We start from the raw sequence: 288,358 nt of genomic DNA, 5'->3' as shown, positions 1-288,358 counted from the left end.
AACGACGCCTCTGACCCCCCTCGGACGCCTCGGTGGCTCCCTCCCAGGGACGGTCCTCCGGGCGCCAGCGCTGCAGCCTGCTGACAGCGGTGCTTCTGGAAGGTGGACGCAGCTCGGAGGCAGCCTCTGGGGAAGCAGAGGGGAGGCCCCGGCCGGCGCAGCCTCGCAGTGAGCGTTCCCCGCGGGAGGGAGCCGCGCTCGGTGTGAGCAGGTGCTGATCCCCTCGGCATCCCGTAGGTTTTGGTGACAAAATAAAAGGCCTTTCAGAGTGAAAGGCAAACGAGTGTTTACTTGAGACCAATAAGAACAACTATTCGGGAAACATCAATTTAGGCAAAAGTCCACATAACGTTCCCATCGGGAGGCAAAGGCGGGTGCTTAGAGGAAGGGAGGGGCCATGGCGTCAGTAGAAGGACGGCTTTTCTGTCGGTGCGGACAGTGCCGCACAGGGATGCTCATCCTAAAGGGTGCTTTAACCTTCCCTCCAGGGGCCATGCCAGCTGCCTTCTTGTTAGCTTTGTAAATAGTTTTTGGAAGCACAAGGTTGCTTTAACCTAGTCAAAAGGTTATTTTGCCCAGATTTAACTTAACATTCCAAGATTTGAGACATAAGACGTGCAAGGCAGTTCCTCTGGGATGACAACTCCAGCTCCATTTTAAAGTGGCTTCATGGCTCCCGTTTGGCCCAGTGGATAGAGCAACAGCCTGCAGACTGAAAGGTCCCAGGTTCGATTCCGGTCAAGGGCATGTACCTTGGTTGCGGGCACATCCTCAGTAAGAGGTGTGCAGGAGGCAGCTGATCGATGTTTCTCTCTCATCGATGTTTCTAACTCTCTATCCCTCTCCCTTCCTCTATGTAAAAAATCAATAAAAAAGTATTTTTTTAAGTGGCTTTGTTTACATTATTGCTTACGGCTTCTCTCTTCCTGAGACCGCTTGCCTCATTCAGTTTGAGCATCTCTCCTGAGTTCTCCTGGAGCATCAACGAAATCTCTCCTCTGAGCCACGGCACCTACTCTCGACCCCGCTGCTGCAGAAGGTCCCTGGACCTGCCTGCGCAGGACCCAAGCAGCAGGGACTGGGGTTCTGTTGGCCTTTTTATTTTTGAAGGCTTGCTAAGGTGAGGGAACCCAGAGTCGTCATGAGCTATGAGGTGCAGGAGAGTCCCAGAGGCAGACCTGCACTCTGGGGTGAAGATTCAGATTCCCACAGGGACAGAAACGATGAGCAGTAGAGGCCATTGCAGTGGATATTTTATTTTATTTTAAGACTAGAGGCCCAGTGCATGAATTCATGCATGGGTGGGGTCCCTTCTGGCCAATTGGGGGCTGTCTCACCCAGTCCCAATTGGGGCTGATTGGGGCCGGCTGGCCAGGGGGAGGGACCGCAGGAGGCTTTTATATAGAGAGAGATTTTATTGATTTTTTTCTTTTTTAGAGAGAAGGAAAGGGGGAGACACACCTCTCTGTGAAAGCTAAACATAGATAGGCTGCCTCCTGCATGCCCTCACCAGGGACCTGTGCTCTGACCGGGAATCAAACCGGCCCTTTCGGTACATGGACAATGCCCCACCAACTGAGCCACACCAGCCAGGCTGACAACACTTTAATACCTAAAGAGGAAGTGGGCAAGGGGTGCTCAGAGGATGTTCAGGTTAATTTTCTATAAGTCTATTGACCTCTTGTTAAATAAAAATGAATAATAAACATGAAAAAATATGTACTACCAATGGTAATGAAAGAAATACAAATTAAAACATTTCTCATCTCTCAGATCAGCAAAAAGCGTTAAGTAGTGACATCTGAGGCTTTGGGGGCCAGGAAACAAGCTGATTGGATGATTAAAATATTATAAGCTTCTTAGGGGGAAAATGTAGGCAAACTCACTCACTCCCTTTCCAGAGCACACATCCTAAGGAAAAGCCACACCTGTTCAGGGGGCGGGGGTTACCATTGTCCCCCTGCTGCTCTCTCCGCTGGGCTCATGGAAGGCTCCAAGCCACCTCCTGGGCTGGCAGGCTGGGCCGTGAACAGAAATGGGGAGAGTCCACCCGCTGAGCAGGGGAGGCCAGTGTGGCCAGCGCCCCGGGCTCCCAGCGCCCCCTGCTCCCAGCGCCCCGGGCTCCGGAAGCAGAGCCGGGTGCCAGCAGAGCTGCTCCCCGTCCGCGCCCTCAGCGGTGACTGAGGGGGGACGCCCCGGCATCGTGAACCAAAAAGCAAAGCCGTGCGTGTTGGCCACCGAGGCGCGGGGGTTGCGTTACCCACTCAGGCCTAGATGGTCCTGACGAGAACACGGTTGCTATCACACGGGAGGCCCGGTAGCATTACCTGTAATATTGTAGCTTTAAATACAGCATTACATGTCAGAAATAGGAGCTGGCCAAATAAATCGGGGCCAGTGATATAACGCTGTAACAAGGACTTCACAACAAATCTTACGTTGACAACCTTAGAGGCAATGGGAATAGTCTCACAATAAAATCCCGAGGGAGAAGATCGACTAGTAAAGGCTCAGACAGTATGATCGTGTTCCATTTAAAACTGCGGATGTAAACTCCGAGGGAAATGAGTGCACACACGGCACGGTGAGTGGTCGCGGCGGCGCCCTGAGGAATCGGGGCGAAGGCCTGCTTGGCCGTGCAGTGCCGGAAGGAATTACTGCTTATAACACAGAAACGCTAAGTAAGGACCCCCCACACCCCGCGGGTGGGAGGAAGGGGTGGCGGGGTTCCGCTGAGCAAGTGCCGCTCGCTACCTGTGAAATCACTCCTGCTCCTTCATCGTCCTGTTTCCCAGCCGGTCCCAGCTCTGGCCCAGCGGTCGGAGGGAGGACTTCAGCGCAGGCCGCGCGGTCAGGAAGTGCTCTCGCAGCCGCGAGGTTAACGTCAGGCCCAGGCTGTGGGTGAGTAGATGGATGCGCCTGCAGCAGCTCAAGCACTTGGACTTGCCACCCCAGAGGTTGGAGAGAAGTGCAGCCTGACTGCCCAACTGCCCAGGAGCAGCACGCGGGCAGTGCTGGCTTCGGACGCAGGAGCGTGGGAGCGGCCGAGTGCGGGGAGCGGGTCACCAGGTGATCACAGGGCGCTCTCCGTCTCAACAAGTCAAGAGTTCCCCCGATCCCCACTGTTTCCCTCCCCGGGCCTGCCCCTCAGGCTGCAGAGGGGCTCTCTCATCTCTGGGGTCCCCAGGTGACCCCAGGGGAGTCACTGCCCAGCACAGGCAGAGCCGGAAAGACGCCACGCAGCACAGGAGGCCTTTCTGCGTCTAACGTGCTGCTGCGTGAGGCAGGAGCTCCGGAGTCCCGCGCTGGGCAGTTCGGTTCTCTCTCTACAAGCGACGGCGGTGTCTTCCTGTGACCGCAGGGCAGTGGCGATGCGCAGCGTTTGTAGGCCAAGGCCGTGGCCTGGTTGGGCGGGGAGAGCAGAGGGACCTGAGCAGGGCCAGGAGGAGGGGATTTGAGTCGGGACCATTACTGGGCTCAGATGTAGCAAATTAATGATGTGGAGCATCTGTCATTTGTTACATTTCGGGGACATTTTTATTTAACACTTACGATGCGCCCGGCCATTCTCTGGCCACTGGGGGCAAATATGGAGTCTACAGTGATAAGGTTGGACATCAGTGGAAGACACAGCTGTTTACAAACAAATAAACCTTTAAAAATGGTGGAAGAGGAGGGGTGCAGGGCTGGCCAGGGGGGCAGTCTCTGAGCTGCGCCTTAGCAGGAGCAAGCAAGAGCAATCAGAACTCTAGCCCCACGAAGGGCCTGGTCGGGAGCGAAGTCTGCCTCTGGCTTCCAGGAGGAGTGGCTGGGAGGCGGGCAGGCTCCCAGGAAGTGGGAGGTAAATATTGAACTACCCCTGGGACCCGTCAGGCCTCGCCCCAGCTCTCGGGTTTCTTGAGCCACCACGGGCCTGGGAGGGCGCCTCAAGAGCGCGAATGGCGAGGCCAACCCAGTGTGTCAACTGGGACTTCAGCATCGAGTCCAAAGTGCGCAGATCGATGTGGGGCACAGCGGTCGGACCAAGGGGCGAGGAAGCAGACATGCGTCGGGAAACAACGGCCTCGCCCCGCTGCCAGGACAGGGAGGAGGGCTGCGTGGGGCGCCGAGGCCCCGGGCAGCTGGCGAGTCGCAGCCAGTCCAAGGAAGCTCCCGCGCAGGGAGGTTAGAGGAGGTGTGCGGGGCAGAGGGACCTCTGCCGCCTGTGCCTCGGGCTCTGGCCGGGCGCCGCCAGGCCGGCTGGCTCACAGCGGGGTGAGATAGGCATCGCTGCGGACGGAGGGGACAGGTTAATTCAGAAATGTTTTAACTGAATAGCATGTGGTCTGTGGTCCCGGGAGATAGTTCACGTGGGTCTCGGGCAACTCTGCACCAGGTAGCACCCAGGGGCTTCGTCCTGGACCGTCCGCGCAGATCCCCGGAAGGCAGGAGCGGCTCGTCGGACCCTCTGTCCCTGACCCGGGGCCTGTCCTCCGCAGGCTGACTAGTCAGCTTAGGGAGGGGAAGCCCAGCCCCTTCTTGCGAGGCAGACGCTGAGAACGCTCTTCAGGAGACCCCCAAGGAGCCACGTGCCCAGGAGGGGAGGCTCTGCAGGGCCTCTGCCCACCGCCTGTTGTGTGAAAGGCCGCATTTCCTGGTCAGATGGGGGGAAGGGAGAGGCCGGCCGTGGAGAGCAACAGCCAGCTTACTGACCTAGACAGAACCAGTGTTTGTTTTAAATAATAGCAGCAAAGGTTGTCCCAGGATCTTATTTCCGGAGTTATTTATAGGCCTCAGGTGACAACCTAAGGAGACGTCACATTGTAATGCTGCAGAGCTTTTGGTCAGAAAGCTGTCATTCCCAAAGGTCAGCATTTTCCCGGAGGGAACCTGCCGTCTCAGGCACTTGGGACACAGGCAGGGCCTCAGAAGCACCGGGATTTCACAGCCGTTTCCAGCAGCTCCTGCAGCCCCGAGCCACGGCAGCGCGGGCTCCTGGCCTGGCCAGCACTCCATAAAGTCTTTTCTCCTCTGGAGTTTCAACATCAGCAGCTAGCATCAGTGATCTGTGCCAGTGCAGGCTGTGGGGGCCTGCGGCCCAGCCCCTCAGACACAGAGCGCACTGCTGGGTCTGGAGCCAGCTCCTAAGCACTCACAGGCTCTTCGTATGCAGCACTGGTGTGCAAAGGGCCCGCCCCTTGGAAGGCCCGGCCAGAGTCCCTTCCCCCACGCTCTACTCCTTTCAACGACTCCCCTCTGTGCAGGCACAGCCTCCGGAGCACACGTCCCTCAGTTCCACCCAACTCCCGTTCTATGGCTGAAAGGGGCTGGAGAAGGGGGCTCACAGGCCTGTCCCTGGGGTGTGAGCGGGTGGCCCCAGAGGGGCTGACGCACTGGGGTGGGAAGCTCTGTAACTAACGCATGGCCACCAAAACCAGCAAGACAATAACATTAGCCTAAACTTAATAGTTCATACTGTTTCCACATATTTATTTTTAGTATATATATATATATATATATATATATATATATATATATATATATATATATATGCCAAGTGACCAGAACAACTGGAATTACTGGAACGACCGGTCGCTATGACGTGCACTGTGGCTGGCCAACCAGCCTGATCGGGGGCGGGGCCAGCCGGCCAACCTCCCGCAGCCCCTCCCCGCAGCTGGCCTGGCCCCCATCAGCCCAAATCAGGGCATGCCAGCCGGACCCCACCCGTGCATGAATTCGTGCACCGGGCCTCGAGTACCATATATTTTCTTTAATTTATGTTTAATTAATTTTTTATTTTTAGGTCATTGTAGACTCACATGCAGTTACTCTTACCCTGTTTCTCCACTGCTATCACCTTGCAAACCTTCACTGTACGCACCGGCTTCTCGATGACCAGCGACCACACTCAGGTTTCCCGCTTTAATGCGCTCATCTGCGTGTGCTTTCAGTTCCGTACGAATCTGTCACCTGTGCCCGTCGCTGTGCCCTCACCACAGCCTTTCCCAGGTCCCTCCCTGCCCTTTCATAATGGCACCCACCACTCCCCTCCCCCGATTAATTTAACAACATTTCATTTAAAAGTAATATATTGGTAGAAATAGAACAGGTACAGCCGCTCTGAAAAACAACCAGGCTATTTCTGATAAAACTCAGTATGCAACCCCATCTCACACAGCCATGGACTGTGTACTGAGCATTTCTTCCAGAGACAGGAAACTTGTGTCACACAAAAGCAACTTTATCTGTAATAGTCAAAAACTGGCAACACCCCAACTGTCTTCCGTGGGAGAATGTCCATCCACACCCTGGAGTAATTCTCATCACCCAATTCAGCATGGGCTGGAAGAATACGTACTAGGACACGCAACTCCCTGGAACCAGCTGACCCCTACAGTTCAATCCAGTTCTGACACTACCCGAAGATCGCAAAAGAACCTTCAGGTTAAGGGCTCCGTCCCACAGACTGCACCCCACACACCAGACACCAGTCACAAGTCCAGGTCATCACCTGTGCTTCTACCCAGCTTCTATCGATCAGAGGGTCCCACCACCCCTCCTCGGGTCGGATTGCTTTGCTAAGCACCTCACAGGACTTGGAGAAACAGTCTCCTCACTAGACACCGGTTTATTATAAAAGGATATAACTCAGGAACAGACGATGGAGGAGATGCACAGACAGGTGGGGAAGGGGCGGAGCTTCCATGTCTTCTCCCAGAGCATCATTCTCCCCACATCTCCCGGTGTCAGAAGCTCCCAGAGCCCCTCCTTCTGGTCTTTATGGGGGCTTTGTGAGATAGGCATGAAGGATTAAACCATTGGCCACTGGGGGGGATTCAACCTCCAGCCCCTGCCCTCCCTGGAGGTCAGGGAGAGGGACTGAAAGTTCAACCCTTCAACCACGTGGTCAGTTCTCCAGGCAACCAGCCCATTCTGGAAGTTATGTCCACAAGTCCCCTCACTCACATAAAGGGCAGCTTGGTTGTCTCATCACTTAGGACATCCCTAGGGTCTCAGGAGTTCTGTGCCAGGAATGAGGACAAAGACCAAATATATATAATTTCTTATTACAAACCTCAATATCACACCATGGAATACTGCTCAGCAATGAAAAGTAATGAACCCTGGTACATAAGACAACTTGGATGAATCTCCAAGGAATTATTATGAAAAATGCCAATCCCCAAAGGTTACATAGTATGTGATTCCATTTTTATAACATTTTTGAAATAACTGGATTTTCTAAATAGACATGGATTGCTTCTGACTCGAGTTCTGCTGTTGGTTAACCTGCGCATGAGGGGGAGCCAGGAGGATGGGATAGGGCGAGGCAGAGTCCCTGTAAGAACTGGCTCCTGTGATTATGGAGCCGGCAAGTCTCGCGAGCGCAGGGTGCGCGGGCAAGCCGAGGCCCAGGAGCGCGCTGCGCAGGTCCAATCGCAAGGCAGGGAAGCCCGGGCCCCCCACAGGTGGGCAGGAAAAAGAACCCCCTTCCCCTCGGGAGCCTTTTTGTTCCATAAAGACCTTCCGCTGATTGGCTGAGACCGCCCACACTGGGAGGGCAGTCAGCTTTACTCAGTCCGTCGGTCCAGATGCTAACCTCATCCAACAAAACACTCAGACACAGCGGAATCTGCTTTATGGGAGAGCTGGGCGCCCAGAGCCCTGTCACGCTGACTCATAAAACAACCTTTATAACTTGTGTTTTAACGTAATTAATTTCCTTGGTAATCCCATGTTTTGGTTTTGTCTGGCTGAATAACAACACCCCTGCCTCCAAAACACAGTTAAAACTTTAGTGGCCTAAAAACAACATTCTTCTGTGCTGACGGCCCTGTGGGTCAGGAGAGAGGGAGGCTCAGCCAGCAGCTCCTGCCTGACTTCGGGGTGTCGGCTGGGCGGTGAGGACATGCCGGCTCCTGCACAGAGGCCTCTATCGTCAGCCTCCTGGCCTCCTGGCCTGCTGGCTTCCTCGCCGCCGCGGGCCCGGGGTCGCAGTGCTTGCACACGCTGCGGGCAGCATTGCTCCCACCTTATTCTATGGCCCCAGTACCACCAGCGCCAGGATTTGAGGAGGGCGGGGGAAGACAGCCCCACAGCGTGGTGGGGAGTGACAGTGTTGGAGAGTGGGAATTTTTGAGCACTCCTGAGGCCGTGGGCTGTGCCCCAGATAGAGTTGTCAGTGCTGACACCAGGCCAGGCCTTGAGATACAGTCTCATGGCCCCTTCCCAGCACGTAGCCTTCTTTCATAGAACACTGTCAGCTTTCTGAAGAACAGGATGACCCTGTGAATAACATGGTCATCATTGGCATGATCCTGACGTAGCTTAGGAAAAACTGTTTTGTCTTGGGTTGCTTGTTCTGCAAAAACAGGATGTGGTTAATGGGCTTAAAAGCGGTCCTACACAAAGGGTCGCTGCTGCTCTCTGGTCTCTCTGCGTGGAGAATGGCAGAGCAGTCGCCCGGTCAGCTGGCTGACTAATAAAGGCTCCCTAAATTTTAATTTGGTCTGGGCTTCAGTGGTCATTCACTCGCATCCGCTCCACAACGACAGGTGACTCTGAAGGAAAGCATGTGGCCTGGGGGTCCAAGCCACCCTCCTGTGTATGTCTCATGGAAACATCGTTCTGACCAGCAGCCCGGGGCTTCTCCAGCCACCAGTGGTCAGTGAGGCTGAGAATCCACCGGCCAGGCACAGGTGGCTGGTGGGAAGGGGTCAGGAAAGTGTGCAGGACTGAACGAAACGCCATTTGAGCCGTGGCCTGGCAGCTCTGTAAGGTGCTTGCGCTCCGAACTCATCAGAAGCCTGACCGAATCCTCTTCAGAACCTCCGGTGGGGTGCAATCGGGCCACCTGCTCAGTCTGGGGCACATTTTACCCCACCCCTCTCCTACTTCAGAGCTTCAGGCTGTGTCCTGGCTGCACCCTGAGTGGCCAGGCCCAGAACCTTCTACATGGCCGTCTCCATCCTGGCTGGAGCGCAGGGAGCTGTGTGCACGCGGGGAGCACCCGAGTCCCTGTCTCCCGTCTGCCTGGTACACCGCGGCCAGCCTCCCAGTCTCCACGGAGAGGAGCCAACTGGGCCCCAAGAGACCAGCGGCCTCTCGTTCCGCCCTGGAGCCAGACGGGAGGGCTCCCGTCCATTCCCAACCTTTGAGAAGGGGTTTCCCTGGCTCTGCAGCTCGGGCCACTCAGACGGAAATGACCGGTTCGACTTCTGGCCGCCTGGGCTGGTCCTGTGAGCAGAGGGGCGTCTGTGGATGAGGTGACTCGCCTGCTGGGGTGGCCACAGGGCAGAAAGCAGGGAGGGGGCAGGCAGTTGAGGCCATCGGTGACTGAGGGTGCCACAGCCTTCAGCGGAACAGCTCCCCTGAGCTCAGCCCTGCGGCCGGGCCCACAGCTCAAGGGCGGCTCGCTGCACAGTCCCAAGGCCAAGCCCCGGGGTCAGGGACGGAGGAGGGATTCCCACCGCCTGCCTGGCCGGTGTGTGTCCAGCGTCCTCCCTTCCCCGGACAGCCTTGGTGGCCCAGACCCAACGGCATCCCCTCCTCCGCCCACCCCGGCTCTCGGGAACAGCATGAGCTCGTGTGGTTCCCGTTTAAGGTACCTGGACAAATGACCTTTGACCTCCCTCCCGCTCCAGGAAGAAGCCTAAAGGGTGCCAGGTCCCAGCAGTGCCGTTTCCCGCGGTGGACGGGGCCGGTGCGCTGGGCACAGGCCCTTCTCCCAACAGCGTCTGAGGCAGATGGCCCAGTGCTCAGCCAGGACCCCAGGGTAACGTGGGTCAGATGGCGACTGAGAGGCAAACTTGTGCTCAGAAAACTTCTCGAAAGCTGGGCAGGTGGCCTGGCTGGGCTTCCAGGGCCAACCTGGTCCCCAGTGTCTGGCCCAGCCAGACACCCGCAGCCAGAGCCTCTCAGGGAAGGGACAGTGACCGAGGCAGACGAAGGACTCATTCCTGCCCCTCGTGGGCCACGCGTGCCTGGGATCTGGGCCCCGGCACCGTCCCACACACTGGAACCCAGTTAAGGACCATGTTGGATTTGGACAGGGCCCCACTGGGTGGGGACTCCGGTTTGCTAACCCAGCCTCCTGTGACACACAGGGGAGGAGAGAACAGCCATAAGCAGATCAGCCCGCGGCCCCAGCACCCGGGCACCGAGGAGGCCGGCCTCTGCCCCGGGGCGCCCGCAGGCCCACAGGCCGGCCCGCAGCGCTGGGCGGGACGCAGCCTGGCTCCCGGCCTAGCAGCGCAGGACAGCTCGGTCTAGTTTTAGAGCGCGGCATTTGCAGGCAGTGCCTTTGAAGTGTCCTGTTTCCTCCGGCGTCTGCGCCCTGATTGAGGGACACTCACACCCTCCCGGCACCCGCACCGCCCGGACGCACTGGCGCACCTTTTACCTGAATTGCCAGGGAAGCTTGACAGGAGCAGCATCTGTGGCTTTGTTTCTTAATCTGGCTCCGTCTCTGAGACCCGGAGCCACATGTGGCCGCCACTCTGGCAAAGCAGTGCCTTCCCGCAGCCCAGACTGCACCCGCCAGCCCTGCCCAGGCGCCAGCTCCCCCATGTGCGCAGCAGCACCCCGAGGCTGCGCCGGGCCCTGGTCCTCTCAGCAAGTCCACTGCCATGAGCAGCCGCACCCCCTCTGCCCGGGAACGCCACAAAGCACAGTGACCACTGGGCTCATGGTCCCCACACACTTACCGGCCCCGGGTAACAGGCCGAGTCCACCCACTAGGAAAACAGGCCCCGCTCCAGGTGCCCTCTCTCCTGGGCCTCACCCCTGCTCCCAGCACCTCCACGGGGACCGGTCCAGGCCTCCCTCTCTCCTGGGCCTCACCCCTGCTCCCACCACTACCTCAGGGACCGGTCCAGGCCTCCCTCTCTCCTGGGCCTCATCCCTGCTCCCACCACCTCAGGGACCGGTCCAGGCCTCCCTCTCTCCTGGGCCTCACCCCTGCTCCCAGCACCTCCACAGGGACCGGTCCAGGCCTCCCTCTCTCCTGGGCCTCACCCCTGCTCCCACCACCTCAGGGACCGGTCCAGGCCTCCCTCTCTCCTGGGCCTCACCCCTGCTCCCACCACCTCAGGGACCGGTCCAGGCCTCCCTCTCTCCTGGGCCTCATCCCGCTGAAAACACAGTCAGACGCCTCTGCCCAGCACTGAAGGCAGCCACGCGCTATGGGAGGACCCACGGCCCTGGAGGTCGGGGGCCTGTCTGCGCCCAGGCCTGAGGCTGCCCCGTCTCCGGGGGAAAGGACGCACCTGAGCAAGGGCCTCGGACCCTGCAGGGTGCCAGGAAGGGCCGTGAGCTGTAGACCGCCATTCGCTACTGACCACAAGCGACAGCTGGGCAGACGCTGCCGCACCCAGCACTGTGCCGGTCAGGCCCCCGGAGCCGGGGCCGTGTCAGTATCGCTGGTCGCACAGAGATGCGCTGTGCGGGTGGCAGGGCTCCCGCAGTGGGTGACGCTCTCCACGGGACCTGTGAGGACAGGCGCACGGCATGACACACATTAACACGAAGTGTGAGCCGTGGGCGTGGGTTAATAATAAACGTTCAGCGTTCATTATAACAAGCGGACCACACTCACGCCACAGGCTGCTGAGAGGGAAAGCCGGGTATGTGAACTCTACACACGATCTGATCAATGACTGTGTGAACCTAAACTCTACTTACAAATAAGCTGTGAGAATCCACTGATGGCAACAAGGAGAGAAAGAACACACATGTCCCTTCAGAGCCCACTGCACACCACACACCCGGGAAGTGTGTGGGTGGCTGGGCCGAGCTGGGAAAGAGGAAAGCTATTGCCTTCCCGTTCCTGTGACTGGTGCACCACGTGCATGCATTGCCTGTCCAGTAAAAACTGTGATTTAACTAAGAATGCAGGAGCTGAAATCGAGCGGTCCAGTGGCAGAGGCAGGAGCTGAGCGCTGGGGAGAGAGGCAGAGCCGACAGCTCCGCCTGGGAGACGGGGCCACACACTCAGCTGATGTGTTTGGGAGGCTTTCCTTTTCATTCTGAGCAAATATTGGTAGATTGCAAGTTACAGTGCAGCTGTCCAACGTCTGAGCACAGCACGGCGGTCACATAAACGCCGGTGCCCAGGACGCTGGCGGAGGCAGGAGGGCCTCAGACGTACGTGGTGTCTGGCCACCAGTGGCCCTGCTGTCTGCCGAGTGTCCCGTGTTCCCGAGCCTTCGGGGCTGCCGTGTGCACCTGTGTCGGTCTCGGAGGCGACTGGCTCCTGGAGTCAGCGACCTTCCCTTTCCATGAAGCGCGCCCGTTCTGCTTGGGCGGTGACTCAGCAGGAGACACACCCAGAGAGGCGCAGGTGCCGACTGCTCCCAGCCGCCCAGTCCGAACGTCTAAACACATCTACTAGTAGAAGCAAAAGACCAAGGAACAAACCATTACCATGGACTTGCTGGTTAAAGGACTAGGTGGGGTGGGGACCAGACAGGGACTAGGTGGGGTGTGGACTAGGTGGGGTGGGGACTAGGTGAGGACTAGGTGAGGACTAGGTGAGGACTAGGTGGGGACTAGGTGGGGTGGGGACTGGGTGGGGTGGGGACTAGGTGGGGTGGGGACTAGTTGGGGACTGGGTGGGGACTAGGTGGGGTGGGGACTAGGTGGGGCAGGGACTAGTTGGGGACTAGGTGGGGTGGGGACTAGTTGGGGACTAGGTGGGGTGGGGACTAGGTGAGGACTAGGTGGGGACTAGGTGGGGTGGGGACTAGGTGGGGTGGGGACTAGTTGGGGACTAGGTGGGGTGGGGACTAGGTGGGGTGGGGACTAGGTGGGGTGGGGACTAGGTGGGGACTAGGTGGGGACTGGGTGGGGTGGGGACTAGGTGGGGACTAGGTGGGGTGGGGACTAGGTGGGGTGGGGACTAGGTGGGGCAGGGACTAGTTGGGGACTAGGTGGGGTGGGGACTAGGTGGGGTGGGGACTAGGTGGGGTGGGACTAGGTGGGGCGGGGACTAGGTGGGCGGGGACTAGGTGGGGACTGGGTGGGGCGGGGACTAGGTGGGCGGGGACTAGGTGGGGACTAGGTGGGGACTGGGTGGGGACTAGGTGGGGACTAGGTGGGGACTAGGTGGGGACTGGGTGGGGCAGGAGGGTTCAGACTGGTTATTGCACTGTTGGTACTGTTTGCTGTTTTAAGAGGAAAAAGAAATACTAAATGCTGTGCATGGGGAGCATTATTTTATGGCCACAAGAGGCCAATGCTGCCAGCTTTGCTTCCGGGCAGCGGTTTAAGTCCGTAAAGCGTGTCCGCGCGTGGACTCACCGCCGCCCGCTCCTCCTGGAGAATCCAGCCGTGTCCTCAGCCCTGGCCGAGGGAAGGAGCTCGCTGCCCCCTGCCCGGGGCCCCGGGGCGGTCGGTGCTCCTGTGGGCGAGGGGCGGGGCACCAGGCGGCATCACAGCTGCGCGGGGCCTGGGAGGACGTGACGGGCTGCCCCGAGGGGCCGCTGGCCAGCCCTCAGGCAGCACGCGCAGCGCTGGGGGCCACTGGGCCTCTTTCTCGGGGTGTCTCTGTTTCTCTCCATTTAGCAGGCGTGGTCCCCTTGGCTTCCAGTCGCATGGTGGGGCTGGATCAACTGCAGCCTTAGCCAGAGGCGCCAACAAGGTGCAGCGGAGGCTTCCGGGGTCTCCCTGGGCTGGGGTGCAGGTGAGAAGACCCCCACCCCCGCTAGGTGTGCAGCCCCGGTGCAGCGTGGGAAGCCCTGGGAGGTCTGTGACGCTGCAGGCCCTCTGAGACCAGCTGCATCCGGGGCCGGGCGGGAGCAGGAATGCTCCAGGACGCCAGGCAGGTGGGCCACCGCGCCCGTTGGAGAAGCAGGAGCTGCGAGGACAGGCGTCGCCCCTCCCTGCACCTGCGCCGAGGAGAGCTGGCCTGGCTCCCTTTCCCCTCCCAGGGCTCCAGAATCCACGCCTTCAATGGCTGTGGGACAAGGGCCTTCGGGAGCTGTTGCAAGCGCGGTACTTGCTTAGGCTACAGATGGGAGGGGACGGGAGGCGCAGGGCCTGCCCTCTCCGGGGAGGGAGCACTGGAGACGGTAAAGAGCCAGCTCCCCTCCCTCCCCCTCCGGCAGTCCTGAGCGCTCAGCAGGGCTCCCCGGAGGGTCTGCTGGCAGGCGAGCCCAAAGCAATCTATAGATTAATGCAAACTTATCAATGGCATTTTTCACAGAAATGGAACAAATACTCCTAAAATTTATATGGAGCCACAAAGGATCCCAATTAGCCACAACAATCTTGAGAAAGAAAAATAAAGTTAGAGGTATCATGCTATTTAGTATTAAACTATACTACAAGGCTATAGTAATCAAAACAGCATGGTACTGACAGAAAAACAGACACATAGATCAATGGCATAGAATAGAGAGCCCGAAGTACACCCACACCTATATGCTTCATATTGGAGGCAAGAACATACAGTGGGTTAAAGTCTATTCAATAAACTGTTAGAAAAACTGGACAGATACATGCAAAAAGTGCAACTAGACCACTTTCTTACACCACTTACAAGAATAAACTCAAGCCCTAACCAGTTTAGCTCAGTGGATAGAACATCGGCCTGTGGACTGAAGGGTCCCAAGTTCAATTCTGGTCAAGGGCATGTACCTTGGTTGCAGGCACATCCCCAGTAATAGGTGTGCAGGAGGCAGCTGATCAATGTTTCTCTCTCATCAATGTTTCTAACTCTCTATCCCTCTCTCTTCCTCTCTGTAAAAAATCAATAAAATATATATTTTTAAAAAGAATAAACTCAAAATGGATAAAGGACTTCAAGGTAAGACTTAAAACCATAAAGCTCTTAGGAGAAAGCATAGACAGTAAACTCTGATGTTTCTCTTTGTAATATTTTTTTCTGATATATCTTCTCAAGCAAGGGAAACAAAAGAAAAAATAAACAATATGACTACATCTAACAATAAAAGGTTTTTGCACAGCAAAGGAAATCATCAACAATACAAAAAGACAACCTACTGAATGGAAGAAGATACATCCAATAAGGGGTTAATATCCAAAATTTATAATGAACTCATACAACTCAACACCAAAAAACAAAAATCCATTTATAAAATAGGCAGAGACACTTCTCCAAAGAGGACATACAGGTGGCCAATAGACATGAAAAGATGCTCAAAGTCACTAATCATCAGAGAGATGCAAATTAAAACCACAATCAGACATCACCTCACACCTGTCAGAATGGCTACCATCCATAGATCAACAAAGAACAAGTGTTGGTGAGGATGTGGAGAAGAGAGAACCCTGTGCACCACTGGTGGGACTGCAAGCCGATGTAGCCACTATTGAAAACAGTATGGACATTAATAAAAAAAAATTTTTAAATAAAACTACCTTAGAACCCAGCAATTCCTCCTCTGGGTTTATATCTGCAGGAACTCAAAATACTAATTAGAAAAGATATATGCATTAAAGTGTTCATTGCAGCATCCTATATAATGAAAGGCTAATATGCAAATTGTTCCCTCAACCGGGAGTTCTACCAGGGGGTGGGACCCGCCGGCCAACCGCCCACAGCCCCTCCCCCAGCCATCCCCACCCCCGATCAGCCCCCCTCACCCTGATCAGGGGCAGGGCTGGCTGGCCAACTGCCTACAGCCCCTCTGTCCAGTCGGCCCACCCCCACCTGTGCACGAATTCGTGCACCAGGCCTCTAGTTGTTTATAATAGCCAAGATGAGCAACCTAACTGCCCATCTGTAGATGAGTGGATAAAAAAGAATGAAATCTTTCCATATGCAACAGCATGGGTGGACCAGAGGGTATTATGTTAAATGAAGTAAGTCACACAGAGAAAGTAAAATACCATATGATTTCACATATATGTGGAATTGAAAAAACAAAATAAATGAACAAACAAAACTGAAATAAACTTGCAGATCAAGAGAACAAACTGACAGTTGTCAGATGGGAGGGGGTTGAGGGCAGGATGGAAAAGAGGACAAGATTAAGAAGTATAAACAGGTAGTTATGTAATAGTCATGGAGATGTAAAGTATGGCACAGGGAATATAGTCAATAATACTGTAATAACTATGTATGATGCCTGGTGGGTTCTAGACTCCTTGGGAGGGTCACTCCATAGTTATGTAATTGTCTCACCATTGTGCTGTACACCTAAAACTAATATAAAATGTTGAATGTTCACTGTAATTGAAAAATAAAATTTTAAAAATCGTTCACATGCTCGTGGGGGCTGCCAAGCCTGAAATCTGCAGTGCAAGCTGGAAACTCAGGTAGGAGTTGACACTGCCATCTTGAAACAGAATTTCTTCTTCTTTAAAAAGAATCTCAATTTCTAAGGCCTTCAACAGATTGGCTGAGGTTCACCTACAGGATTAAGAGTCAGCTCCTTTACTTAAAGTCAGCTAATCACAGATGCTAACCACTTCTCAATACCATTACAGCAATACCTACATTAGTATTTGACTGAATAGCTGGGTGTTAGCGCCCCGTCAACATGGAAAACATTCCATCACAAAGGTTTCCTGTCCTGGCTCCTGCCACTACCCTTGAATGGGCCATCTGGTGCTGCCTGGGTCACCCAGGTGCTGGTTGAGTCAGCTGTTGCGTCCACAGTTACTGTTTTCTAACTCCAGCCCTTCCACAAAGGAGCCTGTGGAATTGGCTTTGACTGCCGGCTCCTGGGCTAATAGCTGGAAGTTTATCATCAGATAATTATCAGGTAGTGGCCTAAGATATCTGGGAACCTCTCACGTGTCATCTCTGCAAGCCGAACTCACACTTCAGAAGCAAGGATTCTGAAGACGAAGCAGCAATAAGCACAATCCCAAACACAATGACTTTGATCTTGAGCCTCATAATCCCCAAAAGCTAAACTCTTGGGATGTACCTGAGCTCTGCTGTTATGCATGGTCTTCAAGCAAAATCATTATCTTTGGAAAACTTGGTATGTGCACTTGCCTTGGGGGTGAGATTCACCAATCATGTCTGAATTCTGATTCCATCATGGGTGACTACTTCTGGAAAATAATGTAGAGTTGATTTTCAGGCCCCTGGTCATCTGGAGGGCTGGGACAATAGTAAAATATTACTATCCTATCTAATAAAGAGGGAATATGCTCATTGACCCTCACGCCATTGCAAAGATGACAGCGCCCACAGCCAATAAGGAGGGAATATGCTAATTGACTACCCCATCCTCAAAGATGGCAGTGCCCACAGCCACAAGATGGCAGCACCCAGTCCCCTCAGCCCTGCTGGGGTGGCAGGAGCACGGCAAGGCCGGGTCTGCCCCCAGGTGGGCCCGGCCACTCCACGAGACTGCCTCCGGAGTCCCCCAGTCCCCTCAGCCCCTCAGCCACCCAGGGCTGGCCTGAGGCATAGGCAAGCTTTGGATGGCAGCTGCCCAGCCACCCAGGGCCGCCCGAGGCTCAGGTAACCAGGGCCGGCCAAGGCTTGCGCTGCCGGCAGTGGCAGCAGCAGAGGTGTGATGGGGGTGTCGCCTTCCCCTGATCGCTGGGTCACCTCCCACCCCTGAGGGCTCCCGGACTGTGAGAGGGAGCAGGCCGGGCTGAGGGACGCCCCCTCCAGTGCATGAATTTTCATGCACCAGGCCTCTAGTTATATTATAGGAGCCAAAATATCCAACATTGAGCCAGGTACACTTATATCCATATATATCCACCCATCCATCTATCCATCACCATCCATCTATCCATCCATCCATCCATCCATCCATCTATTCATCCATCTATCCATCATCTATCCATCCATCCATCCATCCATCCAAAATCCATCAATGCACAAACATTTCCTTCTGCTCCATTGCTGTCCTACTTGCTTGCCAATAAAAATAAGGTCTAATTTGTTGGCACCAAATAAAAATTGTCTTCTATTTGGCAATACAAATATGACCCCACAGTGTCACCAGCCTTGAGGCCGTCTCCACCCTCAAACTCAGAGTGGTGAGAGGTATCTGAAAACCGTCTGTCCTTCTCCACAGTTCTAACTTGTTCTACTCAACTAATAGGAAGACAGGGGCCCTAAATCAATTTCAGAAGACACCAGTGGCTCTTCTCTCCCCACTCCAGAGGCTTTGGAGCACCTAAATGTGGTCACAGCCAGTCTTGCTTTTCAGAATAGTCAGGAATGCAGGCTCTTGAGTAACGGATTTCCCCAGGCCGCAGCAAAGTGCAAAATAGAGTTTCATTCCAGCAGCAAATATATTGAGCACCATGTATTGGGGTCATAATATTTGCACTCCAACAGTTTCTGGTCTAAAGTAAATATTTGGGGGGGGTAAATATGAGGGACCCCCACACAGCATAGGAGTGTAACTGAAGGTTGGCCTTGCCACCCGATAGAACAGCACAGGCAAAGGTCTGCTCAGGGCCTGAGGGAGGGCCAAGGGGAGAGAGGAGAGGCCAGGCATGGACTAACCCAAGGCCTTTCAGGTTTGCAGTTCTAGGAGCAGCAGAATTAGTTTTACATTTTATTTTCCCCCAATGTTTTATTGTTATAAAATTTCAAATACACAGAAAAGTTGAGCAAATAATACAAGTAAATACCCCCAGACTATGTGAACCTGGGTTCACCAGCTGCTTGCATCTCCCCAGCTCGTTCTTGCGGGCCTGGGGGGAGGGGTCTGCTGACTGACTCGCTCAGGAGTGAGCAGCAGACACCGGGACCACCTGCTCCCACACTCACGCTGAAGGTGGGCGCTGAAGAGCCGCACCTCCGCCCACCCCACACCGCAAAGCTGACACGGATCCCTGCAGCATGCCGTCTCCAGGCCACATTCAAACTTTTCCAACTGCCCCGAAGGTCCTTCAGGGCTGGGCTGGGTGCTTCCGGGCGCCATCCATCTAAGTTCACCGGAGCTCAGGTCCCCACAGCCCCTGGTAACCGGGAGCCAAGCTGGCTTCCTAACACCCTGGCTTCTGGGAGAGCACGGGTCCCTGCGGTGCGGGAAGCGCCCCACACCCTGCGCCACGGCCGGGTGAGTCTGGCTGCTTCCCCGCGGAGCCCTGTGGTGTGCGTCCTTCCTCCGCGAAACTTAACGGAGCACCCACGAGGCTCAGGTTAATATTTTTGTCGAGACCACTTCGCTGATGACACCGGAGCCTTCGTGGCGCATCAGGGCACACGTGCTGGGGCTCAGTCTCTGTGACAGTGACCGGATCTCGTGGACCAGGGGGCCCCCAAGACCCCTGCACCGACTGCAGCACCCCCTTGCAAGTTACAACGATCGCAGGTGTGATTCTTTGGCCCTGAGGGGCCCTCCGATCCCTGTCACGTTCACAAATGGTGCCAGCACCACGGACAGCCCTGCCCAGCCTGTGCGGAGGACAGCAGTGTGCACGAGGAGGGCAGGGGCAGGCAGAGGTCCGCGTGGCAGCGCCAGCATCTTTCACCTGAGATGCATGCTGGCCAGCTGGGCCGGGCTGGCAGGGGGAGGAGAGGATGGTGTTGAGGAGCGCAGACAGAAATGACCCAACGTGGGAGGGGTTGGATGGAGATGGAGAAGCCTGGATTTGGGTGCGGGCAACTTGCTGGACGGCAGAGGTCCCTACTGAGCTGGAGAACGAAGGATGGCCCCCTGGGGTGGCCCAGGCGTGTCTGAGGCTGGAGACACAGGGTAGACATGCCCGAGAGTGCTGGGGTCACTGCCAGGGCGGCAGGCAGACAGCAGAGCTGGAAAGGGGGCGGCAGCTCAGGACGCAGCCCCGAGAGCCCAGCTGAAGGAGTAAGCGATGGAGGCGTGCTCGCTCAGGCACGGGGAGGAGGACACTCGGCAGAGGGTGAGGCGTCCGCCAGAGAGACACAGGCATAAGCCCTTGACCTTCCGAAGCGTGTTCGACACAGGATGGTAAGTACAACGATGCAGACAGTAGAAATGTTTTAAGACAAAAAAACGTGGCATCGTGCTAAGTTTTTAATTTATTAGCATCAGTCTATGTTTTTGATTTATTCCACCTCACTTATTTAAATGTCAGTCACAGCGCAGAAACTAATTCCACGGCCCAGGGCTGGGGCCCATCCAGCCGGAGGAGCCCTGGAAGGGGCCCAACAGCCCTGCCAGCCCTGTCCCCGCAGGGGCGTGGAGCCCACGGGGAGGACGGCGAACAGGCGGCCCCAGACCCGGCCCTCGTGCAGCCGGCGGTCACCAGGCTGTCCTGGCCTCGCTGGCCGCGCTGGGGCCGCGCATCTGTGCCATCGGGCGCGGCAGAGCCCAGCCCGGCCTCCTCCGGCCCGGAGCGCAGGCCGGCAGAAAGGCGCGGCGCCCTTGCCCTGGGCCGGCTCCGAGCAGGAAGCGGTTTGCCGACCCTCCTCAAACCAAACACCAAAGGCAGGTTCGCGGGGCCCAGCCCTCCGGCTCCCCTCAGCCGCGCTGCCCCCGGGAGGCTGCCCTGCCTTCTGAGGTTGTCTCTTGGCTTTCAGCTCCACAGGGACTCGGAAGCCAGGTCTGGGGACCGGGAGAGCGGCTGTGACTGCGTGCTGGCTCGGTCACACCCCCACGGGGAAGTGGCAGCCAGCAGCTTGGAGCCGGTCCCAGGTCCCAGCACTCCGCGGGCACACGACACGCCAGGCAGGTGGCCCGCGACGGCAGGAGCGAACCCCTCGGCTGCACCCTCCTGCAGGGTGACGTGTCGTTCTGACAGCGGTCCGTGAGCACCTAGAGCGCCCTCCCTCCTCCTGTCCGGGGAGGCGGGAAGGAGCCATGGCTAAGGGGAGCTGGGAGGCTTCCTGAGGAGGAGGCGTGCGGCCGGGGCTTGAGGACTCGCCCCCCAGTGGCAGCAGCGTCCTAGGCTTGGCGTGAGCAGGCGGGCGGCAGGGCTGGGCTACTGAGGGGCTGGGCAGGGGCAGGGCGTGGGGGAGGCGGCCACGCCAGAGCCCAGGGCTGGAGCGCCAGCCTCAGACGCGGCCTGGGCTGTGGGCCGTGAGGGGCGGCCGGGCCTACCCCATAGACCACACGGTCTAGTTGGCTGAAAAACAAGCACGCTGACGGCACTACAGTGGGGCCACCGGAGGCAAGAGTTGGGGGGCCTCCCCCACCCTTGGCCGGAACTGGAGCTTCCCATGTGCCCATGAAAGCCACCCCTCCCATCAGTACAAGTTTCCAGCCGCCTGCTATCAGAGGTGACCCAGGAGAAGGCGGAACCCCAACAAAATGCAATGTCAGAGTGGCTGACACGGGGCTTCCGTTCCCCACACCATGTCAAAGAGCCCTGAGAGCAGCCAGCAGGACCCTCGCACAGACCTGGCCCAGGTCCTTGCACCCAGCAGGGCACAGGGAGCCTCCAGGCTTCACTCCAGCAGCTCAGCAAGTCACACACCGCGGGGGGGCACGTGTTCACACCGCAGGGGGGCACGTGTTCTCACCGCGGGCGGGCACGTGTTCACACCGCGGGGGGGCACGTGTTCACACTGCAGGGGGGCACGTGTTCTCACCGCAGGGGGGCACGTGTTCACACCGCGGGGGGGCACGTGTTCTCACCGCGGGCAGGCACACGTTCGTTTCTAAAGACAGATTCTGTTTCTTGGTTTAAATACGAGGGTTGCATACCCTACTGTTTCCTTCAAATCAGACAGCACAGTGGAACCTGGCCTCTCCCCCGTGAACATGTGCCCCGAGGTGCCCAGGGACCCGGCCTCTGCTGTAGCCGCTCGTCGTGTTGGGGCTGAGCCCGCCCCACAGAAGCGGCGATGCTGTGGCCGCTCGGAGCTCCCCAGGGCTGTGTCTCTGGGTGTCCGGGTGGCTCGTGACAAAGGGGTCAGCCGCACTGGCCTCCGCAAACAGCGTCTAAGTGAAGTGTCACGGCCATGCCCGTCGGTGTGTGCGGGGTGGCCTGGCGGCTGGCGCAGCCCAGCAGCGAGCTGAGTGCTCCCAGGAGGGCCTCCTGCCGGCGGCGGGCGATGGGCAGAGCCGGGCAACAAAGGGGTGGCTGGAAATCCCTGCTCCGGGGAGACTTGTTACACAGCAGCAGATAACTGGAACCCCCGCCCCCCCAAATACCGGCTGGGACTGTCAAGATGGAACAGACAGACGACCAGGGAGGCAGCAGGCTGCCTGGCACGGAGCTGGACGGTGCGCGAGGGCAGAGCCTTTCTGGGGAACGCCCATGGCGAAGCTGCCAGCGAGCGGGGCCCCCGCCCCCTCCCCGCAGGGCCGCCCCCTCCCCGCGGGGCCGCCCCCTCCCCGCAGAGGCGCCCCCTCCCCGCAGGGCCGCCCCCTGCCGGCAGGGCAGCCCCCTCCCCACAGAGCCGTCCCCTCCCCAGGTGACTACAGTGTAGTTCATGGGCTTTGCCTTTTAAATGAGTCTTAACATGACGAAAGCAGCCAGTGCCCCCTGGCCCAGCAGGACCTCCTCCTCCCGCCAACAGGGCGTCCCATGCTCAGAGGCACTGCATTCCAGGAGGTCAGAGACAAGCCTGCCTCTCCAGCTCCCCGGAGCCTTAGAGAGGCGCAGCGGGCTCCCACGCCTGTGCGCCCCAAACCAGTTACCCTTGTCCCTGGGAAGAAACCATCAGGACTCCTGCTGGCCACATCTCAACACGTCTCCAGAGAAGGGTCTGTCTCTGCTCACAAAAGACAAGTGGCCCGCAATGGTGGGGTGCAGAAACACTGGAGAGGCCGCTGCAGGGGGCGGGGTGGGGGGGGGGGGGCGGGCCCCGGCTCAGACCCCAGGATGCCTGCTCTAACCCCAGACGTGCCGCTGGCCTACATGCATGGCGGAGAGACCGCAGAGCTGGGCAAGGCTGCGCCTTGAAAAGAGACCTGCCTGGGCATCCAGGTGCACCAGGTACTCACAGGCACCTCCCGCAGAGGCGGGAGAGCTGAGACTGAGGCGGCCTCGGAGCACTGGGAGCATGGGGAGCAATGGGAGCAATGGGAGCATGGGGAGCAATGGGAGCAATGGGAGCAATGGGAGCATGGGGAGCAATGGGAGCAATGGGAGCAATGGGAGCATGGGGAGCAATGGGAGCAATGGGAGCAATGGGAGCAATGGGAGCATGGGGAGCATGGGGAGCAATGGGAGCAATGGGAGCAATGGGAGCATGGGGAGCAATGGGAGCATGGGGAGCAATGGGAGCAATGGGAGCCATGGGAGCAATGGGAGCATGGGGAGCAATGGGAGCAATGGGAGCAATGGGAGCAATGGGAGCATGGGGAGCATGGGGAGCAATGGGAGCAATGGGAGCAATGGGAGCAATGGGAGCAATGGGAGCATGGGGAGCAATGGGAGCAATGGGAGCAATGGGAGCAATGGGAGCATGGGGAGCAATGGGAGCAATGGGAGCAATGGGAGCAATGGGAGCAATGGGAGCAATGGGAGCATGGGGAGCAATGGGAGCAATGGGAGCAATGGGAGCATGGGGAGCAATGGGAGCAATGGGAGCAATGGGAGCAATGGGAGCATGGGGAGCATGGGGAGCAATGGGAGCAATGGGAGCAATGGGAGCAATGGGAGCATGGGGAGCAATGGGAGCATGGGGAGCAATGGGAGCAATGGGAGCAATGGGAGCATGGGGAGCAATGGGAGCAATGGGAGCAATGGGAGCAATGGGAGCATGGGGAGCATGGGGAGCAATGGGAGCAATGGGAGCAATGGGAGCAATGGGAGCAATGGGAGCAATGGGAGCAATGGGAGCATGGGGAGCAATGGGAGCATGGGGAGCAATGGGAGCAATGGGAGCAATGGGAGCAATGGGAGCAATGGGAGCAATGGGAGCATGGGGAGCAATGGGAGCAATGGGAGCAATGGGAGCATGGGGAGCAATGGGAGCAATGGGAGCAATGGGAGCAATGGGAGCATGGGGAGCATGGGGAGCAATGGGAGCAATGGGAGCAATGGGAGCAATGGGAGCATGGGGAGCAATGGGAGCATGGGGAGCAATGGGAGCAATGGGAGCAATGGGAGCAATGGGAGCATGGGGAGCAATGGGAGCAATGGGAGCAATGGGAGCAATGGGAGCATGGGGAGCATGGGGAGCAATGGGAGCAATGGGAGCAATGGGAGCAATGGGAGCAATGGGAGCAATGGGAGCAATGGGAGCATGGGGAGCAATGGGAGCAATGGGAGCAATGGGAGCAATGGGAGCAATGGGAGCAATGGGAGCAATGGGAGCATGGGGAGCAATGGGAGCAATGGGAGCAATGGGAGCAATGGGAGCAATGGGAGCAATGGGAGCAATGGGAGCAATGGGAGCATGGGGAGCAATGGGAGCAATGGGAGCAATGGGAGCAATGGGAGCAATGGGAGCAATGGGAGCAATGGGAGCAATGGGAGCAATGGGAGCAATGGGAGCATGGGGAGCAATGGGAGCAATGGGAGCAATGGGAGCATGGGGAGCATGGGGAGCAATGGGAGCAATGGGAGCAATGGGAGCAATGGGAGCAATGGGAGCATGGGGAGCATGGGGAGCAATGGGAGCAATGGGAGCAATGGGAGCAATGGGAGCAATGGGAGCAATGGGAGCAATGGGAGCATGGGGAGCAATGGGAGCAATGGGAGCAATGGGAGCAATGGGAGCAATGGGAGCATGGGGAGCAATGGGAGCAATGGGACCAATGGGAGCAATGGGAGCATGGGGAGCAATGGGAGCAATGGGAGCAATGGGAGCATGGGGAGCAATGGGAGCAATGGGAGCAATGGGAGCAATGGGAGCATGGGGAGCATGGGGAGCAATGGGAGCAATGGGAGCAATGGGAGCAATGGGAGCATGGGGAGCAATGGGAGCAATGGGAGCAATGGGAGCAATGGGAGCATGGGGAGCATGGGGAGCAATGGGAGCAATGGGAGCAATGGGAGCATGGGGAGCAATGGGAGCAATGGGAGCATGGGGAGCAATGGGAGCAATGGGAGCAATGGGAGCAATGGGAGCATGGGGAGCATGGGGAGCAATGGGAGCAATGGGAGCATGGGGAGCAATGGGAGCAATGGGAGCAATGGGAGCATGGGGAGCAATGGGAGCAATGGGAGCAATGGGAGCAATGGGAGCAATGGGAGCATGGGGAGCAATGGGAGCAATGGGAGCAATGGGAGCATGGGGAGCAATGGGAGCAATGGGAGCAATGGGAGCAATGGGAGCATGGGGAGCAATGGGAGCATGGGGAGCAATGGGAGCAATGGGAGCATGGGGAGCAATGGGAGCATGGGGAGCAATGGGAGCAATGGGAGCAATGGGAGCAATGGGAGCAATGGGAGCAATGGGAGCAATGGGAGCATGGGGAGCAATGGGAGCATGGGGAGCAATGGGAGCAATGGGAGCAATGGGAGCAATGGGAGCAATGGGAGCAATGGGAGCAATGGGAGCAATGGGAGCAATGGGAGCAATGGGAGCAATGGGAGCATGGGGAGCAATGGGAGCAATGGGAGCAATGGGAGCAATGGGAGCAATGGGAGCAATGGGAGCAATGGGAGCAATGGGAGCAATGGGAGCATGGGGAGCAATGGGAGCATGGGGAGCATGGGGAGCAATGGGAGCATGGGGAGCAATGGGAGCATGGGGAGCATGGGGAGCAATGGGAGCAATGGGAGCATGGGGAGCAATGGGAGCAAGGGAAGCAATGGGAGCAATGGGAGCAATGGGAGCAATGGGAGCAATGGGAGCAATGGGAGCAATGGGAGCATGGGGAGCAATGGGAGCATGGGGAGCATGGGGAGCAATGGGAGCAATGGGAGCATGGGGAGCAATGGGAGCATGGGGAGCAATGGGAGCAATGGGAGCAATGGGAGCAATGGGAGCAATGGGAGCAATGGGAGCATGGGGAGCAATGGGAGCATGGGGAGCAATGGGAGCAATGGGAGCAATGGGAGCATGGGGAGCAATGGGAGCATGGGGAGCAATGGGAGCAATGGGAGCAATGGGAGCAATGGGAGCATGGGGAGCAATGGGAGCAATGGGAGCAATGGGAGCAATGGGAGCAATGGGAGCAATGGGAGCATGGGAGCAATGGGAGCAATGGGAGCATGGGGAGCAATGGGAGCATGGGGAGCAATGGGAGCAATGGGAGCAATGGGAGCAATGGGAGCAATGGGAGCAATGGGAGCAATGGGAGCATGGGGAGCAATGGGAGCATGGGGAGCAATGGGAGCAATGGGAGCAATGGGAGCAATGGGAGCAATGGGAGCAATGGGAGCAATGGGAGCAATGGGAGCAATGGGAGCAATGGGAGCAATGGGAGCAATGGGAGCAATGGGAGCAATGGGAGCAATGGGAGCATGGGGAGCAATGGGAGCATGGGGAGCAATGGGAGCAATGGGAGCAATGGGAGCAATGGGAGCAATGGGAGCAATGGGAGCAATGGGAGCAATGGGAGCATGGGGAGCAATGGGAGCAATGGGAGCAATGGGAGCAATGGGAGCAATGGGAGCCATGGGAGCAATGGGAACAATGGGAGCAATGGGAGCATGGGGAGCATGGGGAGCAATGGGAGCAATGGGAGCAATAAGAGCAATGGGAGCAATGGGAGCAATGGGAGCATGGGGAGCAATGGGAGCAATGGGAGCATGGGAGCAATGGGAGCATGGGGAGCAATGGGAGCAATGGGAGCAATGGGAGCAATGGGAGCAATGGGAGCCATGGGAGCAATGGGAGCAATGGGAGCAATGGGAGCATGGGGAGCAATGGGAGCAATGGGAGCAATGGGAGCAATGGGAGCAATGGGAGCAATGGGAGCATGGGGAGCAATGGGAGCAATGGGAGCAATGGGAGCAATGGGAGCATGGGGAGCAATGGGAGCAATGGGAGCAATGGGAGCATGGGGAGCAATGGGAGCCATGGGAGCATGGGGAGCAATGGGAGCAATGGGAGCAATGGGAGCAATGGGAGCATGGGGAGCAATGGGAGCATGGGGAGCAATGGGAGCAATGGGAGCAATGGGAGCAATGGGAGCAATGGGAGCAATGGGAGCAATGGGAGCATGGGGAGCAATGGGAGCCATGGGAGCATGGGGAGCAATGGGAGCATGGGGAGCAATGGGAGCAATGGGAGCAATGGGAGCATGGGGAGCAATGGGAGCAATGGGAGCAATGGGAGCAATGGGAGCAATGGGAGCAATGGGAGCAATGGGAGCATGGGGAGCAATGGGAGCATGGGGAGCAATGGGAGCAATGGGAGCATGGGGAGCAATGGGAGCATGGGGAGCATGGGGAGCAATGGGAGCATGGGGAGCAATGGGAGCATGGGGAGCAATGGGAGCAATGGGAGCATGGGGAGCATGGGGAGCAATGGGAGCATGGGGAGCAATGGGAGCATGGGGAGCAATGGGAGCATGGGGAGCAATGGGAGCATGGGGAGCATGGGGAGCAATGGGAGCATGGGGAGCAATGGGAGCAATGGGAGCATGGGGAGCAATGGGAGCATGGGGAGCATGGGGAGCAATGGGAGCATGGGGAGCAATGGGAGCAATGGGAGCATGGGGAGCAATGGGAGCATGGGGAGCAATGGGAGCAATGGGAGCATGGGGAGCAATGGGAGCATGGGGAGCAATGGGAGCAATGGGAGCATGGGGAGCAATGGGGAGCAATGGGAGCATGGGGAGCAATGGGAGCAATGGGAGCAATGGGAGCATGGGGAGCATGGGGAGCAATGGGAGCATGGGGAGCATGGGGAGCAATGGGAGCATGGGGAGCAATGGGAGCAATGGGAGCATGGGGAGCAATGGGAGCATGGGGAGCATGGGGAGCAATGGGAGCGTGGGGAGCAATGGGAGCATGGGGGGGGAGCAATGGGAGCAATGGGAGCATGGGGAGCATGGGGAGCAATGGGAGCATGGGGAGCATGGGGAGCAATGGGAGCATGGGGAGCAATGGGAGCAATGGGAGCATGGGGAGCATGGGGAGCAATGGGAGCATGGGGAGCATGGGGAGCAATGGGAGCATGGGGAGCAATGGGAGCAATGGGAGCATGGGGAGCAATGGGAGCATGGGGAGCATGGGGAGCAATGGGAGCATGGGGAGCAATGGGAGCAATGGGAGCATGGGGAGCAATGGGAGCATGGGGAGCATGGGGAGCAATGGGAGCAATGGGAGCAATGGGAGCAATGGGAGCATGGGGAGCAATGGGAGCATGGGGAGCAATGGGAGCATGGGGAGCAATGGGAGCATGGGGAGCAATGGGAGCAATGGGAGCATGGGGAGCATGGGGAGCAATGGGAGCATGGGGAGCAATGGGAGCAATGGGAGCAATGGGAGCAATGGGAGCAATGGGAGCATGGGGAGCATGGGGAGCATGGGGAGCAATGGGAGCAATGGGAGCAATGGGAGCAATGGGAGCAATGGGAGCATGGGGAGCATGGGGAGCAATGGGAGCATGGGGAGCAATGGGAGCAATGGGAGCAATGGGAGCATGGGGAGCATGGGGAGCATTGGGAGCATGGGGAGCATGGGGAGCATTGGGAGCAATGGGAGCATGGGGAGCAATGGGGAGCAATGGGAGCATGGGGAGCAATGGGAGCATGGGGAGCAATGGGAGCAATGGGAGCAATGGGAGCATGGGGAGCATGGGAGCAATGGGAGCATGGGGAGCAATGGGAGCAATGGGAGCAATGGGAGCATGGGGAGCATTGGGAGCAATGGGAGCAATGGGAGCATGGGAGCATGGGGAGCAATGGGAGCAATGGGAGCATGGGGAGCAATGGGAGCATGGGGAGCAATGGGAGCATGGGGAGCAATGGGAGCAATGGGAGCAATGGGAGCATGGGGAGCATGGGGAGCAATGGGAGCAATGGGAGCATGGGGAGCATGGGGAGCAATGGGAGCAATGGGGAGCAATGGGAGCAATGGGAGCAATGGGAGCAATGGGAGCATGGGGAGCATGGGGAGCAATGGGAGCATGGGGAGCAATGGGAGCAATGGGAGCAATGGGAGCATGGGGAGCATGGGGAGCAATGGGAGCAATGGGAGCATGGGGAGCATGGGGAGCAATGGGAGCAATGGGAGCATGGGGAGCAATGGGAGCAATGGGAGCATGGGGAGCAATGGGAGCAATGGGAGCATGGGGAGCAATGGGAGCAATGGGAGCATGGGGAGCAATGGGAGCATGGGGAGCATGGGGAGCAATGGGAGCAATGGGAGCATGGGGAGCATGGGGAGCAATGGGAGCAATGGGAGCATGGGGAGCAATGGGAGCATGGGGAGCAATGGGAGCAATGGGAGCATGGGGAGCAATGGGAGCATGGGGAGCAATGGGAGCATGGGGAGCAATGGGAGCATGGGGAGCAATGGGAGCATGGGGAGCATGGGGAGCATGGGGAGCAATTGGAGCAATGGGAGCAATGGGAGCATGGGGAGCAATGGGAGCATGGGGAGCAATGGGAGCATGGGGAGCAATGGGAGCAATGGGAGCAATGGGAGCATGGGGAGCAAGGGGAGCAATGGGAGCATGGGGAGCAATGGGAGCAATGGGAGCAATGGGAGCAATGGGAGCATGGGGAGCAATGGGAGCATGTGGAGCAATGGGAGCATGGGGAGCAATGGGAGCAATGGGAGCAATGGGAGCATGGGGAGCATGGGGAGCAATGGGAGCAATGGGAGCATGGGGAGCATGGGGAGCAATGGGAGCATGGGGAGCAATGGGAGCATGGGGAGCAATGGGAGCATGGGGAGCAATGGGAGCAATGGGAGCATGGGGAGCACGGGGAGCAATGGGAGCAATGGGAGCACTGGGAGCAATGGGAGCATGGGGAGCATGGGGAGCAATGGGAGCATGGGGAGCAATGGGAGCAATGGGAGCAATGGGAGCAATGGGAGCAATGGGAGCAATGGGAGCATGGGGAGCAATGGGAGCAATGGGAGCAATGGGAGCATGGGGAGCAATGGGAGCAATGGGAGCAATGGGAGCAATGGGAGCATGGGGAGCAATGGGAGCAATGGGAGCAATGGGAGCAATGGGAGCATGGGGAGCAATGGGAGCATGGGGAGCATGGGGAGCAATGGGAGCAATGGGAGCATTGGGAGCATGGGGAGCAATGGGAGCATGGGGAGCAATGGGAGCAATGGGAGCAATGGGAGCAATGGGAGCATGGGGAGCATGGGGAGCAATGGGAGCAATGGGAGCATGGGGAGCAATGGGAGCAATGGGAGCAATGGGAGCAATGGGAGCAATGGGAGCATGGGGAGCATGGGGAGCAATGGGAGCAATGGGAGCAATGGGAGCAATGGGAGCAATGGGAGCAATGGGAGCATGGGGAGCAATGGGAGCAATGGGAGCAATGGGAGCAATGGGAGCAATGGGAGCAATGGGAGCAATGGGAGCAATGGGAGCAATGGGAGCATGGGGAGCAATGGGAGCAATGGGAGCATGGGGAGCAATGGGGAGCAATGGGAGCATGGGGAGCATGGGGAGCAATGGGAGCATGGGGAGCAATGGGAGCAATGGGAGCATGGGGAGCAATGGGAGCATGGGGAGCAATGGGAGCAATGGGAGCGTGGGGAGCAATGGGAGCATGGGGGGGGAGCAATGGGAGCAATGGGAGCATGGGGAGCATGGGGAGCAATGGGAGCATGGGGAGCATGGGGAGCAATGGGAGCATGGGGAGCAATGGGAGCAATGGGAGCATGGGGAGCATGGGGAGCAATGGGAGCATGGGGAGCATGGGGAGCAATGGGAGCATGGGGAGCAATGGGAGCAATGGGAGCATGGGGAGCAATGGGAGCATGGGGCGCATGGGGAGCAATGGGAGCATGGGGAGCAATGGGAGCAATGGGAGCATGGGGAGCAATGGGAGCATGGGGAGCATGGGGAGCAATGGGAGCATGGGGAGCAATGGGAGCATGGGGAGCAATGGGAGCAATGGGAGCATGGGGAGCATGGGGAGCAATGGGAGCATGGGGAGCAATGGGAGCAATGGGAGCAATGGGAGCAATGGGAGCAATGGGAGCATGGGGAGCATGGGGAGCATGGGGAGCAATGGGAGCAATGGGAGCAATGGGAGCAATGGGAGCAATGGGAGCAATGGGAGCATGGGGAGCATGGGGAGCAATGGGAGCATGGGGAGCAATGGGAGCAATGGGAGCAATGGGAGCATGGGGAGCATGGGGAGCAATGGGAGCAATGGGAGCATGGGGAGCATGGGGAGCAATGGGAGCATGGGGAGCAATGGGAGCATGGGGAGCAATGGGAGCAATGGGAGCAAGGGGAGCAAGGGGAGCATGGGGAGCAATGGGAGCATGGGGAGCAATGGGAGCAATGGGAGCAATGGGAGCATGGGGAGCATGGGGAGCAATGGGAGCAATGGGAGCATGGGGAGCATGGGGAGCAATGGGAGCAATGGGAGCATGGGGAGCAATGGGAGCATGGGGAGCAATGGGAGCATGGGGAGCAATGGGAGCATGGGGAGCATGGGGAGCAATGGGAGCAATGGGAGCATGGGGAGCATGGGGAGCAATGGGAGCAATGGGAGCAAGGGGAGCATGGGGAGCAATGGGAGCACGGGGAGCAATGGGAGCATGGGGAGCAATGGGAGCATGGGGAGCAATGGGAGCAATGGGAGCATGGGGAGCATGGGGAGCAATGGGAGCAATGGGAGCAATGGGAGCATGGGGAGCATGGGGAACAATGGGAGCATGGGGAGCAATGGGAGCAATGGGAGCAATGGGAGCAATGGGAGCAATGGGAGCAATGGGAGCATGGGGAGCAATGGGAGCAATGGGAGCAATGGGAGCATGGGGAGCAATGGGAGCAATGGGAGCAATGGGAGCAATGGGAGCATGGGGAGCAATGGGAGCAATGGGAGCAATGGGAGCAATGGGAGAATGGGGAGCAATGGGAGCATGGGGAGCATGGGGAGCAATGGGAGCAATGGGAGCATGGGGAGCATGGGGAGCAATGGGAGCAATGGGGAGCAATGGGAGCAATGGGAGCAATGGGAGCAATGGGAGCATGGGGAGCATGGGGAGCAATGGGAGCAATGGGAGCATGGGGAGCAATGGGAGCAATGGGAGCAATGGGAGCAATGGGAGCAATGGGAGCATGGGGAGCATGGGGAGCAATGGGAGCAATGGGAGCAATGGGAGCAATGGGAGCAATGGGAGCAATGGGAGCATGGGGAGCAATGGGAGCAATGGGAGCAATGGGAGCAATGGGAGCAATGGGAGCAATGGGAGCAATGGGAGCAATGGGAGCAATGGGAGCATGGGGAGCAATGGGAGCAATGGGAGCATGGGGAGCATGGGGAGCAATGGGAGCATGGGGAGCATGGGGAGCAATGGGAGCAATGGGAGCATGGGGAGCAATGGGAGCATGGGGAGCATGGGGAGCAATGGGAGCGTGGGGAGCAATGGGAGCATGGGGGGGGAGCAATGGGAGCAATGGGAGCATGGGAGCATGGGGAGCAATGGGAGCATGGGGAGCATGGGGAGCAATGGGAGCATGGGGAGCAATGGGAGCATGGGGAGCAATGGGAGCAATGGGAGCATGGGGAGCAATGGGAGCAATGGGAGCATGGGGAGCATGGGGAGCAATGGGAGCATGGGGAGCATGGGGAGCAATGGGAGCATGGGGAGCAATGGGAGCAATGGGAGCATGGGGAGCAATGGGAGCATGGGGAGCATGGGGAGCAATGGGAGCATGGGGAGCAATGGGAGCAATGGGAGCATGGGGAGCAATGGGAGCATGGGGAGCATGGGGAGCAATGGGAGCATGGGGAGCAATGGGAGCATGGGGAGCAATGGGAGCAATGGGAGCATGGGGAGCATGGGGAGCAATGGGAGCATGGGGAGCAATGGGAGCAATGGGAGCAATGGGAGCAATGGGAGCAATGGGAGCATGGGGAGCATGGGGAGCATGGGGAGCAATGGGAGCAATGGGAGCAATGGGAGCAATGGGAGCAATGGGAGCAATGGGAGCATGGGGAGCATGGGGAGCAATGGGAGCATGGGGAGCAATGGGAGCAATGGGAGCAATGGGAGCATGGGGAGCATGGGGAGCAATGGGAGCAATGGGAGCATGGGGAGCATGGGGAGCAATGGGAGCATGGGGAGCAATGGGAGCATGGGGAGCAATGGGAGCAATGGGAGCAATGGGAGCATGGGGAGCATGGGGAGCAATGGGAGCATGGGGAGCAATGGGAGCAATGGGAGCAATGGGAGCATGGGGAGCATGGGGAGCAATGGGAGCAATGGGAGCATGGGGAGCAAGGGGAGCAATGGGAGCAATGGGAGCATGGGGAGCAATGGGAGCATGGGGAGCAATGGGAGCATGGGGAGCAATGGGAGCAATGGGAGCATGGGGAGCATGGGGAGCAATGGGAGCATGGGGAGCAATGGGAGCAATGGGAGCATGGGGAGCAATGGGAGCAATGGGAGCATGGGGAGCATGGGGAGCAATGGGAGCAATGGGAGCATGGGGAGCATGGGGAGCAATGGGAGCATGGGGAGCAATGGGAGCAATGGGAGCAATGGGAGCATGGGGAGCAATGGGAGCAATGGGAGCAATGGGAGCATGGGGAGCATGGGGAGCAATGGGAGCATGGGGAGCAATGGGAGCAATGGGAGCAATGGGAGCATGGGGAGCATGGGGAGCAATGGGAGCAATGGGAGCATGGGGAGCATGGGGAGCAATGGGAGCATGGGGAGCAATGGGAGCAATGGGAGCAATGGGAGCATGGGGAGCAATGGGAGCATGGGGAGCAATGGGAGCAATGGGAGCAATGGGAGCATGGGAGCATGGGGAGCAATGGGAGCAATGGGAGCATGGGGAGCAATGGGAGCATGGGGAGCAATGGGAGCATGGGGAGCAATGGGAGCAATGGGAGCATGGGGAGCAATGGGAGCAATGGGAGCAATGGGAGCAATGGGAGCATGGGGAGCATGGGGAGCAATGGGAGCATGGGGAGCAATGGGAGCAATGGGAGCAATGGGAGCATGGGAGCATGGGGAGCAATGGGAGCAATGGGAGCATGGGGAGCAATGGGAGCAATGGGAGCATGGGGAGCAATGGGAGCAATGGGAGCATGGGGAGCAATGGGAGCAATGGGAGCATGGGGAGCAATGGGAGCATGGGGAGCATGGGGAGCAATGGGAGCAATGGGAGCATGGGGAGCATGGGGAGCAATGGGAGCAATGGGAGCATGGGGAGCAATGGGAGCATGGGGAGCAATGGGAGCAATGGGAGCAAGGGGAGCAATGGGAGCAATGGGGAGCAATGGGAGCATGGGGAGCAATGGGAGCATGGGGAGCAATGGGAGCATGGGGAGCATGGGGAGCATGGGGAGCAATGGGAGCAATGGGAGCAATGGGAGCATGGGGAGCAATGGGAGCATGGGGAGCAATGGGAGCATGGGGAGGAATGGGAGCAATGGGAGCAATGGGAGCATGGGGAGCATGGGGAGCAATGGGAGCATGGGGAGCAATGGGAGCAATGGGAGCAATGGGAGCAATGGGAGCATGGGGAGCAATGGGAGCATGGGGAGCAATGGGAGCATGGGGAGCAATGGGAGCAATGGGAGCAATGGGAGCATGGGGAGCATGGGAGCAATGGGAGCAATGGGAGCATGGGGAGCATGGGGAGCAATGGGAGCATGGGGAGCAATGGGAGCATGGGGAGCAATGGGAGCATGGGGAGCAATGGGAGCAATGGGAGCATGGGGAGCATGGGGAGCAATGGGAGCAATGGGAGCAATGGGAGCAATGGGAGCATGGGGAGCATGGGGAGCAATGGGAGCATGGGGAGCAATGGGAGCAATGGGAGCAATGGGAGCAATGGGAGCAATGGGAGCATGGGGAGCAATGGGAGCAATGGGAGCAATGGGAGCATGGGGAGCAATGGGAGCAATGGGAGCAATGGGAGCAATGGGAGCATGGGGAGCAATGGGAGCAATGGGAGCAATGGGAGCAATGGGAGCATGGGGAGCAATGGGAGCATGGGGAGCATGGGGAGCAATGGGAGCAATGGGAGCATGGGGAGCATGGGGAGCAATGGGAGCATGGGGAGCAATGGGAGCAATGGGAGCAATGGGAGCAATGGGAGCATGGGGAGCATGGGGAGCAATGGGAGCAATGGGAGCATGGGGAGCAATGGGAGCAATGGGAGCAATGGGAGCAATGGGAGCATGGGGAGCATGGGGAGCAATGGGAGCAATGGGAGCAATGGGAGCAATGGGAGCATGGGGAGCATGGGGAGCAATGGGAGCAATGGGAGCAATGGGAGCAATGGGAGCAATGGGAGCAATGGGAGCATGGGGAGCAATGGGAGCAATGGGAGCAATGGGAGCAATGGGAGCAATGGGAGCAATGGGAGCAATGGGAGCAATGGGAGCAATGGGAGCATGGGGAGCAATGGGAGCATGGGGAGCAATGGGAGCAATGGGAGCAATGGGAGCATGGGGAGCAATGGGAGCATGGGGAGCAATGGGAGCATGGGGAGCAATGGGAGCAATGGGAGCAATGGGAGCAATGGGAGCATGGGGAGCAATGGGAGCAATGGGAGCATGGGGAGCATGGGGAGCAATGGGAGCAATGGGAGCATGGGGAGCAATGGGAGCAATGGGAGCAATGGGAGCAATGGGAGCAATGGGAGCAATGGGAGCATGGGAGCATGGGGAGCAATGGGAGCAATGGGAGCATGGGGAGCAATGGGAGCAATGGGAGCAATGGGAGCAATGGGAGCAATGGGAGCATGGGGAGCATGGGGAGCAATGGGAGCAATGGGAGCAATGGGAGCAATGGGAGCATGGGGAGCAATGGGAGCAATGGGAGCAATGGGAGCAATGGGAGCAATGGGAGCATGGGGAGCAATGGGAGCAATGGGAGCAATGGGAGCAATGGGAGCAATGGGAGCATGGGGAGCAATGGGAGCATGGGGAGCAATGGGAGCAATGGGAGCAATGGGAGCATGGGGAGCAATGGGAGCATGGGGAGCAATGGGAGCAATGGGAGCAATGGGAGCAATGGGAGCAATGGGAGCAATGGGAGCATGGGGAGCAATGGGAGCAATGGGAGCAATGGGAGCAATGGGAGCATGGGGAGCAATGGGAGCAATGGGAGCAATGGGAGCAATGGGAGCAATGGGAGCATGGGGAGCAATGGGAGCATGGGGAGCAATGGGAGCAATGGGAGCAATGGGAGCATGGGGAGCAATGGGAGCAATGGGAGCAATGGGAGCAATGGGAGCAATGGGAGCATGGGGAGCAATGGGAGCAATGGGAGCAATGGGAGCAATGGGAGCAATGGGAGCATGGGGAGCAATGGGAGCAATGGGAGCAATGGGAGCAATGGGAGCAATGGGAGCATGGGGAGCAATGGGAGCATGGGGAGCAATGGGAGCAATGGGAGCAATGGGAGCATGGGGAGCAATGGGAGCATGGGGAGCAATGGGAGCAATGGGAGCAATGGGAGCAATGGGAGCAATGGGAGCAATGGGAGCATGGGGAGCAATGGGAGCAATGGGAGCAATGGGAGCAATGGGAGCATGGGGAGCAATGGGAGCAATGGGAGCAATGGGAGCAATGGGAGCAATGGGAGCAATGGGAGCATGGGGAGCATGGGGAGCAATGGGAGCAATGGGAGCAATGGGAGCAATGGGAGCAATGGGAGCAATGGGAGCATGGGGAGCAATGGGAGCAATGGGAGCAATGGGAGCAATGGGAGCAATGGGAGCAATGGGAGCAATGGGAGCATGGGGAGCAATGGGAGCATGGGGAGCAATGGGAGCAATGGGAGCAATGGGAGCATGGGGAGCAATGGGAGCATGGGGAGCAATGGGAGCATGGGGAGCAATGGGAGCAATGGGAGCATGGGGAGCAATGGGAGCAATGGGAGCAATGGGAGCAATGGGAGCAATGGGAGCAATGGGAGCATGGGGAGCAATGGGAGCATGGGGAGCAATGGGAGCAATGGGAGCAATGGGAGCAATGGGAGCAATGGGAGCATGGGGAGCAATGGGAGCAATGGGAGCAATGGGAGCAATGGGAGCAATGGGAGCATGGGGAGCAATGGGAGCATGGGGAGCATGGGGAGCAATGGGAGCAATGGGAGCATGGGGAGCAATGGGAGCAATGGGAGCAATGGGAGCAATGGGAGCAATGGGAGCAATGGGAGCATGGGGAGCAATGGGAGCAATGGGAGCAATGGGAGCAATGGGAGCAATGGGAGCATGGGGAGCAATGGGAGCAATGGGAGCAATGGGAGCAATGGGAGCATGGGGAGCAATGGGAGCATGGGGAGCAATGGGAGCAATGGGAGCAATGGGAGCATGGGGAGCAATGGGAGCAATGGGAGCAATGGGAGCAATGGGAGCATGGGGAGCAATGGGAGCAATGCGAGCAATGGGAGCATGGGGAGCATGGGGAGCATGGGGAGCAATGGGAGCAATGGGAGCAATGGGAGCAATGGGAGCAATGGGAGCAATGGGAGCAATGGGAGCAATGGGAGCATGGGGAGCGCTGGGCGGGGTCGGCAGGACGCCGTGCAGGGGAGCCACCGGGAACGGCCAGGGGCTTGCAAGGGCCTTCCCACAGTGACTGGGACTTTTATCTTCAATCACGTCTTAATGGATTCCATGGCGTGGCCAAAGGGTCTGTGACTCTCTGTGACCTCCAGGAAAGGGCCTCCGGGGCACTTTGCCCCTCGGGCACCCCGGCCAGGGGCCCTTCCCGACAGGACAGGAACAGCTCGCTTGGGTCAAGACCAGGCCAGAGCGGGCAGGACTACGGGCCCAGGTGGGCTCAGAAACAACCGTGAAGGGCCAGCCTGTGGAAGGAGCGCTGGCCCAGCCCCTCCACCCCACCCCACACTGGAGCAAGGAACCAGCCCAGACCAGTCAGAGCAAGTGGGCGGGACCGAGTCCAAGAGGCCAGGTTCTCAGAAGCCAGTGCCCCTGCCGTGGCCGCCCTTGGTCGATCCTGGCCGAGAGCAGCTCCTCACACTCCGTGGCCGCAGGTCGCCGGGGTCTGGCCCAATGCAGGCTCGGAGCGAGCCGGCGGGAGCACACGCTGCCTAGCAGCACGCAGTGAGTCACGCGGGCAGTTCAACAGGTCCTGGTGGCAAGTTTTTTAAAAAAAGCTAAAAGGAACAGGTGAAATTTAAATTCATGTGACAATATGCAAACTGATATAGCCCGATCTTCTCATTTTATTTTGTGGCTCTAGCCATATTTCAAGTGCTGACAGCCACGTGGCGGCGCCGGGGAGAGGCCTGGAGTTTCGCGTGGGGCCACGGCTGCATCCCGCGCAGCCTCCCGGGACCATGCTGTGGAGCAGGGCTCGCAGCACTTCCTTCTGCCTGGGCAGGCGAGACGGCGGTGCAGCTCGTACACAATTGTCTGCGGGATAAAGGGGACACGGTCCTGCGTCCCCTGGAGGGTGTGGATTCTCCATGGAGACCCCTCCACGCTGTGCGTGAGCCAGGCTTCTCCAAAGACAGCGCCCATGGAAGATGATGACGACAGGCAGGTGGGTGACAGATGATCAGAGAGATACCAGTGACTTCTTACGGGCACACATGATTCTGGGCGCTGGCAGTCCCACATTCTGCTGTCTGCCGGCAGCGAGGCCGGTGGAGCCCCATCCCATACACACACCGTCCGGGGGGGCCTGCCCCCAGGGCTCGGAGCAGTCCTCCCCGAGGGATGGGTCAGGCTCTTCCCACTCTCCTCTCACCAGAGTCTCCACTTAAGCCAGCCACGTCCCCCGCTGCGTGTGCAGGACCCCAGCGCACACACCCGCCTCTGAGCCGGTCACACCCTCCCCCTGAATGCGCCTTCCCGTCCTCTGACCTCAGAGGTGCCCAAGGGACCTGAGCAAACTCCTTGGATCTTGGGCTTGGCTTTCGCACTCCACGTGACGGGTGTGCGGTGGGCGCAGAGACCACAAGTCCCAGGCCCTTCCTGCACCCCGTGCCTCGAGCAAAACAGCTCCGGCAACCCCAGCGCAGCTCAAGGGCAGCTCAAGGGCAGCTCTCATGGAAATTGCTGGCCAAAGTGCCGGTCAAAGCCACACAGGCCCCGGGGTCGGTGGGGTGCGGGGGCAGAAGCTGTAACCACACCTGAGGCCCAGAGCCTCCTCAGACCCTCAGCGCAGCAGGCCTTCAACTGGTCGGGGACTGACACGGCTCTCCCGCGCGTTCCTGTGCACGTGGCCCTGCGCTTGCCCACTCCGCCGCTCCGACCACACGCAGATCCCAGGAGCGCGGCTCACTCACTCGCCAATGGCTTCTATGAGGCACCAGCATCCAAGCCAGGCGGGCGCCCACTCACCACTCCGATGCCCACTCAGTGGGCTCCAGTGAGCACGGCTTATCTGTAATCGTCTGTCTCAGTGGAGAAAATAAACACCGCTCCTCCTGGCAACAGATCTGAAAAACGTCAGCCTTTTCCTGACGTCACCAGCTGTGAGTGGGCGACGCATGAGAGTGAGGTGGGTGAGGGCTGGCTGGGCTGCCCCGCCCGTTTGCTCCTTGTGCGGCGCAGGCGGGCGGAGCTCCACCCTGGTGCCCGCTCCCGGCCTCGCTGCCCCCGCGCTGGCCAGCCGCCGTGCACCTGCTCACACGCCCGCACTCAGCAGGGACGGGAGGGCTCACCTCAGCAGAAGCCCTCTGCGGAAATGGGTTTACTGACACTGCAGCCCTGCTGGGGAACGGCTCTGTGAGAGGGGCGAGGAGGGAGCTCTGGTTCGGTGCTTGCTGGCCTCCGGGGAGTCAGTGTCCACGTGGCAGAGGCCGCGGGAAATTCCTGGTCTGGGCCGTGGCTCTGAGTCTTAGGAAGGGCCTAGGTCATGGCGTCACGATCTGTCCACACCTCCCGGGCCGCTCCGTTTTAGATAGTTACTGAACGTTAAGGGATTCTTTGGGGCTGACGGTTCTCCAAGGTGAACTTTACTTACACCCTGCCGGGGAACCGTCGGAATGGGATGGGATGTGGAATGGGATGGGATGCGGCCGTCCTGCCGGCTGGCAGCTGGTCCGTTGCTCTCCGCCAGGGAGGCGCTCTCCCCTCTCGCCCCGCCACTGTCCTCCAGTGATGGCACTTGGCACCCTGGCCACGGTGTCTCGGAGCTCCATGCTGTGGGCGCAGGGCCCCTCCGCGGGCTGCTGTGGAGAGGAAACGGGAGAAAGCTCCGCAGCCACAGCTGGTCACTACCTGCTGTCAGATGGACACGCGGGGACTCCAGCTGGTACTGCAAGAGCCACAGAAGGAAACCACCTGGAGAAGCCCTGAGCCCCACTCTGGGCAGCTGCGCGTGTGAGGCCCTGGGCACCCGAGAGGACTGAGCCCTCGTCACACACACACACACACACACACACACACACACACACACACACACAAGGGGCCTGGGGCCGGGTGTGCTGAAAGGCACTGAGACCCGAGCCACTGCGCGGGCTCCTGCCCGCCCGCCAGCCTTCAGGGCAGGGAGAGGCCAGAGGACAGGTTCGCATCTGAGCCCCTGTTCCTTCTGCTGGAGCGGTCCCTCCCCACCCCAAACACAAACCAAAAATCAGCATGCTTTTCCCTCGAGATGCGGGGCTGCCCAAACCCCCCGTGGACGGTGCCTCTGTGTCTTCAGAGCTGCCCTGGGCGCCTCCCGGGGGTAAGGAAACCCCTGTGATGTGCGGCCCTCAGCCAAGAAAAGGGGAAGCAACTCAGCAACCAGGCTGTGCCAGGCCGTGAGCACCAAGGGAGGTGCCCGCTGGAGGCCAGGCTGAGCGCCGCCCGGTGAGCGCAGCGGCGGGGAGGGCAGCGCCGGCCTCACACAGCTGTCCCAGGACAGGCGGGAGGCTGAGCGAAGCGGGTGCTGGCGGCGGGTCGGTGCTCGGCTGTAGAGAAATCACTGCAACTAGCGAGGGGACGCCTGGGACTCGGAAACTGTGCCTGCATGTTAGCAAGACGCCATTTCCTCCAAACAAGCGCGGCCTGACCCTCGTTCCAGAGGCCCCTTCCCTGAGGGCTTGCGTGCCTTTGGGTAAAGGGTCTTGCTGGGGCTCCAGCTGGAGCGCGAAGGGCTGCAGAGCCTGCCCCCTGGGCCGACCAGAGGCACCACGGCGCTCCTCCTCCGTGTGGCCCCGCCCCTGCAGGCTCCAGGGCGCTCCTCCTCCGTGTGGCCCCGCCCCCTGCAGGCTCCAGGGGCTCCTCCTCCGTGTGGCCCCGCCCCCTGCAGGCTCCAGGGCGCTCCCGGACCGGGCTGTTGATGGGCTCCTGAGGTCTTCACATCCAGAGCTGAGCCCGCACTCAGACCAGCCTCGGCGCCTCCTTGGAGCCTCGCTGCGCACACGATGCAGACGCCACCGCTGCCTGTTACCTGGAGTCTCGCCCTCCCCGTTGGCTGTAGTGTGACTGTCAGTCAGCGGACACACGTGGTCAGGTGCCCGGCAGTGGACAGCCCGGTGGGGAGTCGCACCGCTGGAGAGGAGAGCCAGAGGGAGGCCGAGCTGGCGGCCAGAGCCACCGTGAGGGCAGCACCTGCCCTGCCGCCCGGCGTTCCCGCGCCTGCCTCTGCGGGGTGGGGTCCGAGTGGCCGCCCTTGAGTCCAGCCGGCCTGCGCCACCCCGTTGGCCAGGAGAGATGCAGAGTCTGTGGCTGCCGGGGGTTCCGGACACGGCAGGAGAAGCTCCGAGGCCGCTGCCTGCGTCCGAGAACCCCGCCCGAGGCCCCGGTGTTCGGCCGGAGAGAGGCCGGCCGGTGCCGGCAGCGTGAAGGCGGGCGCCCCCCGGGACAGCCACGGGCCAGGTCCGTTCAGAGGGCTGTAGCCCGGGTGACAGCTACCGATCCACCTACCCACGGGGGAGCCCGAGCGAAAGCGCCCAGCCGGCCCTTCCACACTCTCCACCTGGACAAACTAAACGGTGGATTTAACCACCGGGCTCGGGCTTTGTGCCGCAGCAGGTGAAGCAGGCGGGGAGGCTGGGAGCGGAAACCCCCGGCTTTCTGGAAGCGGCAGCGTCTCCGGGCTGAGACGGAGGTGTTTCTCAGCGGAGAGCGGAGGAACGGAGGGGGGTCCCGTTCCCCTGCGGAGTGTGCCGTGTGGAAGGAGGAGGAGGAAAGGGAAGGTGTGAAGCCATGGCAGACTGCCTGCCCGCAGACCGCAGCCCCACCTGCGGAACTGCCCACGCCAGTGCCGCGGCTCCAGACAGCACCGGGGCGCTGGTGGCCTGGAGCAGCCGCAGCCGGTCCCTGGTCTCTGACCTGCAGAGACGGTGGCGTCTGCAGCAGCAGCTGTGACGAGTCCACGCCACGCTCCGCCGGGCATCCTCCCCGCACGGCCCTGGGAGTGAGGCGCGGGTCCCCTGGGAAGGAGCGATGAGGGAGCTGGGCGCAGCCTGTGGGGCGGGCGCTGGGCAGGAGCCCGTGGGCAGTGTGGGCCTGGAGAAGGTTGCAGAACAAGCGGAAAGCGGGAAGAAGGAACGCCCTGCGCAGGACGGAGGACTCAGCTCTGCAGCAGGAGCCGCCCTGGGAGAGGCCGAGGCTCCAGACCCGCCACAGAGGCGATACTTGGGGGGTAGAGTCCCAAGAGCCAGTGACCATGGCGATGGTGGTGGGAGTGATGGCAGTGGCAGCACCGCTGCTCAAACCTCGATGCGCTCGCGCCTGGGGACTGAGCTGAGGCGGAGACGGGCCTCGGAGGCCTGATGCAGCCCAGGGTTCCGAGTTCCCAGCAGACTCCCAGCAGGGCAGGCTGCTGCGGGCCAGGAGCCGCCCTGCCACAGCAGGAATCAGAAGCTTCCCAGGAACTGGGCCAGCTTTTACCTGAACGCTGGCAACCGCTTGGAAGGCGGAGGCCTTGTTCACAACTAAGGAAGAAATCGTCTCCCACTCTCACCCCACAAAACAGCGCTACAACTGGGAAACGGCTCATTGCTGTGGCTGCTCTAGCCCAGCTGGGCACGAGTTCTAGAATGGCGTAACACATCGCCGTACACTCAGCAGCTTGCCACAGCACCCCTGTGCGCCTCTCACTCTGTAGGTCAGAAGCCCCGGGGCTGTGCGCCTCTGCTGAGCGGGCGTGGAGGGACTCAGGTCTTGTCTGGGGGTGTGGGGTGTGGAGGGACTCAGGTCTTTTATTATTATTATTATTTTTATTGTTTGAAGTATTACAAATAGTGGTACATATGTCTCCTTTTTCCCCCATTGACCTCCCCCCGGCCTCTCCTACCCCCCAGCACATGCCCTCACCTGCCCCCCCCCCCCCCGTGTCTTGTACCCATTGGTTATGCTTATATGCATGCGTACAAGTCCTTCGGTTGATCTCTTACAGCCCCCCCGCTCCAACCTCCCCTGCCTTCCCACTGTAGTTCAGCAGTCTGTTCAATGCTTCTTTGCCTCTGTATCTATTTTCCCCCCATTTCTTTCCTTTAAAAAAATCTTGCCTCTGCAGACTAGAAATAAATATATAATAACAAAAAATGTTTGAGTCCCAACTTCAATGTCCAACAGTTCTGAGTCCCCGTTTCAATGTCAAACAGTTCTTATGTGTACATGTCAGCCATGATATCTGGATGGTGGGCACATGGTGGCAATGCAGGTCCGACCCTCTCTGGTTTGGTCCTGGGCAACCTGCAGCGACGCACAGCTGCTGACTGCTAGCGTGGCAAGGCGGCGTCAGCGTCTTCCGTCTCTGGACTGTTTCTCCTCTTGTCTTCGTGGTTGGAGCAGACCTGACAACTCCTCTCTGTTGCAGGAATCCACATGGTCTTGGAGTTGTTTTCTTAAAATATACAAACATATTCTCGACCAAAAGTTAATAAAGGAATCTTTTCTATATAATTGATTTGGGATCCTTTTTATTTTTGCCCAGGGACTCAGGCCTTGTCTGGGGGTGTGGGGCGTGCGGGGACTCAGGCCTTGTCTGGGGTGTGGAGGGTCTCAGGTCTTGTCTGGGGGTGTGGGGCGTGCGGGGACTCAGGTCTTGTCTGGGGGTGTGGGGCGTGCGGGGACTCAGGCCTTGTCTGGGGTGTGGAGGGTCTCAGGTCTTGTCTGGGGGTGTGGAGGGACTCAGGTCTTGTCTGGTGGCGTGGGGTGTGGGGGGACTCAGGCCTTGTCTGGGGGTGTGGGGGGACTCAGGCCTTGTCTGGGGGTGTGGGGTGTTGGCGGACTCAGGCCTTGTCTGGGTGTGGAGGGTCTCAGGTCTTGTCTGGGGGTGTGGAGGGACTCAGGTCTTGTCTGGTGGCGTGGGGTGTGGGGGGACTCAGGCCTTGTCTGGGGGTGTGGGGGGACTCAGGCCTTGTCTGGGGGTGTGGGGCGTGGGGGGACTCAGGTCTTGTCTGGGGGTGTGGGGGGACTCAGGTCTTATCTGGGGGTGTGGGGCGTGGGGGGACTCAGGTCTTGTCTGGGGGTGTGGGGGGACTCAGGCCTTGTCTGGGGGTGTGGGGCGTGCGGGGACTCAGGTCTTATCTGGGGGTGTGGGGGGACTCAGGCCTTGTCTGGGGGTGTGGAGGGACTCAGGTCTTGTCTGGTGGCGTGGGGCGTGTGGGGACTCAGGCCTTGTCTGGGGGTGTGGGGGGACTCAGGCCTTGTCTGGGGGTGTGGGGGGACTCAGGTCTTGTCTGGGGGTGTGGGGGGACTCAGGCCTTGTCTGGGGGTGTGGGGGGACTCAGGCCTTGTCTGGGGGTGTGGGGCATGGGGGGACTCAGGTCTTGTCTGGGGGTGTGGGGCGTGGGGGGACTCAGGCCTTGTCTGGGGGTGTGGGGCGTGGAGGGACTCAGGTCTTGTCTGGGGGTGTAGAGGGACTCAGGCCTTGTCTGGGGGTGTGGGGGGACTCAGGCCTTGTCTGGGGGTGTGGGGGGACTCAGGCCTTGTCTGGGGGTGTGGGGGGACTCAGGCCTTATCTGGGGGTGTGGGGGGACTCAGGCCTTGTCTGGGGGTGTGGGGGGACTCAGGCCTTGTCTGGGGGTGTGGGGCATGGGGGGACTCAGGCCTTGTCTGGGGGTGTGGGGGGACTCAGGTCTTGTCTGGGGGTGTGGGGGGACTCAGGCCTTATCTGGGGGTGTGGGGGGACTCAGGCCTTGTCTTGGGGTGTGGGGAGACTCAGGCCTTGTCTGGGGGTGTGGGGGGACTCAGGCCTTGTCTGGGGGTGTGGGGTTGGAGGGTCTCAGGTCTTGTCCGAAGGGGCGGGGAAGGCCACGCTCAGGCTGGCTCGCTCCTCACAGCTGAGGGCCTGACCCCGCTTCCTCCCGGGCTGTCAGAGCATTGCTCTCAGCACCCAGCAGCCACTCTCAGGTCCTTGTCCTTGTCCTCCCGCCCAGAGCCAGCAGCAGGCCCTGCCCTCTGCCCAGTGCTCTAATGTCCCGTCTACAACCAGCCAGAGGAACCTCTGCTCTTAAATCGTTTGGGCAGTCTCCCCACTTTCAGGTCCACTGAAGAGTGACCTCAATGATCCCTGCAGAACCCCTTTGGCTGTGAAGTGACCTGATCCCGGGTTACGCCGGGGGCTCTGGGGCCGCTCTAGAATTCTGCACCGCAAGCTGGAAGGCGCCTGAGCACCATCTGCCCGCAGGCACGTAAGACAAACCGCACGGCAGTCCTCAGAGAAGGATCGGGAGAACCAGGAAGCCCAAGCGAAGGGTCTCCGCACACTTCAGCGGACCAAGCTCAAAGCCCAAGGTGCTGCCATGACCGCTGAGAGGTCTGGGGTGTGTAAAGAAAGTAAATCCAGTAACACTTTCTGTTTCCTGAAAACACTTTATGTTGGCAGCAAAATAAAAAAATTATCGAGTGGTTTATTCCGCCAACGCAAAACCTGTGGCTCCACCTGAGGACAGCTGGCGACGCGTCCTGTTGCGTCTTCCAGCCGACACGGCTCCCTCTCCTCGCGGGGCCTTCAGCGGCTCTCAGCAACATCCTGCAGTTTCTGTGTCCAGAACTTGGCACTTCTTTAGTTCAATGCACGTTTAAGACTTTTATTTGATGTTACAAATGGAATGTTAGTGACATTTTCAACTGCTGGCTGCTAGTATATGCATGTGCGACTAGCTTTTGCTGACCGGACCTGCACCCGCGGCTCGCGCTGTGCTTTGTAGATGGCGTGAGACTTTCCACGCAGACAGTCACGCCGGGCGCCCGCAGAGACAGCTCCACTCACCGGTTTATGCCTTTCCTCTCTGACTGCCTGGACTCGCGAGGCTGGGTTCCCAGTGGTGCTGACTGCAGTGATGACAGGGCTACTTCCCTATCTTGTTCCCGATCTCAGGGGTCAGCATTGCAACAGTCCGAGCAGTCCTGGGTGAGTGCTGGGTTCTGCACAGATGTCCTTTATCAGATGAAAGCTGTTCCTTTTTTTGCTTAATTTAGAGGAAAAAACAGTTGCACAATCGTAGTAAGAGATAGGTATGAACATTCTTCTCTCAGCAATCTATTGTCTATTAGAAAAATATCAGTAAGCACATCCAGGAGCTGAATATGATGCAAGTCTCAAAAACTTTAAAAGATCTGGAAACATATGAAGCAGCTTCTCTGATTGCAAAAAAAAATTAGAAATTAATAATAATAATATATTCAGGAAGATCTCCAATATTTGGAAATTAAACTATACATATCTAAATAATGCATGTTTCAAAAAAGAAATCACAAATAATTTATAAACTATTTCAAACTGAATGATAATGAAAATACACAAGCAAAATGTGAGGGACACGGCGAAGGCAGTGGCTGGCGGTGAACTCGCAGCGGAGGCGCCGAGTTGGGAGGGGAAGTGCCGGCACAGGGTGCGGCTCCCCTGCAGAGGCCGAGGGGAGAGCAGAGGCCGAGGGGAGAGCAGAGGCCGAGGGGAGAGCAGAGGAGGCCGAGGGGAGAGCAGAGGAGCCCGAGGGGAGAGCAGAGGAGGCCGAGGGGAGAGCAGAGGCCGAAGGGAGAGCAGAGGAGGCCGAGGGGAGAGCAGAGGCCGAGGGGAGAGCAGAGGCCGAGGGGAGAGCAGAGGAGGCCGAGGGGAGTGGAAGGGGAGAAGCACAGAGATCAGAAGCCAACAGCACAGAAAGCACAGGCATTAGGGCGCTGGACCCTCGTGTTTCTAAAACAACGAAGCAGGGAGACCCGCACCGGACTACTCAAGAAGCTGTAACAGAACACACATCACCAACGTCAGGGACCAGTCACCGGTGGTCGCTGCAGACAGTACCCATTTTAAAAGGGGAAGAAGCCAATTTTGTGAACAAGTTTATGCCAATCAATTTGGCAAATTAATAAAATGGACAAATTCCTTGAAAGATACAACTAATCAAACTTTACACAAGATGAAAGAGAAAATAGGAATAGCCCTGCATTTATTAAAGAAATCGAGTTTCTCATCGTAAACTCCCACCCAGGAAACTTCAGGCACCCCGATTCCTAAGCACACCCTGACAACATCCGAAGGAATGTTGGCCCCAGTGGCACTCAGACCCACCGGGAACCAGAGGACGCAGGCGCGCACCCCCACCTCACAGCGACTCCACCACAGCGAACATTCCTTTAAAAAGGGCTAAAACGCACGCACGTTAACACGTTAACACTCAGGAGCCTCAAAGTCTAAGAAGACAGCTCCATTCAAGCCGAAGTGAGATGCCAACGCCCGGCGTCATCATGTCAGCCACATGTCAGCCTGCATCCCAGCGGAGAGCTCGCCATGTTGGCAGCATGATAGCCCCTCACCTGCAGGTCCACTGTCTGAGGTGTGTTACCTGCGGTCAACCCTGGTCGGGAAATATTAAATGGGAAATTCAGGAACAAGCAACTCACACGTTTAAAATGCGCATCGTCCTGAGCGCGCAATGACCTCAGTGCTGTCCTGCTCCGTCACTCGGGACGTGGTCGCCGTGTCCAGCGTCCCGCCGAGTGGCTCTCCCTGCGGCCACTTAGCCGCTGTCAGAGCCGCTGCCGAGGTGTGAGTGCGGGCTCAGGTCACGGCCCCGGGCTGCAGCCGTGGGGCTGCGATGCAAGAGCCAGGGAGAAGCCAGCAAGTGCTTCCTTCAGGCGGACAGAAATAAACGTTATATGTCTTCCTAACGCCACAGTGTCAGGCACCCACCAGGGTCTTGGAAGGTCCCCCAGATAAGGGAGGACGACTGAACATGATTTCTTAAAAAGAATAAAATTAACTCGGGGCGGGGGGGGGGAGGGGGTGGGCACAAAAACAAATTATTGCTTTTGCAAAACTCCAAATACGGTGATAGGCCCCTGGCAAACTGGTGAGGGTTTGTGGAAGAGGCCACAGAGATGATACATTCATGCATTAACCTCGCCATCCTGCAAGAGGCCACTGTGGGGTGCCCTTCACAGACCAGAATCCCGAAGCAGGGAGCAGCCAGGTGACCAACGAAGGCCCCACGGGGCGGGGGCGGGGGCGGGGGCGGCGAATCTGACCCCAGGCGACCCGGCTCCGAAATCCAGCCAGGAGCCGCCTGCTCCGCGGTCCGGCCCTCAGCGGGGAGGGAGGCTGACTGCTGGCCGCCCGTGGCGGGACTGGGGTGTGTTTTCCTTTCTTCTTTGCATTTTTGAAGTACTTTTATATTTAAAGTTATTACTTTAAAAAATGCAAGAAGCGTCACCTTCTCCTTGGGTGCTGAGGGACCCCCCTCCCAGAGGCCAGGCAGCGGCGTGCCATCGGCGCCCCCGCGGGGCCGCACCTGGAGGCCGCAGGGCCGTGTCCGCAGCTGTCACACACGGTGTGACACACAGGCCCCGCGCAGCCCGCACCCTGGCTTTACAGCCGTGACTAACCGGGAAGAGGGAGACCTGTTTGTGCGCATGCCCTCAGCTTCCACTGGCGTGGGAAGCCTAAGGGTGCCATTGGGCACCCCCACCTTTTCTTCTTGTCTCTTCTCACTCTTTCGGGATTTCTTATTTCTGTTCTTAGTGCTGCTACCAAAACGAGGCTGCAAATACATCCTGCAGGTTCAGCAGGCACACGCCGCGTCCGCCAGTGCTCCCGCTCTCTGCCGCCCTCCCGGGCTCACCCCTCACGTCCACTCAGTCACCGAGCGGCCGGGGCAGTGCTGCGGCCGGTGATGGGCCACACGTCACAGGCCATAAACGGGACAAACCACCCCGCCCAGAACGGGGCGTATGGGAGCGGGAACGGAGAACAGGGGCTCATCCATGTGGCAGCCCTGGCGGCTGTGTGACCTCTGACCCTTGGAGAACTGCAATGTCCACCGTGGTCCTAGGACAGCAGCTGCACGCCAGCTGCTCTGGGACCGCTGAGTTCCCTGGGTGCCCACCTTCAGGTGAGCAGGGGAGCAGCAGGCAGCCCCTCAGCCTGCAGGCCAGAACCTGAGCAATGGCCACCCCTGGGGGCGGGGGCGGGCCTCAGAGACTGCCACCGGGGAAGGGGCCCTGGACAGCGGCGGAGCTCAGGGCAGGGCTGACCTTCCTCGGGGAGAGGGTGCGGGGTGTGGGCGCTGCCGCTGTTTCCAGATTTCAAGCGATGGAGAGGCCTTGTGCCGTCCGGCCGCGCCCCCTGGCACGCCTGCTGCGCTCACGTGCAAGCTCCCGGGAAGGGTGGACACGAGGGGCCACGCCACGTCAGCGGAGGACCACAGGGCTCCTGCCCCCCTCTGCCCGGCCGATCCCCTCCCCCGTGGGCGCCGGACAGGCCTGGCAGCGGCACCCACTGAGGTGGAAGTGTGTCCGAGGCTTCACACCCAGCCTCAGCCTTACACACCCAGCCTCAGCCCCACACACCCAGCCTCAGCCCCACACACCCAGCCTCAGCCTTACACACCCAGCCTCAACCCCACACACCCAGCCTCAACCCCACACACCCAGCCTCAGCCTTACACACCCAGCCTCGGCCCCACACACCCAGCCTCAGCCCCACACACCCAGCCTCAGCCTTACACACCCAGCCTTGGCCCCACACACCCAGCCTCAGCCCCACACACCCAGTCTCAGCCTTACACACCCAGCCTCGGCCCCACACACCCAGCCTCAGCCCCATACACCCAGCCTCAGCCCCATACACCCAGCCTCAGCCTTACACACCCAGCCTCAACCCCACACACCCAGCCTCAGCCTTACACACCCAGCCTCGGCCTCACACACCTAGCCTCAGCCCCACACACCCAGCCTCAGCCCCAGAGCTGTAGGAAGCAAAAAGACAAAGATGGGTATTAGTTAAAGGGGACAATCTATTAAGGAGACATAACACTTATCAATATATATACACACACAACACAGGAGTACCGATGTATTTCAAACAGCTATTAGCAGGCCTAAAGGGGAAAACTGACTGCAATGCAGTAACAGTAGGGACTCTGACACCCACTTACATCAATGGGTAAATCATCCAGACAGAAAGTCGACAAAGAAACAGTGATCCTAAGTAACACATACCAGTATATACTAACAATGAAAAATTACCGAAACAACCTCATTTACAATGACGACAAGGACCTGATACCTAGGATAAACGTAACCAAGGAGATGGAAGGCCTGTCCACTGAGAACTAAAGACATTGTTGAAGAAAACTGAAGAACACACAAAGAAATGAAAATACAGTCTGTGCTCATGGATCAGAAGAATTAACAGCGATGTCCATCTTACCTAAAGCAATCTACAGATTCAATACAATTCCTATCAAAATTCCAACAGAAGTTTTCACAGAAACAGAGCAAAAAAATCCTAAAATTTGTTACCTTTTTGGCTTGAAGTCGGTCTTGCTTGGTATGATGAGGGATACACCCCCTTTCATTGGCTGCCATCTGCTTGGAGTACCACCTCCCAGCCCTTCCCTTTGAGCCTCTGTGTCTTTGGAGCTGAGATGGGTCTCCCTCTGGCAGCACATATTATCTTTAACCCATCCCACTCCTCTGTGTCTTTTGAGTGGTGAGTTCGCTCACTTACATCTAGGGTGATTACTGATGTATGAGCGGTAACTACTGCCATTGTAGCTTTTGTTTTCTGTTTGCTCTCTATTTCTGTGGTTTCTTTTCTCTCTGTCTGCCATTTTAGTTTGGTGGTTTTCTATGATTTTTTTCCGTTTCCTCTTTTTTTTAATGTTTTGTGTCTTTGCTCTAGATTTTTGTTTTGTGGTTACCATGTGGTTTGTATAAAACATCTTATAGATAAAAAGCCCTTTTTATGCTACTAATGTCTTATCTTCATTTCTCTTTATGGGTTTCATCTTCTTCCTCCGCTTTTGCGTTTTTGTCACAAATTTTCCCTTTTTTATGTTGTGAGTTAATTGCCAAACTGAAGTAGGTGTAGTTATTTTTAATTATGTTTTCCCCCTTTAACCTTTGTGCTAACCTTTAGTGACTGCGCTCTGTCCTGAAATAGCTTTGCCATTTTGCTTTTCCATGCCAGGTAGGAGAGCTCCTTTCAACATTTCTTGTAAGGCAGGCCCAGTGTTGGGGAACGCCCTCCGTTTCTGTCTGTCATATCTGAAGGATATCTTTGCTGGATAGAATATGCTTGGCTGATAGTTTTATCTTTCAATATTTTGAATATGTCATTCCACTCTCTTCTGGCCTGTAGAATTTCTGCTGAGAAATCTGGTAGCCCACTAAGGGGGATAACTTTGTAGCTTACTGTTTTTTCCCTGTTTGCCTTTAAATTTCTTCTTTATCATTGACTTTTAATACACAGAGCACAGCCCCCCTCCCGTCTTTCCTGGTGTCCATTTGTGTATGTTTGTGCTGTGTGTGTATATGGAGTGTTTGTATGTGTGTAGTATGTGTGTGTGGTGAGTGTATGTGTGAAGTGGTGTGATGTGTGTATGTGAGGTATGAGATATATGTGTGGTGAGTATACGTTTGGTGTGTGTTCTGTGTGTTTGTAAGGAGTGTATGTGTGGTGTCATGTGTGATGTGTGGTGTGTATGTGAGATGTGAGGTAGATTTTTGGTGTGTGGTGTGATGTGTGTATGTGTTTGGGGAAGTGTACATGTGATGTGTGTATGTGTGTGTGATGTGATGTGTGGTGTGTGGTGTGTATGTAAGGTGTGCGGTATATGTCTGGTGTGGTGTGATGTGGAATGTGAGGTGTGAGGTATATGTGTGGTGAGCATGTGAGGTATGAGATATATGTCTGGTGTGTGGTGTGATGTGGAGTGTGAGGTGTGAGGTATGTGTGGTGTGATGTGTGTGTGGTGTAGTGTGTGGTATGTATGTGAGGTATGAGGTATATGTCTGGTGTGAAGTGTAGTGTGTGGTGTGTATGTGAGGTGTGAGGTATATGTCTGGTGTGTGGTGTAATGTGGAGTGTGAGGTGTGAGGTATGTGTGGTGTGATGTGTGTGTGGTGTGATGTGTGGTGTGTATGTGAGGTGTGAGGTATATGTTTGGTGTGTTGTGTAGTGTGTGGTATGTATGTGAGGTGTGAGGTATATGTCTGGTGTGATGTGTGGTGTGTGGTGTGTATGTGAGGTATGAGGTATATGTCTGGTGTGATGTGTGGTGTGTGGTGTGTATGTGAGGTGTGAGGTATATGTCTGGTGTGATGTGTAGTGTGTGGTGTGTATGTGAGGTGTGAGGTATATGTCTGGTGTGTGGTGTGTATATAAGGTGTGGGAGTGTATGTGTGGTGTGTGTTCTGTGTATGTGGTGTGATGTGGAGTGTGAGGTACATGTGTGTTGTGATGTGTGTATGTATGTGTGTGGTGTGTAAGGCGGGACCTGGGCACCGTTTCCGTTGCCCTGAGAAAGCGCAGGTTCGGGTTGAAGTCCAGAGACAGGCAGTTTCTAAGCTGCAGATTCCCAGCCCCACTGGGCGTGGGGCACGTGGGGCAGACACACCGGGTGGGGCCGCGGCGGGGCGGGCGGGCTGCCCTCGGCTCTGCCCACCAGCGGCACAGGTCCCTGGAGAGCAGGCGCTCTCCCAGCACCACTGCTCCCGGCCACGCAGGTGTAAGACCCACCTGGGCTGGGCCTCGCCCCCTCCAAGCCCGTGTGTGGCCACACATGTCCCAGCTGCCCCCCAAGGCCCCGCAACCGACCCCAGGTGTGTGCAGGGGCACCCGCTCCAGCAGGCGCTGGCTCTCAGCCGCCTGCCCAGCGCCGCCTGCCCAGAGGGCGCAGGGCCAGCCCCGGCCGCGCTGTCTCTCGGGGCCGGAGCCTCTGGAGCGGACAGGAGGTGCCGAGGCTGAGACCCAGGGGACGGTGCAGCCGGGGGCTGCCCTAAACCAGGGCACAGTCCCCGCTCACAGACGGGCGCCGGCCGTGCAGCGCAGCGGGAGGGAGGAGAAGCCACCACCGGTTTTGCAGGTGATGCCCCTTCGAGTGTGTTTAGCTCTTTCTCCCGAGTGAGGGCACCGGACAGATCCGGCTTGGAAACCAGCAGCCTTCCCTGAGCCCGGCGGCCCCACGACAAGCGGTGTCTGCAGGGCGGGGCTCCAGCCCCGTCGCGGGGCGTTTTAAATGCCCTCCGACAGCTGTTAACATTTGATTTATCACTTGAGGGCCACCTAAGAGGCCCTGGGCTTTTCAAAGGACCTTCGCACAACCCCTGTACTTAGGTTTCTTGTGAAAATGCCACCCAACCTACGTGGCTGTTAGACAAAAGGTGCCTGGGCGGAGGCCTGGCGGCGGCCAGCTCCTATGGAGACAGGTGGGTCCGAGCCAGGAGCCGCAGGGCGCCCGGCCGTACCCCGCGGCCCCGGAGGCCAGTGACACAGAGCCGGGCGGGCGGCGCCCAGGGAGGCGGGCTCACCCAGGGAGGGGGGCTCACCCAGGGAGGGGGGCTCACCCAGGGAGGCGGGCTCACCCAGGGAGGGGGGCTCACCCAGGGAGGGGGGCTCACCCAGGGAGGGGGGCTCACCCAGGGAGGCGGGCTCACCCAGGGAGGGGGGCTCACCCAGGGAGGGGGGCTCACCCAGGGAGGCGGGCTCACCCAGGGAGGGGGCTCACCCAGGGAGGGGGGCTCACCCAGGGAGGGGGGTTCACCCAGGGAGGCGGGCGGCACCCAGGGAGGGGGGCTCACCCAGGGAGGCGGGCTCACCCAGGGAGGGGGGCTCACCCAGGGAGGGGGGCTCACCCAGGGAGGCGGGCTCACCCAGGGAGGCGGGCTCACCCAGGGAGGGGGGCTCACCCAGGGAGGCGGCTCACCCAGGGAGGGGGGCTCACCCAGGGAGGCGGCTTAGGTTGTTTTCTGCCCCCACTAAACCGAGCCCACTCCCTCCTGAACACCCAGATCCACGCCATTCTCTCCTACAGGCCAGAGGGGCCCTCAAGGGAACTACGGATGTCAGCCCGAGGGCGCCCAGCCCATCACACCCCAGGGAGCCCCTCCCTCTGCCCAGGAGCCCCCGCAGCCGGGCAGCACCGGGCGTGCACCAGCCGGGTGGTATCTGCCCACAGACCCTGGGGCCTGGGCACAGCAAGGGAGCTCCACTCTCCGCTGTTTCCCAAAACAGTTACCAAATAAAATCTCTCCCTCCTCCCCCACCCTCTCTCTCTCACACACACACACACACACACACACACACTCACACACACTCACACACACACTCACACACACTCACACACACACACACACACACACTCACACACACACTCACACACTCACACACACACACTCACACACACTCACACACACACACTCACACACACACACTCACACACACACACACACACTCACACACACACACTCACACACACTCACACACTCACACACACACACTCACACACTCACACACACACTCACACACACACATTCACACACACACTCTCACACACACACACACACACACTCACACACACACTCACACTCACACACACACTCACACACACACTCACACACACACACACACTCACACACACACACACACACTGACACACACACTCTCACACTCACACACTGACACACACACTCACACACACACACACACTCACACACACACACACTCACACACACACACACTCACACACACACTCACACACACTCACACACACACACACACTCACACACACACACACTCACACACACACTCACACACACACTCACACACACACACACACTCACACACACTCTCACACACACACACACACACACTCACACACACACACACACTCACACACACACTCACACACACACTCACACACACACTCACACACACACACACACACTCACACACACACTCACACACACACACACACTCACACACACACACACACACTCCAAATGCAAAGAGACTTTCTTGGGGAAGCGGGTGCTGAACGAACCCTAAGTGAAGCTAGGACGCAGGCTGTACCCAGCGGAGTTCATCTGAACCCAGCACGACCCCCTCTCCTGCGCCCCGTTCCCCCGTTCCAGGCGCAGCCTTCCCAGCGCCCGCCCAGGCCCTGCGCCCACTCCTGGCGTCAGCCCGGGAGGGCATGGGCACGGGGCCCCCCAGAGCAGCTGCGAACCCTTGAGCAGGCCCCGAAGCCGGGGCTATGCCCGGCCCGCCCGCAACTCTGTCACGAGGCCACTTCGTACCGCAACGGTCAGGGCAGATCTGCTGGGACCGAGGGTCCGGCCTTCCGAGACTCATTCTCCTGAGAACATGGGCTGCGCCTCGGCCCGGCCCTGACCCCGCTCGGAGTCTCCGCAGACACGGGCGGCTGTGCCAAGGGCTGGGAGGGAAGCCAGTGCGCCCGCCTTGAGGCGTGTGACTTGGGGACAATGTGTCCTGTGGGGAACCCCGGAGCTGCCTGGTGGCCTGGCTGCAGGGATGTGCAGCGCTGCCCCTGCGGGGACAGCAGGCTCCCCTCACTGCGGCCTGGGGCTCCCGGGGCGCGCAGAGGCCGGACCCCAGCATCCCCTGCGAGATGGATAGGTGGATGGTAACCCGCGGAGCCAGCGGGCCTCAGGGGCGCCTGCCCGGTACCAACCGCGCTCCTCCAGCTCCGGAGCCCGGGCGTGCCTGCGCCCGCCCGCTCAGTGGTGCGGCCTGGGCCTGAGGCCGCGCGGTGACCCAGAGCTGCCCTGGGCGTGAGTCCTCGTGCGAGTGGGGAGGGAGGTGAGCAGCAAAATGCACCAAGAGGCGTCGCTGGCCTTGGTGAAGGCACCTCCCTCTGTGTCCCCGCTCAGCGCGGGGTGCTAACGAGGGATGCCAACTAGAGCGCGTGGCCCCCACCCCGCGCAGGGCCCAGGCCCTTCCCCAAATGTGCCGGCGGAGTGGAGGTGAAAGCCTGCTCTTGGGCGGGAAAGCCTGCGTGGAGAAGCGGAGGGCGGGGAGAGGGCGAGGCAGGAGAAGAGGGGACCTGGTTGTCCCCGAAGCTGGAGGTCAGGGGACCCCTTCTCCCGCCCGGTGCAGGTCCTGCTGGGTCTGTGCTCCTCACCACCGGAAGCGTCCCCACAGGCCACGTGTCCCCGCCTCCGGCCGCTCCGCTTCCCGCACACGAGCTTGTGCCCCTTCCCTGTCTACTAACCCAGTCCTTGCGGGCAGCCCGCGTTCTCCCTCTGCCGACGGAGTCCTTAGAGCAGTTGTTAACCATCAAACGTTAAGAAGCCAAAAGACATTTGCTCATTTCTAGCACATTCTGAGCTCATATCAGCTGTCTGCATCTTCTAATTGTGCGATGAGCGTTAGGTCGCAGTCACTCATCCTCAGGTCCTGCAGGGACAGCTCTGCGAGAGCCATTAGCGCGTCAGGGGCGGGCCCACGGCTGGGTGACCCAGGCCAGGGACTGGGCCTGACCGGGACCTTTCCGAGGCAGAACGGGAACCACGTGCCATGCGCTTCCTGGCCAGGCCCTCATCGCCAGTGCTTCCGTGGATGACATGGGGAACTGGGCGTCTCTGCAGGCCCTGGTCGCTGGCACGGTGTGAGGTGGCGCAGGTGTCACTCTTGGTCATTATAAAAACTGCCCTTTAAAACTGAAATCAGATACTCTGCTCAAGTGGCTCCTGGCATTTATGTCAGAAACAATAGACACAGCCCCACAAGAAGATTATTTTACACCTCAGAAAAGCAAAGCAAAAGCCAAAGAGATTGGGAGCCAGCGATCTACACGTAACCCATCAACCCTCAGTTATCACGCTCACATTCCTGAGCAACGTCAGCGAGAAGCCACTACCTACTGGTAATCCTGCCGGCATTATCCAGAGAGGGTGCGTGTGAAATACTCCCGGCAGATACGCTGTAATTCTTACAGGAGTACAGGCCCGTGCAGCACACACTGCTTCTCCAGGGAGCAGACCAATAATCAACCAAGGCCACCAGGTGGCCCCTGTGTCCGAGGAGCTCCGAGCGTTAACAGTGCCCATGGGGTGAGATGACTCCGTGGAAATTCTACCCGCTGTTTTCAATGTCACCTTAACCGAAAAATTCTTTTGAAACTCAATCAGCGGCCAATTATATGTTCCAGTAACCAACTAGAATATATCTAGCTCCACAGCCTATATTAGAAAAAATAAATTCTCAAATTTCATCTTGATTATTTGCATTTTACTTTTTCTTTTAGAAAAGGACTTCTGGATTTCATCAATAGCAAACTCTTACTATACACGAAAGCCTGCCCAAGATCTGATAAGTTCAAATTAATAAACTGTTTCGTCATCACAGTCCTAATGCCCAACAGTGGAGCACGAATTTAACAGCATGGAAGAAAAGTTTGTATTTTTCCTCAAACATAAAAACACCGGTAAATGCTAGAATTCCAATAATTGAGATATACTACTTGAATTATGCATTTATGGGTTGAATTGCTTTGGCTTATGGCTTTAGCTTAGCCACTGAGGGTTGGATGGACACAACCTCCACACCAAACCCCCCCATGACTAGGCAGGGGCAGCCTCAGATGCAGCCGCACATTTCTGCTCCCTGGGCCTTCTCAGAACACACACTAGACATACAGCAGCAGCAGTAATCTTATCCTTCTCTGACTTCAATAACCTTTACATTTCAGAAGTAAGGGAGCCCAGCTGGCGTGGCTCAGTGGTTGAGAGTCGACCTATGAACCAGGAGGTCACTGGTTCGATTCCCCATCAGGCCGTATGTCCAGGTTGTGGGCGCCAACCCCAGGAGGGGGTGTGCAGGAGGCAGCCCATCAATGTTTCTCTCATCGATGTTTCTTTCTATCTCTCTCCCTTCCACACTCTGAAATCAATAAAAACATAAAAAAAGAAGTAAACAAATAATTTGGATTCTAATACTATAATATTAATATTGATAACTAACAATATATTGTTATATTATTATTAAACTGGATGCCCAATGCACGAAATTCATGCAAGGGCTCAGCCCTCGGAGCCGTCGAGGCTTGCCTCAGCCCTCGCAGCTCCGGCTTCGACTGGAAGGTTGTCCAGAGGATGTCTGGAAGGATGTCCGTTCTAATTAGCATATTACGCTTTTATTATTATAAACATCAGTTTTGATATATCAGTGAGAAAGCTACTCTGAATACCTTATTTACTAACAACGTCCACTGCATTCGGATCAGGTGGGTGGGTCACCTCACTGGAAATGCAGTGAGAATCTCTAAAAATCTACTCCTCCATATAAGCAATGAGAACACTCGCAATAATTGTCAAAATCCATTTTTACAGAACCCTGGAAATCAACCAAAAGCTTGCAACAATCTGAGGAGCTTTTATTCAAGAAAATTTGCTGAATCTTAATAAGATTAGGCTCTGTGACATTTTACACTGCTGTGCATCCGCTCCCTTTTCCAGACTCCTTGTAGAGTTCCAAAACCAGCAGCCTCAGAGTCAAGGCGGCCTGACCTGACCACCCTGCACCTGTGCATTGCCCACAGCTCTGCTCCCAGGAACCCTTCATCATCCAACCAGCCTGGCAGGTCCCAGGGGACTCCCCGCAGGTGAACCCCTCACAGGGCTTGTCTTTATCTGGCCTGACAGAGAGCTCTTTCCCTGTGAAGAGTTTTCCACAGAGAATTTGCATAAACAACCAGTAACAATTGTTTAGCCTCAGAGTTGCCTGAGGCAGTGATAACCCTTGGCACAAATGAGAGGGCAATCAAAAGCCTACAAGGAGAAACTGGGGAATCAGGTGTCCGTAGGGCTGTGCACAGTTCTGGCCGATTCCTAGTAATCCAGAAGGCAGGTGAATATGCACAACTGTGTTTACGCGCAGGGAAGACCTGGGAAGCCCTAACACTGACCTCTGGCTGTCCTTGGGGTTCTGCACAGAAAGGAAGTGAAGGCTCAGCAAGGTTGCCAATTGCCTGACGAAGCATTGAAGACACTCCCTGGCCGAAACCGGTTTGGCTCAGTGGATGGAGCGTCGGCCTGCGGACTCAAGGGTCCCGGGTTCGATTCCGGTCGAGGGCATGTACCTTGGTTGCGGGCACATCCCCATTAGGGGGTGTGCAAGAGGCAGCTGATCGATGTTTCTCTCTCATCGATGTTTCTAACTCTCTATCCCTCTCTCTTCCTCTCTGTAAAAAATCAATAAAATATATTTAAAAAAAAAAAAAAGACACTCCCTGGCCATGCACAGAGCCCCTCTGTGAGATGGAGACTTCTTGGCTCCAGGAATTTAAGGAAATCTCAGTCCAATCATTAGCTGACCATTAAACCAACCAAACCAAGACTTCAGTGACCACATCCAACAACAGAATTAGTTCAGACAAGTCAACAAATAAAGAGCAACAATAACAAACAGCAACCAGAACCATGGGGGGTGGGGACAAGGATCTGATTTCCAGAGTTGCCATATTATTTAACACTAGAGGCCCGGTGTACAACATTGGTGCACGGGTCCCCTGCCGCTACCACCGGTCGCCTCTCTCTGTGGGGCGACCAGTGGGGCCCCGGCTGGCACCCGCCGTGGCTGGCCTGGGGCAGCTCCTGCATTGAGCGTCTGCCCTCTGGTAATCAGTGCGCGTCATAGCAACTGGTCGGTTATTCTGCCGTTCAGTTGATTTGCACATTAGGCTTTAATTATATAGGATGTTTATTATTCAACAAAATATAAGATATGAAAAGAAACACGAAAGTGTGACCCATACAAGGAAAAGAAGCAGCCGCTAGAATTCACTAAGTGGTCTGAAGAGCAAATCTGAGAGGTCAAAGGAATCAGTAAACTTGAAGACATATCAAAAGAAATCATCAAATTAGAAAAGTAAACAGAAAAAAGATAAAAGGAAAATGAACAAAGACTCAGACCTGTGGGGTACATTCAGGTGTACTAACATGCATGTGGAAGTTCCACGGGAAGGGAAAGGTGTAGGAAGGATATTTAAAGAGCCCTGGCCAGTGTGGCTCAGGTGGTTGAGTGTCATCCCATGCACCAAAGGGTCACTGGTTCAATTCCTGGTCAGGGCACAAGCCCAGGTTGCAGGTTCCATCCCTAGTCAGAGTGCATGCGGGAGGCAACCAGTCGATGTTTCTCTCTCTCCTTCCTTCCTCTCTCTCTAAAAATCAATATAAAATTTTTGAGATACTGGCCAAAAACTTCCCAAACTTGACACAAGGCATTAATCTACACAGCCAAAAAGCTCAGGATCAGTTCAAAGGTATCCGCACCAAGACTTATTGTAACCAAATTGCCAACAGCCAAAGCAAAGAAAGAATCTTGAAAGCAGCAAGAGAAAAGTGGCTTCGCAGGTGTTCTCAATAAGATTAACAGCCAGTTTCTCATCAGAAACCGTGCAGGACAGAAGACAATGGGATGGCATATTTAAAGTCTGGGGGAAAAAGACTGTCAACTAAGAACACTGTATCTAACAAAATTATCCTTTAAAAATGAAGAAAAAATTGAGACATTCCAAGATAAACAAAAACAGAGAATTTGTCACTAGGAGAACTTCCCTACAAGAAATAATATAAATCGAGTCCTTCAGGTTGAAATGACACTAGAGAGTAACTCAAATCACGTTTTTAAAAAAGCACTGCCTGGCCAGTGTTGTTCAGTGGCTGAGAGTTGACCCATGAACCTGGAGTCACCGTTTGGTTACCGGTCGGAGCAAGTATGGCATGTAGAAAACAAATAGCAAAATGGCAGATGCAAGTCCCACCTTGTCAGTAATTACACAAAATCTAACTGCATATACACACCCATCAAAATGCCGACTACCACTGGCAGGTATTAATGCCAATCACAGCCCTCCAAGAATTAGAATTTCTTCCTGCCAAGTCAGGGCTGTCATTTCCTCTCTTTTATGGCAAGACACACATTTCTTGTATATTTAAAGCATTCAAATTGTGGCCACTGGTGAGCAAATTCTAGGCTTCATAAAACTGTTTTGGAAAAGTGTCAATGAACAACTCAAAATAAATGTTAGTGGGGGAGAGGCAAGAGGTCCGAACTGTCACTTGCCAACCACTCATTTCTGCAAACGGCACAAAGGTTGCGTTCCTTCCCGGGCCCAGCGGCTGACCGGGAGTGACTCAGCCTCATTTCGAAAAGCTCAGGAGGCCGCCTGCTGGTTCAGATTCCCCGCGACCACGGCCTGTGGCAGCTGTGCCCACGGCCCGCTCTGGCAACACGTGGGGCTGACCCTGGCAGTGCGGCGGGGGCACGGCCTGCGAAGGCTGCCTGTCCCTGGTCCGTCACGGCTGCCCCGACAGGCCCACAGTCCCCAGCACCTCCTCTGGGACGAGGCGGCCAGGCAGCCACGCGAAATCCGAAGGCCGTGAGAAATGGGCTGTGTTCCTCTGTGCGGCCCATCCTGTCCGCACGATCCCTTTTCTGAGAACAGCAGAGCTCCTGCTCGCCCCAAGGGCCCGGCGGCAGTAACCCAGGGCCGCCTCGGGCGTAGTGTTCTGCGCCTCTTCCGGCCCAGCCCCCAGGGAGCAGGGAAGACAGTGAGAGTCCAGCCCGCTCAGCCCATAGAGGGCGAAGCTCAGGTTAGCCGAGCCGTCCTCTCAGCCCGCAGCCCCGGGCCCGGGAGGGAAGTTGCACCCGTTGCCTACAGTCCTCATCTCTGTCTGGACCCGTGAGAGCGGCCAGCGTAAGTGTGTGGGGCCACAGGCCTTCCTCCACCCGGTGGTAGCCTCACAGGCCCCAGCGCCTCAATGGGCTCAACTGAGGACCAGGTTTCTCTCACATTCTCTTCCCAGGCTCTGAACAGGCCCTGAATCCGACGTGGTCTGAGACCCACTGCCCTGCCCCAACACATCTCCTCTGAAATGGGAAACATCCAGAGACCACCGGCTGATTCAGAGCCCTGGGCCCGGACACCGCTGTCCGTCTGCCATGATCGCGAGCAGCTACTGGACCCGTACAGATGAAGCGGGCGGGTGCGCTGCCCGAGGTCTCACTGCGGGTTCAGAGGAGGGGAAACGTGGCTAAGAGCCCGTGTGCTGCCCAGGGACATCGACAGCCACCTGAAACGGGGACGCCGGGAGCGGAATACAGTACTGAGTCTGAGCAGTGCAGACAGACAAGATGCTGCTAGGCTTCCCCGAAAGCACAGGAGCCCCACCCACACCGCTTCCTGCTGATGGGTGTGGCTGCTGGGCCTCCAGCCCTCAAACTCGCTGGTCTCAGGGCCTCGATGCAGCTCCAGCTGCCGAGAAGGCTGTCTACTCTGGTGTGTCCCTCTGGATACAAACACTGTGTCTCAGTTTCTTTAATTTTCTTTAAACATTTTTTCATCACTATTATACCCCCACACCCTCTTCCACCTCTGCCTCCCCTCCTCCCCATGCAATCACCACACTGTCGTTCCTGTCCGTGAGTTCTCTTTTTGCTCAATCCCCGTCCCCCCACCTCCAGCTGTCTGCCTGCTCTCTATCTACAAGTCTCTGCATTTGCTCATTAGTTCAGTTCATTAAACTCTAGGTGAAATATATGGCACTTGTCTCTCTCTGACTGGCTTCTTTCACTTAGCGTAATGCTACGAGGTCCCTCCATGCAGTCACAAGGGTAAAATGTTCTTCCTTTTTAGGACCTAGTAACCCGTTGGGTAAATGTCCCACAGCTTTTCTATCCATTCATCTACTGATGGGCACTTGGGCTGCTTCCAAATCTTGGCTATTGTAAATAATGCTGCGATAAACATAGGGGGCATATATTCTTTCCAATTGTGTTTCTGATTTCTTCAGATAAATTCCCAGAAGTAGAATCACTAGGTCATAAGGCAGTTCCATTTTTAAATTTTTGAGGAATCTCCATACTGTTCTCCACAGTGGCTGCACCAGTCTGCATTCCCACCAGCAGTGCACGAGGGTTCTCTTTTCTCCACATCCTCGCCAGCACTTGTTTGTTGATTTGTTGATGTAGCCATTCTGACAGGTGTGAGGTGATGTCTCATTGTGGTTTTAATTTGCATCTCTCTGATTGTTAGTGACCTTGAGCATCTTTTCATGTGTCTCTTGGCATCGGTATGTCCTCTTTGGAGAGGTGTCTATTCAGGCCCTCTGCCCAAGTTTTAATGGACTGTTTGTTTTCAGGTGTTGCGTTTTTAAGCATATATACACTTTCCAAAAGGAAGGAGGTCTAGATGCCAAGTGAGTGCGGGCTGCAAGGAACAGGCATCCTGAATGTGTCCTAGCTGCACCCCCAACCCCCACAGCGTTCAGAGCGGGGCTGCGGGGCCTTAAATGAGGCACAGGTCCCAGAGAGCAGGGCTTCCCTCTGGGGCTGGGCCGCCCGCAGGCAGGCAGCCTGGTGTGATGAACCAAACACCAAGGAAAGGCAGCTCAGCTCCTTCAGGACCGTGATGCCCTCCTCCCGCACACTCAGTCCACAGTCCCCCAGGCTCCCACAGGCCCCCCGGCAAGGCACCCCACCGTGACCTGCCAGCTGCTCCCAGTCTGGAGGCTCTGCCTGGCCAGGGGGAAAGCCACCTCCTTTCCTTCCTGAAATCAGGTGCGAGGAATTGGAGGGGTTGGGGAGGCACCGCACCCTTAAGCCACGACTCTGGCTGCCATTTTCTTTCTCGGGAGGCCAGGGCCAGCCACGTGCCGGAGGCTGAGCAGCAGGTGCCAGGCCTGCAGGTGGCCTCGCGAGGCCCTGGCCTGTCTCTGACGACTGAGCTCACCTGAAAGGACCAGCAGGGAAAGCTGGTTTCTTCTAAAATCCCACACACGATGTTTTATTCAATTAAAAAAGAATGGGCTGAGAGAAAAATTCCCAAGTTTACTTTTCACCAATTTTATTTAGATCTGATCAATTTCACTTAGAATATCTATCCATTCATTTTTCAGTGTGAGATGCATGTGTGTGTGCATGTGTGTATGTTCCCTTAGAAACTTTACTTGTATAACTTCTCATTTTGGGTCTATAGAAATAATTTTATTTTCATATTGCAGCACAGTAGACTTACAATCAACATTATCCCTGGAGTGCAGTATATACATTATTCACATAAAAAACTAAGAACAGAAAGCTTCATATGCAGGAAATATTGTAAAAGCCTACCTACGTTTGGATCTGTTTCGACGGGACACTAGCTTACACTGGCTGAGTGGCATTACACAGTGGGACACGTGCACGTGGGTCGCCTCCAGGGGCGCCTCCGGCTCGCCGCTCCTCGCTCCGGCCACGGTGCTGAGGCGCTGAGCCATTCCCGGAAGCACATGTTGCACCGGCACTTCCCAGGCCGCTCGCTGTCTGTCTACTCCCCCTTATAGCGAGGGGACCTTTTCTCCTTAAAAGCCAGAAGCCCTTCGAGTCTGTCCTTCGTGGGAATGGTCTAAGAGGAACAAAATGGTACGTTATGTGCACCAAAAAGTAAACACTGGGAAAGCAGTTTTGACAAGTTTTATCTAAGAAAACTAATTAGAACACAATCTAAATTTTGAAATCTAGTAGTCATCTGAACAATTCTAATTATGTGGCCAAATTTATTATTCTAATTCCAACTATCGTTTTTCTCCATTTCAAATATACTTTAAAAATTAATAGGCTTTATTTTTTAGACAATTTTAGGTTAGGTTCACACAAAAAATTGAGCCAAAGTTCAGAGTTCCATAGACTCCCTCAGGACCCCAACCATCTCCTCTAGTATTAACACGTCGCCTGACCGTGCTACATCTGTTACCACTGATGAAACCAACACCCATATATTATTACTAACTGAAGCCCAGAGTTGCATTAGGGCTCACCAAGTGGCATCTTTCACGGACTCTGACAAATGTGTGTGCAGATCCACCATTACAGTGTCCTACAGAAAAATTCCCGCTTTAAACATCCCGATGGCCCACAATTCATCCCTGCCTGACCCCACTGCCTCTCCCAGAATGGCATGGAGTTGAAATCATGTAGTATGCAGCCTTCTGATTGAAGTCCTGCACTTAGCAATACGCACTAAAGTTTCTTACGCCTTTCTGTGGCAGGGTAAGTCATTTCCGGTTATCGTGTGCTAATACGCCACTGTCAGGGGGCCCCACAATCTATCCATCCCCTCCCGAAGGCCATCTGGGCATTATAAATAAAGCTGCCCTGAACATGGTGCAGGCTTTGTGGGGACCTAAGTCTCAGCTTGCCTGCTTAAACACATCCTGCTGGACCACAGGGTCAGACTGCTTAACATTGTAAGAAATGGCCAAATCGTAGCTCATTTTTATTTACATTTCTTAATGACATGTGATGTTGAGGATCTTTTCGTCTGCTCATTTGCCGTCTATACATCTACTCTGGTGAGGTCTCTGTTCAGATCTCTTACCCACCTTTCAATGGGTTATTTTCTTGTTGCTGAGTTTTAAGTTCTTTGCATGTTTAGACACACATCCTTCATAACTGTTTTGCAAAGATTTCCCCCCGAGACTGCAGCGTGTCTTTTTATTCTCTTCACCGTGTCTTTTGCAGCGTATTCATTTTAATAAAGTCAAACATGATTTTTTCCTCTCATTTTTATACTTCTGGTGGTATATCTAAAAAGTCACTGCCAAGTCCAAAGTCACCTAGATTTTCTGTTATCTTCAAGAGGTTTTATAGTTTTTCATTTTAAAGTCTACAGCCCATTCTGAGTTAATGTTTACGAAGGGTGTAAGGCCAGCGTCTAGATTAATTGTTTTGTAAGTTGCATGTCCAGATGCCTTAGTACTATTTGCTTTCAAGACCTATCTCCTCTGTGTAGAATTGCCTTTGTTCACGTGTCAAAGATCAGCTGACTATATTTGTGTGAGTCTACTTCTGGGTTCCCCATTCCGCCCCAGTGGTCCATTTGTCGGTCTTTTGGCCACGACCACACTGTCTAGGTTGCTGTAGCGTCATAGTCAGTCTTGAAGTCGGGTAGGGTCAGTCTTCAAACTTTGGTCTCCTTCAGTCTTGAGTTGGCTAACCTGGGTCTTTGGACTTTCCATGCAAACTTTAGAAACAGTCTGCCATTATAAAGTAGCTTGTTGGGATTTGTATTGGGATTGCATTGATATATAGGTCATGCTGTGAAGAAGTGAAATCTTAATAATATTAAATCCTACTATCCATAAACATGGGCCATCTCTCCATTGACTTAGATCTTTTTCAAAAAATGTATCTTTATTGATTTCAGAAAAGGAGAGGGAGATATAGAAACATCAATGATGAGAGAGAATCATTGATAGGCTGCCTCCTGCACGCCCCCACAGAGGATTAAGCCTGCAACCCAGGCATGTGCCCTGACCAGGAATGGGACTGTGATCTCTTGGTTCATAGGTCAATACTCAACCACTGAGCCACGCCAGCGGTCTTACTTAGATTTTGATTTTTCACCATTTTTATAGTTTTCCTCCTATAGACCTTGCAAATATTTTGTTAGATTTATACCTAAGTATTTTTTTTTGTGCTAATGTAAATGATATTGTGCTTTTAATTTAAATTCTTCATTGCTGGTATATAAGGAAGCAACTTACTTTTGTATATATTAACCCCATGTCATGAAATCTTGCTGTACTTGCTTATGAGTTAGTGTGATTTTTTGGTTGATTATTTGGGATTTTCTACATAGGTAATCATGTAATATATGAATACAGTTTTATTTCCTCCCTCCCAATCTGTATAACTTTCATTTCTTTTCTTTCTTTTTTTTAAAATATATTTTATTGACTTTATTACAGAGAGGAAGGGAGAGGGATAGAGAGTTAGTAACATCAATGAGAGAGAAACATCAATCAGCTGCCTCCTGCACACCCCCTACTGGTGATGTGCCCGCAACCAAGGTACATGCCCTTGACCGAAATCGAACCTGGGACCTTTCAGTCCGCAGGCTGATGCTCTATCCACTGAGCCACACCGGTCAGGACGAACTTTCATTTCTTTTTGTCTTGTTCTATTAGCCAGAACTTCTAGTAGATGCTAAAAAGAAGTGGTGAGAGGGTACATCCTTGCCCTGTTCCTGATCATCTATATACATAAAAGCCTAAGTGACCGTTTGACCGGTAGCTATGACAGGCACTGACCACCAGGGGGCAGACGCTCAATGCACAGGCATGGAAACATGGAACAGACTGATGAATCTCAGAGGGAAGGGGGGAGGAGGGAGGGTGGGAACAGATTAACCAAAGATGTTATATGCATACTAGAGGCCCGGTGCACAGATTCGTGCACCAGTGGGGTCCCTTGGCCTGGCCTGTGGGGATCAGGCTAAAACTGGCAGTCTGACATCCCCCAAGGGGTCCCAGATTGCAAGAGGGTGCAGGCCAGGCCGAGGGATCCCACAGGTGCACGAATCCGTGCACCGGGCCTCTAGTTAAATATATTAGCTGTAGGTTTTTGTAGACATTCTTATTAAGCTGAGAAAGCTCCCCTCTAATCATAATTTGCTGAGAATTTTTAATCGTGAATGGGTGTTGGATTTTGTCAAATTCCTTTTCCTCATCTGTTAATATAATTGTATTTCTCCTGCTTAGTCTATTGATGTGGTGGATTACATTAATTGATTTTTGAGTGCTGAATGAGCCTTGCATATCTGGTTATGGCAAATACTTCTTGTTATACATTGTTGGATTTGATTTGCTAATTCTTTGTTGAGAATTTTTATGTCTGTGTTCATCAGAAATAGAAGTCTGCAGTTTTCCTTTTTTTGTAATTTCTTTGGTTTTGGTATCAAGGCAATACTGCTCTCATAGAATAAGTTTCAGAAAGTGTTCCTTCTGCTTCTATTTTCTGAAAAAGACCTGAGAGAATTTCTTCCTTAAATGTCAGAAAGAATTCACCAGTGAAACCACCTGGGTCTGGCGCTTCCTATTTTGGAAGGTTAATTATTGATTTAATTTCTTTAACAAACATCCTACTCAGGTGATTTCTCCTTGTGTGAATTCTGGTATTTTGTGTATTTCAAGGAATTGGTCCATTTTATCTAGGTTATCTAATTTTGGGGCAAAGAGTTGTTGATAGTATTCCTTTATTCTCCTTAGTGTCCGTGGCACCTGTAGTGATGGACCTTCTTGCATTTCTGATGTTGGTAATTTTTATCTTCTCTCTTTTATCCTTGGTTGCCTGGCTAGAAGTTTATCAATATTATAGAGTTTTACAAAGAACCAACTTTTGTTTTTTTAAATCTTTTTCTATTGTTTTTCTATTTTCATTGATTTCTGCTCTAAAGTTTATTTTTTCTTCTGCTTATTTTACATTCAACTTGCTCTTAATTATAAAGTGGAAAATTATTGATTTAGATATTTCTTCTTTTCTAATATATGCATTCAGTGCTACAAATTCTCTCAAAGCAATTGCTTTCAATGCATTGCCACAAATTTTGATAAATTTCATTTTCATTTTGATTCAGTTCAGCAACATCTGAATTTCTCTTGAGACTTCTTCTTTGACACATGTGCCTGGCTTAACCTTCATTAAAGATTAGAACCCACCATTAATAAGAGGGATTTTCCACCTATATTTCTAGTTTAATTCCATTGTGGTCTGGCAGAATACTTGGTATGATTTCTGTTCCTTTACATTTGTTAAGGTGTGATTTGTGGCCAAATATGCTTTCAAGCTTTTTCTTCGGCCTCAGAGGCTCCGTACGAGGCCTGTAGTTCACTGCACTCACAGCATGTGCTCACCAACCACAGGTGGTGGTTTCCACGCGCCCAGGCAGAACTCCACGCTCGCTCCTCCCATGACAACAGTCTAATGGAGGCTGAGGCAGTTTCTAATCCTCAGGAAAAGCAGGACAAAGCGCTTTGCTCCTTTAGGTGCTCTTAAACATCACATCTTTCAGAAAAATAGGAGGAAGGGAAGATGAATGGGAGGGAAGGACGGGGGGACAAGGGAGAAGGGAAGGACCGTTGTTCCTCCACAGAAAGTCCCACTAATTTGCGTACAAAACAGGAAGCTGGGTACTTGAATCAGGGCTAGGGAAGGCTGCGAGTGCCAGGAAAGGCAGCGCGTCTTCCACACCTATGCTCCGCAGCAGGCACCTGCTCACTGCTGCCCGCGCCCACCCTCCGCTGCACCTGCAGTGAGGGTTCGAGTCACACCCACAGGATACAACCCAAGTCAGAGAGACAGCTCTAGCACAGACGGCACTAAATTATTCTCAGAGTTTTCTGAATTATGTAGACAAGTCATTAGTTTGTGAACAGAATCAACCAAAAGAGCTGGAAACAATCAAATAGAAACAATCTGAACATTTGTGTGACTTGGGAGTGGGTGAGTGTGGCCTTGCCCAGCCTTGTGTAATTCATCTGACTTACCCGAAGGCACTGACTGTGACTCTGTTACATACCTGAGCATAACAAGCTTCTTCTATGGCCAACCCTGTTACTAAATCGACCTGAGGATAAAAACATAATTCATGTCAGCAGGAATTCCTTTTGAAAGCGTGGGACACTCAATGTAAATTCAAATTAACACCCCTTTCCCAGAGAGCAGAGCCTTCGATGCCATGTGGCAAATCACATGGAAGACCAGCAGGGGACTTTGGAACCTACGCCTGGTTCAAGTCTGCCTGCACCATGTGGGAGCTATGTGGCCGTGGGGAGGTATTTCACCTCTGTGCGCGAGAGAGGCGCGTCTACACAAAGGGCTACCCGTAGTTCCTACCAATCGAGGGTACTTGAGGGTGAGACGAACGAATCAGTGAAGACTATAAAGTACCTAGACACACAGGCAGAGCTCGGAGATGCTGCGGGTTCGGCTCCAGTTCACAGCAATAGAGCACATACCACAATAAAGTCACACAACTTTTTGGTTTCCCACCACATACAAAAGTTAGGTTTACACTACACTGTAGTCCATTAAGTGTGCAACTGCACTATGTCTAAAACAACAATGTGCATTTCTTCATTAAAACATACTCTATTGCTAAAAATGCTAGCCATCACCTGAGCCTTCAGTGAGTCCTCACGTCTGTGCTGCTGGAGGGTCTTGCAATTGATGGAAATGCAATTATCTGTGAAGCGCAATAAAGTGCAATAAAATGAGGTGTGTGTGTGTGTGTGTGTGTGTGTGTGTGTGTGTGTGTGTGACGGCAAGGACACACAGTCAGGGTCACATAAGGTGTTTGCTACTAAATATTATTACTATTATGCAAAAATCTTAAAAACCAATCAAGTACTTTGTAAATGTTAAAAACTGCATTATTGCTAACAAATTCACTTTCTTTTTACTGCTGGGAAGCCTACGATAATACAGTGGGCTCTGGATATGCAAGGAATAAGCACCTTTCTTAAAAACTCCCATCGTTGAACCAAAATAGAACTGCTGCAAGTGCAAGCCCACGCCACGGCTGCCTGCCCTGCCCGGCTGGCCTCCACCGCCGGAGCCCCGCCCAGGACGGCCCGGACGCGCCTGGCTGCCTGCTTCACGTGTTTCCCTGCAGGCAGCACCCAGGAGTGCCAAGTGCAGAGCCAGGAGCCCCGATGGGTGTTCGCTAACAAGGTGTCAGCATGAGAATGCGCAGAAGGCCCTTTGCTCTGGTTCTCCGTGGACTACAGTCAGGAAGTCTGTTAACTCAATGGGAAATCCACAAGCTGTGCGGCCGTCAGAGAAACCACCCAATTCTGTGATTATGATACTGAGTTAACTAACAGCACCTATTTGCAGAATTAAATGAGTATTATGCTAAGTGAAATAAGCCAGTCAGAGAAAGACAAGTAGTACATGATCTCACTCATATGTGGAATCTAATGAACAAAATAAACTGATGAACAAAACAGACCCAGAGACACAGAAGCATAGAACAGACTGTTGAACCTCAGAGGGAAGGCGGGGTTGGGGTTGGGAAGAGATTAACTAAAGAACTTGTATACATATATGCACAGCCCATGGACAGACAATAGTGCGGTGAAGGCCTGGGGCAGGGGTGGGGGGTGGAGGGGGTCAATGGGGGAAAAAAGGGACGTCTGTAATATTTTCAACAATAAAGATAAATAAAATAAAATAAAGAGAACCTCAGTAGCTTTCAGTGACAGTGGCATTGAAACAGCTATATTTTAGAACATTAAAATATAATGTAGAAGTTAAACATGGTTCGTTTAAGTTAAATCTCCAATACCTACTTCAACAACAAACTCGACCATTAAGAAACTTACCTCCATCCCCTGATTAATTGCTAATTTTGCCACTCGCATTGCAACAGGTCCCTAAAATTAAAATTAAAAAACACAGATTTAATCACTATCATGCTAATTATGCTGTACATCTCAGCAGAATTCAAAGGTTCCCATGGCTGGGTCCGAGGCCTGGAGGCAGCCATGGCTGCTCAGAGGCAGTGATGGGCACAAGTCTCTCTGGGAGCCGTGCGGCCTAAGCAGGAGGCGGAGCAGCTCCCGCCGGTGCGCTGCAGACTCCGCAGGACGCGGCTGGCAGGCTGCGCGCTGGGAGGTCTCCAGGGACTTACCTTTCTTCAGCAAATCTCCCTGGAAGTTAAGAAAAAAGGAAGGAAGACAGCGTGTTGGGCAGGACACCACACCCGCCAGAGTGTGACAGGGACCTCGGCATCCTCAGACACCCATCCCCATGGGGATAGCGTGGTGTTTCAGACACGGGCCGTCTCCTCCAAGGGCCTGGAGAACTAACCACGATGGTGACCTACAGTGCAAACGGGCCCCAGCCAGGGCACAACGTCCCAGGAAGTCCCTCGGATGTGAGGGTCACCGAGGAAGAACTGGTGTCTGTCCTCTGGGAGAAGGAAAGCGGGTCCTGTCCCCGGAGCCCCGGCCCTGAGATGGGAGCTGGTGATCCACCCACACGTGAGTCCCCAGAAACTGCTCGTGTGCCGCTTAGAACTCAGTGGCCTGCTTTGCAATGCCTTTTGAATGACAATGAAAGGTAGGCTCCAAATAACAGGGACAGCAAAGGACCCCAGGGCGTGCGGGGCCCTGGACCATATCTGTCTGGAAGAGGCTCTCCTACTCCTCCTATTCAGAGCCCTGGAGGCGCCCGCCAGCCCGCCTCCTCTCCTCCCGTGTCTCCTGCTTCAAATGTCCCGGGAGGCCTCGTCTCAGAGGCTCAGAACCCTCCCAGCAGGATCTGCACCCTGGTGCGCACTCAGCAGGGCCCTTTCAGAAACCATCAGCTCCTCTCACTGAGACTGCACCCCTTTACCAGCAGGCGGCCCTGGCCTGGGAGCCGCACACTTCCCTGTCCCAGGAGCCCCCGGCTCCGACGCTGGGGCCTCAGGCTGGGGCCTCGGGCCAGCCCGGCTGCTGTCCAGCATGCTCCCAGGGCCGCCCGGCTCTGCCGCAGCCATACCCTGGCCAGCGAGGCTCAGGGAGCCGGAAAGGCTTAGATACCGGCTGGTTTGCTTAGCTGCTCTCCCAGAACACTAACCCAATGCCTCTCCGTCCAGGTGAGCCTTTCTCTCAGACAGGAAAATGGAGTGGCATCCAATACAGAAGTCACCTGGAAATGCTAAGTTCAGAGAAGCTTCCAGTTAGTTGGAAGAGTCGCCGTTCAGTGACAAAGACCATAAGTAAAGATGACCCCTCCGAAGGCTGTGTACCCTCTGCATCTGGTGTCAGTCAGCCATCTGCTGACGTCACTGGGCAGCATCCTGACGCAGTTCGCTTCGGCTGCGTGTTCTCAGAGGCTGGTCCCCAGGCGCCACGGGAGGCCAGCGGTGCTCCCATGTGGAGCGGGGCGGGGGGGGGGGGGGGGGGGCGCTGCGCAGGGGGAGCTGAGGAGAGTGACGGCACCAACGCCCCAAGGGTCTCGGAGACAGACGCGTTCTGGAGCGAGGACCCGGGACCGCAGGCTAGAGCTCTGGAGTGGAGCTGAACCCTGTGCAGCGGGAGCATCTGTCAGGACGGGGACCAGGCCACAGCCTGGCTCAGGCGCCCCTGGTTTCACCGGACGGGTGCGCCATGAAGGTGTGAGCCAGGGGAAGTCAGCTAACCAACATCTAAACTATGACTTCTGACACCTGGACCTTTAACCCTCTTAAGGTAGACATTTACCTAACGTTTTCGAGAAATATAATTACTGAAGTTACAGTGACAGTCTATTGTACTTAACAGCAATAACAGTCTTTTCTGTTTGCTATCTCTCCATCGATTCGGAGTGTAAGGCTCTGTTGCCTTCCATGGGGAACGGATTATATGAGGGCCTGCTCTGAGAGAGCTTAGAGCTCACTCGCTAATCGAGGAGGACTGAAGCAGTAACAGCACCAGCCCCTGACAGCCCCGGGACAGGTGTGTCACCTCTGACGGCCCCAGGACAGGTGTGTCACCTCTGACGGCCCCGGGACAGGTGTGTCATCTCTGACAGCCCCGGGACAGGTGTGTCACCTCTGATGGCCCCGGGACAGATGTGTCACCTCTGACGGCCCTGGGACAGGTGTGTCACCTCTGACGGCCCCGGGACAGGTGTGTCACCTCTGACGGCCCCGGGACAGGTGTGTCACCTCTGACGGCCCCGGGACAGGTGTGTCACCTCTGACGGCCCCGGGACAGGTGTGTCACCTCTGACGGCCCCGGGACAGGTGTGTCACCTCTGACGGCCCCGGGACAGGTGTGTCACCTCTGACGGCCCCCGGACAGGTGTGTCACCTCTGACGGCCCCGGGACAGGTGTGTCACCTCTGACGGCCCCGGGACAGGTGTGTCACCTCTGACGGCCCCGGGACAGGTGTGTCACCTCTGACGGCCCCGGGACAGGTGTGTCACCTCTGACGGCCCCGGGACAGGTGTGTCACCTCTGACGGCCCCGGGACAGGTGTGTCACCTCTGACGGCCCCGGGACAGGTGTGTCACCTCTGACGGCCCCGGGACAGGTGTGTCACCTCTGACGGCCCCGGGACAGGTGTGTCACCTCTGACGGCCCCGGGACAGGTGTGTCACCTCTGACAGCCCCCGGACAGGTGTGTCACCTCTGACGGCCCCGGGACAGGTGTGTCATCTCTGACGGCCCCGGGACAGGTGTGTCACCTCTGACGGCCCTGGGACAGGTGTGTCACCTCTGACGGCCCCGGGACAGGTGTGTCACCTCTGACAGCCCCGGGACAGGTGTGTCACCTCTGACGGCCCCGGGACAGGTGTGTCACCTCTGACGGCCCCGGGACAGGTGTGTCACCTCTGACGGCCCCAGGAGTGTCACCTCTGACAGCCCCGGGACAGGTGTGTCATCTCTGACAGCCCCGGGACAGGTGTGTCACCTCTGACGGCCCCGGGACAGGTGTGTCATCTCTGACAGCCCCGGGACAGGTGTGTCACCTCTGACAGCCCCGGGACAGGTGTGTCACCTCTGACGGCCCCGGGACAGGTGTATCATCTCTGACGGCCCCGGGACAGGTGTGTCACCTCTGACAGCCCCAGGAGTGTCACCTCTGACGGCCCCGGGACAGGTGTGTCACCTCTGACGGCCCCGGGACAGGAGTGTCACCTCTGACGGCCCCGGGACAGGTGTGTCATCTCTGACAGCCCCAGGAGTGTCACCTCTGATGGCCCCGGGGACAGGTGTGTCACCTCTGACAGCCCCGGGGACAGGTGTGTCACCTCTCAGCCCTGGGGACAGGAGTGTCACCTCTGACGGCCCCGGGACAGGTGTGTCACCTCTGACGGCCCTTGGACAGATGTGTCACAGCAGACCTGGCCTTTGTCTGACAGCAAAGGACTCCAGGAACACCTTCTGAAACTGGAAGCAAAGTTCCCAACAAATGTGAGGGATTCTGGAAAGGGATACAATGGGATTCCCAAGGAACCCGTGACCCCAAATCGATTGAGTGCTGTTTGCAATAGGTGACTGAGTTCACGAGGAAGTTTTGACTCCAGAAATAGGTAATGGTGTGACACCTGATGCTCCCTGGGGATCAAGAGGAGTCACTAACTGTTTACAACAAAACCCTCTGGCTGGGAAGTTCCGGTGCCAGATGAATGTGTCTGTGACACACCTCACAGTGGGCAGCGTCGCCTCGGCCCACTCCGTCTGCAGGTTAGCTCTGCGCTGCCGATGCTAACCCAGCGCGGCAACTAGTTCCAGCTCTGCGCTGCCGATGCTAACCCAGCGCGGCAACTAGTTCCAGCTCTGCGCTGCCGATGCTAACCCAGCGCGGCAACTAGTTCCAGCTCTGCAGCTGCCGATGCTAACCCAGCGCGGCAACTAGTTCTAGCTCTGCGCTGCCGATGCTAACCCAGCGCAGCAACTAGTTCCAGCTCTGCGCTGCCGATGCTAACCCAGCGCAGCAACTAGTTCTAGCTCTGCAGCTGCCGATGCTAACCCAGCGCAGCAACTAGTTCCAGCTCTGTGGCTGCCATGGACTTCTCTACTTGGAAAGCAAGTCAAGGACGTTAAGGTGTGTGAAATGATGGTTGTTTCTGTTAGCTAGCTATAAAAGTTACCTAAAAAGAGGGAAAAGGAAGTGGGATGGGAGGTACCTGAGGTAAGAACTCTCTCGCCAGGTCCAAGGCCTTTCTGTAAGCAGCATCACCCTCCTGGTTCTGCTCTAGGACGTGGCTGACCAAGCCCACTGCTTTGGCTTCTTGGCCATCGAGCACCCGTGCAGAGAAGATGAGCTCCTTGGCTAGGGACATCCCAATGGCGCGCGGCAGGCGCTGTGTCCCCCCTGTGGAGTGGAGGAGAGAGAAAATGCAGGCAATGATCTGCTACCCGTTAGGTCTAACATTTCAATATTTCATTTCTTCATTTATAAAAATAAACCAGGGCCATAAGTTTGTATGTCAAAATTAGTAACTGGAAAACTAAATCAATCTCTTAATCTATCCTATCTAATAAAAGAGTAATATGCAAATTGACCACACCTCCGCTACACCCACAAGCCATGCCCATCAGCCAATAAGGAGTGAGTATGCAAATTAACCCAACCAAGATGGCTGTGGCCACGGAGCGAACAGGAGGCTTGGGTTTCCCCGGCAATGGAGGAAGCCAAGCTTCCCGCACACCCTGGCCGGTCGTGGACTCCACTCAAGGCTACAAAGTTTCAATTATAGAAGATAAATAAATCCCAACAAAAATGGCAGCAGCCATGGAGCTGGAGAGAGCAGGAGGCTTGGGTTTCCCCGGCGATGGAGGAAGCCAAACGTCCTGGCAGGCCCAGGCCTCCACTCAATGCTACAAAGTTTCAATTATAGAAGATAAATAAATCCCAACAAAAATGGCTGCAGCCACTGAGCGAGCAGGAGGCTTGAGTTTCCCTGGCGATGGAGGAAGCCAAGCTTACCCCCCGGCCACCCTGGCCTGCCCTAGCCTCCATTCAAGGCTACAAATGAAGATAAGTAAATCCCAACAAAAATGGCTGCAGCCACAGAGCAAGCAGGAGGCTTGGGTTTCCACGGCAATGGAGGAAGCCAAGCTTTCCGCCCCGCCTAGCCACCGCTCAAGGCTACAAACTTTCAATTATAGAAGATAAATAAAACCTAGATCCCAGGGCCTCCGCTTGGGTTGCTGGGGGGCATGGCCGGCCTGCAAACCACCACAGGCCCCTCGCCCAGGCCGCCCCATGCCCCAAGGGAACCTCCACCCTGATCCGGGACACCCTTCAGGGCAAACCAGCTGGCCCCCACCCGTGCACCAGGCCTCTATCCTATCTAATAAAAGAGTAATAAGCAAATTGACCATCACTCCAACACACAAGATTGCCGCCACAAGATGGCCAGCAGGGGAGGGAAGTTGGGAGGGACCAGGCCTGCAAGGGAGGGCAGTTGTGGGCGATCAGGCCAGCAGGGGAGGGCAGTTGGGAGGGACCAGGCTGGCAGAGGAGGAAAGTTGGGGGCGACTGGGCTTGCAGAGAAGGGCAGTTGGGGGGGACCCAGGCCTGCAGGGGAGGGCAGATAAGGGTGACTAGGCCTGCAGGGGAGGGTGGTTAGGGGTGACCAGGCCTGCAGGGGAGGGCAGTTAGGGGCAAACAGGCTGGCAGGGGAGCAGTTAGGCATCAATCAGGCTAGCAGGGGAGTGGTTATGGGGTGATCAGGCTGGCAGGTAGAAGTGGTTAGGGGCAATCAGGAAGGCAGGCAGGCGAGCAGTTGGGAGCCATCTGTCCTGGATTGTGAGAGGGCTGTCCGACTGCCTGTTTAGGCCCGATCCTACCTTGATCGCCCCCAACTGCCCTCTCTTGCAGGCCTGGTCCCTTCCAACTGCCCTCCCCTACTGGCCTGATCGCCCACAACTGCCCTCCCTTGCAGGCTTGGTCCCTCCCAACTGCCCTCCCCTGCTGGCCATCTTGTGGGGCCATCTTGTGTCCACATGGGGGCAGCCATCTTTGACCACATGGGGGCAGCAATCTTGCGTGTTGGAGTGATGGTCAATTTGGATGTCCGACTGCCCATTTAGGCCCCGATCCTATCTCTCCCAGATTGGAGAGGGTGCAAGCTGGGCTGAGGGACACACACCCCCATGCACGAATTTCATGCACTGGGCCTCTAGTATATATATAAAAGCCTAAGCAACCATTAGGACCGAACGATGGGAATGACTGGTTGACCAGTTGTTATGATGCGCAGTGACCACCAGGGGGCAGACGCTCAATGCAGGAGCTGCCCCTGGTGGTAAGTGCACTTCCACAGCCAACCTCCTGTGGTCGGCCAACCTCCCAAGGTCACGGCCCGCCGACCTCCTGCAGTCCCACCCCCTGGCCGGCCGTGGGGTGATCGGGGGACCCCACCCATGCACAAATTCATGCACCGGGCCTCTAGTTGGTTTACAAAATTAATGTCAAGAAGTACTTGAGAATCTTCTGTCTTTTCTAAGAGACTTGGCACGGACTGCTCCTTGCAGCGCACTGGTGAACTCCCGAATGGAACCCAGTCCTCACCAGCAGGAGGCAGGTGTGCACTGGGCCAGCTCACTGCGCCTCGGCCACGCACGGGGGATCGAGGACAGGCCCAATGGCTTAGGTAAAACTCATCGATTCTGAGAAATTCAGCTCATGTGCTTTTAAAGAATCATTTATAGTAAATGACATGTGAACTAATTCTAATTTAATAAACATAAAAGCAGACAGTTACTCATAAAAATGGGCTTGGTGCCGAGTTATTTTTCAGTGCAAGCACTAATTGCCTGACACTGAGGTTGGGAGTTCATTTGCGAGAAAGTGGGACAAGAGCAGATACTATTCTAAAGAGACAAATGAAAAGATGCTCAAAGTCACTGATCATCAGAGAAATGCAAATTAAAACCACAATGAGATACCACCTCACAACTGCCAGAATGGCTACCATCAACAAACAGCAAATGCTGGCAAGGATGTGGAGAAGAGGAAACCCTCATGCACTGCTGGTGGGACTGCAGACTGGTGCAGCCACATTGGAATACAGTATGGAGTTTCCTCAAAAAATTAAACATGGAACTTCCTTTTGACCCAGCGATCCCACTTCTAGGAGTATATCCCAAGAAACCAGAAACACCAACAGAAAGGATATATGCACCCCTATGTTCACAGGAGCACAATTTACAATAGCTAAGATCTGGAAACAGCCTAAGTGCCCATCAGCAGATGAGTGGATTAAAAACTGTGGTACATCTATACAAAATGGAATACTATGCTGCTGTAAAAAGGAAGGAACTCCTACCATTTGCAACAGCATGGATGGAGCTGGAGAGCATTATGCTATGGGCAATAAGCCAATCAGAGAAAGAAAAATATCACAGAATTTCACTTATTTGTGAAATCTAATGAACAAAATGAACTGACCAACAAAATAAGACAGAGAGGCATGGAACAGACTGACATACCTCGATGTGGAGTTGGGGGACAAGAAGAGATAAACCAAAGAACTTATATACTTACTAGAGGCCCAGTGCACAAAATTTCATGCATGGGGGGGGGGTGTCCCTCAGCCCAGCCTGCACCCTCTCCAATCTGGGACCCCTCGGGAGATGTCCAACTGCCGGTTCAGGCCCGATCCCGCACTCTCGCAATCCAGGATCACTGGCTCCTAACCACTCACCTGCCTGCCTGCCTAATGCCCCCAACTGCCCTCCCCTGCTGGCCAGTTTGCCCCCAACGGCCCTCCCCTACTGGCCTGGTTGTCCCCAACTGCCCTCCCCTGCAGGCCTGGTTGCCCCCAAAAGCCCTCCCCTGCCAGCCTGGTCGCCCCCAAAGGCCCTCCCCTGCCAGCCTGGTTGCCCCCAAATGCCCTCCCCTGCAGGCCAGTTCACCCACAACTGCCCTCCCCTGCCGGACTGACCTCGCCCCTAACTGCTCTCCCCTGCCGGCCTGATCACCCCTAACTGCCTCTGCCTCGGCCCCCACCAACATGGCTTTGTCCGGAAGGAAGTTGGATGTCCGGAAGATGGCTGGTCCACCCGGTCTAATTAGCATATTACCCTTTTATTAGTATAGATAGATTATATAGGATAGGATTGCTTAAATGGGGAGGAAAAGCCTTTTTCAGCAGGAGGCAATGCTCTTGGCAGACAAAAATACACAACCCCTATATTTGGACTAATAGCCAGCCATATGCACTATACTGCCAAACCAGTTATTAAAAAATTGAACCGCTTTCTTACACCTTACACCAAACAGCTGTTGGCCTTAAAACCCCTCCTCAGCCCCCACCTTAGGTTCTGCCTTTGCAGTTCACCCAGATTAGGTTCTGATTGGTCGGTTTCTATGCCAATCAGCATCAAAAGCTCTGCCCCCTAGGCAGCCATTGGCTCCTCTGGGAAATCCAGAACGGCCCCACCTTCACATCGGCGCCAGCCCTTCAGTCACACACTCAGTCTGCTACCAGATGTATCTCTGGTTGCTCTGAGAAGCGGCAACTCACGTCTGTGCTGGTGGCAATTTTGAATTCTCATCCCTGACCTAACCTTCTTACAGTGAGAGCTCCGTGAAGGCAAGCATTTGTCGTGTTCATTCTTAGTTCACTCATAGACTTTACCTGTGTTCATGCATCTATGCCAGCACTGCATGGTGACCGGTCGAACAGTCGTTTTGGTTGTCACGGTCACTGCCTTTTTATATATAGAGATATGCATAGCCCATGGACACGGGCAATAGGGTGGTGAAGACCTGGGTGGGGGATTGGGGACTGGGTGGAGGGGGGTGAAAAGGGAGGAATGGCAGACAACTGTAACACTGTCAACAACAAAAATATATCCTAAAAATATTTTAAAATTAAAAAAAAATTTAAATGGTAGGCACTATTGGTAGCTTCACTATGAAACAGGGACCCTGTTAAGATTCGTCTAAACCTTGTCCTTAGAGTAGCGGCCCAGGCCCGGGTGGCCCGGAGACAAGGAATGGCTGATTGCTAAGTTTCAGAGGAGAAAAGGCACACAAGCTCAAGTGTCTGGGTTGGCCACAAAGTTTACACCTTTTTTCTGCATTATTACTAACGACAATTAAAACTGGGAAGGTGATTCCATACAAAAACCAACTTCTGCCTGACAGTGAGCCGCAGGACGCAAGGCACCTGGCAGCCGCCCGCACTCACAGCTGCTCCACTTCTAGACCTTCCAAAGGAAGGCAGCCTCTCTTCTTACCTCAATCAACTTCGGAAAAATGAACAATAAAGACCACGTTTCAAGAAAGCACATTCCTTCGGGAAGTCAGGCCATCCCCACCTGTTTCCCAGTCAAAGCCTGCCTCATTGGAAGGGTGCGGCTTCAGCAACCATATTAAGAACCCTGACTAATACTTAGAAAATATGGGTGTTTAGGTCCGGCTGGCGTGGCTCAGTGGTTGAGCATTGACCTATGAACCAGGTCACGGTTCAATTCCGGGTCAGGGCACATGCCCTGGTTGTGGCTCGATCCCCAGTGTGAGGTGTGCAGGAGGCAGCCAATCAGTGGTGCTCTCTCATCATTGATGTTTCTATCTCTCTCTCTTTTCCTCTCTGAAATCAATAAAAAAAAAATATTTTTTTAAAAGGAAAAAAATATGGGTGATTAAGGCTGACATTTTCAACAGGGATTGCTTTTTTTTTAATTTAATTTTTATTGATTGATCGGCTGCCTCCTGCACAACCCCCACTTGGGATCGAGCCTGCAACCAGGGCATGTGCCCTTGACCAGAAACGAACCCTGGACCCTTCAGTCCGCAGGCCGACACTCTATCCACTGAGCCAAACCAGCTAGGGCAACAGGGATTGCTTTTTAACATCAACACAAAGAGTGCGGCTTCTGGAAAATGCAGTCGTTACTCCGTTTACACTGCCCAAGCAGTCAGAAATGGTGAGTCCATACGTGTTTTACTCGATATGGCAGAAAAATGTCTGAAAAAAACGTGAAGTACTGACACATGTAAATCTAACCGTGGCAATGCTGTTGCTCAGAGCAGTAAAGACAGATCTGAGAACTTAGGGGCGAGCTGCACGGAGAAGATACGTATGGTGCTTCCAAGGACGCTGGTGAGAACAGGGGTATAAGCGATGCAACCGGAGAGTGGTGTTCACTCCTGCAGCTGCGGGACTGCCCGGAGATGCGGAACTTACGGATACAGTCAGCGTGACAAGCACAGCGTCAGGGAATTACTCCTCTGGGTGTTCTGTACAAAGTTTAACGTAGATTGGTCAAAGTAACCAAAGTAACCCTCGATGGTCACTGTTCATGTGGCACTTTTTATTCAGCTGAAACTCAATATTTTGCAAGTCCATAAAGCTTAAGCTCAGTTATCATATCATTTTGCTTATACTAGCACATCCTCCAGGAATGAGGATTTTGTAAAAATTAACAAAAGAACAGCCATGAAACTAACACCAGGAAACAGACACACTCCCTTGAGCAGCATGGCACACATTTCCATGCTTTTCTTAATGAATTAAATGCTGGGGCCATGTGTCAGGGTGAGAGGCCGGTGCTTTCTGCTGAAAACAGAGGACCTGGGGGAGATCCTCACCTGGGTCACCATGGACACTGCACCCAAGACGTGGCCCTGCTGGTTGACATCAGAGCCATCTACTCCGGGCTCTTCACACAAGAGGAATCACACAGCATTTGTAAGTGTTATTCCACTCAGCCGGTCTTCCAGGGTCACCCGCGTGCAGCATGCATCAGAACGGCCTTCTTCTGCCAGGCTGAATAATATTCCATCGCATGGCTATGCTACATCTTGTGTATTCATTCGCTGATGGGCAGTTGGGTTGCTTCCGCCTTTTGGCTATTAGGTGCAAAGCCGCTATGGATATGTGTGCACGATTGTTTGAAACCTGCTTTCAGTTCTGTGGCGTTGACAGCCGGAGCAGAACTGCTGGATCCTGGAGGAGTTCCATGTTTACCTTTTTGAGGAACAGCCACACTGTCTTCCTCAGCAGCTGCACCATTTACACTCCCGTCAAGAGGGCACGACGCTCCGTTCGCCAGAGTAACACCCGCTACTTTCTGCTGTTTTATTTGAATAGCAGCCACCCTATGGTGTGAAGTGGCACCTCATTGTGGTTCTGATTTGCATTTCCCGAAAACTCCTGATGTCATGTGCTTATTAGTCATTGTATCTTCTTTTTTGGCGAAGTCTACTGAAGTCCTTTGCCCATTTTTTAAATTATTTAATCTACTCATTCTTACTAAAGTTTTTTAAGTTGTAGGAATTCTTTCTATATTCTGACTATTAATCCCTTTTCAGCTAAATGAAGGGTGGGGAATGTCCGGCCTGTCCTATAAGCTCACAAAATCATGTGGCCTGGCCCTGCCAAGGCATGAGGGTGAGTTAATTAAATGTATGACCAAATGCAGCAGGCTAATGTGTAAGTTGATAATTGTGTCTGCCCTGCAGATGATAAGTATCCAAATGGCCCTTGGCAGGGAAAGGGTTCCCCCCCCTGAGCTAAATGATCAGCAGGTATTTCCATGGGTTGCCTTTTCACTCCGCTGACAGTGTCTGATGCACAAAAGTTTTTATTTTGATGAAACCTAACCTATTTTTTCTTTTGTTGCCTGTGCTTTTGGTGTCCTGTCCAGAAAATCATGGCCAGGTCAATGCCACTGAGCTTTCCCATCGCTTTCTTCTAAGAGTGTGTAGCTTCCGTTCTTACACTAAGGTCCTTGATCCATTTCTAGGTAATTTTTGTACGTGGTGTAAGGAACGGGTCCAGCTTCATCCTTTTCCAGGTGGAATCGCCGTCTTCCCAGCCATTTTTTGAAAGGGGCTGTCTTAAGTAGTTACGCAAACAGGCCTGAGCTGACGCCTGGCTAGTGTGGTTTCTCAGGAAAACTGCCAGGCCCACCTTCCTCGCGCAGTCCGTTTGCTGAGATCAGAGACCGGTCGCGGACCCGCTTTTACGTTGGTGGAGTGAAGACAGCCGCCCCTCCGCCGCCAGGAATACACAACTTGTGATTTCAAGTGTCATAAAAACGACGTGGCCTGTTCAGTTTGCCTTTCAGTTAATCGTGCCCGTGTGAGCCGAAACCGCAGAATGAAGCGTGTGCGGGGGACAGGACCCACGCCTGGCTGATGGACCCAGATTTCCATGCGCATCTCAGGAGCAGTTCCCTAAACAGAAACCCCTGCCAACATCTGCCCCGGCTTGGAAGCAAACACACCACCTCGCTAGGGAGGCGGGCTCAGTGCGGCACTCCATCTCCAACCCGGACAAGTGCCCAGACCTGGTGTGAAAGGAAAAGGGCGGATTTTAAGTTCAAATGCAAACAGGTGCACTAGAGGGAACTCATCCTACTGCACCTTTTATTAATTCTGAGTATTAAATTCTAGTATTAGCAGAGTTGGGTATCGTTCTCACGGGCATCAAGTTCAGGATCACTCAGGTGCCATCTCTAGAGACACTCTTGGGGACCGACAAATTTAAACAATGGAGTTAAACCAAATGGTCCCCCACTGACAACAGCCCTCCGCAAGCAGGACCCCAGCGCTCTGACACTTTCACACTCTCCGGCGTCCATCCCACAGCCTCCAGCACGGAACCTGCCCTCGGGCCCTGAGTCAGATCTCAGGAATAGGGCTCAAACCTACCCGGTCTGGTTCTTACCTACTATGTGATAACTAAAGAGCAATTATGAAATGAATGCATGGTCTAAAACAGGTGTGTGAGGTACATACATGTATCAGATATGCCCACACAGTATGTGTCTCTGTAGAGTCAGCTCTGCTTATTATCTCCCAACGTTGCGCATTGTGTGGTCATATGACACTGGACTAGGAACACGGCCACAGTACAGACACAGAGCCAGCCACTGAGCGCAAACATCCGAGCCACTTCCTGCCCACGTTCCCAGAAAGCACTGTGGCGTCAGGAAGCCTCGGCTTCCCTGGGCTGGCCGCGTCCGCAGACACCGAGGCGTCCACGGGCAGCTCACACGCGGGCGCCCTGCAGCGCCCACCGCACTACCAAGTGCAGGAGCCAAGCCCACGGGCCAGAACCGCAGCTACCGCTGGGCGCCATGCACCTCACCGCTCCTGGGGGCAGTGATCTTACAGCATATTTTGCTTCCACAAAACCCAACTGTTCCCCAGTTCCTTTACCACCTACTGAGCAGGCCTCCTGGGGTGCGTGACCCTGACGCGGTGCAGCAGAGGAACAGGGAGGGGCTGCGAGCCCTGCCTTCTAACGGGGATGCTGGGCACGGCCATCGCCGAGGCTCCTGCCTGGCTCTAAACAAGCTGGCCTCGGGGCCTGAGGCAGCCTAGGCTCTGCACTTGCGCGGCTCCAGCACTCACACAGAGACCGGGCCCGCGGAGCCACGGCTGGGAACGTGATGGCAGTGACATCACCGAGAGCGCCGGCCGCCTGGGGCAGCCCCGCCCTGTGGATTCCTCTTCTGGAACCAGTTTCCAAGTGCCAACACGTCTGTTCCTTCACTCCAGTGCTTACCGCATCTTCCTGCTGGGCGCGTGGCCAGAGCTGCGGTGAAACCAAGCCCCTGGTCCCGAAGCTCACGCTCCTGTGGGAAACTTGCACCCAGCACACATGGCGCCTGCAGAACCCACAGGCAGCAGGCGTGGGGGCAGGAGCACGGCCCCACGGCCCGCCAGGGGCTCTGAGGTGACCGGCTGGGGCAGAGAAGACAGGAAGGCATGTGTGGCAGCAGGAGCAGCCTGGGGCGGGGGCGGGGGCGGGGGCGGGGGGAGAGAGATCCTGGGGCACCCGGCTGACCCGGGTCTACTCTGAGGGTGACAGGAAGCCACTGAGCATCCGAGAGCGCCTTCTGCCGTGCCGTGAGAAGGTCATTCTCTAGCACAAGCTCTGGTCACTGGGAGCCAAGGAGACGGAGGATTAGGCAGATGCTCATACTGCTTGCGGCAGGGCACCAACAGACTCAGACACTACACAAGTCCCCTCAGCTCGCAGCACCTGCACCGGCAGCAGCCCCCACTGCCCCCACTAACACAGGAAACCCTGCTCTTTCCTTCGGAGGGACGTCCCCACCTGCCTGCAGCCTGGGGCGGTGGAAGGTCCCACCACCGGGGCTGAGGGCTGATCCTCCTCTCCGCCCTGGCCCAGCTGCAGGCATCGAGTCAGGTCTGGTCCGCTGCTGTTACCCTCAGGACTGGGTCCTGATGGGTGAGCTTGGGACACGGAGACTTTCTGAGCTCACAGGCAATGCCGCGGCAGCGATGTGAAGACCTGCTGATTCCTGTACTGTGACCCAGCCACGGTGTGGGCTGTCTGTCCCGCGGCCTCCGTTCTGTGCTCTGAGCACTGCTCTTAGCCAGGCACTGAGGCTGGAAACCTTACAAGGAAGTTCCTGTCCATTTAGGGCGGCCAGAGGCCATTTCTGTTACACACTCTTCAGCATCATGAATGATGCAGTAATATAACTAGTTTTGCTTTTCTCTTTCAAAAACAGATAAAGCTCAATGGGAGTTCACGTTTTACTCTTTGCAAATAAAATCCATTTGTTCAAGGTATTGGCTGAGGGACCTAACATGTGCAGACACTGTCCCAGGTGCTGAACTAGCAGTGGGCACCCAGAGGCCATCCTGTCTTATGAAGCTTATTCTCTTGAAGGCAGAGAGAAAAGAAAGAGGCAGCAAACCGGCACTGAGGAAAGAGCGAAGTGTTACTGAGAGAAGTAAGGCAGGGAAAGCTCTGAGCTCCTCTCTAGATGGCGAATTGAGGTTGGGTGGTGGGGAGGACTCGCTGGGTAAGTATGAAGCCCGCACCTGAATGCTAACGAGGCAGCAGGTGAAGATCAGGCAGGACAGGGACGATGAGATGGCAGCGCGAAGGCCTGAGGGGAAGCGCGCTCAGCCTGCTCGAGGGCCAGGAAGGAGGCCCTGAAGCTGCTGGAGGAGGATGCGAGGGGAGGGGCAGAGAGGGGCTGACTGTCGGGTGCGGATCACTCAGATGCAGGTAGTTTTACATCTTTATCTACACCCTGCCCCTGGAGGGTTCTGGGGGGAAAGTGGCGTGGTCTGTGTTTTAGAAGATGCTTTGGAAGCTTGGAAGAGATGACGGGCAAGATAAAAGCAGGGTGCCCAGGGGCTGCTGTTCTGCCCAAGCGCAGCATGATGGCAGACTGGACTGAACGGGGCAGTGAAGGAAGGGGAAGGGGCTGAGATTTGGGCAAGTGTTGCCCCAAAATGCTGATGAAATGGGTGTGAGAAAGGGAAATCAATGCAAAGCCCGGATTTCTGGCGTAAGTGCATGCATAGAAGATGGTGTACTTGCTGACACTGAGAGAGTGTAGGGACGGGTGTGCTCTGGTCATGTTAAGTATGCCTGTAGGGTATGTACGTGGGTGGTCAGGCATGTGATTGGATATGCAGGCTGTTTATCAATGATCACTACCATATAGATGGCACTCAAAGCCAGGGGCCTGGATAGGTCACCCAGGGAGACTGCTCACAAATAAGGAGCCGAGGAGGAGCCAGCGAGGGCCTGAGCAGTGCCCCCTGAAGTGGACAGCGGTGGCAGAGAGCAGGGGAGGTGGTGCTCAGCTACAGCCAACCGCTTCCGGACGCCGACCCCCACGCTCCCCCGGGTCTCCCAGGAAAGACCTCCTCACTGAAAGGAAGATGCCCAGGAATCAGCAGGCTTCTTCCTCGATGCGGTCACGTATCCACGGGACACCTGGAGCATGGCGCCACCTCATGACCGGGAGGGGAGCCAGCAAAAGTTGAATCCGCAAACTGCAGGTGGTGCCGCAGAAAGACATCACGGAGCTGCTGAGCTTACAGTCCCGGCCCTGCCGCAGTCTGGGGTATTACAAAGTATTTCCTTCTGCCTAAGCTACCTGGAATGGGATTCCTGTTATCTGTACCAAAAACGTCTGGGAGTACAGATGGACTGAGGAAGGAGATTTGGACACAGGTTTTGAAGAGTGGCAGGCAAACAGGTTGGAGAAATATGGTGGGACTTCTGGACAGGATGAATTGCACATCTGAGATTCGTGGTCATGAGCTGAGTCAGCAGAGAACAGGCAGAGAAGCTGCAACCCGGCTGGACAAGTATAGGAAGAGGGGAAAGCCAAGTAATGGCAAGAGCTGACCTTTGCTGAGCAGACATGGCCTGCATATGGAGTTGTCACTTAACCCTCACAATCCCCTAGGAGGCTGGTGTGGAGGTAGGCAGTCCCCTTAAGGAAGCCATCATCACAAAGGAGCTACCGTCTAAACTGGGCAGGGAGAGGAGGGCGTGGCTAGTGAGCGTGTCCATGGATGTGATGGTCAGTGAGGTCAGGAGAGCTGACAGGTGCGGATGCTGCAGTGAGGTGTAGGAAATCTAGATTCCGAATGGAGATGCTGTGGGTAATGTGCAAGCCCAGGGCATTATGGGGAGGGGGAACACTGGGCTCAGACGGGAAGGAGGAAAAGACTTCTGCCGATACAATCACAGCGGAACTTCGGCCCTGGGGATAGCACAACTGGCTGTAAAAAGGGTTTATCACAGCTCCCCGGACAGGTTTTCTGTGTTTTAAAACCCAATGAATAGAAAATCAGTCTCCTCCCAGCCCGAGCAGCCACGTCAAGCCCTGTTCCTCAATGGAGTGGCATCTGACCCCTGACCCTGCTCACCGCATGAGCACGCTCACTCCGTGGCCGTGAGCTCGCAGGCATGTTCCGCACATGCTTCCCAATAGATGACGAGCGTCGAGTGAGCATCACGAGGGCGTGGAGGTAGCTGTTGGCAGTGAGCCGCGCTAGGTGACGCCACCAAACCCTCTCCTGCCACTGCCCACCTGCGTGTACTCAGCATCTTCAACAAGATCTACAGTTGCACTGCTTTGATTCAACCACTTCCTTGGAACTTTATGCGTCGACCACAAAATTCTGGGACCAGTCTTCTCAAGGCTGAGGCTGCATAAGATCCCGATGGCCGTCCTCTAACGTCCTCTCTGCCCTCGGCCTGATCTCTCTTCTCCGGTGATCGCACGGTCTAAAGGGCTGCCGGAGCCTTGCCATCCAGCACGTCTGCAAACCGGCAGCAGGAAGGAAGAAGGGGAGGGCAGAGGGTGCTGATCAAGTCCCAGCCAACAACTTCGCTTCCACCTCGCTGCTCAGGCCTGGCTCCCAGGCGGCTACTGGAGGGGCAAGGCCCATTCTTGCCGAGTGTTCTGACGCAGCAGAGGAAATAAACCTGGGGCTCTCCCTCTAGGGCAGTGGTTCTCAACCTTCCTAATGCCGCGACCCTTTAATACAGTTCCTCATGTTGTGGTGACCCCCAACCATAAAATTATTTTCATTGCTACTTCATAACTGTAATTTTGCTACTGTCGTGACCCACAGGTTGAGAACCGCTAGCAGGGTCGCCTAAGACCATCGGAAAACACAGATATTTACATTATGATTCATAACAGTAGCAAAATTACAGTTATGAAGTAGCAACGAAAATAATTTTATGGTTGGGGGTCACCACAACATGAGGACCTGTATTAAAGGGTCGCGGCATTAGAAAGGTTGAGAACCACTGCTCTAAGGGAACATGAAATGGCTGGCACTATTTAATTATGTAGCAAAATGTTTTATGCTTATGTACTATTTGGATTTGAAATGTCATATTCCCGTTCAAATCCCGCGCCCCAAGGTAATGGTGTCCTGGGCTTCCACCACTTACAACAAACTGGAAGCAGCCACCTCTAGCTCAACAGTGGCTGAAACGCAGCACCGGTTTGTGCCGGGAAGGCCAGCAGTGGAACGCCCGGCCTCCAGTCTCCCTGCGCCTCCTGCCCTGCCGCCTCGCCTCCTGGGCACGCAGGCCCCAGGCCCCGGGAGGGGCGGCAGCCACCCCACATTCAGATGCTGCTTTCCTTTCGTTATATTTATCTGTATCTAAATAATTTGAAAAACAAGCCTTATTTGACACCTGACAATCAATTGCAATGTAAAATGTAAATCACAGAACGTAACTTAAGCTTTGGATTATAAATTAGGTTTTCGTAATATTTACAAGGGAGAAGACAGCAAGTATGCTTTGTTTTCATTTTGAGGGTTCTCTTTTAGGCTTTATGCTTCCCTTTTCTCGTGGCACAGGAAGCCGTATGACCAAGGGGCCCTTACAGCAAACACTTTCAGCTGAAAGTTGCGTAGACACTGCATTAGGGCGTCTGTTGAGAGGATCAGGAGTGATCTCTGATTTCTACAAGCGATGTCACCTTTGAATTACTTGTAAATCCCCCTCACGAACAGAGAGGCTCACCTAAGGTTATTTATTTTCCCTAGAGCGCGGAGGGAACGCTACAGAACCGTGGGCTAGGGGTCCCAGCGCCCCTGCGCCTGATCGCTGTGGAGTCTACCAGAGGGCATTGGGCAAGCGCTGTCTCCCTTGATCTGGGCCAGATGCTTACAAAACTGACTTCCTTTCACAATGCAACACCAGGGTCAGAGAGGACTGTGCTACATAAACAAACATGGCATGCTTACTGGTCTCCTAATAGATGTGTCACAGTCATGCAAAAAGCATAAAAATATTTATCCTTCAATCTGTGACCAATGTTTAAAGTGTGGTAATACTTTCTATTCCCCGAGGGTTTGTAGGATGTTGTAAAGCCATGAGGAAACATATCCACAGGGCGAGGGAGGGAGGGGGAGAGAGGAAAGGAGGGGTAGGAAAGGAGAAGGAGGGAGAGAAACAGGACAGGAATAAGTGAGGAGGAAAACCTAACTGGGTAAGTCCAGCAGAACCTACCTGGATACATCAGCTTGACCTCTACGTGACTTATGCTAAAGGAGCATCAGCAAAAGCTTAACAACGTTTAAGAAGTATGGCAACATTAAAAGAAAAAAAAGAAGAAAAAAAAAAAAAGAAGTATGGCAACATTAAAAAGATTGGACAGAAACATTTTTTTCCAAATCAAAATAAGCTGAGAGGCAAGAAACTAAAACTTGTGTGATACAGCTTTCATTAGTATTTATTACAGAAAAATTTCTTGACTACTATCCCCTTTACTTATAGAGAAAGAGATATACCAAAGTATTATTCATTAAATATAAAATTACATTTATATAAAAACTAGAGGCCTGGTGCATGAAATTCGTGCACAGGGGGTGGGTCCCCTCAGCCCAGCCTGCACCTGCTCCAATCTGGGACACATCCTTCTCACAATCCTGCACCACTGGCTCCTAATCACTCACCTGCCTGCCTGATCGCCCCCTAACTGCCCTCCCCGCCAGCCTGATCGCCCCTCATGGACCCCCGCCAGCCTGGTTGCCCCACGCAGCCTGCTTGTTCAGTAGTTTGGTCGTCCCTCACTAACTCCCCTGCCAGCCTGGTCATAGAAAGCCATATTGTGAGGGCATGATGGTCAATTTGCATATTATCTCTTTATTATATAGGATATGAACATGCGCTTTTCACAACAAATATTTGCTGAGGCATTGCTATATCTTTTTTTTTAATTTCTGAAAAATATATTGTTATATCCAAATGAAAGGTAAAATCTAATTAAAACGACCCACCAGCACTCCACGCTCCCCTGCCATCTAGCCTGGCCGCTCCTGCCAGAGCTCCCTCCCCCCCAGCACAGCCCAGGCTAATGGCTTGGCCAAAGTTAGGCCTCTCTTGCAGCTGTGTCTTGAGGAGCAATGGGAAGATGAAGGAAATGACTGGCTTCATCAGTTCAAGCAAAGACTTCGGCAAGCCTGTCTGAAGCTGTGGAGCCAGATCACACTCCCTGTAAGGGTGGACATGGTCTGTGTCCGGGCTGCCCGACACGGGAGGGAGCTACTGGCCACATGTGATGACTTGCAATGTGGCTAGTGGGCTGGCGTTTTGATTTGAGTAATCAAGTTAAATGTGAACAGCACGTGGCCAGCAGCCATGGTGCAGACGTCAAGCCTGCTCTCCTCTCCTAAAGCCTCCCAGGAGCTCCTTTCTGATCGTGATGTTTGTTTCTGTTGCAAAACCAAAGAAACCTGTTAAGCTCTGTATAGTTCACTTCAACACGCAATGCCGCCGAGGTGCATGTCTGCACACCCCAGCAACAGACTATGTGCCACGGTCTAGGTAACCTCTGTCATGCCAAAATGAGGAGAAGGGAGACCTCCAGAAACCAATGATTTGTCCGTTCTTACAATACAGATGCACCAAATGCGAGGTAAGTGGGTATCTGCAAACCGGATCAAAACGGGGATCTTTTGCACAGCCTTCAACATAATCCCACCCCAGGCTTGAAGTTAAATACAGTAACTTCCCAGAGAAAATAAAACTAATGGAAGTGATTCAATGGACTCTTCTGTATTCTGATTTCTATCTAGTGGTATACATTCACATATTACTATTGCTGCCTTTTTAGATTACTTATAAATATACTAGAGGCCCGATGCACGAAATTCGTGCAAGAGTAGGCCTTCCTTCCCCTGGCTGCTGGCACCGGCTTCCCTCTGGCACCCGGGACCCGGGCTGGCTTCCCTCTGGCCGCCGGCAGGCACCCGGGACCCGGGCTGGCTTCCCTCTGGCCGCCGGCAGGCACCCGGGACCCGGGCTGGCTTCCCTCTGGCCGCCGGCAGGCACCCGGGACCCGGGCTGGCTTCCCTCTGGCCGCCGGCAGGCACCCGGGACCCGGGCTGGCTTCCCTCTGGCCGCCGGCAGGCACCCGGGACCCGGGCTGGCTTCCCTCTGGCCGCCGGCAGGCACCCGGGACCCGGGCTGGCTTCCCTCTGGCCGCCGGCAGGCACCCGGGACCCGGGCTGGCTTCCCTCTGGCCGCCGGCAGGCACCCGGGACCCGGGCTGGCTTCCCTCTGGCCGCCGGCAGGCACCCGGGACCCGGGCTGGCTTCCCTCTGGCCGCCGGCAGGCACCTGGGACCTGGGCTTCCCTCGCAGCCCCAGCTTCGTCCAGAAGGACGTCTGGTCTAATTAGCATATTGCGCTTTTATTATTATAGATGTATGTAATCATGGTATCAAATGAATATGAGTAGGTCTACATATATGTATATTCCTGAGAGCCTTAAAGAAAATTCTTGATTAGTTTTGTTTAATACAGTGATATTTATCATGTTTCACATCACATCACTGGATGAAGCATACAAATGGTGAAATGAGTTAGCAAATTTAACAGCTTCATATCTACAGATATGAAGGAATTCCACCGCTCTGAGTTCCATCTACCATTTTAAACTTTAAAAAAACCCTCTTAAACACGGAAAAGAATTATGCAGTGCTATTACCTCACCGAACAGATGGCACTGTGGTAGCACATGAACCATGCAGTCTGGGCTTCAGGAAGAACCTGTTCCCCATCGCTAATGACTGAACAAGAAGCACTGTTTCCGTTATTTAATGTGCACTGTAAGCCCCCCAAAACCCAGTGGCTTAAAACAACACACATTTATTCTTTCAGTTTGGGGTCAGGAACCCAGGAGTGGCGTGGCTGGACCTTCCGGCTCCACGTCCCTCAGGAGCGGCAGTCGTCTAGCTCACTCACCCGGGGCGGGCAGACCCTCTCGGTCCTCCCCACACGAGCACGCCACAGGCTGCCTCTGCAGAGGGCAGGTGCTCCTCCCCACGGTGAGCAATTCAAGACAGAGAGTGCCCAGGACGGAGCCGGTCTTCTCATAACCCGCCTGAGAAGCGACTCCCCGTCCCTTCTGCCGCAAGTGTCAGGACGACCAGCCTTGGTGAGGGTGGCACGTGGCTGTGAGCAGTGGAGGCTGCCGGCCACAGGACTGAAGCTGACTCAGCAACACACACTGCAAAGGTCTTTTCTTCTGCCCATCTGCCCTTTCTCAGGAAGGCATTGCCCAGGTCACACTCAGAGAGGATTTTCCAAACTTCAAAATCATCTTTCACTCTTTCAAAATCAAGGAGCTGAACAAACATGTTAACTCTTCATCTTTAAAAACAACAGAGAAGGAGAGTGGAGAAGCATATACCACTGAAGAAGCCCCGCTGGAAAGCACGCCCCGAGAAGCACAGCCTTTGCCAACTACAATCAGGAGGGCAGTGAACCACGCAACAGTGTGTGCAGGTGCCCTGACTTAACGTTATCTTTCCAAAACGCGTTCATCAACAAGAAGAGTAACAGGCTGACTGTATTTCATAAAAATTAAACCTTGATGCTTTATGTTTTCATTAATGAGGGTAGCAAAGGGCAGATAAGTGGAAAATACTCAATATCCAGATGTTTTCTCTCTGTATAACACAAGACACATGAGTAAGTAAAATCACAGCAAAATCTTATTGTTAAAAACATCGTGTGTAAGACTATTTGAAAATATTAATAATGACTAAGCTATGGAGTGGACATGAAGATTTAAATACTTTTTATTTTCCTTATCAAAAGCATGTCACATAATAAAAATTTGCAGATTCTGGCCCTGGTTGGTTTTGCTTTGTGGTTAGAGCTTTGGCCCATGGACTGAAGGATCCCAGGTTTGATTCTGGTCAAGGGCACATACCTCAGTTGCAAGCTCGAACCCCGGCCCGGGTCAGGGCGCGTGCAGAGACACAACCAATTGATGTGTCTCCCTCATATCGATGTTTCTCTCTTTCCCTCTCCCTCCCTCTCTCTTCCTCTCTTTCTCATCCCCCTCCCTCCCTCCCTTCCACTCTTTCTGAAAAGCAATGGAAAAATATCCTCAGGTGAGGATTAAAAACAAACAAACCACCATTTACTGAGAACTCACCATGTACTATGTAACTGAACACATCTTGTAATTTTTGCAGGAATCCTATGGGGCCACTATTATTATTATCCTTCTTTGAAAAATCAGAATATCAAAATGAAAAAAGCAGAAGTAACAAATAATTATAAGAAATTACTATAAACAATTTACATGCAAAATAATTGGGCAATCTGGAAGAAATGGATAAATTACTAGAAATATACAATCTTCTAAAACTGAATCATGAAGAAACAAAATATCTGAATGACTACTAACAAAATTGCATCAGTAATCAAGCACTTCCCAACAAACAAAAGTCCTGGATCAAAGAGCTTCACAGGTAAATTTTACCAAACATTCAAAGAAGAATTAACACCTATCCTTCGAAATTATTCCAAAAACCGAAGAGAAGGAAAGGCTCCAAAGCTCATTTTACAAGATCAGCATTACTCTAACACCAAAATCAAACACATTACAAAAACAAAAAGAACATTATAGGACAATATCCTTAATGAAAATAGATGCAACAATCTTTCAAAAATATTAGCAAGGTGGCCCTGGCTGGCTCAGTTAGTTGGACCGTTATCTCATACACCAAAAAGTTTGTCAGGGCACATACCTAGGGTGCGCGCTCAGTCCCTGGTTGGGGCATGTACAGGAGGCAACTGATCAATGTCTCTCTCACAGTGATGTCTCTCCCTCCTTTCCTCTCTTTAAAATCAATAAAACATATCCTTGGGTGAGGAAAAATAAAAAATATATATATTAGCAAACTGAATTCAGCAATACATGAAAAAGAACATGCACCATAATCAAGTGTAATTTATTCCTGGAATGCAAGGTTAATTCAATATCTGCAAGTCAATTAATGTGATACACCACATAAACAACATCACTAAAAATTATATGCTCATATTAATAGATACAGTAAAAGCATTTGACAAAATCCAGCATCCATTATGATAAAAACTGTCAGCAAAGTGAGAATAGAGAGAACATTACTCAACATAATAAAGGTCATATATGACAAACTCATAGCCCATATCATATTCAATGGGGAAAAACTAAAAGTGCTTTATTTTAAGATCAGGAACAAGACAAAAGACAAGATGGTCCACTTTCACCACTTTTCGTCAACATAATATTGGAAGTCCTAGCCACAGAAATCAGAAAAGAAAGAAGAACCCTAGCTGGTTTGGGTCAGTGGACAGAGCATTGACCTTTGGACTGAAGGGTTCCGGGCTCGATTCCAGTCAAGGGCACATGCCCGGGTTATGGGCTCAATCCCCATTAGGGGGCATGCCGGAGGCAGCCGATCAATGATTCTCTCTCATCATTGATGTTTCTATCTCTCACTTTCCCTCTCCCTTCCTCTCTGAAATCAATAAAAATATATTTTAAAAAGAAAAGAAAAAAGAAATAAAAGGCATCCAAATTGGAAAAGGAAGAAGTAAAACTGTTACAATTTGCAGATGACAAGATGCTATATAGAAAGAACCCTAAAGAATCCACCAAATTAAAAAAAAAAAAAACTATTAAAACTAATAAATAAGCAGAAAACAAAATTAATAATGAGAAATTTATTGCATTTTATACATCAATAAGGAACTATCAGAAAGAAAAATTAAAACACAATCCCACTGCCAAGTATGTTCTCCCATACAGGGGGCTCCCTTTTCGTTTTGTTGATGGTTTCTTTTGCTGTGCAGAAGCTTTTTACTTTGATGTAGTCCCATTTGTTTATTCTCTCCTTAGTTTCCATCATCCTAAGAAATATATCCGTAAACATATTGCTACGAGAGATGTCTGAGATTTTGCTGCCTATGGTTTCTTCTAGGATTTTTATGGTTTCCTGACTTACATGTAAGTCTTTTATCCATTTTGAGTTTACTCTTGTGTATGGTGTAAGTTGGTGATCTAGTTTCATTTTTTTGCTTGTATCTGTCCAGTTTTCCCAGCACCATTTATTGAAGAGGCTGTCTTGACTCCATTGTATGCTCTCGCCTCCTTTGTCAAATATTAGTTGACATAATATTAATTATGGCTTGGGTCGATTTCTGCAGTCTCTGTTCTGTTACATTGATCTGTATGCCTGTTCTTGTGCCAGTACCAGGCTGTTTTGATTACAGGGGCTTTGTAGTATAACTGAATATCTGGTATTGTGATTCCTCCAACTTTGTTCTTCTTTCTCAAAATTGCTGCAGCTATTTGGGGTTTTACATTCCATATAAATTTTTGGAGTATTTGTTCTAGATTTGTGAAATATGCTAGTGGTATTTTAATAGGGATTGCACTGAATCTGTAGATTGCTTTGGGTAGTATGGACTTTTTAATTATGTTAATTCTACCAATCCATGAAGACGGTATATTCTTCCACTTGTTTATATTTTCCTCTATCTCTTTTTAAAAAATCCTGTAGTTTTCCGAGTACAAATCTTTTACCTCCTTAGTTAAGTTTATTCCTAATTATCTTAAATTTTTTTGTTGCAATGGTAAATGGGATTGTTTGTTTAGTTTCTCTTTCTGATAAATCATTATTGGTATATTAAAAAGGCATCAATTTTTGGGTGATTTTGTATCCTGCTAAATTGCCAAATTCATTTATTAAATTTAGCAGTGTTTTGGTAGAGTCTTTAGCGTTTTCTAAGTACAATATCATGTCATCTGCAAATAATGAGATTTTACTTCCTCCTTTCCAATTTGGATGCCTTTTATTTCTTCTTCCTGTCTGATCACTATAGCTAAGACTTCTGGTTAATATCCAAAATATATAATGAACTCATACATGTTAACAAAAGGAAGACAAACAATCCAATTAAAAAATGGACAAAGGGCCTAAATAGACACTTCTCCAAAGTGTGCATACAGATGGCCAAGAGACATATAAAAACATGGTCAAAATCACTGATCATCAGAGAGATGCAAATCAAAACAACAATGAGGTATCACCTCACACCTGTCAGAATGGCTGCCATCAACAAATCAACAAATGACAAGTGCTGGCGAGGATGCGGAGAAAAGGGAACCCTCGTGCGCTGCTGGTGGGAATGCAGACTGGTGCAGTCATTATGGAAAACAAACAGTATGGAGTTTGCTCAAAAAAATTAAATATGGAATTGCCATTTGATCCAGTGACCCCACTTCTAGGAACATATCCTAAGAAACCCGAAACACCAATCAGAAAGGATGTATGCACCCCTATGTTCATAGCAGCACAATTAACAATAGCTAAGATCTGGAAACAGCCCAAGTGCCCATCAGCAGATGAGTAGATACTAAAGCTGTGGTACATTTATACCATGGAATACTGTGCAGCAGTAAAAAAGCAGGATCTCTTACCCTTTGAGACAGCATGGAGGGATCTGGAGAGCATTATGCTCAGTGAAATAAGCCAGTCAGCGAAAGACAAGTATCACATGATCTCCCTCATATGTGGAATTGAATGAACAAAATAAAGTGATGAATGGAGTGGATCCAGAGATATGGAAGCAGGGAACAGAGTGCGGAATCTCTAAGGGAAAGCAGGGAGGCCATCAACCACAGAACTTGTATGCATCTATGCATGGCCCATGGACACAGACAATAGGGTGGTGAGGGCCTGGCATGGGGGACGGGGAAGGTCTTGAGGGGATTTATGGGGGGAAAATACGTAATACTCTCAACAATAAAGATTTTTTTAAAAATCCCATTTACAATTGCATCAGAAAGAATAACACACATAGAAATAAGTTTAACTATGTAGGTAAAAGACCTGTTCTCGGAAAACTATAAAACATTGAAAAAGAAATTTGAAAAAATAAAAATAAATGGAAGCATATACTGTGCTCATGGGTTGGAAGAATCAACACTGTTAAAATGTCCACACCACACACAAAGCAGTCTATAGATTCAATGCAATTCCTAGAAAAATGCCAATGTGATTTTCCCCAGAACTCGAACAAACAACCCTACAACATACACTGAAGCACTAATAGCCAAAGCGTTCCAGAGGAAAACAAAGTCGGAGGTACCTGATATCAAACTGTCCTACAAGGCTATAGTAACCAGAACAGCCTGGTACACTTACAAACACACACACATAGCTCAGAACAGAAGAGAGAACCCAGAAACAAATCCACACCTATATTTTCAACTCATCCATGAAAAAGGAGGCAAAAATATACAATGTGGTAGAAGAATGTCTTCAATAAATGGTGTTGGGGAAACTGGGCAGATACATGCATAAAAATGAAACTAGACCAGTTTCTTATACTGTATACAAGAATAAAGTCAAAATATATTAAAGACATAAATGTAAGACCCAAACCTTAAACTCCTAGAAGGAAACATAAGCAATAAACTCTCTGACGTTGCTTAGTAATATTTTTTTGGATATGTCTCCTCGAGCAAGGGAAACAAAATATATATATATATATAAACAAATGGGACTTCATCAAACTAAAGAGTTTTTGCACCATGAAGGAAACCATCAACAAAATGAAGACAACCTATTGAAAAGAAGACATTTACCAATAATATGTCCGACAAGGGGTTAACATCCAAAATTTATAAAGAACTCATACAGTTTAACACCCAAAAAAATCTGATTAAAAAATGGGCAAAGGACCTGAATAAGACATACAGATAGCCAACAGACATATGAAAAGATGCTCATCATCAGAGAAATGCACATTAAAACCACAATCAGACATCACCTTACATCTGTCAGAATGGCTATCATCAATAAATCAACAAACACGTGCTGGCCAGGATGTGGAGAAAGGAAACTGTTGGTGGGAATGCAGCCACCGTGGAAAAACAGTATGGAGATCCCTTAAAAAATTAAAAACAAAAACTACTTTATGACCCAGCAATCCTATTACTGGGCACAAATCCAAAACACGAATTCAAAATGATAGTTGCACCCTTATCTTCACTGCAGCATTATTCACAACTAGTGGCCCGGTGCATGAAAATTCATGCACGGGGATGTCCCTCAGCCCGGCCTGCACCCTCTCCAATCTGGGACCCACAGGGATCGGGCCTAAACCGGCAGTCAGACATCCCTCTCGCAATCCAGGACCACTGGCTCCTAACCACTCACCTGCCTGCCTGCCTGATCGCCCATAACCACTCTGCCTGCAGGCCTGCTTGCCCCCAACTGCGCCCCTCTGCCAGCCTTCTTGCCCCCAACTGCCTCCCCCTTGCCACCTGCTCGCCCCCAACTGCCCCCCCACTGGTATGCTCGCCCCCAACTTCCCCCCACCAGCCTGATCGCCCCCAACTTCCCCCCCCCCGCTAGCCTGCTTGCCCCCAACTGCCCCCCCTGCCGACCTGATCGCCCCCAACTGCCACCTGCTGGCCTGCTCGCCCCCAACTGCCCCCTGCCAGCCTGATTGCCCCCAACTGCCCTGCTCTCCTGGCCTGATCACCCCTAATCACCTCTGCCTCGATCCCACCACCATGGCTTTGTCCGGAAGGTCTCCCAATCTAATTAGCATATTACCCTTTTATTAGTATAGAAGATAGCCAAGCTACGGAACCAACCACAGTGCCCATCTACACTGAGTGGCCAGATTATTATGATCTCTGAATGCATAATAATCTGGCCACTCAGTGTATATCCTATATAATAAAAGGCTAATATGCAAATTGTCCCCTCGACCAGGAGTTCAACCAGCAGGCAGGCCGGCCAACCGCCCATGTCCCCTCCCCCTGGCAAGGCTGGCCGGACCCCACCCATGCACCGGGCCTCTAATACACACACACACACACACACACACACACACACACACACACACACTGAGTGGCCAGATTATTATGCGTTCAGAGATTGTAATAATCTGGCCACTCAGTGTATAGAGAACTGAATAAGAAAGAGATGGTATATATATATTACAATGGAATTACTCGACCATAAAAAAGAATGAAATCTTACCATTTACAACATGGATGGACCTAGAGGGTATTATGCTAAGTAAAGTAAGTCAGATAAAAACAAATACTACATGATTTCACTTATATGTGAAATCTAAAAAACAAAATAAAAGAACAAACAAAACAGAAACAAACTCGTGGATAGAGAGAGCCATCTGGGTGGTGGGGCCGGGTGAAAAGGTGCAGGGGAAGTACAAACTGGCCTTTACAACAGTCAGGGGTGCAGAGTACAGCACAGGGCACATAACCAGTACTACTGCGAGAACTGTGTACGCGCCAGGGGGGTCCCAGACTTATCGGGCAGTCACTCCATTGGTTATATAAATGTCTGACCACTATGCTATATACCTGAAACTAATATAATATTGTATGGCCTCTGTAATTGAAAAATAAGAACTTAAAAAAATAACAGACACACAAACTTCTGCCAACCTTCCACTTTGGCAGCAGGTCTTCTCCCCGCACTCCCTGCTCGCAGAGGCTGGCCCGCCTCTGCCTGGGTGCATGCTCACCCTCCTAGGGCTGCGTGGCAGGAAAAGGCCAGTGGCAGGAACGACGTGGTTTCCCCGTGAGAGGAGGGTGCCGGGGCCAGTGGGCCATGCCTCCACCCCGGCACTTTCTGGGATCTCCTTTATAGAACAGCCTGCTTTTCTTTTTTAACTTTGAACAGAAAACGAACAGCAAAATGAGCAGAATAAAACAAGCATGGTATTTCACAGTGACTAAAACCATAAACGAGTTAGCATTCCTCAGTACTGGGAGGACGACCAAACATCTCGTGAAATGCAAGTACAGAGTCGTCTCCCTTCCCCACGGGTTATGCCCCAGTGCCCCAGCGGATGCCCGCCACCGCGGATAGCACCGAACCCTCCACAGACGATTGGTTTTCCTACACATACAAACCGATGGTAAAGTTTAACTTATAAAGTAGCACAGTCAGACATTAACAACAGTAACTGTAATAAAATGGGACGATCCCAACAATGTTCTATAGAAAGTTAGCGAATGTGGCAGAAATAAGTAAAGTAAGGGGACTGGATGCAGCACCACCATGCCTTGACGGCAGGTCTGCTGACCGAGACGCTGCTAAGTGATCAGTAGGCGAGCAGCCTGTAGGACATGGCGACAACAGACGAAGGATTTCCAGCCTGCGCTGGACAGAGCGGATGGCGTGAGATTCATCCTGCTACTCAGCACGGAGCACAACGTAAAACGTAGGAATTGTCTGTTTCAGGAATCTTTCATTTGATGTGCGGCTGACTGCAGGTAACTGAAACTGCAAAAAGCGGAACCGCAGCTGAAGGGGGAGGGGTGGCGACTGCGTGACATTTGTGACTCAGGGAACGAGTCAACAACTGCTTCACATCAGTCAGTGGGACGAGCCATTCCCCAGAGCACATTCAAGTCAGATGAAGCAACTCTAACTGGAAACAAATTATTTTTGTAAAACATATCCAACATCCAGGCAGTTTTTCATAATTGTAAGTCATGTCGCAAGAAAAGAGAAAAACAGTCAAAAACAAATACTCTTCTTCCCACACTCAGAGCAAAACAAAACAAATGCACATTACAAAACAACTAAAATCTCCCTAATCCACACACGTATTCTCCCACACCTACTGCTTCTCCAGGCTGGGCTAATTTATAAAAGCCATCCAGTATGCACTTTTAAAACGTTCCTGTATCGTACTAACAGAACAGCAATCACAACAACCAAAGACCTTAATGACTACTAACGGCATCAAATCAGTAAAAAAACCTCCCAACAAACAAGTCCTGGATCAGATGGCTTCAGAGGTAAATTTACCACACATTCAAAGAAGAATTAACCCTATCCTTCTAAACTATTCTAAAACCCTCAGAGAAGGAAAGGCGCCCGCTTCTGAACAGGCGGGCAGGATGGCATGCTTCGGGGCGGCCTCACCAGCAGAGAGCCCTGTCTTCCCGTCCCCGGTGGCCAGGAGGGGAGGGCCCATTCCTCTCCAGTTTCCTTGTGTGGCCAGGGGTGTTTTACCCTGTCTGTCCCTCTGAGGAAGCCCACCTTCCGTGTGCCACCGGGAACTGAGAACCTGGACTTGCTTGCAGAACTGCCTGGCGGCACCCACAGCGAGACCTGTCCTTACGGGACCCCGGGGCCAGCCTCAGTGCGTGAGGGCGACTTACACAGGCACCTCCCTCCAGAGGCAGGAGCCCTTCCCACCACCGGCTCCGGGGCCACATGTGCTCACTGGGGTCCTTTCCTGTAAGGCAACCGGGGACACCGGGCTTCCCCATGGCCGGGTCAATGTGTGGTACAGATCGGCGGTGCGGGCGGGCACGGGAAGCGGGGGGGTGCGGGCGGGCACGGGAAGCGGGGCGGTGGGGACGGGCACGGGAAGCGGGGCGGTGCGGGCGGGCACCGGAAGCGGGGCGGTGCGGGCGGGCACGGGAAGCGGGGCGGTGGGGACGGGCACGGGAAGCGGGGCGGTGGGGGCGGGCACGGGAAGCGGGGCGGTGCGGGCGGGCACGGGAAGCGGGGTGGTGGGGAGGGGCACGGGAAGCGGGGCGGTGCGGGCGGGCACCGGAAGCGGGGTGGTGCGGGCGGGCACCGGAAGCGGGGCGGTGCGGGCGGGCACCGGAAGCGGGGCGGTGGGGAGGGGCACGGGAAGCGGGGCGGTGGGGACGGGCACGGGAAGCGGGGAGGTGGGGACGGGCACCGGAAGCGGGGTGGTGCGGGCGGGCACCGGAAGCGGGGCGGTGCGGGCGGGCACCGGAAGCGGGGCGGTGAGAATCGGAAGGGAAAGGGGGAGTTTGCCTGTCTGTCTGGTAGCCACATCACACATTTCCTTTTAAGAGAACTGATTTCATGGAAACTAAACTGACCTGTGTTATTATTTTGATTTCAATAAATGGTTTATCTAAATAAGACACAGGAGATACTTCAGGTTGAAAAAGCATCTGTTTTAGGGGAAGTAAAATATTGGCTATAAAATAATTTTTTTTTCTAACCTTACATTTCTCATAATTCTGAAAACTTTACCCTCAAAACAAAGAAATACAAGAGTCAATTTTGGATAAAACCAAGAATGGTGTAGAATACACTTCTAATAAGTGCACCCAAGTGAACAAAAATCCTGGCCCTCGTGCTGCGCGAGCAGGGGGACGGGCAGGGGGCTTCCCCGCAGGGCAGGGAGGCCGGGCCACCTGCTCGCCCCGGTCCGTCCTGGAGGAGCCAGGGCAGCTGCTAAGGGGCACGCGGACGGATGGCGGGGCAGTGCCGGCCACGAAATCCCTCCGGGGGGCACGGGAGCTACACAAACAGTGCCGGAGCCCCTGGCTTTCCAGTGGATTGTTACCCAGCATTTTGTGGCAACTGATAGCTGGACACAGACAGAACTCCCTCAGGGAGCAATCCCCGAAAGAAAAAGAGGCTGTCTCTATTTAATTTTTCCCGAGATGCGTCCTGGGAATATAGAGTAAGCCCCGCCGTGAGCCACGGAGCGTGGACCCAGGCTCCCAGCAGCCAACAGCGGGAGCAGCCGCCCGGTGCCCGCAGGACGCCCAGCAGTCAGGGCGCCCGGGCCGCGAGGCCTGATGAGCTCACAGCTCGTACTACATAGAAAGCGTTTCCTCCCCCTGATATAGATAATTGAAAAAATACAAATAACAACTTTGACCTAAAGAACCCCCAGCCACTGCTTTCAAATATATTTCCAACTTGTGTGAAAACTAGCTGTGTGCTGGGTCACAGAGAAAATCTTAACAAAGACAAAGCAATTTATACTAGGCAGTCTATATTCTTTGTCTACAAAGTAATTAAGATAGAAAACAAAATAGTCTCCAAACCGTTATATTTCAAAATTAAAAACATACAGATATGTTAAACAAGTGAAATGTGAAATAAGCTAGATAAAAGATAAAACTTCTAAAACTGACTTAAGAGAAAGTACCTAATATGGGGTCTATCTCAACCCTTCTAAAATGCATCTAAAAATATAATTTTAAAAAATAAAAAGTCGAACAGGGTGACTACAATTTCACGATGGAGACTAGTTATTTGGATCAGATATTTCCTCTATTGGAAATGAACAAATAAAAATGATGGGTTTCAGTATTTGAAGTAAAAAAAAAAAAAAAAAAGTTAAAAGAACAGCCAGGAATTCCTAGGAATCTCAGAAGCAGAGCCCCAAGTCCCGTATGCTGCAGGTGAAGCACAGACCTGTGTCAGGGTGGGAGCCACAGGGATGGGGAACAGAGTCAGGGCCGAGGCTGGTGAGGCAGGGAGGCCAGACGAAACCTCCCCACTGCGCAGGCGGGACGCAGAGGCTGTTCCAAGGGGAGGGTGAGCCAAACCTTCGTCCTCGTCACCACAAAGGACCCTGCAGAAGCTTGCCGGGTGCCGAACAGAGCAAGAGGGAGGGGGAAGGAGAGACAGACTCCCTGGGACATACGGCCGCAGAGCTGCCACGTGTGGTTCTGGATGACAGTGGCACCGAACCTGGGCACTCCTGGACTGGAGGACTGACTGTGATCTGAGGGGTCACAGTGGCACTGCCCTCCGGCTGATGGCAGAGCAGATGCAGACTCTCTGGGGGAGGGCACGTTCACTGCTACCAGAGAGCCCATTCCTGGGATATTCAGATACAAAAAGAAAACAGACAAGAAAAAGAACCACCGGAAACAATGAAAATACCCACACAGACTTCAGAAATGCATAAGCAGATATACATTTCAAACATGTATTCGTGACTGCAGGCTTGCTGAGATGCAGCCACTGAGCCATCAGGACAGCCTGACTGATATGACAAACATGGTAAGTTTGAACATACAGGAAACTGGAAAGAGCGACATAACCTATTTTAAAATAAACCAAACACTTCTAGAAAGGGAGACACAGTGACTAAAATGAGAAACGTGACAGATTTACCCGGCGGCAGACTGAAGACAGCAAAATGAAGCAGAGTAAACTGGAAAAATGGCCTGAAGAGTTCTCCCAGATGCAGCACACACAGGAGAAAACAGTGATCCGGTCCAGCATAAATTTGAGAAGACAGGAAAGAAGGAACAGGCAAAGACAGTATTTCAGAGATACTGGCTGGATAATTCCAAAGCACTAAAGGACACCGATTCCCACAGTAAGAGTGCGGTGAATGAGAAGCAAGAAAAAGAAAATGAAATGTGCACCTTCAGAAAGAACACGAACCTCCAGGAAGCCAGAGGTGAGAGCAGTTAGCGCAGTCAGGAAAGGAAAAGTGGATGCTCCTCGGAAAGACAGGCTGACCCGGAGCTCCCTGCCCTGGCACAGGGGCCAGCGAGAGCGGCCGTCTCCCACAGGGAAAGCCAGGGCCACCGGAAGTCCATGTCCAGTGAGCACTTCCCTCAAGGATGAAGGCAACAGGAGAAAAAGGATAAGCCACATCCATTTCGCAACACAGAGCAAGTTAAATGCCAAGTATATTGAGATCTACTAGTAAAAGTAAAAAAAAAAAAAAAAAAAATCCAAGGACTACAAAAATGGCATGAATTGTTACTAACCTAGGACTCTCAAAATCTGTAAGTAATAAAAAAGATGAATGCATTAGAGAAACTTTAGGGGAAAAAAGAGAAGAGTCCTAAGCAAATGAGAATACAAATGTCAACATAACAAAATATTTGCAATTGGAGAAAAAAAATCACAATGAAGTAATTATTTTTTTAATTAAACATTTTTTTCAATTACAGTTGACATTCAATATTATATTAGCTCAGGTGTACAGAATACTGGGAAGACATTAGTATAATTTACAAAGTGATCTCCCAATAAGCCTTGTACCCAACTTGCACCGTACATAGTTACTACAATATTACTACTACATTCCCTATTCTGTACTTTACATGCCTATTTCTAACTGCCAATTGTACTACTTAATATAAAACAAACGTACTATCAATTGAGACTGGTGACTCAAGTTGACAATAAGGAAAAAAAGCGAAAGCTATGAAGAGACAATTCAAATGCAAATGGCCTGAGGCACCAGCAGATGCTGCGCCAAACTGCTGCTCTGACCTGGGACCACGAGGAGCTGCAGGCACCTGCGGGGCAGCAGGGACCGTCTGGAGACAGAGCTAAGCTCTCCTCCTGCAGGAGATGTAACTGAAAGGGAATTCCCGTTGGTGAAGGTGTCTCCCTTTCCAGGACCAGGAAGAGGACAACCGGAGAAGACAGACCTCCGCCTGCATGAGGAGCACAGCCTTCTAAACAACCCGTCATCGCACGTCCCCACACACGCCTCCACGGCCTGCCCACCCCCGAAACCCCAGCCCTGCCCTCTGTTTAGCCTCAGGGCACAGAAGCCTGCAAGTTCTAACCGCTCCTCTCCCATGCACGTGTGCTCCAAGTGTTAATGAACTTTTTCTCTTGTTCATCTGTCTTTTTTTATCAGTTAAACTTCCAGGGCCCCAGCCAGAGAACCGAGGAGAGGAGAGTACAAGTGTTTTCCCTCCCCTATAGGCCGTTAGACATGTGGAAACTATCAACTTCGCTTATAAAGGGACATGCAGGGTATGCAGCCTCAACAAGCTTTCCACATGGGACCGGCACATCCCGCACAGACGCTGGCCCTCCGTCAGGCTGCGGGCCCACGCTCTGACCCCCGCACAGGAGGCCCGCGGGGTCCCAGAGCAGCTGCCCTCGGCGCCAGCCGCCTCGCTGCCAGGGTCCTACCGAAAGACTGACCCGTAAATGGGAAATGCCATGACATGTTTTGTCAATAAGTTTCTCACGGTGCCACTATCTGTAACTACGAAAGAACACACACAAGCCAAATGTCTAGCCATAGGGAACAGGCTGAACTATTAATATTAAGCACATCTACAAAATGGAAAAGAGAAATGAGAAGACATTTCCGCAGCTGTACAGTAAGTGTCTTACATATATACAGGGTGGGGCAAAAAGAGGATTAGAGTGGTGAGTACACGAAACACAGAGTTTATCCTTGTATTATTATTTATTACTTATTGTGCTATTTTCCAGGTGAACAACTGTGAACCTACTTTTGCCCACCCTGCTATCATATCTTACCATATGCTCAGCATACGGGTGTATGCTGAACTTAAAAAAAAAAAAAAAAAAAGCAAGGCTGTTTTCTAAGTCAGTTTTACCATTTTCCATTCCTACCTGCAGTGTCCACGTTGCAGACGCTCCCCGTGCTTGCCAGCACTGGGTATAGCCAATCGTTTAACGTGAGCCACGCTGACGGGAATTTGCTGAAGCAGGGTCCCCTGGCTGCAATCTGCATTTCCATTAATTGTAATTAATTAATTGCTGAACACCTGTCTGCTTTGGTGAAGTCTCTTCTCCAAGCTCTTGACTTTTTAATTAAGGTGCCTTGCTTCTTACTATTGAGTTTTGAGAGTTCTTTACGTATTTTAGATATGCGTCCCTTTCTCAGATATATGATTTGCACATATTTTCTCCCAATCTTGAATTTGTCTTTCTATTATTCTCTTAACAGTGCCTTCTGACAACAGGTTTCTTAATTTTGACCAAGTCTAATATTTCCATGTTTTCTCATATGGATTGTGCTTTTGGTGTCTTCTATAAGAAATCTTAGATTTCTAACTCACCAGCACAAAGATGGCTTTCCTAAATTTTGTGGTAGAAGTTTTACATTTTTAAGTTTCACATTTAAGCCTGTTTAAATACCTCACTAGGAGCGGAGAACCTCTGTGTTCCTCAGGGTAAGTGTTAGACAAGCAATTCTACTGCATGTAAATAATACTTTATGGTATTACATACAGCATGATTCAAGAAACTATAAATATGTAAGAAATTAGCAAAAGAAAGTCAAGTAAGCTAAATGAAGAGAGGAGAGAATTACAGTTCAAACTAAATAAAGTGGAAGTAAACTAATGTGCTTGTTGGCATACTTAAAAATCAACACTCAGTACAAAGAATGCAACAAACCCAGTTCTCTGAGGCCCTAAGAAAGGTCTGTGCCGTTACATTGTTCAATGATGTTTCCCAAGCTCATCACATGTCAGAACTGACACGGGCGCAGGTGGAGGTAGCTGTGAGGCCTGCAGGGTAAGTGTGGATACAGTGCACCTGCCCCCCCGCATGCCCGGGCACAGGGACCTGAGGCCCCGACCCAGTGAGCCTGACGAGGTGCCCTGGATGACTGGCCCTGCCGCCGCCGCTGGGACCTGGCACGCTCAGACCCGCTGCCGGGGCCTGACGCGCCCAGACGCATGGACCTGCTGCCGCAACCAGGCCTGCCTGGCCCGGTGCTCAGGAAGACAGGACGGAAAAAATGGGGACACACACAAAAACACACCCCAAATGAAAGAAAAGAAGGAATCAGTAGAAAAGAAACTAAATGAAAAGGAGGCTGGCAGTTTATCAGAGTTCAAAGTAACGGTTATAAAGATGTTCAAACAACTTAGTGAGACCTACAAGCAACTTAATTATAACTACAAGAAACTCAAAGGGAACTACTTAAGCAAGAATAAAGATGTAGAAATCATACATAAGAATCCACAAAAAGTGAAGACTGACACAGGTGAAATAAAGAACACCCTGGAAGGAAACAACAGTAGATTAGAAGCTGAGGAACAAATCAGTAAATTAGAATACAAGGTAGGAAAAAATCGCCAAATCAGAGCAGCAATTAGAAAAATAAAATGTTAAGCAGGAGGATAGCTAAGGGAGCTATGGGACAACATGAAATATAGCACCATCTGCATCACAGGGATAAAAAAAAAAAAAAAAAGGAGAAGAATCTGAGCAAGGAATAGAGAACCTGTAAGAAGAAAATGACAACTTTCCTAAGTTGGTGAAGGAAAACCTCACTGAAGTTCAGGAAACACAGAGTCCCAATCAAGATGAACCCAGAAAGACCCACATCTAGGCACATATGAAGCATCTTCTTGGATCACAGTGGCATGAAACTAGTAACCAACTATAATAAAAGCACTCAAAAGCATTAAAACACGTGGAGGCTAAATAGCATGTTCTTAAACAATGAATGGGTTACTAATGAGATCAAGGGGAAAAAATAAAAGCCTTCCTGGAAACAAATGAAAATGAACATAACCCATATAATAAAAGCCTAATATGCTAAGTGTCTGATCGACCAGTCAGCCGTTCAACCAATCAAAGCATAATATGCTAATGATATGCTAAGTCCACTCAACTGCTCGCTATGATGTGCACTGACCACCAGGGAGCAGATGCTCTGACCAGTAGGTTAGCTTGCTGCTGGGGTCCGGCCAATCAGGACTTAGCGAGATGGGCCATACATGCCATGGAGCCCTCCTATGGTCCCTCCCCAGCTGGCCAACCTCCCACGTCTCTCCTCGGCCCCAATTGTGCACCAGTGGGGTCCCTCAGCCAGGCCTGCACCCTCTCACAATCCGGGGCCCCTCGGGGGATGTTGGAGAGCCGGTTTTAGCCCGATCCCCGCAGGCCAGGCCGAGGGACCCCACTGTTGCACGAACTCATGCACCAGGCCTCTAGTAATAACCTAAAAATCTATGTGACATAGCGAAAGCAGACCTGAGAAGGAAGTTCACCACACTACAGGCCCATTGCAAAACAACAACAACAAAAATTCTAATAAACTAACCCTACAACTAAAACAACTAGAAAGAAAATGACAAGAAAACCCAGAGTAAGTAGAAGGAAGGGAATAATAAAGATCAGAGCAGAAATAAATGGCATAGAGACTAAAAAACAATACAAAAGATCAATGAAGCCAAGAGCTGGTTCTTTGAAAAGATAAACAAGACTGATGAACCTTTAACCAGATTCATCAAGAAACAAAGAGAGACCTAGCTGGTTTGGCTCAGTGGATAGAGTGTCGGCCTGCCACCTGAAGGGTCCCAGTCAAGGGCACACACCTGGGTTGCGGGCTCAATCCCCAGTAAGGGGCGTGCAGGAGGAAGCCGATCAATGGTTCTTTCTCATCATTGATGTTTCTATCTCTCTCTTTCCCTCTCTCTTCCTCTCTGAAATCAATAAAAATATAATTTAAAAATTTTAAAAAGGAAAAGAAACAAAAAGAGAGGACCCAAATAAATGAAATCAGAAACAAAAGAGGTGAAATAACAACTGACACCACAGAAATACAAAAGATTACCAGTATAAGAAAATATTATGAACAACTATATGCCAACAAACTGGACAACCTAAGTGAAATGGACAAATTCCTAAAACAATACAATCTTCCAAAATTGAATAGGCTGATAATAAATTATAAAATTGACATAGTGATAATAAAAATGCCCAGCATACAAAAATCCGGATGGCTTCATAGGGGAGTTTTACCAAGCATTCAAAGAAGAACTAACACCTATCCTCCTCAAACTATTCCAAAAAATCTAAGAGGAAGATTTTCAAGCTGTTTTTACGAGGCCAGCATTATCCTAATTCCAAAACCAGATAAAGACACTACAAAGAAAAAAAAAATTATAGGCCAATATCCCTGATGAACACAGGTGATAAAATCCTCAACAAAATATTAGCAAATTGGATGCAGTGATATATTAAAAAGATCATACACCATGACAAAGTGGGATTTATCTCAGGGGTGCAAAGCTGGTACAATATTTGCAAATAAATAAATGTGATACATCACATAAACATACTGAAAGACAAAAGTCACATTATCACATCAATAGACACAGGAAAAGCACTAGACAAAATCCAACACCCATTTTTGATAAAAACGCTCAGTAAAGTGAGAATAGAGGGATCATACCTCAACCCAATAAAGTCCATATATAACAAACACACAGCCAATATCATACTCAATGGGCAAAAACTAAAAGCAGTAACAAGACAGGGATGTCCACTTTCACTACTTATTCAACACAGTGCTGGGAGTTCTAGCCACAGTGACACACAATAATAAGAAATAGAAGGCATCCACATAGGAAAGGAGGAAGTAAAACTCTCATTATTCGCAGATGATATGATATTGTACATAGAAAACTCTAAAGAGTCCTAGATTTACTACTAGATTTACTAGGTGTACCGGTTAATAATGCAATTTTTTTAAAATAGAAGGAGTTACACATATGTTGAAATATATGCGATTTGATATGTATGCTATTTTGTTGTATTGACAGCAAGCTTCAAAACTTCATATGTTAAATTTTCTGAAGGTGTTAACATCATAGATATTTTTACGCTTAAAAATGCCGAATTTCATGCCAAAAAAAGAGCATCTGCAGGAAGTTTTAATTCATTACTTTATTTTGAAGAAAAGTGCTGCTTAAAGTTATCATATACTTCAGGAAGCTTATGGTGAACATGCTCCATCTCAAGATACTTGTGAATGCTGGTTTAAACACGTTGAAAGTGATGATTTCTATGTGAAAGACAAAGAACGTCCAGGTCAACCAAAAAAGTTTGAAGACCAACAATTACAAGCATTATTGGATGAAGATGCGTGTCAAACTCAAAAACAACTTGCAGAAAGATTAAATGTTGCTCAGCAAACAATTTCCGATCATTTACAAGCAATGGGAAAGATTTCAAAGGAAGGAAAATGGGTGCCACATCAACTGAACAAAAGGCAAATGGAAAACCGAAAAGTCATCAGCAAAATGTTGCTTCAACGGCACGAAAGAAAGTCTTCTTTGCATCGAATTGTGACGGGCGGTGAAAAGTGGATTTATTTTGAGAATCCCAAACACACAAAATCATGGGTTGAGCCAGGTCAACCATCAACATCGACTGCAAGGCCAAATCGCTTCGGAAAGAAGACAATGCTCTGCGTTTGGTGGGATCAGGAAGGTGTGGTGTATTATAAGATTCTAAAACCAGGTGAAACCATTAATACTGATCGCTACCGACAACAAATAATCAATTTGAACCATGCTTTGATCGTAAAACGACCAGAATGTGCCAGAAGACACGGCAAAGTAATTTTTGCTTCATGGTAACGCACCATCACACACTTCAAAACCAGTTAAAGACACATTAAAAGATCTTGCCTGGGAAGTATTAACCCACCCGCTGTATTCACCCGACCTTGCTCCTTCAGATTACCACTTGTTCCGATCGATGGCACATGCACTTTCTGAGCAGCACTTCAAAACGTATGAAGAAGTGGAAAATTGGATCTCTGAATGGTTTGCCTCAAAACAAGAAAAGTTCTATTGGGACGATATCCACAAATTACCTGAAAGATGGGGGAAATGTGTAGCTAGCGATGGACATTACTTTGAATAAAGCACTTTTGATGTTTCTCTTTAAATTATCATGTTTTCTTTGATTACAAAATCCACATTATTAACCGGTACACCTGGTAATAAAGGAATTTGGCAATGTAGCAGGATACAAAATTAACATCCAGAAATCGATGGCATTATTATATACCAATAGTGAATTCTCAGGAAGAGAAACTAAAAAAAAACAATCCCATTTACCATTGCAACAAAAAAATTAATATACTTAAGAATAATCTTAACCAAGGAGGTAAAAGGCCTGTACTCAGGAAACTATAGGATGTTGCAAAAAGAGATAGAGGAAGATATAAACAAGTGGAAGAACATACCATGTTCATGGACTCATAGAACTAACACTATTAAAATGTCCATACTACCCAAAACAATCTTTAGATTCAGTACAGTCCCCATTAAAATACCAACAGCATATTTCACAGATCTAGAACAAACACTCCAAAAATTTATATGGAATAAAAAAATGACCACGAAGAGCCACAGCAATCTTGAGAAAGAAGAACAAAGTTGGAGGGATCACAACGCCAGATATCAAGTTATACTACAAAGCCACTGTAATCAAAACAGCCTGGTACTGGCACGAGAACAGGCATATACATCAATGAAACAGAACAAGAATCCAGAAATTGACCCAAGCCATTGTGTTCAATTAATATCTGACAAAGGAGGCAAGAGCATACAATGGAGTCAAGACATTCTCTTCAATAAACGGTATTGGAAAAATTGGACAGGTACATGCAAAAGAATGAAAATAGACCACCAACTTACACCATACATAAGAATAAACTCAAAATGGATAAAAGACTTAAATGTATATTGTAAAACCATAAAAACCGCAGAAGAAAATGTAGGAAGCAAAATATCAGACATGTCACATAGCAGAGTTTTCACTGACACTTCTCCCAGGGCAGAGAAACAAAGGAAAAATAAACAAATGGGACTACATCAAACTAAGAAGCTTCTGCTCAGCAAACAAAACCAACATTAAAATTAAAAGGGAACCCACTTTACTAGTGATGCAGCTGATAAGGGGTTAGTTTCCAAAATATATAAAGAACTCATACAACTCAACTAAAGGAAGATAAACAATCCAATTAAAAAATGGGCAGAGGACCTGAACAGACACTTTTCTAAAGAGGACAGACAAATGGCCAAGAGACATATGAAAAAATGCTCAATGTCACTAATCATCAGAGAGATGCAAATTAAAATGACAATGAGGTACCACCTCACAACTGCCAGAATGGCCACCATCAACAAATAAATGAACAAGTGCTGGTGAGGATGTGGAGAAAAGGGAACCCTAGCACACTGCTGGTGGGAATGCAGACTGGTGTAGCCACTGTGGAGAACAGTGTGGAATTTCCTCAAAAAAATTAAAAGTTGAGCTGCCATTTGACAAAGTGATCCCACTTCTAGGAATATATCCTAAGAGTGCAGAAACACCAATCAGAAAGAATATATGCACCCCTACGTTCATAGCAATGTTATTTACAATAGTAAGATCTAGAAACAGCCCAAGTGCCTATCAGTAATGAGTGGATAAAAAATTGGTACATTTAACACAATGGAATACTATGCAGCTGTAAAAAATAAAGAATCTAGGCTCTCCGCTCCCCCTCTCCGCCCCAGGCAGTCACCATCAGCTCCCTCACTCCCACGCTCCAAGGGCCCTTGCTTTACGGCTATACCTTGTTTCCTAAGCCCGTTTCTTCTAGGAATTACTTCTTCTACCTCTGTGATTTACCAAATAAATGTGCTCTCATAGTTTGGGTCTTGCTCTGAATTCTTTCCTAGCCAGAACCCAAGTACTAAAAAATTTTATGTTTAAAAAAAAAAAAAGAAAGATCTATTACCCTTTGAGACAGCATGGAGGGACCGGGAGATGATTATGCTAAGTGAAATAAGTCAGTCAGAGAAAGACAAATAATCACATGATCTCCCTCACATGTGGAATCTAATGAACACAATAAACTGATGGATAAAATAGAACCAGAGGCATAGAAGCATGCAACAGACTGATGAGTCTCAGAGGAAAGGTGGGGGGGCGGGGGTTCGGGAGCAGATTAACTAAAGAATTTATATGCAAAACCATGGACACAGACAATAGGATGGTGAAGGCCTGGGGCGAGGTGGGAATGGGGTGGTAGCAGGCAAGGGGGAAATAAGGGGGGCATCTATAATACTTTCAACAATAAAGGTTTTTTTAAAAGGTATACCAAAAATATATAAATAATCTTGAGTGCAGTGACCTATTATCAGAAACCAGACATAAGAAAAACTGCAAATGTGTGAAGAAGTGAATGGATGGATGGTGTTCACAAATCTGTTTACCTTAATTCCCCAGATTTTGTGAGGTGATGCCAGAACAACTATGTAAGAGACACAAACTAACTGCTATGCAGGGAGCTAGGGAAGACCTACCGGGTACTGCTGTGAGAGGCACAAACTAACTGCTACGCAGGGAGCTAGGGAAGACCCACTGGGTACTGCTGTGAGAGGCACAAACTAACTGCTATGCAGGGAGCTAGGGAAGACCTACTGGGTACTGCTGTGAGAGGCACAGGCCAGGAGCTACGCAGGGAGCTAGGGAAGACCTACTGGGTACTGCTGTGAGAGGCACAGGCCAGGAGCTACGCAGGGAGCTAGGGAAGACCTACTGGGTACTGCTGTAAGAGGCACAAACTAACTGCTATGCAGGGAGCTAGGGAAGACCTACTGGGTACTGCTGTGAGAGGCACAGGCCAGGAGCTATGCAGGGAGCTAGGGAAGACCCACTGGGTACTGCTGTGAGAGGCACAGGCCAGGAGCTACGCAGGGAGCTAGGGAAGTGTCCCGGGGGAGGGTCGCGGGGCTGTGTGCGGATGGGGAGAGAAGATGAGGTCCTCCATTTGAAGCTCAGCTCAGGGTCTTCCCAGCACCAGGAGGGGTGGAAGTGGCTGAGGTGGGGCATGGAGAGGTAACGGGAAGGGCAAAACTGAGGAGCGAAATTCAAGGCTTCAATGCCAGGATGAGCTTATGCTTTCTTTGGTAATCGCTGTGAGCAACAGAAAGTTTCAGAGTAAAATTAATTTTGCACTCATGATATGGGGCATAAATGTACCAAGGAGAGGACATAATCCCAAGAGACTAATTACAAATGGTAGATTAGCTCAGGTGGCAGGAAATGGGAGTCTGGATTAACAGAGTGGCAGCAGAAACGAAAAGGAATCTAGAATAAGAAATGGCTAATCTAAAAGAGCACTGTCCAAGTGTCTATCTTGTCTGTTAATGCAAAACTGGAAGAACAGTCTATACTGCCAACCATGTATGTGCTGTCAATGTAGTATGTTTCACTGTGAAGCTCCTCTTCCTGATATCAGAGCACTTATCCTAACCAGCAACAAGCCTGAGTGGTCCAGTGGGCAATCGATGCATCTACTAGACCCATGCGGCTCTTTGGCCCCTTGAGTGTGGCTCTTCCACAAATTACCACGGCCTGGGCGAGTCTATTTTGAAGAAGTGGCGTTAGAAAAAGTTTAAGTTTAAAAAATTTGGCTCTCCAAAGAAATTTCAATCGTTGTACTGTTGATATTTGGCTCTGCTGACTGAGTTTGCCGACCACCGTAACCAGACCAAATACCCTTAGTCGGCTATGTGACCCTGGAGGAGACTCACTCTCCCAATCTGTAAGCTGGGAGTAACCTACCTCTCAGGCTCAATGTGGAAACTCGAGACGTTCTAGTGGCTATCCCCGGACCAGGCCTACAGCGCAGACTCAAAGGTCAACTGCATCGGATGTTACAGAATTTTAAATGGCTACACAAAAGTTACAGAGCTTTCAGCTTAGATTTATAAAACAGCTGATATATTCCAAAGTCCCCATTTGGACCACAGATTTAGAATTCTAAGACTTCTGATAGTTTTATAAACTCACTAAATGTATATGCTAATATGTACACATTTCTCAGCATCAGAGCAAACTAATTAAATGTCGGCATACTTCTAACCCTCAGAAAACTAAAAATAGTCTGAGTTAGACCCAGCACAAGTTGTTTCATGTTCAGAGAACACATGAGAGTGATAATCCACATCACTGGCTCTATCTTTTGTTATGACTACATACCTTCATTTTATTGTGAGTCTCATCCGAGGACATGTGTTTATCGATTTTTAGACAGAAAGGAAGGGAAAGAAAAAGATGGATGTGAGAGAGAAACACTGATTGGTCGCCTCCTGAATGTGCCCCGAATGGGGATCAAACTCACCACCTTTTGGTGTACAGGGTGCTCTAACCACTGGAAACCTGCAGGGCAATCCCTGCACTTTACATTGTCCTGAAAGGGTCGTTTTTCCACAAAGGTATCGTGAAATATACTGACATCGTGTATTTCATCTAGTTCTACAGTTTACTTGCTTTGAATTTGCTGCCTACATGTGTAATAGCTGAGTGATGGCAGCACTACAGAAGAATGTAGTTTTTAAAAGAAAAAGCTCTGCACAGCTGCTTGTAATAAAATAACCAAACCTCACAGCAAGGGCTGATTAGATAAAGATAAACATAGTAACACACGCATCCGTCTAAAACAGACGCCAGAAAAACTGGTACAGAGGACATTTCCAAGACGGCCCTGCCAAGTGACTGTCAATGATTCCATGTGCCTGTGCCTGTATATGCACGTCTTTCATACCAAAGCTATTCTAACGCCCCTTACAACTTCACAAAGTCATAACATTGATTTTTTTGTTTTAAACTATCAAAAGCTAACTTGGTACACAGTAAAGCCATCATTTAGAAATGACCTTTATTATTTAAAATCAAAAGTATAATGTGAATTTAGGAAATGTCTTTTCTTTAATTTTCAAAAACAAGCTAATTGTTCATGAATTGAGGCATTATAAATTATGCAGCTCTGTTTAAAAAACAGACAAAGGACAAGTTCTCAGTTCTGGCATTTTATCTTCTATTTACAGGAATGAAGTATAATTACATTTAAATAATGCCACATAAACGTTTTGTTTCAGTTACATATGGTTTTAAAAACAAGAGATTGATCATTAGTAATAACTGGAAGCAGTTGACAGTGCTTTTGGCTCGTCTGTTAAATGGTTAGGCTTAAACTGTAAAACAAACATGCATCCACCCAGAGTGCAGCCATTAGCTGATGGTCGATGTAGCAGCATAAAATAACACTGCATACAATGTGTCCTAAGACACTTGTTAATGAAACTCGGACCAGATCCTTCTGAAACTCGGACGCTTCTTGTAAGGAGATGGCGAGCGGGCCACTGCTGCCCTTCCCGCGTCCACCCCATCACACCTGTGAGCGGCCATTTGGGGCTGTTCTCACACCAGTATCACACCATCTTGTTTTTTGTTTTTTGTTTTTACATTTATAGCAAATCTTGAAATCAGGCAGTGTAATTCAGCCAACTTTGTTCTTTGCATTTCCATATAAACTTTAGAATCACTTTGCCATTTTATACAAAGAAAATGCTGCTAAGATTTTCACTGAGATTGCACTGGAGCTACAGATCAATTTCAGGAGAACCAACATCTCCATATGCGCATGTGCTGATACATTGACATGCTATGTCTCTGTTTAATCTTCTTCCATTTCTCGCCACTTCGTTTGTTTTGAGTGGACAGATCTTGCACATATTTTGTTAAACTTATTCCTAAATATTTTATATTTTTAAATTCTACTGTAAAGGGAAGTGATGTTTTAATTTCATTTTGCGACTATTCATTACTGTTATATGGACACACGACTGACTTTTATATGTTGACCTAGTATGCAGAGATTGTGCTCAATTCCCTTACGAGTCCTGATCGTGTTTCTGGTAAAATCCTTAAGACTGTTTCTGCACATGATCACTGCGTCTGTGAGCAGAGAATGCTCCTTCCTCTTTGCCAGCTGTGTTTCTCATTTCTCCTTCTTGCCCCACTGCACGGCTGGAAGCCACAGTTCAGTGCTGAGAAGTGATGAGAGTGGACATTCTTGCCTGGTTTCCATCATTACGGAAAGGGCTCAGTTCCTCATCATTGAGTATGTTAGCTATAGGTAGTTTAGAAAAGGCATTTGGTCAGACGGAGGAAATACCCTGCTATTCTAATTTACTAAGAGTTTTTGTTTTTTCTTAAATCACGAATCAATGTTGAATTCTGTTAAGTGCTTTTCTGCACACAATTTTTCTTTTATTCTGTTGATGTGATATCTATAAATGAAGTAAATCCTATTGAGTTTAGGTTTATTATCTTTACTAATTTAAAACATTATGTTTATTGATTGGACCCATGGTACCCAGCTCAGCCCCTGTCACTTAATTCAATATGTGGTTATGCAACTGCATTAGGTGAGCGAATGACAGAGCCAGAGCCCACACAGGAGGACGCGGCCAAGCAGCGTGGCGCAGGCTGCAGGCTCCCAGCATCAGCATGACATCACGTGGCCCAAGATCCAGTCATCATCCCCCACCCCCACACCTCCACCCCAGCCTGCTGGCATTTCAGACACAGACAACAGCAGACAGAAGAAATACTCCTGACTCAGAGAAGCAGAAGTCAACCCCAAGAACATTGCAGTCCCTCTTCCCAGCACTCCTGTGATGCTCTGAACAGCCCGTACCTCAGGGGCCCTCAAAAGGTGGGCTTACCTCCCACAGCCAACTCATCTTTTACATATGATTGGGTATGATGTGCTAAAGTTTGGTTAAGAATTTTTACAAGTTTTCATGAGGGATATTGCTCTGTAGATTTCTTTGCTTCTAATAGCTTTGGTTTGGCAGAAAAATAATGAGGGCCTCATAAAATGAGCGGGGACCTATCCCCTCCTCTGTTTTCTGAAGGGATGTAGGTAAGATTGGTAACATTTCTCCCTCAAATGGCTGACAGATTTCACCAGTGAAGCCATCTGGGCTAGGCATTTTCTTGATGGGAAAATAATTTTAATCACAAATTCAATTACTTAAAAAAACATAGAGGTATTCAGATTTTCTATTTCTTTAAGTACATTTTGGTAATTACACATCTTTCAAGTTGGTGAATTTCCTGACATCTAGTTTTTCATAATGTTCTCTTATTGTCCTTTACTATCTGTAGGATCAGTAGTGATGACCGACCCTTTAATCCAGATATTGGTAATTTGTGTCTTTTTTGATAATCAGTTTTAGCTTTCGGTTTTACTGATTTTTCTCTATTGTTTATACACAGTATTTTTCACTAATTTACACTCTTAAAAGTAGAGGTTTAGCTCACTAATTCTATATCTTTCTTTTTTTTTCTAACATAAGCTTTTAAAGCTATAATTTCTCTTTAAGCGTTGCTTTAACTATATTCCACAAAACTTAACATGTTGTTTTCATTTCCATTAGGTTCAAAATACTTTCTAATTTCTTCTGTGATTTCTTCTTTGACCCATGGGTATACTTAGAAGTTGCTGATTCTAACTTAATTCTGTTGGCGTCAAGGTAATATAGTCTTTACTAGGGGCCAAGTGCACGAATTCCTGCACCTTGAAAGGAACTGTGGGCCGTGAGGCTGTGGTGAGCACAGGGGCAGGTCTTGGCCCATCCTCCGTGGCCCCGCCTGGCCCCTCCCACCATGGCCCCTGGTCCCCTGTCGGCCAGCAGCCCCACTCCCACTGCTACGGCTCCCGCACACTGACGACATGAGCGATTGGGGCCAGCGCCAGCAGTGAGTGTGAGCGGGGCGGCACCATTAGCCAGTGCGAGCAGCAGCTGCTGCCCTGATCACCCCTCATGAGCAGGGGGAGGTGGAGAAGCCCTCAGAGGTGATCGGGGCTGGTAGCTGCTGCTCACACCTGCTGACAACGCCAAGTGATCAGAACCGGCACAGGGTGCCAGCAGCGGGTGTGAGCAGTGGCTCCGGTGCCGGCAGCGGATACAAGGGAGGCCAGTGCCGGCAGCAGGTGCGGGCACCAGCAGCAGTTGCAAGCACCTGGCAGGACTGCAGCATGCAGGAGCAAAGAATTTTCAGTAACCACCAGCGGCTCACCCCGATGACAGCAACCGGCGCCCCACCTTGGTCTGGCACCCCTGCTCACCTGCTCCACCATCCCCCCATGGCCGATGCCCACCATGTTCTGCACGTGCCCCCTTGTGGTCAGCGCATGTCATAGCGACTGGTTGTTCTGCTGTTCGGTCTATTTGCATATTAGGGTTTTACATATATATAGATTATTTTAATCTTTCAAAATTTATTGAGATTAATTTCGTGGTCCATCTTTCTGTCTGTTTTGATCAATATTCTATGTACAATTTCAAAAAATGTGAATTTTGTTGTTAGAGCACTCTGAAAAGATCAATTAGGGGAAGCTGTTTAATAGTGTAGGTGAAATTTTCTACATCCTGGTTTTCTTTCCATTTCCTCCATCAATTATGTAATCTCCAGCAAAAATATAGTTCTGAGAATTTCTGCCTCATGTACTTGGAAGTTCTGTTCTGATAGTTGCAGGAACGTTCGTTGTGTCTCTTGGTGAATTCACTCTTGCTATAAAATGTCCTCCTTCTCACTGTGAGCGTCCGTGTCCTGAAGCCTGGTGTTCTGGTGTGAACACCGCTCTCCCGGCTTTCTCTCTGTGGTAAGCACGGCACGTGATCTTCCGTCCTCTCAGTGTTAGCCTATCTGCATCGCTATTGTGAACGTGTCTCTTAAAAACAGCATATACCTGAGTTTTACTTTTTTAACCAGTCTGACAGTCTCGGCTTTGTAATCACATTGTACAAAACAATTTACATTTAATTTAATCATCAGCATGGTTAAGATTAAATTTACCATCTTGATTTTTTTTTCTATTTTTCTCATCTAACCTTTACTGCTGGTTCTTCTTTCCTTGCCTGGTGGTTGAGCATTTTTTAGTATTCCATTCTGTCTTCACTACTGGCTTATTAGCTATGTTTGATTTCTTTAGTAGTTGGTAGCCTTTCTCAAGTAGAGTTTTGTGTGAGAATAAAGCTAACAGGAATTTATATGAATGAGTATTTTGAAACCTCCCCATGAGTGTACACAGCTCTTAGATGCACAGGACAGAAGTTAATTGCGTGTAATAAATGTCTTAGGGTATTAGGGTCTAATTTAGTTTTCACCAAATCTGGAAACTGCCTGGCCCTGTAGAGTTTTACCCTATATAAGCACACCTTTGTGTTCGGCCGCACACACAAGGGAACAGACCCGTGCCCTGCTCTACGTGTGGGTGTGCATGCGTGTGCAGTGTGCGCTGGAAGAGTGGGGTGTGGACCTAACCTGCGCTACACTTTACACACAGCCCTTCAGCCCTACCCTGCTTTGGGAAACCGCTAAGTTTATAACCTCTAAAACAGCTGCAGCTCTAACCATTTGGGCTCAGTGGATAGAGCATCGGCCTGCGGACTGAAGGGTCCCAGGTTCTATTCCGGTCAATGGCACGTGCCTAGGTTGCAGGCTCGCTCAATCCCCAGCCCTGGTCGGGTGCATGCAGAAGGCGGCTAACTGGTGTGTCTCTCTCATCACTGATGTTTCTCTCTCTCTCCCTCTTCCTTCCTCTCTGAAGTCAATAAAAATATTTAAGACAGCTGCGGACTCCGAGCACTCTGGAGGCCCCTGCAGTACATCCAGCCTCGAGCTTCTCAACCTGCTTCCCCTCCTACGTTCCAGAAAGGACTGACTCCTGGCTTGTTGGTGACTCCTCGCCCCTTGCTTCGCTGTGTGCTGGTTGACGATGACGCCATCATTTCCGACTAGAGCTGGTGCTTTCGTTCTGGGGAGGCCTTGACACGGGCAGATGGCAAACAACAGAGCTCAGTGCTCAGCTGACCTTCCTCACCAGGAACCGTGAAGGTTTCCACGCACACAGCGGAGAGCTGGTAACACACACAACAGGAGAGAGAACCGCATGATGAAACGTCATCACTGATGGCTGCCTTTCAAGAATATTTTCCGCAAACAAAACTTGATGATCTGAAGTCTCTACACAGTAATAAACTATTGAGCAAGGTCTTCTGTGAAGGCCGCATGGCTAAGAATTACACAACACCCAGAAACTATTTGTAAAAATAAGTGTGTCATATCATTTGATTTTGTAATCAGGTCAAGAGTTCCTTGCAATATCTGTTACATGGAATTATTGCCCAAAAGGGAACACAGGCCCCAAAGAATCAACCCTGCTCTTTAACAAGTGAGAGAGGCCCAGGAGGCGGGCGTGTGCCCTGTGTGTAGGGGCACCTGCAGTCACGGGCAGGGCCCCCCCACCACGCCTACCCATTAATAGGGCAGGCAGGAGCTCTCCCCCTTTAACATCTTATTCCAGGCAACTTAAAGGTATGTGTAGTTTATTACAAATACTGTACGGGCCTGACTGAAAACTTCACATAAAATTGTAAAATAGAGTGAGATTTAAAAATTCTTGTTAATCCTCACCTGAGGATATTTTTTCCATTGCTTTTTTTAGGGAGAGTGGAAGGGAGGGAGGGAGGGAGAGAGAGAGATATCAGTGTGAGAGAGGCACATCAATTGGTTGCCTCCTGCATGTGTCCTGACCTAGACAGGGGATCAAACCTGCAACCCAGGTAAGTGCCCTTGAGTAGGAATGAAACCCGCAATCCTTCAGGCACAGGCCGACACTACCATGGAGCGACACTGGCCAGGGCTAGGTGAGATTTGAAGGAAACTGTGAGCATACATGTGGCAGACAGCTGGAGCACCCTGTGTGCCTGTGCTATCTTTTTATTTTCAATATATTTTACTGATTTTTTACAGAGAGGAAGGGAGAGGGATAGAGAGTCAGAAACATCAATGAGAGAGAAACATCCATCAGCTGCCTCCTGCACACCTCCTACTGGGGATGTGCCCACAACCAAGGTTCATGCCCTTGACCGGAATCGAACCTGGGACCTTTCAGTCCGCAGGCCGAGGCTCTAATCACTGAGCCAAACCGGTTAGGGCATTAATTTTTTAATCTTCCCCTGAGGGTATGTGTTTTGTCATTGAGAGAGAGACAGAAGGAGAGAGAGAGAGAGAGAGAGAGAGAGAGAGAGAGAGAGGAAGAGAGAGAGAGTCATCGATGTGAGAGGGAAACATCTGTCAGTTGCCTCCCATACAGACCCCGACTGGGGATGGAACTCACAACCTAGGTATGTGCCCTGATGGGGAATCGAATCTGCGACCTTTTGGTGCATGGGCGATGCTCCAATCGACTGAGCCAGCAGCTGGGCACGTGTCCCTCCTACGTGCACTGCGGTGGGAAGCACAGCACTTGTCAGAAGCAAGGTCAGATCCCAGCACTCTAAGCCAAGTCTCTGGGCGGTCAGTTCCGACAGCAGAAGAAGAAGTGGCCGCTTCCCCACCGATGCATCGCGAAGACCTAGGGTTAGCAACACGTGCCCTAGAAGGGAACCAGCGTCCACGCTAAGTCCCACAGGATAACTAGCATTTCCATGGTGCTTTACCGCTGACAAATATAATAAGCCCTACGACAGCTTTGTAATATAGATATTACCATCACTCTCACTTTACGCATAAAGAAAGGCTCACAGACCTAAGTAACCTGCCATAATTAATAACCTGCCACACAATTAATCGACTTGAACCCGGCCTCGTAACCAAACCTTCACAGCACAGGATGCAGTCTCTCCCTCTGCCCGGTCACCTGCTCCCTTCTTGTGGCATCTCGTTCTTCCTGATGGCTAGAACAGTCACACACAATCACCTAAGGTTTCCAGATGCATGCTCTGCGGTACTGCATTTCCCATTCCCGTGGGCCTCCCCCGCTGGCCTCGCCCCGTCCCGCGCAGTGGGAGGCATTGCTGCTACTGCTGGGCGCCCGCACCCCCCTTCAGCAGCGGCCACCCCTGAAGAGACCCGGGCATTCCACCCCAGGTCCCACCTTGCTGTCCGTGGTGCAGGGAGCCCAGGTCTCTCAGGGTGACATTCGCTTGCCTCTTCTCTGGGGTGCTGGTACCCGGGCAGCCAGGGCAGAGGGGTGCCAAAGGGATTTGATGCCCTTTCCTGTCTTCTCTTCCTTGCTCTCTGTGCTCCTCCCGCTGCCACTTGGATAGCCTCCCACACGAGTTCCTGAAGAACAACAGACAGTGTGGCTGGTGCTGGCCCTCCGCCAGATATCACTGCCGCCGTGAACCTCAGATTCACAGGTCTGTCCCCCTAACGCCCAGCTGCCCTCCATGCTGCTCTGGCCTTTAAGCGTTAACTCCAGTGCCTCTGAGGATGCCTCCTGGAAGGTAAGATGAAGACCAGGCTGAAAATCCACAGTCCACGTCCTCTCAACACCAGCACTGTTGAAGGTGTCCTCCCACGGACACCGCTTCCTTCCCTCACCCGGGACGGCACAAGGAACGCCGCCTGGACGTGGGTTCAGTGAGGCTTCGGTCCCCCGCAGGTGCTCATCCTGTGAGACGGCCCTAGAGTGAGAACACCTTCTAGGTCAGGGGAAACGCACCCCAACGTAACTCACTCCTGTGCTGGAGGGCACATTTAAAGCATCTGCAAACCTATGAACGGGCAAAGAACACACAGGTACACTCCCACTGAGGGAACAGGACACCTCATACACATGTTTTAAAACCCCAAGCACCTATTTCTTATGCTAACATACCAATTGCAACTATTTCACCATCTTCTTTTGAAAGCTGTGGTACTTTTTCTAGCGCGTGCATTGCTAAACCTAAGTCTTTGGGGTAAGTTCATACATACTCAACTGTGATGTCTAACTATATTCAAAGATATTGGGCATAATACACCTAAGCACAAAATAGAAAAGAAGCATCTATTTAATAGACAAGAATGTAAAACTAGATGCTGGTCTGAATACTCTTACACCTTCTATTAGGGTGATGCGACTCAGATAATTATCCCTTTCCACAAGACTGACAAACTGCTCTCGGCTCCCTCAGAGGGGATGGACAAGCTAGGAAATGCGTGGCCGCCCAGAGTGGAATGCAAAAAGATATACAAATGAGACAGAGAGTGACTTAACACAAGAATGATGTAGCGACAGATCTAAATAAACTTATTTTCAATACATAATTCTTCCAGCAATATTTTAATTTTAGTAGGAAACAAATGCCTTCAATGACAAAAGTGTATCTTACTCTATATATGTGCATCTTAAAATATAATGCTTCAAATTTGGTCATCTTATGTTTCTAAACCTAAAATTGTCACTTTATAATCACAAGAGAAAGAAATGAACTACTATTGTGTTTATTTTTAAAAACCATGATATAAAAATGCAGTTGGAGAAACATTTATTCCGGCTGTCCCTTTAGGACACACACTGTCCGGTAACTGGCTTTTAATGCTCGGGCCCTGGGAAGCAGCCCTCAGCTTCTACATACAATCCAGCAAACAGAAAGCACTGCCAAAACCCCCTCGGGCCCACAGCCGGCACAGCCGCCCTCCAGGCTGGCTGCACAGAAGCCCAGGCGCTGCGGGCAGGGCCCACGGGGCAAGCGCCCGGACGGCTCCAGCATTGTATTCTGAACTGCCACCAACCATATGAGACAGCAGGATGCTTACCGACTAAAATTAAAATTTCACCTTAGATATGAAAAAGACATGCTTCTTTAGCCAACTGAAGTTCTTGGGAAGGTAATCAGCAACCAAATGGACTCTGATCGCATCAGGAGGGGGATTTCTGGCACCTCTCAGAGAATCGAGGGCGCTCTGCACGTTAACCGACAGCAGGCCAGACCGAGCAGCAATGCCGGTCAGGGCCAGGCTGTGGGAGCTCCTGGGCCCCTGGACAGTCCTACGGGAGAGCCCCTATCTGGGGAGCTCAAGGTTCCATGTCCAAAAAGGGGGAGTCTCTGGCTCCCTCTTGGTAAGAAGGGCAGACCCAGGGTTCTCCTCAGGGAAGCGGAGTGTTTTCAGGAAGGAGACTGGCTGCCAGGCAGCCAAAAAGCAGCGATGTCTCCTGTAGCTGATCAGCAGTCTAGCACACTCCAGTGGCTCTCAGTGTGAGCAGTTCTGTGAATTTAAGTCTATCCACATGGCTATGGCTCTCAGAGAACTCAAACTAGATGTTCCTTATAGGGCAATAAAGGAATAAACACCTTCTGTTTGGGCTCTACCTAGAATTTTTGTTTAATTCAGACTGTGCTCATTATGAACAAAGAATCTCTCTCGGACAGACTCAGGGGCCTTACGTGGCAGCAGTGAAATCAAACATCACAGTTATTCACCCAAGAAAAATGCTTGTGCACAATTCAGATAAATCCACAAATTGGTATTCATCACTTTGATACAGAGGTTTGCCTCAACACTTGTAAAAAGTCCTAAATTTTATGAAGATTAAATACTTAACAGAAAATTCGATCGGAGGTTGCTACCTTCAATTTAAAAGGATGGAGAAGAAAGTAAATCTAATATGATCAAACCACCTTATTTAAAAATATTAAAGTATAAACTGAAATACTTATCTAGGAAAAGTTCAATATTAATAGTCTAAAAGTATAGATATATCTTTATTCAAAACATGTTTCAAAATACTTCTTTAAAATAATCTACATATTTAAAAGTGTAATATGCAAATCGACAGGACAGTGGAACGACGGGTTGCTATGATGCGCACTGACCACCAGGGGGCAGATGCTCAATGCAGGAGCTGCCCCCAGCCCTCAGGCCCCAATCGCCTGATCAGGGCCTGCCAGCCAACCTCTCAGTCCCTCCCCGCTGCTGGCAGGCTCTGATCGCCTGATGGGGAATGGGAAACAGGCGGCGCCAGGCCAAGGCAGGTGAGAGCGAGCGGGCCCCCGATCGCCCTGCCGGTCACCCCACATACAGAAGGCGACCAGTGTTGGTGGCAAGGGGGCGGGGCCGGCTGCCGGCAGCCAGGCAAGATTGGCCCTGATCACAGGCCAGGCCTAGGGACCCAACCTGTGCATGAATTTCGTGCGCCGGGCCTCTAGTAATATATATAAATTCCCTTTCTCCAAATATTCACTATTACAAAATTTGGAAATGTCACTTACATAGAGGAACACAGGATTTAACTGAAAGAACTTTGTTTGATCGCTTGAAAGGATACAAAAAAATAAATTTGAACTTACAGCAGCATTCATCCAAACCCAATCATGAGATACTTAATGACAAAATACAAAAGAGCCTGCTCCCCAGTGTGGCGGGTGTGCACGCTCCAGGGACAGTCAGTGGCCGTACAGCTGGCACGGCCTCCCGAGGCTCCTGCCTGCAGCTCCCACAGGCAGGGGGAGCACACGCTCTCAGCAGGATGTGCTGCCATTTCTCTCTTTCTGGAATGTAATCAACAAGATATTAAGATTGCTTCTGCTTAGCTTTTTATTTTAGATACGTTAGTCTTTTCATGATGAAGTACAAAATCTTCCCTATGCTTCTCATTTCCTATAATTCTTAGACGCTCTGACACGTTCTGTGCCAAAAGTATGAATATCAGGAAGGAAAAACCACAACAGCTCCCGGACCTCAGGTTCTTCTGAAACCTAACGCTCACACATGCACATGCTTTGTGGGTGGTAGGACGACTAAAATAGACAGTAGGATAATGAGCACATGGCCCAGAGTTAATAGACCGTGTACTTAATTATTACACTGAAGTATTGAAAATGCTAACTCTCATATGTACTTTTTAAACTACATTCTACAACAATTGTATATGTATTTAATCTCATTACATCTGTGCTAGCTGAGGTGCATTTAGGCTGCTCTTAAAACGCTGCCTCTACACATCGGCTGTCTCTCTCCTGGACCAACCAGCACATCCCCACAACCAAGTGGTCTGGGAGCTGAGAGTGCTCCGAGCTGGGGCGCAAGCACTCACCCACCTGTCGTGATACCACAAGATCACCCCTGACTCCCATTCCGGTGGCCTCGCTTCAGCATGCCTTTTCTCCTCCCCCGGCTTAATTTTGTCATTACCACATTTATCACCATATTTATCAGTCCATACCCCCAAATGGAAGCTCCATGAAGGCACAGGCTTGGTCTCTTGTGTCTACTGCTGTATTGTTGCAGCCACTACAACAAGTGCCTGGTACATGGTAAGTACTCAATAAAATACTGGGTAAACAGATGACTACATCTCACCAACCTATAAACCAAAACACTACTATACCGGAAAATCAGGTTAGGCATAGTAGGCATACAACATACCCTAAAGAAAAAGGAGAACAAAATTCTGAATATCACACCACTTGCACACAACATCAACTACACCTCACTGGTGTGCATGAGGGGGTGGACAGAATAATGGTTAACTGCATCGGTCAGACTGCTTAGCTACTGACAGTGGAAATCAACTTTGATTTACACAGAAAAGGAATTTACTGAAGTGTTTCTGGGTGACTCCAAGAATTACCAGGAATGCTGATGACAAGAGGAAATTCTGAGCTGTCCTTAAATTACACCAGGCCGAAGAGCAAGAGGAAGAGACAAGAGAGACACCATGAATGGCTGGGCCATCCTCAGTGTGTGCAGGAGCTTCCCGCCAACCTCCAGGCACCACCTACAAGAACTGCCACCCCCGGGGGCTACAGCATCCTGCCTATGCACGACCTGCCCGGACCACTGCACAGCCGGTCCAAGCAGTGGAAGTTCTCCCTAAGGACTGGGCACCCATCCTCCTGCTGCCCCGCCTCACCTCTTCCCGTATCCCTGCCAGGGTAAGTTCTTTCAAAACAACTCACTTCTCTCTTCCCCAAAACATAATGTTCAAAGGAGCCCATCAATCCTACGAGAGCGGACATGCTGGTCTTTCCATCAACCCCGATGTTGGGGATCCGGACGGCATGTCCCAGGACCTAGTCTTTTTCTGGTTAACATATGGCCCCAACAAACCCTTTCTTTAGAAAAGCTTTCTGTCTTAAAAGCTGTTATTTAACACTACTGAACTATGTTCAAAACAGGCAGGAACCAAGTGTCACCGGCAGGATGGCAGCCCGACCACATCAGAGAGGTGGTAATACAGTTGTAATTAACCTAATTTATCTATATAACAGAGGAATGTGCAAATTAGCCAGGACGCTGTAATGTCCCAACCGAACAGCAGGGACCTGAGGCCGCATGGCGCCTGGCCGGGCGAGGGATCTCAGGCCATGCCCCCCACCCCGCAGGGCTTGACGGGGACCTCAGGCCGCGCCCCTCACCTGGCAGGGCTTGACGGGGGACCTCAGGCCACGGCCCCCGCCCCAGCGCCGGGCCGGGGAACCTGAGGCTGTGCCCCCCACCTGGCGCTGAGCTGGGGGACCTGAGGCTGCAGCGCCCGCCTGGAGGGGCTTGACAGGGGTCGGGCCAGCCGGGTCTGGGTCTCCTGTGTTTTCCAAGCGCATGCAGGTGGTGGGCAGGGACCTGACTCTAGGTCCCGCGGCGTGCCCCAGACTCTGACAGGAGGGAGATTTTCATATACATTTTACTAATTTTCTTTCATCTCTGACACTTCTATTATAGAGAAAGGGCAAATAGCAATATTAAAATATTCCCTGTAATTATTTCCCTTTTAATGTGCATGAATTTTGTGCACAGGCCACTAGTTATTAATAACAGGAAAGGAGTCAAGGGAAGGCCAGGCATAGGCATGTTCCCTGCAATGCCTGTCAATCACATCTGGGAACATAGACCGTTGGCCAGAATGGGCGTGGCCACTGTAAAAGTGTGTGTGTGTACGCATGCGAAAGGGGCCATATGCTCACCTGACAAGCCCAAGGAAGGCCTCTGTGGCGGGCAGCCTTGCAAACTCAGAGACCTAAGGTAATGACAAAGGATGATCTGAAATTAAATTTTTTTAACTAAAAGAAGTTCATGGTGGGTAGTTATGTTCTAAGGCAGTATTTTTCCCTAACAAAGGTTAATCTTCACCTTAACTAAGCCTGCCCATTTGGTTGCTCTTTTTGCATCTAAGATAACATGCCAATTAACATGGTTTTGCAAAAACAAGGTAATTTCCCTTTTCCTAACCCCTCAAAGCACAGGTACCGCTCTGAGGAGACCACAAATGCCCTCACTGTTACTGAGTTAACTACAGACCCAGTGCATGAAGTTCATGCACTGGACGGGGGGGGGGGGGGGAGGGGGGCGGAGGAGGTCCTTCAGCCCTGCCTGTGCCCTCTCACAGCACTGGCCGCCAAGCAGCCTGGACCTCCCTCTGTGCGGCGATCAATCACAGAACTCCCAATCGATTGCCCTGAACCAGGCCACCCTCTTTGGGGCAATCGCGGAGGGCATTCCCCCCTAGATGGATCGCCCCGCCGGCCGGCAGCCTGGGCCTCCCTCTGTGGGGCGATCATGGGGAGAAGGACTCCAGTGGTCGTTCACTCGCGTTCGCTCCACAGCAGTTGTTCACAGGGTCATCCTGTTCTCCAGAAAGCTGACAGTGTTCTGGGAAAGAAGGCTACGTGCTGGGAAGGGGCCATGAGACCCTATCTCAAGGCCTTGCCAGGTGTCAGCACCGACAACTCTATCTGGGGCACAGTCCACGGCCTCTCTGGAAGCATGCTCAAAAATTCCCACTCTCCAACACTGACTCTTAGTCAACTCTCTTTTCTCTCCTCTCAGAGGTGGGAAAGGCTGGCAGGTGTGCCTGCATCTAAGACAGACAGCAAGTCCCTTTCTTTTCAGCCAGGAGCCCAGGAAGCCCTCAGAGTCAGCATTACTCAGAGCAGGAAAACAGCTGCTACACGTTCCCTGGGCTCCGCAGACTCTGTCCCAGAGGGCACTGAAGTATGCCTGGTTAAAAACAAGCTACAGGACAGCCACAGAAATAGAATACAAATGTGCAAAACAGCGTTATCCAGCAGAAACTAATCCAAAGAACATCTCTATATACAAAACCCTAATATGCAAATAGACCAAACGGTGGAACAACCGAACAACCAGTTGCTATGACATGCGCTGACCATCAGGGGGCATCCGCGGAACATGGTAGGCATCAGCAGCAGGTGGCAGAGTGCAGAACATGGCGGGCATCGGCCATGGCGGGATGGTAGAGCAGGCGGGGCATCAGTTGCTGTCATTGGGGCGAGCCTCTAGTGGTTACTGAAAATTTTTTTAAAAAAATATTTCTTTATTGATTTCAGAGAGGAAGGGAGAAGAATAGAGAGATAGAAACATCAATGATGAGAGAGAATCATTGATCGGCTGCCTCCTGCACACCCCCTACTGGGGATTGAGCCTACAACCTGGGCATGTGCCCTTGGCAGGAATCAAACCTGGGACCCTTCAGTCTGCAGGCTGACGCTCTATCCACTGAGCAAAACCAGCTAGGACTACTGAAAATTCTTTGCTCCCGTGCGCCGTGGTCCCACCGGGCACTCACACCTTCTGCCGGCGCCGGCCCCACTCGCACCAGCTGCCAGCGCTGATCACCCCTCAGGGCTTCTCCACCTTCCTCTGCTCCTGAGGGGCGATTGGGGCTGGCAGATGCCTCTTGCACCGCTGCCGGCGCCAGCCCTGCCCGCACCCACTGCCGGCACTGGCCCTGCTTGCACTCACAGCTGACACCAGAGCCGCCACTTGTTCCCAATTGTTCGGCGCCATCAGCGAGTGTGAATGGCAGTTGCCGGCCCTGATCACCCCTGAGGGCTTCTCCACCTCCCCCTGCTCCTGAGGGGCAATTGGGGCAGCAGCCGCCGCTCACACCCACTGACAGCGCCAGTCCCACTCACACCCACTGCTGGTGCCGGCCTCAATCGCTCCGCAACGTCAGCAGGTGGGAGCAGTGGCAGCAGGAGCGGGGCTGCTGGCAGACAGAGGACTGGGGGCCACAGCAGGAGGAGTCGGGTGGGGGCGCGGAGGATGGGCCGAGACCCACCCCTGTGCCCACTGCAGCCTCACGGCCCACAGTTCCTTTCAAGGTGCATGAATTCATGTACTGGGCATGAAATTATGTAAACATAATTTCTGGTGTGACTCCTAAAAATCCTAGGAAATACACTATTTAAAGAGAAGCAATTCATTTCATTCAAGGAACATTTTCTGACCAGTACCCATCATTTTACTAACAATGGCTAGATGACACCGACAAGAGAGTCAACGAAAGAGACCAGTCCTTCCCTGATACCGCAGTGGGAGGACACATGGAGGACATCATCACACCAGCAAAATGTCATTTGTTAAATTAAGGTAGGTAGGCCGTTAGGCTAAGGCAGCTCTGAGGCCCTGGCAGCCTCTGTAAGAAAACCAAAGCTAAGCCTGGCCAGCGTTGTCATAGTTCCATTCCAGGTCAGGACACATGTCTGGGTTGCTGGCTCGATCCCAGTTGCAGGAGGCAGCCCATCGATGATTCTCTCTCATCATTGATGTTTCTATCTCTCCCTTTCCTTCCTCTCTGAAATCAATAAAAAAAGATACACATATGGATATATTAGTATATGATATATACAGATATAGATAAAGATATAGATATAGATATATAGATATAGATGATATAGATTAGATATAGATCTAGATATAGATACAGATATAGATAGATATAGATACAGATATATAGATATGAAAATCAAAGCTAAGCCTGTAAATTTGGTTTCTCAAAGTTATGAAATCGAAACAGCACCAACAAGCAATCACAAACAGCCATCTAGACTTGAAGCTTTAGCCAACAATGATTCCCTGACTTTGCGTCCATCTTTTTTCTATAGAAGTCCTTTTGGTGACACTCTCCTCACCATTCCTGGCTTGGTGCTGCTTGATTCAGGTGGTTTTTATTCAAGTAAATTTTCAATTTCTTAATACGCCTCACTTTATCTTTTAAGAAATTACAAAGGGGAAGAAGACAAGATATTGTCAAGTTCTTATTTCAATACTAAATGACGTGACCTCTGTGAGGCCTATAAGGCAATATAATCCTTAATGGCCATTTGTAAGTTTCCCGCCACAGAACAAAAGACCAGGAAAAAATGTTGTTGGACACCAGGAGTCAAACCATATAAGGAATGGAAATTGCCATAAAGGCACCTGACTGCACACCTGCAGTCCATCCGCTTCCCAGCCCAGCTCAGCCCAGACCCACGAGTGACAAGTTTCCCGCCAGTGACCGCATGTAAGGATGGAACTCCAGCTCCGAGGGCTGCCATCGTCCACCCATGTCCCCTTGGCTGTGCAGCCCTTCCCTTCGGGTGTCCCATCCCCACCCCTTTCCTTAAATAAATGCCATTTTTCTTTATCCACCGTCTGAGGTGGCTATTTAGCCTGCCCACTCGCACCACACGTTAACCTTTCAATCTCACAGTTAAATAAAAAATTCAAATCCCTTCATTTTATAATACTTATTTTCTACCAAATTCTCAATAGTTGTGAAACTTATGAATAAAAAGTTAACAAAAATTTTACAGTTGCAAACTCAAATGTATGAAAACTAAGGGAGAATAAAGTTAATATTAGACTGACAACTCAATTTATGTTTCTGAAAGGTAAATTATTTAATTCATATTAAGTAAGTCTCTACCTAAGTTTATGGTAGCAAAAGAGAAAGAACATTTATGCACAAACCATGAGGTAACGACACTGATGATGAACTACACCTATGGGTGCTTACTATCTACCAGAGCCCTTTAAAGTGCGCGGCCGCCTACCCCCACCCTCATGGCACCATCACAACTGCTCATGACAACCAGCCGGCATGGGTCAGGCGGCCAAGGCAGCACCGAGTGGCAGATCACTGTCCTGGGGCCACGGAGCAAGGTTCGGCCAGCTCAGGGCCTGCAGCTGGGAGGCTAATGGTTTTAGAACAGTTCGTCTTTTCTCAATCTCCTTCTGAAACACTACACTAATACATGACTGACCTCAAAGTAGCTCATTTTAAATATCAGGTATTTTAGAACCAACAGATAATTAATATTAGAGGAGCCCTATGATTATTCTGGACTTTTTCACCTCCTTGCTTCTGGCTAGTGAATGGAACAGGGAACTCCCTTCCCTGATCATGTTTGAAGTTGGCTACAGTAAAATGAAATTTAAAAATACACGAGTTAGACAAATATTTTAAACACCTGAGCCAGTGAATTCTATCATGGCATCAGATAAAAGTTTGCTTAACAGATAAATAACTCCTTGGTTTGCATAAGATACCAACAACACTTTAACAGACCAATCATCCGAACTGAACAGAAACCTTGTAGTTTACCATCTAACAGAGTGACTACAACCATTCAGACACTTCCTCTGCCTCTGAAATGCTCATGACAAGAGTGTAATTATTAACAGGTCAAAAATAAATTCATTCCAGGCACTGAAAATTACGTTCATGAAATGAAAAGTGACCTTGCTGATATTGCATCACTATTTCTAGATAGCGCTCTTGAACATCAAATAAATGTCACATGATGGAGACGTGCCAAAAGCCAGACCTAGTTTGTGTGAGGGCGGGAAAGAAACAGCAATCTGTCCTCTGAGACTAGTACCAAATAGCTTCCCAGAGCACAGCTTCATGCTTTGAAAAAATTCAAATAATTTTCCATGAAAGGGCAAAAATAATAGCCACAGCCAATATCAATATGAATTCCCTTTTCATAATCCCATAAGTTAATAGTTCTCTAAATGTTATTTGTATCTTCAAAATTAGGAAAAAATTAAGGATGAGTAGAACTAAGAAACTGTTTTCATTCCCTTATAACTGCTTAATATAGGCAATTATACCATACCTGCAAACCAAGATTATTTTTTAGAAACTCCATCTTGCCAATGTCACAAAGAAAAATGCAAGTAATAAACCACAAAGCTCTTTTAAAAATGTATCTTCATATTAGATGTACATAAAAATATAATGAAACACTGAACCTGTAATATAGTATCATAGAAACAAAATCTGGCACAATATACACTAATGAGAATCAAGACAAATGATTTTTAGAAGAGACAGGGCAAGAAACAAGTCTAGAAGACTCTGTGCCTATGAAACTTATTTCCTATGTGGTTTTCCTCCTAAAATGAAGAATGCGAAAAATAGGATGAAATTAGCTCTTAGAAGAATTCACTGTATAACATCTACAAACTGTACAATGTCTATAAGACACACTCTTAAAGCAACTCAAAGGTAGAAAATAAAAGGCTGTGTAAGACACATCGGGCAAATGATGCTTATATGAAGTAAGGGATATTAGAATCATTAACTAGTAAAACAGAATTCAAGGTAAAACAATTCAACGGGAAAACAGGGGCATGTCATACTGACCATGTGGTATGAACCACAATGAAGATATGTATGGCCTCTCCAGGCAAAAAACATGGAATTGAAATATATATAAGAAAATCTGATAGGAAAACCAAAGCTTGACAAATATAATAGCAATGGGTACTTTGACATACCTCCCTCTAATTTGACAGGTCAAATACACAAAAACTTAAAAAGAATATAAAATATATAAGACTATGTCAAAACCCCACAAAACAAAAAATCCATTTTCATTTCAAAGGCCATAGAATACATTTACTGGCTAATGCAATTATTATACAAAAAGAAACTGCAATCACTTCCTAAAAGTAGTGCTACAGAAAATATCTGAACATGAAATAACGAAACCAGAACTTATTAATAGATAACATCAAAAATAACTTGGAAACTTAAAAAAAACACTACTCTAAGCAATTCTTGGGCTAAAATTAAATAAAAATGCAAACCTAGGATATCTTACTAAAAGTGCTCTATGAAAATGAATGTTATACAGCTAAAATTAGCTTAAAAGTACAGTAAAACTCCTTCATTACTAAGAATGAAGATAAACTAAATAAATATTTGAATTGTATTAAAAAAGAATAATGAAAAATGAGAAACAAAGCTAATTAATGATCATAAAAGCAGGGAGTCATAAATTAGAAAAGTGGGAAGCAGTAAAAAACAATATCTAAAAGCCTATTCTGTGCAAAAGCAAATCAAGAGAAAGGGAAATTGAAAAAATTATATACAGTCTATGTTAATACATTTGAAGATCTGGATAAATATCTTTTCTAATAAATGTAAATTATTAAAGAGAAATTTTAAAGTGTCAAAATATATCAGGACACACAAGTAAAATTAATACAATGTCAAGAAAGTGTTAATGCCAGTATTACCAATATTCCAGAAACCAGGTAAATAAAACTTACAAGTATTTTCTAAAATGCTAACATTTAACTACTACCAAAATCTCACAAAATAACATATAAAACAAAACTTTAAACTTATCTCATCTATAAAAATGGACACAAAAACTACCATTTCAATAAAGCATACAGAGTTCAGAAGTACCTAAGCATGAAAAAGTAATACACCATTACCAGAGCACTTCATTCCAAGAAAGCTAAAATCTTTCAATAATAGAAAATCTATCTAAATAATTCAAGTATCAAAAGTTTCAACATCATCAATATATAACGATATTTCCTTTGTAGAATTATGGATGTACTAGTAGCCCGTTTGCACGAAGATTCGTGCAATAGACCTTCATTCACCTGGCTGCCTGCACCAGTTTTCTGCCGGCACCGGGGACCCAGGCCTTGGCTGTGGCCACCGCCTTCTGCCTTCTTTCAGGGTCGGGGCTTGGCCCTGGGTGGTGGCCTTGGGCTCGGCCGCACCCAACATCCCTGCTAAGGATCGCAGGAGCTGACCCCCAGTGGTTTCCTGCGATCCATGCAGGCTCCCCGCTGGTGCCCAAGGCCGGGAAAGCCTCGGCCCGAGGCTTTCCCGGCCTTGGGCTCGGCCACACCCAGCGTCCCTGCAACGGTTTCCTGGTGGGCGTGGTTGGTGGGCGTGGCTTGGTTGATGGGCGTGGCTTTGGCGTAGCGAAGGTGCGGTCAATTTGCATATTTGTCTATTATAAGGTAAGATATCTCAAAGTCAAGACCAATAGAATGCTTTATAGTGAAAAATCGCAAGTTTTTCTACTGGAGTTATAAAATACAGCATTAAATCAAAAACAGGAAGTCACAGAAGAAAATTTATAATATGATCATATTTTAGGAAAAAATATATGTGGTCTACATTAATACATCAGTAGATGCATTTTTAAATCTGAAATGATAGGCATCAAACCATCCTACCTTATAATAGAGAAACATGCAAATTGACCGCACCTCTGCTACGCCCACAGCCAATCAGAGCAAACAAGATGGCGGTTAATTTGAATATGCGGGCGCTGAGCAGCCTGGGTCCAGGAAACATCCTCCGGACCCAGGCCACTCCTAGCCTGTAGGCCTGTGCTTAGGTCCTGAGTGGCAGGGGTCCCAGAACGCCCCCTGGCCACTCAGAGCCTATGGGTGTAGGCGCCAAGCAACCTGGCGGGCGGGAACATCCCCGCGTCGCTATAGCAACACGGGGATGTTCCGCCCCACCCCCAGCGGCTTGCAAAGGCTCCTGCACAAAGCGGTGGTTTTTGTGTGTGCTGCCCGGGGTCCCTGCAAGCCCCGAGCCTGAGGCCCATGGTCAGGCTGGCTGCTGGCCTCCCCAAGCCACTTGCAAAGGCTCCTGCACAAAGCGGCGGTTTGGGGCCACGCCCCCAGCCAGGCGCCCAGGACCAGGGGCTGCTGCTGGCCTCCTGGGTTTGCCAAGACCCTGGCGGCCACTGCTGCGTGCTGCCGAGGGTCCCTGCAAGTCTCGAGCCTGGGGCCCATGGTGGGGCTGGCTGCTGGCCTTGGGGCGTTTGGAGATGGGGATGTTCCTGCCCCGCCCCAGAGGCTTTACAAGCTCCAGCACCAAGTGGCAGATTGTGTCCATGCCCCCAGCCTAGCACCCTCCACAGGGGGATGGCTGCTGGCCTCTGGGGTGTGCGGAGACCCCGGCAGCCACCACCGGGTGGCAGGGACACGCCCCTAGCCCAGTGGACACAACCCAGGGGCTGCATGAGCTGCAGAGGATACACCTTTTTAAAAAAATTTTTTATTGATTTTTTTTTTTTACAGAGAAGAGGGGAGAGGGATAGACAGTCGGAAATATCAATGAGAGAGAAACATCGATTAGCTGCCTCCTGCACACTCCCAACTAGGGATGTGCCTCCAACCAAGGTACAAGCCCTTAACAGGAATCAAACCTGGGACCCTTCAGTCTGTAGGCCCACGGTCTATCCACTGAGCCAAACCATTTTGAGAGTAAATACCTTTTCTGACAACTCATTGGCTAAGCTCCCTGTAGGCCACCAATTGCAGTGTTCTTGGTAATTTGGATTATAAGAATCCAAGAAGGTAATCTAGGGTTTTTCCACCACACTCCTGGAGGAAAAAATGAAGGTCCCTTGAGGGGTCCCAGATTGGAGAGACTGCAGGCTGGGCTGAGGGACAACACCCCCCGCTACCCCCTCTCCCCACCGTGCATGAATTTCGTGCACCGGGCCTCTAGTCCTATATAATAAAAGGCTAATATGCAAATAGACTGAATAGTGGAACGACCAGTTGCTATGACACGCACTGACCACCAGGGGGCAGACGCTCAATGCAGGAGCTGCCCCCTGGTGGTCAGGGCACTACCACAGGGGAAAACCGTGCTCACGACTGGCAAGTGCAGCGGCGGTGGCGGCAGCACTAAGGATGTCCAACTGCTGGCTTAGGCCTGCTCCCTGAGGGCCTAAGCCATTAGTCAGATATCCCCCGAGGGCTCCTGGACTGTGAGAGGGAACAAGCTGGGCTGAAGGACCCCCCCATCCCCCGAGTGCACAAATTTCGTGCACAGGGCCTCTAGTTAACAATAATTACTGGGACTGATATTTCCACATTGTTTGACCCAAAATCAAGTGACATAAGATAACAGAAACCTCACATCAGGCATCCCAACTTTTAAGTCCTTCACCTGAGAGAGGAAAACCCAAAATGTCTAGTTTTGAAGTCAACAGGATTCAAGTACCTGAGACCCACAAAGATCTAGTGACCTGAGAAACAGTACTTAAAGGGCTGGCACAGACTTCCCTAGCTACCCCCAGGACCTGTATGTAGGCAGAGGTGTGAAAAGCCCACTGTTTCTGTGAAAGAGACCTATGAACTTATCTTCATAGCAGTAGCCTGAGGGTCAGCTTCTAACACATCAAGGTACAGACTACAGTCCTCCCCAGAGACAAGAAGGCAGTGAGCACCACTTCACCCTCTCCATCTGTCCTGCTCCAGGTCACTGTGTCTCTGAGAAACCACCCTGTGCACACGTCTGGTGCCTCAATGTTTGTGGCTACCCACCAGAGGACACATCCCTTGACAGTCTGGCTCTGTTGTCTAGGGGATGGGCTCAACAAGACATAGCAAACGAAGAAAGAGTTCTTAACTGCCTATCACCCCAGGGCTCAGCACAGAGAGAGCCAACAGAAATGCACATCTCCCAGTCTCCCCTGAAGGAGGTATATTTCATATTTTAAAAGATGATTCCAATCAGCTGGAATCCACATGTTGAGGCCACTGACAGGTCTTGGCACACTTTCCATTACTGGGAGCCACTAAGAATAAGCATTCCTAGACAAAAAAAAAAAAAAAAAGGTTTGGGAGACAACTAAGAGCTAAGGCAGAGTTTAAAGATAAGGTCCACCTCTAAGACTGGGAGAGGTGCCTGTTTTAACTAATGCATAAAAATCAGTATAAAGTGTCATAATAATGAAGAAACATCCTATATAATAGAGGTAATATGCAAGTGGTCGTTACACAGTGAAGTGTAACAACCGATCAGCAGGAGGGCGGGGCAGCAAGCTACCTGTGGCAGAGAGCTATGAGTGGCGGTGGGTGGGGCGGCCAGCTGAGGCAAGCGGCAGCGAGCTACTCTCGCAGATAGCCACTAGTAGGAATGTATAACAGACAAGAGAACAAGATAAAATCTCAATAAAATGATGGTAAGTGATTTACCTGATAAAGAGTTCAAAATAATGGCCATATAAATGCTCACTGAGAACCAGAGAAAAATGCATGAACAAAGTGACAAATTCAACAAAGAGATAAAAAATACAAGAAGATACCAAATAGAATTCAGAGTTGAAGAATACAATAACTGAACTGCAAAATACAATAGAGGGGTTCAAGAACAAATTAAGAGGAAGAAAGAATCAGTGAACTCAAAGAATTCATCCAATGAGAACAACAAAAAGGAAAAAGAGTCAAGAAAGATTAAGAGATTTATGGACATAAAGCAGACCAACATTTGCATTACAGGGGTCTCAGAAGGATAAGAGAGAAAGGGGCAGAAAACTTATTTGAAGAAATAATAGCTGAAAATATCCCTCACCTGGAAGATTAAAATGACATCCAGATCCAGGAAGCTCAGAGAGTTCCAAACAAGATAAATCCAAAAAGACGTACATATAACTAAAGCATGAAAAGTTAGCCTTGGTGGGTGTGGCTCAGTGACTGAGTGTTGATCCTTGAACCAGGAGGTCACTGTTCAATTCCTGGTCAGGGCACATTCCTGGGTTGCGGGCTCCATCCCCAGTAGAGGGCATGCAGGAGGCAGCCGATCAATGATTCTCATCATCGATGTTTTTCTCTCTCTCTCTCCCTCTCCCTCCTTATCTGAAATCAATTAAAAATATATATTTGTTTTTTAAAAGAAAAGTTAAAGACAAGGAGAAAATCTCAAAAGCAGTAAGAAAAAAACAACTTGTTACATACATGGAAACCCCCGTAAGACCATGAGCAGATTTTCCAGCATAAGTTTTGCAGGCCAGATGGGAGTGGCATGATATATTCAAAGTGTTGAAAGAAAACTCTACCAAGAATATTCTGCCTGGCAAATTTGTTGTTCAGAATTGAAAGAGAGATAAAGAGCTTTTCAGAGAGGCAAGAGCTAAAAGAATTCATCACCATTAGAATGGCCCTACAAAAAATGTTACAGGAACTTTTTAAGTTAAAACAAAAAGGTACAAATTAGTAACAATAAAAAATAAAAGTATAGCCCTGGCCAGTTTGGCTCAGTGGATAGAGCGTCGGCCTGCGGACTGAAGGGTCCCGGGTTCGATTCTGGCTAGGGGCACATGCCTGGGTTGCGGGCTCCATCCCCGGTCAGAGGGCGTGCAGGAGGCAGCCGATCGGTGAGTCTCTCTCATCATTGATGTTTCTATCTCTCTCTCCCTCTTCCTTCCTCTCTGAAATCAATAAAGAAATATATTAAAAAAATAAAAATAAAAAAAAGAATAAAAGTATAGCCCTGGCTGGTTTAGCTCAGAGGATAGAGCGTTGGCCTGCGGACTGAAAGGTCCTGGGTTAGCTTCTGGTCAAGGGCACGTACCTCGGTTATAGGGTTGATGCCTGGCCCTGGTTGGGGCATGTGCAGGAGGCAACCAATCAATGTGTCTTTCTCACATCAATGTTTCTCTTTCTCTGTGTCTCTCCCCTTCCCTTCCACTCTCTCTAAATATCAATGGAAGAATATCCTCAGGTGAGGATTAACAAAAATAAATAAATAGATGAATAAATAAAGTATAAATCTTACTGGTAACTATATAATAAAATTCAAAATAACCTAATGCTTTGAAGGTAGTGGATTAACCACTCATAAAATTAATGTAATCGTTAAAAAACAAAAGTATTAAAAATAACCTTAATTTATTAATAGGTACACAAGATAAAAATGTGTAAAATGTGATATCAAAAGCATAAAATGTGGGAGGAATAAAAATGCAGAACTCTAGAAGGCATTCAAACTTAAGTTGTTATTAACTTAAAACAGACAAGCCTCATGGTAACCAAAATGCAAAAACCTATAGTAGATATACTAAAAGAGAAAAATAATCGAAGATTACCAGTATAGAAAATCATCAAATCAAAGAAAGAGAAGAAAAAAGGAATTATAAAACAGTCAGAAAACAATTAACAAAATGGAGTAAGTACATACCTATCAATAATTACTCTATACATACATGGACTAAATCTCCAATCAAAGACACAGAATGACTGAATGGATTAAAATAATAATGAAAAAATAAAAACCACAACCCATCCATATGCTGCCAACAAAAGGCTCACTTCAGGTGAAAAAACACACCCAGACAGAAAGTTAAAGAATGGAAAATAGTTTTACATGCAAATGGAAACCAAAAGGAAGACAGGCTAGCTATACTTGTATCAGACAAAACTGACTTTAAGACAAAGACTGTAACAAGAGACAAAGAAAGTCATATGGAGTTGTTAATCTAAGAAAAGTATAAAACATTTGTAAATATGAATCCAACTTAGGAGCACAAAACATATAAAACACTAACAGACCTAAAGGATGACATAGACAGCAAATACAATATTACTTTAATACCACATTTTGATCAATGGATACATCATCCACACAGGAAATCAACTTTAGACCAGATGGACTTAACAGACATAATTAGAACATTACATGCAAAAGCAACAAAATACACTTTCTTCTCAGCACATATGAAACATTCTCTAGTATATTTGGCCACAAAGTAAGTCAGTAACTTAAGAAGACTAAAATCATGTCAAGCCTCTTTTCCAAATATATGGTATGAAACTAGAAACCACTTACAAGAAGAAAACTAGAAAATTCAAGTCTAAACAACATGCTCCTGAACAACCAATAGATTAAAGAGGAAATCAAAGGAAAATCAAAAAATATCTTGAGACAAATGAAAATGGATATACAATATACAAAAGTTTATGGATGCAATAAAATAAGTTATAAGAGTAAAATACATGCTGATAAATGTGTACATCCTACATAATAAAAAGGCAATATGCAAACTGCATCACTCCGCTACGCCCACGATTGGGCGGGCTGGAGGCACGGGGGGCGGGACTCAGGGTGGCCGATTGGCTGGCAGTAGGAGCGGGGGGCGGGGACTCGCGAGTCCCCGTTCCCCGCTCCTCCCGCAGGCCTAAACGGCTGGCGCTGCGGGAGGACCCATAGGGCCCGCGGAAGACGCGATGGCGGCGGAAGACACCGGTGGCCGATTGCATGGCTGCCGGCACCAGTTTTCCGCCAGCACCAGTTTTCCTCTGGCCACCGCCCCCCATCGGAGCGCCTCCCGAGTCCCGCCCTCAGCCTTCAGGAGGCGCTCCGATCAGCGGGTGGCCAGACGAAAACTGGTGCTGGCGGAAAACTGGTGCTGGCAGCCAGGTGAAGGAAAGTCTATTGCACGAAACTTCGTGCAACGGGCTTCTAGTCTAATATATAAAAGGCCAGGGTTGTAAAGACCAATCACGACCGAAGGCTGACAAACCCAGAAGTCCTTCAGTCAGTGCTGGGTTGCTGGGGCGACCTAGCACTGACTGCCCAGATGCAGCCTGGCAACCCAGCACTGACTGCCCAGGGGGCTGAGACCCAGAGCGAGAGGCAGGGTCTGATCTGCAGCCTCAGTGGCAGCTGTTGATCAGTACTTGCCTCTCTCTTTCTCTCCCTCTATCTTTCTGAGCCACGCCAGCAGCTGGGCTTTTCTTTCTCTCCTGGCCTCCTCCACAGGGGCTTCTGTTAAGCCCCGCCTCTCTGATCAGGCCCTGAGATAGGCCCGGAGATGCTGACTGGCATAGAAACCGACCAATCAGAACCAAATGTGGGTGCTGTGAAGAACCAATGGCTGTCTAGGAGGCAGAGCTTTTGACGCTGACTAACACAGGAACCGACCAATCAGAACCAAATGTGAGTGCTGTGAAGAACCAATGGCTTCCTAGAAGGTGGAGCTTCTGATGCTGACTGGCATAGATACCAACAAATCAGAACCAAATCTGGGTGCTGTGGGAGCCAATGGCTACCTAGGAGGCAGAGCTTTTGATGCTGACTGGCATAGAAACCGACCAATCAGAACCAAATCAGGGTGCTGTGGGGAGCCAATGGCTACCTAGGAGCTTTTGACGCTGACTGGCATAGAAACTGACCAATCAGAACCAAATCTGGGTGCTATGGGGAGCCAATGGCTGCCTAGCAGTCAGAGCTTTTGATGCTGACTGGCATTGAAACTGACCAATCAGAACCAAATCTGGGTGCTGTGGGGAGCCAATGGCTGCCTAGCAGTCAGAGCTTTTGATGCTGACTGGCATTGAAACTGACCAATCAGAACCAAATCTGGGTGCTGTGGGGAGCCAATGGCTGCCTAGGAGGTGGAGCTTTTGACGCTGGCATAGAAACCAACCAATCAGAACCAAATTGGCCAGCAGAGGAGGGCAGTTGGGGGTGAGATCAGGCCTGCAGGGGAGGGCAATTGGGGGCAACCAGGCCGGCAGGGGAGGACAGTTAGGGGCAATCAGGCTGGCAGGGGAGGGCAGTTAGGGGTGATCAGGCTAGCAGGCAGAGGCAGTTAGGGGCAATCAGTCAGGCAGGCAGGTGAGCAGTTAGAAACCCGCGGTCCCAGATTGCAAGAGTGATGTCCGACTGCCAGCAGTCAGACATCCCCCAAGGGGTCCCCAATTAGAGAGGGTGCAGACTGAGCTGAGGGAACCCCCCCTTTCAGTGCACGAATTTTGTGCACTGGGCCTCTAGTCAAGAAATAAGAAAGATCTGAATTAAACAACCTAACTTTACATCTCAAGGAAATATAAAAAGAACAAACAAAGCCCAGAGTTAATAGAAGGAAGGAAATAACAGAACAAGAGATTCCAAAGACAATAGAAATTATCAATAAAAGTAAGAGTTAATTTTTTAAAACAATAAACAAACACAAACCTTTGGTGTGACTAAGAAAGGAAGACTCCAATGAATACAATAAAAAATGAGAGGTAATTTCATAATTTATATACCACAGAAATACAAAGAATCATGAGACTACTATGAACAATATTATGCCAACAAATTGGACAACCTACAAAATATTAATAAATTCCTAGAAACATACAACCTACCAAGACCTGAATCATGAAGAAATAGAAAATTTCAACAAACTCACTAAAAGTAAGGAGTCTGAATCAGAATAAAAAAACCTACCAACAAACAAAAGTTAGAACCATATGGCTTCACCAATCCTTCTAACTCTTAAAAAAAAAAAAAATAGAGGAGGGAACACTTACAAACTTGTTTTATGAGGCCAGCATTACCCCGATAATGAAACCAGACAAGAATATCACAGAAAGGGAGGGATACTAGGAGGGAGATAGGAGGGGAAAGAAGGGAGGAAGGGTGGATTTGACACCAAAAGCAAAGGCAACAAAAGCAAATGTAAACAAGGGAGAATATGTCAAACTAAAGCTTGTGCGTCATCAAAAAGAAAAGGCAACCTATGGAATAAGAGGAAACATCTGAAAATCATATATCTGAAAAGGGGTTAAAATCCAAAACATATAAACAAGTCATAGCTCCATAGCAAACAAACAAACAAAACAAAAAAACCCAAACAATCCAATTAAAAAATGGGCAGAGTACCTTAACAGACATTTCCCAAAGACATACAGATGGCCAACAGGTAAATGAAAAGTTGCTCAACATCACTAATCCTCAGGGAAATGCAAACGAAAACCACGATGTGACATCACCTTACACCCGTTAGAATGGCTAGTATCAAAAATCACAAGAGGTAGCAAGCGCTGGCGAGGATGTCAGAAAAAGGACGCCCTTCTGCACGGCTGGTCGGAGTGCAGACTGGTGCAGCCGCATGGAAAAGAGTGCGGACATTTCTGAAACTAACAGAGTATGTCAATTGTTTCTCGATAAAAAGCAGTAAAACAATAACAATAATGCAACTGAAGGACAGATGTACATGTATTCAATTAAGAAATCAGGGCACTTTCTCTTCCAGCCAAGAAAAGACAGCAAAGACTCCATTTGCCTTCTGCCTGAAAAATCCAGAACAGTTTTCATGACACTGGACGTGAGTCACCAAAGAGTGAGGACAGAAGGGGAAGCCCTATAAATGCCAAAACTACGGTCCAGAGCGTTTCCAGGACACGGCACAGAGAGGCAGAGCCAGCCGAGCCCAGTGCACCCTCTCATTGAAGCCAGGGAGACCAGGTAAGCAGAGTGTGCGGGACAGCAATAAGACTCCAGAAATCTGAAGAGGGTCCCTCTTAATTATCCAGCAGAGTACTGACTACCACGTGTGTGAGCAAACCCAAGAGTCTCCTGAAAGGAGACCACCTGAAGGGAGGAAAAGTTCAAGAAGTTCAATAGCCCTCGCCAGTTTGGCTCAGTAGATAGAGCGTCGGCCTGCAGAATGAAGGGTCCCGGGTTCAATTCCAGTGAAGGGCACATGCCCGGGTTGCGGGCTTGATCCCCAGTAGAGAGCGTGCAGGAGGCAGCCGATCAATGATTCTCTCTCATCATTGATGTTTCTCTCTCTCCCTCACCCTTCCTCTCTGAAATCAATAAAAATATACTTATTTTAAAAAGTTCAACAAACACCAAGTAAAAGGACCATGAAGAAAACTACACCAAGGCACATCATAATTCAAACTGCTTAATTATAAAGAGAAAATCTTACAGTACTCTAGAAAAAAGAAAAAGAACAAAGATATGGATGAAGCAGATTCCTTATGAGAAAAAAAAATGCAACTAAGAAGAGAGTGCAACACCTTTAACGTACTGACAGATAAATACCAACTCAGAATTCTATACCCAGCAAAAATACTTTTAAATACAGAGGTAAAAGAAAGCCTTCTCCATATATTCAAAGGCTGAAGAAATTCATCAGCAGCAGACCTGCATTAGGGAAATGTTGAAGGAAGTCCACTGGGAGAGGGGGATCATAACAGATGGAAATATGGGTCTATGCAAAGAAGTAAAAGAACTGGAAATATCTACACAGTAAACATATATTTTCCTAATTAGTTAAATCTCTTTAAATAATAACTAATTATTTAATAAAATTAACCATCCTGTGTGGTTTTATAGCATATGTAAAATAAAGTGCATAACCATCAGATAAAGGTCAGAAAAAAATAAAAGTACTTAAAATAACATTCTTGTATGTGAAATGATTTATCATGAGATGGTACACTACATAATGAAAGATGTTCAGTATGCGCCCTAAAGCAATAAATAAAAAATATAAAATATAATCAATTAATCCAAACAATGGCCAAAAATTGGAAAAGGAAAACAAAAACAAATAGAAATAGAAAAAAAAATAAGAAAATGAAAGATATATATGTAACTGATGTTGCTGATATTATAATCCCATTTTAACGTAAGTAGTCTGAATATCCCACTTAAAGGAAGCAAGTGTGAGACAGGATAAAAAAGCAATGTGCTGCCTAATAGAAACACATTTTAAAGACATAAATAGGTTAAGAATAAAAGAACAGGAAAGAATATATCAGACTAACAATAGTCAAAAGAAAGCTGAAGTAACTACATAAAAATCAGACATAGATTTCACAGGAAAGAATATCACCAGAGATAAAAGAAATAATTTTTAAATTATATAGAATTCAAACCATCATAAGACATGACAAAACTAAGTATTTATGCACTTGATAACACAGCCTGTAAATACAAGAAGCAAATACCAATAGAAGTGAAAAGAGAAATATAAAAAATTCACAACTATAGTCTCTCAATACTTGATGGAACAAGTAGCAAGAAAACCAGTAAACATAATAAAAATAATGGACAACATTGCCAACGAACTTAATTTAAATGACATTTATAGAATATTCTGCCAAGAAACAAATATTTAAAAATTGTTGAGAGAAATTAAAGACCTAACAAAATACACAGTATGTTGTGTTCACAGATCTGAAGAGTCAGTGCTAAGATATCAAATCTCCACAAATTGATCTACAGGTTGAACATAATCCCATTCAAAATCCAAGAAGGATTTTTTTTGTAGTAACTAACATGCAGATTCATTTGAAAATGGCAAGGATTTAGATTAGACAAAACAACTTTGACCAATAAATAAGAGGACTAACACTACTGACTTCAAGATTTATTTTAATGCTACAGTAATCAAGTATTGTTATCAAGATAAACAAACAGATTAATGAAACAGTAAAGAGTCCAGAAAAAAAACCTACACATATATGGACATCTCATTTTTTACAAAGCTGCAATGGCAAATAAAAGGAAAAAGACATTCTTTTCAACAAATGATGCTGGAACAATAAAAAATAACATCAATCCATACTTCACACCATCTACAAAAACTGACTCAAAATGAATCACAGATCTAAATGTAAACTGACTACTTCAGAAGTTCCAGAACAAAACATAGGAGAAAAATATTTGTGAGTCTGGTTAAGGCAAAGATTTCTTTTCCATAAAACTCCAAAATCACAACCCATGAAAGAACAAATTGATAAATTGATCTTCTAAATTAAAATCTGCTTTCTGATAGAATTGCTATGAGAATGAAGAGTCAAATCACAGATGGAAAGAAAATATTTGCAAAGCATCTATCTGAAATAGGACCTGTATCTAAAGTGCTCAATAATAACAAAATGCAACAATAAGAATTTAAAACTCAGTGATACAACAACCCCATTAAAAACGAGCATAAGATTTGAGCAGATATAGCATCACAGAGGAAATACAGGTGGCAAGTACATATATGAAAAATGCTCAACATCATTAGATAATGAGGGAAATGCAAACCACCACAACGAGGTACCACACACCCATGAGAAGAACAGACAGCACAGAAAGCATTGGTGAGGATGGGAAACAAAGTCTCATGAGTGCTGGTGGGACTCTCAGACGGCTGGTTTGTGAGTTTATTAAAAATGTACACATATACTTGTCATGTGAAGCCATCCCAGTCCTAGGAATTTACCCAAGATAACTAACAGCATGTGTCCATACAAATGTTTATAGCAGCTTTACTCATAGTACCGCAAATCTGGAACTAAGCCAAGTGTCTATCCACATGTGAGTAGGTCATCAAACAGTGGTATATCTGAACAATGCAATACCATTCAGGAAATACAGGGATTAACTACTGACACTCACTACAACATGGATGAATATCAAAATAATTCTGCTGAGTGAAAGAGGCCAGGCAAAGAAAAGATTAGATAATATATGATAATGTTTATGTAAAATTCTAGAAAATAAAAACTCTTATCTAGTGACATAAAGTGGTTCAGTTATTGCCTGAAAAAAACTCTTAGGGGTGATAGATGTGATCATTATCTTGACTGTAATTATGGTAACACGGGTGTATATATGTCAAAATGTACCAAACTGTACACCATAAAATACATGCAGTTTACTGTACATCGATTATAACTTAGTAGAGCTGTTAAAGACATGCTAAAAAGAAGAAATGCTACAGCAAACGACAGTGACAACGCGAGTGACTGGCGGTCCTGTCACTGTGCCAGGTCCTGTTAAAGGCTACAGTACTACCCTCGCCAGTCCTCACAAGAGCCCTGCGTACACATCACTGCTATCTTCACTTTACAAAAGAAGAAACAGAGATAAAGTGAGAAATAAATGCAGTTCAGTGAGGGAGGCGGGATCCCAGTGCAGAGCCCAGCCAGGCCTCCTCCCTGCAGCTCATCAGCCATTCTTCCATCACAAAGGCCTCTGCAGGGGGTGAGTGTGCTCAGTGTGCGTAAGTGAAGAAAGGTAACCCTACCTCCACTGCTCTGTGAGCTCCCTGTTATCACTACACTGGACACGTATCGTGTAAAATAAAACGCCCAGGCGTGTGCACTGTTTCCCACGTGACAGGTACGGGAGACTCAAACTAGTCATCACTAGTCATCAAATGATGACTCAAACTAGTCATTCACAATTCGCTGTGAAAAGCGAATTCCGTTTTATTTTTAAAACAGAAAGAAACGCCGCTCCTGGTAATTCACATGGGCAGAACTGTCTTACCTTTCCTTTGTGAACCTGTACATCTCACCCCATTGCTTCCACACATCTGCTCTCTACACCACTTCAAGTGGCCCTTCATCTTGTCATTTAACTTGATACATAAGACACACTACAGAAGAGTAAAATGCAAATAAGGCTATTTTGATGACAACTGGACAACAGGAAAGGAATGTGCTGCTCATGAAATGAATAATCTGTTTCTTAAAATCTGTTTATTAAAAAGAAGAGAAAGAGTAAGAGAAACTAATATCAATCCGAAGTCATAAAAAGGAAATTAAAGTACTCAGAATCAAAATAGCTGACTAATTTGATTCCACACTTAAAATTTGGACATAGAAAGCAATAAAGCAAATTTCAATGAAAAAACACATCAAGTGGAAGTAAATAAAATATTCTGTAATAGTAACCCTCCAGTTTCCTTCGTGTGGCTGCTCTGGGAAGTTCATCTCAGCCTGCCTCCTTGGAAGCAGCAGCTCACACACTGATACTCGCTCAAGGCCCCGGGGTCTCAAGCTCTGGGAACGAGACAGACAGTCGCTATAGTTCCACGTTTTCTATTTAAGAGTGTAACACTTTGAATTACTTTTTGTACGAATTATGAGATTAAGTTGAGATTCTTTTCTTTTTTCTTTAAATATGGATGCCCAACACCATATTTGTCAAATATCCACTGGCCATATCTGCATGGATCTATTTGGGATTCTGCCAGTTCCACTGATGAATGGGTCTATCCTCCCACCAATACCACCTGCAGGTAATAAATTCTCTTCATTTTCCTTCATCTGAGAATGTCCTTCTTTTACCTTCATTCCTAAAGGACATTTTCTCCTAATACAGAATCCTGGGATGACAGTTCTCTTTCAGCACCTTAGAAACGTCATTACACTTATTGACATTGTTTCTGATGAGGAATCTAGTCATTCAAATCATTATTCCCCTATTAATATTGTGTTATTTTCCTCTGACTTTCAAGAATTTTGGAGAGGGGAGGGGTCTTCAGTTTTATACAGTTTGATTATGATGTGTCTGGTTATGGCTTTCTCTGTGCTTATCTTGTTTGGGTTCACTTAGCTTCTTAAATCCTTGTTGTCTTCCATCAAATTTGTGAAGTCTTCAGCCATTATTTCTCCAAAGATTTTTTATGAACTACACTCTCCTTTCCTTCTCGGGCTCTTGTGACAAATGTTAAACATTTCAATACTGCCTCACAGGACCCTGAGGTTCAGTGCATGTATTCACAATCTCATTTGTTTCTGTTCAGAATGACTAATTCCTATAGTCCCCTCTTAAAGTTAACTCGCGTTCTTCTGTCATCTCTATTCTGCAATTCAGTCCATTCAGTTTGTTTTTATTTTCCAGTCCTAAAATTTCTATTAGTGGTACTTTATCCTTTATTTTTTTTTTGAAACTTTCTATATTTCCATTTGTTCATGTGGCATATGACCTAAAATTCGCCTGGCTGGTGTGGTTGTGGTTGAGTGTCTTCCCATGCACCAGGAGGTCATGGTTCGATTTCCAGTCAGGGCATATGCCTGGGTTATGGGCTTGATCCCCAGTAAGGGGCATGCAGGAGGCAGCCATTCGATGTTTCTCTCTCATCATTGATGTTTCTATCTCTCTTTCCCTCTTCCTTCTTCTGTCTCTGAAATCAGTAAAAACATTTTTTTAAAAAAGACCTAAAATTAAGTCCCAATATTATGTGCTCGGGAAACCAGGTGAACCACAAATCACCTGACCACAAGTCTCCCTCCCCACTTTGCTCTCCCCTGTCTACATACCCCCCAGGCCAACATCCCTCCTTAGGAGACCAAGCCCATTCCTGCCAGACCACGGAATTATTCAGACAAGCCAATCACATCCTTCCCTCTTCTCACTGCCAAGCCTGCCACCCACAGCCGGCGTTTTCACTCTGTTCCGGAGCACAACCTCTGTGTGGAACTGCGGGGCTTGTGGCGTCATCCTACCCGAGTATACGTGACAAAGGAACTGCTAACGACATCTATCCAGGGTCAGGTGTCAGGGGTCTGGCCATCTAGAAAAGGAATCCCTCTGCAGCAAGGTGAAGAGGGGGAGCTATTGGAACAGTTCACCTTTACTTCCTGGAGCATTTTTGTAATAACCGCTTTAAAATCTTTCTCAGCTCCAACATCTACCATCTTGGACTGTGGGGAGGCATGGGACAGGAGTTGGCTGAAGGCGGCTGCCCCTGCCTTGACTTTTCCAAACAAGTCTGAGCCCCTCCACCCCCCGGGGTGTCTACTGGAATCTTTATGTTTAGTCTTCAGACGTCCTTGCTTAAAGGACACTCCAGACGCATGTGTCTTCTCAAGGATGCTTACCCTGCTGATCGTATCTAACAGCTAATTTTAGTTCAAGCTGTTGTTACAGTAAAAGCCTAAGGAGGCAGGCGAACGGGCCTGTTGGTTCCCATAGCCAAGCAGCCCCTTGGCCTCTGTCACAGAAACGTGTGTCAGAGTGGTCATTCTTACATGGCTCAGGGGCTGCTGGTCAGGCCCGGCATTGGTCAGCACCTGTTGATCCTCTTCTCCCAGGCAAATGCTTCATAGTACTTCATATGCTGAGTAACTCTGGCCTGGAGATTCGGGGGTACTTCATATGCTGAGTAACTCTGGCCTGGAGATTCGGGGGTACTTCCTATGCTGAGTAACTCTGGCCTGGAGATTCGGGGGTACTTCATATGCTGAGTAACTCCGGCCTGGAGATTCGGGGGTACTTCATATGCTGAGAAATTCTGGCCTGGAGATTCGGGGGTACTTCCTATGCTGAGTAACTCTGGCCTGGAGATTCGGGGGTACTTCCTATGCTGAGTAACTCCGGCCGGAGATTTTGTTTTACCATTGAATCAACTTGGTTGTGTTCAGACCACATTGCAACCAGCCTTCTGTGGACCATGGTTTCAGTATTAGTTGTTTCGAGGCCTTTGGCCATTTCAGACCTGGGCAGTGGTCCATCTCTTGGTTCAAATTCGCAAATGTTTGATGCGCTGTTTAGCATCAGAGCACACGCTCAGCCAGGAGTGAGTCCCGTCCACAAATGACTTTATGGATCCCCTTCCTGAGCTCCTCACTCTTCGCCATCTCTGTGGTGCTTGCTGGTTCCCAGGGGTCCCCTGTGTCTCTGGCCCTCAGCCTAAAACACGGGGTGTATTTACCTTGCTGTGCTCGGCACTCCAACAGCCACACCCACAACCAAAAGGATGGACAGAGGAGAGAGAAGCAGGAGACGGGCCTCCCCCCTCCTGAGGTGAAGCTCCTCTGAGCGCAGGAGCAGGGCCTCCTCCCTCAGGACTTCGGGGGTTTGGGTGCTGGCTGCTACTGCTGTCGCTGAAAGGAAATCCGCCTCCCAGTCTGCGGAGCCCGAACTAGAGAGCCTCTTCTGGAATTCCCTCTGTCTGTGCCAATGTCCATTTCTGGATTTTTAGACCAGGTCAGTGGATGACAGAAAGAAAAAGAAATCCCACATTTGTATTTTCAGTCCAGACCACTCTCCTAACGTCCACATCTGCACAACCAACTATCGACCTGATTGATTCTGCACTTGGATGTCTCACTTGGATTTTTAATCAAGCATGTCCAAGCAATATTCCTCGTTGTCTCTTCCTAACCTGCTCCGTGCACGACTCGCCACCATCCGCCGAAGGGAGCTTCTCAGTGCCCTGGCCCGCGGCCTGGGGCTCCGTCTCCACGTCTTCCCTCTCTGACGCTCCTCATTCAGTGTGTCAGGAGTCTCCCAGAGTCCAGCCCAGCCCGGCGCCCACGGTCACTGCCCATCCAGGCCCCAGCGCGATCCACTGGGACTCCAGCCAGAGGCTCCTGGCGGGATCGCGCTCCTGCCGCTAGCCTGGAGCTACTGATTGGCATGGTGACCAGACAAATCTTTACAAGCCTCAGATCTCATTGCAGCTCTGCTGACACGCTGCTCGGTCCTTCTCTCTGAGGGGAGCTGCCACCCCTGCGGGCTCGGACTCCATTCCTATCCCTCGCCCCTCCCGCCGGTCACGCCGCAGTGGAGGACAAAGGAGTGTTCCAGCTGTGCTCCTTGGTCGGAAATGCTGTCCCTCCTACCTGCCCACCTTCCTCAGTGCCTGCCAGCCTCGCCTCCCCCCGGTGGCACCCTCTGAGGCTCCCTGACCACCTGCTTCGCAGTGAGGAGCCTATTTCTTCTCCTCAGGCGCCTGGCCCTCCCCCCGCGACTCACACGTCCTGTGCGCCGTGCCCACCGCCCTGTGGGTCAGCGGCGTGGCGGCAGACCTCCCTGCTTTGTTCACGGGGCGTCTACACCAGTGCAAGGCTCAACAATATTTGCGAGTTGAGTGAATAAATGTGCCTGGAGCGCAGGGTGTGAGCAACGGGAAGGCAGGAGCGAGGAAGCCAGAGCAGTGCTGGGACCCAGGCGGCAGGCCTTGGACACAGGCTGAGGGCTAACAGAGCCCAGGGTCTCACCGCACGCCCCGGGTAGCCTGCCTTACTCTGTTCCAGGCCAGCGCCTTCCCCAGGACAGGGCAGCTGTGCTCCTCACACACGCTGCCCTCTCCCCCCGATTCCAGACGGGCGAGTCCAAGAAAGCGCTGCCGAGTTACATACAGGTAAGTACAGGGGGGGCAAGCAGGTTTACAGCTGTTCGTATGGGAAGAAACACAATCATCACTAAACAAAAATAAACTCTGTTGTGCATACTCACAACTGTAAGCCTACTTTGCCCACATTGTGTATGTTTCTTCCACAGCAACCAACACAACGGCCTGTCACAGGAGGAAGCCAACAGCTAGCTCCAGCAGCCGCTCATCACACAAAGCAGAGCCGTGGTCACTGAACGCTCTCCCAGCACCGGGACAGCAGGGCCTCAGGAGGCAGCCCGCTCAGTGTCACAGCGTCGGTGCCCCGGTGCCTAGGCCGGCAGGAAGGCCGCCCTGTTCACTCCTCTCCTCCCCAGGAGCCGGCCTAGCACTCAGACCCGCACGGAAGGGCTCGGCTATTTGTGGAGTCAAGTTCGCCCTCACAGGATAATGGTGAGTCACTGCCCAGGAGATTCCAAAGAATAAACTCAGATTCTGATGTCACGTCTAAGAGGATTTCAATAAAGGTTGTAAACAAAACTTTCCAAAATGACGACTGTGTTCAGGACAACACACACAGGATTTAAAAATCCATCATTCCCTCAGACACATCTTAAAATAGAGTGTCCAGCCGCCAGGCCAAGATGCTGCCTTGACGGGAGGCGCACAGGGAGGCCCCAGACCCCGCCCTGGAGAGAAGAGCACAGGCAAACCAGGACTCCTGTTCTGGCCCGGGAACCCGAGTGCTCTCATCTTCTTCTTTTCCTTTTAATTTGAGGAACAGTCGATGCCAATAACAATCACTGAAGATGCTTTTCCTTGAAAAGCTTCCGAGAAGAGAATGCGAAAACTGGACCCGTGGTGAGTCACACCTTAACGCAGCGATCAAAGTCATCGTCACCCAAAGTGGACAACCTGACGTTAAGCGCTATCAAATAAAATGAAAATAAAAAATAGAGCGTGGTCCATTCAGAACTCTTGGCAAACATTTTTAGCCTAAACATGAAGAAATAACTGTCAAATTCACAATATGCAATCCTCAGTAAGATAATTTGCCTGATTTTTTTTAGCTATAAAAAACAGAGATGACGTGTCTAAATTTCAACAACAACAAAAGTTCTAAACAAATGTGCTGTGTGACATTTATCGAGATCCTGAATTGGAAAAGCCAAACAAAACAACTAGAAACTGCATTTGGAAACCCCTGGGGACACCTGAGTATTGATGTTATCACTGTTCAGTCTGATAACAGGTTTGTCATATAAGAGTCCTTTCTTATTCCTAGGAAAGGCAGGCTGCCCCCTGAAGGCTCACCTTGTCATTTTGAAATGGCTCAGCAAGAAAAGATGGGAATGCACCTGCGGAGGGAGGATGGACAGCTGTAGACACGTGTGGCAGGAGGCTGTGGGAGGGAAGACCTTGATGAGGAGAGATAGAGAGGTGCATTTCGCTGCTTCTCAAACCTCCCGCAGTTTAAGCATTTCCAGAATAAGAAGCCGGAGAGAGAAGAGCACTGGAAATGCCAGAGATGGTGTCCACAGTGGTGCACACCCAGGCAAGAGCCTCAAGAGGCCCCTTGGTCTCCACGCCTCCAGGAGCAGAGGCAGAAACCACAGCTAGGAATGAGGGAACTGGCCATGTTGTGTGCAAACAAGGAAGTTTCTAAGCTGTTAAATAAAAAGATCATAATCCTCTGAACTGGTTTTACTTCATTCTTATGGACCCGCTAAAGGGTGGTATTCTTTGAGGAGCTATTTTTAAAAGAGAGTTTTATTTTAACTACTGAAGTGGAAGAAGACAGAAGTTGAGCTGCTTTTCTTAAATGGGAAAATACTGGAGAACAGAGTAGGGGCTATGTTGTACAAAACCCCCAATATAATTCAGAATACTATAGGGAGGTCCTAGAGTAACAATTTTAATTACTTTTAAATCGGCTAATGCTTTAAATCATTAGCATTGTATTTGTACAGTATTTGTCTACAATCAAATATATATATATGTATATGCACACACAAGTACTGGTTTAAGTATATGATGGCCAATCACATTCCATTTTTAAATTACATCTGATATAATACTATTTAAAGAAGTACACTTGGTTTTAATGCTTCTACTTTCCTTTACACCTTCCTCTTCATTAACAATGCACTTTTAATAGTCACTTGACAGCAGACAATTTCCTTCTCAGTATAAACTAAATGCAGAATACTAATCTAAAAGCTGCATTTAGTCACGGTCCATTCATTAGTGCTCACGTTCACTGGGAATATTACTGTCTCTTCTAAACAATCATTTTATAATTTAACTTGTTTTATTTTAAGGACATTTATCAATTATACCTTAAAAATAATCACATTGTCATTCAGGCTCAATTCCAAGTAAACAAACAAACAAACAGACTCAATGCTGGGTTTTGGTCAGCTGTCTCCCAGGAAGCGGCGATCACAAAGGACAGCGGGAACAGTCACCACTGGAGCGCCAGGTTCGCTCCTGTGTTTATTAAATAGACAGTCATCCAAGTAGGGAGGTTCAGCTTCATGTGGATTAATGTTAAAGCATTTTGAATTTTAAGATAAATTTATTTAATAAAAAAATTTTAGCCCGGCTGGCGTGGCTCAGTGGTTGAGCTTTGACCTATAGACCAGGAGGTCACAGTTCAGGACACATGCCCAGGCTGCAGGCTCGACCCCTAGTGTGGGGCGTGCAGGAGGCAGCAGATCGATGATTCTCTCCCATCACTGATGTTCCTCTCTCTCTCTCTCTCTCTCTCTCTCTCTCTCTTTCTTCCTCTCCCTCCCTCTCCTTTCCTCTCTGAAATCAATAAAAATAAATTTAAAAATTTTTAAATAACAGTATTCATGAGAATACACAGTCCAAATTCAATCACATTTATAAAAAGTGTGTTCTGATTAATGGATCCACTGCGGAGGAGGACCCTGAAGAACTTCGGCACACTGGGAAGAATATGCTGATTTCCACATCTCCCATGGCTAGCTCCTAACAGATGAAAGGAGCCCCAGACAGTGTGCCGCAGTGGTTAGAGCGTCAGCCTGCGGACTGAAGGGTTGGTTAAGGTCAAGGGCACACAGGCTCGATTAGGGCCCTGGTCGGGTGCATGCGGGAGGCAACCAGTTGATGTGACTCTCTCACATCAATGTTTCTCTCTCCTCCTCTGTTCCATTCTCTCTAAAAACATCAATAGAAAAAATATCCTTGGGTGAGGATTAACAAAAACAAACAAAAAAAGATGAAAGGAGCTAAAGCTATCACCCTCATTTCTATAGCACAATCAATTAAGCTTTTTTCCTCTAACCAAACCCAACAGTACTTTTGCACAACTGTTCTACCTTCCCGTGGTTTTAACACAAAACATGTCACATTCAGGACCTGATAAATATCCAAATGACCAAGTTCATCTTTCTCCCACCCCCATCTCTGCCATATACTAAGCCGCTGTCCAAAACAACTTCCTTCAGCTACCGTATTACTAACCACCGCTGTGTTCGGTTCCCAAGGCTGCTACCGCAAATCACCACAACGCTGGTGGCTTAAAACAATGGGAATGTAAGTCTCACAGCTTTGCAGGCTACAGCCTAGAACCCAGATGCTGGCAGGGCTCACTCCTGGGGTGCTGCGGAAGAGCCCCCGGCTTCCGGTGACGCCAGCACCCTCACTTGTAAATGCATCTCCCAGCTCTGCCTCCGTCCTCACGTGGTGTTCTCTCTGTTTTCCTCTTTGGTCTGAGTCTCCTCTTATTATAAGAGCCTCGTCACTGAATTTAGGCTTCATTTAGATAATCCAGGATGATCTCATCTTAATATCCTGAACCTAATTACATCTGCACCGACTTTTTCCCCAAACAAAGTCATATTCTCAGATTTCACACCGACATATCTTTGGGGGAGGGGGATATGTAATCTTTGTAGGTTACAGCCACTCTTTTCCTAGGATTAGTTTTATCCTCATCCTATATAATAAAAGCCTATACACAAATTGTGCCCCAGGTGGTCGTTCGATTGAGAGACCAGGAGTTCAACCACTCACTATGACTTGTGCTGACCACCAGGGGGCAGCACAGAACATGGTGGGCGTTGGCGATGAGGTGCTGCCGCTCCATGGGCCCTGATGAGAGCAGGACCTCGGTGGGCAGGGCCGCCGCCAGCTCCCAGGCGCTGAGGGAGCTGGGCCTAGGGCTCAGCCCCGATCAATTGCCCCACAGGCAGGATGGTGGAGCAGGTGAGGGGGCAGCGCCAGGCCAAGGCAGGGTGCCAGGCAGGGCTGCGGGGCTGCATGGCTGGGGGCGCGAGGTAGGGCCCGATCTCCGCAGGCCACCCCGAGAGGGACCCCACCCATGCACGAATTCTAGTCACTAATAAATGCTAAATTCTTAAAAGAATTTATGAAACATCATGCCTTCTTTCTAAACCTTGTTTTTATTTCACACATTAGTTATCTGATAACTCTTTTCAATTATATATATATTTTCTTATAAATCCTTTTTTTCGTTTTAATTCATCAATGTGAAAAGGTTGGTATGATAGATATTAAATGTTTTAACCTACAAGAATAGCATTTCCATAGATTACTGAAGTAGAAACCTTAGTGAGCTGCACATACTGATCTGGGCAGTCTTCAGGCTCACTGAGTTATGTTTTAATTTCTAACTATACAACTTATACACCCTAATCAGGATAAATACTCTTATAATGATACTAGAGGCCCGGTGCACGAAATTCGTGCACGGGGGGAGGGGGGGGGAGAAGGGATGTCCCTCAGCCCAGCCTGCACCCTCTCCAATCTGGGACATCCCTCTCACAATCCAGGACTCCCAACCGCTCGCCTGCCTGCCTGCCTGATTGCCCCTAACCACTTCTGCCTGCCAGCCTGATCACCTCCTAACCACTCCCCTGCCAGCCTGATCAACACCTAACTGCTCCACTGCCAGCCCAATTGCCCCTAACTGCCCTCCCCAGCCAACCTGGTCATCCCTAACTGCCTTCCCCTGCCAGCCTGGTTGCCCCCAACTGCCCTCCCCTGCTGGCCCAGTCACCCCTAACTGCCCTTCCTTGCCAGCCTGGTCGCCCCTAACTGCCCTCCCCTGCAGGCCTGGTCGCCCCCAACTGCCCTCCCCTGCAGACCTGGTCACCCCTAACTGCCCTCCCCTGCAGGCCTGGTTCTCCCCAACTGCCCTTCCCTGCAGGCCTGGTTGCCCCCAACTGCCCTCCCCTGCAGGCCTGGTCCCCCGCAACTGTCCTCCCCTGCAGGCCAGGCCAGCCCCAACTGCCCTCCCTTGCAGGCCTGGTCTCCCCCAACTGCCCTCCCCTTGTGACAGCCTTCTTGTGTCCACATGGGGGTGGCCATCTTGTGTGTTGGAGTGATGGTCAATTTGCATATTACCTCTTTATTATATAGGCTGGCTAATCATACAATTTTAACCTATTCAGGTACAACATGCCTGAAGGGCTCAATACTGCCATTAATTTTTTACATTGTTACTATGATTTCAGTCATATACTAATAAGATATCAATGTGCACATCATCAAATGAAGTCTACTTTTTAAATTAACAACTTCACAAAATGTGAATATCTCCAAATTTTCTGCATGAGCCAAAGAAACAAACATTTCAGATTTAGATTTCATTATCAACACTAGGAAGCTACTTCCTCCGGTGAGTCTCCCACAGGCAGCAGCTGTCCTTTCTGTAGCAACAGAACAAGCACGCCGCTGCCCACTCCCCCAAGCTCTGTCCCGAGGCAGAGCCACCAGAAACCTGGCGCGCGGCGGGGGTGAGTGCAGGCAGCTCTCTGATCTTCCAAGAATAATGTGACTGGCACCATCATTTGAAACTGAAGAAACCGTACGGAAAAGCCTGGAGAGAGCACACGACAGACACAGCGCCCCGCGCCCTCAGGCGCAGAGAGTGCCGAGGAAGGACTGGGCTGCAGAGCACACGACAGACACAGCGCCCCGCGCCCTCAGGAGCAGAGAGTGCCGAGGAAGGACTGGACTGCAGAGCACACGGCGGCATTAGACTCTCCCCAGAATGAGGCCTTTCAGTGACTACCTTGGGCCTTACGCCCTTTTTTAAGAACAAATCAAGATGGGCGGGAGCAATTCATACCTCCACCGGGAATAATCGCCAACTTTGTCTCAACCAGGCCCATTTTGGCAGAGGAAGCTGAAAAGGAAGGAAGAAAATTAAGTAATATCCACATAATCATATTCATGGATGATGACTTTGAAAAGTCAATAAACATGCTATAAATACAGTAATCCCTCTTACCCACAATTTCTCTGTGTACAGTTTCAATTACCTGAAGACAAATGCTGTCCAGAAATATTAAATGAGAAACTCCAGAAATAAGCAATTCCTCAGTTTCAAACTGCATTCGTGCTGAGGACTGTGAGACCTCTCTGTCCTGCTCCGCCCACATGGCCTGTGAATCCTCCCTCTGCGCAGTGTCTCCGGCTGCCGATGGGCCTGCTCCTCAGTGGCTCAGCAGCGGGAGGCCCTCAGAGTGAGTGCTCAAGGCACCCCTTCTTTTACTTAAGAACAGCCCAAGTGTGGGAGCAGTGAGTTTTGCAATGTGGGAATGCCAGAGAAGCCATAAAGTGCTTTCTTTAAGTGAAAAGGAGTGTATGTGAAGGAAAAAACATGGCATTACATAGGGCTCAGTACCACCCAAGGTTCCAGGCATCCCCTGGGGTCTTGGAATGTAGATTCCTGGAATAAGGGAGAACAACTGCATTCTGTTTACTAATTAAATGTGTCACGAGTCCTTTTATCACTTCAGAAGGCACTTGGTTATGAAAATAAGTAACACTCTAAGCTATATACAGGGTGGGGCAAAAGCAGTTTTACAGCTATATGTGAAACAGTTTATTCTGATATTATTATTTCTTAATTATTGTGTTGCTGTCCATACGAACAACTGTAAACCTACTTTTGCCCCACACTGTACATTAAGAGACTCCAGCATTCTCTGCTAAAAGCTGCTTGGCAAAGAAGAATGTTTGATGCCGAAAGACCAAGGTGGTAACTACTAGCACATAATGTGGCCTGAGGCTGCTGAGCCAGTTTGACGGCGTGGCCCCGGTCATCACCGAGGATGAGGAGAAAGGCTGTGCCGACGAGTAAGAACTCTTCAGCTGGGACAGTTCTCCAGGGCAGGCCGCTTCGTGTACCTACCGGACACAGCACTTTTCAAGACCCGGTGTTTTACTGTCCTGCGCTGGACAGGGTGTCTTTTCGTGTTTGCTTTTGGGCTACTTTAAAACACCCGACTGTCCCTTTACCTGCACCTCCCAAAGCACTGGGACGCGTCCCAGATCCTAGTTCCCAGAAGCTGCATTCCTTCAGAAATGGGTTCCATGCGCCTAAGCTGTGCCACTTCATTTCCGACAAGACAGAGATCCAAATACAGAGGAAAGGGGGAAAGGTGTGCATGGACTAGCAACTACAAATCCTAAGAAAGTCACCATAAAATTATGAAAACCACAATTCTAGGGACTCTGTGTTTACCAGGCAGCTCTATCAGAAGCAGCAGTGGGAACCTGGGAGAAAAGGGACAACTGTTTTCTGCCTGCTTCGTCCAGTCCCTGGTCCCGGAGCCCTCAGGTCACCGCGCCGAGGGGACAGGGACCAGCTCTGTCATAGGTCAGAAGGCTGTACGGGGCAGTGCCAGGATGCGGTGCTCTGGCAGGCTGGCAGGCGTGAGGGCGGACACCAGACTGCCTGGTTCCGATCCCAGCGCAGTCACTGATTTGGGGCTTGTTACTCCACCTCTCTGCCCCGGCTCCCCAAGCTCCACAGTCCTTATCTCATCAGGCTGTTGCAGAGATTCAGCGAGTTACCACGTGCCACGTGCTTACAATGAAGCTGGGCAGGTCCACACTCAGCAGTCCCCCCAGGAGGAGAGTGAAGCCCAGGACATTAAGTTATTATTTCTGTAGCCAACAGTAACTAAGTGCGTGGACCAGACACATGCCACAGGTTAACTCACTCAATCTTCAAACTGCAACCATGACTTCCCCCAATTTAGAGGAGGAAACTGGTCAAAAAGGGCAGGACCCAAGGTTCAGATCAGTTGTGTCTGACCCGGTTCCTGTTCTCCGTTCCTGCTGCTCAGAGTGAACAAGAGACTGTAGAAAATGGTTTTCTTCACTGGACTCTGAAGCACTTCACTAAGTCCAACAGGTGATTTTTTTTCTAAATATTCTACTCAACAACAAGAATAAAATATTTGGAATTCTCTGGAGACTAAAAAAAAACACCTCATTTAAAAAATGTTATTTTAATGGGATGAATTCTCACCTGCCACTCTGATGTCACATGCTAATGCCAGTTCCAGACCACCGCCTAAAGCGAGTCCATCGAGGGCAGCGATTGTCGGCACTGGCAGGTTCGCTGCAATAGAAAGAAAGGTGTCATGCCTTTTTAGTAAGTAACCTTACTGTGTAATTGAGCTGAGATTTTTTTCCTGTAAATATATTTTTAAATGGGCTATTGCATATAGAATTTTGTGTCCCTTTTGCCTTTAACAAAATACCATTTCCTTCATTGTTGTTCCATCATATAAATATGCAATAGTTCCTTTAAATCTTCCCATATTATTGAGATACTTCCATAAATACTTTTTGTTGGATTAACAGATTTCAAGTCTAAATGACTTAGTCCGTGACCCTCCACGGGCTCCCTGTGCTGAGGACGACCCTCTCACTGGAAGAAGTAACCATCTCCTCCAACAAAACAGAGCAGCCCGCGTGGCTCGGGGCAGCAACACACTTGCTCTGTCCTTTGTAACCAGTCAATACGCAGCAGCTGGGAGGTCATCAGGTCCACCTGATGCCACACCTCAGATGGACGAGGCTCTGAGAAAGCTCCGGAAACCTACCCACAGCGTGATGGCGAAAAGGTCAGCCAGTCACAGAACCCAAACCAGGCTTTCCTCAGTGCTGAAACAGCATGGCACTTACTGAGACCTTTGCACACTTAAATATTCAGATTTCATTTTCATAACTGAATGTGGTGTTTGGCGTGGGAATGTGGAGCTGGGCGACCCAGCGAGGCACGGAAAAGGAAAGCTGTTCACTTACAGAACAAGACGCCACCAGCGACCAGCACCCCAAGGGAACTGGCCCTGGAATATTTTCTTCTCAAGCTTAAACCTTTGCTCATGACCCCGAGCAAAAGACACTGACACTTGCTACCAAGATTCATAAAAGCATTCTAATTTTTCAATGAAAAAGCTTCACATTCCCATAGTCAGAAATAAAACAGGAAGGATTCTGCTTCTTAGGACGTGGTGTTAAGAGGCACCATCTCAACTGTCCTCGCCACAGGAGAGAGCCGATGTGGCCTGACAGTGTCAGCTAGGCTGTGGTGGTCATCACACTGCAGAATTTAAATATGTCAACTCAACCAACACACACCTTCAACCTACAGAACGTTGTATGTCAATTATGCCTTGATTAAAAAGAAAAAGAAAAATCCTATATAATAAAAGGCTAATATGCAAATCGACTGAACAGTAGAATGACCAGTTGCTATGACACACACTGACCACCAGGGGGCAGACACTCAATGCAGGCGCTGTCACCTGGTGGTCACTGTGCTCCCACAGGAGGAGCGCTGCTCAGCCAGAAGCCAGGCTCACGGTTGGCAAGCACAGCGGTGGTGGCAGGAGCCTCTCCCGCCTCTGTGGTAGCGCTAAGGATGTCCTCAGTCAGACATCTCCCAAGGGCTCCCGGACTGCAAGAGGGCGCAGGCCAGGCTGAGGGGCCCTCCCATGCACGAATTTCGTGCACCGGGCCTCTAGTAGATAAAATAAAAAGGTACCATTCCTAAAAATCTCTCTTCCACAGGTATGTGAAATTCCACACACAAAAAGGCTCATCCCTCGACCCCTTGGAAAACATACAAATGTGCCGAAGTGCAGGGACTTCAGTCCTCAGACTTCTTCTAGGAGCAAAGCCTGTGGAGGCTGGCAGCAGCGCGGTCCGGCGCCGGCACAGGCATGGCCCTGCCCGCACCCTCGCAGCACGGCCCTGCCCGCACCTGCACCCTCGCAGCACGGCCCTGCCCGCACCCTCGCAGCACGGCCCTGCCCGCACCTGCACCCTCGCAGCACGGCCCTGCCCGCACCCTCGCAGCACGGCCCTGTCCACACCCTCGCAGCCCGGCCCTGTCCCCTCCCTCGCAGCACGGCCCTGTCCCCTCCCTCGCAGCACGGCCCTGCCCGCACCTGCACCCTCGCAGCACGGCCATGCCCACACCCTCGCAGCACGGCCCTGCCCGCACCCTCGCAGCACGGCCCTGTCCGCACCTGCACCCTCGCAGCACGGCCCTGTCCGCACCCTCGCAGCCCGGCCCTGTCCCCTCCCTCGCAGCACGGCCCTGCCCGCACCTGCACCCTCGCAGCACGGCCCTGCCCGCACCTGCACCCTCACAGCATAGCCCTGCCTGCACCCTGGCAGCACGGCCCTGCCCGCACCCTCGCAGCACGGCCCTGCCCGCACCTGCACCCTCGCAGCACGGCCATGCCCACACCCTCGCAGCACGGCCCTGCCCGCACCTGCACCCTCGCAGCACGGCCCTGCCCGCACCCTCGCAGCACGGCCCTGTCCACACCCTCGCAGCCCGGCCCTGTCCCCTCCCTCGCAGCACGGCCCTGCCCGCACCCTGGCAGCATGGCAGGGCAGGTGGGGCCTGAACGGGCAGCTCAGAACCCAAGGTGCTGCCTCCCTGTGATGTGCTTTAGGTCTCGGTGAAGAAACCAACAGAAAGCCAGATTTACAGAGTATGAGTTTAATGAAAAAACACAACAATGTCTTGGTTCATTTATCTGACAAAAAGGAAGAAAAATCAATAAACAAATATAATGGCAACTTAATCTGAGTGGCTCCCAAGGTCATCTCCAGTCACTACAAATAAAATGGAATCACTTTGGTAAGCTCTCACCAGACTCCTTCCCCACTACGACCTCCCCAATCTCGTCTCTCCCCTCAAAACCCGCCCCTAGGCCTCGCTGTGGCCTCAGCTTGTCTACCTCTAAGCTTCTGGACCCACTCCCACTTACCGCCCCTCACAGCTCTAGTCCCACTGCAGCTCCTGAGACTGTGCTTGCTCCGCTTACCCGTGGCACCATGATACCGTCCTATAACCAATGGGCATCACCTGGTCCCCATTAAACTGAAGATCAGACACGCTCACCTTGGAAACTCCTCCTCCTTGAATACTCTCTTTATCTGCCTGCTAGGCCCTCCCTTTGTCTTTCCTGCCTTCCCACCTACTTCTGGTTAGGTCTCAGTCTTCCTCCCTAGGAACTCTGCCAAGAGGTCTCATCCCCACCCTGACTTTTACCCCCTATTTAAATACCACCAATGTCCCGATTTCTACCCAAACTGCTCTCTAAACTGAATCTCCATGGCCACCTGCTTGCAAGACATCTCTACGTTCAAACCAACTTCTTGTCAATCCTTCTTCTCGAGTCTACATCACATTTGGTAGCACCTCCATCCACCCTGTTACCCAAGTAAGACACCCAAAGGCATCCCAGGTGCCTCCTTCCCAGAGCCTGCACCCTATTGCTTTCTGAGGCCTAACAGCTCACAAATCTGCGAGTCCCCTCCCTTTCCACACCAGGGTCCGGGGACCTCATTTCTCACCAGCAGGAAGTCTCAAATAGACCTTGCTGCAATTTGCCCCTTCAAAGCATCTTTCATATTTCCTGTCAGATAATCTTCCTAAAGTGCAAACATAGTTACGTTATCCCACTATTTAAAATTTAAAATTGACAAGGGCGGGTGTGACTCAGTGGTTGAGTGTCAACCTTTGAACGGGTCATGGTTCGATTAGCGGTCAGGGCACACGCCTGGGTTGCGGGCTCCATCCCCAGTAGGGGGCGTGTAGGAGGCAGCCATCATCATTGATCTTTCTCTCTCTCCCTTCCTCTCTGAAATCAATAAAAATACATTAAAAACAAAACCTGTACAATGATTTATTCCACATTGAGGATCGAAAGGGAGAAAACTCATAGCACAGGACAGAAGGCACCTGGTGAACTCAGTTCTGTCCACCTGCACAACCTTTTCTCCAGCCTCAGACACCTACTCTGTGCTTCAGTCCCAAACTACTTAAAGCCCCAGAAGGCAGCTCCACCCACGGCTGTGCACCAGCTGCGCCCGCCTGGAATGCCTCGCTGGCCCTGCTGCCTTTCCAGGCACTGCTCCTCCAAGGCCCTTCCGTCATGATCCATGGCACTCTGCGCCATGGCACACTCTTCTGCTGTGCCCCTCACGTTGAACCTGGTATTCTCCCTACTTTTCTTTTTATTAATAACTTCTTTCACTTAATATTTTCAATGGCATGAGTATCAGCAGGCTACAGAGCTACAGAAAGAAAACGGCAGCATTCCTAAGCTTTCAGAGCAAGGAGGGGAGGACGGGTATTCTCCCCTTGCCGTGGGAAAATGCTGCACAGCGAGTGCTGAAGGCACTCCAATAGCTGTCGCAAGCTGACTTCTTAGAGAGCGATAACAAAAGCGAGTTTTAAAGGGCCCCCAAACGCCAAGTCAGGCCTGAAATATGTGTACTACTGACTTCCGTTTCTGAAAATTCCAACCCATAGTAAACAGACAGGAACAAACTGATGTGATATATATGGAAAGGGGAATTTTTCTTCACATCAAATTGTGCACTGATAATAAAGACTAAGTAGAAGGGCTGGAGGAACAAATCGGCTGTAAATTACAAAAGTAATGTTCCATGCCTGCATAAGCCCTGCAGCACAACAGAAAGAACGCTGAAGTTCACTACTCTTGGCTATTTACAACGTCAACACTGCAACTCAGAGGGACAAACGCCTCAAAAAGAGCTGGCAAGGCTTCATTCTCCATTTTGATTAGTATTCTCAGATCAATATACTTACAAACATCACAATTAGCCGACAGAAAGTTTAAAATCCTTATTCTAAAAACATAAAGTCATTAAAAAATTTTACTGTACATAAAAAACACAAATAAAATTAGTTAAATGCCCTCCCTTCCCCATCACTGTGAGAGTTACTATAAACTAACCTTATGCTGAGAAAATAAAATGATGCGGAAGGTAGCAGGTTCTACATAACTTAGAGTACCGGGTTTACATGATGCAGGGATAGAAAATGAGTAGAAATAAATAAATGCAAATATGCTGATCTGGGAAGTGAGGGGGCAGGAGTGACTGAAATGAATCTTCTCATTGCTTAAGTGTTCTTAATTTTGAAATCAGAGAATATAACACTTTTTCTTCCACAAACTTAAACTTTTGGAAGTAATAACATTTTCAAGCTGGTGTGGGTCAGTGGTTAGAGCATTGGCCTGTGCACCTTGCAAGCTCGATTCCCGGTCAAGGGCATGTACCTGGGTTGCAGGTTTGATCCTCAGCCCTGGTAGAGGCACATGCTAGAAGCAACCAATCGAAGTATCTCTCACACATTGATGTTTCTCTCTCTCCTCTCTCCCCACCCTGCCCTGCCCAAGCCCCACCTTCTTTAAAAATCAATGGGAAAATGTTCTTAAATTTGACAGTTAAGAGCTTAAGAAATTTCCTCAAGAGGATAGAAGTTTTTAAAACTACAACTTATATGAAATATATAATACAAAATGACAAGAAATGTGGGGTCCTTGTTACAAAAAAGGAAATGAACACACTCAAATCATTAAATAAACTATGTGGTACTTTCAAATATTCATTAACATAAATTAGCATTGTACAAATCAATAAATACATTTTTCCTCCTAAAGAATTATTTAATAGTACAGCTAGTATTCAATGAGCAATTAAATTTCAACCACTTTAGAAGATTATGAATCCTGAAATTATACATAATCCTAATATTTCTCTGATTTTCTTTCTTTTTAAAAATTAATTATTTAATTACAGTTGAAAGATGTTTTTCTTAGTAAATTTTTTTCAGGAATATATGAGTCATCTCAAAACACATGTTAGTTTCATAGTTAATACGCCGGGTTTTACATCTAGTATTTCTACCTGGGAACATTTAATAATCTTAGGGAAAACTCAATAAAGCATGCCTCTAAGAAGGCAGATTATCAGTTCCAAAGAACTGAGAACTATCAAAATGGCAGCTGTATAGGAAAGAGTGCACCCGAATGGAACAGGGCCTGCCAGGAGCAAAGGCCACTCCCAAAGGCAATAGGAAGGCAGTGTGACTCAACATTATGCAACCAACAGGACCAGATGCTATTTTTGAGTTTAGTACTAGGAAATAAGCCAGGTATGACAAAGAAGATAATAATCCTTTGAAATGCTCCTAAAAATATAAAGCAAACAATGAAAGTTTTGCTATTTTAAGAAGAAAATAAAAGGGTGCAAGGGGAGGTTCTGGTCTATTCAGGGTTTGCAGGACACCCACGGGGAGGATAGCTGAGGCCAGAAAACCATGAATGTGGGGAAAAGGGAAGACAGGGTCTGCTTTCAACTCTGAGATATAATACATAATGTAAGTTTTTGGATGTTTCTAAAAATATAAACAGGCTAATTGCTACAAAAAAAAAAAAAAAAGGTAGGGTCAGTCATGATTTTTAAATTTGGTTTTGTTTAAAGCAGCGGTCGCCAACCTTTCGGACCTCATGGACTACCAGTGGTCTGCGGACCACCAGTTGGCAACCGCTGGTTTAAAGAACAGTGTTCTTATACAAAACTGAGGAATCAATATTTCAAAAGGAATGCCCTTATAGTATACTGGTAGTCTAACTTTATTGAAATCATTCAAGAATAGAAACAAAATCAAGATTAGCTGAAAACTAAATGATGATGGACAGATACTTGACTTGAACATACAATACAGTGTACCGATAATGTGCTGTAGAATTGTGAATCTGAAACCTATAATATTTTGTTAACCAGTGTCACCAAAAAAAATTCAATTTTAAAAAAGACTTAAGCTCTGTCTGGTGTGGCTCAGTTGGTTGGGTGCTGTCTTGTGCACTGAAAGGTTTGCTGGTTCAATTCCTGATCAGCCAATCAATGTTTCACTGACACATCGATGTTTTATCTTCACATCGATGTCTCTCTCTCTCTCTCTTCCTCTCTACCTAAAAAAAATCAATTAAAACATCTTAAAAAACATTGATGTGAGAAAAATAGGGCCCGGGCCGGGGAGGAGCCTGCAACCAAGGTACGTGCCCTTGATCGGAATTGATCCCGGGACTCTCTGGTCCGCAGGCCGATGCTCTATCCATCGAGCCAAACCGGCTAGGGCTACAGCCACTTTTTACAACATTCCTCAGATAATGAATTTTGTCCAAACCCAGTAAAAATCCAACCAGGAGCCGTGGCTGGGTGGCTTAGTTGGTTGGAGTGTTGGCCCCTACACCAAAAGGTTGCAGGTTTGATCCCCAGTCAGGCACGTGCGGGAGGCAACTGATCGATGTATCTTTCTCACATGGATGTTTCTCTGTCTGTCCTTCTCTCTCCCTTCCTCCCTCTCTAAAAATCAATGAACAGAAAAACATCAATGAGGATTAAAAATGGCAGCAGAGTAAGTGCACGGACATGCTCCCAGGAACAAACTGGTATTACAACTAAAATACAGAAAAACTTCCTGAATAATCAACAGAAAACTCCCAGGAGAGAACCCTGATACCCGAGGACCGAATGTGGAGACCACATAGAGAATGGTAGGAGGGGCAGAGGCACAAAAGGGCTGGCAGGGCGCCCACAGACAGCAAATGAAGTCCGGGAGAGATACCTCAGCTGTGGGGGGTGGCGGGGGGGGGTGCCACTGAGAACTCTGGAATCTAACCCCCAACCTGGGCCCCCCAGCAGAGAGCACTAGAACTGAGGAGGGTACTCACATAACAACTGACTGTGAAAAGCAGTAGGGTGCTGTCTGCCAGGGAGTAGCAGCTGAAAATTCAGGCACTCTCTTAAAGGGCCAATGCACTGAACTCCCTGTGGAGCCACCCACATTGTGCTCCAGCAGAGGAAGGGTGAATCGGACTGGAGTTGTGAGAGCAGAAGCCAGGGCTGGGGACTCCGGGGATAGAGCTCAGAAGGCAGACACCCCAAGTTTCCTGGGCTGAGTCATTGCCTCATGCAGCTGAGGACATCTTTCCCACATAGACATCTGCCTTGCCTGGGAGGAAGACAGTCAACACACCCTATTGGAAAACACCTTGCCCTGAGGCCACTTAAGAGATTAAAAGTGACAATTTGCCTCCAGGCAGAAGCAACTGCCCACCCTGTTGAAAAAACTCTTGCCACACCTGAGGACGATTGCCTGGGGTGCAATTCAAGACTAGATCCTCTCAGTCTGTAGGTGGAGGCAGTCTCTGGAGGCTTTGAGGCTTTGCCTGATCCAATTAGTCAGAAACTGTGTTTAACACTGTCCTGCACTGGAGATTGAGAGGTGTAGCAGATCTACCTGAAACATAGTCACAAACCAAAACAGGAAATGAAGACAAAGAAACAACCCCCAAATGAAAGAATAGAGAATTCTCCAGAAGAAGAGATAAATGAAGCAGCGATAAAAAATTTATCCAAATCAGAGTTCAAAATAATGATGATAAAAATGCTCAACAGCATGAAAAAAGATATAGTAACTATGAAAAAAGAACAGTCTGAGATACAGAATGATGTAACACAAATAAAGAACACACTGGAAGGAATACACAGCAGATTAGGGGAAGCTGCGTTTTGAATCACTGAATTAGAAGACAGAGTTGAAAATATCACTCAATTAGAGAACCAAAAAGAAAAAGACAATTGAAAGACAGGAGGACAGCTTAAGGGAGCTGTGGCACAATGTGAAACGTAACAATATTAGAATAGCAGGTGTACAAGAAGAGGCAGAAAGGCGTAGAGAAGGTGTTTGAAGAAATAATGGCAGAAAACTTCCCTAACCTGGTAAAGGAAAGAGTCACACAAGAGCAGGAGGCACAGAGAGCCCCAAACAAGAAGAACCCAAACAGGCCCACGCCCAGACACATCATAATTAAAATGCCAAAAATTAAAGACAAAGAGATAATCTTAAAGGCAGCAAGAGAAAAGAAAACTGTTACCTACAAAGGAGTTCCCATAAGGCTGACACCTGGTTTCTCCTCAGAAATTCTACAGGCCAGAAGGGAATGACTTGAAGTACTCACGGTAATGGAAAGTAAGAATCTGAGACCAAGATTACTGTATCCAGCAAGGCTATCATTCAAAATAGATGGTCAAATAAAGAGCTTTCCAGACCAAAAAAAAAAAAAAAGCATTAAGGAGTTCATCACCACCAAGCCAGCATTACAAGAAATGCTAAAGGGATTTATGCAATGAGAAGAAGAAATGGAGAAAGAAACCTAGCCATACAAAAGAAACCTAGCCATTACCTATCAATAATAACCCTAAATGTAAATGGATTAAATGCTCCAATCAAAAGGCATAGGGTAGTTGATTGGATACAAAAACATGACCTAAATATATGCTATCTACAAGAGACCTACCTCAAAACAAAAGACACACACAGGATGAGAGTGAAGAGATGGAAAAAAATTTTCCATGCAAATGGAAAAGATAAAAAAGCTGGAGTAGCAATACTCATATCCAACAAAATAGACTTTAAAATGAAGGCCATCACCAATGTAGCAGGATACAAAATTAATGCCAAGAAATCTATGGAATTTCTATACACCAATAATGAACTTACAGAAAGAGAGACTAAAAAAAAAAAATCCCATTTACCATCACACCAAAAAAATTAAGATACCTAGGAATAAACTTAACTAAGGAGATTAAAGACCTATATGTGGAAAACTACAGGACACTGAAAAAAGAGATAGAGGAAGACATAAACAGATAGAAGAACATACCGTGTTCATGGATTGGTAGAAACAACATTGAAATGTCCATACTACCCAAAGCAATCTATAAATTCAATGCACTCCCCATTAAAATACCAATGGCATATTTCACAGACCTAGAATAAACTTTCTAAAAATTCATCGGGAATAAAAAAAGGCCCCGAATAGCTGCAGCAATCCTGAGAAAGAAGAACAAAGTAGGTGGGATCTCAATACCAGATATCAAGCTATATTACAAAGCCACTGTTCTCAAAACAGCCTGGTACTGGCACAAGAACAGACATATAGATCAATGGAATAGAATAGAGAACCCAGAAATCGACCCAAATCACTATGCTCAATTAATATTCGACAAAGGAGGCATGAATATACAATGGAGTCAAGACAGCCTCTTCAATAAATGGTGTTGGGAAAATTGGACAGATACATGCAAAAAAATGAAACTAGACCACAAAGTTACACCATACACAAAAATAAACTCAAAATGGATAAAGGACTTAAACATAAGACAGGAAACCATAAAAATACTAGAGGAATACACAGGCAGCAAAATCTCACACATATGCTGAAGGAACTTCTTCACTGATACTGCTTCTAAGGCAATGGAAACTAAGGAGAAAATTAACAAATGGGACTGCATCAAAATAAGCTTCTGCACAGCAAAAGAAACCATCAACAAAACAACAAGAAAGACCACTACATGGGAGAACATATTTGCCAATGTTATCACCAATAAAGGTTTAATCTCCAACATTTACAGGGAACTCATACAACTTAACAAAAGGAAGATAAACAACCCAATCAAAAAACGGACAATGAACCTAAATAGATACTTTTTAAAAGAAGACAGAAGGAAAGCCAAGAGACATATGAAAACATGCTCAAAGTCACTAATCATCCGAGAGATGCAAATCAAAACGACAATGTAGTACCATCTCACACCTGTCAGAATGGCTATCATCAACAAATCAACAAATGACAAGTGTTGGCGAGGATGCGGAGAAAAAGGAACCCTTGTGCACTGCTGGTGGGAATGCAGACTGGTGCAGCCACTATGGAGAACAGTATGGAGTTTCCTCAAAAAACTGAAAATGGAACTCCCATTTGACCCAGTGATACCACTTCTAGGAATATATCCCAAGAAACTAAAAACACCAATTAGAAACGATATATGCACCCCTATGTTCATAGCAGCACAATTCACCATAGCTAAGACTTGGAAACAGCCTAGTGTCCATCAGCAGATGAGTGAATTAAAAAACCATGTTACATCTACACAATGGAATACTACGCTGCAGTAAAAAAAGGAGTTCTTACCATTTGCAACAGCATGGATGAAACTGGAGAGCATTATGCTAAGCGCAATAAGCCAGTCAGAGAAAGATAAATATCACATGATCTCACAGATTTGTGGAATATAATGAACAACATAAACTGATGAACAAAAACAGATCCAGAAATAGAGAAACATCGATCAGACCATCAAACCTCAGAGGGAAGGTAGGGGAGGGTGGGGGTAAGGGGGAGAGATCAACCAAAGGACTTGTATGCATGCATATAGGCCTAACCAATGTACACAGACAACAGGGGGGTGAGGGCATGAGTGGGGGGGATATGGGGGTAATGGGGGGATAAGGACACATATGTAATAACTTAATAAAGAAATGGAAAAAAAAATAAAATAATAAAATAAAATAAAATAAAATAAAATGAAGGCGATCGCAAGAGACAAGAAAGGTCACTACATAATACTAAAGGGATTGATCCAACAAGAGGCTATAACCCTGGTAAACATATATGCACCCAATACAGGAGCACCTAAATGTATAAAAAACTTCTAGAGGACTTTAATGAAGAGATTGACAACACTACAGTCATAGTAGGGGACTTTACCATCCCTCTGACTTCACTGGATAGACCTTCCAGACAAAAACTTAACAAGGAAACAGAGACTCTAAAGGACACACTGGATCACATGGATTTAATTGACATTTATAGATTTCACCCCAAAGCTGCAGAATATACATTCTTCTTAAGGGCACAAGGATCATTCACAAAGACAGACCACATGTTAGGACACAAAACAAGTCTCTACAAGTTCAAGAAGACTGAAATCATATCAAGTATCTTCTCAGATCACAGTGGAATGAAATTAGAAATCAACTAGAGTAAAAACGCCCCAAAACATTCAAACACATGGAGGCTAAATAGCATGTTATTAAACAATGAATGAGTTACCAATGAGATCAAGAAAGAAATCAAAAACTTCCTGCAAACAAATGAAAATGAACACACAACAACCCAAAAATCTCTGGGACACAGCAAAAGCAGCCCTGAGAAGGAAGTTCACAGCACTACAGACATGCCTCAAAAAAACAAGAAAAATCAGCAATAAACTAACCCTACAACCTAAAGAACTAGAAAGAGAACAACAAGAAAAGCCCAGAGTAAGTAGAAAGAAGGAAATAATAAAGATTACAGCAGAAATAAATAACATAGAGACCAAAAAAAAAAAAAAAATTCAATGAAACCAAGAGCTGTATCTTTGAAAGGATAAACAAAATTGATAAACCATTAGCCAGACTCATGAAGAAACAAAGAGAGAGACCCAAATAAATAAAATCAGAAATGAAAGTCGAGAAGTAACCACTGACACCACAGAAATACAAAGGATTGTAAGAAAATACTATGAACAACTACTGGTATATGCCAACAAGCTGTACAACGTGGATGAAATAGACAAATTCCTAGAAAAATTAATCTTCCGAAACTAAATCAGGAAAAATCTGAATAGGCCAATAACAACTGATGAAATAGAAGTAGTAATCAAAAAACTTCCACCAAACAAAAGCCTGGGTCCGGACAGCTTCACAGCGGAGTTTTACCAATCATTCAAAGAAGAATTAACACCTATACTCCTCAAACTATTTCATAAAATCCAAGAGGAAGGAACACTTCCACACTCTTTTTAGGAGGCCAGCATTATCCTAATTCCAAAACCAGATAGAGACACTACAAAGAAAGAGAATTACAGGCCAATAACCCTGATGAACATAGATGCTAAAATCTTCAACGAAATATTAGCAAATCGCATCCAGCAATACATTAAAAAGATCATACACCATGACCAAGTGGGATTTATTCCAGGGATGCAAGGCTGGTACAATATTCGTAAATCAATAAACGTGATACATCACATAAACAAATTGGAAGACAAAAATCACATGATCGTATCAATAGATGCAGAAAAAACATTTGACAAAATCCAACACCCATTTTTGATAAAAACTCTCAGCAAAGTGGGAATAGAGGGAGCATATCTCAACATGATAAAGGCCATATATGACAAACCTACAGCCAACATCATATTCAATGGGCAAAAACTAAACCCATTTCCCATAAGAACAGGAACAAGACAGGGATGCCCACTGTCACCACTACTATTCGACATAGTACTGGAAGTGCTAGCCATAGTGATCAATAAGAAGAAGAAATAAACAGCATCCAAACTGGAAAATAAGAAGTAAAACTGTCATTATTTGCAGATGACATGATATTGTACATAGAAAACCCCAAAGACTCCATCAAAAAACTACTAGACTTAATAAATGAATTTGGCAATGTAGCAGGATACAAAATTAACACCCAGAAATCTATGGCTTTTTTATATAACAACTAGAGGCCCAGTGCATGAAATTCATGCACGGGCGGGGGGGGGGGGGGGTGGAATCCCTCAGCCCCGCCTGCGTCCTCTCTAATCCTGGACCCATACACCTTTTTCTTATCTAGCTAACCTCTTCACATTTAAAAAAATTAACTGAAATACCACCTACTCTAGGAAATCCTCTTTGAATAAATCTCTTTACAATCTGTATTAAGTATTTTCATAGTATACCATTCTTTTTTCTTTAATGGCAACTTAGAGTGGATACAATCTGCTTTTCATTCTTGCCTCTGAATTCTTTCTCTTGTTCTTGTAATAGCAAAGCTTATCCAATTTACATTTGCCCTTCAAGGGCTAATATTTGGTTCAGTTTCTAGTTGGCTCCCTGCTTTTTTTTAAGCAATAAATTTGGGTTGTGATAGTAAACCTCACTTGTAATCAAGCCTGTAGGTCTCCCTATCTGAATATTTCTATAATACCTATCACTTTAGCAAACCAGAGATTGTGTTCATTTATAGAAAATAACAATAAATGTCACCTGACCATTTGATCTTCTAGTAATATTTTATAGCAAGATGTATTGTTCTAGTAATTTAACTATTACAAAACTGAGGCATACAGAAATAAATCACATTGAACAATAAAGAATGTCTCAAATATCAAAGCATAGTACCCTTAGGGCCTCCCTTGTCCTGTGCCTCAGATATCATAGCATAGTACACAGTACACATGGAACTCAGCTTCCTTTAAAATAGGAAGGGATGCCATACCCATGAAGCAGCTACTTCCACACATATTTTTTTTATTTAATTCATAGCACATACTCTTTGCATTAATTGTTGGAAAATCACCCTAGCAATTGCCTCTGTTCCTCTCTGTATTGTTGCCTTATATTCAGATGTCATTACTGCGCTTTTTTCATCTACTCATTCTAATAAGATTGTGAATTATTTAAGGGCAGAGATCATGACTTGAGCTTGTGTTTCTATGTCATGTGCTTAGATAAATACTCAAATGCCATCCAATCCAAATGACTGTGATGAGAGAGGCCCACCAGATCAGTTGCTGGAGACCTCTGATTTTTATTTAGGGGGCCTCACTTGTTCTGTGCCTTTACAGAGGGGTGAGTAGGGGCTGAGGGAATTTGGGGAAACCCGGACAGAATTCTCCTCCTGCAAGATTTTGCTAAGCTGGCACCCGGGACCACTGGCAACTTCACCCTGGGACTGTGGGCGGGTTGGCCTCTTCACCCCGGTACCACAAGCTGCTTGGCTTCTTCACCCCAGGGCCGCGGGACTGCGGGTGGGGCAGCCTCTTCACCCAGGGACCATGGGGGGGGGCAGCTTCTCCCGGTCCCAGCAGCAGGCACCCAGGGCCGGCGTTGTCAGGAAGGACATCAGGACAGTGGTCCAGAAGATGTCTGCTCTAATTAGCATATTACCCTTTTATTAGTATAGATAATGAACTCACAGAAAGAGAAACTAAAAAAACAATCCCATTTACCACTGTAACAACAAAATTAAGATGCATAGGAATAAACTTAACTAAGGAGATAAAAGACCTATATGTGGAAAACTATAGGATGTTGAAAAGAGAGATAGAGGAAGACATAAACAAATGGAAAAATATACCATGTTCATGGACTGGTAGAATCAACATCATTAAATTGTCCATACCACCCAAAGCAATCTATAGATTCAATGCACTCCCCATTAAGATACCAACAGAATATTTCACAGACCTAGAACAAACTCTCCAAAAATTCATCCAAAATAAAAGAAGACCCCGAATAGCCGCAGCAATCCTGAGAAAGAAGAACAAAGTTGGAGGGATCACAATACCAGATATCAAGCTATATTACAAAGCCACTGTTCTCAAAACTGCCTGGTACTGGCACAAGAACAGACATATAGACCAATGGAACCAAACAGAGAGCCCAGAAATCAACCCAAGCCATTATGCTCAATTAATACTTAGCAAAGGAGGCATGAACATACAATGGAGTCAAGATAGTCTCTTCAATAAATGGTGTTGGGAAAATTGGACAGATACATGCAAAAAAATGAAACTAGACCACCTACTTACACCATACACAAGAATAAACTCAAAATGGATAAAGGACTTAAACATAAGACGGGAAAACATAAAAATCTTAGAAGAAGCCATAGGCAGCAAAATATCAGACATATGTCACAGCAATATCTTTGCTGATACAGCTCCTAGGGCAATGGAAACTAAGGAGAAAATAAACAAATGGGACTACATCAAAATAAAAAGCTTCTGCACAGCACAAGAAACAATCAACAAAACAATGTTATCTCCAATAAGGGTTTAAACTCCAAAATTTATAGGGAACTCATACAACTTAACAAAAAGGAAGATAAACAATCCAATCCAAAAAATGGGCAAAGGACCTAAATAGACACTTTTCGAAAGAGAACATACAGAAGGCCAAGAGACATATGAAAACATGCTCAAAGTCACTAATCATCCGAGAGATGCAAATCAAAACAACAATGAGGTACCACTTCACACCTGTCAGAATGGCTATCATCAACAAATCAACAAAGGACAACTGCTGGTGAGGATGCGGAGAAAAAGGAACCCTTGTGCACTGCTGGTGGGAATGCAGACTGGTACAGCCACTGTGGAAAATAGTATGGAGTTTCCTCAAAATTTAAAAAATGGAACTGCCATTTGACTCAGTAATCCCACTTCTAGGAATATATCCCAAGAAGTCAGAAACACCAATTAGAAAGGACACATGCACCTCTAAATTCATAGCAGCACAATTCACCATAGCTAAGATTTGGAAACAGCCTAAGTGCCCATCAGCAGATGAGTGGATTAAAAAACTGTGGTACATCTACACAATGGAATACTACTCTGCTGTGAAAAAGAAGGAACTCTTACCATTTGCAACAGCATGGATGGAGCTGGAGAGCATTATGCTAAGCGAAATAAGCCAGTCAGAGAAAGATAAATATCACATGGTCTCACTGATTTGTGGAATATAATGAACAACATAAACTGATGAAAAAAAATAGAGCCAGAGAAAAACATATTTTAGAATATAATAGAAGTAATCCTATTATTTGCAGATTTTTAATATTTCCTATAACTTTTGTAATATTATACTATGTTAGTACAGTTTTGGTAACATTATTATATTTAAAATCGTTTTTCTTGAAATATTAATGTTCATTGCATGTAACATTATATTTAAAATTGTTTTTCTTGAAATATTAATGTTAATTGCATGTAACATTATTACATTTAAAATCATTTTTCTTGAAATATTAATGTTTATTGCATGTAAATGGCTAATTATTTTGCACCTACAATCTGATAATAGATTTATTTTGTATATTGTAAAAAAAAATTTTTTTAAATAAGTAAATTTTTTTTAAGAGAATGCAAAAAAAAAAAAATCAATGAACATATCCTCAGGTGAGGATTAAGAAAAAAACTCCAACCAGGGCATAACTAATTCCACTGGAGACTCTGCTCATTTTATCTACTTGGGAGAAAGTTCCAGACAAATGAGGAAGACACCTTTTAAAAAAAAAAAAATCTTAAAAAAAAAAAAAAAAGACTTAAATGTAAGACCCAAACTATAAAACTCCTAGAAGAACACACAGGCAGTAAATTCTCTGACATGGCTCTTAGTAATATATTTTCTGATATACCTCCTCAGAGAAGGAGATTTATAACAAAAGAAAAAATAAACAAGTGAGACTACATTAAACAAAAAGTTTTTGCACAGCAAAGGAAACCCATCAACAAAACACAAAAACAACCTACTGATTGGGAGAATGTATTCCTCAATGATACATCCAATAAGGGGTTATTATTCAAATTTTATAATGAACTCATACATTATAATTTATAATAATGCCAACTCCCTCCAAAAACACAAACTAATTTAAAAATGGGCACAGGATCTCAAGAGACATTTCTCCAGAGAAGACCTACAGATGGCCAACAGACATATACTCGTAAAAAGATGCTCCAACATCACTAATTATCAGAGAAAGGCTAGTTAGAACCACAATGAAATATTACTTCACACCTGTCAGAACAACTATTATCAGTAAATCAACAAACAACAAATGCTAGTGAGGACGTGGAGAAAAGGGAACCCTCGTGTACTGTTGGTGGGATTGTAAACTGGTGCAGCCACTATGGAAAGCTGTATGGAAGTTCCTTAAAAAATTAAAAATAGAACTACCATATGACATAGCAATTACACCTCTGGGTATAGTCCAAAATACTAATTCAAAAAGATATATGTATCCCTATGTTCACTAAAGCATTATTTCTAATAGCCAAGATATGGAAGCAACCTAAGTGCTTATCAACAGAAGATTGGATAAAGAAGATGTGGTACATACATACAATGGACTATTCCTCAGCCAAAACAACAATAATGAACTCTTACCATTGTGACAACATGGATAGACTTAGAGGGTATTAGGCTAAGTGAAATAAGTCAGACAGAGAATGACAAATACCATATGATTTTACTTATATGTGGAATCTAAAGAACAAAATAAATGAACAAACAAAACAGAAACAGTCATGGATACAGAAAACGAACTGAGGGTAGTTAAAAATCAATCACAGGGGCCCTGGCTGGTGTGATCAGTGGTTAGAGTGCCGACCCATGGCCTGAAGGGTTGGGGGTTCGAGTCCCAGTCAAAGGCACATAACTGGGTTGCAGGTTCGATCCTCTGTGTGCAGAAGGCTACCAATCAATGTGTCTCTCTCACATTGATGTTTCTCTGTCTCTCATTCTCTCTCTTCCTCCCTCCCTCCCATCCACTCTCTCTAAAAATCAATGGGAAAAATATCCTTGGGTAAGGATTAACAACAATAACAACAAATAGTCACAGGGATATAAAGCACAGCATAGTGAATACAGTCAATAATACTGTGAGAACTATGTATAGTGCCCAGTAGGTGCTAGACTTACAAGGGGATCCCTTTGTAAATTACATAAATGTCTAACCACTATGCTGTACACTTGAAACTAATATCTACACTAATAAAAGAGAAATATGCAAATTGACCATACCTCCACGATGCCCATTAGCCAATCATGGGTGAGTATTCAAATTAACCCAACAAAGCTGGCAGGTTAATTTGCATACACAGGCATAGAGTGGCGGGGCGGGACACCTGCTATGAGGGGGAGGGCGGGGGGCGGAGAGAGCTAAAGGAGCGGCGCTCTGGCCGGGAGCGAAAACTTGCAGGCTCCTGGGCAGCCGGGAGCGAAGCCAGGGGAAGGAAGGCCTATTCTTGCACGAATCATCGTGCAACGGGCCTCTAGTAAAATACTGAGTGACAACTGTAATTAACAAAAAAGTTTCTTTAAAAGGTTAACTGAAAATACAATAAATTCCTAATTATCTCTAATTTCAGCAAAAACTTTACCTTCAGCTAAATGTACTCTGCTCCACTCCCAATATCAAATTTCAAAGGAATGACAAAAGCCAAATAAAACCACTCCTGCCCAGCCCAGCCATGGAGAAAGGAGCCCGCCTGGATGCCAACAAGCACACCCACTTCACCTCCGCGAAGGGCTGGCAGCCTGCAAGTGGGAGCACCGTTCCCGGAGTCAGAAGAGTGACCGCTGTGGGTGTGAACAGCTGCTTGATCTGTCTAAGCTTATCATTCACCTGCCTTTCTACATGGCTGCTTATGCATCTAGAAAATACTAGAAAGTGCTTACTGTGTGCGGCCACTCTCCTCCGCACCTTACAAATACCACTCCACACACCTGCCAGCCTTACGACATGGGAACTCTCTAGCCTTTATTTTACAGATGGAGGGGACACTGAGCAGAGAGGCTGCTATCACTTGCCTGGTACAGCCACAACTGGAGCACAGGTGTTCTGGCTTCAGGTCTTGTTCATAACCACTGCTGCCTAAAACCAGTTCTCACCGCCAGGACCCAGAGCCCCTGAGGTAAGAGTCAGCATCGTAACCCATCCTCCCATCCTTCCCCGAGGAGCCATGGCTGCGTATTTGAGGACAGAGGGATGCTGGTGTCCTCAGGAAGTCTGATGTGTGCCCTGCGAATTCCTGGAGACGCGGAGTGACCCCACAGCTAGCTGAGGCCAACCAGGGCACCTCAGGAGCCAGGTGCCAGGCATCGGTCAGCTGACGGTGACCCTGACTTGTGCTCCCCCGGGAGCTGTACACTGTCCCCAGCACATGACCGTATAGATTATGAAAGTAGGCAGGCCAACCCCAGAGCATCCAGCCTCTTCCTACCAAAATTCGAAATCAAGAAGGCCTCCTGGGGAATGCAGAGAGGCCGTGGGCGAGGGGCACTCCGCACGCTCCCACTCGGCAGCCCTGTCTGGAAGATTCCAGTAAATGTAACCGACTTCACGGCCACTGTTGCTCGAGACGCAGCAAAGCTCCGGCACTTCACATGCTCCTTACATGGCAAATGCCGTTCTTTCCGTTTCTGATAAAAATGTAACACTAGAGGTAGCTATTTTCACGTGGTAGGAAAAAAAATATCACTACTTCCTGCTTCATTGGGCGCAGGCTCTCTATATCTTGCTATTCAAAATGCGAACGGGCAGCATTAGAGTCACCTGGAAGGTTGTTCAAATGTAGAATCCCAGGCCCACCCCGCCTCCTAGACCAGGATCAGCACTTTAACAAGACCCCCAGGGGAAGGTCTGGATACCAGGAACCAGGAGCCTGATCACCTCCCCTCCCGGGGGGCCCTGACCCACCCACCGCACTGAGAGGGAGGAAGAACCGACCCGGGTGAGGCTCCTGTGTAAAGAAGCAAAAGTTCACACACACGTGTCTGCAGCATCTGCGTGTGCAGCTGACCAAACTGGACCGCCCCAAACGTCCCACACAATACATGCCCACAATGGGACCCTGCTCAGCAGTAAAAGCAGCCAATACTCAGACATGCTAGACATCGGTGATCTCCAAAAAGAATATTCCGACAGAAAGATGACGTGCAAAATAATCCACACAGTGTTCCATTTTTTAAAATTCTTAAAATGGAAACTAGTCTCTAGTGAAAGAAAGCAACTCAGCAGTTGCCTGGGGAAAGTGGGGCAGGGACAGGAGAGAGGGATTGCCAAGGGTGCGCGGAAGCTTCTGGAGTGATGGACATGCTCACCGCCTAACGGGTGATGGCCTCACCACTCAGCTACCACACGTACACTTCACTACATACAATTCATGTATGTCAATTATACCTAAATCATCTGTTTTTAAAATTACATGGCTTGATTAATATTAAAATGATAAGCCCAGCAAAAGAAAATACACTTATTTCCTGATTTAAAAAAAAATGCATATTTTTATTGATTTCAGAAAGGAAAGGAGAGGAAGAAAGAGATAGAAACATCAGTGATGAGAGAGAATCATTGATCGGCTACCTCCTACACACCCCACTCGGGGGATGGAGCCCACAACCCAGGCATGTGCCCTGTGACTGGGAATCGAACCGTGACCTCCTGGTTCATAGGTTGACACTCAACCACTGAGCTACGCCAGCTGGGCTCATTTCCTGGTCTTTTATAAACAGGGGTTGATTGAGTGATGTAATTTAAAATTAATAAATCAACTAACATACATATGAGTCCATTTTAAATTATAGATAAAACACTAAGAAAAAATGATGGGATCAGAGAAAAGGAAGAATTTAAAACGAGAAATATACAATTGTGTCACTGCTCAGAGTAAGAAGTTGTCAGAGCTCTGTAAAGGGACAGAGGACCAAGGCCACTAGAGGACGTTATAACAATAAAGATGAACAGATGGAACAAAATACAACCCTGTCCTGTTACTAGAATAAACCCACAAGTAGAAAAAACAACAGATAAACACAGTACATACAAGATAATTTTTTAAACATAAAACCACCAAATCAGAAGGCATGGCAAACCACGACAGCCCTCACACCAGACACACCACACACTGCGAGACACTGTCCTCGTCCAGTGAGAACGAGGCTCCAACTGGGTCACAAAGCAAAACCCAACTAAAGCAGAACATCAGACAAACATCTGACACAAAAGAAAAAATACATTTACAAATGTTGAAGGATGGGTGTGTTACCTGAGTCAAATACAAAGAAAACATCTCATAATATGAATCCGTAAGGGCAATATAGGGCTCAAAGCATTAAATAGGCCAGGAAAAAGGCACTTCATAAGGCTTAAGAAAGGAGAAGTCCATGATGAAGATGTACCAGTGGTAAAATATCTGTGCGCCAAGTAATACAGAGGCCGCATCTACAAAGCAAACACACAACAATAAATTCACAACTACATAAGTACACAGCCATCCTCTGGCCAATATGCAGCAAACCAGAAAATAACAACAGAAACCCTGGCTGAGTAAAGCAGACAGATGTGGATGGCATGGAGGCACATTGCCTTCCCATCTGGTAGCTGCAGAAGCTGGTCCAACACCGAGACCAGCTCCGTGAAGTGCAGGCCCCCGCCGCCTGCTTCCAGAGGTGGATTCTAGCAAGGCCACTTTCCCAACAACCAAGTGTCCAGTGCACACGGCGGTACAAACGTTCTCTTCTTCCCTGAAGTGCTAAATCTATACAGCATCACAGAGGTGGGTCCCAAATTTCCTCTAACTCAACAATTACTTAGCTATCTACATGGCTAATTTAAGGGGTGGAGGGTGTTAAGGGATGGGAGTGAAGGGCTTGAGCAAAGAAGGAAAAAAGAGAGAGAGAGCTCGTGGACATGGACAACAGTGTGGTGATGGGGTGGAGGTGGAAGAGGGTATAGAGGAGGTACATGGTGATGGAAAAAATTTAATTTAATTTAATTTAATAAAAATGAATAAAGAGGCTTATCCTTGGCTCTGCTATCCCCTCCTCCTTTCTTCTTTTCAAAGTAGGCCTGCCCTCCAGGAACTCAGGTTCTCCTGAGCATGATCGCCATGTCCAGGTGATCAGTGCGCTATGAGTATGAATGCCAGCTTGGGCCAACCGCTGAGGGCGTGGCCAGCACAACCGCTGAGGGCTGGGCCAGTGGGCCTGATGCTGGAGATCCCAGGGAGGAACTCTCCTCCTCAACACATCTGAAACCACAACCTTCAACTTAGCGATCAGGGATAAGGATAATATTTTGCTTTGTTTCCTGTTTTTTATTTTATTTTCAATTTGTTCTGAACCTGGAAGAGAGGGATTACTATTTGTGAAGGTTCCCTCAGCTACCCTAATAATATGTACAATGGTATTTTCTGCATCATTCTATCTAATAAAGAGGGAATATGCTAATTGACCATCACACCCTCACAAAGATAGCAGCACCAATAAGGGAGGAATATGCTAATTGACTGCCATGCCCTCAAAGATGGCAGCGCCCACAGCCACAAGATGGTGGTGCCCAGTCCCCTCAGCCCCGCCATGGTGGCAGGTAGGCGGCACGGCCAGGCCCGCTCCGCACGCCTGCCTCCGGAGTCCCCCAGTTCTCTCAGCCCCCGAGCTGACCAGGGCCGGCCTGAGGCACAGGCAAGCCTCGGATGGCAGCTGCCCAGCTGCCCAGAGCCGCCGAGGCTCAGGTAACCAGGGCCGGCTGAGGCTTGCGATGCCGGCAGTGGCAGCAGCAGAGGTTTAATGGGGCGTCGCCTTCCCTGATTGCCAGGTTGCCTCCCACCCCTGAGGACTCCCGGACTGTGAGAGGGGGCAGGTCGGGCTTAGGAATTTTCATGCACCAGGCCTCTAGTTGTTTTTAATAGTAAAACTAAAAACTACTTAAATGTCCATTAATAAAGGGCTATTACGTACAAATTTTGTATGTCCATGAAAGTAATATTAGGAAATCATTTTTTAAATGCAGAGGTAAAAAATCCACATTGCAGAAAACTAGGCTCCAAATTATTACCAGAAATAATTTTGCAAATACAACGTTTATCACACAGCCAAAGAATAACCAAAGAAACAAGGTATAGTACAAACCAGTAAAAGAAGAAAATCATTAAGAAAAAGATCCATACAAAATTGAGATCCATTATCATCAAAAACTGACTCTCAAAGACATGAAAGCCAAGCAGGAAACTGTAAACCATAAAAAGTGACAATTGGTTTTTAAAAAAAAACAAAAATATTTTTAAAATTAAATAAAAACTCCATGTTTGTGAAAAGAAAATTATAGGTGTGCTTATAAGAAAATTAGTGAGCTGGTAGATGGCTTACAAGAGAGAGGTACAGAGAAACAGAGGGAAACCACAGAAAAAGATAAATATATAAAGGACATAGTAAGAAGGTCTAATATAAGTCTAATTGGCAGAAGATAAATGAAACCAAAATTCATCAAAATGATTTTAAAGTAAAGCAGCAAAATACACCTGAAGAAAAAAGAAATTAATAAAAACCAAGATAGGAATTAATAAAACAGAAATACCAGAGAGGATTAACAAAGCCCAAGAAAGATGTTTCTGAAATGTGTAATAACACTGATAAGGCTTGGAAGACCTGATCAAAGAGAGAAAAAGAGGACACTTACAACCAATATCAAGAATGAAAAGGGACATCACTGTTGATGTTTCAGACAGTGAAGCAGTAAGAGAATATTATGAGTGACTTTATATCAATTCATTTGAAAATCTGGATGACATGGATGCATTTGTAGAAAATTATAAATTTCCCAAAATGAAAAAAAAGAAAACTTATTTATGTAGTTATTCTCATAAATATGTTTATATACAAATAATATATATTCATGTAAAAGCCAAGAGAAGGTCTACTAATATACATATTAAATTAGTATATTATCAATAATTACTTTTGTGGAGAGAAAGCAAATGCAAGAAAGCTGCTAAAAAGAGTTTTACATTTTTATATTAAATACATATTCAGATATTCCTTGTGGAATTAAAAGCTAACATAAAAAAGACAACAAAGAATTCAAGTGATTTTCTTTCTTAGTCTTTTCAAATTCTAGAATATTCCAGAGTAATATTTTAGAGTGACAGAGGTTGACTCAAACTCATTAGTCCTTCTATGTTTCCTCAAAACAGTATAGTCTTCACAAAACTGTCCAAAGGCATAATGGGGTTAACACAATGAAAGTCACCCAGGGAAATAAAATTCCAAAAAGGAAAGGAGACCACAGTTGCAAACGGTGAAGTGTAACCCTATTCTATACCATGATTCCACAGGCAGGGGAACGTTAACTCAAGGAAAAGATACTGTGTCAGTCTTCCATCATTCTTGGCAAGAGGACAAAGAAAACTAAAATTAAGATCTAGTAGTTACTACTTATATAATAAAGACAACTGGAGTGTTGCACCCATCCATCTCTCACATACCGTAATTCATCACTTCAAATTCCGAGTTATTACATAAACTATATTCTGAATCGAATCCAATGTAACTAAATTACTTACTTATTTAAAAAATCTCCTGGAGCCTTGGCCGGTGTGGCTCAGTTATTTGGCATCCTCCTGTGCACTGAGAGGTAACTGGTTCAATTCTGGGTCCCAGCACATACCAGTGTTTTGGGCTTGATTCCAGAAAGGTAGTGTGCAGGGGGCAGCGATCTTTCACTCTCACATTGATGTTTATCTCTCCCTCTCTACCTTCCTCTCTCAAAAAAATCAATAAAAAATCTTTTTTAAAAAAAAAAAACAAAAAACTCCTGCCCTACCCGGTTTGGCTCAGTGGATAGAGTGTTGGCCTGCAGACTGAAGGGTCCCAGGTTCAATTCCAGTCAAGGACACATGCCCAGTTGCAGGCCAGTGGGGGTGTGCAGGAGGCAGCCAATCAGTGATTCTCTCTCATCATTGATATTTCTATCTCTCTCTCCCTCTCCCTTCCTCTCTGAAATGGATAAAAACATATATATATATTTTTTTTTTAATCTCCTTGGCCTTCAAACAAGTGCATAATCTCTCAAATTGTATTATGATAGTCATTGTGATACTAATTAAGTCTTTTCAGAATAAGCTTTATTTCAGATAAAGTAAAACAAACATAAAATTTCTGAAAAAGCTTTGAGTTATATAATGGTGACAACCTATTAAACTCCAAAAACAAATCAGCTCTGAATTTTTTGTGAATAAGTATGAGATGCCTCTAAATCAATTGGAAAACTTGATCAGAGAGAAAGATCTTTTGTATTCATTCGTGCAAGCTCTTTTGTACTCATTACTCAAGAATGTCTAAGTGCTGAAATGGGATACTAGAGTTTACTTTTACAAGCACGCTTCTTAGATTAGCATTTCATGAAATTAACAAGTATAAAATGACTAAGTGCATGAAGTGACAAATAAAACTTTAAATTCAGTAAAAATTATTCATATCTTCCTCATATTCAAAAATTCTGAATCTTATATCATAGACTATGATTAATCCATGATAAACCAGATTTATACTTCATAGAAAGCTATATTATACACCTATTTTTGAGGGAAAACTTCTCAAATACTCTCATTTATAGCTTATTTATAAGAAATCATATTTATCCATAGCCAGGGTACATTTCAGATAATTAGCTTTTTCTATATGAACCTAAACCAAAAAGCCTAACAGTCAGACTAGGGTGCTTCCCAACCTTGCCCAGAAAAGGAGGGGCTTCCTGCCTGCAGCGAGGCGGCAGCCCACAGCCCAGCCCGCCTCCAGAAATGGCCAGGCTGCAAAGCCGTCAGCTCCGGAGGGTCCGTCTGACTTGGCCTGTGTGCAGTTAGGTCAGAGCCTCCTCCTCCAGGAGGCTTTCCTCACTTGGCTTGCGGAGCACTATTTTCTCCCGGCTCCCCCTGGCTGATCTTGCTCAGTCCCGGCCTCCCTCCCCCCCCCCCTCCCCCCGCCCACCCCTGGCTGATCTTGCTCAGTCCCGGGCTCCCCCTGGCTGATCTTGCACAGTCTCCGTTCTCAGACTCCTGGCCCCAGCCTTGAAGGGATGATGCCCAGGAGCCGGGCTCCCACGCATCAGCATTCCGATGACTCCCAAATGCCCACTCGAGCCCCGGACTACTTGCTTACATTCCCAATGTTACAGGACAGTGAAAAGCTAGGACAATTCCAGGGCAGGAGGAATAGGGAAACTGAGGCAGGAAAGTAAGACAAGGCCACACAGGGTGGGCCGTTCGCAGCCAGCTTGTAACTAAGCCATTTTCTTCCCCAGCCCAGGACACAGCAAAGGGTTAAAAGCCTCCCTGAGGAGAGGATGCAGGAGAGGAGGGGGCGGGGGAGGGAGGGAGAGGGGCAGCTTTACTCCCTAAGCAGAGAAGCCGCAGTCTCAGGCCCGACAAGGTAAAGTTGCCAGGTGCCTCTCAGTGCTCTGGGAAGGCCTCAGCAAAGTGAACAGGGGTCTTGAGAATTAATCTGTACTAAAATAGCAGAGGAATTCTAACACCTACAGACAGGGGGGCATATAACGCCTCAGACCCCCACCACCACCACCACCAACTTGATCTTCAGATTAGCTGAGAACCGGTCTGCACTACATAAGCCAGATGCATAAATGCGCTTGCTGTGCTTCTTTCATACAGGTACATGCTTTAACTGCTTTAATAACATTGGCTTCATCACAATGCAGCCATCTGGCATTTTTTCATTTGTAAGTTCATTTACATGAGAGGACAAGAATCCAGGTTGGGGACAGCCCGCTCCCTCTGGCTCAGAGGGCTGTCCCATAACCTCTCTGGTATCTGAGAGAAGTACCTGTGACACAAACTCATTTCTGGTCGCCTGCCTGACATCTCCACTTGGATGCCTACCAGGCATCAACTACCTTCACATTTCAACCTGAACTCCTGAGCTACACCTCCCACTCCAGCCTACAGATACCTAGTGAATACCCTAATTTACTGAGCACAATACATAATCAAACTGCTCCGTCCATGCTCATTCTATCATTCTTAGTCACATCCTGGGAGCAACATGAACTGGGGTGAGAGAGACAGGATGAACTCAGGCCGCCAGCACACGCATGACTCTTGCCCTTTTAGGTGGAGGCAGACGGAGAGGGATTCCAGGAGGGGACCCATCTGCGGATGAGAGGGAGGCAGTACAGCCTGGCTCACCTGTCTACACCAATAGGGTCCTAGTCAACTCACCCTTTCAGTGAGGGCCTGCCATGTGCCAGTGACTCTGCTAGAAACTAGGTCCAAGTGGGGAAACACTGTTCTCACAGAGGCAGGAGAGCCATAGATGGCAGTGAGAAGACGGGAATCCACATCTTCCGCGACTTCCAAATCAAGGCATTTCCAATACACATCTATCAAAACAATTGATAGAAAGGCACCATATTTTGGTAATACATAAAGTGTAACTTTCTGACAACAAAATATCTATGGCAATGTCTTTTAAAAACTATTACACTGAGCCAATGTGCTGACATAAAAACTTTATATTATGAAATATAACGTGACTTCCAGCTTGAGATAAAGATGACAGACAGAAAGATCACATGGTTTCCAAAACACTGACCAGCACTCTTGTGCAAAGCCAGCTGGGCTGAGCAGGAAGGAGTGCCGGCCAGGAGCAAACCTGCACAGGAGACGTTCCACAGGAGCTTGCTTCCCCTACCCGGGCGGGTCTTTCTTTCCTTCCTTTGAACTGTCAGTGACTTACTTTGTGTTGCTTTGAGCCTTGTCAATCCTGCCACTGGGAAGGAAGCTGACAAAAGTACACGGACCGAGAAGCAGTGCTGAGGAGAGGCCTGCTCGCACGGGTTAGACTCCCATTCTGCTGGACAAAACACTCCCTGTATTTGACCCAGAGAGACAGCTTCTTTGATAGGAAGATGGGCATGAATACTGGATTTCCAATCACATGAAGGAACGCTAGCCAGAGAATTTCAATACTTTCAAAATAAAATTATTTTCTTTGATAAAAAATAGGATAACAAAATCTTAAGAAAAACAGATGTTTGTTAAATAGATGAATTTTGTAATCTGTCCCTTTTAACATAATTACCTGTATTTCAATGCAAATACAGATCTGCATTTACATAGCTAAATTAAAGCTTTTGCAATTTTATTTCATCAGAAAAAAAGTAGAAAAGGCAGCTGGAAATGCCTGGCATTTTAAAGAATTGCTGTGGAAGATCACTACAAAAATATCCACATCACACTAGATTCCACAGTTTAAAATTCTGGTGAAAGCCTATTTTAACTGGCCTGCCCCCCTACCTCCTCCCACCGCCCTGCCCCGCCCCACCCACGGTGGTGCTTATGGGAGGAGTCTAAAAATGTTTTCTAGCTCTTCATAGACAAGCCTGGCCATCAGCAGGTGACTAACACCTCTGCTGCCCATATCCTACCTCCTAACAGGGACAGTGGGGTCCCAACAGTGATGTGCCCGCCCTGCAGCTAAACGCTGAAGGCGGGGTGCTCCTAGGCTGCGGGGGGAGGGGTGGGCAGGTAAGGAACATCCGCAGTTATCAGAGCGAGATCATTTCACGTCTGTGCACCAGAGCTGACTTGCCTAATGAATAATCGTTATTGCTTTCAACCTAGACATTCCATGTTGAAAGGGGGAGGAGACTGTAACAATGATTAACCTTTTAGAAATCTGAGAATTCACCATTTCATTAGAAGGAAATATCTCAAAAAGAACCATATGACATTTCTTAAAAATATATTTTTATTGATTTCAGAGAGGAAGGGAGACGGAGAGAGAGAAACACCAACGATGAGAATCATGGATTGGCTGCCTTCGGCAAGCCTCCTACTGGGGATCAAGCCCACACCCGGGGCATGTGCTCTTGACCAGAATCGAACCTGGGACCCTTCAGTCTGCAGGCCGACGCTCTATCCACTGAGCCAAACCAGCTAGGGTGACATTTTTTTTTTTTTTTTTAAGAACCAAAAACTAAATTTGGTTCTAGGATTTTGGGGTTAAGTTTTAAGAAGCAACTTTCTAAGAAGCCAGGAACAGTAAAGAAGGAATGTAGTGACTCTGAACAAAGTAGAAATCTTTTTATTAAAACAGAGATCTTCAGCGTTCAAGCGAGTCCAGTGCCTGTGAGGTTCTCTCTTCCATTAGAAACAAGCAGCAGCCAGCAGGCAGGAAGAAAAGCCCATTTGCTCTTCAGACCCAGGGAAAGACCCTCCAGCTGTGGGAAATGGAAATATAATGGGGCAAGAGCAAACTGTGGCTTCCAACAGGCAGGATGCACTCCGATTTGTCCCTCTACTGATAATGCTACCACGGCCAAGTTCAAGATGTCTGTAGTTTTGACAACCAGCTCACAAAATTGCTGAGAATGTAACCATCAACTTGGGTTCGTGCGAACAGGTGCCAGCCCTCCTGTACATGAAACCTCCTCCGTTAGCTCCATTAACACCCACAAGAAGCCGTTTCCTCCCGTGGAAACGCAGCTCCGGAAGCCCGTCTCTAGTGCAAACGAACTGTGTACAGAACCTGAACTATAAACCAATTTTTGTTGGACATTCAAAGGGTTTTTTCTCTACCTTGAAAAAAAAAACACCATAAAATTGGAAGATATTTTCTAAAAATCTAGAATTTGGCTTCTCTTGAAAACAAGAAAAAAGAATATAAGAGAAAAACAAAATTTTCAGGAGATAACATAAGAAACGTATGCAGCCCTAACGGGTTTGGCTCAGTGGATAGAGCGTCGGCCTGCGGATTGAAAGGTGTCAAGTTCGATTCCGGTCAAGGGCATGTACCTGGGTTGCGGGCACATCCCCAGTAGGTGTGCAGGAGGCAGCTGGTTGATGTTTCTCTCTCATCGATGTTTCTAACTATCCCTCTCCCTTCCTCTCTGTAAAAAAATCAATAAAATATATTTAAAATTTAAAAAAAAGAAAAGAAACGTTTGCAGAACTCAGACACATGAATCTTTTAAAAGCTAATTTAGCCCTAGCTGGTCTGGCTCAGTAGACAGAGCATCACCCAGATTCGATTCCAGTCAAGGGCACATGCCTGTGTTGCGGGCTCAATCCCCAGGGGGGAGGGGGGGGGGGCTGCAGGAAGCAGCTGATCAATGATTCTCTCTCATCATCGATGTTTCTAACTCTCTCTCCCTCTCCCTTCCTCTCGGAAATCAATAAAAATATATATATTTTTTAAAAGCTAACTTAATTTGGCAAATATAAAGAATATATGTATCTCAGGTGGCGTGGCTCAGTGGTTAAGCATCAACCTATGAAAACCAGGGCACATGCCCGGGTTGTAGGCTCAATCCCCAGTGGGGGCTTGCAGGAGGCAGACAATCAATGATTCTTTCTCATCATCGATGTTTCTGTCTCTCCCTTTCTCTTCCTCTCTGAAATCAATGATAAATTATTTTTTAAAAAGAAGAATATATGTAGCTCTGGCAGGGTGGCTCAGTAGGTTAGAGTGTTGTCCCATGCACCAAAAGAGTGGAAGTTCTATTCCCAGTCAGGGCACATACCTAGGTTGCAGGTTTGATTCCTGGGAGGCAACTGATGGATGTTTCTCCCTCTGTCTTTCTCTCTCTCTCTTTCTCTCTTTCCTCCTTCCTCACTCTCTAAAATCAATAAAAACATATTTTTTAAAAAACATATGTAGCATATACGTTTAATGCAACATAACAATAACAAACTCCCTTAAAATCACCAAACTAAGAACTAAGTCAGAACTAAAACCCACTCATGTGCTCTTCACCTGTTCATCCACCTGCCTTCCAAACCCACAGGTAATCAGCAACATGAACTTTGTATACTTTTCCTGAATGCATGTGATTTCATTATACACGTACACATCTCTAAACTACATACTGCTTTTCATGCTTTTAGTTTCATAAAAAAAAATTATAGTTTTAATTCAGCATGTTTCAAAGACTTAGCCATGTTGTTATATGTGTCAGTTATCCATTTACTTGCAATTTTTTTTACAAAACAACTTCACAAACGTATTTGAAAGTTACCTATTCTCCTGTCATTGGCACTTTGGTGTTTTCAGCTTTTTACTATTAACAACATTGCCACTGTAAGTCTTTTTTTTTTTTATATCCTGGTCTAAGTTTCCTTAGGACATGTACAAAATGCCTATAGAATAGTGTAGTTTCAAACTCCAAGTAGCAATCCATTCAAAGAAGTGATCCAATCAAAGTTCAAAATCAGAAATCCTAATATATAAAAACCCTGGGTCGTAACGACCAGTAACGACCAAGGCTCAACCAACCAGAAGTCAGCGCTGACTGCTTCCACTACAGGCCCGGTGCCCCAGCACTGACTGCTGAGGGCGCTGTGAATCAGGGCCAGAGAGAGGCCTGAAGAGAGAAGCAGGGACTGATCCATAGCCTCTGAGGCAGCTTTTGATCAGGACTTGCTTCTCTTTTTCTCTCCCAGTCTGGCCAGCAGCCGCGCCTCCATTTCTCTCCAAGGGCTGCTGATCAGAACAATGTGGAACAGAGTGAAGCTAGTGGGACTCTTGTCTTTTTCCTGACTTTAGGAGACTATTTTAATATTTTACTCCTAAGAAACAGATGCCTTTCTGATCAGGCCCCGTTGATAGGCCCAGAGACACTGACTGGCATAGGTACTGACCAATCAGAACCAAATCTGGATGCTATGGGAAGCCAATGGCTGCCTAGGAGGCAGAGCTTTTGATGCTGACTGGCATAGAAACCAACCAATCAGAACCAAATTGGCCAGCAGAGGAGGGCAATTGCGGGTGAGATCAGGCCAGCAGGGGAGAGCAGTTGGGGGCAACCAGGCCAGCAGGGGAGGGCAATTGCGGGTGAGATCAGGCCAGCAGGAGAGGGCCATTGGGGCCAGATCATGCCAGGCCGGGAGGGGAGGGCAGTTGGGGGCGAGATCAGGCCAGCAGGGGAAGGGCAGTTGGGGGCGAGATCAGGCCAGCAGGGAAGGGCAGTTGGGGGCAACCAGGCCAGCAGGGGAGAGCAATTAGGGGTGATCAGGCAGGCAGACAGAGGCAGTTAGGGGCAACCAGGCCAGCAGGGGAGGGCAGTTAGGGGCGATCAGGCAGGCAGGCAGGTGAGCAGTTGGGAGCCAGTGGTCCCAGATTGCAAGAGGGATGTCCGACTGCCTGTGGGATCGAGCCTAAACCGACAGTCAGACATCCCCCAAGGGGTCCCCAATTGGAGAGAGTGCAGGCTAGGCTGAGGGAATCCCCCCTCCATGCACAAATTTCATGCACCGGGCCTCTAGTTTTTAAAAAGTAAAATGGGATTTAAACCTTTGATACCCACCCACCTCTGGGTGTTTATTGGGCCAAACTGCAGATGTTTCTTAGTCTGAGTCTAGAAAAAACAGTCTTCAAGTCACCCCTCTCCATAAATGCTAAAAAAGTGAGCAATCTAGTCTTATGGAATGACAATGTTCAACTATGTTAAGACATTTGTTTTCCTAAGCAGTAACACCAATTTATATTCCCCTTAGAAGTGTATAAACTTCCTGGTGATCCACTTGCTCACTAACTGTTGGTAACATCAGGCATAAGAATGTTTGACCAATCTAAAAATGAGAAATAGCATCCCACTGTGATCTTCATTTGCATTTCTACTACTAAAGATCATCTTTTCACATGTTTATTTCTTCTTTCCCTTCCTCTAGTATGAAAAATATTTTTCTTTTGTGTTGTCTTATTGACTTCCAGATTACATGTATGATTGTATGTACTGATTCATGTATGAATGTAGAGTGAATGAAAGAGGGGCCACATACTAAACCTGATGAGCTCAGGGGAGGCCGGTGTGGCAGCCTTACAAATTCAGACCTAAAGTAACCACATAGGATGGTCTGAACTTAAAACCTCCTAACTAGAAGCGAGCCATGGTGGGCAGTCATGTCCTAGGCCTGTACCTTCCTTGACAAAGGTCAGTCTTTATTCTCTTTCTGCATCTACCATAACATAACATACCTTTGGAATGTCAGAGTAATCCCCTTCTCCACCCCCTCAGTGCACAATCTCCCACCAGAGCAGGAGACCATGGGACAACCTCATTGTTACCCTGTTCCCCAGGTACCAAGTCCAGGTGCTGTAAATGGTCCTTGTCAGCTACCCTGTGCCCACCAATGTCAACCAAGTGTTTGCTCTCGGGTTCACTCTTCATCCGGTCTCAGAGGGTTTCCCACTTGGCCTTCTCCCAGCTCCCTAAGCTATCATCAGCGGAGTACATGTAACCCTATGACTTCCCCTGATTTTCTGAAATATAAAATAAGTGGTAAAGCTGCCATTCTACAAAGCATTTCTAAATCTGCTGAGATTTTGCTTCCAGGCAATTGTCAATTTGCCTCAAATAAACTCATAAAAATTCTCTACAGGTTTAGACTAGACGTTTCTTACAATGACAGTAGATGTACATGAATCTTTTGACAGCTGTTTTTTTTCCCCAGTTTGTGGCTTTTCTTTCTACTTTCTTGACAGTGTCTTCAATGAACAAATGTTCTTAATTTAAACTTAGTAGAATTTTCAAGCTTTCCTTGTAAGTGCTGTATTTTGTGTTTAAGAAATTTCTCACTCCATCAAGGACATAAGTTTGTTTTACTTCATAAACAGTCAAGTCTTTGCTGCCCCCCAGCGAGTCGCAATGCACCCCCTCTCCTGTGCAGTTCCTCTACTCATGTGGATCTGTTCTGGGCTCTGCATTCCACTCTACTGACCCATTTCTACCCAACAGCCAATAATATACCATCGTAATTAATAAGTCTTGAGTGCTGATAAGACAAGCCCTTCATTTTCTTCTTCTTTGGCAGGCTTGGCCATTGTGGAGCCTCTTTATGTTCAAATTCTTTACAAAATTAATGCTGAGAATTTAAGTATAATTACACTGATTCTGTACATTGTATCATTTGTGAAAATCTAAGAGGATCAACAAATTATTAGAAATAATGAATGTCACAAGATGGCTGAATATGACACATATTTAAAAATAATCAATTGCCTTTCTTTATACTAGTAACAGACAAAGACATCAACCAAAAAGGTACCGTACTTTCCGGCGTATAAGACGACTTTTTAACCCAGGGAAATCTTCTATACGCCCAGTCGTCTTATACGCCGGAAAATACGGTACTATTTATAGTAGGAACAAAAGTGGATTTTGAAATATATGCAAGCTAGATGGAAAAATTATGAAATTTTATTTTAACCCTTTGCACTCGCTTGCTTTTTTCTCGATTCCTTTATTCTAATGCTAACCCTGTCAAGTCACACTCGACATCCGAGTGCAAAAGGTTAAGACATAAAAAAAAATTAAATGTCAAGAAGACAATGTGTCTCCACTTAATTCTTTTTTATGTCTTCGATTTTCACTTAAGACAATCATACCACTTGTGAAGGACAGTGTTTTATTTCTCCTTTTTCAATCATTCCTTTATTTCTACTTCTTGCCTTTCCACAAAGCATAGCACTTTCAGAACAATGTGGAACAGAGTGAAGCTAGTGGGACTCTTGTCTTTTTCCTGACTTTAGGAGACTTTTTTAATATTTTACTACTAGGAAACAGATACCTTTCATCACGATAAAGAAATTTCCTTCTATATTTCTAGTCTGCCTTGAGCTTTTTCTGTGAATAGACTGGACATCTATAAAATTCTTTTTTATTAATCTATTGAGAAAAACATGATTTTATTTTAATTGGCTAAAAGCACAAATTAAATTTAATATTTCAAATGGAAACCTTGCCCTCCCACTTGTATTCCTGGGAAAATCCAATGTAATCTTTTTTAAAACCTACTGGATTTTATCTATATTCACAAGCAAGACTGACTCTCCTCGTTCATTTCTTCAATTGTTTTTGTCATGTTTACGTATGATAATTATACAGTCTGAAATCATGATCTTAGAAATGAACTCTCACTCTAATGCTCTGTGGGAGAGTTAACATCCCACTGTAAAGACCTGAGCCTTGCAGGCAGGTAAAATGCCTGAAATGTAAATCGCCTAACATATAAAAACTGGGCCTCGTGCTTTCTCTGTGAAAAAACTTTTAACTACTGAGTCAGGTTCTTCACTGTTTACATGAGTATTCCAGACTCTGCTCTTGAGACAGAAATTTCACATTTATTGGCCTAAAGATTTTCACAGTATTTTCAGTGGATGTCTCAAAATGCCAATGAGTACTGAACCATAATATATATACACTAGGGGCCCTGTGCATAAATTTGTGCACCTTGAAAGGAACTGTGGGCCGTGAGTCTGCAGTGGGCACAGGGGCAGGTCTGGCCCATCCTCTGCGCCCCTGCCCAGCCCCTCCCGCCACGGCCCTGGTCCCATCTGCCAGCAGCCCCGCTCCCGCCGCTGCCCCCATGCGCTGACGGCGCCTTTGCTCGCATACGCTGATGGTGTGGAGCTACTGGGGCCAGCACCAGCAGCGGGTGTGAGTGGCGGCTGCTGCCCCGATTACCCCTCAGGAGCAGAGGGAGGTGGAGAAGCCCTCAGGGGCGATCAGGGCTGGCAGCCGCCACTCGCACCTGCTGACGGTGCTGAGCAATCGGGACCGGCACCGGGCACTGGCAGCACGTGTGAGTGGCGGCTCCAGGGCCGGTTGCGGATGCGAGCAGGATTGGCACCAGCAGCAGGTGCAAGCGCCGGGCGGGACTGCAGAGCACGGGAGCGAAGAATTTTCAGTAACCACTAGAGGCTCGCCCCGATGACAGCAACTGGCACCCTGCCTTAGTCTGGCGCCCCAACTCACCTGCTCCACCATCCCGCTGCAGCCGACGCCCACCATGTTCCGCACATGCCCCCTAGTGGTCAGCACATGTCATAGCAACCAGTTGTTCAGTTGATCAGTTGTTCTGACGTTCAGTCATTTGCATATTAGCCTTTTATTATATAGGGCTAGAGGCCCAGTACACGGATTCAAGCACAGGTGGGGTCCCTAGGCCTGGTCGGTAATCAAGGCTGATTGGGGCCATCTCGCCTAGTCCCAATCAGGGCCGGGTCAATCAAGGCCAGGCCAATTGGGGCCAGCCGGCCTGGGGGAGGGATAGGGGAGGGACCGCAGGAGGTTGGCCAGCCAGCTGTGGGGAGGGACTGGCCAGGGGGGAGGGACCGCGGGAGGTTGGCCAGCCAGCTGTGGGGAGGGACTGGCCAGGGGGGAGGGACCGCAGGAGGTTGGCCAGCTGGCCCCAATTGGGACGGATCAGGGCTAGCCGGCTAGGGGGAGGGACTGCGGAAGGTTGGCCAGCCGGCCTCGATTGCGGCCGATTGGGGCAGCCAGCTGGGGGAGGGGCTGCAGGAGGCTGGCCGGTCACAGGAGGTTGGCTGTGGGAGCACACTAACCACCGGGGGCAGCTCCTGCATTGAGTATCTGCCCCTTAGTGGTTAGTGTGCGTCACAGCAACTGGTCAAACATACATTCCAGTCATTCCAGTCGTTTAGGCTTTTATACATATAGACTGGAGTCCCGGTGCGTGAAAATTCATGCACTGGAGCGGGGGGGTGCCTCAGCCCGGCCTGCCTCCTCTCACAGTCCAGGAGCCCTCAGGGGCAGGAGGTGACCCAGCAATCAGGGGAAGGCAATGTCCCATCACACCGCTGCTGCTTCCACTGCCAGCAGCGCAAGCCTCAGCCGGCCCTGGTTAGGTTACTGAGCCATCTGAGGCTTGCCTACACCTCGGGCCAGCCCTAGGCAGCTGGAAGGCTGAGGGAACTGGGGGACTTCAGAGGCAGGCACCCTGGCAGGGCTGAGGGGACTGGGCGCCGCCATCTTGTGGCTATGGGTGCCGCCATCTTTGAGGGCGGGGCAGTCAATTAGCATATTCCCTCCTTATTGGCTGTGGGCACCGCCATCTCTGAGGACAGGGCAGTCAATTAGCATGTCCCCTCCTTATTGGCTGTGGGCACCACCATCTTTGAGGGCGAAGCAGTCAATTAGCATATCCCCTCCTTATTGGCTGTGAGCGACGCCATCTTTGAGGGTGGGGCAGTCAATTAGCATGTCCCCTCCTTATTGGCTGTGGGCACCACCATCTTTGAGGGCGAAGCAGTCAATTAGCATATCCCCTCCTTATTGGCTGTGAGCGACGCCATCTTTGAGGGTGGGGCAGTCAATTAGCATATCCCCTCCTTATTGGCTGTGGGCACCACCATTTTTGAGGGTGGGGCAGTCAATTAGCATATCCCTTCCTTATTGGTTGTGGGCTCTGCCATCTTTAAGGGCGGGGCAGTCAATTAGCATATTCCCTCCTTATTGACTGTGGGTGCCACCATCTTTGTGACAGCATGAGGGTCAATTAGCATATTCCCTCTTTACTAGATAGGATATATGTACATATATACTATGGTTTTTCCTATACATACATACCTATCATAAAGTTTAACTTATAAATTATACACAGTAAGAGATTAACAATAAAAATGATAAAACAATTATAACAATACTAGTGGCCCAGTGCACAGATTTGTGCACATTGAAAGGAAAATAATTAGGAATATTTTAATATTGCTATTTGCTCTTTCTCTATAATGTACTGGTAGCCGTCTGCGGGACCATCAGCGGATGATTGGGCCGCCGCCCCCCGCCACTGCTGCTGGTCGCCGTCTGTGGGGTGATCAGTGGGGCAATCGGGCCCCATTCACACCCGCCTTGGCCTGGCGCCGCCCGCTCACCTGCTCCACCATCCCACCATGGTCCCGCTCTCATTGGGGCCCATTGGAGACGGCAGCGCCACCACTGCCGCCCACTGCCAGCGCCGTGTCACTGACGCCCGCCATGTTCCGCGCTGCCCCCTGGTGGTCAGCACACGTCATAGTGAGCAGTCAAACTCCTGGTCAAACTCCTGGTGGAGGGGACAATTTGCATATTAGGCTTTTATTATATAGGATACTCTAATAAAAGTTATGTGAATGTGGTCTCTCTGAAAATATCTTCTTTACTGTACTCACTCTTCTTCTTGTGATGATGTGAGATGATACAGTGCCTATGTGATAAGAGGAAGTGAGGTGAATGGCATAGCAACTTGGTGTTAGGCAATTATAGGGTTACCTGAACACAAACATAGCAATGCCATGACATAACCAAGCCAGCCATTGAGAGACTAATGGGCAGGGACCTTACACAGCTTCAGGCTGGGTGATTCCTGTCCCAGGTGGGACAGAACAGGGCGGTGAAAGATTTCATCGGCTACTTAGAATGCTGCAATTTAAAATGTATAACTTGCTTATTTCTGGACTTTTCCGTTTAATATTTTTAGACCCTGGTTGCCCACAGGTAAGTGAAACCACAAAAAGAAAAACTGCAGGTAAGGGGAACTACAACACCCAGGCACGATCCATGGAAGAAAGAGTGGATGTGCTGGACTTCATTAAAATGCTCCACAGCATGTCGTCAGGGAAATGCAAAGTAAAACAACTACACACCTGCAGGGACGGCCAAAGTCGGGAACACTGACAACACCAAATGCTTATGGGGATGTGGAGCAAGAGTAAGTCTCATTCCTTACTGCAAAGTGGTACATCCAGCCTGGAGGACAGGCCGTGACTTTACAAAGCCAATCAAACCCTTAACACTCTGTCAGCGTAGGCAGCTTGATATTAGTAAAGGAGGGGAGCAAAGGGAATAGACATTAAGAAGCTGAATAAACTGGGAGCCGAATCCAATCACTGCATCTGCTTCACTAGGAAGCTACCGCTTCACAGGCTCCCCAGGGGACCGCCACCGCTGTCCTGGCGCCCAATCCCTGGAGGAAGGCTCATTACAATCACCCAGGATTACCAAGGGAGAGAGTAAACAGTAAAAGAGAAATCCCTCTGCTGGGCACACGCACAGAAGCCAAGATGGCAGAGAGAGGGGAGCGTGTACTACGAAGCATGGGCAGTAGGAACTAAGAGGGTGACCACAAGGGGCGGGGTCTAGCCTGGGGAAAGGATCAGATTGGATAAGGTACACAGAACCCTGGAAGATCCAGGAAATGGATTGGTTAGGGGGAGGGCCCAACAACCAGCCTCTGAAAGGTTGAAAAACTGACTGGTTAGTCTAAAGAAGTACCTGGTCTTTCCCAAGTCCAAGATCATATAATCCCAGCTTAACCAAGCTCTTTCTTTCTCTCTCTCTCCCCGTCCTGCTCCCCTCCCTCCCTCTTTCTCCCTTCTCTACCTCTTTGTTAACACCTGCTCATCCTGTACAGCCCGCTGGTGTCCCTCCACAGCAGCCATGTGGGCCTAGCAGCCCCTTGGGGCCCAGCCAGCCTGCAGGCTCCAAGCGGGCCTGGACCCAGCACCAGCTGAAGCACGGCAGGAGCAGACTACACGGCCGATGGGCCAGGCCTGGACTACACTGACCTGGGCTTGGGCGTGGCGCAGAGCTTTTGGACACTGGCCTTTGGGCCTGATGAAGACAAGGCTGGACTCGGTTCACAACGACGGACAGAGATGAGACATTGGGAATGTGGGGGCAGCCTTCTGCTCCCACCCAAATCTTACCACCAGACCTCATCCTCGCTTGTGGGTCCCCAAAAATGCCTCGTGACACGCCAAGGGCCCCATTTTCACCAGCAACATCACGATCCAACAATTTTGCTCTTTGGTATTTACACAAAGGAACTGAAAATTTATGTCCATACCAAAACCTACACACAATGTTTATAACAGTTTTATTCATAACTGCCAATTCGTGGGAGCAATCTAGACATCCTTTGGTAGGTGAATGGATAAGTAAACTGTGGTACATCCAAACAGTGAAATATTACTCAGCACTAAAAGTAAAGTGTCCAGTCATGAAAAAACATGGAGAAAAATATAATGAAACCAATTTGAAAGTTTAATGAAACTAATTTGAAAAAGCTATAAACTGTATGATTCCAACTACATAATGTCCTAAAAATGCAAAATGGAGACAGTAAAAAGTGGCTGCTGGAGAGGGAATAGATAACAAGGCCATGCACAAAGGATTTCAGGCCAATAAAAACACTCTGTATGACAATGTAATGATTGACACATTTCATTTTGCATTATTCAAACCCATAGAATGTCCAACACTAAAAGTAAACTATGTACGTGGGGTGATTATAATGTGTCAGTGTAGGTTCATCAGTTGTAGCAAACGCATCACTCTGGAGGGAGGGTGTTATAATAGGGAGGATATGCATATGTGAAAGCAGAGGGTATATGCAGAATCTTTGTATCCTCTTCTCCATTTTGATATGAACTAAAATGCTATAGAAAAATAAAGTCTTGCCCTAGCTGGTTTGGCTCAGTGGATAGAGCGTCAGCCTGCGGACTGAAGGGTCCTGGGTTCGATTCCACCCCAGGGCACATGCCTGGGTTGCGGGCTCAATCCCCAGTGCGGGGCATGCAGGAGGCAGCCAATCCATGATTCTCTCTCATCATTGATGTTTCTATCCTTCTCTCCCTCTCCCTCCCTCTGAAATGAAAAAAATATATTTTAAAAAAAGAAAAGAAAAAGGAAGTCTTTGTTCTAGCTGGTTAGTGGATAGAGTGTGGGCCCAGGGACTGAAGGGTTCCGGGTTCAGTTCCAGTCAAGGGCAAGTACCTCAGTTGCAGGTTCGATTCCCGGCCCCGATTGGGCGCATACGGGAGGTAACCAATTGATGTGTGTCTCTCTCACATCGATGTTTCTCTCTCTGTGTGTCTTTCCCCATCCTTTCCACTCTCTCTAAAAATCAATGGAAAAATATCCTCAGGTGAAGATTAACAAAAAAGAAAAAGAAAGTCTTTAAAAGAAAAGAAGGATGAGTAGCTGTGACAGAGACCATAATGGCCCTCAAAGCCACATATATTTACTATCCATCCCTTTAAGAAGTCTGCCTGCCCTGGTTCCATATATTAAACTAGAGGCCGGGTGCACGGATTTGTCCAGGGTATGTCCGGCTCGTCTCGCCCAGTCCTGATCGAGGCCGACAGGGGCCGATCAGGGCCAATCGGGGCCTTCTCGACCAGTCCCAGAGCCGATTGGGGCCGGCTGGCCAGATGGGGAGGGACCATGGGAGGGCTCCAGGGCATGTCCAGCCCATCTCACCCAGTCCCAATCAGCCGGACCCCAGCAGCAAGCTAACCTACCAGTCAGAGCATCTGCCTCCTGGTGGTCAGTGTGTGTCATAGCGACTGGTCGAACGGTTGAACGAACAGTCGGACACAGCATATTAGGCTTTTATTATATAGGATGAGCAGATTAGATCGAGACACTCAGTTTCTACCTGCCCTTCAAAATTGTACTAAAGCACTACAAAGGCAACTTAAAGATTTCAGGTCTATTGTAATGCTGCAATGAAAACTACCATCAAAAAATATTAAGGAACTCATGGAATTGACAAAGGTAGACAGGATCCACAACAAAAATGCTATAGCTGTAATCAGAGAAAAGAAAATGTCACTGCATAAACAGAACAGTTCTTCATTTAAAAAGTCCCAGAAAAATCCCAATTTCAGATTAATAAAATAGAAAGAGGCTTTGAAGAAACATCAAGGTAGTGTTTACAATCAGACTAGGCTTAGCCACTCCTCCTAGCACGTGTGAAGTCAGACAGCTTTGACTTTTACTTCCAACACCAAGCTCTCTGACCAATATGGAAACCCAGCCACACTCCCCCTCAGAAGGCTCTAACCGTGAGGGTGAAGCTGGAGAGAGAAGCAGAGAAGAGCCTCTGCTGACACTAGCACAGGATGAAAAGAGACAGTACAGTGAGAACCACCATTCCAAAAATCAAAACACATGTATTTTAAAACTGAGCGTGGTGATTGCAGGGGAAGGGGGGAGTGGGTGGAGGTGGAAGAGCGCCTAGAGGGGATAAAAGGTGATAGAAAAAATAAAATAAAATAAATTTTTAAAGTAAACAAGAATAACAAAACCACACAAAACTCCAAAAGACGTCACATTCCACTAACCCTTCAATTAACAGATGATGCCCAGTGCAGCACAGAGAGAGATGGGCAGCTTACCACCTCCTGCAATGAGGGCTGTGCATAGTCTTGACCCAAGCCAGAAAAGGTAACACAAAAACCAAATCAGAAGGTCAATCTCATTTATGATTATACCAACACATATAAAACTGAATCCAGAATAATACAGTAAAAACCACTATGACTGCTAACCACAATGACCAGGTAGGCTTTATTCTAGTAATATAAGACCAGGGCAGCTGAAATAGAAAAAAGGAAAACTAGATAAATTGTTGGAAAAATGTTAAAAGTATTCATCAAAGTCAAATAAAGATAAGGATAAACATGCTCACTTCAACAACTGAATATTATACCAAGGACCTTAGACAATGTAAAAATATATGAAAGATATATAAGATGAAAATGTTGAGAAAAGAACACCAAAATTACATTATTTATAAATAATAAGCCTTTATCTGGAAAATACAAGAAAATTAATTGAGAAATAATAATAACTAGTGCAAGTAATTAGGAGGTTGGCATCTAAGATAAGCACATAAAATTTAGTAACATTCCTGCAGACGTACAATAACCAGACTTCAACAGAAATGGGAAGGGAAAGATACAATTCAATGGTATAAAATAGCTAGGAATAAATTTGAGGAAGAGAAAAAAGATACAGGACCAACGCTATATAAATAAATAATTATTACGCAATGCTATAAAAAGGAGAAGGAGGACGTGAAAAGGCAGTTTAAGATAAAACATGACACAATATCTGGGGAAATGCAAATTAAACTGCTAAGATGTTTGTTTTTTAACCTTGAAAATTTTTTTAAATAGCAACATTAAATGCTGACAGGAATATGAGGAAACAGGTACTGTCATATAATTAATGGAAATACAAATGATTGCAACCTTTTAAAAATATAATCTGGCAGTATTTATTAAAATGTACAATGAACACATTATACTTAGGACTGTAATTCCATGTTTAGGAATCCATCCTATAAATACACATATTAATGTTCTGAAAGACTTGATACAAAGATATTCACTGCTTGTTTATAAATAACAAAAAAACACAAATATTCATTAATGAATAATGTTTAAAAGAAATAATTTTAAAATATGGATGAGACTATGCTATGGATTACTATTTAGCAGTATATTAAAAAGTACTAGTAATAAAGTAGGTTGATATGTACTGAGATGTAAATATTATACAAAAGTCTGTAATTCTAAGGAAATAATACAATCCTATTTATGTAAAAAACAAAAAAATTCCAAATCTATAAACACATTTGTGTATGAAATTACTTAAGAACTATAGATACTTTAAGTCAAAGGCTAATGCCAAATTAATCTCTTTGTTTTGTAATAATTATCTTCATATGCCATGTCATCATACATAGGAGGCCTCTTTAATTATAAAACATTCTTCACAAATTTTCAAATCAAATATATTACGTGTTATTTTACAAAAATCAGTTTTAGGTCATGATTTTCTAATTATATAAGTGTTTTGGACAATTTTTATATATAAAGACAGTGTATAACTTTTTATATCTGACATTTCAGGTCAGATTCAGCATGTTAAAGGAGAATTTAATTATACTTACCAATTTCATTAATCACTGCTCTTATTTTTGAGACAAAAGGGCCAACTTCACTAGAATTCATTTTGACTCTTTCCTTAAGGTCAGCACCTGCAAAGTGTTTTATTTACAAATATAATCTAGTTATAAACAAAATTTTAATGAAATAAATTGAAAACTTTAAATTCATACATAACATTAAAAGTAACTGAATTTATCTGTTAAAGGAACTATATTACCTAAATTTTCTTTCTCAAAGAATCAGGAAGAATAATGTATTTGTTTGTTCATATATCTACCGTGTACTTAATAGTGGTTCTCAAAATCTGTGATCTTAAGTCCCCTTAAAACTCTTAAAGGAAAAGATTTTGTTTAGGTTATATGTACCAATAGTTTATTAGAAACTGAAATTACAAATTTTTAAAATATTTATTTATTTAATAATACAAATACACCCATTAATGTTAACACAAATAACTACAGATTGATGCCACTTCCTTGGTTCTTACAAAGATGTTGGCAGTTTTACCCACTACTGCTTTTGCCTCATCAGTGCAAATGTCAACCCACTGAAGGGCACAGTGTGCCTTCCTACGGAGAAAAGCACTTCCTGGAGGCCTGTCCTGGTGACTACAGATCACGTCTGAGAATCACTGGCTTTCACGTATGAACAAACTGACAATATCACAATTATGAGCTTATCACTCTGAAACAGAGAAAAATAAACATAAAGAATTCTTTAAGGAACCACATACTCTGTGGCTCAACATAGACATTCTTTTTAATAAAATTAAACTATTTGAGAAGGGTAGGTCCCCATTTAAATAAATAGACAAATAGAAAACATAAAATTAGAGCACAGAAGGCATACACTCAGCTACTTAGTCACTTATTAGCTCATTATAAATGAATCATGACTAGACATAATATCAAGCTCCAAGCAGCTGAGGTTGGGACATTCTGAACCCACATACTTCCTATGAGAGTGAGAACTGCAGTTCTCTCTCTCTCTCTCTCTCTCTCTCTCTCTCTCTCTCTCTCTCTCTCTCTCACACACATACACAGTAGAGGCCTGGTGCACAAAATTCGTGCACGGGCAGGGTCCCTAGGCCTGGCCGGCAATCAGGGCCGATTGGGGGCCTTTCTTCCCCCAGCTATTGCCTGCCGGCCAGGGCCTTCTTTCATTTTGCACCGCACGCTGGTGGTCAGCACACGTCATAGCCAGTGATCAAATTCCTGGTCGGTCGAACTCCCGAGGGGACAATTTGCATATTAGCCTTTTATTATATAGGAGGTTATTCACACACCCTAGAAAATCTCTCAAACACATGCCCAAGGAAATGAGAAAATAACATTCAATGCAACATATGTAAAAGAGCAAAAAATGGTAAATAATCTAAATATTGATCAAAAGGATTGTTAATAAGATAGAAAAAAATACATAATGGAATGAAGAATTCTAGTGTAAATGAAGGAATTAGTATAAATATAGGTAGAGCTAAAAATGTTGAAGAATCTATAATTACACTTACTAGTATAATTATATACAGAAAAGATACACAGGATAATGACCATTTTACACAAGGATGCTATTTCGGCATATAAACCGTGCATGGACTGATAAATGCCACATTCAAATGGTGATCCCTGGGGGGATGGGATGAGACTGCAATCTGCACACAGCGAGGACTTTAATCTCTGTGAGACCATACTGCTTAGTAAGTTCAGTGGTGGGTACCCAATACGTTAAACGTCTGTGGATACCTGATATATGTCTTCTACTTTTTCCATAAAGAATTAAAATGTAGCATGAAAGAAAAATGTTATTAAAGCCAAAAAATATCTAAGGTAGAATATATTTGTTAAAAGACATAATGGTTCAACTCACTGCCCCTTAACAGTGAGAATATGATTTTAAATGGAGAATATACAATGTTGCTCAGTGTATACTGGGCTAATACACATTGCTTAATAAAAGTAGCTAAATGTAGTGCTCTCTGGGAGAGAGGAGTAGATGGAAGAGGAGGCAAGCACTGCAGAGGGGACAGACAGGGACTCTGGATGAGTCCTGAAGGAACCCCAGGAACTGCACCCTGGAACCCACCAAGTTCCGACCATTAGGTGCCCTCTAGCACAGCACCTAGTGCTGACTCTGTGGCACACCGCCTGCTGGGAGACCTCACTGGTTTGGAGAGGAGGCTCCTGGAGCCATGCCAGGAGCTCAGGGGTCTAGGGTATGGTCCTGACGCCTGTGGCCCGAGCACTGCCCACCAATCACAGCTCAAAGGTTTGAAGATGACAGCCTCTGGTGACTGTGTGCAGCTTACCCACCCACCAGGTGTGGGACTTCAGGATTTAGGGTTTATCCTATATAATAAAGAGGTGACATGCAAATTGACCATCATGCCCTCGCACAAGATGGCCGCCCCCATGTGGTCACAAGATGGCCGCCACAAGATGGCCGGCAGGGGAGGGCAGTTGTGGGCAATCAGGCCAGCAGGGGAGGGCAGTTAGGGGCGACCAGGCCTACAGGGGAAGGCAGTTAGGGGTGACCAGGCTGGCAGAGGAGGGCAGTTGGGGGTGACCGGGCCTGCAGGGGAGGGCAGTTGTGGGCAACCAGGCCTGCAGGGGAGGGCAGTTGAGAGCGACCGGGCTAGCAGGGGAGGGCAATTAGGGGTGACTGGGCCAGCAGGAGAGGGCAGTTAGGGGCAACCAGGCCGGCAGGAGAGGGCAGTTGGGGGTGACCGGGCCTGCAGGGGAGGGCAGTTAGGGGTGACCAGGCTGGCAGGGGAGGGCAGTTGGGGACAACTGGGCCTGGAGAGGAAGACAGTTGGGGGTGACCGGGCTGGCAGGGGAGAGCAGTTAGGGGTGACTGGGCCAGCAGGGGAGGGCAGTTAGAGGCAACTGGGCCAGCAGGGGAGGGCAGTTGGAGGCGACCTGGCTGGCAGGGGAGGGAAGTTGGGGGCGATCGGGCTGGTAGGGGAGGGCAGTTGGGGGCGATTGGGCTGGCAGGGGAGGGCAGTTGGGGGCATCGGGCTGGCAGGGGAGCAGTTAGGCATCGATCAGGCTGTCAGGAGAGTGAATAGGGGGTGATCAGGCTGGCAGGCAGAAGCAGTTAGGGGCAATCAGGCAGGCAGGAAGGTGAGGGGTTAGGAGCCAGCAGTCCTGGATTGTGAGAGGGATGTCGGACTGCCACATGGATTGGGCCTAAACCGGCAGTCAGACATCCCCCAAGGGGTCCCAGATTGAAGAGGGTGCAGGCTGGGCTGAGGGACACACACACACACACACACACACACACACACACACACACAGTGCACGAATTTCGTGCACCAGGCCTCTAGTTTTAGAAATAATTACCTTTCTCTATGGAATGTTAAACATTTGTACTGTGACTCTGAGACTACTTTTGAAAAATCTTAATACCCATCCTGCGACAGGCCAGTGAGCCAGGACAGGTGGAACAGGGAAACTGAGGCAGAGAGCTGAACACACTACAGCGATTTACAGCAGACACACAAGGTCCCCTCCCCACAGGTAACATCTAGGCTTCCGCTGTATTTCAGCTCCAGGCCCAGAAAAGCAGCAAAACCAGGGGGGCGGCACCAGGACCAGCTGCGATGACTGACAACCCCGGCCCCGGCACTGACCAATCAGGGGAGACCACGGCCCTGGAGGAGCCCACCTGGAAAGCTGATGAACATTCTGCTGGAACCCTCCCAAGACCGCCCCTAAGGTTCCCCTGTGAGACAAAGGACCCAGACTGTCTCCTCTAGGAGCAGCCCCCCAAGTCCCCTTCTCCCTCCCCTTCCCCCACAGGCATGTGACTTCCCCCACAGGCATGCACCTCCTGAACCCTAAGGGACCCCACGAGGCTTGCCACCATTGGCAGCTCATCCCAGGCTCACCCCTGAACCCCTTCCCAAGGCCCCTTTTCTCTGCCTTCCCAGGGACCTAAGGCAGCCCAGCCTGGCTCTCCTGTTGCTGCTTCTATGCTAAGCCCTTTCTTGTTTCACTGTCCCTCACAGCCACCTGGACTCCTGTGGTGAAGTCTTTCCCACACACCACCGGCCAGCCCTAGGCAGACCCGCCTGGGCCAGGTCCCCTTTCCAGTAACAATCCTTCAGAAATGAAGATGAAATAAGACATTTTACACACACACACACACACATACACACACACACACACACACACACACGTCATCAGCAGGCCCACACTAAAACACTAGAGGGTATTCTTCAAGCAGAAGATTTTAACAGTAGAGTTTAAAATCTTATTTTATACTGCTTACTAGAGACATACATTAAGGGCTCAGAATGGCTAAAATAAAATGGTAAAAAACATGAAAACACTAACCAAAAGGAAACTTATAAAGTCATCTTAATATCTGACAAAAGGGAACTAAGGCAAGAAGCATCACTAAAGCTAGAGGGTCCTTTTACAATAATAAATACGATGATCCACTAAAAAAGTCATTAGAATTCTAAACTGGAATGCATAAAATAAGACAGCACCAAAATATATAAAGCAAAATCTGACAGAAACAGAAAGAAAAACTGACACTTCTACAACCACAGTGGACTTTAACAGACCTCTCACACACAGTAACTGACAAAGCAAGGAGGCAAATTTCCTGATCAGATACTCCTTCGAGAAATAGGAAACAGGAAAAAATCCATCCCAAAGTTGAAGAAAAGAAACACAGAAACAAAATTTTAAAATAGAAAACAAATTTTAAAATAGAAAACAAGAGAGAAAAATCAAATAAGTTAATTCTCTAAAAACTAAAACCTTTTAGCATGGGTTGTCATGTAAAATCAGAGAAGGTACAAATCCTAAAACCGAGAATGAACAGGAGGGATAATACTAAGGACTTTGCAAACATCAAAACAATAAGCAAATATTAACAAACTTGGCCCCATAAATTTGAAAAGTTACATGAAATGGACAAATTCCCAGAAAAACACAACTTATTAAAAGTGACAAAGAACAGAAAATCTAAAAACACAAATACATATAAAAGAAATTGAGTACGTAATTAAAAACTTCCCCACAAAGAAAATTGCATGCCTATATGGCTCCAACAATAAATTTGTGTGTGCCACCGAATTTTAGTAATAGTTTATGTGTGCCGTGACAAGAAAAAGGTTGAAAATCGCTGCTCTAAGGGATTAACATTCAAATTCATAAATATAACAGCCTAAGATACTAAAGCAACTTTGGATAACTTTATTAGTCAGAAGCGCCTATACTTCTAATCACATCATGACATCTGTATCCATTTGAACAATACACATAACATTCAATCAAGCATGTTGACAATTTTAGTGAGAAATTCTGTCAGAACACAATTTACTAGAATTCAAAAGCAGAAGCAAAACTACCTTTACTTTAAAAAAACAACAACCACACTAGTGTAATTCAATGAAACACTCAAGTTAGAGTTCTATTTACAAGAGTCAATTACCAAGAATTGTTTATAATTTATTTTAGTAATTACAAAGGAAAAAATTCTCAGTCTCAGTAACTTCTCATAAAATTTCACTTTAAAAAGTTTATGGTAAAAACAACCCACATGTTTTCTACTTACATTTAGAACACTAAAAGAACAAAAATAGATGACTAGGGTTACATGTTTACAACCAATACAGTAACCTCACTAAAAGGACTTTTTCATAATTTCATTATAGAAATATATTAAAAATGTTACTACAAAATCATTTTGAAATAGCAGATTTCAGATTTTCTTTGAGTGTGCATGTGTGTGTGTGTGTGTGTGTGTGTGTGTAAAAAACAAGATAGCCCTAGCTGATTTGGCTCAGTGGATAGTGTCGGCCTGTGGACTGAAGGGTCCCGGGTTCGATTCTGGTCAAGGGCACATGCCCAGGTTGGGAGCTCGATCCCCAGTAGGGGCATGCAGGAGGCAGTCAATCCATGATTCTTTCTCATTGATGTTTCTATCTCTCTCTCTTTCTAACTTCCTCTCTGAAATCAATAAAATAAAATAAAAATAAACAAGATAAAAATTTTAGTGAATATGTAAATAAATTTCGAGAACATGACACACTCAAGCCAACCTCATGTAAACTATGTAGCCAGTGCTTCACACTGAGCTTTGGTTATCGAAATGACACGTCTCACTATCTACACGAAGTGCAGGCAGCCCTGCCCCTGTGGGTTGGGTGTCCTCCAGGCACCACAGGGTTGCGGCTTGATTCCAGGTCAGGGCACAGGCCCTGGTTGCAGGCTTGATGCCCAGAAGGGGGCGTGCAGGAGGCAACCCTCTTCTCACATGGATGTTTCTCTCTCCCTCTCCCTTCCTTTCTCTCTAAAAATCAATAAAAAATCTTGAAAGAAAAAAAAGTACAGGCAGAAAGAAGTATACATGAATGATTTCCAACCTGAAGTCATGCTTAGGTATGGCATGGCATCTGAAAACACACACTTACAGGAAACAGTGTCCACAGTCATGATTACTATGATGTACTTCTTTTTCTGTATCTAGATATCACTGTAGTTTATAACAGAAAATTCATTTAAATATTCTACTATAACCGGATGGTATTTTGATATTATGTATTTTCTCAATCAACATAGGACCATTAGGATGCTTAAGTGCATGAGATTTTAGAGCCTAAAAAGAAAACACATTCAAAAATGGTAAATTACCAGAACAGTAAAGAAAGCCCTGCCCTACAAGTCAGGGGAAGGAGCTCCAGCTAAACCACCCCTTCATCGGGTCCCTGACCTTACAGGGACTCGTTAAAAAGATAGCATGTGACTTACCCAATGAGATTGTTTTAGTCTAAAAATGTTTTCCTCTCAAATGTTTGTAACAAATAATTCAGAAGCACAGTTAATGTCACAATTTCAGTTACCTAAACCAAAAGGTATACTAACACACTTGGCGACTTTTTTCAAATTATTGACTGTGTATGCACATTCACTTACTATAATTTTATGTAACAGTTGTTACTGCGGACGGAGAAAGAAGCTCTCTCTCCAACCAGAGCCTCACTTGCAGACAGGTCCAGCGCAGGAGGCACCGGGGCTAACACCTCACGCACCCTCTGACAACATGCATCCTCCACACTTCACATTACCACAGCCAACAGTTCCTCAGCATCCACACTTGTATATTCATGTGTATGTGTATGCATCTGTTTAGTGAAATACTACAAGAATAAAGAATATGATAAAAAGTGTTATTTTTATTAGAGGAACAATGGAGTAGAGGGAGTGGAATGACAGCGGATTTCTCTCTTTATATACTTTTTCATACATTCTGTACAAATTTCACACATTTTGACCTACTTTACTTTTTAAACTAATATTTGATTTTAAAATGTAAGTGAAATATGGTTATTGATTCTAAATAACAGATTTAAATAGGAAGTCAGAAATCACTCTGTCCAACCTCCAATGCATATAGGGATCAGTTTAATAGGGCTTAATTATGTTTTTCTAATATCTTAGAAAAATGGTACAGAACAATTCACCGAAGTCAGGAACCAGAGACACTACCAGTGAATCGGAGGGTGGTCTGAGACAATCAGAGACACTGCAAACACACCCAACACACAGCTCCTGAAAAACACCTGTGATCAGGGCAGTTTAAAGGTGGACTGACTTTAGCAAATGCATGCTGAGTCCCTATTATGTGCTGTGTCCAGAGAACATGAAAGATGATTTTCAAAGAAGAAAAAGAGACGTTCCCATCCTCAAGAAATCTGAGGCAAGAACAGCTTCATAAGCGTTAAGTTTTCAGAAATGAACAAGATGGCACAGGAATACAGATGTACACAGAAGAGGAACTCGGTGGGGGCTGAAAGGGAAGGGGGGAAAATGAGTAACTTTAGGGAGGTAGGAGACCTAAGAGAATAATCAATAAATGAATTTACTGTTTTAGAGGATTTTGGTTTTGAATATCACTATTTCAAAATAGAAATTAAAACTCTGTAAAAGACTGTATTCTTCAACAATAACTAATAAATGAGGCCTAATTAAAATTAATATTTTAATATAGACTATAAGTTTAAATTTATCTGGACTTATACTTAATCTGTACACATTAATAAAGACAGACCTACTAAACTGCTTCAAATACATGTAAGCAAAGAAAATCTTTCAGAGAAATTTGAAAGAATGTTTCTATTATACACACTGAGTTAATAAATGATGTGCCCCAATTTTCCTAGAACTCAAACACTGATTTTTTTTTTACAAAATACAGTAACAGTTCTTATGAGGTAAAACATAGATATCTTAATCATGAAAAAGTTTAAAAGTATATACAGCAAAGAAAGTGTATCTGATTAGTACTTGAAAAAAGTATTCAAAGCAAACTTGTTAATCTGGTAAAAGGATGTGGTATATTACTTAATATGTCCCCAAAAAGGCAACCTATAAAAGACATCAGTAAAATGTACTAAAGCATTAAAGCCTATTTCAAAGAATATACGTAATATAGCAATGCAAAACACGTGGGCAGCAAGTGAATAGGTAAGATTAAGAGAATTCTACCAATAACGACAGTGTTTTAATCACAAAACCTATTACTACCCAAAAGACAGTGTGGCAGGACAGTAAGAAGCTAGGAAGTGAAATGGGGAAAGTGGAATGGGGAAACTGAGACGAGACAATTAAACAAGGCCAAACAGTTGGGGCGGCTTGCAGCCAGCCTGTGAATCCCAAGACTTATCCTCCCCCACCAAGGACACTTGAGAGCAAAGGGTTCATGCCCTCCTCCCTAACCAGAGAATACATAGCGTAAGCCACCCTGGCCTGGAAAAAGAGAACAAACAGCCAATTAATGCCATTCGTACCAGCTAAACCCAAGCACAGGTGAAGTCTGGAGGACAAATAACAAAAACCCCAGAAGCATCTGGATGGTATCACTTGAGAGAGCAATGTTAGGCAGGATAAACAGCCGCTAGGGCAGGAAGAGGGAAGGGGGGAAGGGTAGTTTATCTCACCCACTGAACAAAGTCAGCAGTCTTGGGACCTGACGAGATAAAATTGTCAGATGATCTAATAAATTCTGCAAAAAGTCACATCAACGTAAAAGGGGGACCTTAAAATCTAGTCTATCTGACAGGAGAACCTTGAAACCTATTGGGGGGGGGGGTATAAAACCCTTGAACCCATACCAGGAGGGGCGCTCAGACTAGCTCAGTTGCCCGCTTGTGCTTTATGCCAGGTGTTTTCTTAATAAATGTGCTTGCTTTGCTTCCTTACATCCACTTGCTTTGCTTCAACACTGCTTTCTGTCACTTGTCTGAATTCTCTCCCACAAGCCGAGGAGGGGAGAACCTCCTCTGACCTGGGCAGCTCCTGGGCATCAACAGTAATGTCACTATGGTCATTAACACTATTCCTGAAGTGTTGTTCTACCTCCACAGTATCACTGTCACTCCTTGTGGATTCACATAATAGGGCTTCTTTAAAGGCCCCCAAACTGACCAAAGCCCTCCCAGGACCTGAGAACAGTGACCTCACAGCCATCTGTCACGGCATCTGACTCAGTCCCCTGGAGCAATATCCACTAGTCCTAAAGCCACAGATAGAAGAATGCTATTGTCTTGGTATACGTTTTCCATATTCTTTAAGGAATAAAATAGAAATACATGTAAAGCCCTTATAAAAACTATGAAGAGCCATCAGTTACTTACTACTGACTATCTGTGGTTACACTGTGGCAATGAAGCCTCGAACAACCTACGAGGCAGATGGAGTTACTTGTGTTTGACAGATGTAAAAGCAAACATCTGCACTGCAAAACCTCCCCACCCAGCAGCTGAGGAGTATACCTTTACTGTCTCTGATTACCAAAAGAGTTAAAACTAACCCTTGTAGGTATGCTACATTACATCAAAAGCCAAAATATAACCCATTTGCATGGAATAGTCTTACATACCGTAAAATTCTGCAATATTTTCATGTGGAGGCCGCAGAGTTTGAAGCTCAGAAAACTAAGGACCCTTAAGAATGAAACTGAAGAATATCAGTTTCACAACTAAGACACCTCTAAAAAGGTTCTACCTAGCAATATTTTTCCATCTTCTCATCATCATTCTGGGTATACACTAAATGTTCAATACTTGATTAATGAATAAAATAGCGTATGTTGTCATTCTCTCAAAAGTTTGGTTACCTCAAAGGGATTATCCCATTTATATTTTTACTGGAGAAAAAAAAACTTAATACTTCAGTCAAGTTCTCCCTTCATTTACTTCTTAGTAAATTACAATGATACTGCATGTTATCGGCTTTTTTTATCTTAATCATCTACACTTTTTACTAGTTGAAACAGATTCACTCAATCTCATGGCTTAGAAATACTTAGAAATATGGAAAATACAAGAAAACATAATATTTTGGTCAGCAGTATAAATAGGAAAACAACATTTACCTTTCACTGCTGTAGATACCAATTTGAAAATACATTCTGTGAACATAGGGAGGCACTACTGCAAACACCAACCTTCAGAGCAAATGTCTACAGGATGCGTAACACACTGTACTGGCACAGCTATTGCTCGTCAAGTGGAGTATTTCCTGAGCCACTAATACATAGAGCACACTGTTGTGGGTAGGAAATACAATTTTTCCTTCCCAGCTGATCTTTCAGAAATATTATTCATGTACTACAAACAAATAATGACTCAAATTACTTTTTCAACTTCCAAAACAATCCACATGTTACAAAAGTGTCTAATACTGACAAAGCATCTTTTTTCTTGTAAACCAGTAAAAAAAGACAAAGAGGAATTGTGGGTAATGGAATTCAAACCACAGAACACATTATAATAGGCTATTAGTGAGGGGAAATTAGACTGCAATTTAATTCATAATAAAATGTATTTACTTACCAGCACAGAATATCCCTGGGACTTCACTCCTCACTATTACAGTCCGTACTTTCTTATCAGATTTTAAAGCATCCACAGCTTTTGAGAGCTAAATAGAAACAGGGAGGATAAGAAGAAAAAGAGAGAACATTTTTCAGACTGATATCAACACTATAGCTTAATTTTAGAAGAAAAGAGTTCAATCTTTACACTCACCATTTTAACGAGATTCTTACTGAATGAATTTTTGGCATGAGCTCTGTTTATTCCAAGCACCACAATTCCTAGTTATGAGAAAAGCACAAGCACTGCGTTAGTAAGTGTCCGGGGTACAGACTCCCACACACACAGCTAGTTCACTGGAGACAAGAAATCTACCACCTCCTCCACGTGCCCTCCAAGAGCTGTTTTGTGTTTACCTTCTGTTCCCAGCATATATTTTAAAGAATGTGGCACTGTAACCTATTTATAAAACCAATCTTCTGCTTAATATTCAGTTTTACTTCCCACTGATAGAGAAGAGCTTTAGAACATCATGTCCCTACAATTTATCTCTTTTAAGCATCACCAAGGTAATCAGCATATTTAAGTACACTTTATAACACCAAGTTAGACTAACTAGAAGGAAGGCCACGCTTCCTAGTGAAAATCCTCAATTACAGCGTGCTACTGAAAATGTGGTGGTATCACCTTCACCTCCTACAGAACTAATGGCTAACCAAGCCTTGTCACAGGCAAGGACTGCAGGATCCGCTTTTTGTAGCGGTAGACATACCAGGTATTAGTGCCTCAATCACTCTTTTTATCATACTAAGTAGTTTTCATTATCTCCATCCCAAGTTTCTCCCCCTCTGTTGCATATGCTTAAACTGAAGGCACTTCCATTTGGAAATCTAACAAGCAACTCAACCTCAATCTATAGAAACAAAGTTCATTCTATCTCCTACAAAGCCCAGCTCTCCCTCCTAACTTCCCTAATTTTATCAGAGACCATCACCTAAATCCAGGCTCCCATTCCAATTGCTGCACTCAGATCAATATTTCCAACATAATTCTAAGTATATAATTTAACCCCTGCTTAAATACCTTTAATTTTATCTTATTTCCAAAATGTCTCAGTTCAAAGACCTTAATTTGATATTCAAAGTTGTATATACCTGTACTCAACCTTGCCCCGAGTAAGCACAAATGTTCCTTGTATAACAGAAATGCCTTTCATCTGGTTGGGAGTGGAGGTAGGTGTTAGGTCTGATCAATTAACTAATCAATACCCCCTACCCTGGGAACTGACCTTTAGACCACTTCACAAAAGACATTCCCCTTCACTTGACCACATTCCGCTTGCTAAGACCATTATCCTTCTCCTGTGGACCTTTTCAGGATCTGGAACCGCCCAGAGAATTCTCTGCCCAGAAAATGCCCACTTAAAAGTCCTTTAAAATCTCTGACTCCCCGTCCCTGGGTGCTGACGCTCAGCCCATCTGCTATCCAGATGACCGAATAAATTCATAATTCCTCACCACTTTGGCCTCGTGCCTTCCTCTTCGTCGACCCTAACATTTGGTGCTGAAACCAGGGAGGGTTCTTCAGGAATGGGGAGCCATCGCCCCGGCTTCCTTCACCCCAATAGGCAGCAGCAGCTCGTCCTGGGCTTGCCTCCGAATCCTACTCGGTGACATGATCACCAGCCTCGATTAGGCCTCCCTCCCTTCCAGACCCTCCCGAACCAGCCAAGGAGGACGCTGGGAACCTCTCCTTCTCCACTGCTGACCCTCATCCACCCGGCCAGTCTTCTCTGGGTGAGTGATGTCCCACAATTTCCCTCGTCTGGAGTCTTCCACTCTCTCTCTGACTTCTCGAAAGTCTCTCTTCTTGAAAGTCCTAGCGCTGGGCCAGAAGACTCCTCAGCCATTCAGGCTCGGGTTCTTCTGGACTGGACACGCCCAGTCTGGAGGGTCACCCCTCGTTTCTGTGGTGATTTGTTCAGCAGTGGGGACGCCTGCCCTAAATGGTCACCTTTGGATCTGTGGTCTGTCACTCACCCTTCCTCTCTCGTGGGCCACGCCCACTCCCTCTGCACACTCACAGGGGAGATCAGGCCCAAGGCCCTCATTTTCTTTTGTAACACTGTTTGGCCACAACATAAACTAGATAATAATGGCACTTTCCATTTTAACACATTGCGCAATTTAGATAATTGCTGTCACCGCAATGGAAAATGGTCAGAGATTCCCTACGTCCAGGCCTTTTCACCCTTCCGTCCCAACCCTCTCTCTGTCCTGCTCTACCCATCAGACCCTTCTCCTTCATGCGAAACATCATACCCTAACACTTCTGATTCTGAATCTACTTTTGACCCAGCAGACCACCAACTGCCACCCCCTAACACATCCCCTCCCTCACCTGCAGTAGATTCCCAAAACCCAGACCCTCCTAACCAGCAGCCACCTTCTCCCTGGCCCCTGAGAGCCCAAATCCCAAGAACTCGCGCTCCAATACAGACTTTCCCACCTAACACTCGCTCTCGGGCCGCCCAAAGACCACCTTCCTCAACAGCCACTCCTATTCCTGTGCCCCATCTATCCCTGAGGGAGGTAGCAGGAACTGAGGGGATTGTCCGGGTACACATCCTATTTTCTATGTCTGGCCTCGCACAGATTGAGAGGCGTCTCGGGTCTTTTTCTACTGACCCCACCACCTTTACCAAGGAATCTGAGTGCCTGACCCAGTCCTATGACCTGGCCTGGCACGACATCCATGTCCTCCTGTCCTCCTCTCTCATCCCAGAGGAGAAGGAGCACATCTGGCTAGCAGCTCAGGACCATGCTGTGCCCATAGACACAACCCTGACATGGTCCCCCAACTGACCCGAGATGGGGCTATCGGGTTACTTCTCCAGGGCACCAGCTCCGAAGCCATAAATCACCTGTCTCATTGCCAGACTCAAAAGCCTGTCCGTAAGGCGGTCAGCTATGACACAATAAAATCACTCAGGGCCCTGACGGAAACCCAGCTCTCCTCCCCCACCTCACGGAGGCCTTATGGAAATTGACCACCTTAGACCCCACCTCCCCAGAGGGAACCCTTCTTCTGAACACCCACTTTATAGCCCAATCAGCCCCCGACATATGCCGCAAGCTTCAAAAAATAGACACAGGTCCACAGACACCTCAAAAAGACCTCGTTAACCTGGCCTCTAAGGTCTTTACTCATAGAGACCAGGAGACCCAAATCCAACAAGGCGAGATCAGGCCAAGGCTGAGGCCCAGGCCTTCCAGCTCCTGGCCACCGCTCTCACCAACCCCACACGGAGTGCCGGTCCTCCAACAAGGCTAAGTCAGGGCTCAGCCTCCTCCGGGCCCTGCTTCAAATGCAACAAGGAAGGACACTGGGTCCAGTCCTGCCCAAACCCGAGACCCCCGCCTGGCCCTGCCCAACGTGCGGAAGGGAAGGCCACTGGAAGTCAGGCTGCAGTCTGGCCCCTCCAGGTAGGGCCTCAGCCAGTCCAGCAAGGCCGCCCTCTGGATCCGGTTTGGAACTCCCAGACCTCCTGGGACTGGGCACCAAAGACTGAAGCTGCCCAGGCCCTGACAGGGCCCCACAGACTTACATCACCAGGCAGAGCTTCAGGTAATGATGTGGTGGCAGGTAAGCCCATCTCCTTTTTAACTGACACTGGGGCCACTTGTTCTGCCCTCCCCGAATTCACAGGGACCCTTGTCCCCTCCTCAGTCTCTGTTTTGGGGGTTGACAGACTAGTCTCACAGCCATTAGCCACCTCACCTCTACACTGCATCGTACTAGACACCCCCTTTATCCACCCTTTTCTCGTTCTACCTCAGTGCCCAACCAGGGCTGCAGTGCATCCCCTCATAAAGCCCAGCTGTCCCGAACCACAGTGACCTACCTCGGTGTCACTCTCACCCCCCAAGGCCGAGCCATTCCTTGGACTGTAAATGCCTTATCTCCTCCATTGCTGTCCCTTCCTCTGAACAAGAAATACTCTCCTTTCTCAGGCTCACTGGGTACTTTGGCCTCTGGTTCCCAACTTTAGTCTCCTCGCAAAGCCCCTCTATAAGTGAAGGGACCCCTCACTGAGGCTTTAGATCCCAAGGCCACATTCGCACCCCCTTTAATGCTCTGAAAACTGCTCTCACTTCAGCACCTTTTCACCCCCCTTCTCAAAGAACAACTTTCTTTACTACAAAACTTCAAATGCTTACTTAACAGTCCTGCTACTATCAGAAGCTGAACTCATTATCACCCAAACCTTAGCGTGTTATCCCTAAGGAAAAATGTGGCAGTTTTAAATCCAGCGGCTGGAGGCCTGGGAACTGCAGTCCTAGAACAGGCTGCAAGGCCTGCTCCCTCCCTACCCCGCCTTTTTTCCAGCCCCATGTGTCTATACATAATTTTCCAGTCTTTGGTAACTCAAAGGCTTTGGAGCATTGCTGGGTTAAATGATAAACATCTAAATATTTTTAAATAACATAAAATACTGAAACACTGATTGTTAGACAAGTTTTAAATTCACCTGCTCTTCACTTTTACTGGTAGTACAGAATGTCTCTTGTACTTTGTTGAAGGTATATTTTCTGGAATATATAAGAGTGTGTTTACAATCCTATATAATAAAGAGCTAATATGCAAATGGTCATCATGCTGTCACACCGTCACACCATAGCGGCTCAGACACTCAACACTGGGGAGAGAGAAATGGGGACCAGCCAGGCACAAATGAGCTTGTGAGAGAGGAATGGGGACCAGCCAGGCTGTGGCCTGGGAGAGGGACAAACCACCTGCCCCATGGTCCCAGGTGCCAGCAGCTGGGGCTATGGCCTGAAAGAGGGAAAAGCCACCTGCCTCATGGTCCTGGGTGCCCACGGCTATGCCTGTGGCCCAGGAGAAGGACAAGCCGCCCACCCCGTGGTCCCAGGCACCTGCAGCTATGGCCCAGGCGAAGCCGTCCACCCATGGTCCCCTGTGGCTGCGGCCAGCCTGGGCAAAGCCAGCCTCAGTCCTGGGTGCCTGCGGCTGGCCAGAGGGAGGGAATCCTGGGTCCTGGTTGTGGGGCGAGGCAGAGGCGGTTAGGGGCAATAAGGCCAGCAGGGGAGCAGTTAGGGGCAATCAGACCGGTAGGGGGACAGTTAGGGGCTATCAGGCAGGCAGGCAGAGGTGGTCAGGGGCGATCAGGCAGGCAGGCAGAGGGGTTAGGAGTGATCAGGCAGGCAGACAAGTGAGCAGTTAGGAGCCAGTGGTCCCAGATTGGGAGAGGCAGTCTGACATCCCCTGAGGGGGTCCCCGATTGGAGAGGGTGCAGGCCAGGCTGAGGGACCCCTAGCCCCATACACGAATTTCATGCACCGGGCCTCTAGTGTGTTCATAAATGTCAATCTAAGAAATGCTGGTTGTTTACTTTTTTGCTAAAGCTGGTTATTCGTGAATGGGTAGAAAGATTTGTGAAAGTTGTAGAAAAGTCTGTCCAGAGACTCAGGATCTGAACACCCCTGACGTCCGATGGGACCCCTTCTCTCCTAAGCTAAAGCAGCCCGCCCAGGCTCTCTCCTATTTCTTACGTCTTTAGGTTGGAGCCTAGACTTTCTTCATTTCCACTGCTCATTCACAGAGCTTGACACTATCATTGCAAGCCTCACAGGTCTTCCTGCTTGGTATTTATGCAATCCTCTCCCCTTTTCCAGCCTTCTTAAAGTCGTACACTGCAAAAGACACCGAGTCAGGAATGATCTCATAACACAGGGAGGTAACAAAGCACACCAGGAGGCCAAGGCGGCAGCTCAGAGGAAGCCCTGTCTCCCCAACGCTTAGCTATACCCCATATAACACCCTAATACACTCCAGAGGAACTTAGTCCCTATTAGCTCTTGGGGCCACTCAGGAAGACCCATGTTTAAAATTTCAGGGAAAGTATATCCTTCCCCAGGGACAGGCCCACGATATCTTTGGACTATTCACAATTCCCTACAGGTAGGGTACAGACCGCTTCTACAACTTCTAAACCCTCGAATCGCATGTCCTAGCCTAGCCCCCCTACTGCAAGATATCCCCAAACCTGTTCCACTTGGTACGCAGTATCTCCCCAAGGACAGGGTAGACCTCCTTCTTTCCCCACTCATCAGCAAGGGGCCAAGTCCCTGGACAAGACTGGCAGATTGCCTTCACTCACTTGTCCCCTATTAGAAGGACCAAGTATCTCTTAACCCTCGCAGACACCTTCTCGCAGGTTAAGAGAAGCACTCCCCACTGCGTCTGAAAGTCCTCCGAGGTCACACAGCTCCCATTCAGCACAGCATCCCCAGATCCGGCCTCCCCACCTCACGGCAATCAGATAATGGACCTGCTTTCACATCTCAAATGACTCGACAGGTCTCCTCCACTCTGAGCATCCAGTGGAACTCATATCCCCTTCCGGCCCAATCTTCAGGCAAGGAGGAAAAGGCAAAGTCCTTAATTCAGTCTCACCTAACTAAATTAACGCACAAAACTAAAGGACCTGAAACTACTCTCCTACCGCTAGCCCTTATGCGCATCAAGGCAACCCCCGTGCACCTTCCTTTCTTAGTCTCTTTGAACTCAGGTATGGAAGACCCCTCCTACTAGGAAACTTCCCTTCCACAGGGACCCCTCTAGGAGGCTATGTCCCCATTTTATTTTATTTTTTAAAAATATATTTGTATTGATTTCAGAGAGTAAGGAAGAGCGAAAGAGAGATAGAAACATCAATGATGAGAGAGAATCACTGACTGGCTGCCTCCTGCACACCCCCAACTGGGGATCACAACCTTGACCGGAATTAAACCCGGGACCCTTCAGTCCGCAAGGGGAAGCTCTATCCACTGAGCCAAACCAGCTGGGGCACTGTGTCCCCATTTTAAATCTTGTCCAACAATTACTGAGAGAACATGCTGATCAGGGCCTCCCTTGACCTTTTACAGGAGACATCTCCCTACTCCTCTACAGCCAGGGGACTGGGTCCTCCTAAAGGAAATCCATTTGTCAAATAATTCACAGCCCCGATGGCAAGGCCCTTATCAGGTACTCCTAACCACCCCGCTGCAGCTAAACTATCGGGGCACACCCCGTGGTTCCACCTTTCCAGATTAAAACCCGTCCCCGGAACACCACCATCCCATGGGATGAGATTTCCTTCTTTCTACATCCCAAACATACTCTTTCCCCCACTTGGGGTAATCCCAACCCTGGAAGTGTGAATTAGTTCTCCTTCTCATCCTATCTCATCCTCTCCTACACCCATAAGGAACTTTCTCACCTTCACTCATCTCAAATGAACACTTAACTTTACCCATTCCCTCCTAAACCAGACCAATCCAACCTAGCCAGGAACTGCTGGCTCTGCCTTCCCCTCTTCTCTTCGGCGTATGCCACCATCCTACCCCAATCGAGAGACGGAATCAGGCAAAAATCACCTAGCTTATACAAAGGAAAAGGGAACTATATTTCTTGAAAAGGCAGACACTCTTCTACGTAATTATCCTACAGCCCAGGCAAATCAAGCCTCCCTTCATTTCCATTCTTATATGTAGTCTCTTGCTAAGGCAGCTCTCTCCTCCATCACGTCACAGGTCCTATCACTCTACACACCACACTAATCGCCCAAGCCCCTTTGTGCTTTACAAGGTCACAGGGCAATATAGCAAAAGGCCATCTCCCATCATCAGCCTGCAATACCACAGTTAACCATGAACTACTGAACGGCCAGTGGTCCCAAGAGGTTAACTACCAGGTCTCCCGGAAGCCAATGGTTATTTCCTACAGCCGATCTGTTTTCCTTCTTATCCAACCACCAGGCCCAAGGTTTCAACTGCTCCTTTCCTTCCCTTTCGCTTTTCCCTTGGATAACAGCCCATCCTAGCGTTCCCGCCCACTTTCACTGCAATAGAATCTCAACCACTCATCTGTCACCTCTTAGTGGAGGGCCATGGTGACTACCTTCTTGGTTTGGAGCATAGAACTGGGGAAAGGAACCTCATATCCTTTAGTCCACCTCTTCTCCCTACACCTTTCAGCTTGTCTCCATGATCGGGGCTTCTTCTTCCCCTGTGGGGAAAACACATACATCTGCCTCCCGACCAACTGGGCAGGAACCTGTACTCTCCTCTCTCACCCAATGCAGATGCAGCCCCAATAATCAGTCGACCTGTCCCTGTAACCCATCATATCCGACACAAAAGGGCAGTCCAGATCATCCCTCTCCTCATAATCCTCGGCATCACAGCAGGTGTCAGGACTGGCATGGGGCCTAACCGCTGCTCTATCATATTTTGAAATCCTGTCTCAGGACCTACAAGAAAGCCTAGATGACATTGTCAAAAATTTAGTTCAAATTCAGGATCAGATAGATTCACTAGTAGCTATTACCCTCCAAAATCTGGAGAGAACTGGACCTCCTAACTGTGGAGAAAGGGTAGGTCTATACCTCTTTCTGGAGGAAGAATGTTGTTTTTATGTCAATCAGTCTGGCCTGGTCAGGAATGCCACCCAAAAATTAACAGAAGGACTACTGGCTAAAGAATATAAACTGGTATATCCGGCTACTTCCCTTCATAGGACCATTAACACTGCTATTCCTCATCTTCGTTTTTGGCTCAGCTATTCTGTGCCATTTTTCATCTTTCCTTTAGGACCACTCTCGCGCCTTCACTAACCAGTCTCTCTGCTGCAACCCCTTGCTCCAACCAGGCAGAATCTATACAACATTCCAGCCGACTACAATCAAAGTCCATCCCTTATGATCTCGATGTCCCTTCTCAGCAGGAAGTAACTACAGAAGATATGACCTTCGTCCCTATTCCATAAAACAAAAAGGCTGGAATGTTAGGTCTGATCAGATAATTGAATCAATACTCCCTCCCCTGGGAACTGATCTTTAGACCACTTCACAATGGACATTCCACTTGCTAAGTCCATTATCCTTCCCCTGTGGACCTTCTCAGGATCTAGACCCACCCAGAGAATTCTCTACCCAGAAAAGAGTCCTTTAAAATCTCTGACTCCGGGTCTCTGGCTGCTGACGCCATTTTGGGCTCAGCCCATCTGGTATCCAGATGACCTCATAAATTCATAAACTCTCACCACTTTGGCCACGTGTGTTCCCCTTTGGTGACCCTAACAATGGTTAAGATCCTTATTTGTAAACTGGATTAAACTGAAGACAACCAAATGTACACATGCCTTCTCTATGAAAAAAAAAAAAAAAAAAACACGTGCAAAGTACAAAGATGAACTTTAGCTCACAGAATAAATTTGCAAGCATTCCAAATGACCTCAGTATAGAGAAAATCATGGAGGAGAAGTGGTATCTAGGCACTAAACAGTTAAGTGATCATGGCTAGGCCCAATATTAATGACAACAGCTACCACTAATTGAGCACTTTAGTATGTGCTGGACACTATTCCCAGTGCTTTCTGTTTATTATATCATGTAATCCCCACAACAACCCAAGTCGTAGGTACAAATTTTATCCTTACTGAAGAGAGAAAGAAACTTGGAGTTGGAGAGGTTAAGTAACTACCTTCAGCTAGTAAGTGGTAATGTAACTCCGCACCTGAACCGAGTGAAAGGACTATGCTACAATGGTCAAGCTTCAGTTTCCCCATGAAGAATATCATGTGACTAACACTAGATGTGTTCAAGATGTGTTCCTTCACTGAAATGTACAGACTACACATTACGGTGCTCAGCCCTCAAGAAATCATAGAGACTAGAAGAAAAGACAAAGCATTAATAACATAATCATAAAAATATACAATTCAAAATGCTTCATATGGTCTAAATGGCACTACAGTAACTGTAACCAGAACTGATATGGTCTAAGTGCAACGAGAAAGCTTATCCAAAGCAATGCTTTTTGAGTTGAGATTCGAAGGATGAGTAGGACTTGGGAAGAGGGGAAGGGTTAGGTTCCAGGCAGGGACGACAGGGAGACAACATAAAATAGTCATGGCCCCATCACAGGCCCTGCCACTCAGGAGAAGAAGAAGAGAGCCAATGAGAGAAGAGGTCCCAACAGGCTAGATACTATCCTTACAGTCCTGTGGAAAAAAATAAGGAATGATCAGTGAAGGAGGTTTAAGTCCCATAAACACACATATGCAAGCAAGGGGAAATACAGTTCAATCTTTGGAGATCACACCAAAAGTGAATAGGGCTGGAAGCTTCGAGGCCCAAGCTGCAGCCCAGTCAAGAGATAACAGGTCGGGCTGAGGCTAGGAGAGTTCCAAACTCTGTGGGAAGTATCTACTAGGTGTTTGGCTTCAGCGAGTGGGTGAAAGGAGATGACAGAACCATGAAAGACACTAAGTGGCGGGGATAACGTTCACCAGTTTGGTTTTGAATTAAAGTAAATGTGAAGTGCCTCTGAGACACCCAAGTTGATGCCCACACTAAGGATGTAGGAGCGGGTAACGTCAGTCGCTCTGAGTCCATCTTGTACTCACCTGCATTGTTGCCCTGGCCTTCAGGCCAACAGCTCCTTGCTTTAGACAAGCTAATCATCAGAGGAGTTCTGCTTGGGACGTGAGTTTTTACAAAAACAATCTTTCACATTTCCCTTCCCTTGACGTAAAAGAAGCCTGAATTCTGTACTTTCTTAAAATTGATTTGAGGATTAAACCCTCATCTTCTGAACTGGCAACTTCTCGATTAATGAACTTTTCCTTACTCCAAACTCTGACACTTTGAGTTTCGGCCTTTCAGAGCTTCAGGCACACCAACTTTGTACTGTGTGCTTCTGAGCTAAGAATGCACGTTCTGAGATCTGACTGCTGGGGTTGAAATCCCAGTCTGCCACTTACTGGCTATATGACCTTTGGCTAGTTAGTTAGCCTCTCTGGTCCTCAGAGTCTTACACTGTTGAGGAAGATGCTAGTAGTTCCAAACTCTGTGGGGCTATTGTGAGGAGCATTTAAATGATCAGATAGTCACAGGGTGGAACACAAGAAGGTTTACATTTGTGAGTACACAAAACAGTTTATTCTCGTATTACTGTTTATTAGTTATTGCATTATTTTCCATAAAAACAACTGTAAGCTTACTTGTGCCCCACCTATACATATAAAGCTTACAACATACCCATTCAATTACTTTTGTCCTTTCTAGCAGGTAGGGACAGTAAGTGTTACCATAATGCATGCTAGACACAATACTGTTGACATTATTTTACTAAAATGTAAAGTACCATCAAAATGCTTTTACCATGGTTAATTATAGCAGTGCTGGCCCCAGGTTTGCGGACCGATGTTTTGGGTACATCCACATCAAAGAGTTGGAAATTAGCTCTGTAACTTAAAATGAATCATCCAGTGCCAAACAATTGTACCGTCAAATGTATCAATGGGATACTAATACCCCAAAATGGAATGAAACCTTAGCTTTATTCAGCAGAGCCTACCATTCTTTGTTTTGTAATTGTCCCACTTTATATCACAATTAATAGCTTCTAAGGAAGCTCAATTATCATGCATCCTCCTCACCTAACCTAGCCAAAACAGGTTTCTTCAAACTCAGGAAAATTATACATTCATATGCTAACCTTAAATCCCTTACTTAGGTTTCCCTGCCTTTTATTTTTTTATTTAATAAATCTTTATTGTTCAGATTATTACAACTGTTCCTTTTTTCCCCCCATAGCTCCCCTCCACCTGGTTCCCACCCCACCCTCTGCCCTTACTTCCCCTGCACTGTCCTCATCCATAGGTGTACGATTTTTATCCAGTCTCTTCCCGCACCCCCCCACACCCTTTACCCCTGAGAATTATCAGTCCACTCCCTTTCTATGCCTCTGATTCTATTATATTCATAGTTTATTCTGTTCATCAGATTTTTTATTCACTTGATAGACATGTATTTGTTGTTCATAATTTTTATCTTTACCTTTTTCTTCTTCTTCCTCTTCTTAAAGAATACCTTTCAGCATTTCATATAGTACTGGTTTGGTGGTGATGAACTCCTTTAGCTTTTTCTTATCTGTGAAGCTCTTTATCTGACCTTCAATTCTGAATGATAGCTTTGCTGGGTAGAGTAATCTTGGTTGTAGGTTCTTGCTATTCATCACTTTGAATATTTCTTGCCACTCCCGTCTGGCCTGCATAGTTTCTGTTGAGAAATCAGCTGACAATTGTATGGGTACTCCCTTGTAGGTAATTAACTGTTTTTCTCTTGCTGCTTTTAATATTCTCTCCTTGTCTTTTGCTCTTGGCATTTTAATTATGATGTGTCTTGGTGTGGTCCTCTTTGGATTCCTTCTGTTTGGGGTTCTGTGCGCTTCCTGGACTTATAAGTCTATTTCTTTCACCAGATAGGGGAAGTTTTCTGTCATTATTTCTTCAAATAGGTTTTCAGTATCTTGCTCTCTCTCTTCTTCTAGCACCCCCATAATTCGGATGTTGGTACACTTGAGGTTGTCCCAGAGGCTCCTTACACTATCTTCAAATTTTTGGATTCTTTTTGCTTTTTGTTTTACCGGTTGAGTGTTTTTTGCTTCTTTGTATTTCAATTCTTTGACTTGATTCTTGTGGTCCTCTAGTCTGCTATATTTTTTATTTCAGTCAGTGTATGTTTAATTTCTAGTTGGTCCTTTTTCATATCCTCGAGGGTCTCGCTAAATTTATTGGCCTTTTCTAGGAAATTCTTGAAAAACCTTATAACTGTGGTTTTGAACTCTATATCCAGTTGTTTGCTTTCCTCCATTTCTTTCATTTGTGACCTGTTTCTTTGTCTTCACATTTTCACTGCTTCCCTGAGTTGGTAGGGTTGCTTTGTGTACTAGGTGTCCTATAGGGCCCAGTGGGTCGGCCTCCCCAGTTACCTGAGGTGGACACTCTTGGTGCACCCCTTTGTGGACTGTGTGCACAGCCTTGTTGTAGTTAAGTCTTGATTGTTGTTGGTATCACTGGGAGGAATTGACCTCCAGGCCAATTGGCTGTGAGGATCAGCTGTGTCTACGCTGGGAGAACTTCTGTGCTGGAGACACCCTTATGGGAGAAGACTTACAAAAGCCTCTGTGCTCAGCTTGGATGGGGCGGAGTCTCAGGGTGGAGCAGACAGCCTTGGCTTCGCATCAGCCCTGCCCTATGAGACCCCTGGGTCTCAGTGTCCCATGGTAATCACTGCAAGCACCTCTGAGAGAAAGCCGCCCTCGAGTTTCGCCCGCTGCCAGACAGTCCAGTTTCTCCCCGAATGAGTCTGGTTTCCCAGAAACTCGCCCGGAATTGGAGTTCAGTGCAGTCAGGAGCTTCCGTCTCCCTCTCACTTTAGAAAGCCAGCCGCACACTCAGCCGCCCGTGCACTCAGCAGTCAATCCTCTCTGCGTGCGCGCGCCTCCGGACCTCTGCCTTCCGCGGCTCCCCTGAGTCTCAGTGTGCTTTCTCTTTTCCTGACAGTCCAGATTTCCCCCGAATGAGTTTGGGTTCCCAGAGTCTCGCCCAGGACTGGAGTTCAGCGCTGTCAGGAGCTTCCGTCTCCCTCCCACTTTAGAAAGCCAGCCGCGCACTCAACCGCCCGTGCAGTCAGCCGCCAGTCCTCTCTGCACACGCCTCTGTACCTCAGCCTTTTGCAGCTCCTCTGAGTCTCAATGTGCTTTCCTCTTTCCTTCTAGTTGTAGAATTTCCACTCAGCCAGCTTTCCTGTGGTTCTGGATGGTGTCCGTTTTGTCTTTTAGTTGTAATTTTGATATTGTTGTGCAAGGCAGCAGTTTAGGTGTTTACCTATGCCGCCATCTTGGTTTCTCCGGGTTTCCCTGCCTTTTGATAAAACATCACTGGTGAATCTGTGACAAGTTCACATTACAACAGCAACCCTGGTCTACAAAGCTCACACAACTGAAACATGAGCACAGAGACTTAGCTGGGACTTTTTAAAAATATACATGAATGTATTTGGCTTGTACAAAATTAAAGTAATACACACAAAGTGAAAATTTCCTTCCCTGGACCCTCCCACTGCCCTCCCCAGAGGTAGCCTCAGTCATCAGTTATGGAACCTCATAGAAAATGTATTTGCATACAGAAATACAGAGCGGTACCACAGTTTGGGCTGTTGTTGCTATCCTATCTAATAAAAGAGTAATATGCAAATTGACTGTCACTCTAACACAAGATGGCTGCCCCCGTGTGGACACAAGATGACCTGCAGCTGGGGGGAACCAGGCCTGCAAAGGAGGGCAGTTGTGGGCGATCAGACCAGCAGGGGAGGGCAGATGGGAGGGACCAGGCCTGCAAGGGAGGGCAGTTGGGGGTGATCAAGCCTGCAGGGGAGGGCAGTTAGGGGTGACAAGGCCGGCAGAGGAGGGAATTTGGGGGCGACCAGGCCTGCAGGGAAGGACAGTTGGGGGGGGACCCAGGCCTGCCAGGGAGAGCAGTTGAGGGGGACCAGGCCTGCAGGGGAGGGCAGTTGGGGGTGACCAGGCCTGCAGTGGAGGGCAGTTGGAAGGGACCAGGCCATCAGGGGAGGGCAGTTAGGGGGACCAGGCTGGCAGGGGAGGGAAGTTAGGGGTGACCAGGCCAGCAGGGGAGGGTAGTTAGGGGCAATCGGGCAGACAGGGGAACAGTTAGGCATCAATCAGGCTGGCAGGGGAGTGGTTAGGGGTGATCAGGCGGGCAGGCAGAAGCGGTTAGGGGCAATCAGGAAGGCAGGCAGGCAGGCGAGTGGCTGGGAGCCAGCAGTCCTGGATTTTGAGAGGGATGTCAGACTTCCCTCGAGGGGTCCCAGATTGGAGAGGGTGCAGGCTGGGCTGCGGGACACACATACGCCCATGCACGAATTTCGTGCTCTAGGCCTCTAGTTTTACATAAATGGGGTCAGTATTTTCTGTCAGTGCTGTTCTACATAACTAATTCATAAATGTTTCTTTTATTTACTTAATTCAATCTTAAAGATCTTTCTATCTCCAGACATTCCTTTAAATCATAAAATTCTGTGAAATGGATTTCCATTAGTCTCCTTTTGAGCATTTAAACTGTTCCTAAATTTTCCTGAATATTACAGAGCTGCAACAGCATTCTTAAAGATTTCTTTTTCTGTACCTGCATAAGTATTTGCCTGACAAATATCCAGAAATGAAAGAAAGTTCTAGGTCTGGGAAATCTCCATTTTGCAAATAATCCCCCAAAATACTGTCCCTATTCATTGCCCAGACAAGCACCAACACCTCTGTGGACACATTAGGCAAATGTGAAGGAGCATCTTGGACTCGCACCAAGGTTGGGTCCCGAGTCTGCAGGGTCTGAAGGTTACAGAATTTAAGGAGCCCTTGCACATTAGAAGAATATAAAATTACATAGATAAAATTAGGGGCAAATGTGAACAGGAAAACCTTCAGAAATTTAAAAACATAGGAAATACATTTTTCTCTCCAATTATGTGTATAACCTGCACAAGGACACTTCCTTCCCCTCATATGTGAATTTTTGTATTATCAATAATTCTGAAAAAATATACTAAATGAACCTAACATTAAGATCAATTCAAATATATGTTTAAACTACCTCTACATTGTACTGAGACACAACTGTGCCAACAAATTATTCTTACATTACACACATTAATTTATTTACAAGGATGTACAAGGGAAAAGGTCACTGGAACTCAGCTTCTACAGGCCATTTAGATGTATCTGTGGCAATTCTTGTGTATCACTTTGGATGGAACCACCAGATTTTCTTAGACAAGATGCAAAAGATACACTGTACAAAATCTACTACATTGGAATGCATAAAATTCAAACTCTACACACAGACACACAAGTGCAAGCTTGTTGCCCTAAAATCAGAGGAATTCTGATAAATTGTTTCACATGGTACTCATCAAAAAAGAAAAGTTAAAAGGCAGAGTTAGTCTAATTACATTCACTGCATTTTCAAGTGTATTACTGATAAGAGAGAACTTCCAACTGACTTGGTGTCAATGAGAAGTGAATCTTATAATTTACTCTGTTGCCACCCTCTCCCAAGTCCCAATAGAGAATTCTGACTCAAAAGTTATTTAAGTAAGGTGAAGCTCATTTGCAAGAATATCATATTTGTTCCCTGACTGTCTCACTCTCACTTTAGAAAACCAGCCGCACACTCAGCCGCCCGTGCACTCAGCAGTCAATCCTCTCTGCGTGCGCGCGCCTTTGAAATTTATAAAAAGTTCACTCCAATTTTCATTTCTTTACATTCAACATTATTTTGTATTGGTTTCAGGTTTTATATTAGTTACAGAATTGTGGTTAGACAATCATATACTTTACAAAGTGTTCCCCGATACTTCTAGTACCCACCTGGCATCATACCATTATTACAACTCTATTGACTATATTCCCTATTTAAGTGACAATGGGTTTACAGGTTCCTTTCAGTCTTTCTTTTGTGTTGCTCGTCCTTCCTTTTCTTTCTCAATTCTTCCCTCATTTTCTTTATATAGTATCTCAACTGGCCATCAAAGCTCAGTGAAGGCATGGGACACGCTTCATCCATTTTACAGACCAGGAAACTGAGGCCAATTCCAGTTGGCTGTGGAACTTGACTCAGCACACAGGAAGCCCTCAGAGCCATGCTCTTTGCGCTTCCTAAGGGGCAGCGGCCCAGCAAACAGAACAAACCTTCCAGTCAGGCTTCTGAGCCTCTTTCTCGAGCACCTCTTCATTGCGGATGCTCCACATTCTTTCCTCTCCCCGTCCCCTGCCCCCCATTCTTTACTGCCCTGCTTCTCCGGAGCAGGTGGAAGGCTTCCCACTCACTGCCTAGGCATGCTCTGCCATGGGGCAGGGCACCGCGGGCTTGCTTTTGGGTCAAGGCAGGAGCAGGAGTCACTGCCTCTGAAGTGTGAAGGCCGCCTGAGCGAGGCCCGTTAGCACTGGGAACTTCTCTGAATCACATCAGTCAGTCCAGTACCCTGCAGTGCAGCACCCCTCCACTGAGGTGGCACCACCCCTCAACCCTTGTCTCAGGGGTGAGGGTCCTTGCCCCTCTGCCAGGAGTCCTTCCATGCCCCTTGATCCCTGGCTGGGCCCACCCACGTCTTGGGGGCACTGCAGAACCTCTGTCTCTCTGCAGATGAGGCAAATCCCTGCCCTAGGTCTCCGAGAAGCTATGAATCTGTGGCCAGAGGCCTGGTCTGGGTCTCAGCAACCCCATGCCTGCAATGTTCCCGGGGACCCCCGGAGCTGCTGGGCGGGCCCGGCCACGCCCCCCCCCCCCGGATTACGGATCTCCCCAGGGACCCCCCGGAGCCGCTGGGTGGGCCCGGCCATGCCCCCCGTTGCTGATCTCCCCAAGGACCCCTGGGAGGGGCTGAACGGCCCGGCCACGCGCCCCCTCCCCCGGGTTGCCAATCTCCCCAGGCACCTCTGGGAGCAGCTGGGCAGGTCCGGCCGCGGGGCCCCCCACCCTTGCCAATCTCCCCAGGGACCCCCGGGAGCCGCTGCGCGGGCCCGGCCACGCCCACCCGGGTTGCCGATCTCCCCAGGAACCCCCGGGAGCGGCTGGGCAGGCCCGACCATACCCTCCCAGGTTGCTGATCTCCCCAGGGACCCCCGGGAGCGGCTTGGCAGCCCGGCCTCGCCTCCCCAGGGTGGCGATCTTCCCAGGGACCTCCGGAACTAAGAGGACTGGGTGCCGCCATCTTGATCTTCTCAACGGCCGGATACGCCACCCCGAGTCCCACCCCGCAGCCTCCCACCCCCAAGCCTCCCGCTGGCCCAATCGTGGGCGTAGCAGAGTGATGGTTATTTGCATATTACCATTTTATTAGATAGGACTAGAGGCCCGGTGCACGAAATTCGTGCATGGTGGTGGTGTCCCTCAGCCCAGCCTGCACCCTCTCCAATCTGGGACCCCTCAAGGGATGTCCGACTGCCCATTTAAACGGGCAGTCAGACATCCCTATCACAATCCAGGACTGCTGGCTCCCAACTGCTCGCCTGCCTGCCTTCCTGATTGCCCCTAACCACTTCTGCCTGCCAGCCTGATCACCCCCTAATCATTCCCCTGCCAGCCTGATTGATGCCTAACTGCTCCCCTGCCAGCCTGTTTGCTCCTAACTGCCATCCCCTGCAGGCCTGGTCACCCTTAACTGCACTCCCCTGCAGGCCTGGTCACCCCTAATTGCCCTCCCCTGCAGGCCTGGTACCCCCCAACTGCCCTTCCCTGCATGCCCGGTCACCCCCAACTTCCCTCCTCTGTCAGCCTGGTCACCCCTAACTGCCCTCCCCTGCAGGCTTGATCACCCCAACTGCCCTCCCTTGCAGGCCTGGTCCCTCCCAACTGCCCTCCCCTGCTGGCTATCCTGTGGTGGCCATCTTGTGTTCACATGTGGGCAGGATCTTTGACCACATGGGGGCAGCCATCTTGTGTGTTGGAGTGATGATCAATCTGCATATTACTCTTTTATTAGATAGGATAGAGGCCTGATGCATGGGTGGGGGCCAGCTGGTTTGCCCTGAAGGGTGTCCCGGATCAGGGTGGGGTTCCCTTGGGGTGTGGGGCGGCCTGGGCAAGGGGCCTGTGGTGGTTTGCAGGCCGTCCACGCCCCCCGGCGACCCAAGTGGAGGCCCTGGTATCTGGAATTTATTTTCCTTCTACAACTGAAACTTTGTAGCCTGGAGTGGAGCCAAGCCTCCTGCTTGCTCTGTGGCAGCAGCCACTTCTGTTGGGATTTATGTATCTTCTATAATTGAAACTTTGTAGCCTGGAGCGGAGGCCAAGGCAGGCCAGGGCTTCAGAAGCTTGGCTTCCTCCATCACCGGGGGAAACCCTAGCCTCCTGCTCTTTCCAGCTCCGTGGCTGCCACCATTTCTGTTTGGATTTATTTATCTTCTATTATTGAAACTTTGTAGCCTTGAGTGAAGGCCTAGGCCGGCAAGGGCAGGCAGAAAGTTTGGCTTCCTCCATTGCCAGGGAAACCCAAGCCTCCCTCCTGCTCTCTGTGGCCACAGCCATCTTGGTTGGGTTTATTTGCATATTCGCTCCTGATTGGCTGGTGGGTATGGTTTGTGGGTCTAGTAGAGGTATGGTCAATTTGCATATTACTCTTTTATTAGATAGGACTAGTGGCCTGGTGCACAAAATTCGTGCATGGGAGGGGGGTGTCCGACTGCCGGTTTAGGCCTAATCCTAAACAACATAAAATAGTCATGGCCCCATTACAATGCAATCCGGGATGGCTGGCTCCTAACCACTCACCTGCCTGCCAGCCTGATTCCCCTAATTGCTCTGCCCTGCAGGCCTGATCCCCCTAACTGCCCTCCCCCGCTGGCCTGATCTCCCTAACTGTTCTCCCCTGCTGGCCTGATCACCCCTAACTGCCTCTGCCTTGGCCCCACCACCATGGCCTTGTCCGGAAGGACGTCTGGTCTAATTAGCATATGACCCTTTTATTAGTGTAGATAGAGGCCTGGTGCATGGATGGGGGCCGGCTGGACTGCCCTGAAGGGGGTCCCAGATCAGGGTGGGGGGTCCCGCCTGGGCATGGGGCTGAGGGCCTTTTGCAGGCTGGCCACACTCCCATCAGGGTGGGGGTCTCCGCTGGGGGCATGCCGGCCTGGGCAAGGGCCTAGGGGCAGTTTGCAGACCAGCCAACCCCCTGGCTTTGTCCGGAAGGATATCCAGAAGGTCTCCGGAAGGTCTCCGGTCTAATTAGCATATTACTCTTTTATTAGCATAGATTATTTATTAAGTCTTTTTCCTATCACTCACTTTTTTAATTCAACTTGTTTATGGTATTTGTTACACCAAAGTTTTAAATTTTATGTAGTATATCTTTGTTTTTGTAACTTTGGGGCTTAGTATCTTCCTTAAAAAAAGATTTCCCATGAAAACGTATGTCCACATCCTGTATCAGAATGATCAGAGCAGCATTATCCAAAACATTCAAAAGATGGAAACAACCCAAATGTCCATCACCTGATGAACGGATAAACAAAATGTGGGCTATATGTGCATTCGGCAATAAAAACAAATAAAATACCGATACGTGTACAACATGGATGAACCTTTAAAACAGTATGCTGAGTGAAAGAAAACAGTCACAAAGGAGCACATACTGTATAACTCCATTTGTATGAAAGGCCTTGAGTAGGCAAGCTAAAAGGGACAAAGTAAATTAGTGGCTGTATAGAGCTGGCAGAGATGCCTCCAGTGATTGAACAGTGAAAGCTAAAAAGTGTGGAGTTTCTTTTGGGGAGAACAAAAGTATTCTACAATTGATTGTCGTGAATACAGAATTAATAGCAAGTTTAACAAATTCCCTTATTTTGTCAATGCCTTTAATGAGAATGCTTTAGTATTTCACCATTTAGAATGTTTGCTATACAGCTTTTTATCAAGTTGGGGAAATGTATTTCTATGTTCAAATTTGTATTTTAAAAAGATCACTCATGTAACAGTGTACAGAACAGATTAGAAGGAAAGCAAGAATATACTAGGAACAACAAACCAACATCCCCAATGAATATAAAGGTAAAAATCCTCAAGAAGATATTAAAAAGCCAAATCAAGCAGCAGATTTAAAGGTTGATATGCCATAATTGGATCTATACCAATCCAATATACCACATTAACAGAATAAAGAGAAATGTTTTTAAACCATGTGGTCATCTCAACTGACAAAGGAAAAGAACGCCAGCAAACCAGTAACAGAAGGGACTTTCTCAGCCTCATAAAAGGTACTTATAAAACGCCACCGCTGACACACACTCAGCGCTCAGAGACCAAAGGCCTTCCCCTGAGCTAAGAAATAAGACAGGGTGTCTGTTCTTACCACTTCTATTCATGTGTCACTGGAAATTCTAGCCGAGATAACTGGGCAAAAAAGGAAAGGAAAGGGAAAGAAAAGAGGGGAGAGGAAGGGAGGGGAGAGAAGGGGAGGGCAGGGAAAGGGAGGGCAGAGGAGGGGAGGGCAGGGGAAGGGAGGGTAGAGGAGGGGAGGGGAGCATCCAGGTTGCGGGGGAGAAAGGAGAAGTTACATTATTTCTATTCACAGATGACATGACCTTATATAGAGAAGAGTCCAAAGAATCCACCAAAAACTATTGGAGCTAATAAATGAACTCAGCAAAGTTACATGATACAAGATCAATATATAAAAAGCCGCCATGTTTCTTTTTTTTTTTAAATATATTTTATTGATTTTTTACAGAGAGGAAGGGAGAGGGACAGAGAGCTAGAAACATCGATGAGAGAGAGAAACATCAATCAGCTGCCTCCTGCACACCCCCTACCAGGGATGTGCCCGCAGCCAATGTACATGCCCTTGACCGGAATCGAACCTGGGACCCTTCAGTCCGCAGACCGATGCTCTATCCATTGAGCCAAACCGGTTTCGGCAACCGCCATATTTCTATACACTATCAACAAACACTCCAAAAATAATATTAGGAAAACAATTCAATTTGTAATAGCATCAAAAGGAATAAAATAGCCGAAACCGGTTTGGCTCGGTGGACAGAGCGTCGGTCTGCAGACTGGAGGGTCCCAGGTTCGATTCCGGTCAAGGGCATGTACATTGGTTGCGGGCACATCCCCGGTAGGGGGTGTGCAGGAGGCAGCTGATTGATGTTTCTCTCTCTCATCGATGTTTCTAGCTCTCTGTCCCTCTCCCTTCCTCTCTGTAAAAAATCAATAAAATATATTTTTTTAAAAAAAGGAATAAAATACTTAGGAATAAACTTAATTAAGAAAATTCAAGACTAAAAACTATAAAATATCATTTAAAGAAATTAAGACCTAAATAAGTAAAAAGGTGTCCTGTGTTCATAAAAGATTTAATTGTTAAGAAGGAAATACTTCCCAAATTGATCTACACATCTCTATCAAAGTTCCAACTGCCTTTTTTGCAAAAAGACTGACATTAAAATGCAAATGGAATTGCAAGGATCCCAAATAGCCAAAAACAATCCAAAAAAAGAGAAATAAGTTGGAAGACTTATTTGGAGGGTTTAATTGGGACACTTCCTGATTTCAAAACTTATTACAAAGCTACAGTTATCAAACAGTATGATACTGGCATATGGACAGACATATAGATCAATGGAATTAAATTAAGACTTCAAAAATAAACACTTTTAAGGTCAATTGGTTTTAGACAAGGATACCAAGATCATTCAATGGTGCAAAAATAGTCTTTTCAACAAATAGTGGTGGGACTACTCACCCACAAGACTGTATTGGACCTTTCCTCACACCATATATAAAACCTCTCAAAATGGATGCAGGACAGAACTGTCCGAGCTACAACCATAACACTCCTAGGAGGAAACTAAGTGTAAATCTTCATGATCTTGGATTAGGCAACAGCGTCTTAAATATCACAACAAAAGCAGAAGCCACAAAAGAAAAACAGGTAAATCAGACCTCCTCAGCATTATCTAGAAAGTAAAAAAACAATCCGCGAGAGAAAATATGTGCAAACCATATATCTGATATGGGGTTAATACACAGATTATATAAAGAATTCTTATTACTCACAATAAAAAAGACAAACAACCCAATGGAATACTGAGCAAAATATTTAAATAGATATTTTTCCAAAGGAAATATACAAATGCCCAATCAGCACATGAAATGATGCTAAACATCATTTGTTATTAGAGAAATGCAAATCAAAACCACACTGAGGTGTCAGTTCACAAGCAGTAGAACGGCTATAACAAAAAAAAGTGGGAACAAGTCAGTGTTGAGGAGCATGTGGAGAAATAGGCGCCCTTGTAGATGGTTAAAAATGTAAAATGGTGTAGCCTCTGTGGGAAAGTTTGGCGGGTTCTCTAAAAACTAAACATAAAATTACCGTATGACCCAATGATTCTCCTCCTAAGTATCTACTCAAAAGAAATGAAAACATGTGCTCAAACAATTGTATGCAAGTGTTCGGCAGCATTATTCATAATACCCAAAAAGTAGAAACAAATAAAAATGGAGTATCATTCAGCCATCAAAAGGAATGAAGTACTGAAACATAAGGATGAAAGGAGCCAGATACCTAAAGCCACCTATTATTCGATTCTATTTCTATGAAAAACCTGGTGCAGGCAAGTCCATAAAGACAGAAAGGAGATTCGTGGTTTCTGGAAACTGGGGAGAGGGGCGTGAGGAAGGACTGACTAAAGGGAATGGATTTGCTTTGCAGGTAATGCAAGTAGTCTGTAATGACAGTAGTGATGGCTGTACAACATGGTGAATAAACTAAAAACCACTGAACTGGACACTTAAAAACTGTAAAATGATAAATTTTCCGTTATATGAATTTCATCGCAATTTACGAAAACAATAAAAGTATACCGGGGGCCACCAACCCAGAAGCTCCAGCAGAGGTCCGGGTGTGAGACAGCGCACAGGCCCTGGGCTGTGGAGTGGAGATGGGAAGAAGACTGCTCTGCAGACTCTGAAGGAGTGTCAACATAACTGGTACAGTGGCAGTGTAAACCCTGTTTGTAGTCCATCCACAGAGAGAGCTCCGAGTAAGTTATGGGAGAACAAAATGTAACTGGCATACGTTTTTATGATGTAAACTAAAAGTTACCAATGACAGAAATTGGAAGGTAGACGATGAAAGAAATAAAACAGCAAACATTTCCTTTTCTCATCTTATATAGAAAGGAGTCCAGATACTGTCTGTAAAAATAATTGTATAGGTAACACAATACAGACAGTGAATGAAATTATCATTGAAAGCAGGGACTCAACAGATGTTTAAAGTCTTTACTTTGGATGAAAGGGCCTGAAAGTGAAGGGGTGGCACCCTTCCACAGTGCTTTATTTTATTTTTAATTTTACCATATAATTAACTTTATTTGAAAATTTCTGTAAACTTCAAAAATTTAACAATTAGTACAACAAATCCCATGTAATGCACCAATGCCTCTATCAATAACTGGCAGTCCAGCAGGCAGGAAAATCAGAGAAGGGTCTAGCTGAGCTGAGCAACACCAGTCAACGATAACTGAAAACCAGATCTAACTGAATAGAAGCTACTGCAGCCAACAAAGAGTACACATTCGCCAACACAGACCACATCTGGGCCAAAAACACACCTTAACGAATTTAAAACAATAAAAAGTCATATTGAAGTATGCTCTTAGAAATCAGTAACAGACAGCTGGAAAATCCCAAAATACTTGGAGATTAAGTAAGGTACTTCTGAATAGTACATAAGTTAAAAAAAGAAATCTTAAGAGAAATTTAAAATATTTTTAAATGAAAATAAAAATACAGCTTATCAAAATGTGTGGGTTATAGCAAAAGCAGTACTTAGAGGAAACTTGCAGCATTGATTGAATGCACATATTAAGAACCATCTACAATTGATAATCTAAGTTTCCACATTAAGAAACTAGAACGAAAGCAAATTAAATCTAAAATAATTGAAAAAAGAAAAAATCAGCAGGAAACAATAAAATTGAAAATAGAAAATTAGTAGAAAAAGGTGTGACTCAGTGGTTGAGCATGGACCAAGGAATTTGGAGATATTGACTGACTCCCAGTCAGGGGTTAGGGCATATACCCAGGTTGCGGGCTCAATCCTCAGTAGGGGGCATACAGGAGGCAGCCGATACATGATGTTTCTCTCTCATCCATGTTTCTCTCTATCCCTCTCCCTTTCTAAAAATTATTAAAAAAATGTTTTCAAAGCTAGTTCTTTAAAAAGATCAGTAAAGTGATAAGCCTCTAATCAGGCAAAAATGAAAAAAAAGGAGAGAGAACAAGTTACTAATATCAGAAATGAAAGAAGTATCATCATTACTGAATTCCATTAATGTCATATGCATAACAAAGGAATACTATAAACAACTCTATCCCACAAATTTGGTAACTTAGATGAAATGGGAGAATTCTTTGAAAGAGACAATCTACCAGAACACATGAGAAATAGATAAACTGAATAGGCCTGTATCAATTAAAGAAACTTAATCAATAAATAATACCCTTCCAAGCAGAAAGCATCTGATATACTAGTACATGATTTTACAGGTGAATTCTACCAAAGCATTCAAAAATAAGTGACAGAATTTCTCAGTAATCTCCTCCAGAAAATATAAGCAGAAAGGAACACTTCTAGCTAATTCTATGAAGAAAGCATTATACTCATACCAAAACCAGAAAAAGGCATCCCAAGCACGAAAAACGAAAAACCACTAGCTCTCATGAACATAGATGAAAAAATCCTCAACAAAATACTAGCAAATCAAATCCAGAAATGTATAATATACCATAACCAAGTGGGATTTATTCCAGGCACACAAGACTGGTTCAATATTTGAAAACCAATTAACGTAATCCATCACATCAAGAGGCTAAACAAGAAAAATCATATGATCATTTTAATAGATGCCAAAACAGCATCTGACAAAATTCAAAATGGCAAAACACTTAGACTATGAATAGATGGGAGCTTTTTCAATCCCATAAAGGGCATCTCCAAAAAACTCAGAGATAATATACTTAATGATGAAAGACTGAATGCTTTCCCCTCATAATAGGGAGCAAGATAAGGATGTCTGTTCTTGATACTTTTATTCAATACTAGAGGCCTGATGCATGAAATTCGTGCAAGGGGCTCAGCCCTCGCAGCCCTGGTTTCGTCCAGAAGGACATGTGGAAGTTCGATCAGCTGTCCAGCCTAATTAACATATTATGCTTTTACTAGAGGCCCAGTGCACGAGATTCATGCATAGGAGGTGGTATCCCTCAGCTGCACCAGCACCCTCTCCAATCTGGACCCCTTGGGGGATGTCCAACGGCCAGTTTTATTTTCTTTGGATGCTATTGTAAATGGAATTGTTTTCTTAGTTTCATTTTCAGATTGTTTATTGCTAATGTAATACAATTATTTTTGTATGTTGATCTTGTATCATGCAACTTTGCTGAACTTGCTTATTTGTTCTCATAGTTTTTTAGTGGATTTCTCAATATTTACTATATACAGATCATGTCATCTGCAAATAGAAGTAATTTTACTTCTTCTCCAATCTGGCTGTCTTTTATTTCTTTCTCTTTTCTAATCTCTCTGGTTGGAGCCTCCATTATAATCTATAATAATCTATACTAATAAACCGGCAGTCTGACATCCCTCTCAGAATCCAGGACCACTGGCTCCTAACCACTCACCTACCTGCCTGCCTGATCGCCCCTAACCACCTCTGCCAGCCTGATCACAACCTAACCGCTCCTCTGCCAGCCTGATGGTCCTCAACTGCCCTCCCCTGCTAACTTGATGGCCCCCAACTGCCCTCTTCTGCCAGCCTGATAGCCCCCATTGCCCTCCCCTGCCAGCCTGATTGCCCCTAACCACCTCTGCCTCGACCCCCACCACTGTGGTTTTGTCCAGAAGGAAGTCAGGCATCCAGAAGATGGCCAGTCACCCAGTCTAATTAGCGTATTACCCTTTTACTAGTATAGATTATTATAGATTATTATAGATTACTAGAGGCCTGGTGCACGAAATTCGTGCAAGGGGGAGGGAGTCCCCTCAGCCCAGTCTGCACCCTCTCCAATCTGGACCCCTTGGGTGATGTCCAACTGCCAGTTTTGGCCAAAACTGGCAGTTGGACATCCTTCTCACAATCCAGGACCGCTGGCTCCTAACTGCTCACCTGCCTGCCTGCCTGCCTGGTCGCCCCCAACTGCCCCCTCCTGCCGACCTGGTCTCCCCTAACTGTCCCCCCACTGCCGGCCTGGTTGCCCCTTAGTGCCCCCCTTGCCGACCTGGTCGCCCCACATAGCCTGCTGGTCAGTCATTTGGTCGTCCCTCGCTAACCCCTCTGCCGGCCTTGTCACCCCACACAGCCTGCTGTTTGGTTGTTACTGTGAGGGCGTCATGACCAATTTTCATATTACCCTTTTATTAGTATAAATAATGGAGGCTTCAACCGGAGAGATTAGAAAAGAGAAAGAAATAAAAGACAGCCAGATTAGAAAAGAAGTAAAATTATTTCTATGGCAGATGACATGATCTATATATAGTAAATATTAAGAAATCCGCTAAAAAACTATGAGAACAAATAAGCAAGTTCAGCAAAGTTGCATGATACAAGATCAACATACAAAAATAATTGTATTACATTAGCAATAATCAATCTGAAAATGAAACTAAGAAAACAATTCCATTTACAATAGCATCCAAAGAAAATAAAATAGGAGTAAATTTAACATATAAAGCTTTGTACACTGAAAACTACAAAACATCCCATGTTCATGGACAGGAAAATGTAACATTGTTAAATGGCAATATTCCCCAAATTGATGTACAATTCTTATTGAAATTCTAGTTTACTTTCTTGAAGAAATCCACAAGCTGATCCTATAATTCTTGTGGTAATGAGAGAGTCCAGAATAGACAGAATAGTTGGAAAAGAACAAAAATTGGAGGACTCAGACTATCCAAATCAAATGTTACTATAAAGATCCTGAAATCAAACAGTATGGTGCCAGCATAAAGACAGACACGTAGATAAATGAGACAGAACTGAAAGTCCATAAATAAACTCTTATTTATAGTCAATTTTTAACAAGGGTGCCAAGCCAATTCAGTGGTGAAAGAACAGTCTTTTGAACAAATAGTACTGGGACACTGTCTATCCACAAGCAAAAGAATGAAGTTAACCTCTTACCTCACAAAAAATAACTGAAAATGGAACACAGGAACAAATATAAGAGCCAAACCATAAATCTCTTAGAAGAAAACAAGTATAAATCTTTGTGGCCTTGGCTTAAGCAAGTTTCTTAGATATGACCCAAAAGCACAGCAACAAAAGAAACAAATATACAAACTGAACTACATCAAAACTAAAAACCTGGGTTCTTCAAAATAAACCATTAAGAAAGTGAAGAGGAGAGAGCGCTGGCCAGGTGGCTCAGTTGGTTGGAGCACCATTCCACACACCAAAAGGTTTCAGATTCCGTTCCTGGTCAGGGCACATACCTAGGTTGTGTGTTCGATCCCCAGTTGAGGGGCATATGGAAGGTAACCAATCGATGTTTCTCACCTCTTTCTCTCTCTCCCTCCCTCTCCCCACCCTCTCCCTCTCCCTCTCCCTCTTCCTTTCTTCTCTCTCTAAAATCAATAAACATATCCTCATGAGGCTTAAAAAAAAGAAAATGAAAAGACAACCCACAAAATAGGAGAAAACATTTGCAAATCAAGTATCTGATAAAAAATTTGCATCCAGAATATATAAAGAACTCTCGTAATTCAACAATAAAAGGACAAACAAACCAATTATAAATGGGAAAAGGATTTAAGACATTTCTCTAAAAAAGATACACACATGGCCCTAAGCACATGGAAAGATTCAAAATCACTAACCATTAGGCATCCGAATCAAAGTCACAACATCACTTTACAGCACCAGATGTAATAAAAAACACAAACAATAACAAGTGTTGGTCAGAATGTGAAGAAATTGGAGCCCTCATACCTCACTAGTGGGAATATAAATTGCTGCAGCCACTTTGGAAAAGTTCCATAGTTCCTTAAAATGTTAAATCATAGAATTACCGTGTGATCCAGCAATTCCACTTCTAATGAAAACAGATGTTCACAAAAATGTGTACATGAATATTCTAAGCAGCATTGTTCACTTACCCACTAAATGGCAACAACTCAAATGTACATCAATGATAAAAGATAAAATGTGATAGCCCTAGCTGGTTTGGCTCAGTGAATAGAGCGTCCGCCTACTGATTGAAGGGTCCCAGGTTCAATTCCAGTCAAGGGCACATGCCCCAGTTGCCTGCCCAATCCCCAGTAGGGAGAGTGCAGGTGGCAGCTGATCAATGATTCTCTCTCATCACTGATGTTTCTATTTCTTTCTCCCTCTCCCTTCCTCTATGAAACAAATTAAAAAAAAAAAAAGATAAAATGTGATATATCCATACAATTAAATATTATTCAGTCATAAAAAGAAATGAAGTAATATCTATAACATGGATGAACCTTGAAAACATAAAGTTAAAGAAGCCACACACAAAAAACACATATGATATGACTTCTTTATATGAAATGTCCGAGTAGACAATGGGTCTTACTGTGGGGCAGCGGGACGGTGACAATGGGAAGCCAAGTCACTGCTAAAGAGAACAGGGTTTCTTTTTGCATTGATAAAAGTGTTCTAAATCTGGACTGAGAAGGAAACCAAGATGGCGGCATAAGGTAAACACCTAACTGTTGCCTACCACAACAATTTTGAAACTACAACTGGAAAACAGAGCACACACCGTCCAGAACCACTGGAAAGCTGGCAGAGTGGAAAACCTACAACTAGAGAAAAACAGAGAGGGGGACGCTGAGCCTCAGGAGCTGTGGAGGTGCGGAGATCCGTGAGCGCAGAAAGGGCGGGCGGCTGAATACGCGGCAGGCTTGTTCGCAGCGCGCGGAGAGGGAGGGCAGCAGACGCTGCGTGGCTAGCTTTCTCATTTGGGAGAAAAACAAAACCTCCCAACTGCACTGAAATCCAGCTGTGGTCGGGGAGAAACTGGTCTGTTTGGCAGCAGACGAGGCTCAAAAGCTGCCTTTTCTCAGAGGTGCGCAGCCATTGATTAGGGCACGGAGAAACCGACCCTCTTAGGGTGGCTCGGACGGAAACCAAGTTTGTCTGCGCCACCCTGAGACTCCGCCCCATCCAAGCTGAGCACAGCCCTCCCAGTGACTGGATTTCTCGTTCCGGAGAAAAACAAAACCTCCCGACTGCACTGAAATCCAGCCCCAGCTGGGGAGAAACTGGTCTGTTAGGCAGCGGGAGAGGCTCGAAAGCTGCCTTCTCTCAGAGGCACGCAGCCATTAATTCGGGCACGGAGAAACCGCCCTTCTTAGGGCGGAGCAGACGGGAAACCAAAGCTTGTCTGCGCCATCCTGAGACTCCGCCCCATCCAAGCTGAGCACAGAAGCTCTCCCAGCGGAGACACTGCTGATCCTCACAGCCAACTGGCTTGGAGATCAATTCCCGCCAGTGATACCAACAATCCCAATGACTCTGAACTCCAGTTTCTAGGGACACATGGGGGATCCAGACGCCTACGGGACTCTCGGCCATCAGTCAGAGAGTGAGAGTGACTTTTCTGTCTGTGTGGACGACACCAGATTTCAACCACTCTCATAAGGGACACATTCAAGAGGCAGACTCAGTGAGCACCAAAGCCCTACTGTGTCTCCAGCACAGCAATCCTTCCGTTATAGACACAGCAGGACCTCACAACCAACTGGACAGGAGGTCAATTCCTCCCAGTGTACCAACAGCAATCAGGGCTTTTAACTACACCAAGACTTTCCACTCAGCCCACAAAGGGGAGTACCAAGAGCGACCACCTAGGGCAGTGATGGGCAACCTTTTGAGCTTGGTGTGTCAAACTTCTCCAAAAAACTGAGCATAACTCGGGTAGTATGTCACTTTGAGGAAAAAACTAACTCCAAGACTCTAGTCGCAAATGTTTCATCCTTAGGAGCAGCAAATGTTTCACCCTTGGCATGCGGCCGCGTGTCATCAGAAATGGCTACACGTGTCAGTGCTGACACGCGTGTCATAGGTTCGCCATCACTGACCTAGGGTGATTGGGGAAGCTGAGCTACCGGCCCCTATAGGTCACCAACCACACAAAGCCACTCCATCAACACAGGGAGGCAGCCAAAATGTGGAGACATCGAAGTATGTCACAAGTAGGAGAGATAGATGAAAGCAAACTAATGGACGACACAGTCTTCAGAACCATATTTATAAGGTTACTCAAGAATCTTCTAAAAACCGCTGAGAAACCTGAAGAGACCTTCGAGGACCTAAATGAGAATACCAAAAAAATGGAAAAGGACCAGTCAGAAATTATGCATACATTGTCTGAAATAAAGAATATACAGAAACTCAACTGTAGATCACCGTACCCGAAGAGTCAAACCAAAGATCTGGAATATGAGGAAGAAAAAAACACCCAACCAGAGAGGCGGAAAGAAAGAAGAATCCAAAAGTGTGAGGATAGCATAAGGAGCCTCCGGGATGGCTTTAAGCATACCAATATCCGAATTTTTGGGGTACCAGAAGAGAGAGAGTAAGATACTGAAAACCTATTTGAAGAAATAATGACAGAAAACTTCCCCCACCTGGTGAAAGAAATAAGACTTACAAGTTCAGGAAACGCACAGAACCCCAAACAAGAGGAATCCAAAGAGGACCACACCAAGACACATCATAATTAAAATACCAAGGGCAAAAGACTAAGAGAGAATCTTACAAGCAGCAAAAGAAAAACAGTTAGTTACCTACAAGGGAGCACCCATACGACTGTCAGCTGATTTCTCAACAGAAACTATGCAGGCCAGACGGGAATGGCAAGAAATAGTCAAAGTGATGAATAGCAAGAACCTACAACCAAGACTACTCTACCCAGCAAAGTTATCATTCAGAATTGAAGGGCAGATAAAGAGCTTAACAGATAAGAAAAAGCTAAAGGAGTTCATCACAGCCAAACTAGTATTATATGAAATGCTGAAAGGTATTCTTTAAGAAGAGGAAAAAGAAGAAAAAAGTAAAGATAAAAATTATGAACAACAAATATCTATCAACAAGTGATTCTAAAAATCAAGTGAATTCAAAATCTGAGGAACAGAATAAACTGGTGAACATAATAGAATCAGAGGCATAGAATGGGGGTGGATTGATAATTCTCAAGGGGAAATGGGTGTCTGTGTGGGGGGTATGGGAAGAGACTGGACAAAAATCATACACCTATGGATAAGGACAACGGGGGGGGGTGGGGGGAGGGAACCGGGTGATGGGGAGATATGGGGGGGAAAAAGGAGAAACAATTGTAATAATCTGAACAATAAAGATTTATTTAAAAATAAATAAATAAAAAATAAATAAATCTGGACTGAGGTGATGGTTGCACAACTCTAAATACACTAAAAAAGCCTACATTTTGAATTTTATGGCATGTGAATTATATAATTAACATATATAATTATGTAATTATATATAGCTACATATATGATTACATAATTCACATGCCATAACATAAAAACATGAGACCTCTGCAATAGTCCATCTGAGAGACGATGCTGGCTGGGACAAGAGTGGTATTGATAAAGAAGAACACAGAGAAAAGTGGAAAGATTTCAAAGACACTCAGGAAGGCCTGAACATCTAGAGGTGAATAAGGAGAAGCAGGTATCAAGGGTGGCTTGCATTATGCATTTACTTGTTTGCTGTTTCTGCCAGGAGTTGTTCCAATAAGGTTCGCAAACATGACCTTTGAAATGGGCCACAATGATAAGGAGAAGCCTGCCAGACGGGGAGATGGTTGGCAGGGGAAGGGAGAGGTCATTCCACTTGCGTGCAAAGCAGAAAAAAACAAAGCTCAGCTGCAGCTGAAGGGAGAGGAGGCGTTAGGAAGGCCTGCCGGCTGTGAGGACCTGCAGGCAACGGGAAGCCACTAGCGGTGTTTACCTGAGCAGAGAGTTGATTCTTGGCCTTCAAAAAAGGTGACTCCAGCACCAGTGTAAAGAATACACTGGGGAGAGAACGATCATTTGACTTATAAAGGAGGCTGTTGCCCAAGAAAAGAGAGACCTCTGTAAACCATGACCAGGGCTAAGTAGGTTGGACAACAATGCAAGCAATAACACGAAATAGACCGGGGGTATGCCTTGTGCCTCCACAACAAATGAGAAGTATGAGACAAATTAGATAACGGATGAGGGCTGATGTATTCTGCACTACCCACCTCCCCCAGCCTAGAGGCCGACTGGACAGGGAGCAGCCCGGGGCTCCTGATAGCAAGGGTTCTGAGATTCCTTGCGGACTGCCGGAGAGCCATTTTGGACTAGCCGCTATGAGAAGCGGAGGCCCCAGGGAGACTCCCTCACCGCAGCATCCTGGACCTCATGTTTTCTTTGCACTGCTTCCTGCTGGCTCGATAGTACCTCTACCTTTGAGCATACTCCCCTAAGCCTGAGTTGTCATTCTTGCCCATCCCTCGAGGAAGCTGGGCCAATTTTCTTAAGAAACCATGATGTCCTAATACCTGATTTTACAGGTTATTTGAGGTTACTAAAATATCTTAATCACTAAATTGTCTTGTATGCTATCATTTCTTCTCTTTAATCCATTTGGATCCTAACTTATGGAATTTCCAGGCATTTTATGAAAACTCACTTTCAATGTGAATTTGTGAAGTCATAAAGATGAAGAAATACAGAACATGGTGCATATTACAACTGCACATGCACTCCTTTTGTATCGAATGTACTGTTGCTACACCTAATGGAATGGCCATTCCAGTGAGACTAAGCTAACCGAAAAGACTGTCCAGCTGAACCCCCCAGCATCCCCCCGTCATGCCGCACTACGGCCAAACTTTCCTGACATTTCCCAAAACGACTCACATGTTCATAGTCCATGCCCTGTCTCTGTCTGAAATAATACACACTCCAGAGCACCTGCTAGCCGCCGGATACTTAGTTTACGTTACCATTTAATCTTCACAGCAGCCATGTACGAAGCTGGTACTATTTTTCCTATTTTACACACAAGAAAGCTGAGGCGCAGAGACGTTTGCCTCAGAACCCTCCCAAATGACCAATTCCATTGCCTAGTAAGGAACGCCATGGAGCCCGTTTCATCTGGCAAAACCCTACCTAACCCTCAGAATCTCCCCTCGCAAGTTTTCCAGCCTCCCCCAAATAACGGGTCACGTACCCCCTTGGGGTTTTAGAGCCCTGTGCTCTCACCAGGCAAAGTCAGCACAGCCTCACAACCGCCAGTGTCTACCTCACCGTACAAGGAGCTGCTTAAAAACAGCAATTGTGACTTAACTTGGTTTTGCACTTCTGCATAAGAGACTACAGGTGCTTAATTAACTGTACGTCAAAAGTAGATGACTAGTCCTGCGGCAAACTGCTATTACCTTTCAAGACCCCTTTAGATTCCCCCACGTGGCAGGTGAAAGGAGTACAGCTTCAGCCGTGCCATCCTGGGATGACAGCACGTCTTCCACAGCCCTCCTCCCTCTGACGGCGGCCCGCTCCCCCACCGGGGGTAACTCAAGGGCAGCGTCAGGACCATCCACGACGGGGTCCCAGAGCTGAGCACGGTAACCGGAAGACAAAACCTGTTCAAAATTGTGTAGCTGAAGTGGAATAACACCCCCAGCTAACTTTCTAAGAGACAATGGACAGGGACCATTGTTCCAGCGGGCAGCTTTCCGTGTGAAATTCTTCGGAATGCTGAAGTGCTTTCTCTCTGGAGCGCCTAAGCCCCGGACCCCCGAGTCCGCAGGAAGCAATCCCGGAGCAGGAACGAAGCTGGAAGCGGACCTCACGCCGGCATTGACCTTCCACGCCCAGAGGTCTGTCTCCGCGCGGAGGGGCCGCCTTCCCGGCCGGCGCACGGCCCCCGGGCGCTGAGAGCGCTGCACCGGCGCAGCCCGTGCTGGGGCGCGGAGGGGACCCCGGGCCGCCGCTCAGCCGACAAGGACGTCCGCCCCACGCTCGACCTCGCGACCCGCTCCTGGGAGCGCCGGCCGCCAGCGCCGCCACGCACCTCGGTTCTCCTCCTCCAGGTACCGTACCCGCAGCTCGTCGTCCGTCTTCACCTCGGAGCTGTAGCCCCGCCGCAGGGGCAGCCCCCCGGCCGCGGGCGCCCAGCCCCGGGCCCAGATGGCCGACCCCAGCCGCTGGCCCGTCACGGAGCCGGGCAGCGTCCACCGAGGGCCGAGCGGCGCACTGCAAGCGGCCACCAGGCGGGCGCGGCCGGCCTGCCAGGCGCCCAGAGCCCCCGGTGCCGCCGCCGCCGCCGCCGCCATGTTGTCTGTTTACGGCGTGGGCCTGAGGCTGCTGCCCCACCCCCGCCGCCGTCTGGCCCCGCCCCCCGGCCTGGCCCCGCCCCCGTCCGCTGCCGCCCGGACCCAATGGCCGCGCGCGCTACGCCCCGCCCCGCGGATTCGCCCCGCCCCTCGGATTCGCCCCGCCCCGCGGATTCGCCCCGCCCCGGCCGGTGACAGGTTCCAGAGCCGAAGGCCCGCCGGGGCGGGTAACCCGGTGGGGAAGGCTGGTCCCGCGGAGGCCCGGAGAGAGCAGCCGCCCCGGCGGCACGGTCGGGGAACAGGCGGTGGGAGAACTCCCCGCAGGGAGCCTCCTCCCGGCGCTGCTGGGCTGGGCCCTGGGTTCTGTGGTGTCCGGTTTGGCTGACTGCAGCTCTGCGTGGACCCGGTTTACTACTCGTGCACTTGAGAGCCACGTGTTACCGGGTAAACGCGCCTGTAACGTACGCGGTGCTTACTACATGGAGCTCAAAACAACGGGAGCCCTGACGCCCGCCTGCGGAGCTGGTCCAGAGCAGGGCGCCATCGCATTCATAACGGGGCTCAGCCAAACCGTGTGTTGAGGTGGGACTTAGAGCAGATGGACCTTTCCTCAACCAAAACCGCTAAGATGCTCATCAAAGCTTAGGACTTTCTCCTACCTACCTTTTACCAAATCCCAACCGAGGAAAGGTGTGTTTAGGAATATTGTTTGGAAAATATGCTGCTTTATGAGAGAAAAATACCGCATGATCTCACTCATTCATGGAAAATAAAGAACATTATAACCTGATGAATAAAAAGATAGATACAGAGGCAGTAAAGCACCGAACAGACTGTCAAATTACAGCGGGAAGGCTGGGGAGTGTTGGGGAGGCGGGGAAAGAGGTCAACCCAAGGACTTGTGTGCATGCATATAAGCACAGCAATGGACACAGACACTGGGGAGGGGGAGGAGGGCATGTGCCGGGGGGTAGGGGAGGCTGGGGGAAGGTCAATGGGGGGGAAAAAGATATATGTACTACTACTTGTAATACTTTAAACAATAAAATAAAATTTTTTTAAAAAGAAAAATATGCTGCTTTGAGTATCCTCCCACTGCCACACAAATTTCTGCTTTTGCACAATGACTACATTTTTTGTGTTTTGTCAATTTTGTTTTTCAATTACAGTTTGCATTCAGTGTTATTTTGCATTAGTTTCAGGTGTACAGCGTCTGCTGCGGAATGTTGCGGAGGGCTCCTCTTCTATCTTCTGTAGAATGACGCTTGTAAATGTCTTCTGTAGTTTGGGACCAGGGAAAACTTTCTTCCTCTTGTACCGTTTTCCTTGTCTGATAATCATGTTCACTTTAACTGCTAGGAAGCAATTTTATTTATGGCTCAACTATTGCAATTATTATAACTAATTAATGTTCACTTGTTTTAGTTGCTAATTGTTTTGATATCTTTATGTTGGCTCTTCAGTAGATTGTAAATTCAAATAAAGGAGTTACAGACCACCTGTCAGTGCTAGTTAAAATAACATAACCTCAGAAAATACTTGCAGTCAACTAGGACAACTTCAGAAAGATAACCATCGATCGTTTGGGTTATATTAGAAATCAGAGTAAGCCCTGGCCAGTTTGGCTCAGTGGCTAGAGCACCAACCAGCCTGCGGACTGAAGGGTTCCCGATTGGATTCCAGTCAAGGGCACATGCCCAGGTTGTGGGCTCGATCCTCAGTAGGGGGCGTGCAGCAAGCAGCTGATCAATGAGTCTCTCTCATCATTGATGTTTCTCTCTCCCTCTCCCTTCCTCTCTGAAATCAATAAAAATATGTTTTTAAAAAAAGAAATCAGAGTAAGGACTGCCTATGGTTTTGATGGGCATAGAGCCTAATGGGAAAGCTCAACGTAGAGACACTAGCCCCTTCCCTACCAGTTGTGACTCTGGTCCTTACTGAAAGTTATCATGACGATATCCTGGTGTTTGGAGAAAATTTAACTAAAATGCTAAAATTTAGTGTAATCACCATGGCCATTGCAATCTGTCAGGAGTGACAACAAATAAAATAGAGACATCAGGATAGACAGATCTGGCTTTAGATCCCACCTACATAATTGCTTCACTTTGAGACATCCATAAATTACTTAAATAGTCCATGCTTCCATTTCTTCATTCAAAAATAGCGGGAATGAGATCTGTTTCACCACACAAATTCTTTAACTTCACTTTCTTCATCTGTAACCTGGGAAAGATTATGCCCATGTTAGAGGATTGATGAGATAAATATGTAAAGCAGTAGGCACCAGGAAATGAGAGCAGAATAGATAATGATATGCCACTTAGCAACTTACTTCTTAATCTGTTCCAAACATTTAGTTATGCTGTTTTATTTAATGTTTAGAAAACTTTGGAGGTGGTATTATTATCACCATTTTGCAAATGAAAACACCGAGATTAAGTTATTTATCAAACTCTGCAGCTAATATATCTGATATATCTGACTCCAGTTCCTCATGTTCTTAATCACTATTTTGCAGAGCCTCTCAATGAATGGTAAGATGTCCAATAAAATTTAATTCCCTTTAGTTCCTTTCTACTTTTCAGTAAAAGATGTGAGCCAGGCGCACAGAATGTGAGCCAGAAACAATGAGTGTCCTCTTGGCAGAGGTGCTTGGCCAAACGCTATTACTCTCATCTGTTCACGGGTTTGGGGACCCTTGCCTCCAGGCAGCTCTCAGCTAGCAGTCTTTTCAATCTGCCACACCCTGATGTTTTCCTAATGCTTATTTCCATGGAACATTTTTTTAAAAATATATTTTATTGATTTTTTACAGAGAGGAAGAGAGAGGGATAGAGAGTTAGAAACATCGATGAGAGAGAAACATCGATCAGCTGCCTCCTGCACACCCCCCACTGGGGATGTGCCCGCAACCAAGGTACATGCCCTTGACCGGAATCGAACCTGGGACCCTTCAGTCCGCAGGCCGACGCTCTATCCACAGCCACACCGGTTTCGGCTCCATGGAACATTTAATGTGTGTGTTTTAGAGGGCCAACACTGAGCCCCTGGAGTACAACCTGAATGGCAGGAGACACCCCTCCTAGAACGCAGCTCTGTGCGCAGAACGCTTAGGAGTTCGTAGGTGTCACTGTTGAAATAAACACTTATCAACATGTTGCCAGCCACAAGCAGAAAGACAAAACAGCTTAGCAGAGACAATGTGAAGAAGAAAGCAGAACTCTGGACTTTTGGAAAAAATGAGCGAACATTTTAAAACTGTCTTGCCTGAAACAATCAAGGAGAAAGTAGTATGTAGGGCCATGGCTGGGCCACTGGGTCCGAGTTCAGGCCATCACCCGGGAGTGTGAGGGACAGAATGTGGACAGTCCAGGCGCAGTGAAGTGCCTCTGCCATCTTCAACATGGGGCTCCCGTCGCCTGGGCCTGCAGTGGCTCTCCCTGCCACCAGCAAGACAAAGGTGAGGGAGTATCGGTTCTGTCCAGTGGAAGGCCTAGAAATGGCACCTGCCCCTTCGACGACTTCCCACATGCCACAGCCAGCAGCAAAAGGGGCCTAAGCATGTAACCGTGGACTGGTAACCATACACCCAGCTACCTTCTATGGCTACATACAAAGGGGATTCCATATATTTGGGAACACAATCTGCCACACACTCTTGATTTTTTATTTTTATATGAAATTTTGTGAATCCTAAGATAAAAGTTCACAGCCCTAAAGTATGATACGTTTCACAAGAAAAAGCTGTACTGCAAACTGAAGGCTGTCTTTCCATTTCAGCTATCTGGGAACCATTGCTAATTATATCTTCACTAGAGGCCCGGTGCATGAAAATTCATGCACTGGATGGGGGCGTCCCTCAGTTAATGAATCGTAATGTCGTGACCCACAGGTTGAGAACCGCTAGCAGGGTCGCCTAGGACCATCGGAAAACACAGGTATTTACATTACGATTCATAACAGTAGCAAAATTACAGTTATGAAGTAGCAACGAAAATAATTTTATGGTTGGGGGTCACCACAACATGAGGAACTGTATTAAAGGGTCGCAGCATTAGGAAGGTTGAGAACCACTGACCTAGAGGCAATGACACCCAGGTAGCAATGAGGAGGTAGTGCCCAGATCTTGGTTAGTGTCTAACACCATTCTTCAGGAAAAGTGCTCCTCAGAGAAATAGCTGATTCTCACACTGGAGCAACATAGGGAATGTACAAGATGAGCCTGGAAGGTGTGTGATGCCAAAAGGTAAGAAAGTGCTCAAAATAACGCCGCATTATGAGTGTTTGTCAACGAGTTACAGAAACCCAGTGAAAGAGCTCCCAATGGCTACATATGGAACGCGCTGAACAGTAACTAAATATATAGCGTAGGACAACCACGTCAAATTCGCGGCCCGCGGCCCACAACGAACATTTTTGTGGCCCAGCCAATATAACGGTATGTAAGAAACGTTTTAATAAAAATTTTGTAACTTAAATTTTACAATATCTTGTTATACATAATCCTATCTAATAATGAGGGAATATGCTAATTGACCCTCACACCCTCACAAAGATGATGGCGCCCATAGCCAATAAGGAGGGAATATGCTAATTGACTGCCATGCCCTCAAAAATGGCAGTGCCCACAACCACAAGATGGCAGCACCCAGTCCCCTCAGCCCCTCAGTCACCCAGGGCCAGCCCAAGGCACAGGCAAGCCTTGGATGTTGGCTGCCCAGCCGCCCAGGGCCGGCCCAAGGGATGACCAAATGACTGAACAGCAGGCTGTGTGGGGCAACCAAGCCTGCAGGGGGGGCAGTTGGGGGCGACCAGGCTGGCCGGGCGGGGGCAGTTAGGGGCAATCAGGCTGGCAGCCAGAGGCAGTTAGGGGTGATCAGGCTGGCAGACGAGGCAGTTAGGGGTGATCAGGCTGGTGGGGGGGTGCAGTTGGGGGCGATTAGGCTAGCGGGGGGGGGGGCAGTGAGGGGTGACTAGGCCGGCGGGGGGGACAGTTGGGGGTGACCAAGCCTGTGGGGGGGGGGGGCATTAGGAGTGATCAGGTCGCATGCAGAGGAAGTGAGGGGCAATCAGACCGGCAGGGGCAACCAGGCAGGCAGGCAGGTGAGCTATTAGGAGCCAGCAGTCTAGGATTGTGAGAGGGATGCTCAACTGCCGGTCTAGACCAACAGTCGGACATCCCCCAAGGGGTCCCGGATTGGAGAGGGTGCAGGCTGGGCTGAAAGGCCCCCCCCCATGCACGAATTTCATGCACCGGGCCTCTAGTTATTAATAACGAACTTCAACGTTCGCTAATGACTGATTACTAGAATCGTGTTGCATTCATTTCCCTTACGTGCCTTATGCGCACCATTTCTCTCCACTAACACCAGCAGCGAATATTTTAGCAGCCGATGGCCACGTCATTAGTCTTGGACTGACTTGTTTGTTGTGTGCAACAGGAAATATTGCACTTTCAGAGAACAAGAAAAATAGGCTTATTTACGTCATGCTTATTAATTTGTGCAGTTATTCAGTGTCTGGTAAGTTCATGTTCAAGAAAAAATACTAATTTTTATTAAAATGTTCAGTTATTTTATGTTAATGATGACTTATTTATTTCAGCCCTTTGTATTCAGCTCTCTATCGAAATAAACCTACGTTTCTATGAAAATTGAAGCTTTTGTTTTTTTTGCGGCCCATATAAATTTAAACCTTGTTTATTTGGCCCATGTTAGCCTTTGAGTTTGACATGCTTGGTGTAGGATTATAACCTGAAGCGAAGAAAAATATCCAAAAATCCAGACTTGTATAAAGAACGTAATAAGTAAGTAAGAGGAAAGAGCCGAAGCTCCCAAGCAGGCTTCTAAATAATGTATGTAGACACTCTGCTCTCAAGGAGGGGAACATAGCTCTCCGTGGCTGCAGGTGTGGAATTCCTTCCAAAGAGCACCGTGTGGAAAGGGGGAGAGAAGGACTGGTTTTAGTGGAGAAATCTGACAGGCACCACCTCTGCAGGTGGTCAAGGTCAGAGCCACAGGATAAGCCATGTTGATGGTATGGACCCTTGAAATGATGTCATGAGAATGACACTTTCTCTTTGTGATCTTCCTCCCAAAGCCCATAACCACAGTTTAACCATGATAAAAAATATCAGACAAATCCCAACTGAGGGGCCTGCCCCATACTTCTCAAAACTGTGAAGGTCATCAAAAACAAGTCTGAGAATCTGTCCCAGCCAAGAGGCGCCCAAGAATCCAGGATGACTAAGTGTCCTGTGGGGTCTGGCTGGGGTCCTGCGACAGAAAATGGACATTAGGTAAAAATTAAGGGAATCCAAACAGAATATGGATTTTCGTTAATAATAATGTGACACTATAGGTTCGTTAATTGTAACAAATGTACCACACTAATGGGCGGTGTTATAATACCGGGTGGGAAATACAGTGTGAATGGAAAGATACGGTTTTAGCCCCTTCTGTTTAGGGTCTTAGGGTTCTGTGTCTTGTCCCTTGAACAGTTTCCAGTGGGTAGGAGCTTTACTTTGTCCTCTAAATCAGAAATGGCGCCTAAAGAGGGTGTATTACCAGCTCAGGTAGCCATACCCATACCACACTCAGGCTCGACGCCCAAGAGCACGGTTGGGCAGGTTTGGCCTCTCCTGAGACTGCTCCGTGGCTAGCAGACAGCACCTGCTCACGGGCCCTCTCACAGCCTTTCCTCGCTGTGCGTCCTTCCTCGGAGTATCAGGCTCTTCTAAGGATACCAGTTATACTGGTTAGAGCCCCATGTTTATTATGTCATTAATTTTAATTACCTCTTCAAAGCCCTATATCCAAATACACTTACAATAGGGGTTAGGGCTTCAATGTCTGAATGTGGGGAGACCCATTGAGTTCCTAACAGATTCTTCTTCCTCAGCTCCCTGTAACCACTCTGCTGAACCGCCCGAACTTCAGACCCATGCCTGCTCCCGGTGTGACTGCAGTCCGGTGGCAGCCTGGTCTGTGCGCTGAGCCGGTGGCTTCCTCTGGGCGGGCCAGTGTCTTTCCTGCACTTGCTCTGAAGGGGAGGGGAGGCGTGAGCTTTTGGTGCTGTCGGATCAAAATCGAATAAGCTACAGAGTCCTGTGCGAGGTGTTTTGTCATAATCTCCTGCCTCCTCTTCAAGTTATTTTGGCACTGATGGGTCAGGGTCACCTTGCCTCTTCCTGGGGAAAGAGGCTATCAGGCGAGCAATATTCAGAGCACTGTGCGGGGCCCCAGCTGGTGCCCCCAGCCTCGGTGAGCGAAGCCATCAAGCGTCCTGTGAGACGCAGATGTTTTCACCCTCAGAAAACGGTCTTGAATCACATCTGTTCTTGTTTTCATTATACGCGTGATATCCGAATACAAACTTATTGTAAGAAGTGATCACACCAAATACAGATTTGTAGTAACGAAGTCATACCTGACATACTACGTGTGTTTTACCTTTTACTCTCATGAGATTAGTTTATTGAAATGAAGGATCAGCATACGTCATTTTATAATGTTTAACATAACTTTTAAGCACTGGTGTTCTCTCATCTGTAATGTGGGGAGAAGAGCCCGCCTTTCTGGTTATAGAGAGGACGGGAGGGACTGTGTGCAGGGCCCTGAACCGCAGCAGCCAGCGGTGCCTTTACTTGGTGGGCGTATTCTTCCCCCACGAAGACCTCATCCCAGGACCAACGTGCAGGTCGGGGCTTCTTCAGTGCTCTCGAAGGGCAAAAAGGCTACCTGCCGCGGTGTCCCTTCTCTCACGCTGTCATTATGCCCAGCCATTCCTTGGCTCTCAGGGACTGTGTTTCAGAACCAGGTGCACGAAGTTTAAATCCTGTTAGTAACTCTGGAAGTGTAACATGCATCTGTGTGTGGTGGGAGGGAGACTCACTTCTACACACTTTAGCTCCCCTGTTAGGATTAGGAAACGTTAGCAATCACAACGCCTGCCTCTCGAAGTTCCTGGGGAGGACTAAATGGACGCACCTCTGCGGTGCTCAGCACTGAGTATGTTTCTTATTTAAGCACTCGATAAATATCAGTTATTATGATGAAGGCACTGGCAGCCCTTGTTACAGCCACGTCATGGAATAGGAATATGTTGTTAGTGAATTACTTTTCCAAATTATGTAATCACAGACACCTGGACGGACGGGGAGGGCCTGGAACGAGGAGCCACGCCCAGCAGAGCACCGAGCACAGGCTGTGTTGTCAGAGGGCAAACCTGGCCGTGGGCTTGTGGTGGGCACAGGGGTCAGGGAGGACTTGAACGCGTGGGCAGATGCCACAAGCAAACTGCACTTTCGTCTTCATTTTTAACCACAGCCGGTGCTGCTGCTTGTCAGGGTTTCGTTGCAAAGGAGGAATTTCTAGGAAGTTATCATTGCTCTATCCATGTCAGAAAGAGAATTATACTTTCAAATGTTACACACAAAAGACAGACACTTAAAGTATCTCTTTGAGACAGCAAAGAGTTGAGTTTTGCTTTTTAAATTTAATTTAAATTTTGAAATTGTAAGGTCAGTTTATTAAGTTTAATGATGAAAGCTATCAGAAGAATATTCTTCTGAGAATTATTTTTTCTTAAAAAAAGAAGGAAAGTCAAGGCCTCATACAGCACAGACGCTGCGGCAGTCCGGCCTCTGCAGCCGAGGGGCCCTGCGTGGGCCCGGGCAGTGCAGCCCCTGCGGCCGAGGGGCCCTGCGTGGGCCCGGGCAGTCCGGCCTGTGCGGCCGAGGGACCCTGCGTGGGCCCGGTCAGTCCGGCCTGTGCGGCCGAGGGGCCCTGCGTGGGCCCGGGCAGTCCGGGCTCTGTGGCCGAGGGGCCCTGCGTGGGCCCGGTCAGTCCGGCCCGTGCGGCCGAGGGGCCCTGCGTGGGCCCGGGCAGTCCGGCCTGTGCGGCCGAGGGGCCCTGCGTGGGCCCGGGCAGTCCGGCCTGTGCGGCCGAGGGGCCCTGCGTGTGCCCGGGCAGTCCGGCCCGCAGGGCTGCAGCTGGGCCGTCCTCAGCACCCTCGCTCCGCGCCATGCTTACCTGGAACGGGCTCAGCACCCCAGCGTGTCAGCACCCTCCCAGGACTGGTCAGATGCGCCAAGGTTACGATCTGTTTCCAGTAGCTGTTCCCGCACAATTTATTTTTCTTGCTTGTTTGTCTTTCACTTGTTTCTTTTTAATTTCCGAGTTCTGCATCAGGCCTGGCCTCCCGACCGAAGCAGTCCTCAGTGGTCACAGGAGCGCCGTGAAGTAACTGCGTTCCGGCTTCTGCTGCTGCTCTGCCTCCTCGTTTTACTTGATCGCCTGTTTCACTTCACTGTCTCGCACAGCTGTCACCGAAGTCAGACGTCACCATCCAAGGCTTTCTTCTGCCTGCGATGCCTGAGACACCATTGTCCTCTGGATTCTCCCGGGAGAATATTTCCTAAGGGCTTCATCCGAAGCATACCAGTATTTCCATAGCATTTTCATTCTCAAAGCAGAGCTTCTTTCATGCAGGCCACAAAATATTTTCAGATAATGAAAAGTTTGCCCACCTGTAGTGAGGGGTGGAAATATCCCATTTTGGCCTGGAGCCAAAGAAACCAGGGCACGGCCTTGATCCCCGCACGCAGCCAAGTTCCCGCGCAGGGGCCCAGCCAGCGGGTGCTGCGGGCCTGCGGGTGCCCGGGAGGCGCTGAAGGTGTCAGTCACCCAGGAAGTGAGGCCGCCGTCGCCGCAGGGGCTCCCATCGCAGGGCGGCGTGTGTGGCAGCAGAGGTGGCAGCAGACTCGTGACTGTGAGTGCGGGAACCAGCCGCACGGGCCTCCCGGGCCCACGGGTTTGTGGTGCTGACAGGAGCGGCTGCCACGCAGGAGGCTGACGCAGAGCGCCCACCACGGAGGAGCCTCTGACTTTTTCTAAGAAAAAGGCGGCGGTTGTAGTTCAGGAGAAAAGGGAGACAACGTCCAAGTTTTCCTGGAAATAGTAAATGATCACACTGAAAGAGGGCGCGAAGGAGGAAGCCCAAGGAGATCATGCATGTCCCACCAGCGACCCGAGGGAGGGAGCGGGGCTGGCGACCCCCGCGGCCATCAGCCGCACCGCCACCTGCAGGGCCGCCCTGCCCGGCCTCTTCTGCCGGGGGAGTGAGAAGGCATCTTCAGCCCCAAAGAGAAGCCGGCTTCAGGTCAGAACATGTATTTTACAATTTGTACTTTCTGAACACGTGCTTTCACAAGCGCAGCCCTGGGGCGCAGGTGTTCACTGGGGAGACTAGACGGGATGGAGCAGCGTGAGGCCTTCCTTCCAGCCCGCCCGGCGGGTGCCTCCACGTGTGATCCCGGGCCGCCCAGGCGCTGCGGGGCGTGGGTCCAGGAGCGCAGCGCCCAGCGCATCTCGCTGCCGTGGAACCTGAAGGTCGGCTGCAATGCCTGGCACTAATCAGATGCTCAGAAACATTTGTTCTTCTTGTTGAACAAATAAAAACAAGGTCTGTATCTTCACCAGGAAATCACTCAGAACTAGGACCAACCCCTGCCCCCATTATTACTTAATTTTAGAAGTATCTCCAGGCCCAACATTTGGCTCTTAAATTAGAATTGCAGAGTAGGTGGTATCAATTTGTTTGTATTGTAGTAATTCTCAAACAAATCAGTAGAGTGTCATTCTTTTTTTTTTTTTTAATATATTTTATTGATTTTTTACAGAGAGGAAGGGAGAGGGATAGAGAGCTAGAAACATCAATGAGAGAGAATCATTGACCAGCTGCCTCCTACACACCCCCCACCAGGGATGTGCCCGCAGCCAATGTACATGCCCTTGACCGGAATCGAACCTGGGACCTTTCAGTCCGCAGACCGACGCTCTATCCATTGAGCCAAACCGGTTTCGGCTAGAGTGTCATTCTTTAATTATATTTACTTAAATGCTTCATTTTTCAATGGGGTTCGTGAACAACTTTTAACGTTAAAGGACTCCTGTGGGTCTCATTTAAATAAACTGAAAGCCACCAGCACAGGCGAACTTCCCATTTTAAGGTATTTTCCCGTTAAAAGATTAAATTCTATGACCAGTGTGTTCTTCCGAAAGGAATTTGGTGTTAATTTAATAATGTGACCCTCCGCAATCAGGTTGAGCTGCTCAGAAAGTTCTGCTGAGCAGCTCTTCAACAAAGAGACCTTTGTTGCTAGAAAATGCATCAACCCAACCACCTGAGCTGGCCATCGCGTGCGAGCAGAGCCCACTGCCGGCCAGGCCGGCCCCGAGCTTCAGGAAGGCAGAACTCCACTGATGCCATTGATATCAACACTCGCTTCCCCTTCCAAGTACTGGGTGAGTGTGTCAAATTAACGGGCAGCTCACAGGTGATGATGGCTCTCAGCCCTAGTGGAACCTTAGAATGACCTACAAAGCACAAGGCACATATCCATGGAGTCAGCTTTTTCCAGCTACAACGAGACCTGGAGACCCCAGCTTTGTCCCTTAAGAAGTCTGTTTTGTGTCTGGTACCATTTTTGAGGCTACCCCCCCCCCGCCCCCCTTCTTGCACTTGTAGAAAACAGCAGTTATTCTATAATTTAGTTAAATACATATGTATATATTTTTGTGCCTTAAAATATTTTGTGTAAAGAATGATAATTTGCCTTAGCCGATTGCTCAGTGGTTAGAGCATCAGCCCATAGACTGAAGGGTCGCAGATTTGATTCTGGTTAAGGGCACATAAGCCAGTTGCAGGCTCCATCCCCGGCCCAGGTCAGGAGCGGGCAGGAGGCAACCGATTGATGTGCCTCTCACTCACATCAAGGTTTCTCTTTCTGTGTCTCTCCCCCTCCCTTCCACTTTCTCTAAAAACCCATGTAAAAAATATCCTGGGATGAGGATTAACAATAAAAAAATAAAAATAAAATAAAAACTATTTTTAAAAAAGAAGGATGCTTTATCTGACCCACAAACCCAACAGAGGAAATATGGAAAATTTTAAATAATGAGGTTAGATAAAAGGTACATATATCTATTTTTGAACCCAGAATTGTCAAACTAATATAATTTGTCCAAGGATAAATGTAAAATAGGAATATTACTCATGCCATTCTTTTTTTTTTTTTTTATTTTTTTTACAGAGAGAAAGGGAGAGGGGGAGAGAGTTAGAAACACTGATGAGAGTGAAACATCGACCAGCTGCCTCCTGCACACTCCCTACTGGGTATGTGCCCACAACCAAGGTACATGCCCTTGACCGGAATCGAACCTGGGACCCTTGAGTCCGCAGGCCAACGCTCTATCCACTGAGCCAAACTGGTTAGGGCACTCATGCCATTCTTAATACAGTTTTAAACTCTGCATTTACCAACCAAGTTTTAGAGCGTATTCACTTACATTTAATAGTATTGACTTTCAAGGTTTTTCCCTGGCATTTTGGTTCCTCTGGTTAGCTATTGCCACGGGTCTTTTAGGAGAGGAGGGCCTAGTTTTTTGTGTGTTTTGTCGGTCCTCCTGTTTGAAATTGGTGTTTCTTACATCTGTATGGGCCAGATGAGTCCGAGGCACTTCCTGCCCTCGCCCCGCTTGGAGAAGAGCGGGCAGGAGCCCCCTCCAGGTGCACCGCCACACCCCTGCCCTCCTGCCCTCGAGTCGGCTGTCCGGTTGACTCTGTGACTTCCTTGCAGGAGCAGGCGTTACTGGAGAGAGGCCTGGCACTGCACGCCCGGCACAGCAAGCGCTAACCCCGCGCTCATACCCACGGCGTGGAGACAGGCCGCCTGACTCGGTGCGGCATCTGCCGTCTCTGGCTCCATCCATCTCCTCGGTCCTTCATTCCTCCCTGACAGCCCACAGGCTTCCTTCAGCAGACGGCTGTTAAACGGCCTCAGTGCTTGAAGGCATGTGTCCTTGCTCGGCCCTTGTCATCAAAGACCTGTCCAGAGTGTCCTAAGGTTTCTGGAACCCCATTTGCTATTTCTGTGAGATCATGTTTTCTTGTCTGATTAGTGCATTTGCTTTCTGAGTTACTTTGCCCATGACTTCCTGTTCTCTGGCTCCCATATCTTCTTTAAGGGGTGAATTGGGCCATATCCTACCATGGTTTGGAAATGTTGTGATGTTTAGTTACATTTCTCTACCTCATTGCCATCAGCTTCTCAGTTTATAGTCTGCCAATTCGCAGTCCAAGTAGCTATAGCCCGTGGACTTGTTGCGGAATCAGCAAACATTGTCGATGATGTCTTCAACGTAGCTTGTAACTGAGCAGACTCAGTGCCTCCCTCTGCCTCTGCTGGTGTCTTGCAGTGGCAGGAGAGGGAGGGGGCTTCCTGGCAATCCCGTGGGGTCGGTTCTGTTTTTGTCCTCTGGCGCTTTTTAAATCCGTGTAGCAAACAACACAGGGCTTCGTCAATAAGCCAGGCCGGGAGGCCCGTGGCTTCCCCCCAGGTCTCCCCACCCCCAAGCCTGTCAGAGGCCAGCAGCCCCTTCAGGGCCTGGCAGCTTTTGCCAGGTCGGCCCGGCCCACCACGTGGGGTGGCTCTTCATGTTATGGGAGTAGAGAGCGGGCCCCTGAGTCTGGACTGATTTTGCCTAGTGTCCGGATATTGCTTCCGTTTGTTGAAATGCCCATGTGTACACTGTCAGGGTGTGTGTGCGCGCGCGTGTGTGTGCGTGTGTGCATGTGCGCGTGTGTGTGTGTGTGTGCGTGTGTGCGTTCGTGTGTGTGTGTGTGTGTGTGTGTGTGTGTGAGTGAAACTGGTGTCTATTAGATTCAGCCTGGGAGGTTCTATGTACCCAACACTGGAGTGTGCTGCTGGCTGTGTGCGGTCTCCCTGTTAGAGAGGGAGGGCCATTGTTATTCTTCCTTTCGAACATCTGGCAGCGAACCCCTGCTGCTGCTGCGTGGAAACCTTACTACTCCGGGCGTTTGTATTTTCCCCTCAGCAGCCACTTTCCATATTCTTTTTCTTCCAGGTACGTAACAGGTGACAGAGGATATGATTTTATTTATGATTAAGTAATCCACAAAATTTCCCAAGAAAGAGAGAGAGAGAATAAGAAGGAACCGCTGCACACCTATCGGAATGATTGAGGAAAAAGGCTGACACGCCCAGTGCTGGTGAGGATACAAGAAACTAAATCCTCAAATGCTGGGGTGCGGAATGGGGTAATTTCTCAGAGTTAAACATGCCCTGCCATTATGACCCTAAAAATAAAAAAGTTCTTTCCACAAAAACTTGCATAGTTTTACCTGTAGTAGCCCCTGAATGGAAACAACCCACGTGCCATTCATTGAGTTCTGCTCAGCAACGCCTAGGAGCGCGCAGCTGGAGTCGCCCTCCAGGGCGGCGGGGGAGTGAGAGAAGCCTGGCTGACTCCGTTATAAGCCATTCTTGCAAAGACAAACTAGTGATGGATTGGCTTGGCGCGGGGTTTTCTGTCCCTATACAATTCATTATGTTTTCAGAGATTTGATTAAGTTCTGTGTTTATTTAAGTCCGACCTGGTAAGTTCATTTGTGTGATGTGGAGCAGGCCATGGCAGTGCTGTCAGGGTTTGCAGAAGCTGTTCTGCTTGATTCTGGGTTCCTGTGGGCACTGCAGGCAGCATCTGGAGATCGAGGGGCAGCCCTGCAGGTCCGCCCCCCGGGGTGGGCAGCTGCTGCTTCGGCTGGATTTCTGCCAGGCATTCCCGTTTATCCACAGCAGCCCCAGCTCCACGACCCTGGCGCCGTCTCCTCTGTCTTTGCCTAGAAGAAGTACAGCCCCCAACCTCCCACCAACCTCTGCTGAACTCATAGTAGTAAACTGTGTTGCTTTAAAAGCCACTAGGTTTGTTTGTTACTGAAGTATAACCCAGCCTTTCCTGACTGATCCAGTTAGCAAGTATTCAAACTAGGTGATGGGTTTCTTAGCCTCTTCACTTTTCTGAAATTTCCCAATGTCAAGGCCGATGCACTTACTGTCTTCTCAGTAGCTTTCCTACCTGAAACCCAGTGGAGAGCTGGGCAGCTATTACTTCAAATTAAACTTCCTGTGACAGAGGTCATCCGCCTTACCTGTGCCCTCCCCGAAAACAAAACACCCTTGTCATTCCCATATGAAGGTAACTCAGTTCAGTAAATCTTTTTTAAAATAATAAAACATCATGAAAATGTTTTAAATATATCCATTCATATTTTAATAAAAATTGCTATCATTTATTCTGTGCATTTGCCATTTATTCAGAAAACAGACGTGGAAAGATGAGATAAATTCCCCAAGGACATATAGTAACAGTGACAGGTGAGGGTCACCAGGTCTGCATTTGGGGGCCAGGCTGCTGGTTTGGTCCCAGGCTGCCGGTTCCAATTGCCCAGGTGCCCCTCCCACGAGGGGGCCATCGTTCTCACGTGGCCCCCTCCCCTCCTGTGTGGGGCTGTACCTCCAGAATGCCCATTTCTGCCTAGTTGTGTAAATACGGTTGTGATCATAATAGGACCAACCTTGATGCACTTATTATGCCAGATACTTTGCTAAAAATTTAACACACGTCTGCCTGCAATTTGTGAATTTTTCTGTGTTAACCCTCTAATGTTTGATAAAGTAACCTGAGGAAATTAAAAGGAATACACTTGCCCAGGCCCCTGTAGCTAGTGAGGGCCAGGCCTGAGCTCCCGCCTCCGGCCTGCAGCATCTGCAGTGCGGTTCCAGAGGCCCACGGCCTCCTCCTCGGGGCTGTGCGTGCGGGGCCCACCCAAGCCCTTTCCAGTGGCTTTTCCATACAAATGGTCTGTTTTAGTTCATGCTGCAGACTTTCCTAAAATCTCTCAAAGTTTCATAAACACCAAAATAGCAGTAGCTGGCCTTGAAGAGTCCCATACCTCTTGCTAAGTGACTCCAAGCCTAGTACTAGCACCAGCTGGCCTCAGTTTGCAGCTTAGCTTCTCGCAGGCACCTCTGAGCTCAGCACAAGCGGCAACCATCTGCAGATCACTTTGTGGTTTTGTGTTTTTTTAATTGATTTCAGAGAGGAAGGGAGAGGGAGAGAGAAATAGAAACATCAATAATGAGGGAGAATCGTTGATTGACTGCCTCCTACATATCTCCTACTAGGGATTGAGCCTGAAACCCAGGCATGTGCCCTTGACCAGAATCGAACCCGGGCCCTTCAGTCCACAGGCTGACGCTCTATCCACTGAGCCAAATCAGCTAGGGCTGCAATCACTTGTAGCTCATACCAAGTAGCCCTGGGCAGGGCACAGGCAGCAGCTGACCTTGGCCTTCACCTCCAAAAGGCCCAAGAAACAACACACTTGGTGGTCAGCTTCAGACTATACCAGAGCACCATCCAACCACCCCCACAGATGACACATTCAAAGGCAAACTCGGCACTCACCAGAGCCCCACTAACGCGAATCCTGCTGCATCGGGTCAGCTCCTGCACAACAAGTCCTCCACTGTAGTCACAGCCATCCTCACAACCAACCAGCCTGAAGGCCAATCCCTCCCACTGATGTGCCAACAGCAATCAAGGCTCAAAGACAACAGGAGGCACACACAGCCCACACAGGGGACAGTCCTGGAGCACCCAGTTCAACTGACCAGAGAGACCAGCCCGGGGCCCCACTGCATAAGGCCACTCCACCAAGACTGAGAAATGAAGCAGCTCTACCTAATACATAGACACAAACACAGGGAAGAAGCCAAAATAAGGGGGCAAACATGTCCCAAATGAAAGAACAGAAAAAACTCCAGAAAAAGAGCTCAACAAAATGTAGACTAGCAATCTACTAGATGCAGATTTCAAAACACTGGTTATAAGGATACTCAATGAACTCAGTGAGAACCTCAACAACAATATAGGAACTATAAAAATGGAGATAGAAAACATTTTAAAATATTAGTCAGAAATGTAGACCGCAATAACTGAAACGAAGAATACATTAGAGGAAATCAACAGTAGAGTAGATGAAGCAGAGGGCTGAGTCAACAATTGGGAAAGAAGGTAGTAGAAAACACCCAATCAGAACAGCAAAAAGAAAAAAGAATCCAAAAAAAAAGGATAGCCCAGGCCAGGTGACTCAGTTGATTGGAGTGTCATCCCGTACACACCAAAAGGTTGCAGGTTCGATTTCTGGTCAGGGCACATACCTAGGTTGTGGGTTCAATCCCTGGTGGGGCGTATATGGGAGGCAACCGATCAATGTGTCTTTCTCACATTGATGTTTCTCTCTCTGTGTCTCTCCCCTCCCTTCCACTCTCTCTAAAAATCACCCAAAAACTGATTTGACTGTAAGTGGTGGACATGTGATGCAATATACAGATCATGTATCACAGAAATGTAAACTTGCAATCTACATGATCTTATTAATCAATGTTACCCCAATATATTTAATTAAAAAAAAAAAAACAGAAAGAAAGAAAACCTATTTGAAGAAATGATAGAAAATTTTCCTGGCTCAGGAAATAGACATGCTGTACAAGCCCAGGAAGTACAGAGTTTCAAATTTGATGGATCCAATAAGGCCCACACCAAGTTTCTCAACAGAAACTATGCAGGTCAGAAGGGACTGGCATGAAATATTCAAAGTGATGAAAAGCAAGAACCTACAACCAAGATTACTCTACCCAGCAAGGCTATCATTAGACAAGATAAAGCTAAAGGACTTAATGAACACCAAACCAGTTTTACAAGAAATGTTAAAGGATAACATTTAATGGATAAGAAAACAAGACCTTACATATGCTGTATACAAGAGATTCACTTCAGATTTAAAAACATACACAGACTGAAAGTAAATATATTTCATGAAAATGGGGGGGGGGGGGGCGCGGAGCTGGAGCAGCAACACTTATACCAGAAAAAAATAGACTTTAAAACAAGAAACAAAGAAGGACCCAGTAATTCCACATCTGGGCATTTATCTGAAACAAACAAACAAAATATAATTCAAAAAGACATATGCATCCATATGTTCATTGCAGCATGATTTACAGTAGCCAGTATATGGAAGCAACCTAGGTGCCCATCAATAGACGAATGGATAATGAAGATGTGGTAGCTATTTATAATGGACTATTACTCAGCCATAAGAAAGAATGAAATCTTGCCATCTGCAATGACATAGATGGAACTAGAGAGTATTGTGCTGCATAAAATAAGTTGGGCAGAGAAAGTCAAATGCTATATGATTTCACTTGTATGTGGAATCTAAAACAAAACAATGCAACAAACAAAACAGAAAAAAAAATCATATATACAGGAATCTAAAACAAAACAATGTAACAAACAAAACAGAAAAAAAATCATATATACAACTTCACAGTTGCCAGATTTTTTTTTTCGGGGGGGGGGCGGTTAGGTGACTGGGTGAAAAGGTAAAGGAATAAAGGAGTGTAAATTGGTAGTAAAAAGCTAGTCATGGAGACATAAAGTACATCATAGGGAATATAGTCAATAAAACTGTAATAACTATGCATGGTGTTGGATACTAGATTTATCAGTGATCACTTAGAAAGTTATATATCAAATCACTGTGCTGTACACCTGAAACCAATATAATATTGTATGTAAATTATAATTGAAAAATAAAAAATTATTTTAAAAATACTTGCATATGTCATCTTTAGTAGATACTGACAATTTATTGCACAAATTTATATTCCTACCAACAACATATAAAAGTTCCACTTGTTCCATATCTTTGTCAACACTTGGTATTTTCAACCTTTTCATTTTGACCATTCTTATGGGTGTATAGTGGGTCTCGTAGTTTTAATTTGTATTTCCCTGATAACTAAGAATGATGGGCACTTTTTCGTATGCTTATTAGTCAATTAGATATATTTGTAGTAGTTTTAAATATATTCTGCTTATGACTCACTTGTTGATTATGTGCATGATAGAGATCTTCTCTCAGTCTGTGGATTGACAATTTATTTACCTAACAATGTATTTAGATGAACAGAAGTTCCTAGTTCAAATGTCATATAATTTCTGGGGAACTCTTCCTTTAGAAGGTTTCTTGACCCTCCCAGTTTGCCTGGTAGCCTCATACAACTCTGTCTAATGTTAGAGAAGAGTATTTGTGCCCACTTTTCTTTTTACCAGGTGTACAGACCTTCCTCAGAAGTCATAGCCAACTTTTCAGACATTTTAATGACAAATCGGGCCACATCTTGACCCCTAGCTGCAAGGGAGTCTAGAAAAGTGGACATCTCTTTTGTTCCTGCCTCTGTATTTTGAGGATGAAAAGGGGAAGGGGCACTGAAAATAGCTGTTAGGTGGCCTCACAGAAAGGAACTGAAAGAGGCTTCCTGCTGTTACCAGCAGGTGGAAGGCACATTGTTTGCCCCTCCTCCCCCATTGAAATGTGTTGATTATATGTAATGTTGAGCTGTTAAGTATAATTCTACTGAAATCACATCATGAAACTTGAGATTTTATTATGGGTTTTTGATAAAAGAGAAGTGGGTGTGAAAATATCTCCATATGGAATTCCCATATGTACATATGTTTTAATGTAAGTTTTCATCTACAGGCATTTTTAATATGAAAAAATACATGCTGAACCACTTAATGCTGGTCATCGTAGGAGGATCAGACTTGAGGAGGGCCACTTTAAAATTTTCCTTTTATACTTCTAAACTCCATTTTTTTAATATTTTTACTAGAGGCCCGGTGCACAGATTCATGCACCAGTGGGGTCCCTCGGCCTGGCCTGTGCCCTCTCGCAATCCGGGACCCCTCGGGGAATGTCAGATAGCAGGTTTCCCCAATCCCCGCAGGTCCAATCCAGACAGGAGGGAGCCCTATCTTGTGCTTGAGTGTCTGTCCCCTGGTGGTAAGTGTGTGTCATAGTGACCAGTTGACCGGTCATCCAGTTGCTTAGGCTTATATATATAGATCAGGCATCCTCAAACTACGGCCCGCGGGCCACATGCGGGTGTTTTTGCTGTTTTGTTTTTTTTTACTAAAAAATAAGATATGTACAGTGTGCATAGGAATTTGTTCATAGTTTTTTTTAAACATAGTTCGGCCCTCCAGCGGTCTGAGGGACAGTGAACTGGCCCCCTGTTTAAAAAGTTCGAGGACCCCTGATATAATTTGAAAAATATTGTAACAATCTCTTTATCTATTTGAGTCATGGAGTCAAATCCCATTTACCAGGGATGAAATCCCTTGGCTCATCATTGTTAGTTTAACAACGCGGGCATTTCTAAAATGACGTGCTGTTGAAAAAGGCTGGAAACCTATGCAATTGGCTGGATTTGTGGTGTGGATAAACCAAGCGGGAGGTGCCTTTGGCTTGAATAAAATGTCACCAAATACTTCCTACACAAAGTTAAATAAGTCACTTATGGGCTGAATTGTGTCCTTTCAAAACGCACATGTTAATGTCCTAACCCCTGGCACCTCGAATGTGACTCTGTTTGGAGGTGGGTCTTTCTAGAGGTTATCAGGCTGGCCCTGACCCCATCTGGCTGATGCCCTTCATAGAAGAGGAGGCTAGGAGACAGATGCACAGAGCGACGACCATGTGAGGACACTGAGAGAAGATGGCCGCCTACAAGCCAAGAGAGAGGCCTCAGGAGAAATCCACCCTGCCCACACCTTGATCTCAGACTTCCACTGCAGGACTGTGAGACAGTCCATGTCTATCGTTTAAGCCACTCAGTCTGTGGAACTTCGTTATAGCATTCTTAGCCAACTAATATAGTCACCTAGTACTCATATATGGCATATCTTCATTCTTTATGGAGGTATAATTGACAAAATAGCAATATATTTTAAGTGTACAATGTGATGCTTTGATATAGATATACATTGTAAAAGGATTCCTATCGTTAAGTTATATAACACATTCATCCATCACCTCACGGTTACTGTTTTCATGTGTGTGAGAACCCTTCAGTTCTACTCTCTTAGCAAATTTCACTTATCCAATAGAGTATTATCAACTTTACATTAGACCCTCAGACCTTATTCATCTTAGAGCTGAAAGTCTGTACGCTTTACCGTGTCCCCACCCCCAGGCCTGGCAGCGACCACTCCTCTCTGCTTCTGTGAGCTCAGCTTTGGCTGTCTTCATTCTGACAGCTGCCTCACATTTCCATCCAGCCATTTGTTTAATGTTTCAGCTTTTAACTTTTAAAAGTTCTTCTACGATTCTGTTCTTTTTACCATTAGGATAACCACGTGAGGTAAAGCTGGTATTCTTACCTTACAAATATGGAAACTGAGGCACAAAGGGATTAAGTGACTCAACCAAAGTTACCTAAAGTGAGGGACAAGCAAGACCACATTTGGTCATCTTAGGAGGCTCAGCCTTGAGGAGGGGCAGCTTTAAAACCTTCCTTTTACACGTCTACACTGTACTCCTTTTACCTTTTTATAATTGGATAATTATAAAAATGTTATTGGTCTCCTGAACCTGACCATTTCAACCCATCAAGTGGAGTATCTAATGATAACTATCTCGTTTGGTGCTCATTTCCAAATATGTCAAACCCATTCGGCAGTTATATGGTGTGACCCGTCTTTCCTGGGGCGGAGGAGGCAGCGCTGGAGGGAGCACGGGGTCTGTTTGTGGAGCACACAGTCTGGGTGAGTGGATGGACACCTAAACAAGCCCTGTTGTGTTCGGCGTGAGAAGTCCTGTAATAACAGCGAGTCGTGCATGGTAGACACACCGCTGAGGGAGGACCTCCCCAGGGTGGCGGGATGGAGCGCGGCCTGAAGGAAGTGAAGGAGCTTGTCAAGCAGAGACTAGGGCTGCTGGCAGGAGCCTCTCATGCGGGTCCAGAGGGTGTGAGGTGGAGACAGAGCTCCGTGGCTAGAGAATGATGTGGGAAGAGGGGGGGGGGGGGGGCGGGGAGGAAGATTGGGGAGGTTGGGGAGGGGGATGATTTTAAAGAGCCTTCCATGCATGTGAGAGAGTTTGGCCTTTCCCCCAAATATCAGAGGTTCCCAGATTTTGGCATTTCTTTTACCACCAAAAAATTAATAGAAAGCTGACATAAAATTATTGAATTTTTATTTTAGGTAGTAAAAAACCACACTACTATCTTCTGTATTTTAACATTAATTTATACAAGCAACAACACCAAAAATGTAGGAGAGTCATACTTTTCTACTAAAAAAGTTGAATACATTTAGCTTTATGAAAAACAGCATATTCTCCATTTTTCACTAATTTCATCAAGACAGAGCTGGGGGTCCCTCCTATAGATCATACTTCTTAAACTGTAATGAGAATATGTGACTCACCTAAGGATCTTATTAGAATACAGATTCTAATTCTGGGTAGGAACTAGATTTTATGGTTCTAGAAATTTCTAGGTCAGATTCTTGCTGCTGGAGTCTAAACCAAAGTTTAGTTTACATAGTAAGAAATCAGAAGATTGATTTGCTAGCATTTGTATTCTAAAGAATTAAACCAGGAAGCCGTGTGCAAAATTGGTTGCAAATGAATTGCTACTGCAGCCAACCACACAACACAGATTCTGCAGATCTGTGTCCTGTGGGCTGTGGCAGATGACTTTAACTTCACTTTTTCTGGTCCTCTGACGCATGGCAGGAATTACTCAAATGGCAAGGGGACCTCAAAGGTTCACAAGAAAGTCATTCTTTAAATTTACTCTGTGTGTCTCCTTCTGACTCATCACTCAGTCTTATTATAGAAATGGAATGTTTGTGGAATTCTTATAAGTTGTATGTTTCAAGAACAGAATATCTACTGCCCAAAATAAAATGGACTGGAAAACAGTGTAAGTCAAACCAGCACTGGCAGATCTGTGCCAGCTTTTCTCCAGGACTCGAGGGAAGGCCGAGTCCCCTTCTGGCCAACAGCTGGTTCCAGGTGAGGCTCATGGGAAGTTACCCCAAAGCAGATGCTCTTGCAGCTTGTGTTACCATCACAGACAAGCTGTTCTCATTTTATAGAAAAACAAATATGTAAGAATGAATCATCATTCTCACCATAATGGCTTCACAAGGATTCATTAGCAAACATTCACAAAGGGGACGAAAAGTTTAAAAACGTACTGTTTAAAATAACTGCTATTTTTATTACATCAGAAGCCTGGTCATAGGGGGCAACAGCAGATGAATCTTACAAACATCCTACAAACATTGGGAAGGCTGCTGGAACGCTGGAACCCAAGACAGAAAGTAGCAAAAGGGATCAGCTCAGGGTGAGGCGTAACTTTAAAGAAGCTCCGGGTTCAGAGGGGGAGCTCTTTCAGAGACGGGCCAGGTGACCCCACAGAACTCTGCGGTGGCTGTTTCCACAAAGCCGCTTCACACCAGCCCTCGGAGGCCTCGCAGCGTTACAGGGTCTTACGTTCTTTGGCCTTGTCTGCAGGGGTGTCCGGTACCCCGATTCCTGCCGGCCAAGGCCCCTCAGGTAGCCCCGCCCTCGCTGGCTGCCTCCCCTCCCCGGAAGAACTCAGGCAGCTCCTGCCTGTCGGCTCTTTTTGTCACAGGTCCGTCTCGGGCACCTTATGAGCAAATCCAGCTTCAGTTCCCAAATGCAGTATAGGTGTTTAACATAGTTCAACACTGGAAAATATCAATGGGCTATCTTACCTACGAAAATCTAGGCTGGTGAAAAGAAGTGGGGGGAGAATAAATAGGGATGTGTGTATCTCTTTAAAATTCAGAAACATCTATGAGCATTGGACTGAGGTCCTAAAATACACCTTAGAAAATACACACAAATACCAGTAATTGATTTATCAAGCACCTGAGCTCTCTCTGAGCCCCGCACATGAGCAGCCTTCAAGTGGGGTCATGATGCCCAGTGCACTTACAAGATTATCCTCTGTGATGCAGGGAGAATATTGAAATCTCCTTTTATATTTATTTGTCCAAAAATAAGATACATTAAGTTTTATGAATATTTACCGTATTTTCCGGCGTATAAGACGACTTTTTAACCCAGGAAAAATCTTCTATACGCCCAGTCGTCTTATACGCCGGAAAATACGGTAATGCTTTAATTTACTTTAGTACATGCATTCTTCTCTCTCTCTCTCTCTCGTCTCTTCTTGGATTGATGGATGGAAGGATAGATAGATGTACACAATATTTTTTACAGCTAACATTGTGGGATAAAAAAAAAAAAGTTGGAAATCTCTGGTCTAAAATATTAGGACATCCCTAGCCAGTTTGGCTCAGTGGATAGAGCGTCAGCCTGCGGACCAAAGCGTCCCGGGTACAGTCCTGATTAAGGGCACGTACCTCGGTTACAGACGCATGCAGGAGGCAAACAATCGATGTGTTTCACTCACATCAATATTTCTCTCTGCCTTTCCCTCTCTCTTCCACTCTCTCTAAAAATCAATGGAAAAATATCCTCGGGTGAGGATTGAAAAACAAAATCTTCATTAAAAATAAATAAATAAATAAAATACTAGGACATTTTCATTTTGCATTTTTAGAGCCTGTCAGGTTACCTACTTTTTTGTCTGTAAGGGGTACTATTTCTGAGGACTAATTTTATCGCCCCTTTTTATTGTTGACATTATTACAGATGTTCCCCATTTCCCCTCTCTTCCCCCCAAACTCCATTCTTCTCTTCCTCTAGTCTTAACCACATTGTTGTCTGTGTCCACGGGATATGCATAGCAAGGGAAATAAAGAAAAAATAAACAAATAATCAAAATAAAAAGCTTCTGCACAGCAAAAAAAAAAAAAAAAAAAGATCAACAAAACGAAAAGGGAGCCCACTGTATGGGAGAACATATTTGGCAATGATACATCTGATAGGGGGTTAATTTCCAAAATATATAAAGAAGTTATACAACTCAACACCAGGAAGACAAACAATCCAATTAAAAAATGAGCAAAAGGCCTGAATAGACACTTCTCCAAAGAGGACTCACAGATGGCCAAGAGGCATATGAAAAAATGCTCAGTCACTGATCATCAGAGAGATGCAAATTAAAACCACAATGAGATATCACCTCTCACCTGTCAGAATGGCTACAAAGGACAAGTGCTGGCGAGGATGCGGAGAAAAAGGAACCCTCGTGCACTGCTGGTGGGAATGCAGACTGGTGCAGCCACTGTGGAGAACAGTATGGAGGTTCCTCAAAAAATTAAAAATGGAACTGCCATTTGACCCCACCATCCCACTCCTAGGATATTAGGATATTAGGGACTATATCCTAATTTTTATCTCTTTAAACTAAAATCTATTTTAATTGAGATATAACATTGTATCAGTTTTAGGTGTACAACATGAAAACTAATGTTTAGATGGAATGATCAATGACACTAGCAGTACATAATAAATATTATCCTATATAATAAAAAGGTAATATGCAAATTGACCATTACTCCAACACACAAGATGGCCGCCCCCCTGTGGTCAAAGATGGCTGCCCCCATGTGGACACAAGATGGCCGCCACAAGATAGCCGGCAGGGGAGGACAGTTGGGAGGGACCCAGGCCTGCAGGGGAGGGGCAGTTGGGGGGAACCAGGCCTGCAGGGGAGAGGAGTTAGGGGAGACCATGCTACAGGGTAGGGCAGTTGGGGGGACCAGGCCAGCAGGGGAGGGCAGTTGGGGGGACCAGGCCTGCAGGGGAGGGCGGTTGGGGGGACCAGGCCTGCAGGGGAGGGCAGTTAGGGGTGACCAGGCTGGCAAGGGAGGGCAGTTGGGGGTGATCAGGCCTGCAGGGGAGGGCGGTTGGGGGGACCAGGCCTACAGGGGAGGGCGGTTGGGGGCAACCAAGCCTGCAGGGGAGGGCAGTTGGGGGTGACCGGGCCAGCAGGGGAGGGCAGTTAGGGGCAATCAGGCTGGCAGGGGAGGGCAGTTAGGGGTGACCAGGCTGGCAGGGGAGGGCAGTTAGGGGCGATCGGGCCGGCAGGGGAGGGCAGTTAGGGGCGACCAGGCTGGCAAGGGAGGGCAGTTAGGGGTGATCAGGCCAGCAGAAGAGGGCAGTTAGGGGCAACCAGGCCAGCAGGGGAGGGCAGTTAGAGGCAATTGGGACGGCAGGGGAGCAGTTAGGCGTTGATCAGGCTGGCAGGGGAGTGGTTAGGGGGTGATCAGGCTGGCAGGCATGCGAGCGGTTGGGAGCCAGCAGTCCTGGATTGTGAGAGGGATGTCCCAGATTGGAGAGGGTACAGGCTGGGCTGAGGGACACCCCTCCTGCCCCATGCACGATTTTGTGCACTGGTCCTCTATTCTAGTCTATAAAATGATTGCCCTGAAAACTTTGTTCTAATTTTCTTATATCAGAATTTATTCTGAATAATGCTATTTGCATAGTGCAGTGGTCAGCAAACCGCGGCTCGCGAGCCACATGCAGCTCTTTGGCCCTTGAGTGTTCTAACGCCACTTCTTCACAATAGACTCGCCCAGGCCGAAAACCGACTTCTGCTCATGGGCCACAAAGTTTCAATCGCACTGTACGTGCGCGCCCGCATGTGGTATTTTGTGGAAGAGCCACACTCAAGGGGCCAAAGAGCCGCATGTGGCTCGTGAGCCGCGGTTTGCCCACCACTGGCATAGTGGCATCTGTTTCAGACGGAGGAAAGATGAATAGTACAGACATTCTGTGACTACTGCCAGGGCAGGTGAGCGCTAAGAAAATCCAGAGCAGGACAGCACCAGGATCTGGGGGTGAAGAGTGCTCACACAGGGGCGAGGAGCAGAGCCCCTTTCTCAGGCAGGTGCCAGTGCCAAGAAGAGGAGGATGAACTAGCCAGAGAGACAGCCCGCTGCTTGTTCCCCTTCCCTCGCCCCCCAGGGGCCCCGAAAACTCCTCACGGGACCCGGGCTCCAGGGCGCCGGGCTGGCACAGCGCACCAAGTGGCAGTGTAGCTGCTGGCCTGGGGCCTGTCAGCGCTTGCTTGGCGGTGCAGAGACGCGCAGCAGGATACACTTGCACTTCAGCACAGCTGCACGTGCACACTCAGGGCGGTTAGTTCCCGCTACACCGACGAGCAATCCATTCGAGTTGCCGCTCACAGTTTGGAAATCAGAGGTAAAAGGAGATAAGCCTGCAAAATGGGCATCGACAACATGTCCGGGATTTGAATTCCATGCAAGGGAGCTGCGCCGTGATTGCTGATTAGCGAGAGGGTCCTCTGGCTGTGGGCTTTGGGGAGCCATCTGCAAGGGGCATGGCGGTGGGGGGAGAGCCGGGTGGGCGCGGCTCAGCAGCCCCAACATGAGGCGACCCGGCCTACCCCAGTGGGCAGAGCATTGTCTGGCTTTCCTTTCCGAGAACTGCCTTGAGGGGCGCCGCTGGTCCCGCTGCAGGACAGAGTGCTCTGGGCGGGAGGGCGGGGCCCGGCTTCTGATCGCTCAGCTCTCCCACCCGCCGGACCTGGGGGCGCGGGCAGATGTGATGGCTCCTTTTATGCATCAACCTGCCTGGCTGCAGGGCACCCCGATTAACCACGGTTCGGGGTGTCTGTGAGGGTGTTTCCAAGGAGGTCACCCTGGAATCAGCAGACTGCATCTCACCGCAGCTCCTCCTGCCCTGCCTGGGGTCACACCTCGGCACCCCGGTTCTCAGGCCTCGGGCTCACACTGCCTGGCGGACGGCTGGGCTCTCCTGGGTCTGCAGCTGGCAGACGGACGAGCAATTCCCCAGGGTGAATCTCGCCTCCCTCGCTCGAGGGAGCCAGATGGATGGATAGGTACACAGGTGTAGGTGTACACGAAGCCATGGGGGTGTCCTCCTGTCCTGCGGGTCTGCCTCTCTGAAGAACCCTGACACCGCAGGGCCGCTCACGTTCCCACGAGGAGCTCTGCCAAGGGCCGCTGCGGGGGCCCAGGAAGGGCTCCAGGGCACAGGCGGCGCGTGGCGCCGTGAGAAGCCAGAGGCCAGCGCACCCACGCGGTGTGCTCAGTGCGGTCCTGCCTGGGGCGGCGGGCGAGCAAAGGTCTGTGCTGCCCACCAGTGCCCGCTGGGGCTGCGAGGGCGCCAGCACACGGAGCTCTTGCCACGGCACTCACACTCACACTCACACTCACACTCACAAGGACCGCCGGGGAAACCCTTCAATATGCTTTCTTCATGGCACAGATCTGCATATTCTTAAGGCAGGCTCAGTCTCTGGTACTCTGTCCACGCATTTAGGCGTCAGAGAACTTGGCAACATGTTGGGCAGTGATAAAGGAGGTCCTAGTGACGGCTCCAGTTCCCATCTGCTCAGCCCCGTGTTATTTCACACCTCTCCGCGTCGTAGAACATTCTGACCTGAGGTTAATCTGCTTTCAACTCAATGACCACAAGCCGTGCTGCTTCCTGCCTTCCGGTGTCACTGCCGGCTCTGGGGTCCCTCCTCCGGGAAAATGAGTTTTGCAAGAGTTGGGCCTAATTTGCATATTTGAAGGGAATGAAGTAGAGAGTGCAGACAATTATTTTGATTTTAGAAAAAGACATTAATCTACAGTATCAAAAACTCAGATTTCTGTCACTCAAATTATCTAAATAATTTTCCCAGTTCTGTTTGGCCGTGATGTCCATATGACCTTAGATGCCATTTGGCATGCAGCACAAAGACAACTCCAGATGGAAGAGGCAAGAGCTCATGTACTGCGACATTCATCAGACTCTGTAGAAGACCAGGCGGGGTTCGTGGCCACCCACCTCCTCGAACCCCCTGGTGAGGACCAGAAAGTGCTGGTGTGCGTGGGTCAAGGACAGCCTTCCAGCTAAATTTCCAGCCTCCATTTGTCATGTCACATGGTCAGTGGCTTCCATGTTTTCAGAGGGAAAAGATGCAATTTTGTGGCTGCCTGCCTCGGTGGCCCTGGTCCAGAATGGGGAGCGCCGTTGCTGACCGGTGAGGACAGAGGCAGCACAGGTGCCCCGAAGGCAGGCAGGAGGGTGGCAGGTGCCCCGAAGGCAGGCAGGAGGGTGGCAGGTGCCCCGAAGGCAGGCAGGAGGGTGGCCTGCTCCCCTCTGTCCAGCAATCTGTCTCGACTGGGGCCCCGCACAGGCTGTCTGTGGCTAAGTGCCAGTGGGCAGGCTGCTGTGCGGCCACAGCCCTGAGTTCTAGGCGACCTGACAAAGGAGGAACGACTGCCCCTGACGTCCCCTCCCCACCTGCACCCCAGGGCCCGGCCCACACGGCCAGCACCCTCCAGCCCGACACGGCCCCTCTGCCTCCAGAAGCCCCTCGTTTCTCCGGGGCTGGTCTCGGGCTCTCCAGCTGCGGCACAAGGTCCATTCCTGCAGCCGCTCCAGGGCTCAGTGTTAGGGCTGGAATTCAAGGTCCTTTGCAAGGGGTTCTACATTTCCTCCTGAAGCTCTTTCTGACCAAACCTCTAAATAAATCCACTCTCTGGATGCAGAGGGCTTTTCCCCGTCCCAGGCAGGGCTACCCTGCTCTCAGCCCTGCAGCCCACAGCGTCCTCAGCGCCCCCCGCTGGGCCGGCAGGCAGAGAGCCCCTTCCACCTGCACCCTCCCGGCGTGCCCCGCCTCCCGGCAATGTCTGCGGCTGCACCGCTTCAGTGTTCTGGTCTTTTCCTCACAAGCAAATTCAGAAGTCTCCAAAAGGAGATGCTGTTTCTTTTCAGTTTCCACAGCAGGCAGCACAGGCTAGGCACACAGGCAATCCCTATCCGTGCCGTCCGCAGGCCTCCAACACCAGGTCCACCAGTGGCCCCTTGGCCTCAGCGGCATGCTGGCCAGGTGCCCCCCCCTCCGGCTCTGCAGGCCCCCGCCCTCGGCTTCGCCGTCACCCGGCCGGCACTGGCTCCCAGCGGGCTGCCTCGCTCTGCAGAGTGCTCCCCAGATAGGGCCTGCAGACCCAGAGATCCCCTCACAGAGTGGGGGTCCAGCAGACAGGACAGCAGGAGGCGGAAAGGGAAGAAGTGCTTTTGCTCCTCTTCAGCAGGGACCCCTCCTCTTCCCTCCTCCCCTCTTCCTGCCAAAAGTAGCCCCCGGCTCCCACCCTGAGCGCCCAACCCCCTGCCTCTCACTCTCCCAGCAAAGCACCCACCCTCCTCTGGGTGCGGGGCTGCTGAGTCACGGGCAGGGTTCCTGTGAGCTCAGGAGCACAGCGGAGCTATTTTTTCAGATCGGAAGTTCCCTCTCTCAGGGAAGACCTGGCACAGCTGTTAGAATAACGTCTTTAACCACGTTACACTGACACGTCAGGTGGCTCACTCGGAGGTCTCCTACCGCTCACCTCCCTTAACCAGGCTCCCTGCCGCGTGCGCTCCACCCCTCCAGGCCCCCTCCAGGCCCCACTCCAGGCCCATATCCCTCCAGGCCCCCCTCCAGGCTCATATCCCTCCTGGCCCCCCTCCAGGCCCATGTCCCTCCAGCCCCCCCTCCAGGCCCATGTCCCTCCAGGCCCCCCTCCAGGCCAGGTCCCTCCAGGCCCATGTCCCTCCAGCCCCCCCTCCAGGCCCATGTCCCTCCAGGCCCCCCTCCAGGCCCCATCCAGGCCAGGTCCCTCCAGGCCGGGTCCCTCCAGGCCCCCCTCCAGGCCAGGTCCCTCCAGGAACCCTCCAGGCCGGGTCCCTCCAGGCCAGGTCCCTCCAGGCCGGGTCCCTCCAGGCCCCCATCCAGGCCAGGTCCCTCCAGGAACCCTCCAGGCCGGGTCCCTCCAGGCCGGGTCCCTCCAGGCCAGGTCCCTCCAGGCCCCCTACCAGGCCCCCCTCCAGGCCAGGTCCCTCCAGGCCCCCCTCCAGGCCGGGTCCCTCCAGGCCCCCCTCCAGGCCGGGTCCCTCCAGGCCCATGTCCCTTCTGGCTGGGTCCCTCCAGGCCAGGTCCCTCCAGGCCCCCATTCAGGCCAGGTCCCTCCAGGAACCCTCCAGGCCAGGTCCCTCCAGGCCAGGTCCCTCCAGGCCAGGTCCCTCCAGGCCGGGTCCCTCCAGGCCAGGTCCCTCCAGGCCCCCCTCCAGGCCAGGTCCCTCCAGGCCGGGTCCCTCCAGGCCCCCCTCCAAGCCGGGTCCCTCCAGGCCGGGTCCCTCCAGGCCAGGTCCCTCCAGGCCCCCATTCAGGCCAGGTCCCTCCAGGAACCCTCCAGGCCAGGTCCCTCCAGGCCGGGTCCCTCCAGGCCAGGTCCCTCCAGGCCCCCCTCCAGGCCCCCCTCCAGGCCAGGTCCCTCCAGGCCCCCCTCCAGGCCGGGTCCCTCCAGGCCCCCCTCCAGGCCCCTATCCAGGCCAGGTCCCTCCAGACCCCACTCCAGGCCGGGTCCCTCCAGGCCCCCCTCCAGGCCAGGTCCCTCCAGGCCGGGTCCCTCCAGGCCAGGTCCCTCCAGGCCCCCCTCCAGGCCTCTATCCAGGCCAGGTCCCTCCAGACCCCCCTCCAGGCCAGGTCCCTCCAGGCCAGGTCCCTCCAGGCCCCCCTCCAGGCCCCCCTCCAGGCCAGGTCCCTCCAGACCCCACTCCAGGCCGGGTCCCTCCAGGCCCCCCTCCAGGCCCCCCTCCAGGCCAGGTCCCTCCAGACCCCACTCCAGGCCAGGTCCCTCCAGGCCCCCCTCCAGGCCCCCCTCCAGGCCAGGTCCCTCCAGACCCCACTCCAGGCCAGGTCCCTCCAGGCCCCCCTCCAGGCCCCCCTCCAGGCCGGGTCCCTCCAGGCCCCCCTCCAGGCCGGGTCCCTCCAGGCCCCCCTCCAGGCCAGGTCCCTCCAGGCCGGGTCCCTCCAGGCCAGGTCCCTCCAGGCCCCTCTCCAGGCCAGGTCCCTCCAGGCCCCTCTCCAGGCCAGGTCCCTCCAGGCCCCCCTCCAGGCCAGGTCGCGCCTCTTCTGTGAGCTCTGCGAGCGGAGGGGTGGCGCAGCGTTCCTCAGCTCACACCAGGACAGAGGACCGGGGAGAGGGTTGCTAGCTATGCCATCCTTGTATTTATTTACTTTTTTAATGTTTTTTTTTTTGTTTTTTTTTATTTCAGAGAGGAAGGAGAGGGAGAGAGAAACATCAGTGATGAGAGAGAATCATGGATCAGCTGCCTCCTGCACGCCCACACTGCGGATCGAGCCCGCACCCTGGGCCTGTGCCCTGACCGGGAATCGAACCGTGACCTTCTGGTTCACAGGCCGACGCTCAGTCACTGAGCCATGCTGTCTGGACAGCCATTTATTTTTAAGGCGTAACATTTTGAACATCAGCCCAACCATATCTCAGATTCTAGAAACCACAGGAAAATGGCCAAGGCAGTGGTCGGCAAACCGCGGCTTGCGAGCCATATGCGGCTCTTGGGCCCTTGAGTGTTCTAACGCCACTTCTGCAAAATAGACTCGCCCAGGCCGAAAACCCACTTCTGCGTATGGGCCACGAAGTTTCAATCGCACTGTACGTGCGCGCCGCACGTGGTGTTTTGTGGAAGAGCCACACTCAAGGGGCCAAAGAGCCGCATGTGGCTCACGAGCCGGGGTTTGCCGACCACTGGACTAAGTAAGGGCATCGGGTGGCATGCTCACTAGGCGGCGCTCCAGCAGCTGCTCAGAAGGCACCTCCCAGGCTGCGGCCACACTGCCCCCCGCCTCCTCCCACAGAGCTGGGCCTGCCGCTCGGCCAGTCCGCCTGTCCTTCCTCCCTCACAGGACCTCAGAGAAGAAGGGTCGTCCCCATTGGGGCAATTTATCAAGTTTCCTTAACACGTTCTCTTTCGCAGGGGTGCCTTGAGCGCCGCTGCTGCGCCACTGGGCCGCGGGCGGGACGCTGCCCTCGTGTCCGGACGTTGCCTGAGCTGCCGCAGCCCACATGCCCCGGGGCGGTGACGCGCAGCTGCAGGGAACTGAAGCCCCTCCATGTGCCTAGTCAGCTTACCGTTTTTCCTCAACTGTGAACTTAGCCAGCCTTTAATTTTTTTTTAATTTAATACATTTCCTCTATCAAGGGTGATTACCTCCCACACCCAAACATGTAAAAACCCAGGGTGCTAAAATACAAACTCAATTCATTCACATTCAAGCTCCCCAGACACTGGTCACAAACCCTCGAGAGGTGCCTTGGAGCACCCAGTCAGGGCGAGGGGCAGGAGTGAGGCCACGGGAACGAGTGGGAAAGGGCTCTCGTAGGCCCTAGCGGTCACCCTCACTGTCACCGCACCCCTTCCCAGGGACAGTGAAGACCTACCAGGCCCTGGCCTGTGACCCCACCCACCCCTGGCCAGGGCTTCGAAGGCCAGTCCCAAATGGTCCTCCCTCTCCTGCTCCATCCTCACTTGTTCAGATTCTAGCCCCACCCTCCTCCTCCTCCACACTCCTCTCCTCTCCGCGATCGTGATCGTAGGGGTGGGACCTGTGCCAGCCGCGGGGGGCGGGGCCAGGGGCAGGGTGAAGACGGGGAGAAGAGCTGTGCAAGCACCGTCTTCATGGACCCAAAGGGTGCAAGCAGCGCCTCTGCGCCGCCGGGCCGGGAGAGCACTGCCGCACGAGCGGCCGGCCTGGAGGCTGCAGGTCGGACAGGGCGGGCTGGCTGGCAGCGCCTGGCGGGCTGGTTGGGAAGATGGCAGCGGCGGCAGCTTCTTCCCACCGGCCAGGCTGCTGCTCAGCACAGCCACGCGGGTGCCGGCCCAGCACTCCTGCTGCTCCATGCCCTGGGGACCTGCAGTGGACGCAGCCATGTTGCTGGCTGTCCTGGCAAGAGCGGAGAGCAGGGCCTGCGCATCTGTGCGAGCTGAGGGCTGTACGGTGGGCTCAGCCCCAGGGAGGGCTTTAGTGGGGGCGGGGGTCCAGCGGCAGCTTCCGCTCCTCTCGGTCCTGGTCCGAGTCCTGTGGCAGCACCCCATGCCAGGTTGGGTGTGCAGGGTCCTACATTTTTTTCATTTAACAGGGGAACTAACTTTACACTGTATCCCTATTATAACTCATGTTGTTAGTCATTCCATCCATCCCAGACTGTTAAATGCTTTTGGGTTCTGATTCCGTCCAATATCTAAGCCCTCCTGTGCTTTGCAACATTGGCAAAAAAGATGGTTTTGCCTCTCGGCCCCACCCAGTCACTAATAAAATACTGACCAGAGAAGGCCAAGGCCAAGGCCAGGAACTCATTTCTCTAAGAGCCAGGAGATTTCAGAGAGAAAAGTGGTCATTGTGGCCAGAAGGACAAAGTGGATGGCACGTGGGTAACTGGCACTGATTTCCGTCAGACGATGACTTTTAAAATATGAACGTGCAGGAGGTTTAACGCCACAAACCAGGCTTTTACTTGAGTGGAGCCGTGCCAGCACTGCAGACCCTCAAAACGAAGTGTTACACCTGGGCTCTTCCGAAGGCCCCCCGAGATGCAGGTGGCAGAGTGAGGGCTGCCACTGCGCACCTGCTCTATGAAACCTCAAGTCCCTGGACCGACTTCTGGAGGAGAGAGGTCGGCGAGGAAGAGACAGTTCTGAGGGCGGAGCTATGGACACGGCTGTGCCTGACCAACAGCACCCACACCCGCCCGCCAGGCGCCGGAGGCTGCGGACAGCACGCCGTCTGTGCCTGACAGCACGGGAGGGCTCAGCGGGGGCCGACACATCACCATGTGGTCTTCTCACATTTACTCAGAAGGAGGCTTTCTTCTGGACTTGTGTGTGTGTTATAAAGAGTGCTGAACTAGAACTATTATTTATAGTCATTGACAAATCATAAAAAACACGTCATTATATAGACTCAGACCATGTATGTTGAAATGTGATAACTGATATGCTCTTTAAAATTTTGGAAACTAAATAAAAACAATCTCATTAAGTTACTTCCCTAGATGACTATACTCTAGAACTGTTAAGATTTACAATAACATTTAAAAAATGACTTCACCCCTAGTCTTTATTCACCCTTTTAAAAAACCTCTAATTAATAAAGTGGGTCAGTGACTCAACTATTCACACCCATGTGTCATATTTAAAGAGAGATGACTAAAGACAAGCTGATGCCAAAAATATTGGATTTTTCTAGTTAAAAAATATGAAGAAAACTTAACTTTAAAGAAAAACAGATAATGGGGAGCAAATTAGCAAAGTAGTCTCAAATGCAAGAAAACTCATTGTTATTTTCCCCCCTCTCTTTGATTTTCACTTACAGCCTGGGCCAAATTAGAAGAAAAACAAATTATTTGCTGAACTTACACTTCAGTTTTCCCTTACTCGGGGGTGGGGGGAAACCCCTAAATAAGTAAATTGCAGAATACGTAATATCTAAATGGTTTTTCTTTACCCTAAAATCAAGTGCAATGAAGCAGAAATTTTGTGTTTGTCACCAATCCTTTATTGAAACTGGTAACTTACACACTTTATAATAGAACAAAAAAATAATGTTCAGTATATAGTCTTTGCATGGACTATTTGACTATACACAAGGCAGGGTGATAACACAATCTAATCTTCATAATAATTTGTGCAGAGAAAGAGACCTGACAGACAACGTGTGAACGGTACAGTGAAATGACATCACAGGTCCAGTGAAACTCAGCCTGACACAGAACGTACGCATCGATGGCCAGTGACGCCGCCCAGTGCGGGAGGCTGGTCAGTAGTAATTCACCCCGAGTCGGAAGCGGAGATCTGGTGTGTGGCTATAAGTCTCTTAAGTGAGACCACCTCTGCAGATAAGTTTGCTATCCCCTGCTTCAAAAACAAATTCTCTGGGTCAGAAACTTTGTAGCCATTGTCTTTCATTTCAACAACTCCAGTTTTGAAGCTATTCTGAGTTTTGCCCATAAGTTCTTTTTGATGCCAGTGTTCCGACCGGAGAGACCAGTCTTGGATGTTGGTCACCTGCACTGAAAAAGGAGTGAGGGGAGGGTGGCCCGCACTTGGGGCACTGAGCTTCTCGAGTCCGAAATGCCTCTTGGCCGTCATGCCAACGGGCGAGGGGAGTTTGTGAGTGGCCTCAAATTCAGTATCGAGCGCCTCCACTTTTATCTGCATGGCTTTGGCTTTGATGCGGAGCTTGTGTGGCAAAGCAGAGGCATTGGCTTCTGGGACTTTGACCATCGCGGCGTGTCCGTGCTGAAGCTCCAGGGGAGAGTGGATGGGGCCTTTGGGGACCTGCTGCTCATCTTCTCCGTCCGAGGACTTGCCCACGGCGCCCTCATCGGCCTCCGAGGTCCTCGGGGAGTTGCTGGAGGAGCGGCTGGCCTGCAGGAGAGGCGGGGAGTGTGAGTAGCCAGGGAAGGAGCTGCCCACGTAGCTCGGATACACGGCCGCTCGGTAGGCGCCGGGGTCGTCCCGGGGCTCTCGGGCATAGCCCTCCAGTTCCACCGGCTCCTGCTTGATGGCCTGGAGCTTGCCGGCAGGGCTGGGGCAGCCGCTCTGGCTCTGCGCAGCGCCCTCCTGCGCGGGCCCCAGGGAGCCCTCGGCGCCCCCGGCCGGCGAGCCCTGCGGAGAGGGCTTGATGACCGAAATGCAGCTGCTGGCCGCCGGCTCGTCCGCGAAGGCGCCCCCGCCGGGCGCCGCGGCCTGGTAGTCCTGGAAGTACACAGCCGCGGAATTGCTGAGTTTCTGGATCTCTTGGGCATACGCTGTGGAGCTAATTAAACCAAACTTCAATTTCAGGGAAAGCAGTTCAGCTTTCAAAGTGGCGTTTTCTTCTCCCAGAGCAATCAGTTTGTTCTCCAGGACAAGGTCGTTCAGCCGGCGCTTCTCCCGTGACCTCTTGGCAGCTTCGTTATTCTTGCGCCTTTTCTCCCAATACATGGCATCCTTCTTGTCATCGGGGATGAACTCCCGCTTCC

At 48.7% G+C, this 288,358-nt stretch overlaps 2 protein-coding genes across 9 annotated transcripts in view; both read right to left on the bottom strand.

The window, feature by feature from the left end:
- Nucleotides 1–63,865: 63,865 nt before the first annotated feature.
- On the bottom strand, nt 63,866–251,801 carry AUH (AU RNA binding methylglutaconyl-CoA hydratase). 7 transcript variants are annotated; one of them, XM_028133124.2, is made up of 10 exons: nt 251,522–251,800; nt 217,203–217,270; nt 217,008–217,095; nt 206,161–206,247; nt 162,593–162,685; nt 160,400–160,456; nt 75,463–75,650; nt 71,183–71,233; nt 69,376–69,423; nt 63,866–64,422 (listed from the first exon to the last, which is right to left on the bottom strand). In XM_028133124.2, exons 1-10 carry the CDS (start codon nt 251,781–251,783, stop codon nt 64,345–64,347), a joined length of 1,020 nt encoding a protein of 339 aa, XP_027988925.2. In that variant the 5' UTR covers nt 251,784–251,800; the 3' UTR covers nt 63,866–64,344. The 7 variants fall into 7 exon arrangements, with proteins under 7 accessions (XP_027988925.2, XP_054582803.1, XP_054582806.1 ...); XM_054726828.1 differs by having other exon boundaries at nt 251,550–251,602; XM_054726831.1 differs by lacking the exon at nt 251,522–251,800 and adding an exon at nt 250,887–250,954.
- Nucleotides 251,802–286,867: 35,066 nt separating this feature from the next.
- NFIL3 (nuclear factor, interleukin 3 regulated) overlaps nt 286,868–288,358 on the bottom strand; it is a 13,142-nt gene continuing 11,651 nt past the window's right edge. For both annotated transcript variants that reach the window (XM_054727014.1, XM_054727015.1), the window contains exon 2: nt 286,868–288,358. This exon is cut by the window's right edge and continues 348 nt beyond it. In XM_054727014.1, coding sequence (XP_054582989.1) covers nt 287,163–288,358 — 1,196 coding nt within the window. In that variant the 3' untranslated portion in view covers nt 286,868–287,162.

This window comes from Eptesicus fuscus, chromosome 15 (assembly GCF_027574615.1).
Source record: "Eptesicus fuscus isolate TK198812 chromosome 15, DD_ASM_mEF_20220401, whole genome shotgun sequence".
Classification (NCBI taxonomy): Eukaryota; Metazoa; Chordata; class Mammalia; order Chiroptera; family Vespertilionidae; genus Eptesicus; species Eptesicus fuscus.
Note: the sequence above shows the minus strand (reverse complement) of the source record. Positions and strands in the feature narration are given on the sequence as shown.

What these genes read in the sequence shown, in the direction of transcription:
- AUH (XM_028133124.2), bottom strand. Translation starts at nt 251,783, where the DNA reads ATGGCGGCGGCGGCGGCGGCGGCACCGGGGGCTCTGGGCGCCTGGCAG. An exon ending in GGCGATTATTCCCGGTGGAG is followed by an intron (nt 75,651 to 160,399) that starts GTATGAATTGCT and finishes TCCACTCCACAG; the next exon opens with GGGGGACACAGCGCCTGCCG. An exon ending in CGAGAGAGTTCTTACCTCAG is followed by an intron (nt 71,234 to 75,462) that starts GTACCTCCCATC and finishes TTTTAATTTTAG; the next exon opens with GGACCTGTTGCAATGCGAGT.